Source organism: Aotus nancymaae, unplaced genomic scaffold, assembly GCF_030222135.1.
Source record: "Aotus nancymaae isolate 86718 unplaced genomic scaffold, 86718_ANA_hifiasm-v0.15.2.pri h1tg000008l, whole genome shotgun sequence".
Classification (NCBI taxonomy): domain Eukaryota; kingdom Metazoa; phylum Chordata; class Mammalia; order Primates; family Aotidae; genus Aotus; species Aotus nancymaae.
The window spans coordinates 15,303,053-15,550,885 of record NW_026988419.1 but is presented as its reverse complement, the minus strand read 5'-3'; the positions used below and the strand labels follow the sequence as shown (position 1 = coordinate 15,550,885).

The 247,833-nt window shown below is 44.5% G+C and overlaps 6 protein-coding genes, 1 long non-coding RNA gene and 3 other non-coding genes across 28 annotated transcripts; 5 read left to right on the top strand and 5 right to left on the bottom strand.

The window, feature by feature from the left end:
• Positions 1-5,019: 5,019 nt before the first annotated feature.
• Positions 5,020-5,081, bottom strand: LOC135273722 (U7 small nuclear RNA). Its single transcript, XR_010341534.1, has one exon. It is a non-coding gene; the product is annotated as a U7 small nuclear RNA (small nuclear RNA).
• Positions 5,082-6,102: 1,021 nt separating this feature from the next.
• Positions 6,103-6,241, bottom strand: LOC135273785 (U4 spliceosomal RNA). The gene has a single exon (XR_010341588.1). It is a non-coding gene; the product is annotated as a U4 spliceosomal RNA (small nuclear RNA).
• An 8,060-nt stretch (positions 6,242-14,301) lies between these two features.
• CATIP (ciliogenesis associated TTC17 interacting protein) lies at positions 14,302-27,174 on the top strand. Its single transcript, XM_012445887.2, has 10 exons — positions 14,302-14,365; positions 14,549-14,641; positions 15,003-15,203; positions 15,506-15,561; positions 18,506-18,592; positions 20,917-21,084; positions 23,052-23,176; positions 25,811-25,887; positions 26,214-26,302; positions 26,662-27,174. The coding sequence occupies exons 1-10, from the start codon at positions 14,341-14,343 to the stop codon at positions 26,902-26,904; spliced, it is 1,164 nt and encodes a 387-aa protein (XP_012301310.2). The 5' UTR covers positions 14,302-14,340; the 3' UTR covers positions 26,905-27,174.
• On the bottom strand, positions 25,445-26,841 carry LOC105712725 (uncharacterized). Its single transcript, XR_001106393.2, has 3 exons — positions 26,531-26,841; positions 25,712-25,814; positions 25,445-25,586 (listed from the first exon to the last, which is right to left on the bottom strand). It is a non-coding gene; the product is annotated as an uncharacterized LOC105712725 (long non-coding RNA).
• Positions 27,175-42,915: 15,741 nt separating the features above from the next.
• On the top strand, positions 42,916-58,602 carry SLC11A1 (solute carrier family 11 member 1). 7 transcript variants are annotated; one of them, XM_012446348.3, is made up of 15 exons: positions 42,917-43,176; positions 43,732-43,865; positions 45,470-45,592; positions 46,367-46,486; positions 47,954-48,060; positions 48,489-48,559; positions 48,894-48,961; positions 49,130-49,285; positions 51,144-51,302; positions 53,182-53,271; positions 53,371-53,490; positions 54,225-54,374; positions 55,603-55,776; positions 56,152-56,305; positions 56,446-57,313. In XM_012446348.3, the coding sequence occupies exons 1-15, from the start codon at positions 43,170-43,172 to the stop codon at positions 56,523-56,525; spliced, it is 1,713 nt and encodes a 570-aa protein (XP_012301771.2). In that variant the 5' UTR covers positions 42,917-43,169; the 3' UTR covers positions 56,526-57,313. The 7 variants fall into 7 exon arrangements, 5 of the variants coding, with proteins under 5 accessions (XP_064229070.1, XP_012301771.2, XP_012301773.1 ...); XM_012446350.3 differs by having other exon boundaries at positions 42,918-43,176; positions 55,695-55,711; XM_012446349.3 differs by having other exon boundaries at positions 42,920-43,176; positions 55,638-55,711; positions 56,446-58,602.
• Positions 58,603-61,334: 2,732 nt separating this feature from the next.
• CTDSP1 (CTD small phosphatase 1) lies at positions 61,335-67,336 on the top strand. 2 transcript variants are annotated; one of them, XM_012446064.2, is made up of 7 exons: positions 61,335-61,672; positions 63,023-63,171; positions 63,524-63,628; positions 63,759-63,815; positions 64,439-64,531; positions 64,636-64,821; positions 65,692-67,336. In XM_012446064.2, the coding sequence occupies exons 1-7, from the start codon at positions 61,606-61,608 to the stop codon at positions 65,818-65,820; spliced, it is 786 nt and encodes a 261-aa protein (XP_012301487.1). In that variant the 5' UTR covers positions 61,335-61,605; the 3' UTR covers positions 65,821-67,336. The 2 variants fall into 2 exon arrangements, with proteins under 2 accessions (XP_012301487.1, XP_012301488.1); XM_012446065.2 differs by having other exon boundaries at positions 61,336-61,672; positions 63,527-63,628.
• A 15,595-nt stretch (positions 67,337-82,931) lies between these two features.
• On the top strand, positions 82,932-119,871 carry VIL1 (villin 1). Of its 3 annotated transcripts, none has more exons than XM_012446066.3 (20): positions 82,932-83,013; positions 87,584-87,669; positions 88,094-88,168; positions 89,742-89,938; positions 93,700-93,808; positions 93,962-94,072; positions 94,733-94,935; positions 95,045-95,123; positions 95,295-95,393; positions 96,464-96,617; positions 97,618-97,718; positions 97,807-97,944; positions 98,550-98,708; positions 101,348-101,527; positions 101,882-102,027; positions 103,463-103,607; positions 104,120-104,308; positions 105,676-105,744; positions 107,705-107,845; positions 113,687-119,871. In XM_012446066.3, the coding sequence occupies exons 2-20, from the start codon at positions 87,595-87,597 to the stop codon at positions 113,798-113,800; spliced, it is 2,484 nt and encodes an 827-aa protein (XP_012301489.1). In that variant the 5' UTR covers positions 82,932-83,013; positions 87,584-87,594; the 3' UTR covers positions 113,801-119,871. The 3 variants fall into 3 exon arrangements, with proteins under 3 accessions (XP_012301489.1, XP_012301490.1, XP_064229068.1); XM_012446067.3 differs by having other exon boundaries at positions 82,937-83,013; positions 87,388-87,669; XM_064372998.1 differs by lacking the exon at positions 82,932-83,013 and having other exon boundaries at positions 87,339-87,669.
• USP37 (ubiquitin specific peptidase 37) lies at positions 115,031-220,253 on the bottom strand. Of its 6 annotated transcripts, none has more exons than XM_064372990.1 (25): positions 220,188-220,253; positions 214,778-214,918; positions 212,541-212,759; positions 209,429-209,600; positions 205,974-206,074; positions 203,130-203,308; positions 202,738-202,815; positions 192,937-193,034; positions 188,297-188,381; positions 172,324-172,485; positions 161,182-161,313; positions 160,903-161,026; positions 159,217-159,407; positions 152,678-152,795; positions 150,696-150,775; positions 146,464-146,628; positions 144,326-144,391; positions 141,516-141,657; positions 139,087-139,342; positions 132,725-132,891; positions 128,233-128,293; positions 124,308-124,423; positions 121,841-121,910; positions 120,320-120,458; positions 115,031-119,766 (listed from the first exon to the last, which is right to left on the bottom strand). In XM_064372990.1, the coding sequence occupies exons 3-25, from the start codon at positions 212,694-212,696 to the stop codon at positions 119,679-119,681; spliced, it is 2,946 nt and encodes a 981-aa protein (XP_064229060.1). In that variant the 5' UTR covers positions 212,697-212,759; positions 214,778-214,918; positions 220,188-220,253; the 3' UTR covers positions 115,031-119,678. The 6 variants fall into 6 exon arrangements, with proteins under 6 accessions (XP_064229060.1, XP_064229061.1, XP_064229064.1 ...); XM_064372991.1 differs by having other exon boundaries at positions 214,823-214,918; XM_064372994.1 differs by lacking the exon at positions 144,326-144,391.
• Positions 220,254-220,486: 233 nt separating this feature from the next.
• On the top strand, positions 220,487-246,358 carry CNOT9 (CCR4-NOT transcription complex subunit 9). 5 transcript variants are annotated; one of them, XM_064372989.1, is made up of 10 exons: positions 220,765-220,870; positions 230,831-231,010; positions 232,789-232,904; positions 234,361-234,470; positions 235,905-235,914; positions 238,794-238,879; positions 239,073-239,182; positions 243,791-243,889; positions 244,100-244,191; positions 245,581-246,358. In XM_064372989.1, exons 1-10 carry the CDS (start codon positions 220,847-220,849, stop codon positions 245,747-245,749), a joined length of 996 nt encoding a protein of 331 aa, XP_064229059.1. In that variant the 5' UTR covers positions 220,765-220,846; the 3' UTR covers positions 245,750-246,358. The 5 variants fall into 5 exon arrangements, with proteins under 5 accessions (XP_012301494.1, XP_012301492.1, XP_064229059.1 ...); XM_012446071.2 differs by lacking the exons at positions 235,905-235,914; positions 238,794-238,879; positions 245,581-246,358 and adding an exon at positions 245,008-245,348 and having other exon boundaries at positions 220,487-220,870; XM_012446069.2 differs by lacking the exons at positions 235,905-235,914; positions 238,794-238,879 and having other exon boundaries at positions 220,488-220,870.
• LOC135273698 (U6 spliceosomal RNA) lies at positions 240,204-240,310 on the bottom strand. The gene has a single exon (XR_010341514.1). It is a non-coding gene; the product is annotated as a U6 spliceosomal RNA (small nuclear RNA).
• Positions 246,359-247,833: the final 1,475 nt, after the last annotated feature.

Sequence of the window (247,833 nt, the reverse complement as noted above, 5' to 3'; positions counted from 1 at the left end):
TATGCAGGTCACTCTGGGTATGCCCTGCTTCGAGGGGCACCTGGTGATGGTTCTCTGGGGTTAAGGTCATCCTCCGACTGGGCCATCTATACTGAATGATGGGCACATGCCTCTCCTGGAGTTGGCACTGAGCAGTAACAACCAGACCACGTGCTCCTTGCTTGCAGAACAGCAGGTGTCACTGGCCTTACAGTCCTGGATTCCAGTCCCAGCTCTGTCATTCAATATTCAAGTGACCTTGAGAAAGTCATTTCCCTGACCTCAGTTTCTTCACCTTCCAATGGAGAGGTCAACCCTGAATGAGTCAGAACCTTTTAGGTGCAAGAGAGAAATACTCAAAACAAAAGGAGAATTTGTCAGCTCACGAAATTGAGAAGTGTGGGATGACGTCATGGTGGCTTCAGGCATGGCTGAATCCAGGGACTCAATGGGAATATCCATTCGGCTCTGCTTTCTTCTGCATCAGTATCAATCTCTGTCAGGCTTCTCCCTGGAGTAGAAAGATGGTCTCTAGAAGTTCCAGCTTTCTAGGCTACAAGTTCATCAAACTTAGTCAGGCCTCCAATAGTTCTAAGACTTGAGTTTCATTGATTTAGTTGGGGTCATGTGCCCAACCCTGAAGCAATCCTAGGAGTTAGGGGAATGGGCTTCTCGGACTGGCCAGGCTAGGTCTCATTTGACCACACTCAGAAGGCCAGTGTCAGATCCAACTAAACTATGGTGAACTGAAAGTAGGGAGGGGAGGCCAGGCATGGTGGCTCATGCCTGTAATCCCAGCATTTTGGGAGGCCGAGGCGGGTAGATCATGAGGTCAAGAGATCAAGACCATCCTGGCCAACAAAGTGAAACCCTGTATCTACTAAATATATAAAAATTAGCTGGGTGTGGTGGTACGTGCCTGTAATCCCAGCTACTTGGGAAGCTGAGGCAGGAGAATTGCTTGAACCGGGGAGTTGGAGGTGGCAGTGAGCCGAGATCGCACCACTGCACTCCAGCCTGGGAGACAGAGCAAGACTCCGTCTCAAAAAAAAAAAAAGAAAGAAAAAAGAAAAAAAATGCTGTATCAAGTTTCTGGTGCTATGACTAATTATAGAGAGGAAATGGAGGTGGACGCCTGGCCTCAAAGGTGTTTGAATAACATGTAGGTTTAAAAATAACCAGCAAGCAGTTCATTTGTAAATTTGTTTTTTCCTGGATCCCAGACTAGCTCTCTTTGCGGGGTAGAAAAGGAGAAAGAGAGTGGGGATAACTGGGCAGCCTTAGGTGGTCCAGGGAAGAAACTGAAGAAACAAATGTGAAAACCCTGTGTGTGTATGTGTGCATGGTGGGGGTGGTCTTACTCCTCCAAAGCCCTGCCCACAGGTGGAGCCTTTGAAAGAGGTGGGAACTAACATCAATGGTCCATAAACCCTAGGCTCGGGCTGAATGCTGGTGGTAGAAACAGGGCACTTGAAACTGAACTGATCACAAGCACAAGCTCTGCTCTAATTGGCTGTGTGTAACACTGGATGGTGACTCAGGATCACTGTGCCTCCTTGTAGAGAGGTTCCCCCCTCCAATGATGTGTTTTCATCATTTAGCTCCCGTTTATAAGAACTTGCAGTATTTGGTTTTCTGTTCCTGCGTTTGTTTGCTGAGGATAAAGAGCCTCCAGCTCCATCCATGTCCCTGCAAAAAACATGATCTTGTTCTTTTGTACAGAGGTGTTAACAGCACAGAGGTGTTAACAGCAGCCTCTCCTTCCTGTTAGTGTTACTGATAAACTTAGGGTTAGTCTGCCAGGAGCAGTAGAACAAACAGATAAAGAACATGGACTCTGGAGTCAGCCCACCCAGTTTGAAGTCCACACTTGCCATTGGTGACCTTGAACAAGTTAGTTAACCTTTCTGTGCCTCGATTTCTCATCTGTCAAATGGGGTGATAATATTACTGACTTTCGAAGTTTGTTGTGAGGATTGATGAGTTAATACCCACAGAGCTTGGCACAGAGCCAGCCCCCTCCAGGTTAGGAGTTGCTCAGCAGAAACTGACCCAAGCAGCTAGGCAACTGTCTACCTCACAGGCTCAGACATGCCAACCTGCCCGGCGCCACACAGCAGGTATATGATCCTGCTCCAGAGTGTTCCTACATTGACCTAAGGTGCATGACAATGCTTTTTGACTTTTAGAGACAGTCTGCCTCTGTCGTCCAGGCTGGAGTGCAGCGGCGCCATCACTGCTTACTGTAGCCTTGAACTTCTGGGCTCAAGACATCCTTCCACTTCAGCCACTGAGTAGCTGGGACTATATAAGCACATGCCACCATGCCTAGATAATTTTTTAATTTTTATTTATGTATGTATTTATTTATTTTTCGAGACTGAGTCTCACTCTGTCACCCAGGCTGTAGTGCAGTGATGTGATCTCGGCTCACTGCAACCTCCACCTCTTGGGTTCAAGCAATTCTCGTGCCTCAGCCTCCCAAGTACCTGGGATTACAGGCACCCGCCACCATGCCTGGCTAATTTTTGTATTTTTAGTAGAGATGGGGTTTTACCATATTGGCCAGGCTGATCTCGAACCCCTGACCTCAAGTGATCCACCTGCCTTGGCCTCCCAAAGTGCTGGGATTACAGGTATGAGCCACCACACCTGACCCAGATAATTTTTAAAAATTTTCTGTAGAGATAGGGTCTGGCTATGTGCCCAGGCTAGTCTCCAACTCCTCGGCTCAAGTGATCCTCCCACCTCAGCCTCCCAAAATGTGATTATAGGCATGAGCCACTATGCCAGGCCAACACCACTTCTAAATAGATTTCTTCCCAAGAGTTAAAAAATAGACCACAAACTGGATGTTAGTCCTTCTGCAATCTACTTTGCCAAACTGTTTCATCCCTAGCCACTGGCAGAAGATAGCCAGCACCAAGAGGAGGGAATTGGTGGCAGAGGGGTGTGCAAAGAGAGTTGAGAACATGAGCTCCCAGGAGGTGGGGAGGCTGTGAGGACAGGCAGACAGTTGCCTTATGCAGCTGAGTGGGCCTGACCGAGAAGCAGTGAGGGCCTGGCATGGTGGTGCAAGCCTGTATTCCCAGATACTTGGGAGACTGAGCGGGGAGGATTGCTTCAGCCTGTAGAGTCAAGGCTACAGTGAGCTCTGATTGTGCCTCTGTATGTTTTGTAGACAGCTTTATTGAGATAAAATTCACACAACAGGCCAGGCGCAGTGGCTCACGCCTGTAATCCCAGCACTGGTAGGCTGAGGGAGGCAGATCACGAGGTCAAGAGATCAAGACCATCTTGGCCAACATGATGAAACCCAGTCTCTACTAAAAATACACATGCAAAAAAAATTAGCCGGACATGGTGGTGTGTGCCTGTAGTCCCAGCTACTTGGGAGGCTGAGGCAGAAGAATTGCTTGAAACTGGAAAATGGAAGTTGCAGTGAGCCAGGATCCTGCCACTGCACTCCAGCCTGGCAATAGAGCGAGACTCTGTCTCAAAAAAAAAAAAAAAAAAAATTCACGTAACACAAAATTCACCCGTTAAAATTGTACAATTCAGGCCGGGCACATAGTGGCTCACGCCTGTAATCCCAGCACTTTGAGGCCAAGGTGGGCAGATCACTTGAGGTCAAGACTTCGAGACCAGCCTGGTCAACATGGTGAAATCTCATTTCTACTAAAAATACAAAAGTTAGCCAGGCATGGTGGCGGGTGCCTGTAATCCCAGCTACTCAGGAGGCTGAGGCAGGAGAATTGCCTGAACCCAGGAGGCAGAGGTTGCGGTGAGCCGAGATCGCGCCATTGCACTCCAGCCTGGGTAACAAGAGCGAAACTCCGTCTCAAAAAAAAAAAAAAAAAAAAAAAATACAAAATTAGCCAGGTGTGGTGGCACGCGCCTGTGATCCCAACTGCTCAGGAGTCTGAGGCAGGAGAATCGCTTGAACCTGGGAGGCAGAGGTTACAGTCACCCGAGATCGTGCCACTGCACTCCAGCCTGGGCAACAGAGAGACTCATTCTCAAAAAAGTATAATTCAGTGGTTTTTAGTATATACAGTTTTGTGACCATCACCACAATATAATTTTAGAACATGTCATCATCCCAAAAAGAAACCGCATGCCCATTTAATATCACTCCCTGCCTTCATGGCCCCACCCTCTCCCAATGCTATGCATCCACCAATCTACTTTCTGTCTCTATAGATTAGCATATTACGGATATTTCATATAAATGAAATCATACATTATGTGGCCTTCTGTGACTGACTTCTTTTGTTCAACATGTTTTCAAGGTTCATCCGTGTTGGATATGTGTCAGTACTTCACTGTATAGCTGGATAATATTCTCCTTTTTTTGTTTGAGACAGGCTCTCACTCTGTCACCCAGGCTGGAGTGCAATGTCGTGGCTCACTGCAACCTCCACCTTCAGGCTGAAACAAACCTCCCACCTCAGCCTCCCAAGTAGCTGGCATTATAGGTACATGACACCACACCTAGCTAAGTTTTGTATTTTTTGTAGAGATGTGGTTTTATCATGTTGCCCAGGCTGTTCTTGAACTTCTGGGCTCAAGAGATTTGCCTGCCTCAGCCTCCCAAATGCTGGGATTACAGACATGAGCCACTGCATCTGGGCACAAAAATATTCCACATATGAATATTCCATATTTTGTTTATCCATTTAAAAGTTGTTAGACAGTCGAGTTTTTTCCATTTTTTGTCTATTATGAACAATGCTGTGAACATTCCTGTACAAGTTTTTGTGTAGACATATGTATTCAATTCCTTTTTTTGGAGAGGGGATTTTTTTTTAATACTTTAAGTTCTGGGATACACGTGCAGAACGTGCAGGTTTGTTACATAGGTATACACATGGCATGGTGGTTTGCTGCACCCATCAACCTGTCATCTACATTAGGTATTTCTCCTAATCCTACCCCTCCCCTAGCCCCTGTTTTCAGTTCTTTTGTGTATACACTTATGAGTGGAATTGCTAAGACAGTAACTCCACATTTAGCTTTCGATGTTTTGTTTTGTTACTTGGGGGCTTTCCAGCAAAAACCAAAAAGCCTGCTAGACAAATTCTAAAAGAGCTATAATACTACATTTAGCTTTTTGGGGAACTTCCAAACTGCTTTCCAAAGCAGCTATGAGTTTTCTTGTTTTCATTTTTTTGAGACAGAGTCTCACTCTGTCACCCAGGCTGGAGTGCAGTGGCTCGATTATAGCTCACTGCAGCCTCAACCTCCCAGGCTCAAGCAATCCTCCCACCTCAGCCACCCAAGTAAATGAGACTACAGGCATGTGCCACCATGCCCACCTAATTATTTGATTTTTTTGTAGAGATGGAGTCTTACATTGTATCTCAGGCTGGTCTTGAACTCCTGGGCTCAAGCAATCCTCCTGCCTCAGTCTCCTAAATTGTTAGGATTATAGGTGTGAGCCGCTGTGCCTGGCCATATAAGTTTTCTCTCTTTCTTTCTTTCTTTTTGAGACAGAGTCTTGCTCTGTTATCAGGCTAGAGTGCAATGGCGCAGTATCGGCTCACTGCAACCTCCACCTCCCGGGTTCAAGTGATTTTCCTGCCTCAACCTCCCAAGTAGCTGGGATGGTCTTGATCTCCTGATCTCGTGATCTGCCTGCCTCAGCCTCCCAAAGTGCTGGGATTTACAGATGTGAGCCACTGCGCCTGGCCTGATTTGATTTTTTAAGTACCTGTAGATTACCTTTTACTTTACTAGCCGTAAATCCAAAAACAGCGTGTTTTATTTTAAAGTGCATTTCATTTAAAAGTGCACCCAATAAAAAGTCCTAGCAGACTTGGTGATAGTAAAACTTTTATTATTCCTTTTTGTCAGTAATTATTATCCCAGTTATAAGGATAACAATTAAGCATAATACAACAGCAATACTCTGTCCAATATTTTAGTTAGAAGGTGCTACCGTGTATAACCCTGCTGCAAATATTGGAATGAGGATGGCAATTCCACAAGTGTGGTGTGGTAGATAATTTCCACCTAAAATTTTACTTGCCAACATATTGAATCCCCCTTTGGGGGTCTATGAAGTTGCTTGGTTTTATTTTCTTTTTTATTATTTTTATTATTTTTTATTTTTTAATTCAGTCTCCGTAGAGACTGTCAAAAACTGCCAATGCGGGCTATATTTCAAACCGCCATGGTGAGGTATTGGGAAGTTTTCAATGAGCAATAATCATGCCTCGGATAAACCTCATTGGCTACGATACTGCCACTGCGCAAAGCTGGTTTTATTTTCCCAAACGAAGAAATCTCCAGGTTTCTCACTTTCATTACCTGGCAGAATTTGCAAGATAATTGTCCAGAACTAGCATATCAATTCACATTTTTGCATTTCCCATCCCTTTTTTTTTTAAGTTGCAGAAGATCACCACTCGATTCACAGGAATAAGCAGGGCAAAAAGCTTAAAAACAATTAATGAGACTAGGACTTAATGACAAATGTATGATAAGCTTTGGAGCAAAATTCTTCACTTCAGGCCTCATTTTTGGTAAAAACTAATTATGGAAGGGAGAGATCCAAGATGGCTGATCACTAGCAGCTTGGGATCGTAGCTCCCAGTGAAAGCACAGAGAACGAGAGGACATCACACTTTCAGACGAATTTTTGTTGCTCACGGACCAAGAGATTCCCAGCGGAGGAGCCCCATGGATCGCCAGGGCAACTCTTGTGGCTGATGCAGCGGTTTTGCTGGCACCTCAGTGCAGCAGTTCTTGGTGCAGAGTCTGGAGATTCCCGGGCAGAAAAGCACCATCAATCTTAACACCGCTGTTTTGGCCGGCGCAGTGGATTGCTCAGATTTTGGCACTGGGAATCAACAAGTTGGACGTCCGCTCAGAGACCTAATTAGAAAGTTGGTAATTACAAAGACGACAGAGGGATAAATATATAATGAAGGGAAGAAACCAGCCTAAAAAGGCAGAGAATACTCAAAATCAGAATGCCTCTCCCTCTACAGGGGATCGCAGTTCCTCATCAGCAATGGAACAAGGCTTAATGGAGAACGAGTGTGTTCCATTATCAGAAACAGGTTTCAAAAGGTGGGTGATAAGAAACTTCTATGAATTAAAAGAACTTGTTCTAACCCAATGCAAAGAAACTAAGAACCTTGAAAAAAGGTTTGATGAAATGCTAATGAGAATGGACAATTTAGAGAGGAATATAAGTGAATTGATGGAGCTGAAAAACACAACACGAGAACTTCGCAAAGTATGCACAAGTTTAAACAGTCGAATTGATCAAGCAGAAGAAAGGATATCAGAAGTCGAGGACCAGCTCAGTGAAATGAAACGAGAAGACAAGATTGCAGAAAAAAGGATAAAAAGGAATGAGCAAAGTCTCCAGGAAATATGGGATTATGTGAAAAAACCTAATTTATGTTTGATAGGTGTACCTGAATGTGACGAAGAGAATGAATCCAAGTTGGAAAATACTCTTCAGGACATCATTCAGGAAAACTTTCCCAACCTAGCAAGGCAGGGTAATATTCCACTCCAGGTAATACAGAGAACACCACAAAGATATTCTTCAAGAAGACCAACCCCAAGGCACATAATCACCAGATTTATTAGGGTTGAAATGAAGGAGAAAATACTAAGGGCAGCCAGAGAGAAAGGTCAGGTTACCCACAAAGGGAAACCTATCAGACTTACAGCAGATCTCTCAGCAGAAACCCTACAAGCCAGAAAAGAGTGGGGACCAATATTTAACATCCTTAAAGAAAAGAACTTTCAACCCAGAATTTCCTATCCAGCCAAACTAAGCTTTACAAGCGAAGGAAAAATTAAATCTTTTGCGAACAAGCAAGTACTTAGAGATTTCACCATCACCAGACCTGCTTTACAAGAGCTTCTGAAAGAAGCACTATACATATAAAGGAACAACCAGGATCAACCTTTCTAAAAATATATCAAAAAGCAAAGAGCATCAACACAATGAAAAATTTACACCAACTAATGGGCAAAACAGCCAGCTAGCATCAAATGGCAGTATTATACTCATATATATTCAAATTGGACAAAAAGCCAAAACCCATCGGTATGCTGCATCCAGACCCATCTCACATGCAACGATGCACAAAGACTCAAAACAAAGGGATGGAGGAAGATTTACCAACCAAACAGAGAGTAAAAATAAACAATAAATAAAAAGTAGGAGATGCAATTTTCGCCTCTGATAAAATAGACTTTAAAGCAACAAAGATTAAAAGAGGCAAAGAAGGACATTACATAATGGCAAAAAGATCAATGTAACAAGAAGAGCTAATGATTCTACAGATCAATGAGACAGAAAATTAACAAGGACATCCAGGACTTGAACTCAGACCCGGAACAAGTAAACTTAATAAACATTTATAGAACTCTCCACTTTAAATACACAAAACACACATTACCACCTCACACCTATTCCAAAAGAGACTACATAATTGGAAGTAAATCACTCCTCAGTAATTGCATAGCATTTCATAGGTTTAAATGAAATATTCGTTGGCTGCTTGTTTGTTATTTTCTTCCCTTATTCCTTCCTGTCTACATCATTAAGTATAATTATTGGTATAAAAGAGGTTTTCAATACCCATTTCTAAAATGCATTCTAGCCTGGGCAAGAAAGCAATACTCCCATTCTCTCTCTCTCTCTCTTCCTTTTTCTTCCTCTTCTTCATTCTTTTTTTTTCTTTCTTTCTTCAAAACAAAAAAAGAAAGAAAAGAAAAGAAAACTAATTATGAATAAAGTTTGGTCTTATACTTGGTCTGATTATTTGTATAAAGTGCAACAAGAATGGTTATTTTTACATAGGCCTTTCGGATTGGCTTTGATGAAACTCTATTTCACAAGGAATTTCAGATTTGTAAAGCTGGTATCCTCTAATACCTGTGAGTTGAGTGATCCTCTCCTCTTGAGGTCTCAAGATAAACTCAGAGCTTCCAGACCTGTTAGAAAGTTATGTGTCGTCCAGCAACAATTGCTCACACCTGTAATCCCAGAACTTTGGGAGGCTGAGGGGAGCGGATCACAAGGTCAGAAGTTTGAGACCAGGCTGACCAACATGGTGAAACCCTGTCTCTACTAAAAATACAAAAATTAGGTGGGCATGGTGACAGGCACCTGTAATCCCAGGTACTCAGGAGGCTGAGGCAGGAGAATCACTTGAACCTGGGCGGTGGAGGTTGCAGTGAGCCAAGATTGCACCATTGCACTCCAGTCTGGGAGACAAGAGTGAGACTTCATCTCAAAAAAAAAAGAGTTATGTGTCTGTTCATTTACCAATACCATGCTGTTTGGTTACTGTGGCTCTGTAGTGTAGTTTGAAGTCAGGTAGTATGATGCCTTCAGGTTTATTCTTTTGGCTTAAGATTGCCTTGGCTATTTGGGCTCTTTTTTCATTCCATATGAATTTTTAAATACTTTTTTCTATTTCTGTGAAGAATGACAATTGTCGTTTAATGAAGATACCACTCAATCTATAAATTGCTTTGATGAGTGTGGCCATTTTATGATATTGATTCGTCCTATCCATGAGCATGGAATGCTTTTCCATTTGTTTGTGTCATCTCTGAGTTCTCTGAGCAGTGGTTTGTAGTTCTCCTCATAGATCTTTCACTTTCTGTGTTAGCTGTATTCCTAGGTAGTTATTCTTTCTGTGGCAATAGTGAATGGGAGTTCATTCATGATTTGGCTCTCTGCTTGTCTGTTGTTGGCATGTAGGAATGCTAGCAGTTTTTGCACATAGATTTTGTATCCTGAGACTTTGCTAAAAGTTGCTAATCAGCTTAAGAAGGCTTTGGGCTGAGACTATGGGGTTTTCTAGATACAGGATCATGTCATCTTCAAACAGGGATAGTTTGATTTCCTCTCTTCTTATTTGAATACGCTTTATCTCTTTCTTTTGCCTGAATGCTCTGGGTAGAACTTCCAATACTAGGTTGAATAGGAAAATACAAATTTTAAAACATAAGTATTTTTTAAACTTTTAAGTTCAACTTACCAGTCCTAAAATTCCCATCATAAATCTGGTGAATGCTAACATTTTTTAGAAACAGGGTCTCACTATGTTGCCCAGGCTGGTCTTCAACTCCTGGCTTCAAATAATCCACCCATCTCAGCCTTCCAAAGTGCTGCGATTATAAATGTAAGCACCTGCACCCAGCCAAGGGGGCTTTATTAATAACTGGTTGGTCTTTGGCCAGGCACAGTGGCTCACTCCTGTAATCTTAGCACTTTGGGAGGTCAAGGAGAGTGAATCATGAGGTCAGGCATTCCAAACCAGCCTGGCCAACATGACAAAATCGCATCTCTACTAAAAATACAAAAAATTAGCTGGACGTAGTGGCGGGCACCTGTAATCCCAGCTACTCAGAAGGCTGAGGCAGGAGAATCACTTGAACCCGGGAGGTAGAGGTTACAGTGAACCGAGATCGCACCACTGCACTCCAGCCTGGGCAACAGAGTGAGACTCCATCTCAGAATAAAGAAATACATACATAAAATTATTGGTTGGTCTTCTTTTCCAAATTAAAACTACTTTAGGTGGCTTATACTGCACTTGTTCATCCTATATATTTTATTTCCTTTTGTAAAGCAATTGGTTGATAAACCAGCCTCCCAAATACCTTTATTGCAAACTAATGAAAGTAAACATATAAATACAGTAAGACTTAATTTTTTTTCATGTTCTGGTTCTATTTGCAATGTCAATAAGAAACTTTAAAATTCTAAATCAATTATTCAACTACCCAATTTAAACTCGAATCTGCATATATATCTTTAAAGCACTCTAATATGCCAATTTTAAACATTTTAAGAACCTGAAATGCCAAATATGCATAATACAACACACACAGAATACTGTTAGTTTGATTCTCGTAAGCATTTCCCCATGAAATTCTGTCTTTCTGAGGTGGAAAGGTGATTAACCAATGAGTAGCCATTTGAAGATTACCTTCCCGAGTGCTAAGGGTGGGAAGGGGGAGGTAACTCCTCAGGAGGCCAAGGAAGTTTTTCTACAAAGATTTTTCTTTTTTCTTTTTCTTTTCTTTTCTTTTTTTTTTTTTTTTGAGATGGAGTCTTGCTCTGTCACCCAGGCTGGAGTGCAGTGGCATAATCTCAGCTCACTGCAACCTCTGCCTCCCAGATTCAAGCAACTCTCCTGGCTCAGCCTTCTGAGTAGCTGGGATTACAGGTGCGAGCCGCTTAGCCAGTTTTTGCATTTTTAGTAGAGACAGGGTTTCACTATGTTGGTCAGGCTGGTCTTGAACTCCTGACCTCATGATCCGACCGCCTCGGCCTCCCAAAGTGCTGGATTACAGGCATAAGCCACTGCGCCAGGCACTCGCAAAGATTATTCTTATGACCCCAACTATCAGGCCAAGCCCTTTTTTTTGCAGCCGCTATGATGTGGACTCCAACACTAACCAGATGAGGATGAGGTTAAGGATCAAATGGTCCAAGTTTGGGGATCAAGTCTGGGGCTTGAGTCATATCACCACTCAATTTTTTTTTTTAGACAGTCTTGCTTTGTCACCCAGCTGGAGTGCAATGGCGGGATCTGGACTCAGTACTTCAACCTCCACCTCCCGGGTTCAAGTGATTCTCTTGCCACAGCCTCCCAAGTAGCTGGGATTACAGGCGTGTACCACCATATCCAGCTAATTTTTGTGTTTTTAGTAGAGGCAGGGTTTCACCATTTTGGCCAGGCTGGTCTCGAACTCTTAACCGCAAGTGATCCACCCGCCTCGGCCTCCCAAAGTGCTGGGATTACAGGCGTGAGCCTCCACACCTGGCTCATCACTCAGTTTTCAAGTCCGTGTATCCAGTCACTCCCCATTGTCTGGCCACTTGTGAGGATTCAATGTGTCGTGTATGTACTGCTTCTTTTTTCTCTGAATTCTCTGATTCTGGAGCTAGACTGCCTTGGGTTGCATTCTGGTCTGCCAACCATTCGTATATGTGACCTTGGGAAAACATTTAACCTTTCCGTACCTCTGTTTTGTTGTCCACAAAATGAAGGGAATAAAGTACCTATTCTCAGGATTGGTCTAAAAGTTAAAAGAGATAACACGCTAACACATGTAAAGCCCTGTAGAACAGTGCCGCAACAGGACGTAGGGGCTCACGCCTGTAACTCCAGCATTTTAGGAGGCCAACGTGGGCAGATCATTTGAGGTAAGGAGTTCGAGCCCAGCCTGGCCAACTTGGTAAAACTCTGTCTTTACTAAAAATACAAAAATCAGCCAGGTGTGTTGGCGGGTACCTGTAGTCCCAACTACTTGGGAGACTGAGGCAAGAAAATCACTTGTATCTGGCAGGCAGAGGTTGCAACTGAGATCGTGCCACTGCATTCTAGCCTGGGCAACAGAGCAAGACTTCGTCTTAAAATAAATAATACATAAATAAATAAAATAGGTCCGGGCACAGTGGCTCACTCCTGTAATCCCAGAACTTTGGGAGGCCGAGGCAGGCGGATCTCAAGGTCAAGAGATTGAGACCATCCTGGCCAACATGGTGAAACCCCATCTCTACTAAAAAACAAAAATTACTACTGGCAGTTAGCACAAGAAATAAAGAGAGAAATTAAGCAAAATATAATTTAAAATTTAAAAAAAGAAAAAGAAATACAAAAATTAGCTGGGCGTGGTGGTGTATGCCTGTAATTCCAGCTACTCGGGAGGCTGAGTCAGGAGGATCCCTCGAACCTGGGAAGTGGAGGTTGCAGTGAGCCAAGATCACGACACTGCACTCCAGCCTGATGACAGAGCGAGTCTTCATTTCAAATAATAATAATAATAAGCCAGGTGAGGTAGCTCACGCCTGTAATCCCAGCACTTTGGGAGGCTGAGGGGGACGGATCACCTGAGGTCGGGAGTTCGAGACCAACATGACCAACATAACGAAACTCCATCTCTTGCCAGGAGCGGTGGCTCATGCCTGAATCTCAGCATTTTGGGAGGCTGAGGCGGGCAGGTCACGAGGTCAAGAGATCAAGACCATCCTGGCCAACATGGTGAAACCCTGTCTCTACTAAAAAATACAAAAATTAGCTGGGCGTGGTGGCGCGTGCCTGTAGTCCTAGTTATTTGGGAGGCTGAGGCAAGAGAATCACTTGAAGGCTGAGGTTGCAGTGAGCCAAGATTACGCCACTATACTCCAGCCTGGTGAAGAGCGAGACGCCATCTCAAAAAAAAATTAAGAAAAAAAGAAACCCCATCTCTACTAAAAAAAAAAAAAAAAAAAAAAATTAGCTGGGCATGGTGACACATGCCTGTAATCCCAGCTACTCGGGATGCTGAGGCAGGAGAATCACTTGAACCTGGGAGGCGGGGATTGCAGTGAGCCGATATTGCACCATTGCATTCCAGCCTGGGCAACAAAAGTAAAACTCCATCTCAAAAAAAAAAAAACCACCCAAATAATAATAATAAAATTAGCTTGGCTTGGTGGCACGCTCCTGTAGTTCCAGCTACTCAGGAGGCTGAGGCAGAAGAATCACTTGAACCCAGGAGGCAGAGGTTGCAGTGAGCCAAGATCGCACCACCACTGCCCTCCAGGCTGGGTGACAGAGAAAGACTCCATTTCAAAAAAAAAAAAAAAAATCGCCTCACCGGGAGTAAGTCCGGTCGAAGGGTTTGCTATGATTGTCACTGTTGTTATCATTATTGTTACATGTATTAGGACTGCAACTTGCAGAGATATTCACGTAGCATCTAATTAGATTGTGTGGATGTGAGGCTCTGTCCAACTTTGGGTCATATCTTCTAAGGTCTTTTTTTTTTTTTTGAGACAGATTATAGGCATGTGCCACTACTGCCTGGTAATTTTTGTATTTTTAGTAGAGAAGAGTTTCACCATGTTGACCAGGCTGGTCCCAAATTCCTGGCCTCAATTGATCTACCAGCCTGGGACTCCCAAAGTGCTAGATTACAGGTGTGAGCCAGGTCAGGAGTTCGAGACCAGCCTGGCCAATATGGTGAAACCCCATCTCTGCTAAAAATACAAAAATTAGCCAGGCATGGTGGAGGCCTGTAGTCCCAGCGAGGCAGAAGAATCGCTTGAACCCGGGAGGCGGAGGTTGCAGTGAGCTGAGATGGCGCCACTGCACTTCAGCTTGTGTGACAGCGCGAGATTCCGTCTCAAAAGAGAAAAAAAAGAGTATCAAATGCTCCCTCTGCTGGACAACACCTCAAGCTTGTGCTGAGCCCCAAACCTGCAGTGTCAGTTTCCTCCAAGGTCTGAGTGTAGTGAAGTGGGTTGATGGCCCTTTAAGAGGCACTAGCCAGCTCTGGTTGCCATGGAGACAGCTGCACACAGACCGGGTAGAGGCCCACAGTATGTCCTCCAAAGTTCACTCCACAGGTGGGAAGAGGACTGCTGGTGCTGGAGGCGGGGACCCGCTTCTCCCTTCCAATCCACCTCGGGGTAGTCTTGGAGGGTTCTGTTCTGGGGTGCTGGGGCCGGGACTAAGGTGCCCTGCCTTGCCTCCCTGACCCCTGTCCTTCTCCCCAGCGTCTGCCATCTTAGCCTCTCCTCTTTCTGTAGGCTCCAGAACCAAGGACCACCAACCCTCGGGCGTGGAGGGTCTGCCATTCCCAGAGGCCAATGCCGAAGCCATCAACTTCCTCAGCTCCCTTGGTGAGCTCAGACGGTGTCGCCGATGGGGGTGCGGGGAGGGGTGCAAGTCTGGAGCGGAGGGAAGAGAGAAGGTCCAGTCTCTTCAGTCTTCTCTCTCTCTCTCTCTCTCTCTCTCTCTCTCTCTCTCTCTCTCTCTCTCTTCCTCGATTCTCCTGGGACTCAGAAAATACCTGAGGTCTATTTGTTGACATTCTTCAAGGGAAGGCCCCAGGGACATGGGGACATGGGGGAGGAGTCTTCCCTTGTCCACACCAGTGAGGAAGACTGTGGGATGAGCAGGCAGGTGGGGACAGTGGGGACCCCTGAGGATTGGGGCCCAGGAGCAGGGGCTATATCTGTTCCCACGGGCCCCTCACCCCAGAGTATGAGGAGCTACAGTTGCTGTTCTTCTCTGAGACGCTGGCCATGGTCTCGGACACTGGGGAGCCTCAGGGAGAGCTGACCATTGAGGTGCAGAGGGGGACATACCAGGAAAAACTCGGCCTGCTGACATCCTGCATCTTCGTGCACGCCTTTACCCAAGGCTTCTTGGACAAAATGCTCTGTGGAAATTCCCTCCTGGGTAACATTCCTGCTGCCTGAAGCCCCTCACCCTCTCTGTCCTCCCCGCCTCCCCTCCACCATTCCTAGAATCTTTTTTCAGGACCAACCCCTTGGCTTTGCCTTGGACCAGGACAAGTCACAGGGTGGGGGAGGGGCCAGGGAGTTACCCATGGACTTGGGACGAGGGCATCTCTTACCCATCCTGTAGTTTTTCTGGGACCTTATTACACCTAGTCCTCCAGCCTGGGCCACCACCTTCCCTTCCTTCGGCCTCTGACCCACATCTCCTGTGACTTCAGTGTCTGTGTCCCTGCACCCCAGGTCATCTCTCAGAGAAGCTGGAGCTCATGGAACAGCACAGCCACGAGTTCATCAAGGTACTTCCCAGGGCCCCAGCCTTGACCCAATCCAAGGAAGAAAAGAGAGATTTTGACTTAAAAAACAGCAGCAACAACAAATCAAGAACCCCCTTTCATACACAGTGAAGCTAAAGAATAGCAGTCGTTTTATGAAATATAAAACTCAAAAGTGATGCACTTCACAACACTGATTTGTTGTTATTTTTGTTTTGGGTTTTTTTTGAGACGGAATCTCGCTCTTGTTGCCCAGGCTGGAGTGCAGTGGCGAGATCTTGGCTCACTGCAACCTCCGCCTCCCGGGTTCAAGCGATTCTCCTGTCTCAGCCTCTCGAGTAACTAGCATTACAGGTGCCCACAACCACGCCCATCTAACTTTTACGTTTTAGTAGCGGCGAGGGTGGTTCACCATGTTGGCCAGGCTGGTCGCGAACTCCTTACCTCAGATGATCTACCTTCCTGGGCCTCCCAAAGTGCTAGGATTACAGGCATGAGCCTCTGTACCCGGCCATCAGAACACTGGTTTTAAAAGGGCTGGGCTGGGCACAGGGGCTCACACCTGTAATCCCAGAACTTTGAGAGGCCGAGGCAGGCAGATCACCCTGAGGTTAGGAGTTCAAGACCAGCCTGGCCAACACAGTGAAACCTCATCTTGACTAAAAATATAAAAATTAGCCAGGAGTGGTGGCATGTGCCTATAGTCCCAGCTACTCAGGAGGCTGAGGCAGGAGAATTGCTCAGAAGTGCAGTGGCACAATCTTGGCTCATGGCTACCTCTGGGAGGTAAGATTGTGCCACTGCACTCCCACCTGGGCAACAGAGCAAAACTCTGCCTCAAGAAAAAAAATAATAATAATAATGAGGGTGGGGTGGGTACAATGGCTCAGGCCTATAATCCCAGCACTTTTCCAGGCCAAGATGGGAGGATCCCTTGATCTCAGGAGTTTGAGCCTGGGCAACATGTCGAAACCCACCAAAAATTTTTATAATTTTTGTACAAAAAACACAAAAAGTAGCTGGGTGTAGTGATGTGTACCTGTAGTCCCAGCTACTTGGGAGGTGGAAGTGGAAGTTTCAGTGGCGTCCAGGAGGTCAACCCTGTCTCAAAAAAAAAAAAAGATGGAGGCTGGGTGAAGTGGCTCACACCTGTAATCCCAGCACTTTGGAAGGCTGAGGTGGGCAGATCACGTGAAGTTGGGAGTTCGAGACCAGCCTGACCGGCATGGAGAAACCCCGTCTCTACTAAAAATACAAAATTAGCCAGGTATGGTGGCATGTGCCTGTAATCCCAACTACTCGGGAGGTTGAGGCAGGAGAATCACTGAATCCCGGAGGCAGAGGGTTACGGTGGGCCAAGATGGTGCCATTGCACTCCAGCCTGGGTGACAAGAGCAAATTCCATCTACCCCCAAAAAAAAAAAAGATGGGGATGGTTTTTGTTTTGTTTTTTTTGTTTGTTTGTTTGTTTTTACTTGTCTGGGGATGGTTTTTGTGGGAAGGTTTTTAGACTTGAGTAGTTTCCAGTGTGTAAACAGGTCATGTTCACATTCCACAAGTTAATTAAATGGCTGGGGCTGGGTGTGAGGGGCACAGAGCTGGGGGACTTGGAGGCCAGGTGGGACAGGCCCCTAGGGAAGGCTAGGCTGTGGGAAAGGCCAGCCCACCAGGCCTCCAGGGAGGCACTGGGCTCTCAGGCTGGAGGAGGGCTGGCATAGGCTAGGTTCAGAGTTTGGGTATCAGGAGATCTCAGAGGCAACCTGCTGGCCCTGCGCCCAGCCCACCCCCATCTTTTAAAACCGGTGTTCTGAAGTGCACTGCTTTTGAGCTTTACACTACATCATAACACGACTGCTATTCTTCAGCTTCACTGTGTATGAAAGGGGTTTTTTGGTTTGTTGTTGCTCCTGTTTTTTATTTATTATTATTATTATTTTTTTAAATGAAGTCTTGCTCTTGTCACCCAGGCTGGAGTGCAGTGGTGCGATCTTGGCTCACTGCAACCTCTGCCTTCCGAGTTCAAGCAATTCTCCTACCTCAGCCTCCCAAATAGCTGGGATTACAGATGTGCACCACCACACCTGGCTAAATTTTTTTTTTTTTTGAGACAGACTCTCGCTCCGCTGCCCAGGCTGGAGGGCAGTGGGACGATCTCGGTCACTGTAACATCCGCCTCCCAAGTTCAAACTTTGATTCTTCTCCTTCAGCCTCCAGAGTAGCTGGGACTACAGGTGGGTGCCACCATTCCCAGCTAATTTTTGTATTTTTAATAGAGACGGGATTTCACCATAATGGCCAGGCTGGTCTCAGACTCCTGCCCTTGTGATCCACCCACCTCGGGCTCCCAAAGTGCTGGGATTACAGGCATGAGCCACGGTGCCTGGCCAATTTTTGTATTTTTTGTATTTTTTTTTTTTTTTTTTGAGTCGGAGTTTCGCTCTTGTTACCCAGGCTGGAGTGCAATGGCACGATCTCGGCTCACCGCAACCTCCGCCTCCTGGGTTCAAGCAATTCTCTTGCCTCAGCCTCCTGAGTAGCTGGGATTACAGGCACGCGCCACTATGCCCAGCTAATTTTTTTTGTATTTTTAGTAGAGACGGGGTTTCACCATGTTGACCAGGATTGTCTCGATCTCTTGACCTCATGATCCACCCGCCTCGGCCTCCCAAAGTGCTGGGATTATAGGCGTGAGCCACCACGCCCAGCCTCCAATTTTTGTATTTTTAACGGAGACGGGGTTTTGCCATGTTGATCAGGCTGGTCTCGAACTCCTGACCTCAAGTGATCCACCCGCCTTGGCCTCCCAAAGTGCTGAGATTACAGGTGTGAGCCACCACACTCCGCCCTGCTGCTGTTTTTTTAAATCAAAATCTTTAAACCTCAGTTTTCTTATTAATTAAGAATGGTCAGGTGATTTCTGGGGGACCCATGGAATCCCTGATCATCCCCCGAATGCTCTGGCTCTTAGTTCCTCATCCTCCCCATGGAAAGGAAGACGAATTTACTGAAGGAGGATGATCAGCTGGCTGTGACCAGAAGCATCAAGGAGGGTGAGGTAAGGATGACAGCCAGATGGCAGATGCACTCCACACTGTGAACGCAGAATATCTCAGACAGGTCTCAATCAATTTATTTTGCTAAGGTTAAGGACACACCCATGACACAGCCTCAGGAGGTTCTGAGGACACGTGCCCAAAGTGGTCTGGGCACAGTTTTTTTTTTTTTTTTCTTTTTTTTTTTGAGACAGAGTTTCACTCTTGTTGCAATGGTGCTAATCTCGGCTTCCTACAACCTCCGCCTCCCCATTTCAAGCGTTTCTCCTGCCTCAGCCTCCCAACTAGCTGGGATTACAGATATGTGCCACCATGCCTGGCTAATTTTGTATTTTTTGTTTCGTTTTGTTTTTTGTTTGTTGTTTTGAGAGGGAGTCTTGCTTCTTCGCCCAGGTTGGAGTGCAGTGACACAATCTGGGCTCACTGCAACCTCCGCCTCCTGGGTTCAAGCAATTCTCTGCCTCAGCCTCTCAACTAGCTAGGATTACAGGCACCCACCACCACATCTGGCTAATTTTTTGTATTTTTTGTAGAGATGGGGTTTCACCATTTTGGCCAGGCTGGTCTTGAACTCTTGACCCTGTGATCCACCCACCTCGGCCTCCCAAAGGCTGGGATTACAGGCGTGAGCCACAGCGCCTGGCCTAATTTTGTATTTTTAGTAGAGATGGGTTCCCCATGTTGGTCAGGCTGTTTGTTCTCCAACTCCTGACCTCAGGTGATCCACCGGCCTCGGCCTCAAAAAGTGCTGGGATTACAGGCATGAGCCAGCGCGCCACGAGCCAGCCCACAGCTTGGTTTATACATTTTAGGGAGATATGAGACATCAATCAGCATGTATAGGATGTACATTGGTTCATTGGGAAAGGCAGGACATCTGGAGGCAGGGAGGGGGCTTCCAAATCATAGGTGATAAGAGACATGCTTTGAAGTTTCTGATTCGCCTTTCACTGAATACACAGTTTACATGTGAGAGTTGGGTAGAAGGGTGGTCACTTATGCCTTAGTCTGGCTTAGTGAAACAATAGAGCAGAGGAAGCCATCAGATATGCATTTATCTCATGTGAGCAGAAGGATGACTTTGAGTTCTATCTGTCCTTTGTCCACAAGGAATTTCCTGTGGGCAAACAATGAGGGAGCCATGCAGTTTTATTATCTTAGTAGCTACCTTATTTAGGAATAAAATGGGAGGCAGGTTTGCCTGAAGCAGGTCCTAGCTTGACTTCCCTTTGGCTTAGTGATTTGGGGTACCAAGATTTATTTTTCTTTCACAATGTCCCCTTCAGAACCCTCAGCAGGGACCAGATTAGATCAAGCCAGGGGCCGGGACTGAGGAATCATTAAAAACCATATGCCCGGCTGAAGGCCAGGTGCAGTGACTCACGTCTCTAATCTCAGCACTTTGGGAGGCTGAGGCAGGCGGATCACTTGAGGTCAGGAGTTCAAGACCAATTTGGCCAAAATGGTGAAACCCCATCTCTAAAAAAAATATAAAAATTAGCCAGGTGTAGTGATGTGCACCTGTAGTCCGACCCACTCAGGAGACTTGCTTGAACCCAGGAGACAGAGGTTGCAGTGAGCTGAGATCACACCACTGCACTCCAGCCTGGGCAACAGAGAGAGACTCTGTCTCAAAAAAAAAAATAATAAAGCCCGGGCATGGTGGCTCACACCTGTAATCCCAGCACTTTGGGAGGCCAAGGTAGGCCTATCACCTCAGGTCAGGAGTTCGAGACCAGCCTGGCCAACATGGTAAAACCTCATCTCTACTAAAATTACAAAAATTAGCCAGGCATGGTGGCCTATAATCCCAACTACTTGGGAAGCTGAGGCAGGAGATCCCTTGAACCCAGGAGGCAGAGGTTGTAGTGAACTGAGACCGTGCTATTGTACTCCAGTCTGGGTGACAAAGAGCAAAACTCTGTCTCAAAAAAAAAAAAAAAGGCCGGGTGCGGTGGCTCACATATGTAATCCCAGCACTTTGGGAGGCAGAGGCCAGCGGATCACAATGTCAGGAGTTCTAGACCAGTCTGGCCAACATGGTAAAACCTCATCTCTACCAAAAATACAAAAATTAGCTGGGCGTGGTGGTGGGTTCCTGCAGTCCCAGCTACTCAGGAGGCTGAGGCAGGAGAATCGCTTGAACCCAGGAGGCAGAGGTTGCAGTGAGCTGAGACCACACCATTGCACTCCAGCCTGGTGACAGAGCGAGACTCTGTCTCAAAAAAATATATATATATATATACTCAACACCTGGCTTGCCCACCCCCTGCTGTCCCCTGCACCTTCCTGTTCCAGGTTCCTGACCCTGATCTGTTCTGAACAGGAAGTGAAGACTGCAGTGACTTCTTTCCCCTGGAGCTCAATCAAGGGCTTCGTCTCAGAGGCTGCCAACCTGGTGCTGCTCAGGGTGATGGCCTGGCGGCGGATGGTGCCCAGCAACGCTCGCTTCCTGGCCTTGGACACTGAGGGCAAACTCTGCTATTCCACCTATGTGAGGGGTCTCCCTGGGCAGGGGACTTGGCTTGGGAGCAAACTAGAAAGGGCATGAAAACCACTGAGATGGGGAACAGCTGTGGAGTTAGATGAGGGAGGCGGGTGGGGAGAAAACAGCACAAGTAGGAATGGGGCTTCCAAGGGCAGGAAAGCACGTTTGTCAGGGAGTGAGTGTGGGGCAGATGCAGTGAGAGGGGCTGAGAGGTGGAAACAATTCAGAGAAGCAACGCTTTTGCACAGAAGTCAGTCCAGAAAAGATAAATATAGTGCAGGGCTGATTTTAAAAATACATCATTTAAAAAATACATGGTGGCTCACGCCTGTAATCCTAGCGCTTTGGGAGGCCAAGGTGGGCAGATCACTTGAAGTTAGGAGTTCAAGACCAGCCTGCCCAACATGGTGAAACCCGGTCTCTACTAAAAATACAAAAATTAGCCAGGCGAGGTGGTGGGTACTTGTAACTCCAGTTACTCGGGAGGCTGAGGCAGGAGAATCATTGCTTAAACCTGGGAGGTGGAGGTTGCAGTAAGCTGAGATCACACAACTGCACTCCAGCTTGAGCAACAGCTGTCTCAAAAAAAATCATTTTTTAACTTTAGGAAGTACAACATGTCCAACTGTACTTAAATATTCTTTTATTATTTCTCAACCCCAAAGGGTGTTCCAGTTTTGTTTTTTGTTTTTAACTAAAATTTCAAAATCAGCATGCCTAAGACTTCCTGCAGTAGGTGATTTTAAAGGCTTGCCACTGAACACATGATTTCCAGTGAGATACTTTGGGGGCTGATTTTTTTTTTGAGACAGAGTTTCGCTCTTGTTGCCCAGGCTGGAGTACAATGGTTTGATGTCGGCTCAGCACAACCTCTGCCTCCCAGGTTCAAGTGATTCTCCTGCCTCAGCCTTACAAGTAGCTGGGATTACAGGCATGCACCACCACGCCCAGCTAATTTTTTGCATTTTTAGTAGAGATGGGGTTTCTCCATGTTGCTCAGGCTGGTCTTGAACTCCCGACCTCAGGTGATCCACATGCCTCAGCCTCCCAAAGTGCTGTGATTACAGGCATGAGCCACTGTGCCCAGCCAATTTGTGTTTCTTTGACCACCTTTGTAAATTACATTCCAGGCTTGTCTATCAAAACACACCAGGCAGCAATGCATTTGACATGAACAAGCACAATCCATTCCCCCTGTGTTCTTGAAACATGTGGGTTTTTTTTGTTTTTTTTTTGAGACAGAGTTTCACTTGTTACTCAGGTTGGAGTGCAATGGTGCGATCTCGGCTCACCGCAACCTCTGCCTCCTGGGTTCAAGCAGTTCTCCTGCCTCAGCCTCCCGAGTAGCTGGGACTACAGGCGTGCACCACCATGCCTAGCTAATTTTTGTACTTTTAGTAGATACGGGGTTTCACCATGTTGACCAGGATGGTCTCGATCTCTTAACCTCGTGATCCACCCGCCTTGGCCTCCCAAAGTGCTGGGATTATAGGCGTGAGCCACCTCGCCCGGCCTGAAACATGTGTTTAACACTTTTCTCTTCATGGCTGCAGCCATAACAGGGGTTTAAATTTTAATTACAATAAGGACAGACTGCCAGCAACAGCATGGGTCTGAGGTGGCCACAAATATGTCTGGTGTCACGCCTCTGAGCCTCACTTTGCCTCCACCCACTGGCCCTAGTAGTGTATCCTCCCTCTCTGCCCCCACACCCCTCCCCATACTGCTTCTCATCCCTGTAACAGAATTTCCCAACTAGAAGCACCTGGTCAGCGAGATGGCATGGGAGGGGTCAGGGACAACCTGGAGCTAGTTACCTATGAGGGATCCCTAACTTAGCTTGGAGGTTTGGAGATGCAACCTCAAATGTTGTGGTGAAGATATGAGATGGAGAAAAGGCTAAGGTGAGATGATGCAGAGACCTTGGCGGGCATCCACCTCACCTCCCACCCCCCAATTTTGGCTGTTTCCAGCAAGACCTGGGCTTCCAGACCATCCAGGTGGACCAAAAGCAGGCCGAAGTGTTCATCGTGGAGCAAACTGTCCACTCGGAGGAGGGCATCCCCGTGTCCTGCCAGTACTACCTGCTCTCTGATGGGTGAGCTGCTGATGGTGGGGCGACGGGTGTTGCTGAGCTTGTAGGTGCTCAAGGAGACTGGCTGCTTCTGGGGACACCACCAGGAAGAGCTGCCGTGGAGATGGGAGTGTCCCTCTGCTTTATCCATATCATTCACTCTTTCTTCATTTATTTGCTTGTCCTGTTAACCCTCACAGTGCCTCCCAAACCTTCTCACTGAACACCACAGGCCTGATAGCTAGTGTAGCTACCACTGTGTAAGGGGTAATATTGAGAACATCAAGGTTTGAATGACTGCACATTTGATGAAATCACTGTGCTGGAAGAATTGCCTGTGGCAGGCTGCCGTGCAGTCACCAGCAAAGCACTGCCTCTAAATCACAAGAAAATTCAGGTGGAAGAAAAGAGAGTTGTTGGGTTTTTTTGTTTTTGTTTGTTTGTTTGTTCTGAGACAGAGTCTGGATGAGTTTATTTCTTAAAATTTCAGAATATGGCTGGGCACAGTGGCTCATGCCTGTAATCCCAGCACTTTGGGAGGCGGAGGCAGGCGGATCTCCTGAGGTCAGGAGTTCAAGACCAGACTGACCAACATGGAGAAACCCTGTCTCTACTAAAAATACAAAAAATTAGCCAGGTGTGGTGGCACATGCCTGTAATCCCAGCTACTTGTAAGGCTGAGGCAGGAGAATCACTTGAACCTGTGAGATGGAGATTGTGGTGAGCTGAGATTGTGCCATTGCACTCCAGCCTGGGCAACAAGAGTGAAACGCCATCTCAAAAAAAAAAAAAAAATTTGGAATAGGTATTGACATAATCACTACACTGGGGAAAAAGTAATAAAAACGTTGTTGGCTTTATCTCATAACTTAGTTTGTTTTCGGTTTTGGTGCAATCATAGTCCACAGCAGCCTCCAACTCCTGGGCTTAAGCAATCCTCCTGCTTCAGCCTCCCTAGTAGCTGGGACTACAGGTGTGCACCACAGCTCCAGGCCACTCTTTCTATTTTGAGTGTCACATAGCAGCAGGTTCCATAATCTTTCTTTTGTTTTCTCTTTCTTTCTCTTTCTTTTCTTTCTTTCTTTTTCTTTCTTTCTCCCTCCCTCCTTCCTTTTTTTATTTCTTTCATTCCTTCTTTCTTTCTTGAGATGGAGTCTTGCTCTGTTGCTCAGGCTGGAATGCGGTGGCATGATCTTGGCTAACTGCAACCTCCGCCTCCGGGGTTCAAGTAATTCTCCTGCCTCAGCCTCCCAAGTAGCTTGGACTACAGGTGCCTGCCACCACACCTGGCTAATTTTTTTATTTTTAGTAGAGACAAGGTTTCACCATGTTGGCCAAGCTGGTCTCAAACACCTGACCTCAAGTGACCTGCCCATTTTGGCCTCCCAAAGTGCTGGGATTATAGGCATGAGCCACTGTGACAGGTGTGAGCCACTGTGACAGGCCTCTTTCTCTTTCTGAGACAGACTCGCTATGTTGTCCAGACTGGAGTGCAGTGATGCAATCTTGGCTCACTACAACCTCCACATCCCAGGTTCAAGTGATTCTCATACTTCAGTCACCAAAATAGCTGTGATTACAGGCACCTGCCACCATGTCTGGCTAATTTTTTGTATTTTTAGTAGAGACAGGGTTTCACCATGTTGGCCAGGCTGGTCTCAAATCCCTGACCTCAAGTGATCCACCCATCTCAGCCTCCTAAAAGGCTGGGATTACAGGCGTGAGCCACCGCACCTGGCCAAGTAGGGTCCATGATTTTCTAGTGCTGGATCTAGGACCTCTAAAGATCCTTTTTTAAAAAAAAGAAAAAAAACAGCGGACCTAATACTTGCCAAGCCCTGTGTGTTATTTGGACATCCAGAAATGAACACCACCCAGGAACTCAAAAAATCTGACAAGGAGGTAGAATAGAGGCCTGGGACCGGCTCTCAAGGGGCACTGTCAGGTGGGCGCAATGGCTCATGCATGTAATCCCAGCACTTTGGGAGCCTGAGGCAGATGGATCAGGAAGTTAGGAGTTCAAGACCAGCCTGGCCAAGATGGTGGAACCCCATCTCTACTAAAAATATAAAAATTAGCCAGGCGTGGTGTTGGGTTCCTGTAATCCCAGGTAATCAGGAGACTGAGGCAGAGAATCACTTGAATCCAGGAGGCGGAGTTGCAGTGAGCTGAGATCTTGCCACTGCACTCCAGCTTGGGCAACAGAGTGAGACTACGTCTCAAAAGAAAAAGGGGTGGTACTGTCATTTATGAGTCTGCTTAGGCTGCCATAACGAAATACCACAGGCTGAGTGGCTTCAAGAGAAATGTGTTTGCTCACAGCTCTGGAGGCTGGAAGTCCAAGATCATGGTGCTGTCAGAGTTGGTTTCTGGTGAGGGCTCTCTTCCTAGCCTGCAGACAGCTGCCTTCTTAGTGTGTCCCCACATGGTCTTTCTTCTGTGAGTGAGTGGAGAGACAACTCTCTGGCATCTCCTCCTTATAAAGACACCAATCCTATCTGATTAGGGCCCCACCCTTATGACTGCATGTAAAGGTAATGACCTCCCCAAAGGCCCTACCTCCAACTATCACCACACTGGGGGTTAGATGGAGAATACAGTCCATAGCGGGCGGGCTGGGAAGACTCTCCCTCTCACATGTTCTGTGTTGCACTCCAGGCACCTGGCCAAGAGAATACAAGTGGGCTCCCCAGGGTGCTGCATCATCACCAAGATGCCCATCTTGAGGGAAGTGGGTGAGTGAAGTCCAGGCCTTGGGCAGCACGGGAGAGTGAAGGGGAGTGGGGAAACCTGGGCCTTCCAGGATGCAAGGACTCGACCCAGTGTGCTGTGAACGGGATAGGAGCCTGGAAGCAGCTGCAGAACACCTGCCTTTCAGCTCCTGACCCAGGCACTAAGAGGAGGATCTTTCTTGCTGGGAGCCCCTTCCTGCCACTCTGTCCACGCAGCAGACTCCTGGGGCTCCACCTGAGCCTTCTGTTTGGGTGTTCTCGGGATCCCGCTGGGTATCCAGGGAAGGTTCTGGGGTGGGGACGCCCAGCCTTCCATGTTCCCCACCCAGATGAGATTGAGCCACGCCCCGTGTTTGAGAAGAAGCCTCTAGTGTGGGAGGAGGATATGGAGCTCTATACGAAGTTCCTGGAACGGAAGGTGAGGAGAGGCTACACCGGCCTGGGGTCCCCATTCCCCACTGGGCCTTAAATTCATTATTGATGGGCCAGGCGTGGTGGCTCACGCCTGTAATCCAAGCACTTTGGAGGCCAAGGCAGGCGGATCACCTGAGGTCGGGAGTTCAAGACCAGCCTGACCAACATGGTGAAACTCCGCCTTAAAAAAAAAAAAAAAAAGAAAAGAAAATCGTTATTGATCTCTCTGCACCTGATTGAAATGCACACCCGTAGGGGCTGGAAGCCTCCAGCGCCCCTTAGCTCTCCTTGGAGCGAGTGGGTGGGGGCTCCTGGGACGCGGGGGCCCCGCCCAGCTCAGGCTCGGGCTCTGTCCCCCACCAGGAGGAGCTCCGGCTCGGCCATGCCAGCTATCTGCGGCAGCACCCCGAGGCCCACGCGCTCATCTCCGACTTCCTGCTCTTCCTGCTGCTGCGCCAGCCAGAGGACGTGGTCACCTTTGCCGCCGAGTTCTTCGGCCCCTTCGATCCGCGCCGCCCGTCGTCCCCGGGCTTGGGCTCCTCCAACCTGCCCAGCCCTTTCCGCTCCCTGGAGCCCGAGGGAGACGCCGGCTCCGGTGCGGGCTAGGAGGGGCCCGGGCCGGGCCGGGGCAGGAAGCTGGGCGTCGGGCTGGGACGCGGGCGGGACGCTCCGGGGGCGGGGGGGTGGCGCTTTCCGGGCTGTGGTTTTGGGGTAATAAACGGGGCCCTCCCGCGGCTCCGCAGCGCCTGCCTACAGCTTCCCTGGCTAGCGTCTTGTGTCGCTGGCTAGAAATAGGAACCGTTACCGTCTGTACCTCGAGTGGATTTCAGCTTTTCCTCCTACATGCTGTTTTCATCATTATCCCCATTCTACAGATAAAAACATAGAGGCACAGAAAGTTTAACTTTGGGAGATGGCAGGTGGGGAGGCAGAATTATAACCTGAACGTTGGAGTTCAAAGTCCACAAGGCCGGGGACGGTGGCTTACGCCAGTAATCCCAGCACTTGGGAGGCCAAGGTGGGCGGATCACCTGAGGTCGGGTGTTCGAGACCAGCCTGGCCAACATGGTGAAACCCCGTCTCTACTAAAAATACAAAAATTAGCCGGACGTGGTGGCGCACACCTGTCTTCCCAGCTGCTCAGGAGGCTGAGGCATGAGAATTGCTTGAACCCGGGAGGCTGTGGTTGCAGTGAGCTGAGATGGTGCCATTGCACTCCAGCCTGGGCGCAGAGCAAGACTCCGTGTCAAAAAAAAGAAAAAAACCCTGAGTGCCTTGGCACTCAGATCTTACAGACACCGCAAAGCATAATTGCCCAACCCACCGCCCAAAGGAAAAACAGGCGGAGGAGGGTGGGGGAGGGAGGAGGGCCGACGGGAACACCGCTGGCTTGGCTCAAAACCCCTGATATCTCGCAAACGCAGGCAGCACTCACGCTCCAGCTCCTCCCAGTTCTCACTGACACACAGGAACCCTCAAACTCCAGAGGCGGGAGTCCGAGAGTAAAAAGAATGGGGAGATGATCGTCACATCCTCTGGACTCCTCGTGGAACGTCCGTGCTGGCCAGTGGCTTCTGTTCGGATGCTCAGTAGCAAACATTAGGCAAACTCCCCGGGAGCGGGGTGCAGGCTCTTTCCCTCCCTTGTTCGTTCATCAGACCTGCTGCTGCAGACTCCAGAGACGCTTTGCTCTCTAGTGGACAGTACGACCAGACACCTACATGGCTGGGTGGGATCTGGGGTGGGGGAGGACCCAAGATTCATGGAAAAAAGGCTTCGTGGAGGACTATTGCCCGTCTCCCTTATTTCAAAAGAAACTTTTTTTTTTTTTTTTTTTTTTTTTTTTGAGATAGAGTTTCACTCTTGTTACCCAGGCTGGAGTGCAATGGTGCGATCTAGGCTCACTGAAACCTCCATCTCCCGGGTTCAAGCAATTCTCCTGCCTCAGCCTCCTGACTGGGATTACAGGCGTCTGCCACCACACCCAGCTATTTTTTTTTTTTTTTTTTTTTTGTTTGTTTGTTTGTATTTTTAGAAGAGACAGGGTTTCAGCATGTTGGTCAGGCTGGTCTCAAACTCCTGACCTCGTGATCTGTCTGCCTTGGCCTCTCAAAGTGCTGGGATTATAGGCGTGAGCCACTGCACCCAGCAAGAAACACATGTTCATAAGGTAAAACTTAGGAGAGGGAGATAAACCAAAAGAAGAAAATGAAATCATCTTAATCTGTCTACCTGGAAGCAGCAGCTGCTCACATGCTCTCTACTCTCCCATGCATAAAAGCAGCTGGTGTTTATTGAGTGTTCACTCTGTCAAGCCCTTTTCTAGATTGTTTGATCTGGTCTTTATAACTTCAGGGGACTTTATTTATTTATTTTTGCCTGGGTCTTGCTCTGTCACCCAGACTGAAATGCAGTGGTGCAATGAGTGCTCACTGCAACCTTGACTTCCTGAGCGCAGGTTATCCTTCCACCTCAGCCTTCTGAGTGGCTGGGACTGCAAGCATGCACCACCACACCGGGCTGATTTTTTTTTTCTTTCTTTTTTTAAGAGAGGAATCTCGCTATGTCGCCCAGGCTAGTCTCAAACTCCCGGCCTCCACTGACTCTTCTGCCTTGGTCCTCCAAAGTTCTGGATTACAGGTGTGAGCCACTGCATCCAGCCTCAATTTATTTTTTTTTTTCCTTTTCTTTTTTGCAGAGACTGGTCTCCCTGTGTTGCCCAGGCTGCTCTTGAACTCCTGGGCTCAGGCTATCTACCTCCCTCAGGCTCCCAAAGCACTGAGGTTACAGGCATGAGCCACTGCACACACTTCTATTTTTGCTATCATAAATAGTGCTGCACTGAACATCCTTGTAGTTAAATCTTTGCATATGTCAACAATTGTTTCCTTAAGGATACATTCTGACAAGTGGAATTGCTGAACTAATTTTATTTTTATTTATTTTCATTTATTTTGAGACAGAGTCTTGCTCTCTTGCCCAAGCTGGAGTGCAATGGTGCAATCTCAGCTCACTGCAACCTCCACCTCCCAGGTTCAAGAGATTCTCCTGCCTCAGCTTCCTGAGTAGCTGGAATTACAGATGCCTGCCACAAGCCCAGCTAATTTTTGTATTTTTAGTAGAGACTAGGTTTCACCATGCTGGCAAGGCTGGTCTCGAACTCTTGACCTCAGGAGGTCCGCCTGCCTCAGCCTCCCAAAGTGCTGGGATTACAGGTGTAAGCCACAGCGTCTGGCCTTATTTATTTATTTATTTGTTTATTTAGAGACAGAGTTTTCGCTCTTGTTGCCCAGGCTGGAGTGCAATGGCACAATCTCAGTTCACCACAACCTCAGCCTCCTGGGTTCAAGCGATTCTCCTGCTTCAACTTCCTGAGTAGCTAGAAGGGATTACAGGCATGTGCCACCATGCCTGTCTGATTTTGTTTTTTAGTAGAGACAGGGTTTCTCCATGTTGGTCAGGCTGGTCTTGAACTCTCGACCTCAGATGATCTGCCCACCTCAGCCACCCAAAGTGCCCAAAGTGCTGGGATTACAGGCATGAGCCACTGTGCCTAGCCTGTTGAACTAATTTTAAGGCTTTTATTTTAACATATTGCCAGATTCTACATGGGTTAGGTTTCTATTAAGGGTCAGGTAAAGCATTCCAGGCAGAGCAAATGACACGAGCAAAGGACAGAAAGTGTAATGTGCATCTGTGGTCGAGAGCAGTGGTGCCCAATAGAACTTTCTGCAATGACGGCAAGTTGAGAGTGGGGACTTCCGGGAAGGCCTTTCTAGGGTCTCAGTTGAGCTGGGACCTAAAGGATAAGGAGTCAAACTTGTGAAGAGCTGAGGGAAAAGCCTTCTAGGCAGAGGGAACAGCAAGTGCAAGGCTGTGAGCATGGTATGTTGGGAACAGAAGGCCATTGAGGCTGGAGCATGAAAAAGTAGGAGAAAAGCACACAGTGGCCCGGGTGTGGAAGCTCATGCCTGTAATTCCAGCACTTTGGGAGGCTCAGGCGGGTGGATTACGAGGTCAGGAGCTCAAGACCAGCCTGGCCAAGATAGTGAAAGCCCGTCCCTACTAAAAATACAAAAATTAGCTGGGCGTGGTGGCAGGCACCTGTAATCCCAGCTACTCAGGAGGCTGAGGCAGAAAATTGCTTGAACCCAGAAGGTGGAAGTTGCCATGAGCCGAGATCGCCCCACTACACTGAAGCCTGGGCAACGGAGTGATACTCCGTCCAAAAGAGAGAGAGAGAGAGAGGAGAGAGAGGAAAAGAAAAGAAAAGAAAAGCACTCAGTAACTACTTCAAGATGGGCAGGGCTGGATCACAGAGGGTTGCCCAGGCCCTGGCAAGTTCTCTTCATCCGTGGAGAACTGAAACAGGCTGACCTAACCCCACGCCCCCAGAACATTCCCAGAAAGATCCAGGCTCAGAAAGATCCACAGAGCTCCCTTTAGTCCCAGATACCCTGCAGCAGCTGGAGGAGGATAAGGCAGCAGCTCGTAACACATCCAGGTTCATCCTTCGCTGAGCTCTCTTGCATCAGGCACCTGCAACAGGAAGGAGGAGCCTAGCCACTTCCCTGTCTCCTCTGTGATGTCTATTTCAAAACTGGTTTATTTAAAAATCTTTGTATTTGTTCCCAGAACCACCATGACTCTGTCCTCTTGCTCCATAATACTGACGCACATTTCTCAGCTGGCCGCAGTGACTGAGGCCTGTAATCCCCACACTTTGGGAGCCCGATGCAAGAGATCATGTGAGTCCAGGAGTTCAAGACCAGACTGGGTAACACAACGAGACCCTGTCTCTACAAAAAATACAAAAAATTAGCTGGACATGGTGATGCAAGGCTGTAGTCCCAGCTACTCAGGAGGTCGAGGTGGGAGGATTTCTTGAGCCGAGGAGTTCAAGGTTGCAGTGAGCCATGATTGTGCCACTGCACTCCAGCCTGGGTGACAAAGAGAGAATCTGTCTCTAAAAAAAAAGAAAAAAAAAAAAACCCAGAGATGCATTTCTCAGCATAAAGAAAAAAACACGTTGAGCAATTCTGAAGTGCCAGGCACTGTATCTGGGGATGCTGTGGCCAGCACACAGGCCAGGCGTCAGTTACATGGCCCACAGTCAGCCTAGAGGGAAACTGAGCCCTCAGTAGTCCCATGGGAGAATGTAAATGTACAGGGCATGGGAAGGGCTAAGAAGGGAATCTAGACATGCAGTGTGAGAGTGTCTAATGCAGACTTGACCTAGTCTGGGACTCCAGGGAGGAGGAAGGAAATAAATAGTAATAATGGCCTAGACTCAGTGGCTCACACCTGTAATCCCAGCACTTTGGGAGACCAAGGTCAGATGATTGCTTGAGGCCAGAAGTTGGAGACTGGGCTATGTAGTGAGACCTTGTCTCTACAACAAAACTTATTAATCTATTGAAAGACAGAGACTTGTGTTGTCACTCAGGCTGGAGTACAGTGGCACCATCTCCTCTCACTGCAACCTCTGCCTCCCAGATTCTCCTGCCCCAGCCTCCTAGGTAGCTGGGACAACAGGCATGGGCCACCATACCCAGCTAAATTTTTTTTTCTAAGGACAGAGTTTCACTCTTGTTGCCCAGACTGGAGTGCAATGACATGATCTCAGCTCACCGCAACCTCCCTCTCAAGGTTCAAGTGATTCTCCTGCCTCAGCCTCTGAGGAGCTGGGATTACAGGCATATGCCACCACGCCCAGTTAATTTTTTGAGTTTTTATTAGAGACAGGATTTTTCCATCTTGGTCAGGCTGGTCTGGAACTCTCTCTCTCTCTCTCTTTTTTTTTAATAGCGACGGGGTTCCATCATGTTGGTCAGGCTGGTCTCGAACTCCAAACCTCATAATCCACCTGCCTTGGACTCTCAAAGTGCTGGGATTACAGGCATGAGCCACCGCAACTGGCCTAAAAAATTTATTTTAATTAGCTAGCCACGGCAGCTTGCACCTGTAGTCTCAGCTACTCAGGATGCTGAGGAGACAGGATCCCTTGAGTCCTGAAGTCCAAGGATACAGTAAGTTATGATCATGTTACTGTACTCCAGCCTGGGCAACAGAGTGAGATGCTGTATCTAAAACACAAAATAAAATAAAAATATTTTTTAAAATAGGAATAATATGGCTGGGCATGGTGGCTCACGCCTGTAATCCCAGCACTTTGGGATGCCAAGGCATGTGGATCACAAGGTCAGAAGTTCAAGACTAGCCTGGCCAAGATGGTGAAACACCATCTCTACTAAAAATACAAAAAAATTGGCCAGGTGTGGTGGTGGGTGGCTATAATCCCAGCTACTGGGGAGGCTGAGGCAGAGAATTGCTTGAACCGGGGAGGCAGAGGTTGCACTGAGCTGAAATCGTCCCATTGCACTCCAGCCTGGGCGACAGAGCAAGACTCTGTCTCAAAAATAAAAAAACTAGTAACAATATTAAGAGCAAGCCCATAATTCATGTGATTCTCACAGTATCCATATGAGATGGCTTCTATTACTATTCCCATGTTACAGATGAGGAAGAGTTGAAGGCTCAAGGCCACACAGTGGTTAGTGGGAGAGCCAGAATTTGGACTCAGAGCGTCTGGCTCCAGAGCCCACGTGCCAATCCACTCTCCTAAACAGATCAAATGTGGCTCTCTGGAGGCAGATCCTAGAGAAAGAAGAGTCACCTTCCTGCTTTAATCCATGCAGAGTACACTTGACTTCACACTGTCTTTCTCCTTCCCCAGGCGCCCAGAAACGAGTGCATTGTTTGTCACCACCAGCGGCCTCATTGTGATGGATTTGGTTGCCTGGGTAGAAGAGGAGGGCATTGTGCTAAGGGAGCACATAGCCCAACGTGGGAGAGATCAAGGATGGCTTCCTGGAGGAGGTCACACCAGAACTGAATGCTGAAGGACAAGAAGTCATTCACCAGGCCAAGGTGTAGAGATTGTTTCAGGAGGAAGCAGCATTTGCAAAGGCCTAGAGATGAGAGGGAGGGAGTACTGGATGTCTGAGCTACTGCAAGAACTCAGGAGAAGATAGTTAAGACTACAGGAGCCCCACTAAAGCATTGCCTGCTGCCCCAGGGACTGAGAGACTCTGGAAGTGGGTTAGGCAAATGTCCAAACGCCTACACGTGTGTGTGTGTGTGTGTGTGTGTGTGTGTGTGTGTGTGTTCCCTCCCACAAAAAGCCTTAATGAGAGTAGATAAGCTAAGAGCAATGCTACAGATGGAGTCCTACAAGAAGCGTAGCATTTCGACATCCAGCTAGATAAAATAAAAAGCCAAGACCGGAGGGTCCCTGGAAGGTGCATACCTGGCCTTTTGAATCTATCAGGCTCTTCCTTTAATAATCCGCTATTCCAACACCACCATCAGAAAATCCGTTCTTGTTCAGTTGGATGGTTTTCTCGCTCTCTTTTTTTTTGTAAATGTTTTTAAATTTTTTGAGACAGAGTCTCACTCTGTTACCCAGGCTGGAGTGCAGTGGCGCAATCTCAGCTCACTGCAACCTCTGCCCCCTGGGTTCAAGCGATTCTCCTGCCTCAGCCTCCCAAGTAGCTGGGACTGCAGGCACCTGCCACCATGCCCAGCTAATTTTTGTATTTTTAGTAGAAACGGGGTTACACCATATTGACCACACTGCTCTCAAACTCCTAGCCTTGTGATCCGCCCGCCTCAGCCTACCAAAGTGTTGGGATTACAGGCGTGAGCCACCGCACCTGGCTGACCCATTTTGTTTTATGATATGCCATCATGTGTCACTAAATGACAGGGCTATGTTCTAAGGAATGTGTCGTTAGAAGGTTTTGCCATTGTGTAAGCATCACAGAGTGTTTACATACACAAACCTAGATGGTACAGCTTGCTACACACCTAGCCTGTATGGTATAACCCACTGCTCCTAGGCTAAAAATGTGTATAGTATGCTATTTTACTGAATACTACAGGCAATTATAACACAATGGTAAGTAGTTGTGTATCTAAATATATCTAAGCATAGAAAAGGTACAGTGAAAATACATTAGCCAGGCTGGTGTGGTGGCTCACACCTATAATCCCAGCACTTGGGGAGGCCGAGGTCAGCAGATCGCGAGGTCAGGAGTTTGAGGCCAGCTTGGCCAACATGGTGAAACTGTCTCTCTACTAAAAATACAAAAATTAGCTGGGCATGGTAGCACACCCTTGTTGTCCAGGCTGGAGTGCAATGGCATGATCTTGGCTTACCGCAGCCTCTGCCTTCTGAGTTCAAGTGATTCTCCTGCCTCAGTCTCCTGAGTAGCTGGGATTACAGGCGCCTGCCACTGTGACTGGCTAATTTTTCTATTTTTAGTAGAAACAGGGGTTCACCATCTTGGCCAGGCTGGTCTTGAACTTCTGACCTTTTGATCCACTCTTTGAGAGGCCTTGGCCTCTCAAAGTGCTGAGATTACAGGCGTGAGCCACTGCACCCACCCCTCCAAGCCTCTTTTAGAGGACACCGATCTCATTCATGAAAGCAGAGCCCTCGAGACCTGATCACCTCCCAAAGATCCCCCTCTTAATAGTATCACCTTATGGGGCAGGTTTCAACATAGGAAATTGAGGGTAGGGCACAGACATTCAGACCATGGTAGCAGGCACATCTGAGAATTAAACCATCATGAGCAGCAATATTTGTAACATCTGGAGTTCTGAGAAACTGACAGTGACCAACAAAATGTTGGAACTCAATTTGCAGAACAACTGACTGCACAGTGCTAGGTGCATTTCTTGTGCCTCCCCTTTATCTTAAGGTAAATACTCTTATTATCCCCATTTTACAGGTGAGAATACTGAGGGACTAAAAAACTTGCCTAAGTAGACCAGGTGCAGTGGCTCACCCCTGTAATCCTAGCACTTTGGAAGGCTGAAGCGGGTGGATCACCTGAGATCAGGAGTTCGAGACTAGCCTGACCAACATGGAGAAACCCCATCTCTACTAAAAATACAAAAAAAAAAAAATTAGCCAGGCATGGTAGTGGGCACCTATAATCCCAGCTACTTGGGAGGCTGAGGCAGGAGAATCTCTTGAACCCAGGAGGCAGAGGTTGCAGTGAGCCAAGATGCAAAGTGTTGGAATTACAGGTGTGGGCCACCGCCCCTGGCCATTTCCAGTATTTTTTTTATCATCACAAGCAAACACTCTGTCCCCACTAAACAATAATGCCCATTCCACTCTTCCCCTGGCCTCTAGCAACTATCATTCTACTTTCTATCCCTATAAATTTGCCCATTCTGGGCACCCCATATAAATGGAATCATATAACATTTGTCACATTTGTCCTTTGTTTTTTTGGTTCCTTTTTTGGAGACGGAGTTTCACTTTTGTCACCCAGGCTGGAGTGCAATGTTGAGATCTTGGCTCACCTCAACCTCTGCCTCCCAGGTTCAAGCAATTCTCCTGCCTCACCCTCCCAAGCAGCTGGGATTACAGGCACCTGCCACCATGTCTGGCTAAATTTGTATTTTTAGTAGAAACAGGGTTTCTCCATGTTGGTCAGGCTGGTCTCAAACTCCTGACCTCAGGTGATCCGCCCACCATGGCCTCCCAAAGTTCTGGGATTACAGGTGTGAGTCACTGGGGGCAGCCACATTTGTCCTTTTGTGCCTGGCTTGTTTCACTTAACAATATCTGCAGGATTCAACAATGTTGTGGCATGTATCAGGATTTCATTCCTTTCTAAGGCTGAATAATAGCCCATATTATGTATATTACACGTTCTGTTTATTCATCTGCTGATGGACACTGGATAATTTCCATCTGTTGGCTGCTGTGAATAATGTTGCTGTGAACATGCGAACATGCGTGTACAAATGTTTGTTTGAATCCCTGCTTTCAATACAACCAGGATATTGACATTGACACAATCCTATCGATGTTTTTCAGATCTCCCCACTTTTTCTTTCACTCATCTTTGTGTATGTGTGTGTGCATGCGTGAATGTGGGTATATTCAGTTCTGTAAAGTTTTATCATATGTGGTTTCTGTCTCCACCACCATCGTCAAGACACTGAAAACTCCCGAAACCACAAGGATCCCTCGAGTCACTCCTTTATAACCACACACACCGCCTCCTCACCCATGCCTAACCCCTGGGAACTACTAATCTGATTGTCATTTCTAAAATTTTGTCATTGCAAATGTGTTACATAAATGTAATAATATAGAGGCCGGGCGCGGTGGCTCACGCCTATAATCCCAGCACTTTGGGAAGCCGAGGCAGGTGGATCACGAGGTCAAGAGATCGAGACCATCCTGGTCAACAAGGTGAAACCCCGTCTCTACTAAAAAATACAAAAAATTAGCTGGGCATGGTGGCGCAGGCCTGTAGTCCCAGCTACTCGGGAGGCTGAGGCAGGAGAATTGCTTGAACCCAGGAGGTGGAGGTTGCGGTGAGCCGAGATTGCGCCATTGCACTCCAGCCTGGGTAACAAGAGCGAAACTCCGTCTCAAAAAAAAAAAAATGTAATAATACAGTATGTAGCCATTTGAGATTGACTTTTTTTTTTTTTTACTCAGAACAATTTCCTGAAGATTCATCCATTTTGCTGTCCGTATCAGTATTTTGTTCTTTTTTTTTTCAGACGGAGTCTTGCTCTATCGCACGGGCTAGAGTACAGTGGCATGATCTCAGCTCACTGCAACCTCTACCTGTTGGGTTCAAGCGATTCTCCTGCCTCAGCCTCCCAAGTAGCTGGGATTACCAGCGACTACTACCACACCTGGCTAATTTTTGTATTTTTAGTAGAGGCAGGGTTTCACCATCTTGGCCAGGCTGGTCTCGAACTTTTGACCTCGTGATCCACCCGCCTCAGCCTCCCAAAGAGCTGGGATTACAGGTGTGAGCCACCGCACCCGGCCAATATTTTGTTCTTAATATTGCTGAGTAGTAATCGATAGTATATGTGTAGTGCAGGAACATTTAGGATGGTTCCAGTTTGGTCTATTACAAATAAAGCTGCTGTAAACATTCACATACATGTGGGAGTTTTTTTTTTTAACTGTAATTTTTCACTGTTTGGTTTCTGATTTTTTTTTTTTTTTTAATTCAAAGTTAGGATTTCCCATGATTGCCAGGCTCGTCTTGAACTGACCTCAGGTGATCCACCCACCTCGACCTCCCAAAGTGCTAGGATTACAGATGTGAGCCAGGCTGAGTGCAGTGGTGCAATCACGGCTCACTGCAGTCTCCACCTCCCAGGCTCAAATGCTCCTCCCACCACAGCCTCCAGGGTAGCTGGGACTACAGACGCATGCCACTATACTCAGCTAATCTTTATATTTTTTGTAGAGATGGGAGTCTCATTCTGCTGCCCAGTCTGTTCTCAAACTCCTGGGCTCAAGCAATCTACCCACCTTGGCCTCCCAAAGTGCTGGGATTGTCAGCGTGAGCACTGTACCTGGCCTCATGTACAAGTGTTTCTGTGAACATAAGTTTTGATTTCTCTGGGATAAATGCCCAGGAGTGTATTCTGTGGGATAGATGCACCATAGTTTGACTAACCATTCCTTTGTTGAAGGACATCTGGGTTGTTTCCAGTTTGGGCTACTACAAATAAAGATGCTATAAAAATTTGTGCACAGATTTTCGTGTGAACATAAATCATCATTTCTCTGGGAAATGTGCCAAGGAATGCAATTGCTAAGTTGTATTGTAGTTGCACGTTTAGGGTTTTTTTTTTTTTTTTTTGAGACAGAATCTCTCTCTGTCATCCATGCTGGAGTGCAGTAGCGTGATCTTGGCTCACTGCAACCTCCGCCTCCTGGGTTTAAGCGATTCTCCTGCCTCAGCCTCCTGAGTAGTTTGGATTACAGGTACCTGCCACCACATCTGGCTAATTTTTATATTTTTAGTAGAGACAGGGTTTCACCATGTTGGCCAGGCTGGTCTGGAACTCCTGACCTCAAGTGATCCACCCGCTTCAGCCTCCTAAAGTGCTACAGGTGTGAGCCATCGCACCTGACCACATGTTTGGTTTTAAGAAATTTACAGCGGCTGCATGTGGCGGCTCATTCCTGTAATCCTGGCACTTTGAGAGGACCAGGTAGGAGGATCGCTTGAGCCCAGGAGTTCAAGACCAGCCTGGGTAACATAACAAGATCCTGTCTCTACAATAAATAGACAAATAAGCTGAGTATGGTGGTGTATGCCTATAGTCCCAGCTACTTGGGAGGCCAAAGTGGGAAGATTACTTGAGCCCGGGAGTTTGAGGTTACAGTGAGCTATGATTGTGCCACAGCACTCCAATCTGGACAACAAAACAAGACCCTGTCACTAAAAAATAAAATAAAATAAAATAATAATTAAAAATTAAATAATTCCACAGAAACTGGATAACAAAAAATAAATAAATAAAATAAAAATAAAAAATTTTAGACCCAGGCATGGTGGCTCACACCTGTAATCCCAGCACTTTGGAAGGCCAAGGCAGGCGGATCACCTGAGGTCAGGAGTTTGAGACCAGTCTGGCCAACATAGTGAAACCCTGTCTCTACTACAAATACAAAAACTAGCTGGGCGTGGTAGTGCACGCCTGTACTCCCAGGTACTTGGGAGGGTGAGGCAAGAGAATTGCTGGAACCCACGAGGCGGAGGTTGCAGTGAGCCAAGATCTCACCATTGCACTCCAGCCTGGGCCACAGAGCAAGACTCCGTCTCCAAAAAAAAACAAATTAAAAAGAAACTTTTATAAATTTTTTCAGACTAACTATCATTTTATGGTCTCATGAGCAACACATGAGTGATCTAGTTTCTCCATATCTTTGCTAACATTTGGTGTGGTCACTATTTTTTTTTTAATTAATTAATTTTTTTTTTTTTTTGAAATGGAGTCTTGCTCTTGTCGCCTAAGCTGGAGTGCAGTGGCGCCATCTCGACTTACTGCAATCTCTGCTTCCTGGGTTCAAGCAATTCTCCTGCTTCAGCCTCCCACGTGGCCAGGATTACAGGCACCCGCCACCATGCCCAGCTAATTTTTTTTTTTTTTGAGATGGAGTCTCACTCTGTCGCCAAGCTGGAGTGCAGTGGGGTGATCTGGGCTCGCCGCAACCTCCACCTGCCGGGTTCAAGCAATTCTCCTGCCTCAGCCTCCTGAGCAGCTGGGATTACAGGTGCGTACCACCACACCCAGCTAATTTTTGTATTTTTGTTTTTAGTAAAGATAGGGTTTCGCCATGTTTGTCAGGCTTGTCTTGAACTCCTGACCTCGTGATCTGCCCGCCTCAGCCTCCCAAAGTGCTGGGATTACAGGCGTAAGCCACTTCACACTGCTGTATTTTTAGTAGAGACGGGCTTTCACCATGTTGGCCAGGATGGTCTCTATCTCCTGACCTCCTGTGATTCACCTGCCTTGGCCTCCCAAAATGCTGTGCTAGGATTACAGCCTGCAACCTCTGCCTCTTGGGTTCAAATGATTCTCCAGCCTCAGCCTCCTGAGTAGCTGGGATTTCAGGCACCTGCCACCACACCCAGCTAATTTTGTATTTTTAGTAGAGATGGGGTTTTGTCATGTTGGCCAGGCTTGTCTCGAACTCCTGACCTCAGGTGATCCACCTGCCTCGGCCTCCCAAAGTGCTGGGATTACAGGCATGAGCCACCGCACCCAGTCTGTTGAATTTTAAGATATTTTTATATTTCTAGATACTAGACCTTTGTCAGATATGTAACTTGCAAATATGTCATCCAAGTCTGTATCCTGTCTTTTCATCTTCGTAGCAGAGTCTTTCACCAAGCAAAAGCTTTTAATTGGTTTTTAATTTTGATGAGGTTCAATTTATCAAGTTTTCCCTTTATGAAGATCACGGTCTTCATATCAAGTCTATGAAGTCTTTGTCTAGTCCTAGATCCTAAAGATTTTCTCCGATGTTTTTAACATTTTATATTTAGCGATATATGGAATTTTGAGTGAATTAGACATCATGGACTGTCACCCCAAACATGCAAGGTTTAGCATTCAGCAACAGCTCCAGATCCAAGGGGAAGCCCATGCAGATTTATTATTTATTTATTTATTTATTTATTTTGAGACCGAGTTTCTCTCTTGTTGCCCAGGCTGGAGTGCAGTGGTGAGATCTTGGCTCACTACAACCTCTGCCTCCTGGGTTCAAGTGGTTTTCCTGCCTCAGTCTCCCAAGTAGCTGGGATTACAGGCATGTGCCACCACACTTAACTAATTTTGTATTTTTAGTGGAGGCGGGATTTCTTCAGGTTGGTCAGGCTGATCTTGAATTCCCAACCTCAGGTGATCCACCCACCTCAGGCTCCCAAGGTGCTGGGATTACAGGCGTGAGCCACTGCGCCCGGCCCCATGCCGATTTCTTTAGCTCTTCATGTAGTTTCCTACTCTCTGGTATGTAGCCTAGGATCTCTGCTCTTAACTATTACACTATATTGCCTCTTTTGAATTTTTGTTTTTTTTGAGATGGAGTCTTGCTCTGTCACCCAGGCTGGAGTGCAGTGGCACAATCTCGGCTCACTGCAACCTCTGCCTCCCAGATTCAAATGATTCTCCTGCCTCAGCCTTTTGAGTAGCTGAGCTTACAGGAGTGTGCAACCATGCCGGGCTAATTTTTGTATTTTTAGTAGCGACGGGGGGGTTTTACCATGTTGGTCAGGCTGGTCTTGAACTCCTGACCCTGCGATCTGCCCACCTCGGCCTCCCAAAGTGCTGGGATTACAAGTGTGAGCCACAGCACCTGGCCTATTGCCGCTTCTTTAAGTTAGAGGTTGTGCAGGGTATTAATCAATGGCTAATCAATTACACTTACTGAGTTCCTGACTTAGGAAAGGTCCCACAAAAGATACAAAAAGGGAAGACATTCCAGCCTCAACCCCAGTTATCCCCATATGAGCTCAAAACAGTGGTTAGGAAATCCATGCAAACCTCTGAGGCAAGGGATGGTGACAGTACCATGAGCAATAGGATTGCACAGTGAGTGACAAACCACAACGCTGCTGTCGCCTCACTGAACCCATCATTCATCCCTCTTCCCACACCTCTATAGTTCCTCCAGCCTCTTCCATCCATGAGGAACTGTAAAATTGGCTGCTTCTCCCACCCTAGCCTCCCAAACTTCATCTAAGTTTTTGACTGGGTCAGGCAAGGTGACTCAACCCTGTAATCCCAGCACTTTGGGAGTCTGAGCCCAGGAGTTTGAGATCAGCCTAGGCAACATTTTCAAACCATGTCTCTACAAAAATTAGCCAGGCTTGGTGGCATGTGCCTATAGTCCCAGCTACTCAGGAGGCTGAGCCTGGGAGTTTGAGGTTACAGTGAGCCATGATCATGCCACTGCACTCCAGCCTGGGTGACAGAGTGAGACTCTGACTCAAAAAAAAAAAAAGTTTTTGACTCAACATAGGGATAAATTATAACCCAGGTCAAATCTGGGCCTGAAAACCTCTCTAGAAGGAAAAACTCTGTTTCTCTACTCTCAGCACTTCTGACACCAAATGTGTGAATTTTCCACCATCCTGTCTAACATGCTGTTAGACCATCCTGGCTAACACAGTAAAATCCTGTCTCCATTAAAAATACAAAAAATTAGCCAGGCATGGTGGCTCACGCCTGTAATCCCTGCACTTTGGGAGGCTGAGATGGGTGGATCACCTGAGGTCAGGAGTTTGAGACCACCCTGATCAACATGGAGAAACCCCATCTCTACTAAAAATACAAAATTAGCCAGGCATGGTGGCGGATGCCTGTAATCCCAGCTACTCAGGAGGCTGAGGCAGGAGAATCGCTTGAACCTGGGAGGCAGATGTTGCAGTGAGCCGAGATCATGTCATTGCACTCCAGCCTGGGCAACAAGAGCAAAACTCCATCTCAAAATAGTAATAATAATAAAAATCCAAAAAAATAGCCAGGTGTGGTGGTATGTGCCTGCAGTCCCAGCTACTGGGGAGGCGGCGGCAGGGGAATCACTTGCACCTGGGAGGTGGAGGTTACAGTAAGCTGAGATGGTGCCACTGCACTCCAGCCTAGGCGACAGAGCGAGACTCAGTCTCAAAAAAAAAAAAATAGTTTGAGGCTGCAGTGAACTATGATGGCACCACTGCACTTCACACTTCACTCCAGCCTGGATGACAGAGCAAAACCTTGTCTCTGAAAAAAAAAGGAGGAAATAAATAGAATAAACAACTCTGAGAAGGGACATGATCTGGTGACAATCTCAAGTGAATCAGTGGTTGAACCAGGACCAGATCCCAGTGCCCTATCTTCTGGGGACATCCTCAGCCTGAATTTTTAATGCATGTCCCTTCTGCAGTGCCTTTCCTCTGAGGCCTTCAAAGGGAAACTGAGGCCTTTGAGGACATGAAGACTCGAATTAGGCCAACCAGGGGCCTTGGAACTCCAGATCAAAGAGGAGAAGAAAGCCCTGCCACTCGTGTGTGTGTGTGTGTGTGTGTGTGTGTGTGTGGCGGGGGGCAAAGGGGGTTGTGGTCATGGGATATTGACATGAATGCACAAGGGGCAGGAAGTGTCTGAAATCAGAGCTAACTTGGGAGGCACAGAACACGAGGTGCCTGGAAGGGGAACATCGATGTGTTGTGGGGCATAGGGCAGGCTGGGAGGGGAACAAAGGTCCACTCCATGGGTGACCAGACCCTTCCGCCAGGGCTGCCCACTTCTGCCTTTGGAAAATGTTTCACAACGCCCCATGTTGTGTGTGTGTGTGTGTGAATCTGCAGCTGTGAAGTGAATATTGATGTAAGAGGCAGGGCCCTCAGCTGCGGATGGGTAACAGGGTGTGGGCTCACACTCTCACTTGCACCAGCGTCCAGAGAAGGGGTGCAGGCTGAGGAGCTGCCCAGAGCACTGCTTACACTCCCAGAGTACCTGAAGTTGGCGTCCCAATGACAGGTGAGTAGTGGCTCCTAGAGACAGAGCCTGATTAAGGGGTGGCATGGAGGAGGTCACTAGGCTGGTGGAGACTTGAGGAAGCAAGAAAGCCCCTGGTCCCCCGTGGGAGTCCTGGTCTAGAACACAGTTATGGACACCAGATGATTCTCACTGGGGTGAAGTCCTTCACAACCCTAAGGGGTCTACTTTTCCTTTGTCTGAAGCCCATGGATCAAATGCCCTGGAGTTTTCTGGGCTGCTAGAGGAGGTGGGGGATCCGGCCAAGGGGCAGACATGTGGCCTCAGCTTGCCCTTCTTAGAGCTCAGGGTCTCTCTGCATCCTCCATGGCAGGAGATCTACCTCTGGGCATCTCTGCTCACATGAGAGGACAGTGATTCGGAAGCTGCCACGTCCCACACATCTGGAATGTTTGGTCGAGGGGTGGAGGTGATGGACCCGAGATGGGGGTCAGGGACCTTAGTTTCTCCAATTTTCCAGGAGGAGGAGGTGGGAAGGGAGCAGGTGGCTTTAACTAAAGGGGCAGGACATTCACCATGCTTCATGGGCCCCCACAGGTGACAAGGGTCCCCAGAGGTTGAGCAGGTCCAGCTATGGCTCCATCTCAAGCCCCACCAGCCCAGGACCACAGCAAGTGCCTCCCAGAGAGACCTACCTGAGTGAGAAGATCCCCATCCCAGACAGGAAACCGGTGGGACACTGGAAACTTCCTGGGGGTTTGCAAGATTGACAGGATCCTCTGGGCTCTCACAGGCTGGAGAATGGAGTTTCTTTGTGATCATGAGTGGCAAGTTCCATCCAGCTCTGGGACTGGAGCCTTGAGGACATGTTTTAGCATTTAGGAAAGGTCATAGGGAGAAGTGAAGAAGCTGCAGGCTGGCATCTGGCATCTAGGATGCTCTCACCTGCATTTCCAGTACCTTCTTTTTTTTTTTTTGAGACAGAATTTCACGTTGCCCAAGCTGGAGTGCAATGGCGCAATCTCAGCTCACTACAACCTCTGCTCCCTGGGTTCAAGTGATTCTCCTGCCTCAGCCTCCCAAGTAGCTGGGATTACAGGCATGCACCACCATTGCCTGGCTAATTTTGTATTTTTAGTAGAGACAGGGTTTCTTCATGTTGGTCAGCCTGGTCTCGAACTCCTGACCTCAGGTAATCTGCCCACCTCAGCCTCCCAAAGTGCTGGGATTACAGGCATGAGCCACCGTACCTGGCTTATATCTTATCTATTTTTTTTTTTTTTTTTTGGAGTTGGAGTTGGAGTGTAGCTCTGTCACCCAGGTTGGAGTGCAGTGGCACCATCTCAGCTCACTGCAACCTTCACCTCCAAAGTTTAAGCAATTCTCCTGCCTGAGCCTCCTGAGTAGCTGGAATTAGAGGCACGCCCCACCACCCTTGGCTAATTTTTGCATTTTTAGTAGAGACAGGGTTTCACCATGTTGGCCAGGCTCATCTCAAATTCCTGAACTCAAGCAATCTACCCACCTCAGCCTTCCAAAGTGCTGGGATTAGAAGCGAGAGCCACAGCTCCCAGCCTCCAATATCTTTAGCAGATTTCTTTTTTTTCTTTCTTTTTTTTTTTTTGAGATGGAGTGTCGCACTGTCGCTTGGGCTGGAGTGCAATGGCATAATCTCTGCTCACTGCAATCTCTGCCTCCCAAGTTCAAGCAATTTTCTTGCCTCAGCCTCCCAAGTAGCTGAGATTACAGGCACCCACCACCACACCCAGTTAATTTTTTGTGTTTTTGGTAGAGACAGGGTTTCATTGTGTTGGCAAGGCTGGTCTCAAACTCCTGACCTCGTGATCCGCCCGCCTCTGCCTCCCACCGCACCTGGCTCTTTAGCAGATTTCTAAGTCGACAGGCCGTGCCCTGGAACAGGGTGGGAGGACCATAGTCTCAGCGGACCACAGAGAGGAGGCCCTGTGGTCGGAAAAGGAGTTGGGGAGGAAGGAGCTGGGCCAGGGAGGTTTGGTCCCCTCACCTCCCTAGACAGGCTCCTGTGGGGGCTCTGAGGCCCTGACAAGTCAGGCCTTGAGAGGGGCAGGCAGTTCAGGTGCAAGTTGGCTGCTGAGCTTAACAGATCCAGAAAGCAGCTCCTCTGTGACTCATCAGAGCCTGCTGCTTCCGCCACCCATGCCCTCCCCATCCCCCGGGTGGCAGCCCCAGGAACGGGCCATGGAGGGGAGGGCTGGGCTGATGAGCCTATTGGGGCTCCTCTGGGGGATGACCAAAGCCAGGTGCCACCATCCCTATACCCAGGACCCCCTCATTCTATTCCCCCACCCCCCCACAGGGCACCTTCAGCCTGCGGAAGCTGTGGGCCTTCACGGGGCCCGGCTTCCTCATGAGCATTGCTTTCCTGGACCCAGGAAACATCGAGTCGGATCTTCAGGCTGGCGCCGTGGCTGGATTCAAAGTAACTGAGTTGGGACCTGAGTGGGGACACCTTCGAGAGGGAGGTGATCAAGCTAAGTGTTGGAGGCCCCTGCTGGCCATGTATCTCCAGTGTGGCCTGGGAGCTGGTGTTAAGTTCAAATGGGCCCAAAAAGGGTTCCCAGGGCAGCCCTGCCAGAAGGTGGGGCATCTGTGGGGGTGGGGGATTGCAATTCTCTTTAAAAAAAAAAATTCATTGATTGATTTTATTTTTTGAGACAGAGTCTCACTCTATTGCCCAGGCTGGAGTGCAGTGGAGAGATCTTGGCTCACTGCAACCTCTGCCTCCCGGGATCAAGTGATTCTCCTGCCTCAGCCTCCCGAGTAGCTGGGACTACAGGCACACACCACCACACCCGGCTAATTTTTGTGATTTTAGTAGAGGCAGGGTTTCACTATGTGGGCCAGGCTGGTCTTAAACTCCCAACCTCAAATGATCCGCCTGCCTCAGCCTCCCAAAGTGCTGGGATTACAGGCGTGAGCCACATTGCCCAGCCTAATTTATTTACTTACTTTGAGACAGGGTCTCATTATGTTGCGCAGCCTGGTCTTAAACTCTTGGACTCAAGCAATCCTCCGACCTTAGCCTTCTAAAGTGCTGGGGTTACAGGCGTTAGCTACCAGCGCCCAGCCAGGATGGGACTCCATTTCTCCCACCCTCTCCCCAAGGAATGTTCTTGGTTAGAGGGTACCAGCAGCTCAAGGGCTTTCTGAGGCTGGCCTCTCTGGCTGAAGGCCTCTCCCTGCCTCCTCACAGCTTCTCTGGGTGCTGCTCTGGGCCACAGTGTTGGGCCTGCTCTGCCAGCGACTGGCTGCACGTCTGGGCGTGGTGACAGGCAAGGACTTGGGCGAGGTCTGCCATCTCTACTACCCTAAGGTGAGCTTGTGGGACCTGGACAGGGAGAACCACTGGCCCCAAACCCCAAACAGCCATTTTTCAGCTTCCATGATCAAATAAATACATCATCTCACACAGGGTATCCCAAGTCCATCTGTTTTTTCACTATGTATAGTTGGTTTTTTTTTTTTTTTTTCAGTCAGAGTCTCGCTCAGTTGCCCAGTCTGGAGTACAGGGGTGAGATCTCATCTCACTGTAACCTCCACCTCCCAAATTCAAGTGATTCTTCTGCCTCAGCCTCTCGAGTAGCTGCGATTACATGTGCCTGCCACCGTGCCTGGCTAATTTTTGTATTTTTAGTTGAGGGGGGTTTCACCATGTTAGCCAGGCTGGTCTTGAACTGCTGACCTCAGATGATCCATCCACCTCAGTCTCCCAACATACTGGGATTACAGGCATGAGCTACTGTGCCCAGCCCCAATTCCATCTGATAGATGACAAGACTGAGGCTCAAACTGACAGCATACAGCCTAGAGGGACATGAGAGGCATGTCATTTCACAGAAGGGGTAATTCAAATTTGGGAACGTGATGTGCCCAAGACAAAAAACAGGGAGGCATCAGCTCAGGAATGGTCATTGGCTGGGGTGGACCCTGTTGTGAGTGTCCAGTTAGGAAAACAGAAATTACACCACTAGACATTTCAAAGGTACTGAATGCAGGGATTGAAAGGTTTGGGAGGGCTGGAGGAGCAATGGAAGAGGGTGTCGCCCAAAGATCAGAAACCTGCTGCACTCCTGGCACAAGCCCCAGAGTCATTCTTTGCTGCTGAGCTCCTGGAAGCATTACTGATGCCGATGAAATGGCCGCTTGTGCTACCAGAGCACAGGTTGCCTGGTGCCACTGCTAGAAATACCATCAGAATCGGGGGGAAAAAACCGTTTATCTCAGCCAGGCAGGCGGGGTGGCTCATGCCTGTAATCCCAGCACTTTGGGAGGCCGCGACAGGCAGATTGCCTGAGCTCCGGAGTTTGCGACCAGCCTGGGCAACACAGTGAAACCTTGTCTCTACTAAAATACAAAAAAATTAGACCGGCATGGCAGCATGTCCCTATAGTCCCAACTACTTGGGAGGCTGAGGCAGGAGAATTGCTTGAACCCGGGAGGCAAAATTTGCAGTGAGCAGAGATCGAGCCACTGCACTCCAGCCTGGGTGACAGAGCAAGACTCCATCCCCCCCCAAAAAAAACACTCACAACCCTGGGGACTTGGCTGTTGTGAGTGTCACAACAACAACAACAACAAAAAGGTTTATCTCTGCCTTTCTATCTCCTGTAAGCTCTTCCTACATAACGAAAATGGAAGCCAGTTGGCAAGACTGTTTTGTAAATGTAGTTTGCAGGCTTCCAGCCCAGCAGCACAAGGAGTACGGAGAGATGCACGTAGGGTTGAGACCACAGACAAATAACCCATCCACCCTTGATGAAGGATGGTCTCCTCCCCATAGGTGCCCCGCACCCTCCTCTGGCTGACCATCGAGCTAGCCATTGTGGGCTCCGACATGCAGGAAGTCATCGGCACAGCCATTGCATTCAATCTGCTCTCAGCTGGACGGTACCATCCCAGTGTGACCCAGCCCTTCAGGCAGAGGCCAGGAACAGCTGCTGCTACTTCCCCCCGCCCCTGCTCCGTCTTGTCCCTCCCCGAGTCTATGTTATCTTGCTGTCCCCTCTGACATAGGGCTGCTGCTCTATTTTCCAGAAATGTAAAGTGATTTGTCTAAAGTCATAGAGATATGAGTCATGCAGGACTTTGGGACTGCAGCCCCAAACTCCCTGCCACACCGGGCGCTAGGCTTCTCCTCTAGCTATGCCCTGCCTCAAGTGTTCTATGCCACACTCCCAATCCCCTTGCCCTAACTGTCTGGGGGTGCTTGGGGTCCTGCTCCCAGGAGGCCAGATTCCTGTCTCCAGCCCTGAGGCTACGTAGGAGTTAGTGACTCCTGGACCAGGCTGGGCTGACCCAGGCCATTCTGGTTTCAGAATCCCTCTCTGGGGTGGGGTCCTCATCACCATTGTGGACACCTTCTTCTTCCTCTTCCTCGATAACTACGGTGGGTGCACACCCCACCTCACAGGGGAGTGGTGGTGGTGAGGGTGCTGGACTGGGAGAAGGGCTCTGACATCGGGCTGCCTGGGGGCGCACCTGAGCCCCCTCACCCTCGCTGGGTGGCCTCTGGAAAGTTACATGAACATCTCTTTCTTCACCTGTAACATGGGGAAATAATAGCACAGACATCAGAAGGTGGTTGTAAAGACTGAGTGAGGTCACGTATGTTACGCGCTTGGCGCTGTGCCTGGAAGCGCTGGTAGTATCAGCCATTACGAATTGTTGATGTTACAGATGTTTTTCGTTGGTTTGTTTGGTTTGTTTGTTCTGCCCTGTAGGGTTGCGGAAGCTGGAAGCTTTTTTTGGACTGCTTATAACCATTATGGCCTTGACCTTTGGCTATGAGGTAGGAAGCCAGTGCTTCAACCCCCTGCGCGCCTCCCAAGATCATTTCTCTCCCCTTCCCTCTGCCCGCTAGCTGCGGGGGACTGGGGTGGGGATGGAGGCTGAGAAGCGGTGACTGCGGCTTGGTCGTGAGGGGCGAAGCTTGTCCTGACCAGGCTCCTCCCCGCAGTATGTGGTGGCGCGTCCTGCGCAGGGAGCGCTTCTTCGGGGTCTGTTCCTGCCCTTGTGCCCGGGATGCGGCCACCCCGAGCTGCTGCAGGCGGTGGGCATTGTTGGCGCCATCATCATGCCCCACAACATCTACCTGCACTCGGCCCTGGTCAAGGTGAGCAGAGGGGAGGGGAAGGGAGACCCCTAACTCAGTCGGAGCCATACCGGCCCCGCCTCCAAGCCTGGAGCCCCTCCCCTCTGGCTCCTTCCGCCAGGATTTTCAGAGCCTGTAATAACGGAGTGTCTACAGTGCGCTGGGAGGAACAGACAGTCAAGGCCCCTGCTCTTCTAGAGTTTGAGTGCTAGTGAGGCAGACGGACGCCAAGCAAGTAAACAGAGGAAAGAATTATAGGCTGGGCGAGGTGGCTCAGGTCTGTAATCCCAGCACTTTGGGAGACCGAGGTGGGAGGATCACGAGGTCAGGAGTTGGAGTCCAGCCTGTAATCCCAGCTATTTAGGAGGCTGAGGCAGGAGAATCGCTTGAACCCACGAAGCAGAGGTTGTGATGAGCAGAGATAGAGCCAAAAAAAAAAAAAAAAAAAAAAAAAAAAAAAAAATTCTTAGGGCCAGGTGAAGTGGCTTACGCCTGTAATTCCAACACTTTGGGAGACTGAGGCAGGTGGATTGCTTGAGCACAGGAGTTGGAGACCAGCCTGGGCAACATGATGAAACCCCATCTCTACCAATAAAATATAAAAAATAAATTAGCTAGGCATTGTGTATACCTGTAGTCCTAGCTACTCGGAAGGCCAAGGCTTGAGCCGGGGAGGTAGAGGCTGCAGTGAGCTGATATCCTACCACTGTACTCCAGCCTGAGTGACACAGCAAGACTCTGTCTCAAAAAAAAAAAAAAATTAGCCGAGGATGGTGGCTCACACTTGTAATGCCAGCACTTTGGGAGGCTGAGGTGGGCAGATTATGAGGTCAGGAGATTGAGACCATCCTGGCCAACGTGGTGAAACCCCATATCTACTAAAAATACAAAAATTAGCTGGCGTGGTAGCATGCACCTGTAGTCCCAGCTACTTGGGAAGTTGAGGCAGGAGAATCACTTGAACCCAGGAGATGGAGGTTGCAATAAGCCAAGATTGTACCACTGCGCTCCAGCCTGGTGACAGAGCAAGACTCCATCTCAAAAAAAAAAAAAAAAAAAAAAAAAAAATGATTGTGAAAGGGACTCTGAAATAAAAAAAAAGAAAAACAGAGAATTATGACAGAGAATGACTAAAAGTTGGGGAGGCAGATCAGGGAAACGATTTTACAAGCAGAGGGAAAGCAAGTGCAAAGTCCATGAGGCAGAAATGAACAAGGCTTGGGTCCCTAACAGTGGCTCACGCCTGTAATCCAGCACTTTAGGAGGCCAAGACAGGAGAATTGCTTGAGCCCAGGAGTTCAAGACCAGCTTTGGCAAGACCCTATCTCTACAGAAAATTTAAAAATTAACGGGGTGTGGTGATGTGTGTCTGTGGTCCCAGCTACTCAGTAGGCTGGGACAGGAGGATCACTTGAGCCCATGAGTTGGAGGCTGCAGTGACTCATGCACTCCAGCCTAGGTGACAGAACAAGATCTGTCTCTAAAAAAATAAAATAATGGCCTGGCGCAGTGGCTCATGCCTGTAATCACAGCACTTTGAGAAGCCAAGGCAGGTGGATCACCTGAGGTCAGGAGTTCGAGACCAGCCTGGCCAACATGGTGAAACCCCGTCTCTACTAACAATACAAAAAAAATAGCCAGGCGTGGTGGCAGTCACCTGTAATTCCAACTACTTGGGAGGCTGAGGCAAGAGAATCGCTTGAATCCAGGAGGCGAAGGTTGTGGTGAGCTGAGATCGCGCCATTGCACTTCAGCCTGGGCAACAGAGTGAGACTCTGCCTCGGGAAAAAAAAAGAAAGAAAGAAAGAAATGTGAGGGTGGGGACACTGTGGTGGCTCTGAGGGACCTTGGCCCTTCCCTCCCCCTTTGACCTTCATAGTCTCGAGAGATAGACCGGGCCCGACGAGTGGACGTCCGAGAAGCCAACATGTACTTCCTGATTGAGGCCACCGCCGCCCTGTCTGTCTCCTTTATCATCAACCTCTTTGTCATGGCTGTCTTTGGGCAGGCCTTCTACCAGCAAACCAACCAGGCTGCGGTGAGACACACTTTTCCCTGCCCCTGAGGCCACACCCATACTCGTGTCCTGTAAGCCTTGCCGAGGACCCTAGGCAATACAGCTGAGCCTTTCTGAGTCTCTACCCTGATCATCTTCCCTGTCAGTAGATATCATTCATTCAGCCAATAATTTTTGAGTATTTGTTATGTACCAAGTGCATCTTAGACCCTGGGGATACAGCAGTCAATGCTTCAAAGACTCTGATCTCTTGCAGCTTAAATAGGGAGGGAGGTGAGCAGACAGGAATGAATACCCAAGGAAAGTGCAGAGTGGGAAGAAATAAAGGGGGTGGGCCAGGCTTGGTGGCTCAGGCCTGTAATCCTAGCACTTTGGGAGGCTGAGGTGGGCGGATCACGAGGTTAGGAGATCGAGACCATCCTGGCCAACGTGGTGAAATCCCATCTCTACTAAAATACAAAAATTCAGCCAGGAGTGGTGGTGTGTGCCTGTAGTCCCATCTACTCAGGAGGCTGAGCAGGAGAATTGCTTGAACTTGGGAGGGAGAGGTTGCAGTGAGCCGAGATCGCGCCACTGCACTCCAGCCTGGTGACAGAGCAAGATTCCATCAAAAAAGAAGAAAGGAAGGGAGGGAGGGAGGGAGGGAAAAGAGGCCAGGCGCGGTGGTTCACATTTAAAGAAAGAAAGAAAAGAAAAGAGGCCGGGCGCAGTGGTTCATACTTGCAATCCCAGCACTTTGGGAGGCAGAGATGGGCGGATCACCTGAGATCAGGAGTTCAAGACCAGCCTGGCCAACATGGTAAAACCCCATATCTACTAAAAACACAAAAATTACCTGGGTGTGGTGGTGCATGCCTGTAATCCCAGCTACTCAGGAGGCTGAGGCAGGAGAATTGCTTGAACCTGGGAGGCGGAGGTTGCAGTAAGCTGAGATCACGCCATTGCACTCCAGCCTGGGCAACAAGAGCGAAACTCCATCTCAACAAAAAAAAAGAAAAGAAATAAAGGGGGTTGGTGAAGAAGCATAGCTGGGGGTGTGGAGGTGGGGTTTGCATTAGCCTAGGTGGTCAGGGAAGGCTTCTTGGAAGAGGTGACATTTGTTGCTAACACTGGAAAAGGAACTAGCCAGCTCCTCCCTGACTCTCTGGGACCTGGGAACTGTGTCTCTGTATCTGTCTCCCATTCTGAGTGGATCTTAGTCATGAGGCTCTAACAACTAACGGCAGCCAGGGTTGGGGCTTCCTGAATGCTGAGCCCTGTGGGAAGAGGGGTGGCCAGGCCTCCAAGGACCTGGGCACTGCCACTGCCTTGCTCTATTTCCTTGGGAGGTCACACTCTCTTCCCTGGGTCTCACTATGTTCCTTGGCACAAGGAGAGAGGTCAAAATCGGGAGTGACAACCCTTGTCTTCAAGACCAGGCAGGGGTGCAGAGCTAAGGGAAGTGGATAGTGTGAGGAGGGGAAGCCAGGCATGCCAGCCAGCTGTCTGTGTGGATTGATGCCAGCTCTCACAAACCTAAAAGAAGCTGGAAACTGGGTTCTCATGTCAGGCCTTCTCAATTTTAAATGTTGGCAACAAATCCACATTTAAAAAAAAAAAAACTGGCTGGGCACAGTGGCTCATGCCTGTAATCCCAGCACTTTAGGAGGCTGAGGCAGGTGGCTCGCTTGAGCCTGGGAGTTCAAGACCAGCTTGGGCAACATGACCAGACCCTTGTCACTACAAAACGTAAAAGCAAAGCAAAACAAAACCCGACCTATTTTATTAGCCAAACAAAATATGTCTGGCCAGATTCAGCCTGGGGCCACCAGTTTTGGAACCCTGGTCAAGGCTAGGTGTCCGGTTTCCCAAGACTGAGGGTGCTCCTCACATCTTCCTCCTACTGCCCGGGTACCCGCAGTTCAACATCTGTGCCAACAGCAGCCTCCACGACTACGCCAAGATCTTCCCCATGAACAACGCCACCGTGGCCGTGGACATTTACCAGGGGGTGAGCGCGGGTGGGCGAGGAGGGCGTGACCTGGAGATGAGCTTCGCCCCGCCCACCGAGGGGCGGGGCCACCGGTCCGACCACACTCTGTCCCTGCAGGGCGTGATCCTGGGCTGCCTGTTTGGCCCCGCGGCCCTCTACATCTGGGCCATAGGTCTCCTGGCAGCCGGGCAGAGCTCCACCATGACCGGCACCTACGCGGGACAGTTCGTGATGGAGGTGGGGCAGGGGTCGGGCCCGGGAGGGCAAGGGGTCCAATGACAGCAGGCGCACAACTAGGGGCTAGGACTCCGGGCTTTGTGGATCCTTTTCTTTCTTTCCTTCTTTTCTTTCCTTTTTCTTTTTTTCCCTTTTCTCTTCTTTTTTTGGCAGAATTTTGCTCTGTTGCTTAGGCTGGAATGTAGTGGCACGACGACGGCTCGTTGCAGCCTCCTGAGTCGTTAGGACCACAGGCTCATGCCACCGCACCGGGCTAATTTTTAAAATTATTCGTAGAGATGTGGTCTTCCTATGTTTCCCAGGCTGGTCTCGAACTCCTGGGCTCAAGTGATCTTCCCGCCTTGGCTTCCCAAAGTGCTGGGATTACAGACGTGAGCCAGGTCACCCAGCCTTTGGGTTCTTCATGTAGCCCAGAGGGAGACATTATAAGCCCCATTTTACAGATGAGAAAACTGAGATCCGGACAGGCGAGGCGATTTGCCGGAAGCTGCAGACCCAGGACTAACAGGAGCCGTTTCCCCAAAATTGTTTAGTCTTCAGCAACCAGCTATAGGATGAGAGCCCCCCATTTGTTCCCATCCATCCCCTCTTGCCACCTGGGACAGAGCTGCCCCAACTCAGTAGTGGAAAAGCAGAGGGTGCCCCAGGCATGAGGTGTGGAGGTACTACAGAGGGTCTCTCCTCTGAATCCCAGTCCTGTCTACTCCCCACCAAGGCAATCACCCCCACCCCAGGGCTTCCTGAAGCTGCGGTGGTCACGCTTTGCCCGTGTCCTCCTCACCCGCTCCTGTGCCATCCTGCCCACCGTGCTTGTAGCTGTCTTTCGGGACCTGAGGGACTTGTCGGGCCTCAATGATCTGCTCAACGTGCTGCAGAGCCTGCTGGTGAGATGCGAGTGCTCCCCCAGCCCTGCCCATGCAGAGCTAAACAGGACCTCCAGCAACCCCCATGCTGAGCCCCACCTGGGCCTGTCAGGCCCTGTCCCAGGCACACCTTGCCTACAAGGCTCCCACAATCCCCAAAGCCACCCTGGGGGCAGGAGGGTAGGACTTTCTTTTTTTTTTTTTCCCAGAGATGGTCTCCCTCTGTCACCCAGGCTGGAGTGCAGTGATTCCATCATGGCTCTCTGCAGACTGCCCTCCCAGGCTCTAGCCATCCTCCCACCTCAGGCTCTTGAGTAGCTGTGACTATAGGTGCACGCCACCACACCTAGCTAATTTTTTTTTTGAGATGGAATTTCACTTTTGTTGCCCAGGCTGGAGTGTAGTGGCAATATCTTGGCTCACTACAACCTCCGCCTCCCAGGTTCAAGCCTCAGTCTCCAAAGAAGTTGGGATTACAAGCACCCACCACTGAGCCCAGCTAAATTTTTTTTTTTTTTTTTTTTGAGACAGAGTCTCACACTGTCACCCAGGCTGCAGTGGCACGATTTCAGCTTACTCCAACTTCTGCCTCCTGGGATCAAGCGATTCTTCTGCCTCAGCCTCCCGAGTACTGGGATTACAGGCGCCTGCCACCATGCCCAGCTAATTTTTGTATTTTTGGTAGAGACGGGCTTTCATCGTGTTGGTCAGGCTGGTCTCGAACCCCTGACCTCAGATGATCCACCCACCTCGGCCTCCCAAAGTGCTGAGATTAAAGGCATGAGCCACCGAGCCTGGTCAATTTTTTGTATTTTTAATAGAGATGGAGTTTCATCATGTTGGCCAGGCTCGTCTGGAACTCCTGACCTCAGGGATTACTCAGCCTCAGCCTCGGTGGACCACCTGCCTCGGCCTCCCAAAGTGCAGGGATTACAGGTGTGAGTCACCGCGCAAGGGATATTTTTTTTTTTTTTCAGGTAGAGACAAGAGCTCACTATGTATGTTGCCCAGGCTCATTATCCCATTTACAGATAGGAAAAGTTAAGTTACTAGTGGCAGAGCTGGGATTCAAACCGAAGCAGCTTGGTGCCAGAGCCCCAAACACTTTCTCCTGCTTTGGAGCCCACGACCTTAGAAGGCAGGAGACAGGGAAGCAGGCTCAGTGTGATTAGGGCAGTTGAGCTCACAGCCAGGCAGAAGGTGACAAGCCACGCCCATGTTGCCCCACCCTTGCCATATTCTGAGACAGGGTCCCTCAGCTTTGGCTCCTGCTGCTCTTCCCAGCTCCCTTTTGCCGTGCTGCCCATCCTCACGTTCACCAGCATGCCCGCCCTCATGCAGGAGTTTGCCAATGGCCCGTGAGTACCCCCATCCCAAGGGCTGGACTTGCATCACCACATTTCATCCTCACAGCCACGCAGAGGTACGAGCTCCAATTCTCCCCATTGTCCCAATGAAGCTGCAGAGGCCCAGAGAGGCTTAGGAACTTGCCCAGGGTCACCCAGCTAGCAAGTGGGGGAGCGAAGACTGGAATCCAGGGCAGAGGGCTGTTTCTAGAGCCTGAGCTCCTCACTCTCTCCTCCGACTCAGCTTTTGCCAAAGCCTGCCGTGTGCAGCCTGGAGGACCAGGAGGCAGGAGGTGGGCAGGGGGGTCTGTCTGCTCCAGGTCCCGAAGCCCAGAGAAGTGGCCTTTGTTTATCCACCCCCACCCCAGTGTGGGCACTGGGAGATGAAGAGGAGTAGATGCAGGAGGTCCAGCTGCCGTCAGCCAGTCCCAAGCCTCTCTTGTGTCCCCCAGGCTGAGCAAGGCCATCACGGCCTCCATCATGGCGCTAGTCTGTGCCATCAACCTCTACTTCGTGATCAGCTACCTGCCCAGCCTGCCACACCCTGCCTACTTCGGCCTTGCGGCCCTGCTAGCCACAGCCTACCTGGGCCTCACCACCTACCTGGTACAGTAGGGCCCGGGGGGTGCCTTGGGCATGGGTGAGGCAAAGACAGGAGGCAACCAATGGGGAGGATCTGGGGGGAAACACTGGGGCTTCCCCAGAGGTGTTGGACTCTCCCCAACTCATGGTCACCCCTCCCCCAGGTCTGGACCTGTTGTCTTGCCCACGGAACCACCTTTCTGGCCCACAGCTCCCACCGCCACTTCTTGTATGGGCTCCTTGAAGAGGACCAGCAAGGGGAGACCTCTGGCTAGGCCCACACCTGGAACCTGGCTGGGAGTGGCATGGATGGCACGACTGGCCTGTTGGATGTGGAGGGGGCGTGTGTAGGCAGGAGGATGGAGTGGGACACTTCCTGAGGCCGGTCAACCTGGGGAGCCTCAGGGACCTGCTGTTTCCTAGCATAGCCATGTGATTACTCTCTGGGTTTCAGTGTCCTCATCTGTAAAATGGAGACACCACCACCCTTGCCATGGAGGTTAAGCCCTTTAAACATAGTGCCTGGCACTTGGAGCCAAAACAAAAAACAAAAAAACATTCAAAAGGTATTTATTCAGTGATCTGATAGCCAAAGGGCAGGTGGGATGGGGACTGGGGGACTTGGAGGCTTGGGCGGGACACAGGTTCCAAACTAGACCTTGAAATAGAGTCTGATGAATATTAAGTATTTTATTTATTTATTTATTTATTTATTTATTTATTTATTTGAGTCAGGGAAAGGGTCTTGCTCTGTGACCCAGGCTGGAGCGCAATGGCGCGATCTTGGCTCATTGCAACCTCCGCCTCCTGGGTTCAAACAATTCTTGTGACTCAGCCCCGGGAGTGGCGTGCGCCACCAGGCCCAGCTAATTTTTGTATTTTTAGTAGAGACGGGTTTTGCTATGCTGGCCAGGCTGGTCTCGAACTGCTGAATTCCAGTGATCCGCCCACCTCCGCCTCCCAAAGTGCTGGGAATTACAGGCATGAGCCACCACACCCGGCATGATGAAAGTTAAATAAATACTAGTTCGCTTCTCATCCAAAGGAGCAGGGGACGGGAATCCGGAAGGCACCAAGTCTCTAAAGCATTCAGAAGACCCCCATGCCTGGTTCTGGTCCGCACCTATTCGCCGCAGCCTTTCTGTTCCGCCTGCAACCCATTTTTCCAGACAGTAAAACGGAGGTGCGCTTCTTTCTCTGTCAGGCACCAGGTCATGAGGCACTCAAGAGTCCGTGCCTCCGAGGCCCAAGTTTTTTGCCGTTTCCTCAGGGGACCCGGTGGCCGCGACTCCCACGCCGCGCGGTTACGGCTCCCTCTCCGCTGACTGCTCCTCCTAGGGGCAGAGACGATACCGACGCAGGCCCTCCCGCCTTGGTCTCACCCCTCCCCGCCAGGCGAAACGACGGAGGGAGGCGGGCGCTTGGGGCTCGCGCCCAGGGGCCCCAGAAGCCTCCGGGGAGAGTGGGCGGGGGGAAGCTGTGTGGGCAGGAGCCTCCTCTGCCTTAGGGAGCGGCCAGGCATCCCTTCGTCCCATTCAAGGGCTGCACTTTATAGACACTCCCTAGGCTGTTTCTAGGCTCCCCCAAGTCCCTCCTCCAACCTCCTTGGGTCCCTCGGACCCCAGCCCTAGACCCGCGGAGTACGGCAGCGAGGAGGGGCCACCGGGCCTTTCTCCAGAGTTGAACTTGGGCCGGGTGCTGCACCTGGAGGAACCCCCGATTTCCCAGGGATCCAGCAGGGCAGGCGGCTTGGCTCCGCGTTCCGGTCCGGACGCTTGTTTATGAGAAGAATTTCCTCTTTCTTAAAAGGGCAACAATGCCAGTGGGTCCCTCAAGGAGAGAGGGGATGGGACCAGTCTGGCGCGACCTGGGCCAGTGCTGCAGAGGGTACCTGGGCAAGAGGGTGGCCCGCCTTCTTCTCTGGGGTTAGCACTGGAGATGGGTGCCAGCTGAAGATGAATGGGGGGCGTGTAGCGAAGAAAGACATCTCCCAGATCCTTCAGCCTCCTGGAAATGCCCCAGTTGTACCCTCTACACACCCCTCTCGTGAATTCACTTGGCATTGAGTGCCAGTCCTTTGCCAGGCCCTGTGTTACAAGTGGGGGAGGGAGGCAAAGTCCCGAATTAAAGGTGTCAGCTCTCAAGGGCCCCACACTCCAGTGGCGGGAGACAGCTGTGCAAACAAGTCCCCGTGGCAGGATGCGGTGAAGGGCGCTGCCGGTGAGGCCGGCCAGGGAAGGGGACTGAATCTTGCTGAACACGGTTTGGGGGTGGGGGGAAGTGCCGACAGGACTGTCCAGGAGGAATGAGAGAGCCAGGAGCATGGGTGCCCGTGTGCGCACATCTGCCAAATACATGAAGCCTTCTGGGGACGTCTTAGATTTTGTGGGGCAGGACTGGGGGGACCGCAGAGGAATGGGCAGGTTGGTCAAGAAGGCGCGGAGGGCTGGCTGAGGGGCTACCCAGGGCCTGGGCAAAGGGCTATTGATGAGGTCGCACCAAGGTCAGTCATTTGGAGACTGGAAGGCGCCTACTTAGAGCTGCCCCCATTCCCATAGTAGCTCTAATCCTCCCAGCCCAAGGTCAGATCTACCCTCCAGGAAGAGGGGTGCAGAATTACTCTTCTGGAAGCTCCCTTTAGGCCCCTCAGGGAGGGCGTGGTCGCATTTGGCACTCCCCAGGAGCCTGCTGAGCGCACCCCGACTTTCTGGACACCCTCCCCATCCCCCTGGGTTGGGCTTTTACCAGCCCTATTTGGCAGATGGGGAAGCTGAGGGGCTGGGTTGGAAGAGATGCTTCCTAATCCACAGGTGTCAAACAGCACCTTGCTGAATCCCGTTCCTGCCCCTCCCCGTTTGACTTGCGGCTCCCAAGACTTTATTTTTCCTGGGGTGCGAATCGATAAAACAAACAAAAATAGAGTGCATACAGCGACCCCCACCTGTAGAGACAGAGGGGTACAGCAGCTGGGTGTAGACAACCCCAATGAGGATACCCGAAGGACCCCCACCTCACCCCCGGCTACGCAATCCTACTGGCTTCCCGACTCACTCCGTAACTAACTACCCGCCCCGAGGCGCGGGAAGAGAAGTTCAGGGCTCCAAGCAAAAGGCGCAGCTGCCTTGGCCGCCTAGGGAGCCTGGGAGGAGGGGTTAGGTCTCCCTGGGAAAAGACATGCAAGGGCCAAGGCTTGAAGTGGCTATAGGTGGGGGTGGAGGAATCCCTGAGGAAACTGGTGAGCTCAGGACGGCCCGTCTGGGAATGGTGGGTGGGGGTACAGCCGGCCAAGTTCCAGCCCCCTTCACAGAGGGAGAAAAGGAGGGAGAGGAAGGCGCGTCACCCAACCCAGGCCAGGGGCGAGGCTACGACTCCACTCAGTCCCTCACCACACACTTCCTTTTGGGGTCAAGAAAGCCCAGCATCCGGAGATAAGACTGAAGCCCCACCCAGGGGGCCGGACCGCAGGGGAGACAGATGTCCTGCTCCCAGGCTGGAATCCCGCCTTTCCCCTCGCCTGTAGAGCCAGGGCACGGCGCTTCCTTTCTTCAAGCTCAGTTTCCTCATCTATGAAATGGGATAAGAAGGAGGCCGTTCTAAGGAGTAAATTAGATTAAAAGGCACAGCCAGAACAGGCCCGGGACAGCGCCAGCATTGCGTGGCGATCACGGTGATGAAGCGCAATGGTGGCCGCCCCGTGGGCTCCTCAGGAGCCGGAGGAGGGCCGAGGGGTCCAGCCCGGGAGGATCAGTCCCCGGCAGTCCCCTCCCGCCCCCGCTCCTAGCCGCGAGCCACGAAGCCGCTGCGCCTTCAGGCAGGCACCGCCCCCCTCCCTTCCCCTCCCGGCCCCCGCGCGAGGCCTCCCCTCCCCGGCTCCCCCTCTGCAGGCCCTGGCGGACGTGCGCCGCGTTGCACCCGGCGGCCGGACGGGACAGGACGCGCCCGCCCCGCCCCGCCAAGGAGGCCCCAGGGGCGAGCGGGAGGGAAGTGGCGAGGCGTGTTTATCGGGCTTGGCGTTATTCTTACTTTTTAAATGGTGAACACAAAATAGTAACGACGAGTGAAAAGGACGTCATAAACCGGGAAAAGACCGGCCCGCAGACCCACGGCGCGCACCACGAAGGGGCTTCCCGCGTGAAGACGGGGACCTCCGTTCCCAAGTGCCAGCACCGCGCCACAGGCCGGCTGGGGCGGGCCACGAGAGTCTCTGGTTTGAGGTCCCCACGGTCGGACTTTGGGCCCACTGCGTGTGGCGCCGTACTGGGCTCCAAGGACCGGCAGCGAGTCCAGTGACCCCCACCGCACCCCCAATAGTCACAGGGCGGCCGACGAGCGCGGGCAGGGGAGGGGATCTGGGAGTGCCCCTGGAGAAGGTGGCATTTCCTCAAGGTCGGTGGAATTTGGCTGCGCGAAGGAACTGCGCGTACTAAACTTCAGGCGGGAACGCGCGGTGGCCCGGGACCGGCGGGTGGACGTGCGGGGAGAGGCCGGCAGGCCGCTTCCCAGGGCAGGGAGTTGGAATTTCACGCTCTACAGACCGGGGGCACCTCGCCCTGGGGCTGCGGGGGGGCGGCGACTGTCACATTCAAGAGCGTGATTCTGAGGTTTGCGCAGATACTTGAAGACTGCAGAGCCTTCGCTGGCCCACAAGGTCCTTGCGAGGTGACCCCCGCGACCACCAGACAGGAGAGAAGACCCATTTCACAGATGAGGTAGCGCTATCCCCAAGTCCTCAATGAGGAAACCAAGAAACCTCTAGTTCGGGTCCTCAGAAAGCGCAGAGGTGGAGCCGCGCAGCACTCGGGCCCTCCCCGGCGTGGGCGCTCCGGGCAGGAGGGCCTTGGCCCGGGGCGCTCGGCAGCTTGGAACGGTGGGCCGGGTACCGGGTCTGCCACGCAGCCGCAGAGGCTCAGCCCAGCCGGCGGGCGGCAGGAAGGGAGGCGACGCCCCCTGGAGCGCGGCAGGAACCCGGCCAGGCCCGCCTCCCAGTCCGCCTAGCCGCGCTGGTCCCTGAAGTGGTGAAAGCCGCGGCCGAGTCCAGGTCCCACCGAAGCCATTGCCCTTTTAAGGGGGAGCCTTGAAACGGCGCCCGGGTTCCATGTTTGCATCCGCCTCGCGGGGAGGAAACTCCATGTTGTAACAAAGTTTCCTCCGCGCCCCCTCCCTCCCCCTCCCCCCTAGAACCTGGCTCCCCTCCCCTCCGAAGCTCGCGGGGATCCCTCCCTCCCACCCCTCCCCTCCCCCCCGCGCCCCGATTCCGGCCCCAGCCGGGGGGGAGGCCGGGCGCCCGGGCCAGAGTCCGGCCGGAGCGGAGCGCGCCCGGCCCCATGGACAGCTCGGCCGTCATTACTCAAATCAGCAAGGAGGAGGCTCGGGGCCCATTGCGGGGCAAAGGTACCGGGGCTGCGGGGAGCGGGCCGAGGCCGGGGCGCCGTGGGAGAAGAGGAGGGGCCGGGATCCTCCCCGGGGGAGCCGCCCGGGGCGCCCGCCTCGGCAGCGCCCGAAGCTCCCAGCCCGTGAGGGAGCGGGGAGAGAGTTTGAACTCAAAGGAGGCTCAGAGACGCGGGGCGGGGCCTGGCGCCTTTGGGGCGCTCCCGTCCGCTAGAGGTGAGGAAACTGAGGCAGGAGTAGAGAGACTCCTTTGGGGGTTCCCTGGCTGGCATTGCGTGGTACATGGGCGCCCCCCCCATTGGCGCCAATGGGGCTGGGAGATGGGGGCGCTGAGGAAGGCGCCTATGGGCCACCCGCTGAGACTCCGCCCCACCACCCCCAGGCTGCGGTCCGGTAGGGTCTTGGGAGGGGGCGCCGAGGTGACAGTGGGCTGGGTAGGCTTGAAGGGATCTCCCGCCAACACACAGCCACGCTCCCACAAACTTCGAGTCACGCGTGGTGGCGCCGAACTTCTCGGAGGCACAGAGGACGGCCAGCACTTCCAAGAGTTGCCTGGCGCCCGCGGGGAGAGTTTTGCGCCTACTGGGCACGCACCGCCCCGCAAAGGCTGCGCCCCCGGGTGGCTGGACCGGGGTGGGGGATCTGCCCCTCCTCTTCCCTGTGTGGACCTCAGGACCTGGACGCTGCCCCCAGGTCTGCCCACCCCCACCTGGGCCTGGCTGCCCCGGAGCAGGGGGCAAGGTGGAAAGGCTAGTTGCAGGGGGCCGGAGGGGGTTGGGTGAAAGGGGTGTCTGTCAATCAGGCGGTCGTTGCCGGGCTCCAGGTTGGAGGTCTGGGCGGGGCGGGGCAAACAGATGGCCGCTGGACACTGGCCCCAGACCGCGGGACTGCACCCCTGCCTCTGGGCCCAGCCGCAGTGAGGACTTTGTCCCACAGGGGGTGGAGAGGATAGAGGGAGGGCAGGGGTGGACAACTGTCCTGAGCCCCAGGCCCTGACTCTCCTGAGCCGGAGTACTCAGGTAAGGTGGGTCATGATCATCAGCAGTCATGGAGGCTGTGAGAGGCAGGGAGAGAGCACCCCAGGACCCCCTTCTCCAGGCAGCCACTCCCTATGTGGGCGGGCACCTTAATACTGCTAGACCTACTTGTGGGGAGCTGCAGGAGCCTTGGAGCAGACTGTGGGGCCCCTGGCAGGGGCATTTCAGGAAGAGTCAGGAGCTGCCTTAGTGTGTCTCCCTTAATGAAGTGGGCACGGCCAGATCCTCCCAGCTCGGGGGTTCATGCCTGGGCACACATGAGGGATTCTGCAGGCCAGTGTGCACCCAGCCCCCAACTTGGGCCTCATTATTTCAGGTGACCAGAGGTCAGCAGCTTCCCAGAAGCCCCGAAGCCGGGGCATCCTCCACTCATTGTTCTGCTGCGTCTGCCGGGATGATGGGGAGGCCCTGCCTGCCCACAGTGGGTCGCCCCTGCTTGTGGAGGAGAATGGTGCCATCCCCAAGGTGTGTGGGGGCCAGGTGGGGCTTCAGGGCTTTAGGGGAAGGGGTTCCTGACTGAGCTTTTCAGGACACACTTATGGACCCCAACAGGTCCAGAGCGGGAGGGTGCCAACCTCCCCTGCCAGGCCCTGCCCACTGTGGGGAAACTGAATTCTCCCTCATAGATGGAAGCTTTTCTCTACCTTGGTTTTCAGAGAGGGCTCAGCCAGGTGGCCTATCCAAGCCCCAGAGCTGGCAGGGGCAAAGCTGGGAAGCAGGTGGTATCTGCCCCGGGCTCCAGGGTTCCTGTAGAGAGGGCAGGAGGAAGGACGGGGACTGGAGAGAGGCCCCCCAGCCAGCCCCACCCTCCCCACAGCAGACCCCAGTCCAGTACCTGCTCCCCGAGGCCAAGGCCCAGGACTCAGACAAGATCTGCGTGGTCATCGACCTGGATGAGACCCTGGTGCACAGCTCCTTCAAGGTGGGCCCTGCTCAGCAGCCCTCGGCCTGGGTTTCCGCGGGGTCCCCCACCCTGGCCTGGGAGGGAGGTGTATGCTGGGGCCCCCCCAGGGCTCCCCCCTCCAACTCCAGCAGCTGTTTTCCCCCCACAGCCAGTGAACAACGCCGACTTCATCATCCCTGTGGAGATTGATGGGGTGGTCCACCAGGTGAGGGCCAGGAGGAGGCAGTGGTGGGCTTGGCCTCTGTCTTCCAGACCCCAGGCTCTTCCCACCAATCCGGAGCGCCTTGGATGGGAATTGCATAGACGTGGAATATCAAAGGCCCAGAGGGGGTGTGAGGCTTGCCCCAAAGGCACACAGAACTGAAGGGGCTTGGGCTGACTCCAGGCTGCAGCGTGGGCTCCTCCTCTAGGCCCCCCGTGCTGTGCCCCCTTACCCCACCCTGCCCGGGACCCAGTTCAAGTAATTCAGGATAGGTTGTGTGCTGTCCAGCCTGTTCTCCATTACTTGGCTCGGGGACCGGTGCACTGCAGCCTTGGGGTGAGGGGGCTGCCCCTGGACTCCTGCATTGGGCTGAGGCTGAGGCAGGGGAAGGGACTGGGAATTAGTGACTTCGTGAGGTAGGACCGGCCAGTGGAGTGGAAGTTTTGATCGTTTTCTGGGAGGGGGTTGGTTTCCCCAGAAGTGGTCAGGGTGGCTGGCCAAGCGGAGCCTGCAGGCCCAGCTTCCTTCCTATGCACCTCTGCCTCCCCAGCCCATGCCCTCCCAACCCTCCGCTGCCCCCACTCTGCCCCACTGGCCCGCAGCCTCCTCACTGGCCTGCCCCCCAGGTCTATGTGCTGAAGCGGCCTCATGTGGATGAGTTCCTGCAGCGAATGGGCGAGCTCTTTGAATGTGTGCTCTTCACTGCCAGCCTCGCCAAGGTGAGCCCCACAGGGGTCCTGGGGTAACCTTGCCCTCCCACCCACCTCCAGCATACAGCCCAATGAGCCTGCAGGCTCCAGGATGACCTGCCTCTTGCTCCCAGTACGCAGACCCAGTAGCAGACCTGCTGGACAAGTGGGGGGCCTTCCGCGCCCGGCTGTTTCGAGAGTCCTGCGTCTTCCACCGGGGGAACTACGTAAAGGACCTGAGCCGGCTGGGCAGAGACCTGCGGCGGGTACTCATCCTGGACAACTCGCCCGCCTCCTACGTCTTCCATCCGGACAATGCCGTGAGTGTGGGCTGGCCTGGGACAGGAGCTGGGACCCAGGAAGGGAAGCAGGCCACCTTGGCCTCCTGGATCCCCAGTTGGCTGGTGTCGGGGGATCCTGCATTCAGTTGCCTGAGCCTGCCACCCACTTCCCTCGTCTACCTGCCCTGTAGCCACGCGGTCCATTCCAGTCATGCACAGCAGAGTGTCTGCCAGGCACAGGGGCCCCCACAGGGTAGCGAAGTTTGGAAAGTTTCAGCTTTTCAGACTGCCAGTTGTGACCTACTGATGGCCCACAGAATTAATTTAGTGGGTCCTGATCGGGAATTTTAACAGAATGAAATAGAATAGAAAATACCCAGTGGCGTGTAGTGGCTTATACCTGTAATCCCAGCACTTTGGAAAGCTGAGATAACCGGGTAAGCTGAGCCCAGCAGTTCAAGACCAGCCTCGGCAACATGGTAAAACCCTGTCTCTACAAAAAAGCAGAAAAACTAGCCAGGCGCAGTGGTGCATGCCTAGAGTCCCAGCTATGCAGAAGGCTGAGGTGGGAGTATCACTTGAGCCCTGGAGGCAGAGGTTGCTGTGAGCCAAGATTGCGCCAATGCACTCCAGCCTGGGCAACAGAGCGAGACCTTGCCTCAAAAAAAAAGAAAGTAACCGAGTGCTTTGCACGGTTAAGGTTAAGAAGCGTGAAGTTTTTGCATTGTTATGTTATAAATGTGTTTTCCTGGGAGTTGCTATCGAAAAAGTTTGAAAGTTGTGGGGGAAGGGTTTTCAGAATCTGCATGGCATGAGTCGTGGCTACATAGGGCTGGCCTGGAAATTCCACACCCAGGACCACATGCACCCCCGCCCCCCCTGCTCACCTTCCTACGCCCACTTCCCCAGGTACCGGTGGCATCGTGGTTTGACAACATGAGTGACACAGAGCTCCACGACCTCCTCCCCTTCTTTGAGCAACTCAGCCGTGTGGACGACGTATACTCAGTGCTCAGGCAGCCTCGGCCAGGGAGCTAGTGAGGGTGATGGGGCCAGGACCTGCCCCTGACAGACAACGACACCCACACCTCCTACCAGGAAGACTGTCCAGGCCTTTGTTAGGAAAACCCACAGGCCGCCGCCACACTCAGTGCCATGGGGAAGCGGGCGTCTCCCCCACTAGCCCCGCCAGGTGGCATAGGGACAGCAGGCTGCACTGAGCACCATGAGCCCGGGGCCCCCTGTCAGTGCCTTTGAACCTCCTCCCCCATTCTCAGGGGACCTGGGGGGCCCTGCCTGCTGCTCCCTTTTTCTGTCTCCTCTGTCCATGCTGCCATGTTTCTCTGCTGCCAAATCGGGCCCCTTGGCCCCTTCCAGTTCTGCTTCCTGGGGGCAGGGTTCCTGCCTTGGGCCCCCAGTCTGGGAACGGTGGACATCAAGTGCCTTGCATAGAGCTCCCTCTTCCCACCCAGCTTTCCCAGGGGCACAGCTCTAGGCTGGGAGGGGAGAACCAGCGCCTCCCCCCACCCCACCTCCTCCCTTGGGATTGAGAGGGCCCCCACCAACCTCTGCCTTTGCTTGGAAGGGAAAAGAGGTCTGTTAGCACTGGGAAAGGAAGCCGGAGTCTGTCCTTCAGGCCCCACAGGGCAGCTTCTCCAGGGCTGACAGCTGAGGGCTGCTCCCCGCATCACCCAAGCTACCACCTCAGACTCGGCCTTAACCAGCCCTGGGGCTTGGCTCCCCCAGCTCCTGAGTGTGGGGGCAAAGGCAAGACCCTCTTGTGGTGCCATATAAATATGTATATGTGTATATAGATTTTTAGGGGAAGGAGAGAGGGAAGGGTCAGGGTAGAGACACCCCTCCCTTGCCCCTTTCCTGGGCCCAGAAGCTGGGGGGAGGGAGGGAAAGGATTTTTACATTTTTTAAACTGCTATTTTCTGAATGGAACAAGCTGGGCCAAGGAGCTCCAGGCCCTGTCCTCTGCCTCTCACACCCCTTTGCTCTGTTCATTCATTCAAAAAAAACATTTCTTGAGCACCTTCTGTGCCCAGCATATGCTAGGCCCACCAGCTAAGTGTGTGTGTGGGTTCTCTACGCCAGCTCATCAGTGCCTCCTCACCCACCCGACTTCACTGGTGCCTTTGGGGATCTGTAGGAGGTGGGATCTTTTGTGGGGTTCGGGGATCTCCAGGAACCTCGGCCAAGCTGTCCCCCTCCCCTGTGCCAACCCATCCTCTACAGCCCCCTGCCTGATCCCCTGCTGGCTGGGGGCCGCTGCGGGGATATCCTGCCTTCCAACTCCGTTTCTGAAGCCCCTCCTAACGAGGCAATTCCGGAGGTCAAGGCCTTGGGCTCTCCCCGAGGTCTAAAGGTTAAGGGGACCCACATACCAGTGCCAAGGGGGATGTCAAGTGGCGGTTTCGTGGTGCCTCCCTCCCGTAGAGTTGGGGGGCGAATACGGTTGGTCTGCGTCAGGTGGCTTTCCCATATAAGTGCCTTCTCTGTGACTGAGCGCCCTAGTGTGATGAGAACTAAAGAGAAAGCCAGACCCCCATCCTGCTTCTGTGGTTATTGCGGGGGGCTTAGCAAGTGGGGTATGTGCTTCGCACCTGCGGCTGCCGTGGAACCCCTCTTCAGCACATCTGGAGGGGCTGGTGGTGGAGGGAGGAGCTGCCCGGGTCTCCGGACGCTTCAGGTGGGAATGGGTAGCGTCACAGCGCAAAATTTGAGCCTCCAGGCTGTGCGCTTATACCTCTCCCCGCCTCGGGGATGTGGTCTGCAAAATGGAGATGTGCCATCTTGGCAGGACTAATTAAAATGCCTGGACACAGTCGACAGGATACTGCTAGCTGCAAAGCAAAACGAAGGCCTTGGGTAGGGGCAGCTCTGGAATGCGGTGGGGGGGCGTGGCCTATGCCCCAGAGCGGGAGGGGCGGGGCTCGGGGTGGAGGCTCCAGCGGCAGAACTTGGCTCCGGCGCCGGGGTCTGCCGCGCGGCCTGGGTGGGGCAGGCGCAGGGGCTCGGCCCGCCCCGCCCCCTGCGGCCTCTGAGCCGCCATTGGCCGCACCCCCGCCCCGGTTCCCGCCCCGCCCCGCGTCCCGGCGGCACTTCCTTTACGAAACCGCGCGGCCCCCGGGCCCGGGCAGGAAATGCCCTCCCGCCGCCCCTGGCCGGCCTTCGCTTGCTTCCCACGCAGGCCGCTAGAGGCCTCCCTGTCCTCGCGGACGCTGGGGCTCCCCGGGGACTGGAAAGATGGGGCCCGCCTCACTCACCCGTGGGGGTGGGGCGTTTCGGGAGACCCCACCGCACACACCCAGAGAAGAAGGGGAAATGCTCAAGTGTTGCCTGCGCCCCAGCTCCACCTCCCCATCTCGCCTGCTCAACACCTTACCTCGTGAATCCAGCCCCCACGCTGCCTCTTGGTGCCCCAGACGCTGATCGGCCCCAAGTCTGTGTGATCAGCGCTGTGTGAAACCGCCCTTTGTCCTCCTTCCACTACTTTTCTCTAGTAGAAAAAATTCAAGAAGCACCCACCTGGAGAAAGCGGTAGTACCCTAGTCTGTGTTTCGGCCCGGGCTGGACCACGAGAGCCCTTGGCTAGATAAATACCCAGTCCTCTCCGGTCTCTGCCCTCATCCTCCTCATCCTCTGGTTCTGCTCTTATTTCCTGCTCTCCATGCAAACACTGATCCTCCCAGATTTGCATCCCAGCGGCCAGATACACACGCAAAGTAGCTCCAGACTGTTGGGACCACAGTGAGGCTTCCCCACTACCACCACCTACTCACCCTGTACCCACAGGAAGTTCAAGTCAACCACATGTATCGGGTGCGTACTGTGTGCAAGGCACCGTGCCAGGACCAGGCTGTGTCTCTGCTCTCAGGGAGCTCACACCCTAGGGTGGATAGAAGGAAATGTCAACAGATGATCTCTGCAATTCTGCAAATGCAGCACGGGAAAAGTGGAAGGTGGGTGAGGGCAGGGGACACCCAGCCCTGCCTGGCAGCCCTGGAGGACTGGAAAACACTCCCTGCAGGAATGAGGCTACCAGGAGTTTGGAAAGGAGGAAATGAGGCAGCAGAATGTCGGAGTGGGTAGATTATTAAGATCTATGGCCAGACCAAGGGAGTGGGCTTGTTGTGTTTTTTATTTTATTTTATTTTTTTGAGATGGCGTCTCTGTTGCTCAGGCTGAAGTACAGTGACGCGATCTCGACTCACCACAACTTCCACCTCCCAGGTTCAAGTGATTCTCCTACCTCAGCCTCCCAAGTAGTAGCTGGGACAAGAGGTGTGAGCCAACATGCCCGGCTAAATTTTGTATTTTTAGTAGAGACGGGGTTTCGTTATGTTGGCCAGGCTGTTCGCGAACTCCTGACCTCATGATCTGCCCACCTCGGCTTCCCAAAGTGCTGGGATTACAGGCGTGAGCCACCGCACCCAGCGGTTTTTATTTTCTTTTTAGATGAGGTCTCTGTCTTCCAGGCTGGCATGCAAAAGCATGATGGTTGCTTACTGCAACCTCGACCTCCTGGGCTCAAGCCATCCTCCCACTTCAGCCTGTAGGAGTATCTGGGACTACAGGTGTGCAGTAGCACGCCTAGCTAATTTTTTATTTTTTATTTTTTATTTTTTTTAGAGACCGGTTCTTTTTTTTTTTTTTAATTTTTTAAGATGGGGTTTCACCATGTTGGTCAGGCTAGTCTTGAACTCCCGACCTTAGGTGATCTGCCCGCCTTGGCCTTCAAAGTGCTCAGATTACAGGCGTGAGCCACCACGTCTGGCCTGAGACCAGTTCTTACTATGTTGTCCAGGCTGGTCTGGAATTCCTAGGCTCAAGCGATCCTCCCACCTCAGCCTCCCAAAGTCCCGGGATTGCAGGTATGAGCCACCACACCTGGCTGAGAGTAGCCTTTTTCTTGCAGGCAGTGGGTGCCTTTGAGGGACCCTGAGCAGAAGTGAGGTTTGACGAAACCTGTCAGCTACACGTTGGAAGCTAAGTTAGATGTGGAAGGATATAAGACCCTATCGGGAGACCACACCCATGGTCTCAAAGACAGAGGATGAAGACCTGAACTGAGGCAGAATGAAGAGGAAAGGAGGCCAGGTGCAGTGGCTCACGCCTGTAATCCCAGCATTTTGGGAGGCCGAGGCGGACTGATCACCTGAAGTTGAGAGTTTGAGACCAGCCTGACTAACATGGAGAAACCCCATCCCTACTAAAAATACAGAAAATTAGCTGGGTGTGGTGGTGCATGCCTGTAATCCCAGCTACTCAAGAGCTGAGGCACGAGAATCGCTTGAACCTGGGAGTCAGAGGTTGCAGTAAGCTGACATCACGCCACTGCACTCCAGCCTGAGTGACAGAATGAGACCCTGTTTCAAAAAAAAGAAAGAAATCATAAGTTCCATTTCATTCCTTTAAGCATTAACTGCATGCCTACTATACACCAGGTTCTTGGGTGTAGCAGGGAGCAAAACACTGGGGTGGTGGAGGGAGGGGTAACAGGCATAAAAAGTAGGCCAGGTGCAGTGGCTCACGCCTGTAATCCCAGCACTTTGGGAGGCCCGGGTGGGCAAATTGCTTGAGCCAGGGAGTTCCAGTCCAGCCTGGGCAACATGGCAAAACCCCATCTCTACAAAAAGTAAAAAAAAAATTGGCCAGAGGTAGTGGCAAAAGCCTGTGGTCCCTGGTACTCTGGAGGCTGAGGTGGGAGGATCCCTTGAACTCAGGAGGTCAAGGCTGCAGTGAGCCCTGATTGCACCACTTACTCCAGCTTGGGCAATAGAGAGAGACCTTGTCTGAAAATAAAAATAAAAAGTAATTAATATTTTAAGATGAAAAAAAGTTATTTAAAAACGAGTATTGTAAGGCCGGGCACGGTGGCTCACGCCTATAATCCCAGCACTTTGGGAGGCCGAGGCGGGTGGATCACGAGGTCAAGAGATCAAGACCATCCTGGTCAACATGGTGAAACCCCGTCTCTACTAAAAATAGAAAAATTAGCTGGGCATGGTGGCGTGCGCCTGTAGTCCCAGCTACTTGGGAGGCTGAGGCAGGAGAACTGCTTGAACCCAGGAGGCAGAGGTTGCAGTGAGCCGAGATCGCGCCATTGCACTCCGGCCTGGGTAGCAAGAGCGAAACTCCGTCTCAGAAAAAAAAAATGAATATTTATAAAAGAAGTAGAAAGTGGTAAGTATAAAATCAAGTACTTGTGCTGCCAAACTGATTTTTTGTTCCTTCCTTCCTTCCTTTCCTCCCTCCCTCTCTCCTTCCCTCCCTCCCTCCCTCCCTCCCTCCCTCCTTCCTTCCTTCCTTCCTTCCTTCCTTCCTTCCTTCCTTCCAGACAGGGTCTCACTCTGTCGCCCAGGCTGGAGTGCAGTGGTGCTATCTTGGCCCACTGCAACCTCCACCTCCCGGGTTCAAGCAATTCTCCTGGCCTCAGGCTCCCAGGTAGCTGGGATTACAGGCGCCTGTCACCATGCCCAGCTGATTTTTGTATTTTCAGTGGAGACAGGGTTTCACCATGTTGCTCAGGCTGGTCTTGAACTCCTTGCCTTAAGTGATCCACCCGCCTCAGCCTCCCAAAGTGCTGGGATTACAGATAAGAGTCATCCTACCCGCCCAGCCTTGTTTTCTTGTTTGGTTTTGTTTTGAGATGGAGTCTCACTTTGTGTCACCCAGGCTGGAGTGCAGTGGTACTGTTTCGGTTCACTGCGATTTCTGTCTTTCAGGTTCAAGCAATTCTTGTGCCTCAGCCTCCTAAGTAGCTGGGACTAAAGGTGCAGGCCACCATGCCTGGCTAATTTTTGTATTTTTAGTAGAGACAGGGTTTCACCACATTGGCCAGGCTGCTCTGGAACTCCTGACTTCAAGTGATCCACCCATCTCGGCTTCCCAAAGTACTGGGAATACAGGTGTGAGCCACCACACCCAGCCCCAAGATGACTTCTTTTTTTTTTTTTTGAGATGGAGTTTCGCTTGTTACCCAGGCTGGCCTGCAATGGCGCAATCTCGGCTCACCACAACCTCCGCCTCCTGGGTTCAGGCAATTCTCCTGCCTCAGCCTCCTGAGTAGCTGGGATTACAGGCACGCGCCACCATGCCCAGCTAATTTTTTTGTATTTTTAGTAGAGACGGGGTTTCACCATGTTGACCAGGATGGTCTTGATCTCTTGACCTCGTGATCCACCCGCCTCGGCCTCCCAAAGTGCTGGGATTACAGGCGTGAGCCACCGCACCCGGCCCAAGATGACTTCTAATTGTAAAGGGGGAAATGTGTCTTTCCAGTACAGAAGAGTATCTGTGGACATGGGTAGTTAAGCAATCTAAAACAACAACAATAAACAGAAAGGTATCTGCCTGATACCGCTGTAACCAAGGGATCCAGCTTCGCCACACTCACACAGGGATAACTTTGTATCATATATTCCTCCTGATGCAAGGCAAAGTCATTACCTTTCACCATGATACTGAAAGGATAGTCCAGCTGGGAAAATCACCTGGGAAGGCAAAATCATCTGAAAACTTGCTAGTAATGCAGAATCTCAGCCCCCCTCCCCACCAGTTCTATTGAATCAGAATATGCACTTTCCAGGTGATTCTTCTTTTATATTTTTTTATTTTTATTTTTTTTACGACTAGTCAAGTGCAGTAGTGTCCAGGTGATTCTTAGCGACATTACAGTTTGCGAAGCACTGGCCTATCAAGTATTCTTACAAAAAGAGTTTAGGCCAGGCACGGTGGCTCACGCCTGTAATCCCAGCTCTTTGGGAGGCCAAGCATGCGGATCACCTGAGGTTGGGAGTTCAAGACCAGGCTGGCCAACATGGTGAAAACCCATCTCTACTAAAAATACGAGTTAGCTGGGCATGGTGGCACATGTCTATAGTCCCAGCTACTAGGGAGGCTGAGGCTGGAGAATCGCTTGAACCTGGGAGGTGGAGATTGCAGTGAGCCAAGATCACGCCTCTGCACTCCAGCCTGGGCAACAGAGCAAGACTCTGTCTCAAAACAGAAACAAAAACTGAAAAAACAAGAGTTTAACCAGGACTTACTAGATGTACTTTCAGTTTCTGGGAAGTGCAGAAGGGAATGTAACAAATTAGATAATACCTAAAGGCTTAGTTCCATAATGTGAACATTCTACAAGGCAGCTGTCTTTGACTCAGGTAAATCAGTGTCATGGGGGAAAATGTAAAATAACTCATCTAGATTAAAAAATACTGAAGACATAAATGTTCAGCATATACTACATTTTTAAAATACTGTAGACAAAAGGTCAGGTGCAGTGGCTCACGCCTGTAATCCCAGCACTTTGGGAGGCCGAGGCAGGTAGATCACCTGAGGTCAGGAGTCCAAGACCAGCCTGGCCAACATGGTGAAACCCTGTCTCTCTCTACTGAAAATATAAAAATTAGCCAGGCATGGGGCCGGGTCCCTGTAATCCTAGCTACTTGGGAGGCTGAGGCAGAAGAATCACTTGAACTCAGGATGCAGAGGCTGCAGTGAGCCAAGATCAAGCCACTGCACTCCAGCTTGGGTAACAGAGCAAGACTCTGTCTCAAAAAAGTAATAATGAAAATAAATAGATAATATAAAAAATAAAAATACTGTAGACAAAAGAAAAACATTAAAGATATATAACAATAAAAGGAAATTCATGGGCTGGGAGCAGTGTCTCACGCCTATAATCCCAGCACTTTGGGAGACCGAGGTGGGTGGATCACTTGAGGTGAGGAGTTCTAGACCAGCCTGGCCAACATGGTGAAACCCTGTCTCTACTAAAAATGCAAAAATCAGCTGGGCATGGTGGTGGGCACCTGTAGTCCCAGCTATTCGGGAGGCTGAGGTATGAGAATCGCTTGAACCCAGGAGGCAAAGGTTGCAGTGAGCTGAGATCGCACCACTGCACTCCAGCCTGGGTGATGCAGACTCAAAAAAAAAATGTAAATGTTGATGCTTGAGTCAATGTATTCTTATATTTACTTATCTACATGTTTGACATTTGTCATAACAAAGACATTGGAAACAAATTTTTTGTTTGTTTGTTTTGAGACAGAGTTTTGTTTTATCACCAGGCACCAGGCTGGAGTGCAGTGACACAATCTCAGCTCACTGCAACCTCCGCCTCCCGGGTTCAAGCAATTCTCCTGCCTCAGCCTCCCGAGTAGCTGGGACTATAGGTGCACGCCACCATGCCCAGCTAATTTTTGTATTTTTTAGTACAGATGGAGTTTCACCGTGTTGGCCAGGATGGTCTCGATCTCTTGACCTTGTGATCCGCCTGCCTCAGCCTCCCAAAGTGCTGGGATTATAGGCGTGAGCCACCGTGCCTGGCTGGAAACAATTTTTAAGAACCAAAAGATTCTTTTGGCTAAATTAAAAGGCAAGCAAGAAATAGAGAAAAGTATCTCATAAATGACAGGCAAGTTACCAGCTTTAAGACATTAACTATATAAACAATCCCAACAAATTAATTAAAAGCACACAAAGGACGACATAGCCAATAAATAGATTTTTAAATGGTCTCTCTCACTGATAATCAAAGAAACATAAACTGTTTCCTTTTTTGTCAATCAAACTGATAGAGATCTCCATTAAGACTGTAGCAGAGGCCGGGCGCTGTGGTTCAAGCCTATAATCCCAGCACTTTGGGAGGCCGAGGCGGGTGGATCACGAGGTCAAGAGATCGAGACCATCCTGGTCAACATGGTGAAACCCCGTCTCTACTAATACAAAAAGTTAGCTGGGCATGGTGGCGCGTGCCTGTAATCCCAGCTACTCAGGAGGCTGAGGCAGGAGAATTGCCTGAACCCAGGAGGCAGAGGTTGCAGTGAGCCGAGATCGCGCCATTGCACTCCAGCCTGGGTAACAAGAGTGAAACTCCGTCTCAAAAAAAAAAAAACATGTAGCAGAGCACTGGGGAGAGATGGAGACTCAGGCACTCATGCATTGCAGGTGGGACTATCTGTTAATGAAGCTTTTCTGGAAGGCAGTTTTCCTATTCACGTCTTTGACTCAACGACCTCACTTTTTGGAATTTATCCCAAAGAGATAGTGGACGTAATCTAATGGCAAATATTTAGCAATGAGAATATTTACCACAGCATTCTTTGTAGTATCAAATAATTGGATAAAATTTGGAAGTCCAATAATAAGCTATTGGTTACATAAACTGTGCTGTCTAATGAATTACTATAAAACAACTGATTATTCAGCTGATTGAAGGACGGACTCAAGAAGGGAGCTAGACTGGAGATTCCCGGACAGAACAGCACCATCAATCTTAACACTGCTGTTTTGGCCGGCGCAGTGGATTGCTCAGATTTCGGTGCTGGGAATCAACAAGTTGAACGTCCACTCAGAGACCTAATTTGAAAGTCAGTAATTACAAAGACAACAGGTGGATAAATTTACAATGATGGGAAGAAAGCAGCGTAAAAAGGCTGAGAATACCCAAAATCAGAATGCCTCTCCCTCTACAGGGATCACAGTTCCTCATCAGCAATGGAACAAGGCCTGATGGAGAACGAGTGCATTCCATTAACAGAACCAGGCTTCAGAAGGTGGATGATAAGAAACTTCTGTGAATTAAAAGAACTTGTTCTAACCCAATGCAAAGAAACTAAGAACTTTGGAAAAAGGTTTGACGAAATGCTAACGAGAATGGACAATTTAGAGAGGAATATAAGTGAATTAATGGAGCTGAAAAACACAACACGAGAACTTCGTGAAGTATGCACAAGTTTAAACAGTCGAATTGATCAAGCAGAAGAAAGGATATCAGAGATCGAAGACTAACTTAATGAAATAAAATGAGAAGACAAGATTAGAGAAAAAAGGATAAAAAGGAATGAGCAAAGTCTCCAAGAAATATGGGACTATGTCAAAAGACCTAATCTACGTTTGATAGGTGTACCTGAATGTGACGAAGAGAATGAATCCAAGTTGGAAAATACTCTTCAGGAGATTATTCAGGAAAACTTTTCATCCTAGTAAGACAGGACAATATTCAACTCCAGGTAATACAGAGAACACCACAAAGATATTCCTCAAGAAGACCAACCCCAGGGCACTAATCGTCAGATTCATTAGGGTTGAAATGAAGGAGAAAATACTAAGAGCAGCCAGAGAGAAAGATCAGGTTACCCACAAAGGGAAGCCTATCAGACTTACAGCAGATCTCTCAGCAGAAACCCTACAAGCCAGAAAAGAGTGGGGGCCAATATTCAACATCCTTAAAGAAAAGAACTTTCAACCCAGAATTTCATATCCAGCCAAACTAAGCTTCACAAGCGAAGGAAAAATAAAATATTTTGCGAACAAGCAAGTACTTAGGGATTTCACCACCACCAGCCTGCCTTACAAGAGCTTCTGAAAGAAGCACTATACGTATAAAGGAACAACCAGTATCAGCCTTTCCAAAAATATATCAAAAAGTAAAGAGCATTAACATAATGAAGAACTTACATCAACCAATGGGCAAAACAGCCAGCTAGCATCAAATGGCAGTATTAAACTCATATATATTATTAACTGGATAAAAAGCCAAAACCCATTGGTATGCTGTTTCCGGACTCATCTCACATGCAACAATACACAAAGACTCGAAACAAAGGGATGGAGGAAGATTTACCAACCAAACAGAGAGCAAAAATAAATAAATAAATAAAAAGCAGGAGTTGCAATTCTTGCCTCTGATAAAATAGACTTTAAAGCAACAAAGATCAAAAGAGGCAAAGAAGGACATTACATAATGGTAAAAGGATCAATGCAACAAGAAGAGCTAACGATCCTAAATATACACACACCCAATACAGGAGCACCCAGATACATAAGACAAGTTCTTAATGACTTATAAAGAGACAGCCTCCCACACAATAATAGTGGGAGACTGTAACATCACATTGTCAATATTAGACTGATCAACGAGATAGAAAATTAACAAGGACATCCAGGACTTGAACTCAGCCCCGCAACAAGTAAACTTAATAAACATTTATAGAACTCTCCACTTCAAATACATAAAACATACATTCTTATCAGTATCATATCACACCTATTCTAAAAGTGACCATACAATTGGAAGTAAATCACTCATCAGTAATTGCATAGCATTTCATAGGTTTAAATGAAATATTGGTTGGCTGCTTGTTTGTTATTTTCTTCCCTTATTCCTTCCTGTCTCCATTGTTAAGCACAATTATTGGCATAAAAGAGGTTTTCAATTCCCATTTTTAGACTGCATTCTAGCCTGGGCAATAAAGCAATACTCCCGTTCTCTCTCCCTCTTTCTTTTCCTTTTTCGTCCTCTCCTTCATTCTTTTTTTCTTTCTTTCTCTCTTTCTTCCTTTTTTTTTCTTCTTTAAAAAAAAAAAAAAAACAACTGAAAATGAAGTTGCCGGGCGTGGTGCCTCACACCTGCAATCCCAGCACTTTGGGTGGCCAAGGCAGGATTGCTTGGGCCCAGGCGTTTAAGAGCAGCCTGGGCAACATCGTGGAAACTCCATCTCTACCAAACAACAACAAAATTAGCCACACATGGTGGTGTGTGCCTGTGGTCCTAGCTACTCGGGAGATTGAGGTGGGGGAATTACTGAGCCCAGGGAGGTCAAGGCTGCAGTGAGCCATAATTACAACAGTGCACTCCAGCTTGGGCACCACAGCAAGACCCTGTCTCCAAAAAAAAAAAAAAAAGAAAGAAATTGCAAAACAAGATATATCATATGACAGTTAAAAATATATGCATACAGGCTGGGCATGGGGCTCACACTTGTAATCCCAGCACTTTGGGAGGCTGAGTCAGGCAGATTGCCTGAGCTCATGGTTTCGAGACCAGCCTGGCCAATGTTGCAAAGCCCCGTCTCTACTAAAAATACAAAATTTAGCCGGGGGTACTGGCATGTGCCTGTAATCCCAGCTACTTGGGAGGCTGAGGCAGGAGAATTGCGTGAACTTGGGAGGCGGAGGTTGCAGTAAACCAAGATGGCACCACTGCAATCCAGCCTGGGTGACAGAGAGAGCCTCCGTCTCCAAAAAAAGAAAAAAGGGCCAAGTGCGGTGGCGCGTGCCTGTAGTCCCAGCTACTCGGGAGGTTGAGGTGGGAGGATTGCTTGAACCCAGGAGTTCTGGGCTGTAGTGCGCTATGCCGATTGGGTGTCTGCACTAAGTTCGGCATCAATATGGTGACCTCCTGGGAGCAGGGGACCACTGGGTTGCCTAAGGAGGGGTGAACCAGCCTAGGTTGGAAACGGAGCAGGTTAAAACTCCCGTGCTGATCATAGTGGGATCGCACCTGTGAATAGCCACTGCACTCCAGCCTGGGCAACACAGTGAGACCCCGTCTCTTAAAAAAAAATAAAAAGAAAAGAAAAAGAAGGCCGGGCGCGGTGGCTCACGCCTATAATCCCAGCACTTTCGGAGGCTGAGGCGGGTGGATCATGAGGTCAAAAGATCGAGACCGTCCTGGTCAACAAGGTGAAACCCCGTCTCTACTAAAAATACAAAAATTAGCTGGGCATGGTGGTGCGTGCCTGTAATCCCAGCTACTCGGGAGGCTGAGGCAGGAGAATTTCTTGAACCCAGGAGGCGGAGGTTGCAGTGAGCCAAGATTGCACCATTGCACTCCAGTCTGGGTAACAGCGAAACTCCACCTCAAAAAAAAAAAAAAAAAAGAAAAGGAAAGGAAAAAGAAAAAGAAAAAAAGGGCCGGGCACAGTGGCTCATGCCTGTAATCCCAGCACTTTGGGAAGCTAAAGCTGGCAGATCACTTGAGGTCAAGAGTTCGAGACCACCCTGACCAACATGGTGAAACCCCATCTGTATTCCCAAAAAAAAAAAATATATATATATATATATATAATATATGCACATGCAGACAGGTAGATACATGTAATGGACAATAACTTGAAAGAAATATTCCAAAACAATTCAGTGACAGTGATTTATCTGCAGAGTATCTCTGTCATGAAAATATAGGTGAGGTTTTTTTGTTTTGTTTTGTTTTGTTTTTTTTGAGGTGGAGTCTCACTATTTCCCCCAGGCTGGAGTGCAATGGCACCATCTTGGCTCACTGCAACCTCTGCCTCCTGGGTTCAAGTGATTCTCCTGCCTCAGCCACCCAAGTAGCTGGGACTACAGGCGTGAACCACCACGCCTCACTAATTTTTGTATTTTTTAGTATAAACGGGGTTTCATCACATTGGACAAGCTGGTCTTGAACTCCTGACCTCATGATCCACACACTTCAGCCTCTCAAAGTGCTGGGATTACAAGCATGAGCCACCACACCTGGTCGAGTTTTTTTCCTTCCTTTTTCTTGTCCTTGTAATTGAGTGTAAATCTATATTTATATCTATACATATATAAACTCCTTTTTATTCACAAGAAAAAGTGTTTTTTTCTATTTTTCATAACCTGTGACATAGAAGGCAGGATGGTATAGTTTTATTTTTTTATTTGTTATTTGTCTTTTTTTTTTTTTTTTTTTTTTTTTTGAGATGGAGTCTCACTCTATTGCTTGGGCTGAAGTGCAGTGGTGTGATCTCAACTCACCACAACCTCTACCTCCCAGGTTCAAGCGATTCTCCTGCCTCAGCCGCTGGAGTAGCTAAGCCTACGGGCGCGAGCCACCATGCCTGGCTAATTTTTGTATTTTTAGTAGAGACGAGGTTTCACTATGATGGCCAGGCTGGTCTTGAACTCCTAACCTCGTGATCCACCCACCTCAGCTAGCATTACAGGCATGAGCCACCATATCTGGCCTATTTTTATTTTCCTATTTATATATGTATATATTTTTTGAGACAGAGCCTCGCTTCATCACCCAGGCTGGAGGGCAGTGGTGCCATTTTGGCTCACTGCAACCTCCATCTCCCAGTTTCAAGTGATTCTCTTGTCTCAGCCTCCCTAGTACGGGGGTTACAGGCATGTGCCACCACACGCAGCAATATTTTTAAAAAGCAAACAGCTGGGCGAGGTGGCTCACACCTCTAATCCCAGCACTTTGGGAGGCTGAGGCCGGTGGATCACTTGAGGTCAGGGGATCGAGACCATCCTGGCCAACATGGTGAAACCTGGTCTCTACTAAAAATACAAAACTTAGCTGGTCATGGTGGTGCATGCCTGTAGTCCCAGCTACTCTGGAGGCTGAGACAGGAGAATCACTGGAAACCAGGAGGCAGAGGTTGCAGCGAGCCCAGATTGCACCACTCCAGCCTGGCAACAGTCGAGACTCTGTCTAAAAAAATACATATATAGCATCTCCACTGTTTACTCCTTTTTCCAGACTACACGAGTGTGTGCACACATATACCACACACACGCCCACATGTGCACACACACACACATGTCCACCACTTCAGGTACCCCATAGTCAACCATGGTCTTAAAAATACTGCATGGAAAATTCTGGAAATAAACCATTCATAAGTTTTAAATTGCACAGTATTCAAGTACCGTGATGGGATCTCCTGCCACCCTGCTCCATCCCACCCAAAACGTGAGTCGTCTTTTTGTCCAGTACCTCCACGCGGTGCACACTCCCTGACGGGCATTTAGCGCTGTCTTGGCTATGGAAGCCACTGTTGAGGCATTGCGGGGCTTGTGTTCAAAGTAACCATTATTGGGCTGGGCTCGGTGGCTCACGCCTGTAATCCCAGCACTTTGGGAGGCCTAGGCGGGCAGATCACTTGAGGTTAGGGGTTCGAGACCAGCCTGGTCAACATGGTGAAACCCTGTCTCTAATAAAAATACAAAAAAAGGGGTGGGCAGATTAAAACAAAAATGAGCTGGGTGTAGTGGTGTGTGCCTGTAGTCCCAGCTACTCGGAAGGCTAAGATGGGAGAATTACTTGAACCCTGGAGGCAGAGGTTGCAGTGAGCCAAGATCGTGCCATTGCATTCCAGCCTGAGTGAGAGGGTGAGACTTTGTCTCAAAAAAAAAAAAAAAAAAACAAAGTAACCATTATTTTATTTTATTTATTTTTTTAGTGCTCACCTTCAACTATCTTGATCAAGTTATACATTATTTTATTTTATTTTTAAATCTTAGAGAGCAGTGGCTATTCACAGGCACAATCCCACTACCGATCAGCACGGGAGTTTTGACCTGCTCCGTTTCCAACCTGGGCTGGTTTACCCCTCCTTAGGCAACCTGGTGGTCCCCCACTCCCCGGAGGTCACCATATTGATGCTGAACTTAGTGCAGACACCCGATGGGCATAGCGCACTACAGGCCAGAACTCCTGGGCTCAAGCAATCCTCCCGCCTCAGCCTCCTGAGTAGCTGAGACTACAGGCACGGGCCACCACGCCCAGCAGTAAGCATTATTTTAATAAATAATGCAAGAGTAGTGATGCTGGCAATTTGGATGTGCCAAAAAGAAGCCATAAACTGTTTCAAGTGAAAAGGTAATAGTTCTTAATAAGGAAAGAAAAAAAATTATCATGTGCTGAGGTTGCTAAGATCTATGATAAGAATGCATCTTCAGGCTGGGCATGGTGGCTCACGCCTGCAATCCCAGCACTTTGGGAGGCCAAGGATCACAAGGTCAGGAGATCGAGACCTTCCTAGCTAACACGGTGAAGCCCCATCTCTACTAAAACTACAAAAATATAGCTGGGCATGGTGGCACGTCCCTGTAGCCCCAGCTACTCCAGAGGCTGAGGTAGGAATCGCTTGAACTCGGGAGGCAGAGGTTGCGGTGAGCCAAGATCATGCCATGGCACTCCAGCCTGGGTGACAGAGCAAGACTCCATCTCAGGAAAAAAAAAAAAAAAAAGAATCCTCTGTTCATGAAATTGTGAGGAAGGAAAAAGAAATTTTGCTGTTGCATCTCAAACTCCAAAAGTACGGCCACAGTACAGGATAAGAGCTTAGTGAAAATGGAAAGAGCTTAAATCTGTGAGTGGAAGACATGAACAGAAACGTGCTCCAGCTGACCGCAGCCGGGTTCGGTACTATCTGAGGTTTTAAGGCATCCTCTGCGGGTCTTGGAATGTATCCCGCCTTGGCTAAGCAGGGACTACTGTACATTTGGCCTCCAGAACTCTTGGGAGGCTGTGATCAGGAGGAGAGGGTCTGCCCTCACCCAGTCCCTTCATCTCACCCTGGTAAGGAACAGGCTTTGGAGGGGACTAGAGAATTTCTGCAGTTTGGGAGGCAGCTGCCCAAGGTGCTGACTTTGCATGATCAGCGAGATCCACGCCAGAGATGGCTGCACTCCTTTCCTGCCTGAGTGAGATGGATCCCCTAGAGTCAGGGGTCAGACATGGAAACCTTGGCTTCTGGGAGAAGGTAGCAGAGCAGAGTTCAAAGGCACTGGTTTATGGCATCTCATAAAAACTCCGGGTGGAGCCAGTGCCCCTGGGGGTGGAGAGGAAGAGCAATTGTGCCCACTAGGCACATTGCTAAGTGAGGGTCATGCTGAGAAGAGACCTCCCATCTGTTCTGGGGGTACCCCAAGTATAAGCCCCTGCATCCCTGGGTTTGGGGCTCCTGGAATCCCAGGGTCCTGCTTCTCCTTCTCCATGAACCATTCGCCCCAGGGAAGGTGGGAGGACAGGAGAGCCTCCTTCTCTTGGTAGGAGGAAAGATTCAGGCGCCCCTGACCCTACCTGGACAGTGCTGTCTGCCTGTGGTGAGAGCCTGGGCCCTGGGCAGAAAAGCACTGCATCCCTTGCTCTCTCAGAAACCAAGGATGGGGCTGGGAGCAGTGGCTCACGCCTATAATCCCAGCACTTTGGGAGGCCGAGCGGGTGGATCATTTGAGGTCAGGAGTTCAAGACCAGCCTGGCCAACCTGGTGAAACTCTGTCTCTACTAAAAATATAAAAATTAGCTGGGCGTGGTAGCACATGTCTGTAATCCCAGCTATTTGGGAAGCTGAGGCAGGAGAATCGCTTGAACTTGTGGGGTGGAGGTTGTAGTGAGCCACGATCGTGACACTGCACTCCAGCCTGGATGACAGAGCGAGACTCCATCTCAAAAAAAAAAGAAGCCAAGGGTGGGGCACATCAGCTCTGGTTGTTAGGCTGTCGCTGGGCTCTGGGCTTCCAGGGACCTGGCAGCACCTGCCTCCCCACCCCCTCACCTCTCTGGGGCCCTATCTTCCCTTATATGGTGAAGGCAGTTCCTAGAGGAGGGGGGGTGGGGACAAAGGTCGCTCTTCTGCAGCCAGCTTGCCACAACTCCCTGAGATCTCCCAGGTGGCAGCTGCCTCCCCAAGACAGGTAAGGCAACCTGGTGGGGACACATGGAGACTATAGGTGGTGTGAGGGGACTGGGGCCCCTGCTTTTCTCAGGCAACCTGGGGCCTCCCGGAGCACCGTGGTGCGGGCTCCAGGGGAAGGCTTGGCACTCTGGATAGGGTGAGAAGGGCTGGCCCAGTGTGTCTGCCCTGGGCCTCCAAGGAGAGACTTTTGCAGGCCCTGCTGGAGACAATGGCTCTCTGAGTCTCGGGCTGGTGGCTAGCCCCATCCCACTTGGGTGTCACCATCCCAATTGCCCTGGAATTTCTAGAGTTAAAATCAGGACAGTCCTGGGCAGACCGAGACTAGTTGGTCTCCCCGACCTCACTCCCCGAGCCCTCTCCCCACCAGCTCCTCTCTTTGCCCATTTCTTCTCATCTGAAGTGTTTTTTTCTATGTGTCACCATGCCTCTGACACTCCTGGGACTTCAGGGCCCCGCCTCCTGGCTCCTAGCATATGAGCAACAGCCACCAGGAATTGAATGGAGGTAGCAGGGCCTTAGATCCTGGGCCATGCCGGGTCACCCTACCATGCACCTCTGCCCCATCTCCCTCCACCCACAGCTGCCCCATTGGTTTCCCTGCCACTGTGCCCTGCTGCGGCAGAACTAGGGCTGGGAGCTAGGTGCAGACCAAGCTCTGGGCACACTGGCTACTGTCTTCTTGGAACATCATCTGCTGGGGCCTCCCACAGGCCACTGAGAGGCAGAGCCTGTGGGCTGGAGGGTCTGGGCGGGTGTCCATTCCCTCTGCTATCATGGCAAGGGCCGGGAAGCAGGAGGATGTCCTTTGTCTGAGGGGTGGGACTTCACCCCCACAGCCCCACCACATTCCCGTCCAGCTCAGAGCTGCGTGACTGGGAAGTGGGAGCCGTGGCAGCACCCCACGTACCACAGAGCCGCACCTCGAGTACAACAGGGCGCAGATAAGAAAGGCAAGGTGGGCCTGGTGCAGGGGCTCACGTGGGTAATCCCAGCACTTTGGGAGGCAAAGGTGGATGGATCACTTGAGGTCCAGAGTTCAAGATCAGCCTGACCAAAATGGTGAAACCCAGTTTTTACCAAAAATCCTAATTAGCTAGGCATGGTAGTGCATGCCTGTAATCCCAGCTACTTGGGAGGCTGAGGCAGGAGAATTGCTTGAACTGGGAGGTGGAGGTCGCAGTGAGCTGAGATTGCATCATTGCAGTCCAGCTTGGGCAATAGAGTGAGACTCTGTCAAAAAAAAAAGAGAGGAAGGAAAGAAGGAAGAAGGGAGGGAGGGAGGGAGGGAAGGAAGGAAGAAAGGAAGATGGCAGGAGCCCAAACCCCTCCAAGGCCTTGGGAGGGTCCTCCTTCCATCCCACAGTTCAGCTTTTCAGCATTGTGAGCATTTTTTGAGCACCTACTATGTGCTAGGAGCTGGGGGCTACAAAGACAAATATATTTATGTCTTGGAGCTCAGAGACCTCAGACTAACAACCAGGTTCTTTCATCACCATGTGGTCAGGAGACCAAGAGAGGGGACAGTCCAAGATGCCAAGGGGCCCTTGGTCCAGCCTGAGGATTCTGAGAAGGTCTCCTGGGATAAATGAGACCTAAATTGAGTCTAGAAGAGCATGTTAGTGTCAGGCAAGAGAAGAAAGGTGGGGAGAGCTCTCCGGGTGGGAGCAGCGAGAGCAGGCGTGGGGTGAGAGGCAGCATGGGGGAGGGGTCTGCCAGCAGTGTGGCATTTCTAGAGGGCAGAGTGCCAGCAGAGAGGGACCAGGGGGCTGTGTGTATCAGGGAGACTCAAGGGAGTTTAGGTGACCAGAAGGGCAGGATGGGGAGGAGTCCAGGATTCTGCACAGATGGTTGACTTTGGGGTCTTGATGTGACAGTGCCCTTCCCGGTCTGGGGACATAGAAGAGAAAGTACCAGGAGTGGGGAAAGCCAGTGTGTTCAAGCTGAGGGAGAAGACAACTCAAATCCAAACCAGGGTCCATGGTGGCAGAGCTGGGGGCAGTGAGGACCCTGGTTTCCTGGCAGTTCAGGGAAGACAGGGGAAGTAAGGAGGGGGCCCTGCCAAGGGGTGGAGGAGAGGCGTCTGCTCTAAGCAACACGGGTAGAGGGCAGGAGCAGCTGGAGGGTATACAGCCAGTAGGGGGGCCATGTCTCAGAGCTCCCACTCCTGAGTCCCCTTGGCCACCTTTGGCCTGTGGGAACCGGCCCCAATCCTGATTTCTCTCCAGGGAGGGGGAGCACTGGCTTTTTCAAGTCCCGGCTCACTTGAATGCCCTCTGATGAGCAAGAAGTGCCTCCTCATGTCCACCCTCTTGCTGCCAGTTACCCCTGGAGTCAGCATGTTCCTGGGTGAGACTTTAGAGATCATCGATTTAGTTGACCCCCTAAGTTGACCCCTTCAGCTCATAGATGAAGAAGGGACGTGCACGTTCATGCAGCTAGTGAGTGTCAAAGAAAAAGGGGGATGGGGCCGAACTCAGTGGCTCATGCCTGCAATCCCAGCAGTTGGGGAGGCTAAAGCAGGCAGATCACCTGAGGTCAGGAGTTCGAGACCAGCCTGGCTAACGTGGTAAAATCCTGTCTCTATTAAAAATACAAAAATTAGCTGGGCGTGGTGGCGCACACCTGTAATCCCAGCTACTCAGCAGGCTGAGGCAGGAGAATGGCTTGAACCTGGAAGACAGAGTTTTCAGTGAGCCAAGATTGTGCCACTGCACTTGTCTCAGCAGCAAGAGCGAAACTCCATCTCAAAATAAATAAATCAATAAAAGGGGGGACGGAGACAAAGGAGATGATAGAAATGAAACAGAAAACATTCCCCTCCTTTGTACCCAACTGGTTCTGCTGGACCAGGAATCCTGGGAGCCCTGGGGACTCGGTGAGTTGAAAAATACCTGATGAAGGAGGCCATGGTTGCCTGATGGAGAAGGCCATAGCCAGCAGGCCATCAGACAGGACCCAAGTCCAAGGGGCTCCTACAGATACACAGCAAGCTGCTGCTGATCGGTGGAGGAGGCTCTGATCAGAGACTGGGCAGGGCCTTGCCTCAAACTCCAGAATGCCAGGGAAGCGGCGGCCACCCCTCAGGGCTCAGAAAAGGGAGGTTCCAAGTACTAAAAGGCCAAGTCACTAAGAGGTGACTCAGAGTCAAGGTGCAAGGAGAGATTAGATAGTGAGATTTCAGGCTGTCAGCGAGTGGAGGCCTGACCTGTCGGCCAAATGCCCTTTCATTCTTTATTCACCAGTTCAAGGAGCATTCATGGAGGGCAGCTCCCTGCCAGGCTGGTGAAAGGCTCCATGGAGATCTGGGTGGCCTCTGGCCTGGTGAGGAGGAGCCTCAAAACTAGGGAGGAGAGGCCGGGCACGCTGGCCCACGCCTGTAATCCCAGCCCTTTGGGAGGCCGAGGCAGGCAGATCACCTGAGGTCAGGAGTTTGAGACCAGCCTGGCTAACATGGTGAAACCCCGTTTCTACTAAAAATACAAAAAATTAGCCAGGAGTGGTGGCATGCGCCTCTGATCCCAGCTACTTGGGAGGCTGAGACAAGAGAATCGCTTGAACCCCCAAGGCAGAGATTCAAGTGAGCCGAGATTGCACCATTGCACTCCAGCTTAGTCAACAAGAGTGAAACTCTGTTTCAAAAAAAAAAAAAAAAAAAAAAACTAGGGAGGAGAATAACTGAGAACACATGGCTCACTCTCTGCCCTGGCTCACATCAGAATCACTGGGGAGTTTTAAAAGCACCCATGCCCCACCCCCTAAAAGGCAGAAAATAAACACCCATGCCCAGACCCCACCCTGGCCTAATTAAATCAGAATCTCTGGGGATGCCACCTGAGCACAGAGCATCAGTATGTTCAGAAGCTCCCAGGTGATGCTGACAAGCAGCTGGAGCGAACACAGCTACAGGTCCAAGCAGAAAGGGCTGGCCGGGCATGGTGGCTCACGCCTGTAATCCCAGCAATTTGGGAGGCTGTGGCAGGTGTCACCTGAGGTCAGGAGTTTGAGACCAACCTGGCCAACATGGCAAAACCCCATCTTTACTAAAAATACAAAATTAGCCAGGTGTGATGGTGGGTGCCTGTAATCCCAACTACACGGGAAGCTAAGGGAGGAGAATTGCTTGAACCTGGGAGGCGGAGGTTGCAGTGAGCCGAGATCCATCCAGCCTGGGTAACAGAGCAAGATTCTATCTCAAAAAGAAAAAAAAGGAGAAAGGGCTGACATGAGGAGAAAAGCTTGGGGAGGGAGGATTCCTTCCAGTTCAGTGGGCAGAGGGTGGTTCACAGTGGGAGGGTTCACTCTGTTCATTCATTCATTCATTCATTCATCTATCCCTCACTCCTTCCCTCCCCCTCTCTCTTCCTTTATCCAGCATAGTCACTGTGCTAGACACTGTGGATTCGGTACTAAACAAGCAGCAATGGTCCCTGAGTGGGGAGTAACTCTCTATACTCCCCCCGGCCCCTGAGTCTGCGACCTCCTGGCACTGTTGGGAGTTCTCTAGGGCCAGGCTGGAAGGGCGGCATCTGAACCCAGGGTGCCCCTGCTCCCACCGCCTTCTCCCCTAGGCTCACTCACCATGACCAAGCTGAGCGCCCAAGTCAAAGGCTCTCTCAACATCACTACCCCGGGGCTGCAGATATGGAGGATTGAGGTGAGGCCCTGTCTGGGCGTGGGCACTGTGCAGGCCTGGGGTGGAGGGAGGGAAGGCAGAGGGCTGGGCTTTCTCTTAGTTTCCTCTGCTCCTGCCCTGCGGCCCCCGAGAGTGCAGTCCCTCACCTCCCACATCATCCACACCCCGGCTGGTCTCCCTTTCCCTTTTCTCCATTCCTTCCCCCTCTGCTCTCAACCTCCCTCTCCATTTACTCTTCCTCACTCATCCCTTCCTTTCCCTCTCTCGAGTTCCCTTCTCCCACCCCTCACGCAGAGTTTCCTTCTCCCCTCTTCCTTTTCTCTCTTTTCATTCCTGGGCCCGGCGCTTTTTCTCCGACCCCTCCTCCTCCTGGGCCCTCCTCCTCCCAGGCCTAGGGGTCCTGGTGGTCCCGGGCAGCCCCTCTGACCCCCCTTTCTCTCCTTAGGCCATGCAGATGGTACCTGTTCCTTCCAGCACCTTTGGGAGCTTCTTCGATGGTGACTGCTACATCATCTTGGCTGTGAGTCAGGGGCAGGGGCGGGGCTGAGCAGAGAGCAAAACCCGCTGTGGTGTCAGGGAGGAAACACGGGCTGGGGGCTGTGGGGAGAGCCGGCCTGGCTTCACCTCAAGACAGAATTTATGTGTGCCCAAGTGCCCACGTGCCCACCCTCGTGGTGGCTTTACAGAGGTCAGAGGCTCTCCCTGCCCCGTTCCACTGAGCTCCCAGCTGAGGCCAACTTCTGTGGATTCACAGTCTTGGGGGGCCTTCTGAGTTGTTGCCATATCACCCTAATTTGCGTCCACATTTCCAAAATCCATAGTCATCTTTTTTTTCAACTTTTTCCAGATGGAGTCTTGCTCTGTCCACCAGGCTGGAGTGTGGTGGCACGATCTTGGTTCTCTGCAACCTCCACCTCCAGGGTTCAAGCGATTCTCCTGCCTCAGTCTCTCAAGTAGCTGGGAAGACTGGTGCCTGCCACCACGCCCAGCTAATTGTTTTTGTATTTCTCAATAGGGACGGGGTTTCTCCATATTGGTCAGGCTGGCTGGTCTCGAACTCCTGATCTCAGGTGATCCAATCCACCCATTTCGGTCTCCCAAAGTGCTGGGATTACAGGTGTGAGCTACCGCGCCTGGCCTTGCAGTCATCTTCATATCACCTTGATTTTCACCACACCCTGGTACCACCTGTACTATTAAGATATTTATATTTTTTCTTCATATCGACTCATTTAAATATTGTATTTTATTTTATTTATTATTTTTTTGAGACAGTCTCAATCTGTCGCCCAGGTTGGAGTGCAGTGGTACGATCTTGGCTAAGTGCAATCTATGCCTCCCGGGTTCAAGTAATTCTCATGCCTCATCCTCCCCAGTAGCTCAGATTACAGGTGCCTGCCACCATGTCCAGCTAATTTTTTTTTTTTTTTTTTTTGAGACAGAGTCTCACTCTGTTGCCCAGGTTGGAGTGCAATGGTGTGATCTTGGCTCACTGCAACCTCTGCCTCCTGGGTTCAAATGATTCTCCTGCCTCAGCCTCCCAGGTAGCTGGGACCACAGGCATGCACTACCACATCCACTAATTTTTGTGTTTTTAGTAGAGACAGGGTTTTACCATGTTGGTCAGGATGATCTCAGTCTCCTGACCTCGTGATCTGCCTGCCTTGGCCTCCCAAAACGTTGGGATTACAAGCATGAGCCACCATGCCCGGCCTAATTTTTGTATTTCTAGTAAAGTCGGGGTTTTACCATGTAGGCCAGGCCGGTCTTGGACTCCTAACCTCAGATGATCTGCCTGTCTCTGCCTACCAAAGTGCTGGGATTACAGGTGTGAGCCACCAAGCCTGGCACAAGCAAGTTATTTCTGAGATCAGGCAAGGGAGGCCAGGAGAGGAGAAACCACTTGCCACATGTCTCAGAGACTCGGTGGTAAAGTTGGGGCATGACTCAGGGCTCCTGACCACCAGCCCAGCGCACTTGCCCTGTGCCAAGCTCCCCCATGGTCCTGGAAGGCACACGTGTGGGAGGTCACACAGAGCGGGAGGGGCTGTGGGAGCCCAGGGCCTCGGGTACACTGGACACCCTTTCCCTAGATCCACAAGACGGCCAGCAACCTGTCCTATGACATTCACTACTGGATTGGCCAGAACTCCTCCCAGGATGAGCAGGGGGCAGCTGCCATCTATACCACACAGATGGATGACTTCCTGAAGGGCCGGGCCGTGCAGCACCGCGAGGTCCAGGGCAACGAGAGTGAGGCCTTCCGAGCCTACTTCAAGCAAGGCATTGTGTAGGGAAGCGCGCTGCGGGCAGGGGAATGAGGATGAGGGGTAGGGACGGAGAGGTTGGGGCTGAACTGAAGAGGCAGGGACACCCAGGCGTGCTCAGGGCTGGGAAGAACACTCGGAGCTGGCGGAGGTGACCTGGGGCGGGGAAGGGACCCTGAAGCTGTGAGGAGAGGCACGAGGGGGACCCTCAGGAGTTTTTGGTGACTTTCCTTCACCTTTCCACTCCCCAACTCTTATTTCTGCCACTGCCTTGCCCTTGGTCTGGAGGTGTTCTGAAATTCTGTAACCCTCGTGAGTCTCTGGAAATCAGCCCCTACTTGAATGTCCTGGAGAGCGCAGTGCTAATCAAGTCCCCAACTCTGGCCAACAGGGAAATGGCTGCTCCCCCATCTCTAATGCAGGCCTACCACAGTAAAACCAAGACTGCCAGCTTTTCTTTTTTTTCCTTTTTCTTTCTTTTTTTTTGTTTTTAGATGGAGTCTTACTCTGTTGCCCAGGCTGGAGTACAGTAGTGTGATCTCAGCTCACTGCAACCTCCTCCTCCTGGGCTCAAGCGATTCTAGTGCCTCAGCTTCCCCAGTAGCTGGGATTACAGGCACGCACCACCACGCCTGGCTAATGTTTGTATTTTTAGTAGAGATGGGGTTTCACCATGGGCAGGCTGATCTCGAACTCCTGACTTCAAGTGATCACCTGGCTCAGCCTCCCAGAGTGCTGGGACTACGGTGTGAGCCACTGCACCTGGCCCACCTTAGCCTCTTGAGTAGCTGGGACCACAGGCCTGAGCCACCATGCCAGATTTTTTTTTTTTTTTTTTAGATGGAGTCTTGCTCTGTCACCCAGGCTGGAGAGCAGCGGTGTGATCTCAGTTCACTGCAACCTCTGCCTCCTGGGTTGAAGTGATTCTTCTGCCTCCACCTCCCAAGTAGCTGAGATTACAGGCGCCCACCATCACACCCAACTAATTTTTGTATTTTTAGTAGAGGCGGGTTTCGTTGTGTTGGCCAGGCTGGTCTGCAACTCCTGACCTCATGATCCACCCACCTTGGCCTCCCAAAGTGCTGCGATTACAAGCGTGAGCCAGTGCACCCAGCCTCAGCTAATTTTTTAATATATATATAGATTGTAGAGACAAGAGTCTTCCTCTGTTGCCCAGGCTGGTCTCAGACTCCTGGGCTTAAGTGATTCTCCTACCTCAGCCTCCTAAAGTCCTGGGAATACAGGTATGAGCCATCACTCCCAGCCCAGACTGCTGGCTTTTCTGTATGAGTTGAAGTTTTGGCCTAGCTTTCCCCAGGGAAACACACACTCTAGACGTGAGTTGTTACTGACTTGTAGGACAGGACAGGGGCTCTCTAATTAGCCACAATCCCCACCCCCCACCCCCCACACACACTTTTTTTTTGAGACAGCATCTTGCCTTTGTCACCAGGCTGGAGTGCAGTGGTGCGATCTTGGCTCACTGTAACCTTCGCCTCTCGGGTTCAAGTGATTCTCCTGCCTCAGCCTCCTGAGTAGCTGGGACCACAGGTGCATGCCACCACGCCCAGTCAATTTTTGTATTTTTAGTAGAGATGGGGTTTCACCATGTTGGCCACGATGGCCTCAATCTCTTGACCTCGTGATCTGCCCACCTCGGCCTCCCAAAGTGCTGGGATTGCAGGCATGAGCCACCACACCCAGCCTAGGGTGCAGTTTTTTTTTTTTTTAATAGCGGTTTTATTCTGCCCAGTTCCTATCAGAGGATACATAACAGAGGAGGGGAATTACCAGGATTTCCCAGTACACCAAACTGTTGGTAGGCCTAAATACAGGAACTTTTAAATTATCTTGGTTATACCTAAACATTGCTACTCACCTACCCTAGCCCCGCAAAAGTGAGAGAGCTTGTCAAGGAGAAGTTTTTTTTTTTTAATTGTATTTTAGGTTTTGGGGTACATGTGAAGAACATGCAAGATTGTTGCATAGGTACACACATGGCAGTGTGATTTGCTGCCTTCCTCCCCATCACCTATATTTGGCATTTCTCCCCATGTTATCTCTCCCCAACTCCCCACCTCCTGCTGTCCTTCCCCTGTTTCCCCGCAACAGACCCCAGTGTGTGATGCTCCCCTCCCTGTGTCCATGTGTTCTCATTGTTCAACACTCGCCTATGAGTGAGAACATGTGGTGTTTGATTTTCTGTTCTTGTGTCAGTTTGCTAAGAATGATGGTTCCCAGGTTCATCCATGTCCCTGCAAAGGACACGAACTCATTGCTTTTCATGGCTGCATAGGATTCCATGGTGTATATGTGCCACATTTTCCCTGTCCGGTCTATTATCGATGGGCATTTGGGTTGGTTCCAGGTCTTTGCTATTGTAAACTGTGCTGCAATAAACATTCGTGTGCATGTGTCCTTATAGTAGAACGATTTATAATCTTTGGATATATACCCAGTAATGGGATTGCTGGGTCAAATGGAATTTCTATTTCTAGGTCCTTGAGGAATTGCCACACTGTCTTCCACAATGGTTGAACTAATTTACACTCCCACCAACAGTGTAAAAGTGTTCCTATTTCTCCACATCCTCTCCAGCATCTGTTGTCTCCAAATTTTTTTTTTTTTTTTTTTTTTTTTTTGAGACGGAGTTTCGCTGTTACCCAGGCTGGAGTGCAATGGCGTGATCTCGGCTCACCGCAACCTCCGCTTCCTGGGTTCAGGCAATTCTCCTGCCTCAGCCTCCTGAGTAGCTGGGATTACAGGCACGCGCCACCATGCCCAGCTAATTTTTTGTATTAGTAGAGACGGGGTTTCACCATGTTGACCAGGATGGTCTCGATCTCTTGACCTCGTGATCCACCCACCTCGGCCTCCCAAAGTGCTGGGATTACAGGCTTGAGCCACCGCACCCGGCCTTGTTGTCTCCAAATTTTTTAATGATTGCCATTCTAACTGGCGTGAGATGGTATCTCAATGTAGTTTTGATTTGCATTGCTCTAATGACCAGTGATGATGAGCATTTTTTCATATGCTTGTTGGCCTCATGTATGTCTTCTTTTGTAAAGTGTCTGTTCATATCCTTCGCCCACTTTTGAATGGGCTTGTTTGTTTTTTTCTTGTAAATCTGTTTTAGTTCTTTGTAGATTCTGGATATCAGCCCTTTGTCAGATGGGTAGATTGCAAAAATTTTTTCCCATTCTGTTGGTTGCCGATTCACTCTAACGACTGTTTCTTTTGCCGTGCAGAAGCTGTGGAGTTTGATTAGGTCCCATTTGTCTATTTTGGCTTTTGTTGCCAATGCTTTTGGTGTTTTGGTCATGAAGTCCTTGCCTATGCCTATGTCCTGAATGGTTTTGCCTAGATTTTCTTCTCGGGTTTTTATGGTGTTGGGTCTTATGTTTAAGTCTTTGATCCATCTGGAGTTAATTTTAGTGTAAGGTGTCAGGAAGGGGTCCAGTTTCTACTTTCCGCACATGGCTAGCCAGTTTTCCCAACACCGTTTATCAAACAAACAGGGAATCCTTTCCCCATTGCTTGTTTATGTTAGGGTTAGGGTGCAGTTTTTAAGGTTGCTGTAACTGTCAGGGTGTGCAAGGGCACGCCACAGGCTGACCTGACAGTGCAGGACTCCCTAAAGTTTGTGACCTCAGCACCTCATTCACCTCACCTAGTCCCAGCCTGGCCCTCATGTGGCTCCAGCTCGGCAGCCAGGACCTGGGAGAACAGGGACCAGGCACACCTCCCAGCCCACTCCCTCGAATCAGCTCACCTCTCTTCTCAGGATCCAGAAAGGGGGTGTGGCTTCCGGCATGAAGCACGTGGAGACCAACTCCTTTGACGTCCAGAGGCTGCTGCATGTCAAGGGCAAGAGGAATGTGGTAGCTGGAGAGGTAGGCAGGCCCCGCTGGAGCATCAGCCAGGGCTGTGAGGCCCAGGGTGGAGGGCAGGGGCTGAGGAGGGGTGAGAGGCAGGGAGCGGTGGCCAAGATGATGGCTGATAGGTGAGCTCTGAGTGGGGTCTGCACTTCCCCCATGGCTCCCTAGGTAGAGATGTCCTGGAAGAGTTTCAACCGAGGGGATGTTTTCCTCCTGGACCTCGGGAAGCTAATCATCCAGTGGAACGGACCTGAAAGTAACCGCATGGAGAGACTCAGGGTAACCTGCCCATGCACCATACCTACTTCTCGAATCCTATCCTGCCCCCGCCTGCTCCTGCAGACCCAGAACCTACCCCCGTCAGCTCCCTTTCCCCAGGCCTCTCCCTGCCAACTGCTGGGGACAGTGGTTGAAGGTGGATCTGTCTCCGTGTGTTTGGGGCAGGCGTGCGCGCTGGAGTTTGCATGTGTGTGCTTGCGGCCAGTCCACTCAGATAGAATGAGTGTCTACAGTGTGGCAGAGCCTGTGCCCAGCCTTGTCGATCCAGCGGTGAATGAAATGGGGATGGGCATGCGTGTGTTTCTACTCACAGCATATTGACGCTGTGCGTGCACTGTGAGGCTGCAAGCATGTTTTGGGGCAAAGAGATTGAGTACTGTGATCCTTGGGGCTCGGCTCTTGTCCTGAACTGTGAGGTCTAAGCGCACATTTCCCACGCTGTCAGAACAGAAGACCCAGCAAGCCTGCTCACCCAGCTACCTTTCCCCTGGTTTCCTTATATGGCTTAAAAGTATGGCCCCTCCAATGGGAAAAGCAGGGCAGGGGATTCAACCCTTGTGGCTGCTGTAGGTGATCCGGGCTTGCCTGGCAAGATGTGGGGTGGCAGACACTGCCTGGTCCCCCACTCCTCCCGACGGGTCACCAGGGGCCTTCCTGCAGGGCATGACTCTGGCCAAGGAGATCCGAGACCAGGAGCGAGGAGGGCGCACCTACGTAGGTGTGGTGGATGGAGAGAATGAATCAGCATCTCCACAGCTGATGGAGGTGATGAACTACGTGCTGGGCAAGCGCCGTGAGCTGAAGTCAGCTGTGCCAGACACGGTGGTGGAGCCGGCACTCAAGGCCGCACTCAAGCTGTACCAGTGAGCACCCAGCGGGGTCTTCCTGGGTGCTGGGGACTCCCCGGGGGCAGGTGCCCTGGCTGAGGGGCATGGGTGCCCTCCCCATCTATGCCTTGCTTCTGTCCTGCAGTGTGTCTGACTCCGAGGGGAATCTGGTGATGAGGGAAATCGCCACACGGCCGCTGACGCAGGACCTGCTCAGTCATGAGGTGAGAGGGTCTGGAGACCCCCAGCCCACTGCAGCCTGGCCCCCTCTCCCTCAAGCAGAAAAATTTCAGGGGGTTGGGGTGAGCGTGGGAGGGAGAGACTTTTGTGTGTGTGAGGCTGTCCTAGTCCAGCACTTCCAGCTCCATCAGACTCTTAACCTCTCCCGATTCTAGGACTGTTACATCCTGGACCAGGGGGGCCTGAAGATCTACGTGTGGAAGGGGAAGAAAGCCAATGAGCGGGAGAAGAAGGGAGCCATGAACTATGCGCTGGTAGGGGTGGGGGCCCAGGAGGAGGGCAGAGTGATGGGAGAGAGAACAGCATGGGGTGGGCAGGCAGACTCAGACCAGGGCACAGCGCCAGGCAGAGGCAGGGAAGGCTGGGAGGGGCAGGATGGGGGCTGGGCGCAGCCCAATGGGAGGAGCTGAGGGACCATTCTGTAGTCATCTTGGGGGTTTTCTGCACACCAGGGAGCCAACCACCAGACAACCATGGGGCCACCTCAAGATGTGGGCTCTCACCTCCCTGCACCTGAGCTGGGTTTAGAGAAGGGAAGGAGAGCCGGCACAGTGGCTCACACCTGTGATTTCAGCACTTTGGGAGGCCGAGGTGGGTGGATCACGAGGTCAGAGTTTGAGATCAGCCTGGCCAATATGGCAAAACCCTGTCTCTACTAAAAATACAAAAATTAGATGGGTGTGGTGGCAGGCACCTGTAGTCCCAGCTACTCAGGAGGCTGAGGCAGGAGAGAATCACTTGAACCCGGGAGGCAGAGGTTGCAGTGAGCCGAGATCAAGCCACTGCACTCTAGCCTGGGTGACAGAGGGAGACTCTATCTCAAAAAAAAAAAAAAAGAAGAAGAAGGGAAGGGAAGGAGAAATGGAGGGAGGCTGGCTTCCTACAAAAAGGGATTGGGTCAGCTCAGACAAGGGCCAAGTCAGAGTTTGGGGTCATTACTGGGGCTGGAGCTGTAACCCTAACTGGCTTGGGGTCAGTGTTGGATAGGAGACTGGGCATTAGGGTTAGCATGAGGTAGGGTCATGCTAGGAGTTAGATTTGGCTTTGGGATTGGGGTCAGAGTTAGGTTTGGGTATTAGATTGAGGTCACAATGAGGCTTGAGGCCAGTGTTAGGTTTCACGGGGTATCAGGTTTGACCTTGATGTTGAGGTCAGAGTAGGGTTAGGTTGGGGATCAGCATTGGCACTGGGTTTGGGTTCAGGTTTGGTAGCAGGGGTAGATCTGATGGTGTATCTGGTTGGGGTTAGAGCCGGGTTTTGGCTTGCATTGGGAGTGGGGACCAGGGGAGGGGCATAGCTTCCAGCCACCCATTTCTCTTCCCAGAACTTCATCACAGCCAAGCAGTACCCGGCAAGCACACAGGTGGAGGTGCAGAACGACGGGGCAGAGTCGGCCGTCTTTCAGCAGCTCTTCCAGAAGTGGACTGTGCCCAACCGGTCCTCAGGCCTGGGCAAAACCCATACTGTGGGCTCCGTGGGTGAGGGCCAGGCGGGGGCAGTGAGGGAGCCAGGATCCAGGGGCTAGGCCAGGAGAGCCACTTGGTCCAGCGCCTACTGTCCTTCCTCGACATGCATCTTCCACAAAGACTTTTACGCTGACTCTGAGCTTATCCCAATGGGTCGGGACATGGACAAACTCCAGTTGTCACAAAAAGGGAGCTGAGAGCGTCAGGCACAGTGGTGCATGCCTGTAATCCCAGCACTTTGGGAGGCCAAGGCGGGGGGATCACCTGAGGTCAGGATCGAGACCAGCCTAACATGGTGAAACCTCATCTCTATGAAATACAAAAAAAAAAAAAAAAAAAAAAAAAAAAAGCCAAGTGTGGTGGCGCAGGCCATGCCTGTAATCCCAGCTACTCGGGAGGCTGAGGCAGGAGAATCGCTTGAATTCAGGAAGCGAAGGTTGCAATGAGCTGAGATTGTGTCATTGCACTCCAGCCTAGGCAACAAGAGTGAAACTCCATCTTAAAAAAAAAAAAAAATCGGGGGTGCTGAGAGTGATGTTTCATTTGGGATGGGGTTGGGCCTCCCTGGAAACCAAATAGCTTCAGCTTCTTACCAGCCAGTATTTGCTGAGGGCAAGCTTGGTGCCTGGCAGCTGCAGGAGGAGAAACGAAAATGTGTAGCCCTCATGATCACAGAGCTCCCTCCTGAGCTGGGAGACAAGGTCAAGGCTTGAAGTCTGAATGCTGCAGGGGTCAGGACGGAGTAGATCAGTAAAGCCACAGCCTTGCTCTTGTGCCTCTCCTGGCTCCCTGGGAGGCACTGATCAAGCAGGAGTCTTAGAAGCAGGGAAATACGGTTCTCTACTGTAGCTGTGGCATATTCTATGCAACCAGGTAAACTACTGAATCTCTCTTGCTTCAGTTTCCTCATCTGAAAATGGGTCTAAGAATTGTAGCCGCCATTCAGGGCTGTTGTGAGGACCTGGGGGACCTCCGCTGGTGACAACTGGTGTCATGATTTCTCCCACTCTAGCCAAGGTGGAGCAGGTGAAGTTCGATGCCTCGTCCATGCATGTCCAGCCTCAGGTGGCTGCCCAGCAGAAGATGGTGGATGATGGGAGTGGGGACGTGCAGGTATGTGAGGGCAGAGAGGCCCGTGCTGGGTGGAGCAGGGATGGTGGAGCCTGTTCTGGACCTCACCCTGGCCTGATACTGGCCCTAGGTGTGGCGCATTGAGGACCTAGAGCTGGCACCTGTGGATTCCAAGTGGCTAGGCCACTTCTACGGGGGCGACTGCTACCTGCTGCTCTACACCTACCTCATCGGCGAGAAGCAGCACTACCTACTCTACATCTGGCAGGTCAGGTCCTGCCCTGTCCCACCCAGAGCACAGCTGGCTTAGCTCCACCTTGTACATACTCCTGCTAAGTGGCCATTATCCTTGGGTTGAATTCCTCTGGGGATGGGGAGCTCACCCCTTCAAGATGGACTGCTTTGGCTACGAGGTCCCAATAGTACCCCATTCACAGCCCTTTTCCTTTTGGTTCTCTGAGTCTCCCTTCCAATTTTAATTCCTTCTGCACATTCTTGTAACCTGCTCTGCCCATGGGTTTTTGTGTCTAGATGGGAGGGAGCAGGTAGGTGCTGGGAGTGAGTGGTGTGGGGCCTGTGATGCTTCCCTGAGGGAGGAGCAGAAAGGAGAGGAGGAAGTTCGGGGTCGAGGCTGGGGTTGCAGGTAGGTCAGGGCTGGGCTAGGTTTGGGAAAGAATTAGGTTTGAGGTTGAGGTCAGAACTGAGGGCTGGGTCAGATCAGGGTTGTGGCTGTTTCACGGCAGAGTTTGGTGGGGAAGACAATTGGGTTTAGAACCAGATTAGAATTGGGGATGAAGTTGTTGCTGAGGCTGAGGATGGGGTCAGAATTGGGGGCTGACCCTATCCCACTCACTCCCTCCTGCTCATCCCCAGGGCAGCCAGGCCAGCCAAGATGAAATTGCAGCGTCAGCTTATCAAGCCGTCATCCTCGACCAGAAGTACAATGGTGAACCAGTCCAGATCCGGGTCCCAATGGGCAAGGAGCCGCCTCATCTTATGTCCATCTTCAAGGGACGCATGGTCGTCTACCAGGTATGGCTCCTGAACTGAGGCGAGACAGGCATCCAGGAGATGGGAAAGAGGGTGGGTGGTGAAGGCAGGGCTTGGGGTGAAGCCTCTTCTTCATAGGAGACTACCCTGGAGGCTCTATCACCTATGTGTAACTGGTAATAGAAACAACCCATTTGGTGGTTACTTTAGAAATACGTGTAATTGGGCCGGGTGCAGTGGCTCATGCCTGTAATCCCAGCACTTTCAGAGGCTGAGGTGGGTGAATCACCTGAGGTCAGGAGTTCAAGACTAGCTTAGCCAACATGGTGAAACCCCGTCTCTACAAAAATACAAAAATTAGCCGGGCATGATGGCTGGTGCCTGTAATCTCAGCTTGAACCCAGGAGGCCGAGGCTGCAGTGAGCCGAGATCATGCTATTGCTCTCTAGCCGAGGTGACAGAGCGATACTCTGTCTCAAAAAAAAAATATATATATATATATATATATGTATATATGTATGTGTGTGTGTATATATATGTATATATATGTATGTGTGTATATATGTATATATATGTGTGTATGTGTGTGTATATATATGTATATATGGCCAGGCACAGTGGCTCACACCTATAATCCCAGCATTTTGAGAGGCCGAGGTGGGTGGATCACCTGAGGTCAGGAGTTCAAGACCAGTTTGACCAACATGGCAAAACCCTGCTCTATTAAATACAAAAATTAGCCAGGCGTGGTGGCGCATGTCTGTAATCCCAGCTACTTGGGTGGCTGAGGTAGGAGAACTACTTGAACCCGGGAGGTGGAGGTGGCAGTGAGCTGAGATTGTGCCACTGCACTCCAGCCTGAGCAACAAGAAAAAAACTCCATTGAAAGAAAGAGAGAGAGAGAGGGGGAAAGAAAGAAGGAAGGAGGAAGGGAGGGAAAGAAGAAAGGAGGAAGGAAGGAAGAAAGGAAAGAAGGAAGGAAGGAGGAAGGAAGGAAAGAAGAAAGGAAGGAGGAAGGAAGGAAGGAAAGAAGGAAAGAGGAAGGAAGGAAAGAAGGAAGGAAGGAAAGAAGGAAAGAGGAAGGAAAGGAAAGGAGGAAGGAAGGAGGAAGGAAGGAAGGAAAGAAGGAAAGAGGAAGGAAGGAGGAAGGAAGGAAGGAAAGAAGGAAGGAAGGGAGGAAGGAAGGAAGGAGGAAGGAAGGAAAGAAGGAAGGAAGGAGGAAGGAAGGAAGGAGGATGGAAGGAAGGAAGGAGGAAGGAAGGAAAGAAGGAAGGAAGGAGGAAGGAAGGAAGGAGGATGGAAGGAAGGAAGGAGGAAGGAAGGAAAGAAGGAAGGAAGGAGGAAGGAAGGAGGATGGAAGGAAGGAAGGAGGAAGGAAGGAAGGAGGAAGGAAGGAAGGAGGATGGAAGGAAGAAGGAAAGAAGGAGGAAGGAAGGAAGGAGGAAGGAAGGAAGGAGGAAGGAAGGAGGAAGGAAGGAGGATGGAAGGAGGAAGGAAGGGAGGAAGGAAGGAGGAAGGAAGGAAGAAGGAAGGAGGAAGAAAGGAAGGAAGGAAGGAAGGAAGGAGGATGGAAGGGAGGGAGATATGTAATGAGCATTCACCATGTGCAAGTACTGCCTGCCCTCTACACTCCAACTCCTTAAATCCTTTACATAAAAAAAGAAGATATTTTGGCTAGATTTGCCTAAATGATGCACCTGTGCAAACTGCATTGGTGCCTTCCAACAAAATGAAACAGACGTCTAATGCAACCATTTAAGCAATAATCTGCCTATTGAGCACCTGAAACACACAGTCCTTTGCAAGTCCCCAAGCAAGGAGAACGGCACGTTAATACCGTTTATCATCTTGTTGGCTGGAGTACAGTAATCTGGGAATGCCATAGAGTTTATGGGCAGTAGGGGATCGGAGGAGACATTTGTCTGGACATTTGGGTCAGAGTTGAGGAGTTTGGCAGAGGTAAATCGAGGGCATGCAATGCAGGGGCACAGCAAGGACAAGGGCCCGGGGAGAGGCTCCATGGGGAACATCAGAAGCCTGATGGAGCTGCCTGGGTGCAGTGGCTCATGCCTGTATTCCCAGCACTTTGGGAGGCAGAGGCAGGTGGATCTCCTGCGGTCAGGAGTTTGAGACCAGCCTGGTCACCATGGTGAACCCTGAACCCCCATCTACTAAAGATACAAAAATTAGCCAGGTGAGGTGGCACGTGCCTGTAGTCCCAGCTACTCGGGAGGCTGAGGCAGGAAAATTGCCTGAACCTGGGAGGCGGTGAGCCAAGATCACACCATTGCACTCCAGCCTGGGCAACAGAGCAAGACTTCGTCTCAAAAAAAAAAAAAAAAAAAAAAAAAGCCTGGCAAAGCTAAGCTGGAGGGTTGGCAGCAGCAATGTCTGCAAAGGCAGTTTGCATCTTTGTCATGTGGGGCCTTCAAAGGCACCGCTGAGGAGCTGGGCCTTAGGCTATAAGCAATGGGGACTCACTGAATGTTTTTGAGCAGAGAATCACCATGATGCAAGCAATGTTTTAGAAAGACCTGATGACACAGCATCAGAGGAGCTGCAGGGCAGGCCGCCCCGCCCTACCCTCTCCCTCTCTGGTTCTTTGTGCCCCTCTGTTCCCTCATCATCATCTTTACTAAGTGACTCCTGTCTCTCCCCCTGCCTTCTCCCCTCACTTGCAGGGAGGCACCTCCCGAGGTAACAACTTGGAGCCTGGGCCCTCCACACGGCTGTTCCAGGTCCAGGGAACCAGAGACAACAACACCAAGGCCTTTGAGGTCCCAGCGCGGGCCAGTTCCCTCAATTCCAATGATGTCTTTGTCCTCAAGACCCAGTCCTGCTGCTACTTATGGTGTGGGAAGGTGTGTTCAGGGCCTAGAGGCCTCCCCATCCCCAAGTGGGTCCTGGGAGTCCCCCAGTTATGCAGCAGACCTCGGTATCCTTATAGAGATTCTCCTTTAATCTCTGTAAGAAGAATCCACTGCCTCTTAGAGTCCCTCGCCCACCCTTGAAAAGACTCTCTAGTTTTCTCTGCTATTCTCTGCAATGTTAAGGACAGAGGAGAGCATGGAATTGTCCCTGTGTGCCCTATATACACAGGGTGGGTCCTGACCCAGGCGAGCCTTCTTAGACCCCGGAACTCTGGGCAGTGAATGTGGTAGGAGGGTGGAGGTAGGGGTGGCATTAGAAATTGGCCAACCCCTTTGTTTTCCCAGGGCTGTAGTGGGGACGAGCGGGAGATGGCCAAGATGGTTGCTGACACCATCTCGCGGACAGAGAAGCAAGTGGTGGTGGAAGGGCAGGAGCCAGCCAACTTCTGGATGGCCCTGGGCGGGAAGGCTCCCTATGCCAACACCAAGAGGTAACTCCCAGGTCCCCCCGCCTCCAGGTTACCAAGGTCGGGGAGCCTCCAGCATCTCCATCCCCACACCCAGAGCCCACAGCAGGCATGGACTGAGGACTCTATGTCAGGCACCGTGCCAGGCCCCCAGGGCTACAAGATGAATAAAGGGGAGCCCATGCCCTTGGAGCTCCTTGGCACAGGGGCTGTGTCTGTGCTGCTCACTGCAGTGTGCCCAGGACCTGGTGGGGTTTTCCTTGGCAAAGGGAATTCCTGGCCATACGAGGCAGCTCAAAGAGAGGGGCAGGGCTCCAGGTTTGCCTTTCAGTAAGAAGGTGCCAGAGCCCAGCCTGCCTTTAGGTCCTGAGACAGGTCTAGGATGCTGAGGAGCACAAGCCACAAGCCCTCTTTCAAAAAGTTTTGTTTTGTTTTGTTTTTGTGACAGAGTCTAGCTCTGTTGCCCAGGCTGGAGTGCAGTGGCACAATCTCAGTTCACTGCAGCCTCTGCCTCCCAGGTTCCAGCAATTCTCCTGCCCCAGCCTCCTGGGTAGCTGGGATTACAGGCACCCACCACCATGCCTGGGTAATTTTTGTATTTTTGCTTTTTTTCTTTTCTTTTTCTTTTTTAAAGACTGGGTTTCACCATGTTGGTCAGGCTGGTCTTGAACTCCCAACCTCAGGTGATCCACCCGCCTTGGCCTCCAAAGTGCTTGGATTACAGGCGTGAGCCACCACGCCCGACCCAATTTTTGTATTTTTAGTAGAGACAGAGTTTCACCATGTTAGCCAGGCTGGTCTCGAACTCCTGACCTCAGGTAATCCACCTACCACAGACTCCCAAAGTGCTAGGATTACAGGCATGAGTCACCGTGCCTGGTGCGATCTCGGCTTACTGCAACCTCTGCCTCCCAGGTTCAAGCAATTCTCCTGCCTCAGCCTCCTGAGTAGCTGGAATTACAGGCATGTGCCACCACGCCCAGCTAATTTTTGTATTTTTAGTAGAGACAGGGTTTCACCCTGTTGGCAGGATGGTTTCCATCTCTTGACCTCGTGATCTGCCCACCTCAGCCTCCCAAAGTGCTGGGATTACAGGCGTGAGCCACCTTGCCGGCCTCAAGTGGTTTTTCTAGAGAATATCCATGATCCACTAGTCCCTAGTTCAAAAGCAAAAGGGCCTGTACTGCAGTAGCAGCAGGAGGGATGGAGGGAAGATATCAGGAAGAACTTCCTAACAAGGCTCTGCAAAAGCCACTGGAATGTATGTCCAGAAAGCAGTGGGAATTTCTCCCTCAGAGCACTCTTGGAATGAGAGGGGACCCTTTTGTCAATCAGAAGACAGGGCATTTTGCTGGAGATGGCCTTTCCATGCCAGAGTCCCTCCCTCAGAGTTCTGTGTCCTCGATTCTCCTTTGCCACACCTTCCTTCTGCCAGTACAATCTTCTCTCCATCCTGCAGACTACAGGAAGAAAACCTGGTCATCAGCCCCCGGCTCTTTGAATGTTCCAACAAGACCGGGCGCTTCCTGGCCACAGAGATCCCTGACTTCAATCAGGATGACTTGGAAGAGGATGATGTGTTCCTACTAGATGTCTGGGACCAGGTAGGACTGAGGGCCTGGGCACCCCCCTTCCCAGCCACCTCAGTCTCCAGGGCCAAGAAAGAGTGGCTTTAGGGTTAGGTAAGTGTCAACATCTTCTTGGGCCTCATGTAACTTCTGCCTGGAAATGGTATTATGAACACCAGGAGCATAAGAAAGAAGGGAGGTGGGGAGGAACGTACTCAGAGGGGCTGCGGGGAAGAATGCATTCTCTCCCAAAGTCCTATTTATTTCACATGGCAGCAGGAGTGTTTTTGAGAATCCTGAGCTTTAGACAGTCTAGGAGTCACACATTTGCGGAATATCCAAGTACAAGTCATCTGTCCAACCTCATAATTTCCCAGATACAAATTCAAGGCCAGTTGGTGCCTGCCCTGGGTCATTTGGCTGGTAGTGGTAGAGTCAGGGTCAGGGTCAGGGTCAGGGTCAGGGCTTCACTGTTGGACAACTGAGGCAGATCCCTGTAGGCCGGGGAGGACAGGAAGGACAGTCTGACTTCCTGAGTTTCTCAATAGGTCTTCTTCTGGATTGGGAAACATGCCAACGAGGAGGAGAAGAAGGCTGCAGCAACCACGGTGCAGGAATACCTCAAGACCCATCCCAGCGGGCGTGACCCCGAGACCCCCATCATTGTGGTGAAGCAGGGACATGAGCCCCCCACCTTCACAGGCTGGTTCCTGGCTTGGGATCCCTTCAAGTGGAGTGTGAGTGGCCTCATCCCAGCATGTCCTGCTCTAGCCTTGCCTGGAGAGCAGGCTGATTCCCGAAGGCCTCTCTGTCCCTTTGGGACATGTGACCTGCTGATTTAGAAAGGGGTTAGAGGAGGCTTGGAATACAAAGTAAGGCTGCGTGAAGGCCGTTAAGCTTCCTGGTGAGGGAGAGGGAAGAAGTCTATCAAAAACCAAGGCTAATTATAGTGCCTTGTTTGCATGCTACATTTAGAGTGAAGCTGCTGGATACTATAGGTAAGAAATGTACCGATTACTTCAACACAGTTCAAAATTCAGTTTGTCACTAGCCACATGTGGCAGGCGGCTACTGAGTTGGGCAACACAAGTGAGAATGTTCTCATCATCGCAGCAATACGGCGGACCCTCAGTGCCAGCTGAAACACGTCGGTTCTGAAGAACTGACAAACGTCTTCCTGGTGCTAAATTCTAAGCACAATAGGTCATGTGTGTGGTCCTTCCCTGAGGGATGGTGTGCCAGGATCCCCCGGGGCATTTCTCAAACTGGCCCCACACAGAAGCAGAGGGCAGATCCCCCAAAAGGAACTCCAGCAAAGGTTTTCTGTCGGAAGAAGGCCAAAGTAGAGTGAGGCCTGGCCTGGTGGCTCTGGGTGCACTAAATTGGCATAACAGATGAGTTTAGGGAAACAGAAAGCTTAATTTCCTTACATCTGTGTTTTTGTTTTTTTTTTTAATTTTAAATTCTGCAGTTAGATGGGCTGAAGTTAAGTCTTGAGGATGGATTCAAACAATTCTCAAGGCAGCAAATCGAGATGCCAGGTTTTCTCAGTCCGCTTCAGTTATCACCCTTCCCTCACCTCAAGTGTGTGCTGGCTTCTTTCTCAACCTCATTCATTCATTCACTCATTCGTTCAGCATAAGTGTGCTCCAGGATATGGAGATAGGACTCCGCAGAGAGCCCACGGTCTCTTCACTCCTCTGTGGCAGGGCTCCCTTGTAGGATCTGGGGGGACCCTCCTGCCCACTGCCAGGAGACCTCCATTTCCCGGAGCCTACTTGGCCTAGGCAGGGTTCTCCATACTGCCTGTGGGTGCATGCACTGGCCCAGGCAGATGGGAAGTGATCCTCCCCATCCCCATGTCGGGCTGAGCTGGGACAAATACAGCCTGCCCTGCCCTTTTCTGATCTGGCAGCCCCTCTGGTCCCAACCTCACCATCTAATCTCCTTTTTCAGGGACCCTCCTCCAGACTCAGCCTGAGTATCCTCTTTCCTTTCCTGAAGGCCTCAGACCAGGCTTGTTTCCATTCCTGAAGGAAAATGGCTTCTTATCCATCCCCTCTGCTGCGACCCAGCTCTAATCTGTTATTTACTTTATATGCAGAACACAAAATCCTATGAGGACCTGAAGGTGGAGCTTGGCAACTCTAGAGACTGGAGCCAGATCACTGCTGTGAGTCCGGGGCAGGGTGGCAGGGCCCTGCTGTGGCCAGCTGGTGGTCAGGCCTGTGGGAGCCAAGAACGCTGCAGAGAAGACATCAGTGTCCTGTGCTTTCCCTCCTGTTTCTCCCCACTTCTCCTTCTTCGCCTCTAGTGGTTTTGTTTCCTCAATTTCCTAGTAAAATCCTTTTTTTTTTTTTTTTTTTTTTTTGAGACATAGTTTCACTCTGCCTCCCAGGCTGGAGTGCAGTGGCGTGATCTTGGCTCACTGTAACCTCCAACTCCAGGGTTCAAGTGAGTCTCATGCCTTAACCTCCCAAGTAGCTGGGATTACAGGTGCGTGCTACCACACCTGGCTAATTTTTGTATTTTTAGTAAAGATGGGGTTTCACCATGTTAGCCAGGCTGGTCTTATTCAAGATCAAGTGATCCACCTGCCTTGGCCTCCCAAAGTGCTGGGATTACAGGCATGAGCCACCCCACCCAGCCTGGTTCTCAAGTTTTATCATACATGGAGTCTGGGAGATGGAGGGCAGAGAGTGAGGGGAAGCATATTAAAATACAGATTCCAAGGCCCCGTTCCCAAAGATTCTGGTTTACAGACTTAGGGTTGGCACCTAGGAATCTGCACCTTTTAAATCTTATTTTAAAAAGGTAATTTCATGTAGTCAATGGACTACACGTTAAGAAATAGAAATCACCACCCTTGGGGGTCCCGTCTCGGTAGAATAACTGCAACTCCTTTGGTCTTTCAGTGAGTTAACAGAAATGTATTTAGGCCTGGTGTGGTGGCTCAGACCTGTAATTCCAGCACTTTGGGAGGCAGAGGCAGGTGGATTACTTGAGCCTAGGAGTTTGAGACTAGTCTTGGCAATATGGAGAAACCCTGTCTTTATAAAGAAAACCCAGCCAGGCGTGGTGTGTGCACCTGTGGTCCTAGCTACTCAAGAGACTGAGATAGGAGGTTGGATTGAGCCCGGGAGGCAGAGGTTGCAGTGAACTGAAATTGTGCCACTGCACTCCAGCCTGGGCAACAGAGCCAGACCCCGTCTCAAAAAAACAACCCTCCTCCCCCGCAAAACAACCTGAAGAGAAATGTATTTAGCCTTTAGGCCTTGGATATGGGAATATGAAGTCAAAACCTTTGCTTTGAGATGCTCACAGGCTTATAGAGGGAACAAGACAGAGCTAACTCTGAGGAATGTATCCAAAACTCAAGAACAAGTTCACAAGCACACTGTGGTATAATCAACAGGTGGTGAAACCTGTGGCACTCACGAAACCCTTCTTGTAGACTGACAGTGCACACTTGCATGTATAGATGATAGGTCAAGGTTAAGTGAATTTATGGATGACAGTTTCACAACAGATAAGAGACAGGATCATAAATATCCAGGCTAGATCTCAAACTCTGGAGGAAGCCATGGGGAAGTTAATGAGTCATTAAAGAAAAGACTCATTTTCCACTAATGGACTTTGATCGGAACAGACCACTAAGCTCTATGTTGTGGGTTTTTTTGTTTTTGTTTTTTGAGGAGTCTCGCTCTGCCACCCAGGCTGGAGTGTAGTGGTGCAATCTCGGCTCTCTGCAACTTCCACCTCCCAGGTTCAAATGATTCTCTTGCCTCAGCTAATCCTGAGTAGCTGGGATTACAGGCGCCTGCCACCATGCATAGCTAATTTTTGTATTTTTAGTGAAGATGGGGTTTCACCATGTTGGCCAGGCTGGTCTTGAACTCCTGACCTCAAGTGATCCACCCACCTCGGCTCCCAAAGTGTTGAGATTATAGGTGTGAGCCACTGCGCCTGGCCTATGTTGTATTCTTATGAGTGTGTGTGTGGCAGGGTGGTGTGGGACATGGGAGGCTTCTTGAAGGTGGTGCCCTCGAATCAATGTTGACGAGAGAGAAAGGCAGCCTGGGAGGTAGCTGTGCGCCAGCTAAAGTAACCAATGGTTTCCTTTTCTTTCCTAGGAGATCACAAGCCCCAAAGTGGACGTGTTCAATGCTAACACCAACCTCAGTTCTGGGCCTCTGCCCATCTTCCCCCTGGAGAAGCTAGTGAACAAGCCTGTAGAGGAGCTCCCTGAGGGTGTGGACCCCAGCAGGAAGGAGGTAGGTCAGACTCTCAAAGGAGGACAGACAAGTCCATTTGTTGGACCACCGTAGCTGATGCCCAGATTTGGCCCTGTAGGTGACTAGGTGTTGGGGATGCCCTGGTGAACAAGACAGATGAGATTCTGCCTTCATGCCAGCTTACCTCCCAGGAAGAGACCAGAGAAGCCTGGTTCCACTATGATTTAATTTCAGGGTTAAGTGCCAGAAAGGTGAAGTATAGGAGCTGTGAAGGGTATTACAAACAAAGCTGGGTGTGGTGGCTCATGCCTGTAATCCCAGCACTTTGGGAGGCTGAGGCAGGTGGATCACCTGAGGTCAGGAGTTCAAGACCAGACTGACCAATATGGTGAAACCCCATCTCTAACTAAAAATACAAAAATTAGCCAGGCTTGGTGGTACATGCCTATAATCCCAGCTACTCGGGAGGCTGAGAGACAAGAATTTCTTGAACCCAGGAGGTGGAGGTTGCAGTGAGCCGAAATCATGCCACTGCATTCCACCCTGGGTGACAGAGTAAGACTGTCTCAAAAACAAACACAAAAAAAGTATTGCAAGCAGGAGCCTGATGTAGTCAGATTTCCTTCTGAAAGGTGAATAGGAATTATTGAGGCAATGTAAGTTATTTCTGGACAGGGACATGAAGGGACAGCTAACATGAAGCCCAAAGGCAGGGAATAAACATGGGGGCAAGATTGCAAGATGGCCAGAGTGGCTGCAGTGTGCAGAGCCAGGGAGAGAGGCAGGGCTGACCTGGCCTTCTACCCCAAGTTAAGGATCATATCATGTATCCTGACAGTGAAGGGGAATCACAATGGTTGAAGTAGCAGAGTGACAGATTTACATTTAAAAAAAAATTACTGTCTGGGTGCGGTGGCTCAGGCCTGTAATCCCAGCACTTTGAGAGGCTGAGGTGGGTGGATCACCTGAGGTCAGGAGTTCAAGACCAGCCTGGCCAACATGGTGAAACCGTGTCTCTACTAAAATTATAAAAATAGCTGGGCGTGGTGGCACGTGCTTGTAATCCCAGCTACTTGGGAGGCTGAGGCAGGAGAATCACTTGAACCCAGGAGGTGGAGGTTGCAATGAGCCGAGATCACGCCATTGTACTCCAGCCTGGGTGACAAGAGTAAAACTCCATCTCAAAATTTAAAAAAACATTATAGCTGCTCATTCAACAATAGTCTGGAAGGTGGCAAGAGCAGTCATAGGAACACCAGTTAGGAGAGACAGCATAGCTGCTCTCAGGCCGACAGGTAGGTGGGAACCTAGAATAGGTCATGGTGGAGGAGGTAGAGAGAAACATTTAGGAGGTAATATCAACGATATTTGGTAATTACTGGATAAAGAGTGTGAGAGGGCAGGAAATAGCATCATTCTCCAAGACAGAAAACAGGATCAGGCTGAGCTCAGGGGAAGACAATCATGAGTTTGGTGGTAGCTACGTCCTTTGAGGTTTAGATACATGTTCAGTGGACAGGCAATTCAGACGAACACCAGGGCAGATATATAAATTTAAGACTCATCAGCAAAAAAAAAAAAAAAGGACTCATCAGCACGCGGTCCATCTGGTAACTGTGGTTAGCACAGCAAGAACTCGTTCAAAACACTTCGAGTGTGTGGGGACTGGAGGTTGGGGCTGGACACTTTTTTTTTAATTTTGAGATAGGGTCTTGCTCTGTTGCCCAGGCTGGAATGCAGTCGCAATCATGGCTTACTGCAGCCTCAACTTCCTGGACTCAGTCTCCCAAAGTGTTGGAATTTCAGATGTGAGCCACTGTACCCAGCCTAAGAACATATTTCTTTTTTTTTTTTTTTGAGACGGAGTTTCGCTCTTGTTACCCAGGCTGGAGTGCAATGGCGCGATCTCGGCTCACTGCAACCTCCGCCTCCTGGGTTTAAGCAATTCTCCTGTCTCAGCCTCCCGAGTAGCTGGGACTACAGGTGCGCGCCACCATGCCCAGCTAATTTTTGTATTTTTAGTAGAGACGGAGTTTCACCTTGTTGACCAGGATGGTCTCGATCTCTTGACCTCATGATCCACCCGCCTCGGCCTCCCGAAGTGCTGGGATTATAGGCATGAGCCACCGCGCCCGGCCCTAAGAACACATTTCTAATATTCATTCCCACTTCATGAAGATCCAAAATAGACTGCCAATCTAGCTTAGGGGTATTAGTCAAAAGTAGTCTTACAAATGAATCAAGGGATCTACAGAAGAGAGATACCTAGTGTCTCTCTCAGAAAATGAAAGTCTGCTAAGAGTTTCGGCTCAATATTTGTATAAGTGTTTTGTTCCCAGAGAATTTCAATCCTGCCTTTTACTTTAGAGAGCACATTCCTATGTTCTCTCCTGGACTCTCCCATCTGTGAAGTTGCTAGGAGGGTAGGAGGCATATGTGTCTTCACTGTAACAGTGGGATGATGATCCCAGTACAATGATGAGCTAAGCCCAGCCTTGGTATGTAGTATTCAACAAATGAAAACTGTTATTATTGCCTGTTCTATACCTGAGAAAACTGAGGTCCAGAGAGATGAAGTGACTTACCTAACCTTACGTTAGTTGCAAAGCCAGAGCAAGAACCAGGCCTTCAGAGTCCCACTGTTACCATCATGCTATGCAGCACAAAGGAGGCATTTTTTTTTTTTTTTTTTGAGACAGAGTCTCATTCTGTCACCCAGGCTGGAGTGCAGTGGCACGATCTTGGCTCACTGCAAACTCCACCTCCCTGATTCAAGCAATTCTCCTGTCTCAACCTCCCAAGTAGCCGAGATTACATGCCTGGCTAATTTGTTGTTGTTGTTGTATTTTCAGTAGAGACAAGGTTTCACCAGATTGGTCAGGCTGGTCTTAAACTCCTGACCTCAGTGGTCCACCCGCCTCCACCTCCCAAAGTGCCGGGATTACAGGTGTGAGCCACCGTGACTGGACTGTGGCTGATTTTTCAATCATGGAAGTAGTATATATTCTTGTGGGAAAGCTGAGTTTAATGTCACATGGGGGGTGTAGAAGAGGTTTTCAGACCTTTCTAGCTGCTCCAATCTTGCAAGGTGAACCAGTGACAACAGTGGGGTGGTAGGTCTGGCTGCAGGCAAAGCAAGATGGTAATCTAAGTATTTGCGCACTGATGAGTAAACAACAGGGAGGCGGATGTGGGCATGGGTGTGGCTAGTAATCAGCTGGCAGGACTGCAGGGTTCAAGAACAGGACCAGTGGAAAGATACAAGTCCACTAGGATGGGTAGTCCCTGCTATCTAGCCTGAGGGGTCAGAGTCCAGTAGTCTTGACAAAGCTGAAGAGTCAGCCTGGCTGGACCAGAGAGAGTACAGACCTAGAATATAGCAGCCACAGCTGTGAGGAAACTGGTGAGGGTGCTACACACAGAATTAGGGTATGGCAGCTCTTCCACATCCATTGATGTCCAAATCATTGAAATTTACTCTCTCCTTCCAAAACCAACCACTCACTGAACGTGGTGGCTCATGACTGCAATCCCAGCACTTTCAGAGGCCAAAGCAGGCAGATTGGTTTGCTTGAGCCCAGGAGTTTGAGACCAGCCTGGGAAACAAAGTAAGACACTGTCTCTACAAAAAAATAACAAAAATTAGCTGCGTGTGGTGGCGTGCGTCTGTAGTCCCAGCCACCCGAGAGGCTGAGCTCGGAAGACTGCTTGAGCCCAGGAGACTGGGGCTACAGGTGATCTGTGATTGTGTCATCACACTCCAGCCTGGGTGACAGAACAGGACCCTGTCTCAAAACCCCCCAAAACAAAATGAACCCCCAAACCAAAAACAGGCATTCCACTGCCCTGCCTCGGAGAGTGAGGAAGGCTTCCAGGAACCTTAAGGAGAGAGTGCCCAGGGTGAGAGGCAAATCTAATGACAGGTTAGAGAACTGGAGCATCAGACCCCCCTGAGCTTGAAATCCATCTATAGTTGTTTACAAGGAAGCTGTTCAATTCAGGGCTCTCTGTGGGAGTCAATAAAATATTCCCTAGGTCAACGCCATCTTAGCAGAGCAGTCTAAGTATTAAAGGAAACTCTCAGGTCTCGCCTCTACTGTCTACCTCTTAGTGCTAGGGGGAGCGGAGATGAAGGCTGGGAGATGCTGTTTTATAGCAACGTTTTTTTTTTTTTAAAAAGATAGGGTTTCACCATGATGGCCAGGCTGGTCTTCAACTCCTGACCTCAGGTGATCCACCCACCTCGGCCTCCCAAAGTGCCAGGATTACAGGTGTGAGTCACCTCATTATAGCAACTTTAATGTGGGACTCTTAATTGAATGTGCCTTGAGGGTATTTAACTTGCCTTAAACAGTATCATTGGCTGGGCGCGGTGGCTCACGCCTGTAATGCCAGCACTTTGGGAGGCCGAGGCGGGTGGATCACGAGGTCAAGAGATCGAGACTATCCTGGTCAACATGGTGAAACCCCGTCTCTACTAAAAATACAAAAAAAAAATTAGCTGGGCATGGTAGCGCATGCCTGTAATCCCAGCTACTCAGGAGGCTGAGGCAGGAGAATTGCCTGAAACCAGGAGGCGGAGGTTGCGGTGAGCCAAGATCGCGCCATTGCACTCCAGCCTGGGTAACGAGAGCGAAACTCTGTCTCCAAAAAAAAAAAAAAAAAAAAAACCACAAGAAAACAGTATCATTATCCTATCATCTTAGTGCTGGGAACAAAGGTCATTTCAGTGAATTTCTTCATCTTATGGCTGAAGACCACCAAGGCTTAGAAAGGTAGTGACTCCCAGTTGTGATTTCCAAGCCAAGAGTAAAAAGGTAAAACTGCTATCTAATCTTCTGGATCACTCACAGGATGAGAGAAGCTGGTACAAGTTGTTTATCCAAATATTTTTTTCTGCTCAAATAGCTAGGCAACATTTAGTTTGGAATTTGTCCTTTGGCCTTCCTAGTGTCTTCTCTTGCACTCCTTCCCCCAACCTCAGTTGTACCTTCTGCTGCTACCCTCCCACTCTCTAAGCAAAACCTGCTCCTACAAAATAATCTGACACATTCACAGAATATAAAAAACTGATGAGGTTTAACAAGTTGGTTTTTTTTTAGGCAGAGTCTCACTCTGTTGCCCAGGCTGAAGTACCGTGGTGTGATCTTGGGAGGAGGAGGTTGCAGTGAGCTGAGATTGTGCACCACTGCACTCCAGCCCGGGCAATAGACTGAGACTCTGTCTGAAAAAAAGAAAGAAAGAAACATTCCCCATTTAATAGAGAGGAGAACTAAGGCTTAGAAAGAGTCCTAATTCTTATTTGGGCTAATTTGAACTTGACCCTAATAGAAAAATACTCAAGCTACCACACTGCTATCCTTTTCATTGTTAAAAATTCAGAGATCAGGCTGGGCGTGGTGGCTCATGCCTGTAATCCCAGTACTTTGGGAGGCCAAGGTGGGTGGATCACTTGAGGACAGGAGTTCAAGACCAGCCTGGCCAACATGGTAAAACCCCATCTCTACTAAAAATACAAAAACTAGCTGGGCATGGTGGCGCGTGCGTGTAATCCTAGCTACTTGGTCTCCAGGCTGAGACAGGAGAATCTCTTGAAACTGGGAGGTGGAGGTTGCAGTGAGCTGAGTTTGTGCCACTGCATGCCAGCCTGGGCAACAGAGCAAGACATGGTCTCAAAAAAAAAAAAAATTCAGGATCAAACCTCTGGAATACCAAAATACCAGTTGCCTCCTTTGCATCCCTTTCCTGGCTCTCCTGACATTGTTTGTTTTTATTCTGCATTTATTTGATTATATGACTTATCAGAGCAAACAGGGCCTGGGAGTGAGGGAGGAGGGAAGGATATGTGACTTTTGCCCTCTGGGCCCTCTCCTCTTCTAGGAACACCTGTCCATTGAAGATTTCACTCAGGCTTTCGGGATGACTCCAACTGCCTTCTCTGCTCTGCCTCGATGGAAGCAACAAAACCTCAAGAAAGAAAAAGGACTATTTTGAGAAGAGTGGCTGTGGTTGTAAAGCAGCACCCTACCGTAATTGTGGGGTTTTATCACCGGTATTAGTCCTATACCAATTGAAGTGAAATTTTACAGTTGTGCCTATGAGCACAAACTTCTATGGGCAAATGCCACTTTTGTTTAGTAATTTACCTGTTCCTTCAGAAAGATGATATCCCAAAAGGAGGCTATGGTCCTCATTTGAACTTCTAGGACGGTCACTAGATTGTTTTTATCCTGAGGTGTTCCATCACTTTTAATACTTCTTTTCTAGAGCTTTCTCTTCTTAGAAGAGCAGGGAAACACTCCATGGAACATTAGAGTTCTGAGACACTACCTAGCTTGTCCTCTATCATGACTCATTTTTATCTATGGAAGGTAGGCTGAAGCATTTTGCAGGTTTACAACATCCCCAGAGTAACAGCTTTTCCTTTTCACATGTACTTTCCTTACTGCCTTATTCAGTGGGTAAGTTAGAGGATTGAGGAGAGTTGAATGGGCCACAAGATTGCCCTCTTAGGAGGTTTCACAAATGCCAAACAGTACCCAGTGAGAGCAGCACATCCACTGGGGCTAAGCTTGAGACCTAAAGGCAAGTATGAAATGCAAATACTATTTCACTCCTTCTCTCAACCCTTAATAATAAGGCAAAGGAGCCGGGCGCGGTGGCTCACGCCTGTAATCCCAGCACTTTGGGAGGCCGAGGCAGGTGGATCACAAGGTCAAGAGATCGAGACCGTCCTGGTCAACATGGTGAAACCCCGTCTCTACTAAAAATACAAAAAATTAGCTGGGCATGGTGGTGTGTGCCTGTAATCCCAGCTACTCCGGAGGCTGAGGCAGGAGAATTGCCTGAAACCAGGAGGCGGAGGTTGCGGTGAGCTGAGATCGCGCCATTGCACTCCAGCTTGGGCAACAAGAGCAAAACTCTGTCTCAAAAAAAAAAAAAAAAAAAAGGCAAAGGAAAAGCGTAGTGAAGGTCGATACTAGGTTTACAAACTTACCCAGAAGCCTCTGCAAAGCTTCACAGACTCCTCAGATGAAAATAACAGGAATCAATGGTGACTATGGCCGAACACTAGTTTGCCATTCTGTTACCTTTAAGAAGTAACAGTGCTGCAAGGAATTCCAAGTCAGAAAGCCAACAGAAGATGATTTCCACAACTTTGAACAGGTTGTTGTAAGTATCAGCAAGAATGGGTCCTTTTCAGAAATAACAGTCCAATCAACAGAAGGTTAACAAAGGCTTTAATTTCGTCTCAAAAAAACTCTATGCATAATTTAAAAAGGAAACAAAAACAAGGAAAAACCGTAAAGGATACAGAGGAACAGTTCTGCTAAAACACAGATAAAAGTGCCGCTCCATACAAAACATAAAGAATCAGAATCAAAAGTCACTCTGAACATAAAGAAAAAAAATCACCTCACAAATAATGTGGCCACAGCTGCCAGAAAACCTGGTAGTGGCTCAATTAGGCAAAGTGTAGGAATCTCATTGTTTTTCTCTCTTTAAGTATAAAGAAACAACATTGACAATAGGCCAGAGAAGTTAGGGAGGGAAGGAAAAGCTCAGAGGGAGGGAAACCTGGGGACAAGAGGTGTGCACACCCACATGTGGTCTCACTCTTCACACAGGCCCACTATTTTTGAAACAGACCAGTTTAGTTGACTGCTCTTCTTTGTTCTGGCATCTGACCAGGCAAACCTGTATCCTGGTCCAGACCCTCACCCACTCTATTCTTATGCCAATAGACATACCTATACTTTGAACCTCTGTACTTTTAAGAAAAGTCCAATGTTACAAAATCAAATGCTTACATTCAGACTGGCACACTTTTTAATAAAAACTCTATACACCTCAGACTTATAGCACACATGGAAACAACTTACTAATTGTATATAAGTCTGATACAATGAATGAGACTGCCTCAAGTCTAGTAATCAAAGCATGCCATAAGGTGAATGATTGTGGTGAAACACAGCAAAATAATTGTCACAAAACTCTCAAGGCCTAACAAACTAGAATTTTCCAATAAAATAAAATTTTTCAGATGTTAATAAGACATATCAATAGAGACAAAATTAGAATTTTGAAGTAATGCAATAGAAAGACTTTAGAGGACAGAAGTCTATTTAATTTTTGTATATACTTGTAAGAGTGCATTACTCAGTACAAAGCAAAATGGGGAGGAAAAAGACATCTATCCATTTTATTGGAACACCTTTATGTGCCTTGCATCTGGTGTTGGGTTGTTGATTTTCCCAAAAAATCTCCTATATATACAAAAATCCCCATGTACTTGGAGATCCAGCTCTGTTTCCCCTGTTTAAAACAAAAGACCACCTGGAGGGGGTCAATTAAGTTAAAAAGGTCCCCCTACACTCCCAAAATGGGAGAGTATCCACTGCGGTCATTTCAGAGGGCAAAGAAGGATAATATTTTTATTTGCTTTAATATAACCTCTTTTTAGTAGCTCACAAGTGAGTTTACAAACTACTTTTTTTCTCTTTAGGTGTTTGCAGATAATTTTCATTATACAACTATATCCGTAGCTGTACATGTGTACAGTTAAATAACAGTAACTATACACGATGTGGAAAAATAAGTAAATTCATGGATTATTTCGCTGAGGTTTTAGATTTTAAAGCCTCTGTTTCAGAATTTTACACTTGATCAAGGAGAAAACAAATGTGTGGTCTAACATTTGCTTTCTGTAGTTAACTGACTGATCTGTAAGTACCACTGCATTATGTCTTAAAATGTAAACACATTTACATTTGTTGTATTTGTTATTGAGCCTTTTAAGTTAGGCCCAGAATGAACAGACCACAGCAAGTAAACAAAACTTTTGGAATCAAAGTATTAACAGAAGATCAATTCATGGATTTGCTTATTATATCCTGCTGAGACAAAAAGCATGAGTGTGCACACACATATGATATATCCCTATGAAACAGTCTAATCCTCTCATAGGCCTAAATTATAGTCATGGCTATTAAAGAAATTAACAGCATCCAGCCACGTGCAACTTTCCAACCTTCAGTAATATTAAGGGATTAAAATCAACAAATATGAAATTGTTTATTTTTCCTTTAAAATTCCAACAAAGATCAAAAGATTGTATGTAGAACTAATTGCTATCAAGTTCCAATTCAATGTCATTTAAAGTAATATAACCACACATTTGGTATTTTCAATAGGAAGGTTAATTTAGGTATTGTGCAAACTGCCTGCAATGGAAGCACTCAGTCCTTATCTAACTTGTCCCTTCCTGGCCCCAACATGCTAACTGCCCCATCCTCCAATAATGGGCAAACTGATCACACTGTGCAAAAAAATAATATATTATCTATTTATAATTTTAAAATATATACAGCCAGCTCAAAAAAAACAACAAACCCCATCAACATAGTCCAGCTGAAACCTCCACTGGTAGTCAAAGAAGTAAATTAAAGGAGTAAAAAAAGGAGAAGGGCCACAAGAATGGACAGACATCAAGTAAAATTTGAGTCCCAAGCATGCAAGTACATGAGCAGTGAGAGATAACTCACATACTCCAATAACCTATTTTCAACAACTCCTGCCCAAGACACAAAGATCAAATCAGGTTTCTGAGGTAAGTGGATTTCTAAACCATACACACATGAAAGCTATGAAAGCAATTCATATGAGGCTGCTTCATGAGGCAATCTAGACTTATGGCATATTTCTATTTTTCTCCATGTTTTAATGCAGCCCTTACTTTAAATCTTTCCCAGTAATTTTTAACAGTGCCTCTCAAATGCAAAGACAGGTAAGAGAATTAGTAACTAGCCAAAGAATTTTATCACCACTTCACTCATTTATGAGAAAACCAGTTATTTTCAAGCAAAACCAAACCAAACCAAACCAAAAGAGGCTCCTGGTAGAAATGAAACAAAAATTTAAAGCTAGTTTTAAAAAAATATTTTCCTCTGCTCTAAACACCTCTGGCATTTTCTACCACTCTATCATTTTGGAACATTCATCACAATAATGTATATAGGTAGATGGTAGGAGGCAAAGCATTTATCAGTAGTTAAGCAAAACTGCTGAGGCCATTTATAATTCAAAGAATAAAAATTTAGAATAGATTACTAGGTGAGAATATATCCAAGTTTCAAGAGTAGGGCTGGAGCTCTCTTAAGACAATCTTTCAGAATAGATGTTGCACCTTCTGTGATGGTGGTTTGTGTTTTTTTTTTTTTTTTTGAGATGGAGTCTCACTCTGTCACCCATGCTGGAGTGCAATGGTGCGATAATGGCTCACTGCAACTTCTTCCTCCTGGGTTCAAGCAATTCTCTCATGTGATGGTGGGTTTTTAAATGCTTTTTTCCTTCTGAAAAGCTGATGTGGTTTTGTCCCTAACTCTGGGAACTAAAGAATAATCCCCTTGTTTGTAACAAAAGAAAAAACATGAAAGAAAACAATGAAGGTTTCATTTTGCTATACTTAACTCTGTGAGATTCTAATGATATCTGGGCTTATAAAATTATTTTATGGACGGAATTCCATCCTTAAAATAATTCTTTATATAGTTTCATAAGCTGCTTAACTGAGCTGGTTATGTCAGCTAAGTGACTAGCATAGCACTTAATGTTGCTGCTCTACTTTGCCTCAACTTGAGCACCTAAAAAGTAGATAAATAAATTATGCACCTTTTGTTATTTGTTAGTTCTTGGGATTACCTAAGCCAATCACATGTTAATTGCGACCCTATTTTAAGGGCAAAGCCAGACAGTAAATGGTTAAATGATCGAGGTTTTCCTATAGCTCAAGTACTTAATTTCACACTTGCAATAGGGCTTTTAGCTTCAGTGGTCCAGAATTTTAGTTTACCAGAACAACTCTTCTTATCCTCCTTATGTTTGAGAGACAGAGATGCTAGCATTCTTCCTTATCCCTAAGTATTCCTGCTGGGGAGTCCCAGTTGAAGAAATATTATCTTTCCACCTGTTTAAAGTTTTGGTTGCAATCCATTAGGGTAATGCTGCTCAATGGAAGAATGACAAAAAATAAGAAAGAGTCTATCTTCACCACCATAATAATGATGATATATGATGAACATACTGTGTGAAGAAATTTCCTTAGAGAAAACACAAAGTATACAAGGAATATCAAATGTGGGACTATAACACATTCCAAAGCACCAACAATCCATTCTTGGGACTGCGTGTAAACAGCAAAGACATCACAAATTCATGAAATTCGCAAACAACAATGACAACAATAACAAACAGCTCCTCAAGTCAGGTGACAGCAATGCCCCTCTCTTGCAAAGAGAACAAACTGTCATTAGTGTAACATGAAGAGCTGGCTTTCCAGTGAACCTTACTAATAAGCAAACACATACAAAAGGTTATAGACTTGAGTGAAACTACTCAAGGAACATAAAAGCTAAAAGCCAACTGATAAGCATATCTTTACACATATCTCAGGTGAATGGACTCTTTGACACTTTCATTTCTTCTCCAAACTGCTGTGCTATTAATTTTGAACAGGCATATTCTGGTGGCTCATCCTAACTCTTTAAGGCTCCATTCATCCCGTGTGTGTGTGTGTGTGTGTGTACACATACACAGATATATATATGTTTACAACCTGTGTTCCTAAGACAAAAGGAAGTGCCACTCTTATAGGAGAAAAAGGATAATCAGCTACAGATGTGAGACCAAAGTTTCCATAAAATAGCATGGAGCATTCTTCGTAACTCCAATTTTTGTCTTTTGGTTTGGCCCTGAGCTGTTTGTTGCTCCCGCATCAAGTAGAATTCCAAATTCTCCTTCAGCAGAGGAAAGGTGAGGTGGGCAGCAGGAAGAAAAATACGCAGTGCACACTGCCAACCCAGAAGTTTGTTCCTCACAAGGCCTGACGGGTAGTCTTCCCCACTTCCATGCTAAGTGTCTGAGAGTTCTTTTCTGTTTCCAGCAGCTCATCAAAGATCTCCCTTAAAATAAAATAAGCAAAAAAAAACCCCAGGAAATTTAATAAGCAGAACCAAAGAATAAACAGGAGAAAAAGTAAAATAAAATTGATACAGATAAAGCCTTTATATTCCACTTCATGCCTGTATTTTATTAAATAAGCAGCTTACTCATTTGATCTTAACCCTTTGAATGCTCATTTTTGAGAACAGAGGGTAACTGACAACAGTTGGCTTTAATGAACATGCTATGTAATTCCCATCCATATAAATCAGATTTTCTAGCTGATAAAACTGGATGACTGAAAAGACTTATGATAGGACATCTTCTATCATAAAACAAACTGTCTTACCTTCCATACCTAGATACTACTGTGTAATGAGCAATTAAGGCTGACTTATGAAAGAAAATATTCTAGACTTTCAAGGAAATATCAAGAGATGGACCCTAACCAAAGATAACAAAACCCAAAAATTGTCAACCGTCAACTGATGGGAAGATGTTATCCTCAAAGGAAAAAAAAAAGGGTTCAGGTGATTTTTAACTCATTATTTCAAATCTGACAAAGTTTCTTACTTGTGCATATAAAAGAAGATGTAACCACTCCGATCTCGATCACTCTGCACAGCAGCCTCTTGGATTTTTGATACCTCCAGGTCATTGTAAGTAAACCACGCTTGCTTCTTAATGTCATACACATCACTAATGTAATGACCTGAAACAAATAACATCTTAAAATCGAGGTTTTTAAAAACACACTGAATTTATTTTTTATTTTTTTTGAGAACTAGTCTCACTCTGTTGCCCAGGCTGGAGTGCAGTGGCACAATTTGGCTGACTGCAACCTCCGCCTCCCAGATTCAAGTGATTCTCCTGCCTCAGCCTCCCGAGTAGCTGCGATTACGGGCACATGCCACCATGCCTGGCTAATTTTTTTTTGTATTTTTAGTAGAGATGGGGTTTCACCATGTTAGCCAGGATGGTCTTGATCTCTTTGATCTTGTGATTCGCCCACCTCGGCCTCCCAAAGTGCTAGGATTACAGGGGTGAGCAACCGCACCCGGCCTAAAAACACACTGAATTTATCTCAGGTATAGGAAGTTTGAGAAAGAGAAAAAAAGCTACCGTATCCATCTTATCCTCAACATTGTGTCCAAAACCCACTGAGAAAACACATACAGGCCAGGAACAGTGGCTCACTCCTGTAATCCCAGCACTTTGGGAGGCCAAGGCAGGAGGACTGCTTGAGGCCAGGAATTTGAGACCAGCCTGGACAACAAAGCAAGAACCTATTCATACAAAAAATATTTAAAAATTAGCCAGGTGTGGTGGCATCCACCTGTAGTCTCAGCTACTCAGCATGCTGAGGTAGGAGGATCTCTTGAGCTCCTGAGCCCAGCAGTTCAATGCTGCAATGAGCTAACAATGGTGCCACTGCACTCTAGCCTGGTGACAGAGTGAGACCCTGTCTCTTGAAAAAAAAAAAAAAAAAAAAGAAAAAAATATATGTAAGTACACAGAGAATTAAGGAAGCATATACTACACTGGGACACTGTTTTTGATAAATGTATTGTGCTCAGAGGAATTTAGGTCACTTATGAATAGAGAAATCAAATCAGTTACAACTATTGACACAATTCACATTGAGTGTGATCAAAGTAGATTTCAAAGATTTTCTTGAAAAACTTGTACTTCAGGGGCTGGGTGCAGTGGCTCACATCTATTATCCTGGCACTTTGGGAGGCTGAGGTAGGTGGATCTCTTGATCACAGAAGTTCAAGACCAGTCTGGCCAACATGGTGAAACCCTATCTCTACTAAAAATGTAATAGTTAGCTGGGCGTGGTGGTGCATGCCTGTAATCTCAGCTACTTGGGAGGCTGAGATAGGAGAATCACTTGGATCCAGGAGGTGAAGGCTGCAGCGAGCCAAGATTGTGCCACTGCACTCCAGCCTGGGTGAGAGAGTAAGACTGAGTCTCAAAAAAAAAAAAAAAAAAAGAAAAACATCCTTATGAAGCTAGGCAAAGAGCAATGTAATAAAGAGCAAATGCTGACTACTTCATTTATAAAATGCTGAAATCATGATGGCTATTCACCTGAAGAAGAAGTGCTACCAATGTGACTGACAACACTGATGAGCCGGTAGGAATGAGGCAGATTCCCTGTCTGGAAAACAGAAGTGGGTATAACTTTTAAGTCTTCATTTGAATAAAAGCAAAACACTGAATATAAATTTATTATCAAAGCTGACATGGCTATGCCTTGGTGTGTGGCATAGTAAGAATCAATTTAAAAATCAGTTTACATGCTTTGACTCAAGAATTCCACCCCCAACTAAGAAATTATTCTAAGGAAATAAGTCAAAAGAAGAGTATATGTGTCAAATTATTTACTGTGGCATTATCTAGTGAAAAGTTGGAACTAACAATCTACCCAATAATAGCTGACTGGTTAGCATATCAATTCAATATAATAATGTTGTTATATAAAAAAATTACATGGATCAGCAACATGTTAACTTGTTTTCCAAACCCATATGAATGCACATAGTAACTATAGCTCTATTAAAAACAGTTATGTTAAGATCTTGTTAGGCATTGGACAATACAATGAAAATATTAAAAGAGCTGCTATGTTGCTGTAGGGATCAGAGTGAACTTTTACATTTTAAATATTATGAAAATACGATTAAAACATAGTTGGCAAAATAAAGCAAAACTGAAAAGTGATATTCATGCACTGCAGACAGCACTATAAGGTAAAATTTCGGGAAGGAATATGGCTATACGTAAACCAGAAACTTAAAATGTTCATAAACTTCGATTTAGTAACTTACTTCTGAAAAATCTAAAAAAATAAACTCTAAACTATGGAAAATGCGGGCCAGGTGCGGTGGCTCATGCCTGTAATCCCAGCACTTTGGGAGGCCAAGGCGGGCGGATCACCTGAAGTCAGGAGTTCAAGACCAGCCTGACCAACATGGTGAAATCCTGTCTCTAAAAAAAAAACAAAAACAAAAACAAAAAACTATGGAAAATGCATCAGTCAAGAACACACGCCACTGTACTCCAGCTTGGGAGAGAGAGACAGACCTTGACTTAAAAAAAAAGAAAAAGAGAACTCTGTGTTTGGCCAGGCACAGTGCCTCATGCCTATAATCCCAACACTTTGGGAGGCAGAGATGGGTAGATCCCTTGAGGCCAGGAATTTGAGACCAGCCTGGCCAAAACGGTGAAATTCCATCTCTACTAAAAATAAAAAAAAATAGCTGGGCATGGTGGCTTGTGCCTGCAATCCCAGCTACTTGGGTGGCTGAGGCATGAGAATGGCTTGAGCCCAGGGGGTGGAGGTTGCAGTGAGCTGACAGAGCTAGACTCTGTCTCAAAAAAAATAAAAATAAAATATGGAAAATGCTGCAAGCATACAGTTTCCCAACACATTATTATAGTGAAAAATTAGAAACAACTTAGACAAATATTCAATGTTAGCTAAAAATTAATAGAATATTCATTTGAGACAATATAGCACAGCCATTAAAAATAAGCTTATAAATAACTACTCGTTAAAAAATAGGATAACCTTGGTGTGGCGGTGTGTGCCTCCAGTCTGACATATGGAAGGCTAAGGCAGGAGAATCCCTTGAGCCCAGGAGTTTGAAGCCAGCCTGGGCAACACAGAGAGACTCTGACTCTAGAACAAAAAAAACAAATGGGATAAAAACTATACTTCTGACTTTTTAAAAAGCATATGTGGAGGAGAGGATAACAAAAATATAAGTCAAAGTGCTGACAGTAATGTGTTAGGATAGTAGGATCCTGGATAATCAAAATTTGCAGGGGAAAAAGCAATTATTTAAGGGGCAAAAAAAAAAAAAAGAGTTCAATGTGCCCTAATTAACATCACCAATTCAACAGTTTTCAGTGAGCAACAACAAACTGTTTTTGATATTTAACCATGAAGATAATACACCTATTTGATGGAACTAAAGGTAATTTTATTTATTTTTTCTTGAGACAGAGTTTCACTCTTGTTGCCCAGGCTGGAGTACAATGGCATGATCTCAGCTCACTGGAACCTCCACCTCCCGGGTTCAGGCAATTCTCCTGTCTCAGCCTCCTGAGTAGCTGGGATTACAGGTGTGCGCCACCACACCTGGCTAATTTTTGCATTTTTAGTAGAGATGGGGTTTCACCGTGCTGGTCAGGCTGGTCTCGAATGCCTGACCTCAGATTATCTATCTGCCCCAGCCTCCCAAAGTGCTGGGATTACAGGCGTGAGCCACCGTGCCCAGCTAACTAAAAGTAATTTAATACACACATGCCTTTACTGAGTTCTTATCAAACATGCATGTAAAGTGGTCAAGATGTATTCCTGTTTTTTTGTTTTGTTTTGACTCTTGTATGTGAGAAATGAAGAGTAAATGACAAGAGAAAATGAGACTATCTGATGGCTGCTGAGAGGGCAGAAATGAACCTGCAATGGACATTGAAAGTGAGGCCTTTGAAATAAAGAGCAGGATTGACACTGAATCTGACCAACTGTACTCAGGGATGAAAAAATTACCTCAGCATTTCTTTTCAGTTCCTCAGCTTCAGCTTCTGTATACTCCATATCAAAAACATCCTCATTTCCAGAGTCCTCATCAGAACCCAATGCATCCACAAAGGAGTTGTTAAACTCTGAAGAATACAAAGACAAAATCTTATAAAAGTTCTTGGAATAGGCTGGGCATGATGGCTCACGCCTGTAATCCCAGCACTTTGGGAGGCTGAGGCAACTGGATCACCTGAGATCAGGAGTTTGAGACCAGCCTGACCAACATGGTGAAACCCTGTCTCTACTAAAAATATGAAAATTAGGCGTGGCAGTGCATGCCTGTAATCCCAGCTACTCAGGAGGCTGATGCAGGAGAATCACATGAACCTGGGAGGCAGAGGTTGCAGTGAGCTGAGATGGCACCACTGTGTTCCAGCCTGGGTGACAGAGTGAGACTTCATCTCAAAAGAAAAAAAAAAAAAAAATTAGCCGGGCATAGTGGCGCGTGCCTGTAATCCCAGCTACTCGGGAGGCTGAGGCAGGAGAATTGCTTGAACCCTGGAGGTGGAGGTTGCAGTGAGCCGAGATTGCACCATTGCACTCCAGCCTGGGAAACAAGAGTGAAACTCCACATCAAAAAAAAAAAAAGTTCTTGGAATAGACATAAGAGATACAATTAGGAAGATAAAATAGCTTGAAGTACACATTTTATCATTCTAAGAAAACATAAAATATAGTATGAGGGTCCAACATGCTCAGCCCACTCTGGGGAACACAGCAGACATGGGTAGCTATAAAAGAAATGCTCTTTTTCTTTTAAATATATTTATATGATAAAGTAATCTAATCCTCATAAGAATGGCATAAAAGTGGGCCGGGTGCGGTGGCTCACGCCTATAATCCCAGCACTTTGGGAGGCCGAGGCGGGTGGATCACGAGGTCAAGAGATCGAGACCATCCTGGTCAACATGGTGAAATCCCCGTCTCTACTAAAAATACAAAAAATTAGCTGGGCATGGTGGCGCATGCCTGTAATCCCAGCTACTCAGGAGGATGAGGCAGGAGAATTGCCTGAACCCAGGAGGCGGAGGTTTTGGTGAGCCGAGATTGCGCCATTGCACTCCAGCCTGGGTAACAAGAGCGAAACTCCGTCTCAAAAAAAAAAAAAAAAAAGAAAGGCATAAAAGTGGAAAACAATATAATTTTACATATAATCCAATTTCACTAAGTTCTATATATAAGCTATATATGTTAGATTTCAAGTACTTGGTGTCATTAGCAGACATAAATTATCCTCACAGAAAAAGGATTATTAAAAGTCAGTATTCTTTTTTCTTTGTATTAAATCATTTCTTGGCCGGGCAAAGTGGCTCACGCCTGAAATCCCAACATTTTGGGATCTGAGGCCGCCAGATCACGAAGTCAAGAGATCAAGACCATACTGGCCAGCAAGGTGAAACCCCATTTCTACTGAAAATACAAAACTTAGCTGGGAGTGGTGGCATATGCCTGTAGTCCCAGCTACTTGGGAGGCTGAGGCAGCAGAATCACTTGAACCCCGGAGGTGGAGGTTGCAGTGAGCCGAGATTGCCCCACTGCACTCCAGCCTGGCAACAGAGCGAGATTCCAACCAAAAAAAAAGAAATCGTTTCTTGAAATGTAGCAAAAAAGTAAAGGAAATTCAACTTTTAACTCTTAAATTTCACCTAAGATATACTAAACAAATAAATCCAAGATCTATATTTTCCTTTTTTACATTTTTAAATTTTTTTAATTTAAAAAATTTTTAAGTCTGGCTCTGTCGCCCAGGCTGGAGTGCAGTAGCACAATCTTGGCTCACTGCAACCTCTTCCTCCTCCTCCTGGGTTCAAGCAATTCGCCTGCCTCAGCCTCCCAAGTAGCTGGGATTACAGGCACCCACCATTACACCCGGCTAATTTTTGTATTTTAGTAGAGATGGGGTTTTACCATGTTGGTTAGGCTGGTCTCGAACTCCTGACCTTGTGATCCGCCTGCCTCGGCCTCCCAAGTGCTGGGATTACAGGTATGAGCCACTGCGCCCGGCCAAGATCTATATTTTCTTTTTTTTTTTTTTGAGATGGAGTTTCGCAATCTTGTTACCCAGGCTGGAGTGCAATGGCGCGATCTCGGCTCACCGCAACCTCCACCTCCTGGGTTCAGGCAATTCTCCTGCCTCAGCCTCTTGAGTAGCTGGGATTACAGGCACGTGCCACCATGCCCAGCTAATTTTTTTTGTATTAGTAGAGACGAGGTTTCACCGTGTTGACCAGGATGGTCTCGATCTCTTGACCTCGTGATCCACCTGTCTCGGCCTCCCAAAGTGCTGGAATTACAGGCTTGAGCCACCGCGCCCGGCTATATTTTCTTTAACAATATGTGTCTATTGGAAGCATCCATCTTTACTAATGGTGTTAAGAATCCCAGAAGATAAATAAAATGGTGTTAAATAAAGAATCCCATTTGTACATATATGGTTATTTGCTTTAAAATATAATTAGCTCCACTAAAATCACAGTATAGTGTGGATTTACAATCACATAAATATTTAAGAATGAGGTCAGGCGCAGTGGCTCACGCCTGTAATCCCAGCACTTTGGGAGGCCGAGGTGGGTGGGTTACCTGAGGTCAGGAATTTGAGACCAGCCAACATGGCAAAACCCTGCCTCTACTAAAAATACAAAATTAGTTGGGTATGGTGGCACATGCCTGTAATCCCAGCTACTTGGGAGGCTGAGGCAGGAGAATCGCTTGAACCTGGGAGGCGGAGGTTGAAGTTAGCCAAGATCATGCTACTGCACACCAGCCTGGACAACTAGAGTGAACCTCTGTCTCAAAAAGAAAAAAAAAAAATTAACTGGGCGCGGTGGTGCACACCTGTAGTCCCAGCTACTTGGGAGGCTGAAGTAGGAGAATTACTTGAACCCAGGAGGTAGAGGTTACAATGAGCAGAGATCGTGCCTCTGCACTCCAGCCCCTGGGCAACAGAGCAAGACTCTGTCTCCAAAAAGAAGACATGGAAGAACCAGGAACCAGGTAGCTCTGAAACTGGAGGGTAAGGAGGAAATAAAATGAAGATGAGGTAAAAGCTATTTGAGAAACAGATTCCTACATCTACTTCTTCCAACTTTATATCTTATGGACTTCTAATACCTAGTCCACATATTAGTTCTGCCAAATGCCATGACATGTGAACCTTATGCTATTGAATACACTCACTCATGACTGCCCACTGACTTCCCCAGAATAAGCTCTTGAAAATTCATGGGGAAACTAAAGCCACATTATGTTCTTCTAAGAGTCTTAACGGTGGCAAAATTATAACTTTTTCATTAAACAGATAGATAATTCTTGTTGTTTAGTTTTTCAAAATTAAAAAATATATTGTTAGAGATATGGGTATAGATGACAAAAATCACTTTGAAAAAAGCAAGCTGAAGATGAATATAAATGTTAGAATAGTGGTTTCTCCTGGGAGGAAGACAAAAAGGAGAGATATACAGGTAACTTCTAAGGTTCTATTTCTTTACCTGGGAGGTATTCAAATTTATTATTAAAAAACACATTTTAGCCTATAATCCTGGCACTTTGGGAGGCTAAGGTGAGTGGATCACTTGAGGTCTGGAGTTTGAGACCAGCCTGGCCAACATGGTGAAACCCCGTCTCTACTAAAAATGCAAAAATTAGCCGGGTGTGATGGCATAACCGATAGTCCCAGCTACTTCTGAGGCTGACATGAGAACTGCTTGAACCCGAGAGGTGGAGGTTACAGTGAGCCAAGACTGCACCACTGCACTCCAGCCTAGACAACAGAGTAAGATGCTATCCCCACAATAAAAACTAACACACACACACACTCTCACTCTCTTTTTATGTTCTTCTATGTGTGATACATTTTACCATTAAAAAAAAGTAATTAACATGATCTCCACACCTTGAAGACTTAATTCAGTAGCTTTTTTGAGGTCATCATCTTCTTTCTGTTCCCAAGCCTCCTGAAGAGACAAGAACAAAAACTAAGGTATTTAAAGAAGTACTGATTAAACTTATTTAGAGGATAAAATCAGTTTCTTTGGAAGCATTTGCTAATAATGCTTTCTATAACCTTATACATCTTTGGAATATTACCTTTTGAGGAATGTGGGGAAGTTCTTTACTTTTTTCAACATTGTCCTCTTAAAACACAACCTTAGAAGTTAGCTGGGTGTGTTGGCTCACACCCGTAATCCCAGCACTTTGGGAGGCCGAGGCAGGCGGATCACCTGAGGGCAGAAGTTCGAGACCAGCCTGGACAACATGGTGAAACCCCGTCTCTACTAAAAATACAAAAATTAGCCAGGCATGGCAGTGGGTGCCTGTAAGCCCAGCTACTCAGGAGGCTGAGGCAGGAGAATCACTTGAACCCAGGAGGTGGATGGAGGTTGCAGTGAGCCAAGAGCACACCATTGCACTCCAGCCTGGGTGACAAGAGCGAAACTCTGTCTCAAATAAACAAACAAAAAACTCAAAGTGTCTGGCACACAGTAGGTACTGAGCAAATTTATGTCTGATTTATAGCATTTTCCAATTTCCAAAGTATATAAAAATAAATACTCTCACCATGGCCAATTTTAAGTTATGACATGATAGTGAATGCAAAGTTGGGAAGGGCATATATTGGCTCTCCTGAGCTGATTTTGAGAGCCAGCTCTAACATATTACTCACCTTAAGTCTATAACAGATGGCAAGATGAACATTTCCACAAGATATTATTCATAGGTTTCTATTTTCATTCTTGCTGAAGAAACCAAGACACATAGTAGATGCTTGGTAAATACTAAATGAATGCCACTGACTGTTAATTTTCTGATATATTTGAGGTTCTCTTAGAAAAAAAATAGTACCTTCAATATCTCCTGAAATGTTTCAAACTAGATGACTATCTTTATTTTATTTTCATTTTCATTTATGTAGAGACGAGATCTTGCTTTGTTGCCCAGGCTGGTCTTGAACTCCTGGCCTCAAGTGATCCTCCCACCTTGGCCTCCCAAAGTGCTGGGATTATAGCGTGAGCCACCTCGCCCAGCCTAGATGACTATTTTAATTATAAAAAGGAACAGGGAAATGTTGAGTATAACAACAGATTTCCCTCATCATCTTCAGAGAAAAGATAATTTACAAATGACACATGAATAAGAAAAAATATAATACTTTTGTGTTAAAAGTATAAAGTTGTTTGTTTTTTTCCTGAGATGGAATCTCACCCCGTCACCCAGGCTGGAGTGCAAAGGTGCAATCTTGGCCCACTGCAATCTCCACCTCCTGGGTTCAAGCAATTATTTTATACTTAAAAAATATTTATTTTATACTTTATTCAGAATAAGTCTACTCTGAAACCAAAAGTCAAGACTCTTTTTTAGTTATTAACAGAATGACGCAGGTTAATAAACTAAAGACACTTCCTCTTACAACCCTATCCTCACAACTGAGAAGAAGTTTTAATTGAGTCAGCTGATAAGAAACAGTATACATGTCTTTCATCTATGAAAAAAGGAGGCTGTAAATTTTTTCTTTTTATGCACTAAAAAGAAATTTTTGCTAAGAAATCAGACCTTGGTCATTTATATTAAAAGTAAGTCTTGTCCAGGCATGGTGGCTCACACCTATAATCCCAGCACTTTGGGAGGCTGAGGCGGGTGGATCACCTGGGGTCAAGGAGTTTGAGACCAACCTGGCCAACATGGCAAAATCCTCTCTCTACTAAAATGCAAAAATTAGATGGACGTGGTTGTGAGTGTCAGTAATCCCAGCTACTTTGAGGCTGAGGCAGGAGAATTGCTTGAAACCGGGAGGTGGAGGTTGTAGTGAGCTGAGATCTTGCCATTGCACTCCAGCCTGGGCGACAGAGCAAGATTTCGTCTCAAAAAAAAAAAAATCAGTGGGAGAACCTTTTAAAACTCCAGATTAAAAGAAGATAGATCTAGATGCCCAGACCACACTCCAGATCAATTATATCAGGGGCAGAACACTCCAGTATTTTTTAAAGCTCTCCAGTTAATTTGAATGTGCAATTAAGATTGAGAACCACTGGTCTAGAGAAATTAGGTATTTTTTTCTTTTGAGACAGAGTCTTGCCCAGTAGCTGAGGCTGGAGTGCAGTGACGTGATATCAGCTCACTGCAACCTCCTCCTCCTGGGTTCAAGCGATTCTCATGCCTCAGCCTCCCTAGTACCTGGGATTATAGGCATGTGCCAACACACCTGGCTAATTTTTGTATTTTTAGTAGAGACAGGGTTTTACCATGTTGGCCAGGCTGGTTTTGAACTCCTGACTTCAGGTGATCCACCTGCCTCAGCCTCCCAAAGTGCTGGGATTACAGGTGTGAGCCACCATACCCAGCCTAGATTTCTTTTTTTCTTCTTTTTTCTTTTTTGAGACAGTTTTGCTCTGTCTCCCAGATTACAATGCAATGGCATGATCTTGGCTCACTGCAACCTCTGCCTCCTGGGCTCAAGCAGCCACCCAAGTAGCTGGGACTACAGGTGTGCATCATCACGTCGGGCTAATTTTTGTATTTTTGGTAGAGATAAGGTTTTGTCATACTGCCAGGGTTGGTCTCAAACTCCTGGGCTCAAGCAATTTGTCCATCTTAGCCTCCCAAAGTGCTGGGATTATGGGCATGAACCCTATCTGGCCAAATTAGATTTCTTTCTTTTTTTTGAGACAATCTTGTTCTGTTTGTCAGGCTGGAGTGTGGTGGTGAGATCTCGGCTCACTGCAACCATAGAATCCTGGGTTCAAGTGATTCGTTTGCTTCAGCCTCCCGAACAGCTGGGAATACAGGTGTGCACCACCACGTCTGGCTAATTTTTGTATTTTTAGTAGAGACGGAGTGTCACCATGTTGGCCAGGCTAGTCTAGAACGCCTAGCCTTAAGGGATTCACCCGCCTTGGCCTTCCAAAGTGCTGAGATTACAGGTGTGAGTCATAGCACCCAGCTTAGATTTCTTAATCTGATTATCTGATGAACCCAAACCAGGCCTCAAACTAAACCCACCCGTGCATTCTAGGGAGTCTTGGTAAATTTTACTAAGATGACTTGGATTGCACAGGATCAGATAACTGTTAAGTCAGATCCTATTGCCTATGAATCTGATATTTCAGCTAACTGTAACAGTGCAAATCAAATGGCATAAAGTGAACACTGAAAAATAGGCTACTACATAAAGAAAAGAGAAGAGGCTGGGTGTAAATAGCTCATGCCTATAATCCCAGCACTTTGGAAGGTTGTGGTGGGAGGGCCACTTGAGCCTAGGAGCTTCAGACCAGCCTGGGTAACAGTGAAACCCTGTCTAAACTAAAAATAAAAAAATTAGCAGAGCATGGTGGGTGCTCCTGTGGTCCCATGTACTTGAGAGTCCTAGGCAGGAGGATCACTTGAGCTCAGGAGGTTGAGGCTACAGTGAGTTATGATCAAGCTACTCCCATTCCAGCCTGAGCAACTGAGCAAGATGCTATCTCAAATAAACAGAAAGGCAGATAAATGTTCTAATACCTAAATCTGAAAATTAAATTTTAGATAATATTTCTGATAATTCTATGTTCAAATAATTCATAAAAATTTATATTCTTAGAAAATGACCAAAACAAATACATCACCTTAAAATATTATGATAAAATCATGGTGGTATACTGGCTGTTTCTAGTTTATAAAATAATGTTGGACTGGGAAGTCAGACATGGTGGCTCACATCTGCAGTCCCAGCACTTTCGGAGGCCAAAGCAGGAGGACTGCTTCAGCCCAGGAGTTCAAAACCAGCCTGGGCAACATAACAAGATCCTGTCTCTAAAAAAATTAAAATTAAAAAAAAAAAAAAAGAAAGAAATTTGGACTAGGAATAATCTGTAATATCCCATCCTGGTTTAGTAAGCAATGAATTACAGTTATGAAAGCTAATCAACAATACATTTTATTTCATTTGTAGTTTAAAAAAAAGAAAAACTACCCATATACCTGTTTCAAACCCAGGTTGCAGTGCAGTGGCATGATCTCGGCTCATTGCAACCTCTGCCTCCTGGGTTCAAGAGATTCTCCTGCCTCAGCCTTCCGAGTAGCTGGGACTACAGGTGTGTGCCATTATGCCTGGCTAATTTTTGTATTTTTAGTAGAGATGGGTTTTTGCCATGTTAGCTCGGCTGGTCTCCAACTCCTGGCCTCAAGTGATCTACCCACCTCAGCCTCCCAAAGCACTGAGATTACAGGCATGAACCACCAAGCCCAGCATCAAACACGTTTTTTTTTTTTTTTTTTCCCAATGACTTACTCTTTGTAAATCATCTGGAACAACGTCTGACACATAGTAAGTGCTCAACACATTAGTTATTATTATTCTATTTCTGAGGAAAGATAAGTACAGAGAAAGTAACAATATAAATATCTCTTACTTGCTCTTGAAGGCTCTGAGCCAGAGCCTGCTGAAGCTCTTGCTCTTCCCTTTCACGCTCCATATCATACTGCTGAAGCCAATCAACCTCTCCCTGAGATCCTTCTGGAGTTTTGTTTTCTTTATTCTCATCACAGTCTTTAGTTATCTCAGTGAAACCGGCAGGATCTGAGGAAGCAGAACATAACATTAATATGGAAAATCCTCTCTAATAAATGGAAAATTCTGAACTAGAGTGACACCTACTGTTCAAAAAGTATACCCTAATTTAATCTATAATTTGCTTAGGACATAAAATTTCATCTTACTATATCTACGTCAGGGTTGATCGACCTCAGAGCTATTGACAGTTTGGGTGGGACAAGCTTTTGTGGCGTGAGGTGAGAAGAGTATGTCCTATGCATTGTAGAATGTTTAGTAGTGTTTCTGGCCTCTACCTACTACATGTTAGTAGCATCCACCCTCTACAGTTGTGATAACCAAAAATGACAGACATTACCGTATGTCCTCCGGAAGGCAAAACTGCTCTTGGTTGAGAACAAATGATCTACAGTAATGGTTCTAAAAGTTAACTGATCATCAGAAACATACTATGTAAAGATGGGGAAGAAAAAATAGCCACAGGTCATAGTGTCACTTGATCAAGGACATAAAGTATTGTTTAGAGTAAATGAAGTAAGAATTAGGCCAAAATGATCAAACTACTATTGCAATTTTCCTTTTTTTGTTTTTGAGACAGTGTCTTGCTCTCTTGCCCAGGCTGGAATGCAGTGGCATGATCTTGGCTCACTGTAACCTCTGCCTCCCAGATTAAAGCAATTCTCACACCTCAGCCACCAAGTAGCTGGGATTACAGGCACGTACCATCAATGACCAGCTAATTTTTGTGTTTTAGTAGAGATGGGGTTTCACCACATTGGCGAGGCTGATCTCAAACTCCTGACCTCAGCAGTTCCGCCAGCCTTGGCATCCCATAGTACTGAGATTACAGGTGTTAACCACAATGTCTGCTGATTTTCCCCATTACACTGTATGTTGAACAAGTGTTTTCACATTAATAATCAAACAAGCACTGTATATATTCTAAATCAAAAGAGCTAAGTAAAAAGTAGTAAGTACTGTACAAGTGTATGGCAACATACAGTGTATTTTTAAAACATTCGAACATTCAGGGAGGTAAAACAATTACTCTTTCAATTTTCTTTTTGTTTTTTTCTCAATTTCATTTCTCTTTATTTTTTTTTTTTGAGACGGAGTCTCGCTCTGTTGCTCAGGCTGAAGTGCCGTGGCATGATCTCAGCTCAATGTAACCTCTGCCTCCCCGGTTCAAGCAATTCTCCCACCTCAGCCTCCCAAGTATCTGGGACTACAGGCACCCACCACCATGCCCGACTAATTTTTATATTTTCAGTAGAGACGGGGTTTCACCATATTGGTCAGTCTGGTCTTGAACGCCTGACCTCAGGTGATCTGCCCACCTCGGCCTCCCAAAGTGCTGGGATTACAGGTGTGAGCCTCCGTGCCTGGTCAAGGGAATATTTATTTATTTATTTATTTTTGACGGAGTTTCGCTCTTGTTACCCAGGCTGGAGTGCAATGGCGTGATCTCGGCTCACCGCAACCTCCACTTCCTGGGTTCAGGCAATTCTCCTGCCTCAGCCTCCTGAGTAGCCGGGATTACAGGCACGCGCCACCATGCCCAGCTAATTTTTTTTTGTATTTTTAGTAGAGACGGGGTTTTACCATGTTGACCAGGATGGTCTTGATCTCTTGACCTTGTGATCCACCCGCCTCGGCCTCCCAAAGTGCTGGGATTATAGGCGTGAGCCACCGCGCCCGGCCTGGGAATATTTATTAAAAGAGGAAAAGAAACTCAATTTATTTGGTGCAAAAATCCAATGGTTCAAAACATTATATTACAGATAATCCCAATTAAACACACAAAAAACAATTATCCTAGAGATGTCAATAATTTCTTCCTTTCCTCCATTACTGGAGGAACAGCCTTGGCCTAGAAGGGGCAGCTTGGAAGTCTACATGACCTTGCTTGTCCCTCCCAACTAAGCCTACTGAACTGGGAATGAATGATTTGACTCAACCAATCAGATTATCTGTTTTGGAAATTTGGAACTGAGATATACAAAGTTAGCTGATGATGAACATTTCAAGTGGAAGGAAGATTTGGGGGTTGATGTTGCTATTTTACTTTTATCATCAAAACATACTCAAAAAAGTGACATAATTTTTCTTAACCAATAATTTTGAGCACTCAAGAGACAGAAGTACAGATTTCAGGAAGGTATCACGGAGACTGAGAAAACAAATAAAACGGTTATTACAGAACTGACTAGTAGCATTTAGTGCCCATTTAAGAGTGTAGTCAGCCAGGCATGGTGGCTTACCTAACATCAGGAGTTCAAGACCAGCCTAGCCAACACGGTGAAACCCCATCTTTACTAAAAATACAAAAAATTAGCTGGGTGTGGTGGCAAGTGACTGTAATCCCAGCTACAAGGGAGGCTGAGGCAGAAGAATTGCCTGAACCCAGGAGGTGGAGACTGCAGTGAGCCAAGGTTGTGCCACTACACTCCAGCCTGAGCAACAAGAGCAAGACTCCGTCTCAAAAGAAAAAAAAAAAAAAAAAAAAAAAAGAGTGTTGTCATGAGTCTGAGGAACATCCACTCAACACAGTTTTGTGATTTTCTTCAGCAGTGTGGGCGCAGGTATGGAAAAAGTAAATAGTTGAGTTGGGAGTTTGGGTTTTGTCAGGCTACTGTGGCAGAAGAAAAGAGGAAGGAGATAAAAGGATAAGAAAATATAGCATGTAGTCTGAGTAACAAAGGAAGTAATGATAAGAGGGAGGTGCTGAATAGCAAAAAATAAGAAGCAATGAGTTGACAGTCTTAATAAAAATCAAGTAATAGTTAAAAAGTCAGAATATGACACTTGGTGAGCTGGATGGAAAGAAGGATTAGGGAAGGATACCTGAAACAAAGATTTCAAAGCTGGTACAGTTATTGATGATGACAAAGTCTAGGGAAGTGATTTTCACACTTTAGTATACATGAGAATCACCTGGAGGGCCTATCAAAACAGATTGCAAAGTCCCACATCCAAGGCTTCTCAGTCAGTAGACCTGAGGTGGTGCCAAGAATTGGCATTTCCAGCAAGTTCCCAGATTATATTTGTTGATCTAAGTTCACACTTTGAGAAGCACTGGTCTAGGGTAATGACTTCTATAAGTGGGCAATCAAAATGGGGTAGAAGAAAAGATTTTTGGAATTAAGATCAGAAACTCAGAAAACAGGCTGCTGAAAGAAAGGGATCATGACACTTTTTCAGACTGTCTTTTCTACTTCAGCTCTTGCTCTAAGCGATCTCCTATATTACTACAGCCTCACAGACTGATGAAATATCAATTCCTATCTCTAGTCTGAATTTCTTCCCTGAGCTTTAAACTTGTATACTAAAATGCCTATGTAAAATCTCCATATGTCTGTCTAATTTTTATTCATCCCTAATCCCACCAACTGTGTTTTCCTCTTATTAGCAAATGGTACCATCAACTATCCAATTGCTCAGGCCAAAAACACATGTCTCCCTTGATTTTTTCTTTTTCTCTTGGCATCTTTGTGTTTTTGGTTAGAAAGATCAGCTGGGGCAGGGCGCAGTGGCTCATGTCTATAATCTCAGCATTTTGGGAGGCCGAGGCAGGTGATCCCCTGTGTTTGGGAGTTTGGGACCAGCCTGGCCAATATGGTGAAACCCCGTCTCCACTAAAAATACAAAAAAAAAAAAAAAAAAAAAAAGTAGCTAGGCATGGTGGTGGGCGCCTGTAATCCCAGCTATTTGGGAGGCTGAGGCAGGAGAATCACTTGAACCTGGGAGGCGGAGGTTGCAATGAGCTGAGATTGAGCCACTGCACTCCAGCCTGGGTGACAGAGAGGACTCAGTCCCCCACCCCCACCAACACCCCCCAAAAAAAGAAGATTGGCTGGGATGGCTAGATATCTTCTCTCTTCTGGTGATCTCAAGAGTCTTTCCTTCTTAATGTGGTCTCTCCAGCAGGGTAGCCAACCTTCTTACATAGTAGCTTGGCTTACACGTCAAGAAGCCAAGCTTCTTACATGTCAGCCTGAATCTCTTGTTTTTTTGTTTTTGAGACAGAGTTTTGCTGTTGTTGCCCAGGCTGAAGTGCAATGGCATGATCTCTGCTCACTGCAACCTCTGCCTGCCGGGTTCAAGTGATTCTCATGCCTCAGCTGCCAAGTTGCTGGGATTACAGGCACGCACCATCACGCCTGGATAATTTTTGTGTTTTAGTAGAGATGGGGTTTCATCACATTAGCCAGACTGCTCTTAAACTCCTGACCTCAGGTGATCCACCTGCCTCAGCCTCCCAAAGTGTTGGGATTACAGGCATGAGCCACCGCATTCGGCTTCCTTTCCAGCCAGAATCTCTCAAGTAAAAGCACATTTTCCTACATAACAATTATCACACCTAAGAATATTAACAGTACTTCTATTTATAATTCCAGTATATAGCTCACATTCTCATTTCTCCAGTTGTTTCCAAAATATTTTTTGTAGAATTTTTCCTAACCTAGAATCCTAAGGTTACTCACTATATTCGGTTGTTAGGTCTCTTTAGTCTTCAGTCAGGGCCAGTTTCTTCTAAAGCCTCCATTATGGATTTTTCTAGTGTTCTTTTAAGTATAGGCTGTTTTTTCCCCATACCCCAGAGCCTGGAGACCAGGTAGGTTTCTTCTTTATTACCCATTGCCATTTCCAACTACTTTGTTTCCTTTCCTCCTATAAAAACTGTAGCTCTCTTGAAGGGCTGATATCAGACACTCACACATATTACCTCTTCCTATAGCTGTCCCTTTGTTAATATGAGGAAGTTATAGGACTGGGCAAAGAACTGAAAGGGAGAGCAGCAAGCAGGAAATAAATCAGGAAGGGATAAAAACACTTAACATTAACCAGTGATATCTAAGGACAGTGATTATAAATGTAACAAGGGGACTGCATAATGATACTTGTATCAAGGAAAAAAAGTAATGCCTGTATATAAAAACCATAATGTTTTTGTTTCCAGTTAAATGGAGATATGCTAATTCTTATTTTACTTGCACACAAAATAGTTGAAATTGAAGAGGTTCCAACTATGAGAAGGCAGAAAATAATTTTCTGATATTCTAGCATTCTCTTCATTTCCAAAATCTTAAGCTCGGTGTACCTGAAACACATTAGCAATATATAGTTGTTTAGATCTTGGGGCTTTGATCAAGCTTTGAACTGGTCATAGGAAGAGACAGTAAAAGGTATCAACCTAAAAATTTCAAAATACCAAAAAAAAACCAAAAAATAAAAAACAACTGGTCATAGGAAGAGACAGCAAAAGGTATCTACCTAAAAATTTCAAAGTACAAGGCAGGAAGGCTCAGCTCTGTTGTTCCCATTGAGAGCTTAATATAACAAAAAATGAATAAATAAAAATTAATTACCAAAAATAGTATAGCATTTTATGTCTAGTCATGTGTTGCTTAACGATGGGGATACATTCTAAGAAATTGCATTGTTAAGTGATTTTGTCTTTGTGTGAACATCTTAGAGTATACTTAACACAAGCCTAGATGGTATAGCTGACTATACATCTAGGCTATCTGGCACAGCTTATTGCTCCCTAGGCTACAAACCTGTACAGCATGTTATTGTACTGAGTACTATAGGTAACTGTAACACAACGGTAAGTAGTTGTGTATCAAAATATATCTAAACATAGAAAAGGTAATGTTAGGGTGTAAATAACTGAATTATTTACACCCTAACACCTAGTGTAAATTCAAATATAGAAAAATGAAAGAATTATATGAATTTCTGAAGCAGCAGTGGTAAGAAAAGTACCTCAAAACTGACACAAACATTTATTAAATGCACATAAGAAGGCTAGCTTTACTAGTGATATATACCTAAAGGGATATGGCATACTTTACCACTAGCATCTGGGTACTAGTCACAATATTTGATTCTCATTTTTTAAAGCTTTTTATAATACAGAAGGAAAATGCAATCAGCTCTGTTATACAGATCCACTTTACCTCCCTTTATTTGTTTTTTTTCTAAGACAGAGTCTTACTCTATCACCCAGGCTAGAGTGCAGTGGTGTGATCTCGGCTCACTGGAACCTCCCCCTCCCAGGTTCAAGTGATTCTCCTGCCTCAGCCAGCTACAATCACCAGCCACCACACTCAGCTAATTTTTGTATTTATCTCCTGTTATTTGGAGGTCATTTGTCACCATAAAATTCTGAAAGAGTTATGCTTTGTTTAACAGAGGTTTAATCTTCCTTAAACCTACCCAGCTCTGTGATTGTTTTGGGCTTCTCAGTTTCCATAGTATCTGGATTTTCTGGCATTTCTTGAATATCATCTTCTGCAAATCCGGTATCTGGGCTGCTAGTTGACTTATCATCATCTTCATGACTCAGAGATGGTGAAGCTTCTCTCTTACTTATCTCCAAGACAGCTGCTAGAACTTCTTCTTCACTCATTCTGTCAAATCCTGAGTTTTCCAATTCGGACTTGTCAGGTTCTATTCGGCATAATTTTGAATCCTGAAGAAAAGAGTTACTTTTAGAAGAAACCAGAATACCTACAAATATAGCAATCTTAATTAGCATTTAAAGTAGTAACTTTTAAAAAGTTTCCTTTCTTTGCTACTTTGGGTTATTTAACAATCAATAACCAATATACAAACTAAACTTCAAAAATAATAACTACATAAGAAAACATTTTTTTAAGTTGAAATAAGCATAAATTTTGTAAAAATTTGGAAAATACATAAAAATAATAAATAAATTCACTCAAAATAGATTACTCAGAGATAATTACTCTAAGTATTTTTTTAATTTATTTTCTTCCAGATATACATATATTATACAGTCACTATTCTATCATCATACCTATTACACCATTATGAATGTTAGCTGGTCTTATTAATAATAATAAATGAGAAAAATTAAAACAACATCAAGATTACATAAACAGGGCTGGACGAGGTGACTCACTCCTGTAGCACTTTGGGAGGCCAACATGGGTGCATCACTTGAGGTCAGGAGTTTGAGACAAGCCTGGCCAACATGGTGAAAACCCGTCTCTACTGAAAATACAAAAAGTAGGCCGGGTGCAGTGGCTCCTGCCTGTAATCCCAGCACTTCGGGAGGCTGAGGCAGGCAGATCACTTGAGGCCAGGGATTTGAGACCAGCCTGGTGAACAGGAAGAAAACCCATCTCTACTAAAAATACAAAAAAATTAGCTGGGAATAGTCATGCGCACCTGTAGTCCCAGCTACTTGGGAGACAGAAAATCGCCTGAACCCAAGAGGTGAAGGTTGCAGTGAGCTGAGGTCCTGCCACTGCACTCCAGCCTGGGTGACAAGGCGAGACTCTATCACAAAAAGCAAACAAACAAAAAAATTAGCCAGGCGTTGTGGCACACTCCTGTAATTCCAGCTACTCAGGAGGTTGAGGCAGGAGGCTGCAGTGAGCCAAGATCGTGCCACTGCACTCTAGCCTAGGCAACAGAGACTCAGTCTCAAAAAAAAAAAAAAAACGCTGGCGCGGTGGTTCATGCTTGTAATCCCAGGCAGGTGAATCACCTGAAGTCAGGAGTTTGAGACCAGCCTGACCAATATGGTGAAACCCTGTCTCTACTAAAATACAAAAATTAGCCAGGTGTGCTGGCATGCACCTGTAGTCCTAGCTACGCAGGAAGCTGAGATAGGAGAATTGCTTGAACCTGGGCGGCAGAGGTTGCAGTGAGTCAAGATCTTGCCACTACACTCCAGCTTAGGCAACAGTGCAAGACTCCGTCTCAAAAAAAAAAAAAAAAGATTATGTAAATATTCAAAAGTTGTTTTCTGGAAGAATTTTGGACTTTCACTCATTTTTTATTAAATTTGAGCAACCACAGACTACCTCTGGCTTTAAAGTAAGATAGGAAACAACTCAGAACAAAAATACCTACTAAAATAATTCTGTTATTTAAAAGAGAGGCTTAAAATAAAATACAGTAGCATAAGATAATGCAAACACCTAGAAAAGCTTAGAACTTCAAAGTATTAACTATCCATATAATTAATCCAATTAATAAATCCATAATTTAAACAATTAGATTAGTGGTTGCTCTATTGATCTAAAATGTTTACTACAGTTCTCTTACATAAACAATTGCTACAGGCTGGGAGCAGTGGCTCATGCCTGTAATCCCAGCACTCAGGGAGGCCAAGGTGGGAGGACCACCTGAGCCCAGGAATTTTAGACTAGCCTAGGCAACATAGTGAGACCTTGTCTCTACAAAAAATTTAAAAAATAAGCCAGGCATGGTGGTGTGTGCCTGTAGTCCCAGCTATTTCGGGAGCTGAGGTAGGAGGATCATTTGAGTCCAGGAGGTCGAGGCTATGGTGAGCTGTGATCACGCCACTGCATTTCAGCCTGGGCAAAAGACAGATACCCTGTCTTTTAAAAAACAAAAAATTGCTACCAAAATAAAGCATGTAATTATTTGAGGAACAATATGCAAAAGCAGCTCTGAAGGGCAAAAAAAGTAATTTGTTTAGAACTAATTTCTTCTAAGTCTTGATCCATCTGTAAACACACTGATTTTTGCAGCCAGAGAAAGCATTTTCTTTAAAACTAATTAGTTTGATGATGGTTATAAAAGACATTTATTTGGACAGTAAGAGCTACACAAATCTTTGTCAGATGTTTTAAGAAAAAATTACTTACTTTTTCTAGGTCTTCCTGCTGCTGTTCACTGCCTGACATTTCACAAAGTCTTTGGCTGAGGGCCACAGAATGTTTTAGCTCATCCTCACTGTCTGAATCGAGGCATAAAGCCAAGGAGCTTTTGGATTTGAAGGTGAATTTCCTGTAATTTAAGGAAAACAAAATATAAGTCTGATAAACATTTGTCTTTGTTATTCTTTTGATTTAAAAATACCAAAACAAATTGCTTTTCCATTATGGAAAATTACTTAACAGAAAAAAAAGATGTATCAAAAGAGGTATATTTCAGCATTACCTTGCCCCACTCCAAAAGAGCCATGCTTTGAAAACTGGACAACTCTTATGCTAGTACTTATCATGAGTAAACTAATCATGTTGTGCCTTTTTCTTTTAATGATCAACCCAAGTGAAATTTGCTATTGTCTTTATAAACTAAGTATGCTACCGAATTCATGCAGGCATAGCAATGAATAAATGTTTTTGACAACAAAGTGCATGAAGACTAATTTGTGTTATTTTAAATTATGATCCATGCACTTTAAAAATAACAGTAACATTCCACTTATCCACTTATCTGTAGATGAGACTTCTGGCAATTTCTACTTTCCAGAACATAGGGATTCCAAAGTAAGAAAAAAGGTTTCTGAGGAAGGCAGTTCCAAAGCCCGTGTACTTAGAGGGACCCTTACTTTCCCAGGAAATGGTATATAAAATGGTGTATCAAGTTCATCAAGAAATGAGAGCTAAGTAATTAGAAAGAATAACCACAAGAAAGGCAAAAAAGAACTATAAAGTCATTTAATGTAAAAGCAAACTTTCTTGTAATAAGAGCCTCCGAGGGCAATATCATATTGAAACACAGGGCAATAGTTGATACTTAAAATGCTGTTTCTAAGTCATTAAGATATCCTTAGTGATTAAATTATCCTTAGTGATTTTATTTAAGAATGTAAGGAACAGTGTGACATATTTTTAAAAAATTTTCATCCAAAATGTTAAAATTTTTTTACAAGATAAATGTTTAAAAGGCTAAGCTTCAGTTATATAAAAATTCACTTATGTGGAATCCTTTAATGATGTCGGATAAGTAAGGTGTTACTGTGTTGTCCTGTAAGTAAGTCGAAAATAAACTAAAGAAAAAAGTGGTAAAGATCAAAGTACAAGAACTTTCTTTGATGGAGGTTAACATAAATTCATATGCAATACTAAAAATATATATATAAAAAATGAAAACTGGAAAATACAATTAACCTAAATGTAAAAACTGAAAATAAACATATAGACTAATGGCACCAAGAAATAAGAAGCCAGAGTGGAAATCAGGAAGATTGCATAGCAATGTAGATCAAAGAAAAGAGGCAAGTGGTCAGTGATAAGCCCAAACATAGTCTGTGGCTCAGAGCAGCCAGGATATCACTGCACTCCAGCCTGAACACTTGAAAAGCCTCCCATCATGTGCTCAAAAAGGTTTTTAGCATAATAGCCAATTAGCCATCTTAATTCCTCATTTCTGATTTCTTGCTCACCAAGCAAACCTGAACATATTAATTTGTTCATCCAGGTAAATATTTTGCTGAAGGAGGATGACACCTGGCTACTACTGCACCAGGGTCAAATGTGACAAAGGACATTGTAGAAGAACCAATAGTATTCGGGTTCATAACTCAGCCTCTTTTAAGTTTGATCGGCATGACGGTCTTCTAGGGCCTAATCATTCTTTATTGACCAACTCCCAAATTTTCATACCAGTAGACCCTGGAGAACAGATGACCATGCCAAGGTACAATGATGCCCAATGAAACCATTTCTTTCTTGCAACTACAGTGACTTGGTACATAAAAGAGTGCATTCCATTAATAATTACTATATTCACAGAAGGCAGCTTGCCTGTAGCAATGAAAAATATTCATCCTGTAAATGCATCACTTGCTCACTTTCTAAGCAGCCAAGTGGTATTGCTCATTTGTATCTTGAGAACGGGCAAGAGTATTCATATCGGTATCATTTCAGATTTCTAGTCATGTTAGTCATCTGGTTTTAATTGCACTGAAAAATAATTAACAGGAGGAAAAGAAAATAGCAGTTCCCAAATGTCATTTTATGGTTATATAAGCCCCCCCAAAAGCCCTTAAACAACAAAAATGTCTCTTCTCTAAAAGTACTTTGGGCCATCAAATTTTTAGAAAAATTTAAAAGCCAAATGACAACTAAATCAATTGAAATGATGTAATCAGGAACTCCTCTAGGAAAATCTTAGAGGAAATATATTTAAAAAACAATCAAAAAAGGCATTTGGTTCCCTCCTTGGATAAAGTTTGGTCTTAAACAAAAAACATAAGGCATTTATAGAATGCTTGCTTGTTTTCCTGTTCCCTTTCAAAATAACTCATATTTGGTGTCAAAGACAAGAAGTTCCAGACTGGCTAATAACAGGTAAAAAATGTTTTGGGATTCCATGCCTATCTTTGAGGAAGAGTGTGTTAGACTAATAGGAGTTATTTTATCCCTTAAATCCCTAGACTCCCTTGCCCTCAGTTAATTTTTTGAGTTTTAGGATGAAAGTATTACATATTAACAATAACAAGGTTTTAAGACAGAATATTGAGAGGATGAGCTAAACTTGTATCACTGATTAAAATTTTTTATATCCTTCAATATACTCAGGAAAATTTCAAAAGTATCGGTAATAAAGAGCAGTTATCATGCAAAAAAGTAAAACAATAACAAAAAGGCAGGGAAGCAATCTTGGAGATTAGGGTAAGCCAAATCCTTAAATACAGATTTTGGGTACATTAAGAAATATAACTCACTTTGAAGGTGTAGAAGGGCTGGTGATGCAGGAATTCACCATTTGAGAGGCTTTCAATGGTCTAGAACTATCAGAAAATTAGAAAATATATAATGTATACAAATGAATTATTAAAGATATATATTTAACTTATAAAATGAATTATTCTGTACTATAATCCTTTTATGTCCTCTTGAAAATCAAACAATTATAATGCTTTTTAAATTACTAGCAACAGGCCAGGTGGCTCACACCTGTAATCCCAGCACTGTGGGAAGCTGAGGCGGGCAGATCAACTGAGGTCAGGAGTTTCAAGACCAGCCTGGCCAACACGGTGAAACCCTGTCTCTGCTAAAAATACAAAAATTAGCCAGGCATGGTGGCAGGCACCTGTAATCCCAGCTACTCAGGAGGCTGAGGCATGAAAATTGCCTCAACCCAGGAGGTGGAGGTTGCAGTGAGTGGTGATCACACCACCGCACTCCAGCCTAGGCAACAGAATGAGTGTCTTAAAAAAAAAAAAATACTAGCAATAGAGGCCAAAAGAGAAAATGAAATACCATCTCTAGACTCTCCTTGATCCAGTAATCTAAATAGACAGTATTGGAAGTGAAGTCAAGTGTAATACATATGAAAAATGTAACTTGGAGAAAATTACTTTGTCTCAGTTCTTTTAAAGTAATAGCTCTCATTTATTGAGGACTTACTAGATGTCAGACACTGTACTAAGAACTCTACATATATTACATCATTTAATGTTCACAAACACTCTATTATTTTTCTTACAAGTCAAGGAATTTGTGCAAGACCTAAAAGCTATCAAATTGTAGAGTCAGATAGCTTGGATTCAGGCCTATGATCATACGGAGTCTACACTGTTGGTGTGACATAATACTACTGCCAGAAAGAGTAATAGCTCTACCAGCAGACAGCAGTATGTACCAAGCAAAAACAAGCAAAGAAAAGCTGTGAGAGAAAAAAAACCATTAGACTCTTTGGGCACATGCCTTTATTAGTAGACCCTTGAGAAACTAGTGTAAACTTCTTTGAGATGTGGCTCTTTCAGACACTAACTGCATGACTTTAGGAAAATCATTTAATATCTTTGGTCCTCTTCTATAAAATTAAGGACTTGGACAAAAATCTCTAAAACATCTTTCACCTTTAAAGTTCCATAACTTTATGATTCTACCAAACTAGTGTTCAAGTATAGTAAAGAATGACATAACATATGGCTTCAAAGTAATGCAAGTATGTAGAAAAAAGAGAAACATTCAAAGAAGTCCCAAGGTTTTCCCAGCATACATGATGAAATAAACCCTAAATATTACTTCTTTTTTTCTTGAGAAACTTTAAGAGCCATTTAAGTTCTTTACACTGCTGAAAATATATGTATGAAGGCATAACATTGAGTATAGGGTTTTTCAAATCTTCATGTCCCGAAGAGTCAGCTGAGGCATTTGTTAAAAATATTGACTCCAAGCCCCTATTTCAGACCTACTGAAACAGAACTTCCAGGGAAAAAACACAAAAATCTGTATTTTCAGTGTTTAGGTGACTCTTATTATCACCTAAGTCTGATTTATATTCCCAAAGTATATCAAACTGTCTTCTAGTAGTCTAAAGAGTAAGAGCACTTCCTAAAAAAGCACCTCACTATGAAAATCAACTAATAAATTTGGAAATATTTTAACCGTTTTCTTCAATTACTTCAGGCAGTGATTTAACACTAAAATTCCAAAGTACGGCAAAATTAAGAGATCTCCTTCTTGGTCTAATTTTTTTTTTTTTTTTTGAGATAGGGTCTTACTCTGAGCACCATTCACTGCAGCCTTGATCTCCCAGGCTCCAGTAATCCTCCCATATCAGCCTCAAACAGCTGGAACTATAGGTTTGTGCCACCATGCTGGTTCTATTATTTTATTTTTTGTAGAGACAAGGTCATGCTATGTTACCATAGGTGGCTTCAAACTCCTAGGCTCAAGCAATTCTCCTGCCTCAGCCTCCCAAAGTGCTGGGATTATAGGCATGAGCCACTGCATTTGGCCACTGATCTGATTTGACCTTGGAATCATACTATGTACTTCATTCTTTTGATTAGATACTAAAGCCTTTCTATTTCAAAAGGGAATGTAAAGACATCGTCTCTCAAAGACTTACATTGCCGTATGTGCACTCCAACCAAGGGTAAAAGGTGGTTTTGTATTTTCAGTGCAATGAGATGACAGGGTCAGGTATCTTGGAATGATGACTTGCTGTCCAATCTTATTGTTAAGTGAGAGAGCCACATTGAAGCTATATCGTTTCAAATGAAGAATGAGGACCCTGAAAAACAGGAGATGACAACCTTACTAATTCATACATAATACAGGTATCTCTTGTATACTAAAAGAGATCACTCTATGTTAGATGACTTTTGATTTAAAAATTCCACGTGGCCAAACTAAAGACACATCAAAGAATATTTACTGAATACCTGTTAGGTGCCAGGCACTGTGCTAGGTAATAAGCACACAAATAAAAACAAAACAGGGCCATTGGTGGTAGATTAGTGTGGTTTGGGTAAAATACTTAATGTTCCTAGAAAAAACACAAATAAATAAGATATAGCAGACAAGAATGTTAAATTTTTAAATTTGGCATTAATATTGGGTTAAATCCTTAAATTATTTACTTCACCGTTACACAGTTTAAAAAGCAACAGGTTTTATATAACCACTACTGGTAAAATAATGTCTATTAAAAATGTCACATAGCTCTTATATTTGATGGTAAACATTAATTACTTCAAGATGATTTCTGATGAGAATTATTCTTTTATTTTCAGAAGAACTTTCTCTGTAGAAAGCTAAGGAAGAAATACAAAACTTCTCCCCATCTAGAAAAAAGCTCTACAAAAATTTGCATGCCAAATCTGGTCTGTGAGTCTGAAAAGGCTTTTAGCTCTTTAGAAGCACTGAATTCTTTATGGTTAAAATTGTGGTAACCTTTTCACTTCTCATATAGAACACAATCTCTGCTTGATGGATTAAATATATTTCTCAACCCACAAGAACACTTTCAAAATTGAATTTCAAAAATCTTACGGGAATAAACTTCAGTTCTAGGCATACACACACAAAACTGTCTGATCTATTAAAAAAACTGTTTCTTACCATATACACCTTCATCACAGAAGCCACGAACAAAAATCTGCAAATTGAAGTTATCGATTGTACTTCTTTTTTAAAAAGCATGCTAGAATTCAGGACCTTTACATTTACAATTTGAGAGAATACAAGGACACAACTGATGGAATTTCAAATAACCTAACCAAAATAAAAGGTAATATGAGGCTACTCTGGACACACTGTCTATAGTGTAGCCCTGCTCTGCACAGAGCAGTAAAAGGAGGGGGGAAAAAAAGGTAACATAAAGCAGGAAAATGATAGTCAAAATCACAGATCTTCAAAGATGAGGCTTCACTAAAAGGGAATGGACTTGGTGACAATATCAGGTTCTTCAAGAATAAGAATGGTTTTGAAAATTAAATTGAACACAAGTAGAACAAGACTAATCCTAATTAGGATTTAACAAACAGAGGCTTCTAGCACATAAGACTTGAATAAATTAATCCTTAACATAAGTGAGCTACCAGAAAAAAAAAAAAGAAAGAAAAACAAGGGAGAAAAATTCCCCTTAGCATTTTTTATCCCCCACTTGAAAAATCAAACAGCAAGAGAATGGGAAAGAGTAGAGAAATCCAGCATGTGAGGTAAAAACTAGTCTTTTTAACTGTACATGGTTTCCTTAGTGATAGCTGGTAACAACCAATTCTTTGCCTTAAGATTCCTCCTCCCACCTTCCTGGCCTCAAACCACTCATAAATTGTAAAGAACAAAGTCTCTAAAGTCAAAAACATAAGTTTCTTAAGTCATTATAATAATACTGCTATGATTTATAAAGTCTTTTTGTTGTTGTTGTTTTTTAATGGATATGCCTTGCCCAGGCTGGCCTCAAATGCCTCATGTGCCAGGACAATTGGCCTGAGCCACTGAGGCTCCCCCTTCCCCTCCTTTTTTTTTTTTGCTCCCCGCTTTTTTTTTAAGACAAGCTCTTGCTCTCGCTAGAGTGCTGTGTCATGAACATGGCTCACTGTAACCTCAACCTCCCGAGTTCAAGCGATCCTCTCGCCTTACTTCCCTAGTAGTTAGGACCACTGGGACTGCTGGGACCACAGGCACGTGCCAAGACACCTGGCTAATTAAAAAAATTTTTTGGGCTGGGTGCAGTGGCTCACACTTGTAATCCCAGCACTTTGGGAGGCTAAGGAGGGTGGATCATCTGAGGTCAGGAGTTGGAGACCAGCCTGGCCAACATGGCCAAACCCCATCTCTACTAAAAACAAAAAATTAGCTGGGCGTGCTGTGTGCCTGTGTGCCTGTAATCCTAGCTACTTGGGAGGCTGAGGCATGAGAATTGCTTGAACCCAGGAGGCGGAGGTTGCAGTGAGCCAAGATCACGCTATGGCACTCCAGTCTGAGCAAAAGAATGAGACTCTGTCCGGGGGCTACGGGGGAGGGGGAACCCACAACATTTTTTGTAGAGATGGAGTTCTGCCCGTGTTGCCCATGCTGGTCTTGAACTCCTGGTCTCAAGCAATCCTTCCACCTTGGCCTCCCAAATTGTTGAGATTACAGGTGTAAATCACCATGCCTAGCCTTTATAAAGTCATTTCTTTAAAACCAACTTCTTTGATCAGGCATGGTGGCTGACACCTGTAATCCCAACACTCTGAGAGGTGGAGGTGGGCGGATCACCTGAGGTCAGGAGGTCAAGGCTGACCTGGCCAACATGGCGAAACCCCGTCTCTACTAAATATATAAAAATTAGCCAGGTGTGATGGCACACATCTGTAATCCCATCTACTCAGGAGGCTGAGGCAGGAGGATCACTTGAACCTGGGAGGCAGAGGTTGCAGTAAGCTGAGATTGCACCACTACACTCTAGCCTGGGGGACAAAGCAAGACTCTGTCTCAAAAAAAAACTTTTTTTTAAATAAATAAAACCAACTCCCTTATCTCCCGAGCACTGAGAAAAATTTAAAAATTATTAAAAAAAAAAAAAACTCCCATTTTCTAGAAAGGAGTAGATTATGAAATGTAAAAGTACTAATCTCTAGGGACTAGTTTCCAGAAATTCCACACTTACTGACAAAATATTGAAGCTAATAAAAGAAAGTAAAGCACTCTATAGGCAAAGTGCTACATAAATACTTAATGTTAATAATAACCTTGGTTGCAATCTATTCTTGGAAAGAACTAAAAGCTGTACTGTAACCACATCATAATTTTTTGTAACTAGTTTGGTTTTGTTTACACAGAGCTAATACAATGTAAGTTAATTTCATTCCTAAATCAGAAAATTTATCTTATGATTACAGGAAATTTACTAATTTATAAGATCTTTCAAATGAAAGAATGTACAAACTTTAAAAAATTACTCCCTATTTTATGTACATTATGTGTCTATGGCAGCTTTTTACTGAAAGTTTGGGATAACAGAGAAAGACTACAGCACAACACAGGACAGCAAATTATAATTGAATATTACACATTACTGAATTAAAAATTGACTAGCTAGTTCTTACAATTATTCCAAAGTCTCACCAGCTGTATCCTCTATTGCCATTTTCTTGGGACTCTCAAGACTCTTTTTCTCTTCAATATTCCAAATCCTTTTCCTTCCTTCCTTTCTTTTAATATGTATTTCTTTCTTTTGTAGAGATGGGGTTTCCCTGTTACCCAGGCTGGTCTTGAACTCCTGGACTTAAGTGATTCTCCCAAAGTGCTAGGATTACAGGCGTGAGCTTATCATATCTGGCCACCTTTCTCATGCAAGAGCATTCTAGCTTTCCACCCTCTACACTCTGCACATTTCAGCTTTCCTGGCCCTCTCTACCAATCCGTTCTGGTAACCTTCATTTACTCAGTAATATTTGTATGAACTTTAAAAACAAAAATTGGGCCGGGCATGGTGGCTCACACTTGTAATCCCAGCACTTTGGGAGGCCAAGGTGGGTGGATCACAAGGCCAGAAGTTTCACCAGCTTGGCCAACATGGTGTAACCCTGTCTCTACTAAAAATACACAAAAAAATTAGCTGGGCATGGTGGTACATGCCTGTAGTCCCAGCTACTTGGGAGACTGAGGCAGGAGAATTGCTTGAACCTGGGAGGCGAAGTTGTAGTGAGCCAACATCTCACAACTGCACTCCAGCTTGGGCGACAGAGTGAGACTTTGTCTCAAAAAAAAAAAAAAGAAAAAAAAGGAAAAATTGAAAAGCAATTAAATTTACCTGGGAATTCCTTAGTCCATAGCAAAAAAAAAAAAAAAAAAAAAAAAAAAAATTACCTAGGAAGCCTGTTAAATTTGTGCCTGACAAGAGCACACTTCCCACCACACTTCTCACAAGAATATTCCAGTTCTTCAGCCTATGAAAAGAGGGAAAAATAAAGCATGAAGTTGAATCAGCATTAATCTCTTAAATGAAAACAATCTGCTTTAGTCTTATTAATTTCATTAGTGGAATGATAGCTGAACTAGTTTTAAAAATTCTGTATCTAGAGCTATGAGCCTTACCAAATTAAGACCTAATCCTCAAAATATAATATGCCCTGTTTCAGAACTCCTAATTTCCTTTTCTACCAAGGAAATATCTAAATTTATGATACTAACTAGACTCTAAAGTAGAAGATTCTCAGCCTTTTCTCCATGGACACATATGAATCACCACCAAAAGTATATCCAGATTTTAACATTTAGCCATAGTAGAGATAAGATCACCTTCAGGTTAGGTAGAATTTCTGGTCTGTTAGGTGTAATGCTACCCCTTTTGCATAATGAAACTCAATCTTCTGGTGACAGCCCGCTAAGAACAACAGCTTTAAAAGGACAAAAGTTTGGGGTGAATACCATCACGTAGACAACGCTGAAATAAGAAATCCTTAAAATATGGGGGTAAAAATACATAGGAAAATCTTCAAAGTCTATTGATAATAACGGGTATAGTTTAAAAATGACTAAAGAAAAGCAGAGTATTTATCTTTTGAAGCTCAATACTCATCATTTAAAAACCATATTTTTTTTTTTTTTTGAGACAGAGCCTCACTCTGTCACCCAGGCTGGGGGAGTGGCGTGATCTTAACTCACTGCAACCTCCGTCTTGAGGGTTCAAGAGGTTCTCGTGCCTCAGTTTCCTGAGTAGCTGAGACTACAGGCATGTGCCACCATGCCTGGCTAATTTTTGCATTTTTAGTAAAAGCGAGGTTTTGCCATGTTGGCCAGGCTGGTATCAAACTTTTGAGCTCAGGTGATCGGCCTCCCTCGGCCTCCCAAAGTGCTGGGATTATAGGCGTGAGCTACAGTACCTGGTCAAATTTTTTTTTCCTAAACCTTAGGAAGACAATTCTGCCAATTTACTACAACAAAACAAGGACTACTATTAGATAGATCAAGGGAGATTCTTGCAAATTTCCACCAGTTATCAGGACTGCTATAACAACAGTCTGATTATGCCCCAGAAACTATAACAGTATCTGTAATGGTGTATCACAGACACAAATACGTATCTACAGCTTTAAATAAACATGATTCTTCCATCCTGCTTCTAATAGGGTACATTTAACCTAAGAAAAAGCAAATAATATTTTCTCATTCTGTAGATCTTAGGATACCAACTTACATGATATGATATCTATGGTTTTAATTTCATGTTACCAAATTTTATCATATGTTACTTCAAACACTTTAATATTTACTCACAAATAGCAAACTACTTCTAAGGTTGTTTAAATGCTTGCTATTGAGTTAAATTTATAATCTAAGCAATTAATTTTATTTTTTGATGAGTTATAATTAGATTTATCAAGCTTTTTAAAAACAATTATTTGTAAAAAGTCTCATTTGTTTTCCCCACAAATAATTTTGTTGAATCTCTGCAAAGGCCAGGCGTGGTGGCTCAGGCCTGTAATTTAAGCATTTTGGAAGGCCAAGGTGGATGAATCATTTTAGGCCAGGAGTTGAAAATCAGCCTGGCCCACATGGTAAAAAACCCCGTCTCTACCAAAAAAATACAAAAATTAGTTCAGACATGGTGGCATGGCGCCTGTAGTCCCAGCTACTTGGGGAGGTTGAGGTGAGAGGATCGCTTGAAGCTGGGGGCAGAGGTTGCAGTGAGCTGAGATCGTGTCACTGCACTATAGCCAGGGTGACAAAGTGAGACCCTGTCTCCCCCCAAAAAAAGAAAGAAACTCTGCCTTTAAGAAACCACCTTCAAATACAACTATCAATGATATAAAATTTAGTTATGTGAAAATAAAAAAGATATTACTTACCCTAAAGAAAAGATCAAGAGAATCTTGAATTGAACGAGGAGGGAGTGGTTTTTTCCTACGAGGAAGGTCAATAGAGAGGTCATTAAACTGTTCTCTTTTGGGGATTATCTCTCCACATCTGTAAGAAGAAAAGGAGACATGTAAGCATTTAGAGCAATACACAAGAAATACAAATATACCTGAGAAACACCGTTCTTTCATAGAACTTATGGTACTGATATCCTATTACCAGGCATAAAAACTTACATTTAAGACTTTTTGATGCTTAATAAATTAATACAGATAAAACTGCAATTGCAAGTATTTAAGCACTTTCTTAAATTTTTAAACTTTACATAAGCAACCCCCAAACTTTAAAAAACTAAAGCATAACATAATATGGAAAAGTGAACCTGTGGCAGGTATATGGCTCTATGAATTATCAGTTAACACATTCATTACCACTCAAATCAAGAAACAAGGCCAGGTGTGGTGGCTTGAGCATGTAATCCCAGCACTTTGGGAGGCCGAGGTGGGCAGATCGCCTGAGGTCAGGAGTTCGAGACCAGCCTGGCCAACATGGCAAAACCCTGTCTCTACAAAAAATACAAAAATTAGCTGGGCATGGTGGGCACTTGTAATTCCAGCTACTCAGTAGGCTGAGGCAGGAGAGAATCACTTGAACCTGGGGCAGTGAGCTGACATGGTGTCATTGCACTCCATCCTGGGTTACAGAGCAAGACTCCGCCTCAAAAAAAAAATAAAAAAGGAAACAGAGCATGATCAACTACCTAGAAGCCCCCTCACACATACCCTTTTCCAATCACTACCCTTTCCCAAAAGATAACTATTATTCTGACTTCCAACACTACAGATAAGTTTTGCCTGCTTTGGAACCTTTTACAATGGGATTATGCAATGTTTTCTTTTAGCATGATTGTAATATTGAACCATGCCTGCTGTGCATGACTCTATTGCATTTTTCACTGTTGTATAGCATTAATCTGTATGAATATTCTACCATTATCCATGTTATTATTGATGGGCATTTAGGTTGTTTCCAGTTGTTGAATAGACAGGTAAAGCTGCTTTAAAAATTCTACATGCTTTTTATGTGCATGTGTGTCTACAGTTCTGTTAGGCAGCAGAATGATTTCGTTATCAAATATATTTTTTATAGAATTTTAAAAAGTGAGTTCAGAGATTAAAATACCATATTCAATTTACCTAGAAGCAAATTTCTTTTAAGTAGTTTTAGCTGTTTTTCATTTTATCTTATCAGTACTTTAAGTAATATTTGTATTTCTACCCTAATTCCCTACTGTTATAGCTAAAGACTGAAAAACATGAGTATATTTGTTTTTCATTCAGCAAACATTTACTGAGTGCCTCTCTGACAGGCAGAATTCTAACATGACTCTCAACTCTGTATAATTCTGTCTCCTTTGAGTGTGGATGGAACTAACCTGTAATAATGATGAGCTACCACACCTAAGACAATGTTACTTTACCTGGCCCAAAGGAATTTTGCAGATATAATTAAGGTTACTAATATTAACTTTGAATGAATCAAAAAGGAGATTATCTGAATGGGTCAGATCCAATCATGTGAGGCTTTTTGTTTGTTTTTGAGACAGGCTCTTACTTTGTTGCCCAGGCTGGAGAGCAGTGGCATGACCACAGCTCACTGTACCCTCGACCTCCCAGGCTCAAGCAATCCTCCCACTTCAGCCTCCCAAATAGCTGGGACTACAGGTGTGCAACACCATGTCTGGCTAATTTTTAAGCTTTTTGTAGAGAAGGGGGTCTCACTATATTGTTAGGGCTGGTCTAACACCTAGATTTAAGCAATCCTCTTGCCTCAGCCTCCCAATGTGCTGGGACTACAGACATGAGCCACCATGCTCGGCCCATATAAGCCCTTTAAATCTGGGTCTAGAGGACAGAAAGGGAAGAAGTCTGAAGTCAGAAAGATGTATATTTCCTGCTGGCCTGGAAAAAAGCAAACAGCACTGTTGTGAACTGCCTATGAGGGGGCCATGGGACAACGATCTATAGGCAGCCTTTAGGAAATGAGTGGTTCTGGTGGACAGCTAGCAAGAAAATGAGGACCTCAGTCCTATAACCACAGAATCTGAATTCTACTCATGACCTTAATGAGACAGAAGAGGAACCTGGGTTCCAGATGAGAACACAGGCAGTAATGTCTTTATTTCAGCCTTGTAATACTCTGAGCAGAGTACTCAGCCATACTGTGCTCAGATTTCTGACCTACAGAGCTGGGATGAATTTTTAAATGGGTTTTGTTTTAAGCTAAAATGTTTGAATCAATTTGTTACACAGCACTGAAAACCTAATACAGTCTCCTCTGTGCCAGAAAATGTTCTAGAACCTGGGGTGACAGTAGTAAATAAACCAAGGCAAAAATACCTCCTCTCATGAAGCCATCATTATATTGGGAGAGAGAGACAATGAAACTGACACTAGTAAAACACAGTATATTAGATAGTGATACATGTAAGATGGAAAAACATAGTAGGGAAGAGGGAAATAAAAGATGTGAGCAAAATATCTGAGAGGGTGGCAAGGAAACACATCACTGAGCAAATGGCCTTTATGTAAAGATCTGGAGAAACGAGGACACTAACTAAATGAGAATATGGGGGCCAGGTGTGGGGGCCTGTAATTTCAGAATTTTGGGAGGCTGAGGTGGGAAGTTAGCTTGAGCCCACAAGTTTGAGACCAGCCTGGGCAACACTGGAAAACCCCATTGCTACAAAAAAAATTTAAAAAATTAGCAGGGCATAGTGGCATGCGCCTGTAGTTCCAGCTACTCAGGAGGTTGAGGCGGGAGAATTGCTTGAGCCTGGGAGGTTGAGGCTGCAGTGAGCTGTGATTGAGCCACTGCACTCAAGCCTGGGTGACAAAGCAAGACCCTGTCTCAAAAATAAATCAGTAATTAAATAAAAATAAGAGAATATTGGGAAAGAGAATTCAAAATAGAGGAAATGGTAAGTGCAAAGGCTCTGAGGCACCATGATCCTGGCATTTTTTAATAAAAGCAAGGAAGCTAATTTGGTTAAAATAGAATGAGCAAGGGAAACGTGTGACAGAAGACAAAGAGAGTTAACAGAGATGGGGGTAGGAGTGCTGAGAGGCAGATTACATGAGGTTACACAAGTCATAGACTTTTTAATTTTATAAGTAGAAGGCTGACATGAAATAACTTCCATTTTAAACGGATCACTTTGGCTTTTGTATTTAAATAGACTGCAGAAACATGGTGACTAATTTAAGATGCTGCAACAATTCAAACAAGAGATGATAGTGGCTTGGTGTAGCGTAGTGGCAATCAAAGTGGTAAAAAGAGGTCAGATTCTGGATGTATTTTCAAGGTAGAGCTGAAAGGACTTGCAGACATATGAGATGTCAGGTTTGAGAAAAAGAAATACAAAGCTGGGCATAGTGGCTTACGCCTGTAAACCCCAGTAATTTGGAAGGCTAAGGTGGGAGGGTTGCTTGAGGCCAGGAATTCAAGACCAACCTGGACAACAGGGAGAGCCTGTGTTTAGAAAAAAAATTTAAAATTAGCTGAGCATGGTGGCATGTGCCCATAGTCCTAGCTACTCTGGATGCTGAGGTGGGAAGGACTGCTTAAGTTCAGGAGTTTGGAGGCTACAGTAAGCTATGACTGTGCCACTGCATTCCAGCCTGGGCGACAGAGCAACATTCTGTCTCAAAAAAAAAAAAAAAAAAAAAAAGCCCATATTCAAGAATATATTATTAATATATTGAATTGTCTTATAATAATTAAAAAGCAGTCAGCTTAAATTGTAATAGTTTTAAAACAAGTACATTTGACAAACTGGCCAAACAAACCTAGCACGATGGGACAGAGGATAAACACACAAAATTACAATCCAAAGTGTAAAGTGTGTGGAATCTTCCTTCAGCCAGAAACTACTTTGTGTTTAGAGAAGTGTCCTAAAGAAAATTACTAATGAAGCAACAGAACCCTATCCCCGCCCAGCTGGCACATCCTGTCCAGTCTAGCTACCTGGTGTGTCTATATCCCACAATCCAAGGCACTTATTGCACAGATGCACGTATCTCAACTGCACATCCAACATTTGGGTGCTATACAATTAATGCCTAACGCCACTGACACAGTGCAGAAGCCATTGCTCTGATACGGCCTTCTTTCTTTTCTGAGATGGGGTCTTGCTCTGTCACCCAGGCTAGAGTGCAATGGTGTGATCTTGGCAGCTGCCACCTCTCAGGTTAAAGCAATTCTCCTGCCTCAAACTCCCTATTAGCTGGGACTACAGGCTCACACCAGCACACGTGGCTAATTTTTGTATTTTTAGTGGGGATGGTGTTTCACCATGTTGGCCAGGGTGGTCTCAAACTCCTGATCTCAGGTGATCCACCCACCTCAGCCTCCCAAAGTGCTGGGATTACAGGCATGAGCCACTGCGGCCGGCCTGATATGGCCCACTTTCTTCTGTGTTCCCTGAATGATCCCACTGCCCACCTCCCCACACCTGACTGAGAGAGCTGATGGATTGCCTGTGGTCATTTTCAACAGAGGCAACTTAAATTTTCTATTAAAAAATTTGAATGGTACTCCCACAATTCAATAACTGAAAACTCTGCCCCTCACTTTGACTTGCACAAATTTTGTCTGGAAGGTGCATAAGAAGGAAGGAATAAATGGCTATCATATTATTGACTGCTGTTGGACTCTCCAGCTTTTATAAGCTGAACCATACTTGCAAGATCCAAATATTTTCTTTAGAAAATCATTTATCCATTATGGGAAAAAACACCGACGAAGTCTTGAATGAAGGCAAGCAATATCACAGACTACTGATGCAAACTTCTTTTTATTAAAATTCTAGTTAAAAATGCTAGAATGTTATAGCTGAAAAAGATGTCAGTGAACACTATCATTTTGAGAAGTCTGAGAAAAACAGATACGGAGGACAGAAAATTGGAGAACCAATGTGGATTCTGAATATTTCTGAAGAAAATTCCAAAATGGAAAAGAAGCAGTATTTAGAGAATAGTTTTCTGGAGCTGGATAAAATCCCAAACCTTCAGAAGAAAAGGCTCTACCATATTAAGGAAAAAGTAACAAAACTGTTAATAACTAGATGTAAACTAGTGAAACTGAATTTCAAAAATAAAGAATACCACAGATTTTCAGGAAGAAAAAGAAAAAATTCCCACAAAGTAAAGTTTCTTATGAGTGGCACAGAGTAACAGGGTATGATAGGACAGTATACATAATACATTGATGGGTAAAGTCTATGTGTGACTGAATAATTCTGCATTAACTCACACGTGAAAGCCATAAAAATAATTATCTCATATAGCGACTGTAAAGAATTACATTTTCTCTGAAAAAAATCTATTCAGAAATGTACTATAGATGACTGGAAGATTAGTCAAAGCAAAATATTTTAAAGTGATGTGCAGGGTATAGAAGTCCTGATGATAAGCATGGAAATTAATTGAATGTAGGAAATAAATCTAGATAATTACTGTAAATATGGTTGAAAAACATTGCAAAAGGTAAAAATAATTCAAATTTTGATCTATTTTGTAAAAAAAAAATTTTAGTAAAAATAATTTGTGGTTCAACCAAATAAGCAAGTAATATTTTTTTCAATGAAAAACAAGTATTCCCAAACAACTCAGTATTCTACACAGCAATGAAAAAAACAAACAAAAAATACTATAGATCAAAATTAAGTGTTTAGTCAATACTAAAGTGTATAATAAAGTATTTAAATTTTCCTCAGTTCTCACTCCACCAAGCATTTTTGTTTTGTTTTATTTTGTTTTTTGAGATAGGGTCTTGCTTTGTTGCCCAAGTTGGAGTGCAGTGGCATGATCAGGGATCAACGCAGCCTCAACTTGCTGGGCTCAAGCAATCCTCCCACTTCAGCCTTCCAAGTAGCTGGGATTATAGGTGTGCACCATCATGCCTGGCTAATTTTTGTATATTTTGTAGAGATGTACATTTCCACGTTGCCCAGGCTGGTCTTGAATTCCTGGGCTCACACTATCTGTCCACCTCATTCTCCTAAAGTGCTGGTATTACAGGCATGATCCACTGTGCCTAGCCCAAGCATTTCTATAGAAAGATAAAGATTTTGAAAAAAAAAAAGGTTTGGTATAATATTGGTATAAAATGTTGGTATATACCAACACTGGTATAAAATGTTGGTATATACCAAAATGTTGGTATAAAATGTTGGTTTGGTATAATATTGGTATAAAATGTTGGTTTATATTTCCCCTATGACATAGAAATGAAGATGAGATAAAAATTCACTACTCGGGAGGCTAAGGTCAGAGGATCATTTGATCCCAGGAGATCTAAGCTGCAATGAGCTGAGGTTGTGCCACTGCACTCAAGAGCCTGGGTGACAGTGTGAGACCCTGTCTTAACAACAGAAAATAATTCATAGCATTTGGTATGTCGTAGGAAAGTTTTAATCACTTGCCATAAAGAACTAAAAGGGGAAAATCATTTCTTAGATATTACTTACGCTTTACAAATGATGGAGTGCTGAACCTCAAACTCCAAATTAGTAATAACAGGACAAGTGTATACTCTGGTAGCTGAAATATCTGGTGAATTTTCTTCTCCAGAAACAGGTTCAGTCTTCCAAGTTTTATTTAATTTTTCCATATCTTCTTTCAGCTGGTCCAAGCACTGACTTAAAAATTCATGAGCATCCTAATAAGACAATGATATCCTTAATCGGATAAAAACATTTTTTGTCACAATAACAGCTTATTGAGGCTGTGCCTGGTGCCTCACAACTGTAATTCCAGCACTCTGGGAGGCCAACGCAGGCAGATCACTTGAGGTCAGGAGTTTGAGACCAGTTTGGCCAACATGATGAAGCCCCATCTCTACTAAAAAAAACAAAAATTAGCCAGATGTGGTGGTGGGTGCGTGTAGCCCCAGCTCCTTGGGAGGCTGAGGCAGAAGAATCACTTGAACCCAGAAGGCAGAGGTTGCAGTGAGCCGAGATTACACCATTATATTCCAGCTTGGGTGACAGAGCAAGATTCTGTCTCAAAAAAAGGAAAACTAACAAAAAACAAAACAACCAAAAAACAATAGCTTATTAACATAATTTATACAGTGAAAGCCCTTGGAATTCAATGACGTATGTGAACAATGTCAGGTTTATTCTTATAAGAATTTGGGGGGCTAAAAACAAAAACAAAAAAAAATAAGAATTTGGGGGGCTGCATATTTTATGAATAAAAACAAATGACAGATTATATAGTCTTAGTAATTCTATCAATTGCATAACTCCTCACTTTGCTTTTTTTAAAAAAGCTTTCTGCAGCTAACACAGCCCAAATCCTTACACTAACAAATCAAATCTATATATTAAAATATGGTACAATACACAGAAGAGTCACCTTTAGTCTTACTACAATTCCTTAAGTTTTTCTTTCTATCTTTTTTGAGAAGGATTTTCGCTATTGCCACCCAGACTGGAGTGCAATGGCACAGTCTCAGCTCACTGCAACCCCCACCTCCCAGGTTCAAGAGATTCTCCTGCGTCAGCCTCCCAAGTAGCTGGCATTATAGGCATTCGACACCATGACCAGCTAATTTTTTTGTATTTTTAGTAGAGATGGGGTTTTACCATGTCAGTCAGGCTGGTCTGGAACCTCTAACTCCAGGTGATCCACCTGCCTTGGCCTCTGAAAGCGCTGGGATTATAGGCATGAGCCACCACGCCCGGCCTCTCCTCAGGTTTTTCATTATATAATGAACACACATACACAAATCTCATTTTAAAATAAAAATCAAGAAACACTAAAATCATGTCTATTTCCATGATCTCTGAAACATTTATTTATTTTTATAAAGATTGATTGATTGATTGATTGATTGACTGACTGAGATGGAGTCTTGCTCTGTCACTCAGGTTGGAGTGCAGTGGCACAATCTTGGACCTCTGCCTCCCAGCTTCAAGCAATTCTCCTGCCTCAGCCTCCCCAGTCGCTGGGATTACAGGTGCCCACCACCATGCCCAGCTAATTTTTCTATTTTTAGTAGAGACAGGGTTTCAAACCATGTTAGCCAGGCTGGTCTCGAACTCCTGACCTCAGGTGATCTGCCCACCTAGGCCTCTCAAAGTGCTGGGATTACAGACATGAGTCACTGTGTCAGGCCTCTGAAACGTTTTAAAACAATTAATACTCACATTCTGCATATAACCAGAGAATCTCTCTGCTGTAGCTGAAATGGCATTTTTAACCTTCTTGAGTAAATCTTTTTTGGTCTCTGAATTACAGATATCTTTTTTAACAAGCAAGTGTGCAAAGCGTCTGGTAAAACAAAAAAACAAAGTTTTACATGACATGGCATGATATTTTAAAGACTACTAATAACAGCACAGAGAATTTTTGAGTGTCTAAAATTCCATTATTCTATAATCAATGAAGTAAAAGGTTACTTGGTAAGTACAGTACATAATGATTACCTGATAAGTGCATTGAGTGGAATTTTCTTCCATGGGATACCTTGTTTAAGCAAGTCATTTGCAAATGACTGGAGTGAAAATAGAGATTGTAAAATAGCATTCATATAGCAGGTATTTCCCAAATTGGAGAAGCTGAAAATTAAAGAAATAGTGCTTTAGAAGAAGGCAACAGGAATTCCTAAAGTATGTTCAGTATAGTAGGAGTTCTCCACTTTAATATGTATCAGAATCACCTGGAGGGCTTGTTAAACTACATATTGCTGGACCCTAACCCCAAGGTTTCTGATTCAGTAGGTTTAGACAGAGAAGACACAAAATGTCCATTTCTAACAAGTTACTAGATCATGTTGATGCCGCTGGTCTGGGAACTACATTTTGAGAACCACTGCATTATGACATTATAATAATAAGCTGGGCACAGTGGCTCATGTCTGTAATCCCAGCACTTTGGGAGGCCAAGGTGGGCAGATCACTTGAGGTCAGGAGTTCAAGACAAGCCTGGCCAATAGGTGAAACACTGTCTCTACTAAAAATACAAAAGTTAGCCAGGCATGGTGGTATGTCCCTGTAATCGCAGCTATTTGGAGACTGAGGCAGGGAGAATCACTTAAGTCTAGGAGGCAGACTTTGCAGTGAGCTGAGATCATGCCACCACACTCCAGCCTGGGCAACAGAGTGAGACTCTGTGTCAAAAAAAAAAAAAAAAAAAAATTCTTATCTAATACATGTTCCATGGTTCAATTTTGTCAACTGATCCAAGAAAGTTCTTTATAGCTTTTTTCCCTCACTTAGGCACAAGATTCAGTCCAGGATCACGTGATGTTTTGTCTCTTTAGTTTTCTTTAATCTGGAATAATTCCTCAGCTTTCTCTTACACAACACTGACATTTTTGAAGAACACAGTTCTCCCTACCCCGGGTTGTTTTGTTTTTGTTTTTGAGACAGGGTCTTGCTCTGTTGTCCTGGGTGGAGTGCAATGGCGTGATCACGACTCACTGTAGCCTCAACCTCCCAAGCTCAAGCAATCTTCCTACCTCAGCTTCCTGACCACAAGTATGTCCCACTACGCCTGGGTAATTTTTTATTTTTTGTAGAGATGGGATCTCACTATGTTGCCTAGGCTGGTACTGAGCTCCAAGGCTCAGGCAATCCTCCTGCCTTGGCCTCCCAAAGTGTTGGGATTACAGTGTGAGTCACTACCCCGAGCCTGTCTTTTTGGGTTGTTTTTTGAGACAGCGTCTCACTCTGTTGCCCAGGGTGGAGTGCAGTTGTGTGATCTAGGTTCACTGCAACCTCTGCCTCCCGGGTTCAAGCAAGTCTCATGCCTCAGCCTCTCAAATAAGGATGACAGGCGTGTGCTACCATGCCTGGCTAATTTTTGTATTCATTTATTTATTTTTTTGAGACCGAGTCTTGCTCTGTCACCCAGGATGGAGTGCAGTGGTGCGATCTTGGCTTACTCCAACTTCTGTCTCCCAGGTTCAAGCAATTCTCCTGCCTCAGTCTCCTGAGTAGCTGGGATTACAGGCATGCACCACCATGCCTGGCTAATTTTTTCTATTTTTAGTAGCGGTTTCATGTTGGTCAGGCGGGTCTTGAACTCCTGACCTCAAGTGATCTACCTGCCTCAGCCTCCCAAAGTGCTGGGATTACAGGCATAAGCCACTGCACCCAGCCTGCATTTTAAATAGAAACGGGGTTTCCCCATGTTTCCCAGGCTGGTCTTAAACTCCTGACCTCAAGTGATCTACCTGCCTTGGCTTCCCAAAGTGCTGGGATTACAGGCTTGAGTCACCTCACCTGACCTAGCCTTATTTTTAATAGAATGTCCCTCATACTGGGTTTGCCATTTCCTCATTATGAGATTCAGCCCAAACTGGAAGAGCATGTGAGCAAACAGTGATACCATATCATCCTTTATTTATTGATTTTTTTTAAGAGCTTGTTTGGATGTTCTAGCATGGAAGTGTAGCTACTGGTATACCCTTGACGGAAGACTGGTCCTCCTCTATTGATGATGGTCATCCGTTTCGACTGAGTGCACAGCTTTGGGAGGGACGCACATGGAGCGATGAGGGAGGAAGGGGATATCTGCCTAGCCAGTCAGATCAGCCAAATCAACCCTGGTAATCAATGGTGTGACAGATGTTGCAGCCAGATCGCCCTCACATCCAATTCTTTTTTTTTTTTTTTTTTGAGAGAGGGTCTCATTCTGTTGCCCAGGCTGGAGTGCAGTGGCACAATCATGGCTCCCTGCAGCCTCAGCCTCCCCGGGCTCAGAGGATCCTGCCAAATCAGCATCCTGAGTAGCTGGGACTATAAATGAGTACCACCATGCCAGGCTAATTTTGTATTTTTTGTAGAGACAGAGTTTCATCATGTCACCCCAGGCTGGTTTTGAACTCCTGGGCTCAAGCAATCTGCCTGCCTCAGCCTCCCAAAGTGCTGGGATTACAGGTGTGGGCCACAATGTCTGGTGGCTACTCTATCCTTCTAAGGGCATCACATCCAGGAATATGTGATATTCCTCTGTTGCCCGTGGGTGATGTCAATTTTGAGTACCCAAGAGAACTACTGCATCTGCTTCTGCCTATGAGGTAATATGAGAGTCTGAATTACCTTTCTACTGTAAATAATAAGAAAAATGAACAAAACAGAGAAAACAGCTATTTTCAGATACTAGACAACAGGCAGCACAAAACAGTGATCCATAAGAGAAGGAAAATAAATGTTGTGAGCCCTAATATTACCCAGGTTTTCTGTCTGGAGGCAATTTGTGAACTGCAATTCAGGGAGCACTCAAACAGAGCCCAGACATCTGACCAAGTTGAGCTGAGAGAAACAAGTTTGAGAAGCTGAGGTTGCTGAGATTTCTGGGACAGAGTATTTGAGAGGTGGGAACTGAGCAAAGGAAAAGCTCCAGAAACCTGCATAGCAGTCTGTTTGAGTACTTGGCTGAATACCAACCTGTGTATGCAGAGTGAAACTTAGTCTTCTTGACACTAATCAAGAAGAACTTCAAGGAAAAGAATGTTTACTGTGGAGTTATTGGCCAAACAACTCCCAGAATTCATGCAGGGACTAAAATTCCACCAGTGTGAATTTCTACCAGTCAGCGTGAAGAGACCTAGATGAATTTACGGAGTGTTAACAGAGACCCCAAAGGAACTATGCGTCAGGAAAAAGAGCAAATTAGCCTTAAAGGATACTCTATATTCAACCAAAAAGAACTTAGGCTGATCACACAACTGAGAAAGAAAGAAAGAAAAATGAAAATGAAAAAAAGAACTTAAATAGGAGTCTCAAAATAATCAAAACCACCACAAATAAGGATGTTAAAACAACTATTTAAAATATGCTCTATATGATCAAGAATGCAAAGGAAATCATAAACATAATGAGAGAAGTGAAAGATTTTTTAAAGACCCAAATTAAACTTCTAGAGATGAAAACCAGAGTATTTAAAATGAAAATTTCACTTGATGAGATTAATAGCATATGAGACACTATAGAAGGAAATAACAGTGAACTTGAAAACACAGCAACAGAATAGATTCCCCCTGACCTGTGGGACAATGCCAAATACACTATCAAAAATAATTGGAATCCAGAGGAGTGAAGAGTCAGGAAAAAAAAAAAAAAAAGAAATCCGAAAAATCAACAGATAAAAACGTTCGAAATCTGATCTAGAAACCCACAGATCCAATAAGCTCAACAAATCCCAAGTGAGATAAACACAAATCAAAATGAAGCCCATCAAAATAAAACTGCTAAAAGTTAGCAATAAAGAGAAAATCTTGAAAAGCAGTCAGAGAAAAACTGTCACAGAGCCTTCAGGGAAGAAGATTAAATCACTTACAAGGGCAGAAGAATAAGACTGGCATCAGATTTCTGAAAAGCAAATACAAAGCAAGGTAACAGTAAAGTAGCATTTTAAGAAACCCAAGGGAAAAAAGCAAGACCCAAGGATTTTATATCCAGCCAAACTATTTTTCAAGTATCCAAGGTAGAGAAAAAATTTTGAATATGCAAGAACTAAGGAAACAAAGTATATAATTGTAGAGTTAAGACTAAAACAAGATTAACACCATAGGCTTCTAGTCAGAAATTATATGAGAAAATACCTTTAAAATACTGAAAGAAACACACTATGAAATTAGAGTTCTAGATGAGCTAGCTATGTAGATCCAATGGAAATATGTTTTAAAAGCAAAATCCTTTTTCTGACATACAAAATCTGCAAAATCTGAGAATACTTGCTGCCAGGAGGCATGCACTGTAAGAATTCTTAATGTTAAAGCAAAATTCTTCACGCAGAAGGAAAAATGATACCAGATAGAAACTCGGATCCACACAAAAGAATAAAGAGCACTTAAAACAATAAATCATGTGGGAAAATACAAAATACATTTCTGTCTCATCTTTTAATTTCTTTAAATACTACCGAACTGTTTAAAGTAAAAACAGTAACATCAAATAATATACTTCAAACAGGTAACTACATGGTATGTGAATTTTATCTCAGTAAGGCTATAAAAAAGTCCTAACTATGTATTGTGGGATGTATGACATACATAGAAGTAAAACGCATGACAATAGTATGAATGATGTGGCGGGGCGGGGGCAATAATGGAGATAAAATGAACACAAAGGAAAAAAGAAAAGAGAAAAAAGGAAAAGAGGAACCAAGGTTAGATGGAACAAATAGAAAACAATTAGCAAGATGGCAGACTTAAACTAAGCTTTATCTATGATTGTGAAAAATGTTAATGGTCTAAATACTTCAACTATCAATTTAGACTGGATGATCTAATCATAAAAAACGTGGAGAAACCATTAATATAAGACACAGTAGCCTTCAGAAAAATATTATCAGGGATAAAAAGGAGTATTTCATAACAATAGAGAGGTCAATTCATTAAGAAGACTTAACTAATACAATCCTAAATGTGTATGCACCAAAAACAAAGCTATGAAATACATTAAGTAAAAACTGACCAAACTGGAAGGAAAAATAATACAGGTTTCTGGCCTAATATACACATTTCTGACCTAAGTTCTACTTTATTGGGTCTCAGGACTGCAGCCCCCGAATTCTTCTTGTTTCCATTAAATAATCTCTCCTTCCCTTTATTATAAAACTTTTATAAAAATTACTGTTCTAAGTGTATTTCTAATATGCAGCATAGAGTTTGGTTTTGCTTTATGAGACAGTTTTAGACTTTTTATATTGCTATTAACCCCTTTATGATAAATTTTTAAAGCCATCTAGCCTGTCCATTCTATTATTTTAGAGACAAGGTCTTGCTCTGTCACTCAGGCTGGAGTGCAGTGGTACGATCATAGCTCACTGTAACTTAGAACTCCCGGGCTCAAGCGATCCTCCAGCCTCAGCCTCCCCAGTAGCTGGGATTAAAGATGTATACCACCATGTTGGGCTAATTTTTTACTTTATTTTATAATTTGTAGAGACAGGGTCTTGCTATGTTGCCCAGATTGGTCTTGAACTCCTAGCCTCAAGTGATCTCCCATTTTGGCCTCCCCAAGCACTAGGATTACAGATGTGGGCCACTGTGCTTGGACTAGCCTGTCCATTTTATTATTTTTTTATTTTTGTAGAGACAGGGCCTTACTATGTTGCCCAGGCTGGTCCTGAACTCTCAGCCTCAAGTGATCCTTCCAACTTGGCCTTCCAAAATGTTGGGCTTACAGGATTGAGCCATTGCACCAAGCCCATTCATTTTAAATGGTATCCTTTGACTCACACCTATTACTTATGAAACAGTCAACTACATAATTCTACTTTCTTCCTTCTCTCTCTTCTCTTGTTTTCTTTTAGTTGCAATCTTACTACTTTATCAGAAAAAAAAAAAATTGGGGGAGACAGTGTCTCATTTTGTCACTCAAGCTAGAGTACAATGGTGTGGCCATGGTTCACTGTGGCCTTGATCTCCCAGGCTCAAGCAATCCTCCCACCTCAGCCTCCCAAGTGGCTGGGACTACAGGTGTGCACAACTACACTCAGCTATATTGTTTTGTATTTTTTGTAGCAATGTGACTTTGCTGTGTTTCCCAGGCCGGTCTCAAATTCCTGAGCTCAAGTGATCTGCCTGCCTCAGCCTCCCAAAATGCTGGGATTACAGGTGTTAGCCATCATGCCCAGCTGACATAATGCTTACATACCATTCTTTTATATGTATTTTCATCACTGTTTCTCTTAGTTCTATAACTGAATATAAGAAATGTTCATCATTTACATTTTGTCAATGTTTCTCCAGTTACTCTTAGATGCATGAAGCTCATTCTGTATAGAATCCTCAGGAAGAACAAATGTGTATACAGTATTCCAAGTTCTTATACTTCCAAACTTTTTTTCTCTAGCTTACATATTTGACATCTTGGCTTGGCATAAAACTTGTTTCATGCCTCCTTTCATCGAATTTCTTGAAAATGATGTTAGTGTTATCTTGCTTTGCATGATGATTTTACCAAGTCTGATGCCAGTCTATTTTTCTTGCCTTTGTTAAATATTTCATCTTTTTGATTAAGGAACTGAGGATTTTTCTTTGTCTCTAAAGTTAATAGTTGTACTAAAATATGTCTTGATTATTCTAGGTCAATTTTCCAGACACCTGGAAAGCTCTTTCAGTATATAGATTCAAGGCTTATTTCAGGGAAATTTTCTTGGATTATAGTTGTTTTGTTTGTTTTGAGACAAAGTCTCGCTCTCTGTCACCCAGGCTGAAGTACAGTGGAATGACCATGGCTCACTGCAGCCTTGACCTCCTGGGCTCAAGCAATCCTTCTGCCTCAGTCCCTTGAGTAGTTGGGACATAGGTACACACCACCAAGCCGAGCTAATTTTTGTATTTTTTGTAGATGGAGTTTTGCTTTGTTGCCCAGGTTGGTCTCGAATTCCTGGGCTCAAGTCATCTACCCACCTTGGCCTTCCAAAGTGCTGGTATTATAGGCACAAGTCAGCATGTCTGGCTAGATTAGAGTTCGCTTTTTTATTTTTATTGAGATGGAGTCTCACTCTGTCTCCCAGGCTGGAGTGCAATGGCACAATCTTGACTCATTACAACCTCCGTCTCCCAGGCCCAAGTGATTCTCCTGCCTCAGCCTCCCGAGTAGCTGAGACTACAGGCTTGCGTCACCACACCCGGCTAATTTTTGTATTTTTAGTAGAGACAGGGTTTCACCAAATTGGTCAGGCTGGTCTTTAACTCCTGACCTCGTGATCTGCCTGCCTTGCCTCCCAAAGTGCTGGGATTATAGGTGGGAGCCACCATGACTGGCCCGGATTATAGCTTTTAACACTACTTCTGTCTCAGTGATTTGATTGTCTTCTTCCGGGACTCTAATTATATGTAATATGGGGGTATTCTTTGCCTTTTTTCTAATTCAACTACTTTCTGGCTTTTTATACCTTTTTTTTTTTTTTTCATGTTCTTTGTTTTGTTTCCCAGCTTTCCTTTTTAAAGCCCATTATTAAATTTTCACTTGAAATTATTTTCACTTGGGTATCTTTAATTTAAAACTTCATTTTCAATATATTTTTCTTCTCCATTTTTTCTGAGTTCAAGCATTTGTCATTTCATTTCTTCTTGCTTGTCCACTGTGATTCTTAGTTTGAATTTCTTTTTTTTTTCTTTATGAAACAGGAGTTTTGCTTCACTCTGTTGCCCAGGTTGGAGAGCAGTGATGTGATCTCGCCTGACTGCAACCTCTGCCTCCCAGGTTCAAGCGATTCTCCTGCCTCAGGCTTCCAAATAGCTGGGATTACAGGCATCTGCCACCACATCTGGCTAATTTTTTTATATTTTTAGTAGAGATGGGGTTTCATCATGATGGTCAGGCTGGCTTTGAGCTCCTGACCTCAAGTGATCCACCTGCCTCGGCCTCCCAAAGTGCTAGGTTTTACAGGCATGAGCCACAGCACCTGAATTCTTTATTCATGTTACTTTTTCATACTTTCAAGTGCTTCTTGCAGGATATTTAATTCTTTTTATTTATTTATTTTTTCAAGATGGAGTCTCACTGTCGTCATCTCGGCTCACCGCAACCTCCGCCTCCCAGGTTCAAGCGATACTCCTTCCTCCACCTCCCAAGTAGCTGGGATTACAAGCATGTGCCACCATGCCCAGCTAATTTTTGTATTTTTAGTAGAGACAGGGTTTCACCATGTTGGCCAGGCTGGTCTCAAACTCTTCACCTCAAGTGATTCGCCAACCTCAGCCTCCCAAAGTGCTTGGATTATAGGTGTGAGCCACTGCGCCTGGTCTGATTCTATTAAGCAGCTACTCACTGTAAACAATTTACTTCATGGTTTGTTCTAGGGGGCAGAATTTTCACTGGCTGAAATATTTTGATTAATGTTTATTTTTTTTCTTTTTTGAGATGGACCCTGTTGCCCAGGCTGGAGTGCAATGGCACGACCTTGGCTCACTGCAACCTCCGCCTCTTGGGTTCAAACAATTCTCCTGGCTCAGCCTCCTAAGTAGCTGGGATTACAGGAGTACACCACCACTCCCAGCTAATTTTTGTATTTTTAGTAAAGATGGGGTTTCATCATGTTGGTCAGGCTAGTCTTGAACTCCTGAACTTGTGATCCATCTGCCTCGGCCTCCCAAAGTGCTGGGATTACAGGGGTGCACCACTGTGCCCCGCCGTGTTTTTTTCTTACAGTCATTTTTTAATGGAAGTGGACAGCTTTTTTATATTACTTTTCATTTTGTGAATAGGGCTTAAGTGAAGCAGTTAGTTCAGTGACATATAGTTTTTTTGTTTTTTTTGTTTTTTTGTAGTATAGTTTCTTTAATGGATCCTCATCCATTAAAGATGGTGGTGAAGGAAAGGGATGATGATGGTGGTGAAGGAAAGGGAAAAAGAGAGGTTGGCATGCTTTCATTTTGACACAATTCTTAATTTTCTTCTCTTGCTTCTAAACCAAGTTTCCAGACTTGGCTAATTCTCCTCTACAAGTAATGATTCTTTGAGGCTGTTACTTCTGGTACCACTGACATTCAAACCTCTTCCCTATAACTAGTTATGTAAACTACTAAGATCCAGATTATTTTGTTACTTATTATTGGATTTTCTCTTTCTGGGAGTGATTTTCTTCAGTGCTTCATCCAAGTCCTCTACTCCTATAAATTATTTTTGATGGAATTCGTTAAGCCTCCCGTCCCTAACTCTCAGCAACCATAGGCTTAAGCAGTAGAAAATGGGAATACTGCAGGAATTTGGTTTGCTTCTCTACTTAAGAAGGTAACTTAAAGGTGGAGGTATTGTCTCCTAGCAATGCTGAAGCATAGACTATGTGTGCTTTTCTTTGTACTCCTCATTAATTTTATGTTTTTAGGAGGATTCGTGAGGAACATTGCAGTTAGGCAGCCTTCATTATCCTTTAGATGTGGTAGTTTTCTACTCAGTTGTTGCTGTTGTTTTTAAAGGAGTCTTGAGTCCTGAGTACTTACACGGCTTGACATACTATACTCTAATTCCTGGAAGAAGTCTAAAAAGAGGAAAGATGTATTTCTAGAGATGGGTATAGGTACTATACAGAAATGAAATAAACACTGTAGGAGCCTAGAGCACCAAGGGTGGCAACTCACAAGGCTGTCAAAAGAGTCCGAAGGAGGTGAATAGCAGAAACAACAAGTAAACTATAAAATATACATGAGAAAGCAATAGGAAAACGAAACAAATAAGATCAGGGTAGACCGAGACGAAGACCCAGATGAAGAATGGTCACAAAATGGGATAGATAAAACCAATATAAAAGTTGTCTGGTTAGGAGACAGTAAGACCACTGAGGTAGAACAATTAGAATGAAGAAAAAAGGAAATTAAGCATTTGACTGGAAAGCAAACATTATAGAAGAATAGAAAAGATGAAGATTAGAGAAAGCAACAGGTAAGTAGAGAGGAGAGTGAATTGTTTTCACTGCAAATTTTACGATGTTTTCTGCTAATATATGAAGCATATAAACTACTATGAATAAGCCATTTGGCAAATACCACTTATTCAAGTAAACTTGTAAGTTTAAAGCTGGTATAAAAGCAGTACTTTGAGTGAGATTAAAAACAAATAAGTTGGTAGGTTATGAGAGAGCAATTTGGGAAAAATAATTAAAAATTTCAAACTGCCTTCCTTAGTCTTAATCCTTAACAACTTTACTTCCAATAATTTATCCTATAGAAAAGTTCCAACAAGCATTAAAAACATACATGTGTATAACAATGCTCATTCTAGCTGGATTATATTCAGAAAAAAGGGAAACCTAAATGCACATTTATATGGTTGGAAGTTCTCTATTAATATACGAGGGTGTCAAGATTAATGTGCATTGAAAAAGATAACAGAGAAGCAACATAGCATAGTGATTAAGAATGTAATCAGAGCCCAACTATCTGGATTTACTACTGTACTACTGACTATATCACTTCGAGCAAGTTAATTAACTTTGGTAAGCTTTACTCTATTCATAAAAGCAGATTTTTAATGTATCTATCTCAAAGACTTGTTGCAAGAATTTTAAAGAAAAAACAATCAATTTAAACACTTAGCACACAGTATCTGGCACATAATAATCACTTTAGGTAACAGAGCTACTGGCCAGGCACAGTGGCTCATGCTAGTAATCCCAGCACTTTGGGAGGCTGAGGTGAGAGGATTGTTTGAGGCCAGGAGTTCTACCAACCTGCAACATGGTGAGATCCCATTTCTATTTAAAAAAAAAAAAAGTTAAAAAATTAAAAAGACAGCTATTATAATTACTACAGGTATTATACTATGATCTCATTTCATGTTTAATAAATATATAACCATGAAGAAATTAGGGAAAATATACAAAAAATGTTGAAAGTATCTCAGCAGTAGAATGAAGAGTACTGGGTTGGAAAATACAAATTTTCTGCTTTAAAATGAATATTATATATATTTCAAAGTTCTAAAATTGTTTGGAGAACAGACAATGGAGCTAACATTACTTATGGATATAATAAATCTTTCATAAGTGATCTAATTTAGAAATATTTTAGAACTTTAATGTGACTCCTTTAATCATGTTTTACCCCAAAGCTCACTTCTATTGAATCGCTTTATAAAAAATAAACTAAAATGAAAGAATTGACCTACCCCTGCAGTTGCTGCTGTTGGTGAGAGGAAAGGGGCACTCTTGGTTTATTCCAGCCAGTGTAATCCTGGTTACACCTCAGTTTCTTAACAGAAAGAGGAGCTGGCTGAGGAAGAAATCCCAAACTTCTTTTGGCGGAGGGAGTTTGGCTTGAAACATTAGTCCTATAAAAAAAGCATAAATAATGAAGACACAAAATAAATGTTTGAATACTACTATTTTCCCCGAATAGGTTAAAAGAAGTCAATGTTTAGGGGAAAAAAATATTGAATTTAGGGAAATATCAGTAATAATGATCACTTAAGGGAAAACTCTACAAATGTAAATTAGCAAATCTGTTGCTACACAGTTGAAGAGGGTTATAATACAGAACATATTTAACCTACAAGCAAAATAATGTAAGTTAATGGCTTGAAAAAACAATATATATAGTTTCACTGTTACCCATTTTGTGGATATTACATTAGTTTACCTAGTCTTGAACAGATTTACCGTATGCTTTTTCTACTGTTACAAATAACACAACAAACAGGTCAGGTGCGGTGGCTCACAAGGTCGGAAGTTCGAGACCAACCTGACCAACATGGAGAAACCCCGTCTCTACTAAAAATACAAAATTAACCTGGCGTGGTGGCGCACGCCTGTAATCCCAGCTACTTGGGAGGCTGAGGCAGAAGAATCACTTGAACCAGGAAGTCGGTTGCAGTGAGCCAAGATTGCGCCACTGTACTCCAGCCTGGCGACAGAGCGAGACTGTCTCAAAAAAAAAAAAAAAAAAAAAAGATTTACTTTTCTATAAGGCAAGCCAATTGTTCTCAAATTACTTATTGTTTGTCTAGACCATGTGTTAGTGGCTGTTTGTTTTTTTACTGAAAAAAAATTTGTATGCCAGGTACAGTGGCTTATGCCTGTAATCCTAACACTTTGGGAAGGTGAAGCAGGAGGATCAGGAGTTTGAGACTAGCCTGGTCAACATATCAAAATGCTGTCTCTATTATTTTAAAATTAATGCTGGGTGAGGTGGCTTACACCTGTAACCGAAGCACTCTGAGAGACCAAGGTGGGCGTATCACCTGAGGTCAGGAGTTTGAGAACAGCCTGGCCAACATGGAGAAACCTTGTCTCTACTAAAAAACCAAAATTAGCTGGGCTTGGCGGCACACACCTGTAGTCCCAGTTACTTGGGAGGCTGAGGCAAGAGAATTGCTTGAACTTGGGAGGCGGAGGTTGCAGTGAGCTTAGATCGTGCCACTGCACTCCAGCCTGGGAAACTGAGAGAGACGCCATCTCAAAAAAACAAAAAAACTGAAAATTAAAAATAAATTGTGAAATAGAATACTCATATGGGAAAAGTGTATAAAAATCAAATGTGGAGCATAACAGATTTTCATAAAACACACACTTTTATAAACAACCTTATGGTGTCTAAACCCTCAAGTTCTCCTTCCAATTACAACTCCTTATTCCTCTAACGCAAAAGTTAGCATTATCTAATACCACACCTGGTCAGGTGTGGTGGCTCATACCTGTAATCTCAGCACTTTGGCAGGCTGAGGTGGGTGGATCACCTGAGGTCGCGAGTTCGAGACCAGCCTGACCAACATGGAGAAACCCCATCTCTGCTAAATATACAAAATTAGCCGGGCCTGGCGGTGCATGCCTGTAATCCCAGCTACTCGGGAGGCTGGGGCAGGAGAATCGCTTGAACCTGGGAGGTGGAGGTTGTGGTGAGCCAAGATCGTGCCATTGCACTCCAGCCTGAGCAACAAGAGCAAAACCCCATTTAAAAAGAAAAAAAAAAAATACTTTATCCCTTCCTACAAACCCCTAAATATTGTACTTTGGATAATATGTGATGTGTTTTCAACTTTCTGCATCTTTATATTGTAGTTGTTTCTCTTTCACATAGCATATACATTTTCTTCTTGCATTAAATCCTGTATATCTCTTTAACTGGAATATTTAGTATATTTATATTCATATAAATTTTACATAAATTTAGTATATTTACATTGGCAATGTCAGTACTGATTTGGGTTATTTCTTGAATTTTATGATTCATTTACTATTTGTTCTACACGTTCTATTTTCCTTTTTCTCTCCTTTATGCCTTCACTTAGAATCTTTGACTATTTATTTCATCGTCTACCCTCTGTTAGTCTGAAAATAATAAAGGCTTTTAGTTTTTTTGTTTTTGTTTTTACAGACGGTATCATTCTGTCACCTGGCTAGAATGCAATGGCACAGTCAGCTCACTGTAGCGCTTAACTCCAGGGCTCAAGCATTCCTCTCATCTAAAATTCCCAAATAACTGGAACTATAGGCAAGCACCACCACGTCTGGCTAATTTTTCTATTTTTTTTGTAGAGATGGGTCCCGCTATGTTGACCAGGCTGGTCTCAAACTTCTGGATTCAAGTGATTCTCTCACCTGCCCCCTCCCCAAGTGCTAGGATTACAGGCATGAGCCAATCATGCCCAGTCTGGACATTTAATGGATGCCCTAAAAATTAATTATACATTAGAAATAAAAACAGCTTTACTGAAGATAGTTGACATACAATAAAATGCACACATTTAAAGTGTGTAATATTAAGTTCTGACATATATACACTCATGAAATCATCAATAGAATTAAGATAGTGAACATATCTATTACCCCCAAAGGTATCCTAGTGCCCATTTATATCCCTCCCTCCCACTATTCTCTGCCTGTGACCTTGTCCCTAATGACCAGGCAACTATTGATCTGTTTTCTGTCACTATAGATTACATTTTCTAAAATATCACATAAATGGAATCATATAAAATGCACTTTCTTATGAGGTCTTTCACTCAGCCTAATTATTCTGAGATTCACCCACTCTGCTACATGTATAAACAGTTCATCCTTTCTATTGCTAGGTAGCATTCCACTGTATGAATATACCATGATTTGTTTAACCACGTATTTTCTCTTTTGAAATAGTCTTTTTTTGTTTTACTTTATTTTATTTTTTGAGACAGGGTTTCATTCTGTTGCCCAGGCTGGAGTGCAGTGGCGCGATCATGGCTCACTGCAACCTCCACCTCCCAGGCTCAAGAGATCCTCCCACCTCAGCCTCTTAAGCAGCTGGGACCACAAATGTGCACCACTATGCCCTGCTAATTTTTTTTTTTATTACTGTATTTTTGGTAGAGACGAGGTTTTACCATGTTGCCCAGGCTGATCATTGAACTCCGGAGCTCAAGCTATCCACCCGCCTCAGCATCCCAAAGTGCTGGGATTACAGGCGTGAGTCACTGCACCTCATCTGAAATAGTTTTAGATTTATAAAAAAGTTGCAAAATAGTACAGAACGGCTTTCACCCAGCTACTTCTAGTATCAGAATCTTATATAACCACAGTACAATGACCAAAACCAGGAAATGAACAATGATATGATACTAATAACTAGTAACCTGTACATATTCTTCAAATTTCACCAGTGTTTTCACTAAAGTCCTTTTACTGGCCCAGGATCCCACAGTGCAAGTCGTTGTCATGTTTCTTTATTCTCACAATCCTCAATTTCTTCTTTTTTAAATGGTTTTGACAATTTTGAAGAGTAATGGTCAGGTATTTTATTTCCTTCATCTGGGTTTGTCTGATGTTTTTTCATGATTGGACTGAGGTTATGCATTTGCAGACAGTAACAGCTAAGTGACATTGTTACCTCCTCAGTGCATCATATCATAGAGTCTATAATGACAATGTCTTATTACTGGTGATGGTAATCTTGATTTCTTGGTTAAGATATCTTCTGGGTTTCTATACAGTGAAGTCACTATTTTTCCTTTTGTAATTAAAAAATATATTATGGGGAAATACTTTGAGACTATGCAAATACCCTGTTTCTAAACAAATTTTTGTCCACTAATTTTAGCATCCAATGATAGATTTTTGCCTATAATAACTACTGCAATATTTGATTAAAGTAATACTTTATTCCTACAATCCTCCGAGATTCTTAACTGGAATTCTGTTAGGGAGAGCTGGTCAGTCTCTATACATCATTCATTCATTTCAGTATCAACTCATGGATATTTATTTTTTTCCTATAGGTTTAATCCAATATTATCATTTTGTTATTATAATTGTTCTAGTATGGGCCACTGGTAACTCCTTCAGGTTGGCTCCTGTGTCCTTTGGACATTTCCTCATAATTTTTTGTGCATATCTTTACTTTCTGGCACTTAGTATAATCAGATGTTATAGACTGATCTTGCATTTTTTCTGTCCTAGTCCTGGAATCAACTATTAGTTCAAAGAGCTCTGCTTTCTTGTACTGATTAATGGCATTTAAAAATCAGGGGGCCGAGTACAGTGGCGCACACCTGTAATCTCAGCACTTTGGGAGGTCAAGGTGATGGATCATGAGGTCAGGAGATCGAGAACATCCTGGCCAACAAGGTGAAACCTCGTCTCTACTAAAGAAAAAAAATACGAAAATTAGCTGGGCATGGTGGTACACGCCTGTAGTCCCAGCTACTCAGGAGGCTAAGGCAGGGGAATCACTTGAACCTGGGAAGCAGAGGTTGCAGTGAGCCGAGATCATGCCACTGCACTCCAGCCTACCAACAGAGTGAGACTCCATCTTAAAAAATAATAATAATAGGCCGGGCGCGGTGGCTCAAGCCTGTAATCCCAGCACTTTGGGAGGCCGAGGCGGGTGGATCACGAGGTCGAGAGATCGAGACCATCCTGGTCAACATTGTGAAACCCCGTCTCTACTAATACAAAAAAATTAGCTGGGCACGGTGGCGCGTACCTGTAATCCCAGCTACTCAGGAGGCTGAGGCAGGAGAATTGCCTGAACCCAGGAGGTGGAGGTTGCGGTGAGCCGAGATCGCGCCATTGCACTCCAGCCTGGGTAACAAGAGCGAGACTCCGTCTCAAAAAAAAAAAATAAATAAAATAATAATAATAATAATAATAATAAATCAGGGTCTGCAAGCTACCATTGACTTTCTTCACACAATTAGAAAAAAACTACTTTAAATTTCATATGGAACCAAAAAAGAACCTGTATAGCCAAGACAATCCTAAGCAAAAAGAACAAAGCTGGAGGCATCACGCTACCTGACTTCGAACTGTACTACAAGGCTACAGTAACCAAAATAGCATGGTACTGGTTATCAAAACAGATATATAGACCAATGGAACAGAACAGAAGCCTCAGAAATAACATCACACATCTACAACCATCTGATCTTCCAAAAACCTGACAAAAACAAGCAATGGGGAAAGGATTCCCTATTTAATAAATGGTGCTGGGAAAACTGCTAGCCATATGCAGAAAACAGAAACTGGACCCCTTCCTTACACATTATACAAAAATTAACTCAAGATGGATTAAAGACTTAAACATAAAACCTAAAACCATAAAAACCACAGAAGAAATCTAAACGATACCATTCTGGACATAAAGGCATGGGCAAAGACTCATGTTCATGACTAAAATACCAAAAGCAATTGCAACAAAAGCCAAAATTGACAAATAGGATCTAATTAAACTAAAGAGCTTCTGCACAGCAAAAGAAACTATCATCAGAGTGAACAGGCAACCTACAAAATGGGAGAAAATTTTTGCAATCTATCCATCTGACAAAGGTCTAATATGCACAGTCTACAGGGAACTTAAATTTACAAGAAAAACCAAAAAATCCCATCCAAAAGTGGGTGAAGAATATGAACAGACACTTCTCAAATGAAGACATTTATGCAGCCAACAAGCATGTGAAAAAAAGCTCATCATCACTGGGCATTAAAGAAATACAAATCAAAACCAGAATGAGATACCATTTCATGCCAGTTAGAATGGTGATCATTAAAAACTCAGGACTAACAACAGATGCTGGTGAGGATGTGGAGATATATGAACACTTTTACACTGTTGGTGGGAGTATAAATTAGTTCAACCATTGTGGAAGATGGTATGGCGATTCCTCAAAGATCTAGAACCAAAAATACCACTTGACCCAGCAATCCCATTACTGGGTATATACCCAAAGGATTATAAATCATTCCACTATAAAGACACATGCACACATATGTTTACTGTAGCACTATTTACAATAGTAAAGACTCGGAACCAACACAAATGCCCATCAATCACAGATGGGATAAAGAAAATGTGGCACATATACACCATGAAATACTATGCAGTCATAAAAAGAATGAGTCCATGTCCTTTGCAGGGACATGGATGAAGCTGGAAACCATCATTTTCAGCAAACTAACAGGAACAGAAAACCAAATACTGCATGTTCTCACTCATAAGTGGGAGTTGAACAATGAGAACACATGGACACAGGGAGGGGAATATCACATGCCGGGGCCTGTCAGGGGGTGGGGACCAAGGGGAGAGAGAGAGCATTAGGATGAATTCCTAATGCATGCAAGGATTAAAACCTAGATGATGGGTTGATAGGGCAGCAAACCACTATGGCACATGTAATGCCTAGGCAACAAACCTGCGTATTCTGCACATGTATCCCAGAACTTAAAGTAAAATAAAAAGATAAAAAATCAGGGTTGGCCCTAGGGGTTCTGTTACTTCGGTGCGATTGCGTCAAGGCCCCCACTAGTGGACTGAGCTAGGAAATGTATGTATGTATGTATGTAACTTAAGACATACAAATGCATATGTTAATTCTAAATCAATCTATACATGTATATACAAATATAAAACCTTGAGTTCACATTGATAACTCTGATTCCAATTGAATACTAAGAGTTCATCCCAGCTTTCTTCCTTTCCTTATTTCTTTCTTTCTCTGATGTTGCAAGCCTGGATCTCAATATCTACAATGTTTACTTGTTTAATACAAGTATACATATGAGGTGGTTTCAAGATTGCTAACGCTACACCCTCATGAAAAACAAATTACAAACTAGAGTACATTATTTGTGTACTCATGAATTTTTGATATATTGAAGTCTAATGTTAGCTGATTCTTTTACCTTTTCCTGGACAATAAAAGAAACTAGGAACAATTTAACTCCATTCATTTATTCTGTGTCTTCCTTCTTCCCTTCTGGTTTATATGTTATTGTTGTCATTTAAACCCAACAAGATATTACTAGTTTTGTATGAGTTTATCGAGATACACAGCATTTATCAAGTTAGACAGCATATTAACTATTTTTTGTTGCTCTTCATCCTTCCTGAAACTCCAACCTTTCATCTGAGTTATTTTTCCATCTGCCCAAAAACTATTCTTTAGCTTTCCTTTAGTACATATTTGTGGGTGAACTTTGTTATTATTTTGTTTTGTATGATAGTGTCTATTTCACTTTTACTTCAAAACTATAGGATATTTCCACAGCAAATAAAATTCTAGGTTGGTAATTATTTTATTTCAGCTTACTGAAGTGCATGCCATCACGCTTGGCTACTTTTTTATTTTTTGTAGAGATGGGATTTAACCATGTTGCCCAGGCTGATCTCAATTGTTTTATGTGCTGAAAACACCATCCAAAAAGAATCTGAGTTTTTATATTTTTCATTTCTAGATTTTCTTTTTGACTTTTTCCAATTCTGTGATAACTTCATAGTTTTAGGTTTTCTGCAGAAATTTCCTTTATTTCTTTTGATGTGTTACATATTGTTCTTTTATAATCACTGATTCATTAATTCCAAAATATGTGGAGTCCTGTGGTCCACTGCTGATCTAAACTATTTCTTCTACTAATTATTCACATTGACTAGTCTTCCTGCACGTCTAGACACTGAATAGTATCTAGTCAAATCTAAGATACAACCAATTATAAGACATACCATTTATTTCAGGTACTACTAAGAAAGAAAAACAATGCCAATCAAAGTATATAACGATTTCTATAGCTTAGAACTTTTACTTCTTATTTGAAGCTTTTTATGTAACTAGATATACATTTTTATCATGTTGCTCTTATGCGTAAAGGAAAATATAAGATAAAATTGGTTAAGGTATTTCTGATAACTCACATTCAGAATCTGAATCTTCTGAATCATTTTTCCCACTCAGGGTCATAGATTTTTAGTTTTTCCAAACAGTGCTGCTGCCTGTGCTACTAAAAACAAAGGTGATACTGTATTTCTTTTTTCTTTCTTTTTTTCCTCCAATTAATCCCAACAATGTGGTGATGCTGCATTTCTTTTTACTTTCCTTTGATGCTACATTTCTAGATAGTGCTTTGCTTCCTTTTCTTAAGTGGTCGTTTTAAATGGTCTGACTAAAAAATGCAGTTTTTCAGTAATACCACAAATGGCAACCAAGTCTGCTCATGTGCAGGTAATGCCAACTCTGTTACAACTGCCTCCTGGCAGCAACTTAAGATATCATAATATCTGATATACTTCCATTGTAATACTAATGTAAAAAAATTTACATCGTAGAATTTTAGAAATATGTTGAAGTACAGGAAAATGTCTTACCCCAAAGAAAATTTTCATTTGGGTACATTTATTTTGTCAATCATCTAGGATACTAGCCACTTATAATCAACTGAATTGAATTTAGGTGCTTGCAGTAACTGGGCCACACAGAAGAATAAAATTCACAGAAAGTCTAGCTTACTTCTAGTTCACCCTTATTTCTAGGGGCAACCCTTCAGTACACATTGAAACATGTGGAGTAATGTACTAGGCTCCCTCCGTTGGTAGATCCTAGACTCTACTGTCCTAGACTCATGAGTGTTGTCAAAAGCACTGCTTGGTCTTTCAACAGTCTCTTCTGGTTCAGCCAACGTGCCTGGGAACTCTGGATTTCCTCCTCCCTTCTTGGTTTGGTACTTCCTCACTCTCCTCTCAGTTTTTCAATGACCTTAAAACTCCTGCATTAATTTTTTGTTTTTTTTTTTGAGATGAAGTCTCACTCTGTCGCCCAGGCTGGAATGTAGTGTACAACCTAGCTCACTGCAACCTCTACCTCCTGGGTCCAAGCGATTCTCCTACCTCAGCCTCCTGAGTAGCTGGGATTACAGGCATGTGCCATCATACCTGGCTAATTTTTGTATTTTTAGTAGAAACAGGGTTTCATCATGTTGGTCAAGCTGTTCTCAAACTCCTGACCTCATGTAATCCACCTGCCTCAGCCTCCCAAAGTGCTGGGATTATAGGCATGAGCCACTGTTCCTGGCCAATCTCGTTTCTTTATAAATTACCCAGTCTCACATATTTCCTTATTGCAAGGCAAGAACAAACTAATACAGTAGGCTACTTTCAGATTTTGTCCAACTGCTGAATTTGTAGTGTCATTTTTTTTTTTTTTTTTTTTGAGATGGAGTTTCGATCTTGTTACCCAGGCTGGAGTGCAATGGCGCGATCTCGGCTCACCGCAACCTCCGCCTCCTCGGTTCAGGCAATTCTCCTGCCTCAGCCTCCTGAGTAGCTGGGATTACAGGCACACGCCACCATGCCCAGCTAATTTTTTGTATTTTTAGTAGAGATGGGGTTTCACCATGTTGACCAGGATGGTCTCGATCTCTTGACCTCGTGATCCACCCGCCTTGGCTTCCCAAAGCACTGGGATTACAGGCATGAGCCACTGCACCCAGCCCTGTAGTGTCATTTAATTTATTCCACTAACCCGTGCATTCCTTAATTTAGATCTAGAGATTGTAAATTAAAAAAAATTTTTTTACCTCAAATTCTGGGATACTGTGCAGAATGTGCAGGTTTGTTACATAAGTATACATGTGCCATGGTGGTTTGCTGCACCTATCGACCCGTCATCTAGGTTTTAAGCCCTGTATGCATTAGGTATTTGTCCTGATAGTCTACCTCCCTTGCCCCCCGCACCCCAACAGGCCCTGGTGTGTGATGTTCCCCTCCCTGTGTCCATGTGTTCTCATTGTTCAATTCCCACTTATGAGTGAAAATATGCAGTGTTTGGTTTTCTGTTCCTGTGTTAGTTTGCTGAGTGATGGCTTCTAGCTTCAGCCATGTACCTGCAAAGGACATGAACTTATTCTTTTTTATGGCTGCAATATTTGTTTTTTTTTTTTTTTTTCTCGCCGGTGTACCAGTGCAGGCTGCAATATTTGTTAATTTTTTCCCATACCTAAGAAGCCTGGATCCTAGACTAATTTTTAATTTCATCTGTACCATAATCCGAGTAGTCCCCATATATGCCCAAGATTGTTTCCAGGTCTTTATTTTTTTTCTAGGGATTAGTGATTAATACTAATGCAGCCCCTGTAATAATCACCATCACTTAATATTGTCTTTTCTATTTTTGAGACAAGGTGTTGCTCTGTTGCCCAGGCTGGAGTGCAGTGGCATGATTATGGCTTACTGCACCCTCGACCTCCTGGGCTCAAGCGATTCTCCTACCTTAGCCTCCTGAGTAGCTGGGACTACAAGTGCATGCTACCACACGTGGCTAATTATTATTATTTTTTTGTAGAGACAGGGTCTCACCATGTTGCCAGGGCTGGTCTCGAACTCCTGGGCTCAAGCCATCTTCCTGCCTCAGCCTCCCAAAAGTGCTAGGATTTACAGGCATGAGTCACCATACCCCACCAACATTAAGTCTTAATATCAGGCCATTCAAGCCATCTTCTTAAGACTTCTTCAAAACCATTTTGGCTATTCTTAATAAGCTTACTCATAAGAAACAGAATTTAAGTCTGAGCACACTGGCTGATGCCTGTAAGCCCAGGACTTTGGGAGGCCAAGGAGGGAGGATTGCCTGAAGCAAGGAGTTTGAGATCAGCCTGGCTAACAGAGAGAGACCCCATCTCTTGTTTTTGTTTTTTAAAATTAGTCAAGCACGGTGACACACACTTGTAGTCCCAGTTATTTGGCAGGCTGAGGCAGGAGGATTGCCTGAGCCCAGGAGTTAGAGTCTGCAATGAACTAGGATTGTGCCACTGTACTCCAGCCTAGGTGACAGAGGGAAACTCCACCTTAAAAAAAAAAAAAAAAAAAGTTTAGATTCTATTTTTGTGGGGAGGAGGAGTGTTCCATAAAAAGTACTTTATGAGACTTCAACTGGAACTACCTTAAATTTTTAAAATTAAATCCTTTAGCTTCGTTTACTTAGGTCTTCCTTTATGTCCCTCACTAATCCTTTTCTTCATTTAAAAAAATATATTTTTTATTAGATTTATTTCTATCTATCTCACTGATTTTGTAGCTCCTATAAATAGTACAAGTTGAGCCTCCCAAAGTGCTGGGATAACAGGCGTGAACCACCACACCCAGACAGAAGGATGTTATTAATAACAGTTGTTACGTCTAAAAAGGGAAAATTAAAACTAGGAGTTAGGAAAGAAAAGATTTATGTCTTCTTTAATCTATACACCCTATGTCATTTGAATTTTCTACCACATGCACTTACTAGCTAAAAGATAAAGTTTAAAAATACTTAGATTTTAAAATATGCTTTAAAATTGTTTTTGTTCACTGATTTTTCTTACCACTCCTTCCTTGTTCAGTTTTCTTCTGCTGAATGAATTCTATCTGTCTTTGCACATCTAAAAAATAACATTCTTGGTCAGGTGCAGTGGCTCATAACTATAATCCTGGCACTTTGGGAGGTTGAGGTAGGTGGACTGCTTAAGCCCAGGAGTTTGAGACTAGCCTGGGCAACATGGTGAGACTCCATGTCTACAAAAAAATACCAAAAAAATAGCCAGATATGATGGCACACACCTGTAGTCCCAGCTACTTGGGAGGCTGTGGACAGGAGGATCACCTGAGCCTAGAATTTGAGGCTGGAGTGATCCATGATTATGCCACTATACTCCAGGTTAGGTGACAGGGTAAGACTCTGTCTCAAAAAATAAATAAATATTGAATTGTCTATATTCTTGAAATATAATTTAGAGAGGTACAGAATTTTTTGATACTGTCACTCTGTTCATAATATCTAACTATCTGCTTCCTATTTCAATACTGTTAATGTCAATTTCATTTCTCCTCTTTTACAGAGGATGTATTTTCTTTCTGGTAGCTTCCAAAATTTTATAAATTTTTTTCTAAGTTTTAAATTCAGGGGTACACGTACAGTTTTGTTACATAGGTAAACTTGTGGCATGGGGGTTTGTTGTACAGATTATTTCATCACTCAGGTATTAAACCTAGTACTCATTAGTTATTTTCCCCAATCCTCTCCCTCCTCCCACCCTCCACCCTCCAACAAGTCCCAGTGTGTGTTATTCTCCTCTATATGTCCATATGTTGTCATCATTCAGCTCCCACTTATAAGTGAGAACATACAGTATTTGGTTTTCTGTTTCTGTGCTGGTTTGTTAAGGATAATGGCCTCCAGCTCCATCCATGTCCCTGCAAAGGAAATAATCTTGTTCTTTTTTTATGGCTACATAGTATTCCATGGTATATATGTACCACATGTTCTTTATCCAGTCTATTATTGATGGGCATTTAGGCTGATTCCATGTCTTTCCTATTGTGAATAGTGCTACAATGAACACACACATGATGTATCTTTGTAACAGAATGGTTTACATTCCTTTAGGTGTATACGCAGTAATGGGATTGCTGGGTTGAATGGTATTTCCTTTTTTTTTTTTTTTTTTGAGACAGAGTCTCACTCTGTCGCCCAGGTTGGAGCGCAATGGCACAATCTCGCCTCACTGCAACCTTCGCCTCCCAGGTTCAAGCAATTCTCCTGCCTCAGCCTCCTGAGTAGCTGAGATTACAGGCACCAACCACCATGCCCGGCTAATTTTTTTCAATTTTTAGTAGAGATGGCATTTCACCATATTAGCCAGGCTGGTTTGAATGGTATTTCTGTCTTTAGGTTTTTGAAGAATGGCCACACTCTCCTCCGCAATGGTTGAACTAATTTACACTCCTACCAAAGGTGTATAAGAATTCCTTTTTCTCCACAACTTCGCCACCATCTGTTATCTTTTGACAAAATGTGGATTTTTTTAAAAAGTATTTGTTCAGGCTGGGCACGGTGGCTCACTCCTGTAATCCCAGCACTTTGGGAGGCCAAGGCAGGCAGATCACGAGGTCAGGAGTTCAAGATCAGCCTGCCTAACATGGTGAAACCCCATCTCTACTTAAAAAAGTATTTGTTCTCTGGTATTTTTTGAGACTTTTCAATGTGAGGACTTTCATCATTTTCATTTATTACTTTTTTGACAATTTCCTTGCCTTTATTTTCCTTAGTCTTTTCTTCTAGAATACTACTAGGACATGTAGGGTACACCAAGAAGTCCAATGTAAGTCTCTTCATTTCATTTATTTTTACCACTCTTTTCCCTGCTATATTCCATGATCAGGACTTCTTGACAAGGACTTACTAGTTACTTCTGCCTGGCCATCCACCCTGCATAGGACTTGAAGTGGTCTTACGTCTGGCTCCATGCAGGTAACAGTAAACCAGAGGCTAATCATTGCTAGCCCCATTTCCATGTCTCTGGGCTCTACTCAGGGATTACTAGGAAAGCAGCATATTTATGGTTCCAACACCAAGCACTTATACACAAGTGTTCCACTCTGGTTTACTAGCACAAAGAGCTGTTCTGGACACCTAGCTTCATGTGAGAAGACAAGTTCTAAATTTTTTTTTTTTTTTTTGAGACAGAGTTTCGCTCTTGTTACCCAGGCTGGAGTGCAATGGCGCCATCTCGGCTCACCGCAACCTCAGCGTCCTGGGTTCAGGCAATTCTTCTGCCTCAGCCTCCTGAGTAGCTGGGATTACAGGCACGCACCACCATGCCCAGCTAATTTTTTGCATTTTTTAGTAGAGACGGGGTTTCAGCATGTTGACCAGGATGGTCTCGATCTCTTGACCTCGTGATCCAACTGCCTCGGCCTCCCAAAGTGCTGGGATTACAGGCGTGAGTCACCGCGCCCGGCCCAAGTTCTAAGTTTTACATGTAGTTCCCAATCTCATGCTGCTTTGAAGTCCCAGCTGTTGACACTTGGCTCTCATCTGTGTTCTCCATATTCCTTATGGCTTTAGCCTTTGCTCACTATTAGTTTTCTCACCAATCTGGAAATTTTCACCTTATCTTTCAGTGCAGCTTTGCACTAAAAAAATTTCTTTCCTCAATCACTCCTATATGGAAAGAATATGTGCATTCTATTATTTTGAGAAGAAATTTGTATTGTAGTAAATCATTTGCAAACCACATTTAGACTTTTTTAAAACTTAGATTTAAGATTCTTCTAATAAGCAGAAATACATCAAAATTCCTCTCTCTTAAATTTGAATAACTTAAGTTACCATTGCAATCTATAAAGTGCTTGAGAGATACCACTCAAGGCTGAATATATCTAAATATATCAAATTCTTTACCTTAATCATTTTATACAAATAACCAAAATGTTTTTAACACTTTGAATTAAATTCTATTAAGAAACAAAATATGACTTAATAGGTCATTATATAGCATCTTGATTATAGACTAACATACCTTCACTTTTTAAAAAATTATACTTTAAGTTCAGAGATACATGTGCAGAACATGTAGGCTTGTTACATAGGTTTTCACATGCCATGGTGGTTTACTGCACCCATCAACCCATCATCTACATTAGGTAGTTCTCCTAATGCTCTCTCTCCTCTAGACCCACACCCCCTGACAGGTCCCAGTGTGTGATGCTCGCCTCCCTGTGTCCATGTGTTCTCATTGTTCAACTCCCATTTATGAGTGAGAATGTGAGGTGTTTGGTTTTCTGTTCCTGTGTTAGTCTGCTGAGAATGATGGTTTCCAGCTTCATCCATATCCCTGCAAAGGACATGAACTCATCCTTTTTTACGGCTGCATAGCATTCCATGGTGTATATGTGCCATATCTTCTTTAGCTAGTCTATCATTGCTGGGCATTTGCCATTACCCTCACTTTTTACATTTAAAACCATCACCCCCTCTGTGCTGCATTGCATGACCACACATTCCTAACAAGTGCTTAGCAGGTATCTATTTATATCCAATAAATGTAAAAAAAAAAAAAAAAAAAAAGCTTATCTATAAAATCAGCTATTAAATATCCAATTAGACTTTTCCAATATATTAATAAAAGACACTGATGTAATACAGCTTTTACTTTTTTAAGGGAAGTATCTTAATTTTTGGAAGGTAGCTTAACAAATAACACAACAGCAACAAAAGGAAAATAAAAATGCCTAAGAGAAGAAATCTCAGTATGTTCATCACATAGGACGGTAGAATATATATTGGTCTAGAATCTGATAACATTGCCAGTCACAACCTATGGCATTACTACAAAACTTCCCAGAGCCAGGTTTAAAAGATGCCCAGGCTGAGCACGATGGCTCACACCTGTAATCCCAACATTTTAGGAGGCCAAGACAGGCAGAACACTTGAGGTCATGAGTTTAAGACCAGCCTGGTCAACATGGTGCAACCCTGTCTCTACAAAAAAATACAAAAATTAGTTTGGTGTGGTGACAGGCACCTGTAATCCCAGCTATGTGGGAGGCTGAGGCAAAGCCACAGTAAGCTGAGATAGCACCACTGTACTCTAGCCAGGGTGACAGGACAAGACTTGGTCTCAAAAAAAAAAATTTCTGTAGAGACCAGGAGCGGTGGTTCAACACTTGTAACCCTAGCACTTTGGGAGGTCAAGGTGGGAGGACTGTTTGAAGTCAGGAAATTTGAGACCAGCCTGGGCAACACAGTGAAATCTTGTCTCTCTCTTTTTTTTTTTCAGACAGAGTCTTGTTCTGTCATCCAAGCTGGAATACAGTGGCACAATTACGGCTCTCTGCAGTCTCGACCTCCCAGGCTCAAGTGATCCTCCTACCTCAGCCTCCCAAAGTGCTGGGATTACAGGTGTGAACAACTGTGCTCAGCGCATTTCTAGAATACTTTCTAACTAACATGTCAGGATCCTATGATTCTTATCAACTTTGTTAAATTATTGTATTCATTTAAGAGGATAATACATAGCCTATCCCATCATTCAATATTTTAAACAAGAGAGCTTCTAAGTTTTTCACAAGTCATATAACCAATGCATTACCTGTCTAAGTTAGTGCCACCAGGAGAATATTCCTTGGATCCAGCTCTGCTACCATAAAAGGATGATGACTGCAAAGGTAAAAGCCCTATAAAACAAATGAACAAAGGAATAACTTAATTCCTAAATCAACCATTCAAGTTCATTTACTAATAAAAAGTATACATTACTTCTGATTACATTTAACTCTTTTTTTCCCTTTCATCAAATACAGCAATACCTCATTTTATTGCTCTTGGCTTTATTGTGCCTCACAGATATTGTGTTTTTGTTTTTGTTTTGTTTTTAAACAAACTGAAGGTTGTGGCAACCCTACACCAAGCAAGTCAATTTTCCCAACAGCATATGCTTGCTCACTTCATGTCTATGTCACATTTTGGTAATTCTTTCAATGTTTCAAACTTTTTAATTATATCTGTTACAGTGATCTGTGATCAGTGATCTTTGATGTTACTACTATAATTGTTTTGGGGTACCACGAACTCCACCCATATAAGATGTCAAACTCAATTTATCTGACTGCTCCACCAACTGGTCATTACTATCCCATCTCTGTCTCTCTTCTTGGGCCTCCCTATTCCCTGAGGCAAAATATTGAAATTATGATAATTAATAACCCTGTAATGACCTCTATATGTTTAAGTGAAAGAAAGAGTTGCACATCTCATTTTAAATAAAAAGCTAGCAACAGTTAAGCCCAGTGAGGAAGACATGTCAACAGCTGAGACAGGCTGAAAGCTAGGCCTTTTGCATTAAACAGCCAATTTATAAATGCAAAGAAACAGCTCTTGACAGAAATTAAAAGTGCTACTCAAGTGAACACGTGAATGATAACAAAGCAAAACAATCTTACTGCTGATGTGGAGAAAGTTTTAGGGGTCTATATGGAAGATCAAACCAGCCACAACATTCTCTTAAGCCAAAGCTTAATCCAGGGTAAAAGTCTAACTCTCCTCAATTCTATGAAGGCTGAGAGAGGCAGAAGAAAACTGTGAAGCTAGTAGGCCCTGGTTCAAGAGATTTAAGTAAAGAAGCCATCTCCGTAACATTAAAGTACAAAGTGAAGTAGCAAGTACTGCTATTAATGCTGCAGCAAGTTACTGAGAAGATCTAGCCAAGATCACTGATGAAGGTGGCTAGATTAAACAACAGGTCTTCAATGTAGATGAAACAGCCTTATATTGGAAGAAGGTGCCATCTAAGAGTTTCAGAGCTAGAGAGAAATCAATGCCTAGCTTTAAAGTTTCAAAGGACAGGCTGATTCTCTTGCTAGGGATTAATGCAGCTGAGGACTTGAAGCTGAAGCCAATGCGTGCTTACTATACTGAAAATCCTAGGGCCCTTAAGAATTATGCTAAATCTACTTGCCTGTGCTCTAGATATGGAACAATGAAACCTAGATGACAACACATCTGTTTACAGCATGATTTAATCAATATTTTAAGCCACTATTGATACCCATTGCTCAGAAAAAAAGATTGTTTTCAAAATACTACTGCTCCTTGACAATGCACCTAGTAACTCAAGAGTTCTGATGGAGAAGTACAAAGATAGATAATGTTTTCATGCCTACTAACACAACATCCATTCTACAGCCCATGGATCAAGGAGTCATTTCAATTTTCAAGTCTTACTATTTAAGAAATACATTTCATAAGGCTATATAGCAGACAGTGATTCCTGTGATGGAGCTAGGCAAAGTGAACTGAAAATCTTCTGGAAAGAATTTATCATTCTAGATGTCATTAAGAACACTGATAATTCATGAGAAGAGGTCAAAATAGAAACCATAATAGGAGTTTAGAAGTTGATTCCAACCTTCACAGATAACTTTGAGGGTTCAAAACATCAGTGGAGATGCAGTCAATTGCAAATGTTGTGGGAATATCAAGAGAATTAGAATTAGAAGTGGAGTCTACAGATGTGACTGAATTGCTGCAATCTCATGATCAGACTTTAATGGATGGAGAGTTGCTTCCTATGGATGAGCAAATAAAGTAGTTTCTTGAGATGAAATCTACTCCTGGTAAAGAAACCGTGAATGCTGTTGAAATGACAACATAGGATTTAGAATATTACATACATTTAGTTGAGAAAGCAATGGCAGTGTCTGGAAAGATTGATGTCAATTTTGAAAGAAGTTCTGTGGGCAAAATCCTATCAAGCAGTATCACATGCTACAGAGAAATCTTTCATGAAAGGAAGAGTCAATTGACAATGTGACAAATTGTCTTAAGAAATTGCCACAGCTGCCCTAGCATTCAGCAACCACCACCACCCTAATTAGCAGCCAACAACACGGAAATAAGACCCTTCACCAGCAAAAAGATTACAACTCGCTGAAGATTCAGATGATTGTTAGCATTTTTTAGGAATAAAATATTTTAAAGTTAAGACTGCCAGGTGCAGTGGCTCCTGTCTGTAATTCTAGTACTTGGGGAGGCCAAGACTGGTACCCAACACTTGAGCCCAGGAGTTGGGGACCAGCATAGGCGATATGGCAAAACCACGTCTCTACAAAAAATACAAAAAATTAGCCAGGCATGGTGGCATGCACCTGTAATCCCAGCTACTTGGGAAGCTGAGGTGGGAGGATCACTTAAGCCTGCGAGGTCAAGGATGCAGTGAGCCAAGATCACACCACTAAACTCCAGCCAGGGCAACAAAGTGAGACCGTCTCAAAAAAAAGCTGGGTGCGGTGGCTTAAGCCTGTAATCCCAGAACTTTGGGAAACTGAGGTTGGCAGATCGCCTGAGGTCAGGAGCTCGAGACCAGCCTGGCCAGCATGGTGAAACCCTGTCTCTACTAAAAATACAAAAATTAGTCAGGCATGGTGGTGGGTGCCTGTAATCCCAGCTACTTGGGAAGCTGAGGCAGGATAATCGCTTGAACCTGAGAGGTGGAAGTTGCAGTGAGCTGAGATGGAGCCATTGCACTCCAGCCTGGGCAACAGAAACAGATTCCGTCTCAACAGACTCCAGTATAGTGTAAACATAACTTTTATATGCCCTGGGAAACCAAAAAAATTCATCCTTCCTTTATTGTGCTATTAGCTTTATTTATGTGGTCTGGAACTACACCTGCAATATCTCCAAAGTATGCCTGTATACATGCATGTTAAAAGATCAAATACTGTGAAAGAAGCTATAATAGCGAAGCTATCCTCCCCTGCCACAAAGCAATATAAGTTGTGCTTCTAATTTTTAACTATTTAAAAAATTTTTTTTTATTTCCTCAACAGTGCTAATAACATTTCTACTACTTCTTGATTTATTCGTTTTAAAGTTTCAGTTGACTCTTTATTGTAGAAAATTAATATCACCCCTACACATGTTCTCTTCTCTCCAACCAATTATTAGTAGTGTTACTTTAGTTCTTCCACCAATTAATTCTCTAACTTTAACATATTTTAAACGTTTACATTTTGTTCCATTAATCTTACCATTTGGCCACGCACTTCCTTCTCTCTTCCACATCAAATTTTTTAAGATGTACCTTAAATTCAGCATTGTTAAGGTTTATTACATTTCAGGTTTTCTGTTTTCTAACTACAGGCTGATTATAAAAGCTGAGAGACAGTAAGTGGAGTTTATAGCTTCTAAATGTTATTTCAGAGGTAAGACTTACATGTGATATTTCTTTCTGTAAGAGTCAATGTTACAATCCCAAACTACTAAAAGAAGAACATTCCTAGAGTTCTGATCAACTGGATTCTCAAACTATCAATTTATCAAAATCATGCTATATTTTAGCTTACTTCAAGTTAAAGTTGACATAATACTCAAGTTAATACCAGATATTGGATTCTCTTAAGGATTTCAAAGAATCAAACAGATCTGTTAAGTGTGGGAAACATCTGACAAAAATTTTTTTTTTGTAAAAACAGGGTAGAAGGTTAAGTTTAAATAACTGCTTTGGACAATAATTTCAAGATCTTCTGAAGCTGCTAAAAAGCACTAACACTGATGCACCTTAATTTCCACCACTTTACTACTCTAATTTATTCTACGATGCCGGTACTTTGACAATCAAATAACTTAATTCTAGGTAGTCAATTAGGGGAAGAAGAAGGTAAAGACTGGGTTCTTTATAAACAGAATACAAGTTCCCCGGTATATCTAATACTTTAAAATATTTCAGCCAAGTTCTGGGTACAAATTGGTGCCCAATAACTAATACCAGACTAGAGCAGTCACAGTGGCTCAAACCAATAATCCCAGCACTTTAGGAGACCCAGGTGGGTGGATCACTTGCAGTCAGGATTTTGAAACCAGCCTGGTCAAGATGGCAAAACCTTATTTCTACTAAAAATACAAAAATTAGTCAGGCATGGTGGCTCATGCCTGTAGTCCCAGCTACATGACAGGCTGAGGCAGGAGAATCACTTGAATCCGGGAGGCGGAGGTTGCAGTGAGCCGACATCGCACCATTGCACTCCACCCTGGGTGACAGAGTGAGACTCCATCTCAAAAAAAAAAAAACACTAATATCATATTATGCTATTCCTAAATAATGTAGAGATGTATGTCTGGGGTTAGGTTTTTATTTCTAGTCTAATAAATATATCATATAATAAATATGATAAATATAATTTATAATATATAATAAATATGACCTTTTTTATTGTAAGATGAAACACTTACCTGATGTCCTATTTTCTTCTGACTGTTTCAAACTCAGCTGCTTTTCTCTACTGCTGGTTAAATACTTTCTGGAGGGATCTGTCATGGCCTTGTTGTTCCTATAGTTAATAATTTTATATCAATACAGTACAGGTATATAAAGATATTGTTCTTAATTTTAAACAGTTTTCATTAAAACATTTACATTTCAAGTGCCAAATTCATTGATATGCTTGAAAATTAAGCTACAAGACTGTTAAAGTCTCAAAATATCAATGACTTAAACAAATGAGAATTACAAAAATAATCTTTAATTACCATCTCAAGAGCCAATCCAATCCATGACTCTGATAACTAAGCAAAAGTAAAGGAGTATTTTCTTTATATAAAAGTCAAATCAGAGACAGCTAGATTATTACATATTCTTGGCCAAAAGCAAGACCAGATAAAATAATTCAGCTACCAATACCAAAAGAATAAATTAAAAAGTAAACTAAATGTGGCCGGGCGCAGGGACTCACACCTGTAATCCCAGCACTTTGGAAGGCTGAGGCGAATGGATCACAAGGTCAGGAGTTTGAGACCAGTCTGGCCAACATAGTGAAACTCCGTCTCTACCAAAAACACAAAAATTAGCTGGGCATGGTGGCGCACACCTATAGTCCCAGTGACTCCCGAGGCTGAGGCAGGAGAATCGCTTGAAGCCAGGAGGCAGAGGTTGCAAGTGAGCCAAGATCATGCCACTGTACTCCAGCTTAGGCAATAGAATGAGACTTCGTCTCAAAAAAATAAAAATAAAAAGGAAACTGTTCAAGCCTGGTAGTTTATATGCTTAAAAGAAAAACAGGCCAGACATGGTGGCTCACGTCTGTAATCCCAGCACTTTGGGAAGCTGAGGCAGGCAGATCACAGGTCAGGAGTTTGAGACCAGCCTGACCAACATGGTGAAACCCCGTCTCCACAAAAAATGCAAAACTTAGCTGGGCATGGTGGTATGCATCTGTAATCCCAGCTACTCAGGAGGCTGAGGCACGAGAATCGCTTGAACCCAGGAGGCAGAGGTTGCAGTAAGCCGAGATCTTGCCACTGCACTCCACCCTGGGCAACAGAACAAGATTCTATCTCAAAAAAAAAAAAAAGAAAGAAAGAAAAAAAAAATTAAATCAAAATCATATATTCCACATGATTAGAAATTTGCGGTCAGGCGCAGTGGCTCATGTCTGTAATCCCAGCACTTTGGGAGGCCAAGGTCGGAGGATCACTTGAGGTCAGGAGATTAAGACCAGCCTGGCTAACACAGTAAAACCCTGTCTCTACTAAAAATACAACAAATTAGCCAGGCGTGGTGGCACACGCCTGTAGTCCCAGCTACTCACTCAGGAGGCTGAGGCAGGAGAATCGCTTGAACCCAGGAGGTGGAGGTTGCAGTGAGCCAAGATTGCACCACTGCACTCCAGCCTGGGCGACAGAGGGAGACTGCGTCTCAAAAAAAAAAAAAAAAAAAAAAAAAAAGACATACTATTTGCTAAGTGGCAACAGCATTTTAATTTATATTGATTAAAATACTTTAAGATCATGAATACAAAGTTAAAAATTTTTCTAAAAGCCCATTTCTCCCCTGTATTTTTTTCAAATACTTCAACCCATACAATTAGAGAGTGTCCATTCAAATAAATGTTCATGCTTTAACAGTGCTAATTCATGGGAACCATCATGAACTAAACCGGTGGCAGACAATGTAAGTGCACTCCACCTAGATTCCCTTTGACTAATTTTTGTATTCTCTCTTCCATACCTTCAAACCAACTTATGTATGTTTTTGAGAGCCAGTACCAAGGACTCTTCACAGGACTGCCTTCAAGTTACTAGAGATACTTTGCCTGTAATCTCAGAGTCACAAATAAGGCCAGGCACTAGAGTAGAGAAGCCCAGCTCTCTTGATTTTGATTAAAACAGCTTTATGGTGGAAGCACCATAATAGATTTCTCTAAGATCAGGATGAAGACTAACCTTCATGACTTTGTGTGACTTCTCTGGGATCACATCCATGCCTTGTTTCCTGCCCTTATCTATCTTGCTTTCCTTACTCCCTTCACTATCTTCTCTGGGATTACATCCTTAATAATTCACGTGCACACTAATCTCCATTTCAGACTCTTGCTTCTGGGGAACATAATGAACAACTGGTACTAAAAATGGGACTAGGAATCACGTTCTAGGGATAGGATTCTGGAATTGGACTCTTGTTTGGCAATGGCAACAGAAATTCTGTTGCTGATAGTAATAACTCTGACGTCTTTTTTGTTTTTTTGAGACACAGTCTTGCTCTGTCGCCAGGCTGGAGTGCAGTGGCATGATCTAGGCTCACTGCAACCTCCGCCACTCGTGTGCAAGTGATTCCCATATCTCAGTCTCCTGAGTAGCTGGGAATACAGGCGTGCACCACCACACCTAACTAATTTTTTTGTATTTCAGTAGAGACGGGGTTTTACCACGTTGGCCAGGGTGGTCTCACTCTCCTGACCTCATGATCCACCCGCCTTGGCCTCCCAAAGTGCTGGGATTACAGGCGTGAGCCACCGCACCCGGCCACTGCTGACATCTTATAGTGTTATAATTGCTAACATTTTCATCTGTGGTTAATTAGGATGAAATAAGGTAGAGAAGGATAAGGCTCAGGCAGTATCTTCAGTATTTTAGAAATGTGGTAGAATGATGACACAATAGATCTTATTAGAGTAATGGAAATGTTCTGAAACTAGATAATGATGATGTAACATAACAAAAATTGTACTAAAAATCACTGACTTATATACCCTTTTTTTTTTTTTTTTTTTTGAGACGGAGTTTCGCTGTTGTTACCCAGACTGGAGCGCAATGGCATGATCTCGGCTCACCGCAACCTCTGCCTCCTGGGTTCAAGCTATTGTCTTGCCTCAGTCTCCCAAGTAGCTGAGACTACAGGCGCGCATCACCATGTCCAGCTAATTTTTGTATTTTTTGTAGAGACGGGGTTTCACCTTGTTGACCAGGATGGTCTCAATCTCTTGACCTCGTGATCCACCCACCTCGGCCTCCCAAAGTGCTGGCATTATAGGAGTGAGCCACCGTGCCCGGACTATATGCCCTTAAAATGGGTCAACTATACAGCATGTAAATTGTAGCTTAATAAAGTTGTTTTAAAAATGTCCCAAATTATTTCCCTCCCTATATTCAAGCCTCTCATCAATAAATACAGTCTATTTCTTCATCCCTTAATGGGGCTAGTCCTGTGATTTCCTTTTTCCAAAACAATGTGACCCAAGTTAACAGTGTGTGAGTTCCGACCCTAAGCCTAAAGGTGTCCTGCAGGTTTCCACTCACTCTCTTGGAACCCTGCCCCTGCTATGTGAATAATCCCAGGGTAGCCTGTTAACAGTGGTAGACACATGGCCCAAGTGCTGAGATTACAGGTATGAGCCACTGTGCCCAGCCTGCCCTTTCCGTTCTAACTAAGTAGTTATCCTATACTGTGGCTGCAGTTTGGTGGTTTGAGTTTGAGGCAGAACACAAAAACTAACATAAATTTTTTCCTTCTTCACAATTCCATGCATAGAAGATTCATTCTTACCACAGATTTTTGCAACCTCAGCATAAGATTCTTTTTATTGGCCAGGCATGGTGGCTCATACCTGTAATCCCAGCACTTTGGGAGGCTGAGGCCGGCAGATCATTTGAGCTCAGGAGTTTGAGACCAGCCTGGGCAACATGGTGAGACCCTTGTCTCTATGAAAAATACAAAAATTAGCCAGGGGTGGTGGTATATGCCTGTAGTTCCAGCTCCTTGGGAGGCTGAGGTGGAAGGATCACCTGACCCTGGGAGGCAGAGGTTTCAGTGAGCCAAGATTGTGTCACTGCACCCCAGCCTGGATAAGACAGCAAGATTGTCTCAAAAAAGTAAAAAATGTGACCATGCACAATGATTCACGCCTATAATCCCAGCACTTTGGGAGGCCAACATGGGCAGATCACGAGGTCAGGAGTTCGAAACCAGCCTGGATACCCCGTTTCTACTAAAAATACAAAAATTAGCCAGGCGTGGTGGTGTGGGCCTGTAATCCCAGCTACCCAGGAGGCTGAGGCAGAACTGCTTGATATCAGGAGGCAGAGGTTGTAATGAGCCAGGATCATGCCACTACAACCTCTGGGTGACACCAGCCTAGGAGACAGAGCAAAAATCCATCTCAAAAAAAAATCTTTTTTCTTTCTTTGTTGAGAGCTTTTACCTTTTACCTTTCCACTTAAAGGAGGCATTTTATAGTTTCTCTTCGGCACATCTGAATTGCCAGGATCACTACTGTTGTGCTTTGGGTAATTATTAATATATGGGTTACTTAACAGAAACACGGCAATACTGTCACAACTGATCTGATAACTAAGATGGCTACTAAGTGACTAACAGGTGGATAGCATATATAGTGTGGAGACACTAAACAAGGGAATGATTAGTGTCCCAGGCCGGATGGAATGGGACAGCTCAAGATTTCATCGTGTTACTTAAAACAGTATACCATTTAAAATTGATGAATTAGGGCCAGGTACAGTAGTTTACGCCTATAATCCCAGCACTTTCGGAGGCCAGGATGGGAGGATTATTTGAGGGCAGGAGTTCAAGTCTAGCCTGGGCAACATAGCAAGACCCCATTCCTATAAAAATCAAAATAGCCAAGACTAGCCAGGTATGGTGACGCATGCCTATAGTTCTGTTTGGGAGGCTGAGGCTTGACTGCTTGAGCCCAGGAGTTGGAGGCTGTAGTAAGCTATGACTGCACCACTGCACTCTAGCCTGGGCTGGAGCAAGACCCCATCTCAAAAACAAAACAAAACTTATGAATTATTTATTTCTGAAATTTTCCATTTAACATTTTTGGACCAAGGTTGACCATGGGTAATTGAAACCATAGAAAGTAAAATCATGGATAAGGGGGGGACTACTACATGCATTTGCCTATACTGTCTACAGTGCCTTGACCAGCATTACTATCCAAGGGCTCACAGGATTATCTCATTCAATAACATGAAAACTCACATAAATATCTTAGAACAAGGATTCCACTTTGCAGAATAGGAGGTACAGCAAGGGCATATGATCACAAGATCCACAGTTCCTACCACATACAGTATTACCCCAAAGCTGCTGCAATACATACCCTTTAAAAGTGCAGTATGGAAAGAATATCATTGAGAATGGGGTGGCCTTCAAGATACCAACAAATCATTACATTTATAAAGAATACACAGGTCCAGCCACCAAGAAGTAGAAGCAGAAGTGGCCTCACTTGTCATTATTTTCAATAACTCACTTGGAGAATTTGTGCTTTCTGTCTCTCCAAATTAGATTTTGTGGGTCCTAGTTCCCAGAGAGGGGTACTTTTAAATCAAGGAGGCTAGTTAAAGAACAATTAAACCTGAAGTTACAGCTGTTACCTAGCTGTTTTGAGCTCCTCATGTGGGCAGATTCATAGGAAAGGAAAGGAGTTGCCATACTGGCAGGGGTAAATGACTGATTATTATAAGGAAGAAAGGTTGCTGCTATACAATGAGGGCAGTGAGGAATATAACTGGAACAAAGAGGATTCACTAGAGTGCCTTTTAGTGCTCTCATGCTCAGTGGCAGCGTATCTCTCAAGTAATTATAATAGGCAATTACAACAACCACAGCCTGACAAGCACATGGTAACCAAAGGTTCGAATCCCTCAGATGAAGATCTTGGTCATGCCATTCAGTCAAACCATCAAGATGAGAAGAAGTGTTAGTAGGGGATGCATGGAATTAATGATAGGAAGAGATGACAATATGGTTATAGCCCTAAGACCACCTGCAGCAACACACTGAATCCCACTAAGCCTCCTTTTGTAAGATTCTTCCCCAGAACTGGGAAGCAACAGTATGAAGACTCTATGACAAAAATAAAATAAATTTAATACAAGACAGGAGTCAATATAAATGGTACAAGCTAGGGGAAGGGGGAACTATAGTACCATCTCTTTTAGTGGACAATGGTGACACTCCATCAGAATCCCTAAGATCCTTTTTATCATTTACACACCCCTAGACTGTGTATTTTCAATGTGGTTTACCAGTAGGCATCTGCAGTTCTTCATAAGACTGCATTTGAACTACTTAAAACATTCTGCCCACCTGGACAGAGCCAGGGTAACTGGTAACCAAAGACTGTCCAGTATGGAAATATTGAAAGCCCAGCCTCCCTGCCTCAAGCTGGAACAACCCAAGAGTTTCCCTGCTGGATCAAGATGAAGTCTATTCTCTGTGGTACTTTTATCTGAGATCACATTCTACCTTGGCTTCCTCTTCTTCTCTGGCCTGCTTCTCCCACTCTGTTATTTGTCTTCTCTATAAGCACTGCTTTAAATGTCACTTGCACAAATATATTCATCTAGGTCAGCTTCTAGGGAGCCCAAACTTAGTGTACATAAGGCAGAAGCATTACTATTCCGCTATTTCTGATGCTAAATATCCCCTTGGTTTCTCCATACAGGATTTCCAGTCTTGGCAGTGACAGCATGGTTCTAGAGAGGACAGCTTTCATGATAGATTCCAATTCAGCTGTTAGCTTCATGACAGAATATCCAGGAGCATCTTTGGTGATCTGGTTTGGGGAATACTTCTCAAAATCATTCCTGAAAACCTAACTTAGAGACTATCTTTTCAACTTTCCTAATGATTCTACACTCATTGTGTGACAATACCTTTGTATATCAATTGGCTAGAGTGAATTTTGTTCCCTTCAAGTAGGTTTTGAATATACAAATTTTGTTACTAAAAGTGGGGTGCTACCATAACAAACCTAAAGTATATGGCACTAGCTTAGTAAGAGGGTAGGGAGGTAAGAACACCAATATTACAGATTAGAAAGGTGGTGACCACTGTTAGGCCTTAGTAAAATATTTGATAAAAATTGTCATGTTAATGTCTTGAAAGGTAAAACTCATACTCACTGAACCTATAGCTCTATAGTAAAAGATTAAGACAATTAAGGATACTGGTCTGTGTTAGTGCTTCTTATTGCATTCAACAAGGTCGTATTTGGACATATAAATACAGGCCAAAGCTAGTCAACTGGCAATCACTGATGAAAAGCAACATAGCGGCCAGGTGTGGTGGCTGAGGCCTATAATCCCAGTAATTTGGGAGGCCAAGGCAGGCAGATCACCTGAGGTCAGGTGTTCGAGACCAGCCTGGACAACATTTTCTTTTTTTTTTTTTTTTTTTTTTTTTTTTTGAGACGGAGTTTCGCTCCTGATACCCAGGCTGGAGTGCAATGGCGCGATCTCGGCTCACCGCAGCCTCCGCCTCCTGGGTTCAGGCAATTCTCCCGCCTCAGCCTCCTGAGTAGCTGGGATTACAGGCACGCGCCACCGTGCCCAGCTAATTTTTTGTATTAGTAGAGACGGGGTTTCACCATGTTGACCAGGATGGTCTCGATCTCTTGACCTCGTGATCCACCCGCCTCGGCCTCCCAAAGTGCTGGGATTACAGGCTTGAGCCACCGCGCCCGGCCAACATTTTCTACTAAAAATACAAAAATTAGCCAGGCGTGGTGGTGTACACCTGCAATCCCAGCTACTCAGGAGGCTGAGGCAGCAGAATCGCTTGAACCTGGGAGGTGGAGGTTGCAGTGAGCCGATATTGTGCCACTGCACTCCAGCCTGGGCAACAGAACAAGACTCAAAAATAAAAATAAATTTAAAAAATAAAAATAAATATAAATATAAATATATATGCAAATATATAGACCCCAATTCTTTCTGAAGCACTGCTTGGTTTACCTTTAAAGAATCTTTAAACTTGGATGAAGCAGGCTGCAAAAGCTATACGACCCTGATGAAGAATATAGTCTTCAAAATCTATTTTGGTGGTGGCCTTTAAAGAAAACAAACAAGGAAAACCCACCAGAAGGCAAAGCCAGTGGTCACATGGAGTACAATGGGCAAGGGGGTTTCTCCCAGACAACAGAATCAGACTTCTAGATAGGCTAACCAGGAACTTATTCTACCACCTAAACTGTCCTCACAATTTCCACCTAGCAAGATTTTATCACTGCTATAGACCCAAGACCCCTCCGGTTTCCTATTCTTGACTACTTTTTTTTTTGTTTGAGACAAAGTCTTGTTCTATTATCCAGGCTGGGGTGCAGTGGCGCAACCTCAGCTCACTGCAACCTCCGCTTCCTGCATTCAAGTGATCCTCCTGCTTCAGCCTCCCAAGTAACTGGGATTACAGGCACCCGCCACCACACTCAGCTAATTTTTGTATTTTTAGTAGAGATGGGGTTTCACCATGTTGGCCAGGCTGGTCTCAAACTCCTGACCTTGTGACCCACCTGCTTGGGTCTCCCAAAGTGCTGGGATTACAGGCGTGAGCCACCACACCTGGCTTCTTGTCTATTTTTATAAGAAATTTTTATTGTGGTTATTCTGTTCCTACTCCAGCAATGTAAAATGATGTGTGCCTGAGGACCGGAGTGGGGAATGCAAATTAACTTGCCTTTTAGTTTTTAGATACCAGACCATGAGAGGCATGGTCTAGACCTCATAGAGAAGCCTGTACAAAGAGAGAAGGATCACCCAAAGATCCTAGACACTGAGTTAGATACAACGTTCTCATGAGATTTGGAGTTCTTCTCCATTTGAATGGGGGTAAGGGTGTTTCATGTATGGGAAGAATAGTGAACTGGGTTATTTTGGTAGCTGGAGGGGCAAACTACAGCAGACTATTTGTTGTGTTAGTTGTCCCCAAATAACCACTGTACCCTTTTGCCACAATAGTTGAAACACACAGGCATATTTCCCAGACTTTCTCATAACCTGATGTAACCATGTGATTAAGTTCTGGCCAACGTGCTATGCACAAAGGTGCTATATACAATTTCCAGCCTAAGGAAAACGGTATGCCTTCCCTTTTGGAGACTGAAGCAGCTACTTTGGTCCACAAAATGGAGGCTGCTTATTAAGGATGGCAGATCAACAAGACAGAAACAATCTGAGTCCACGGTGATTACAGTTTCAGATACCAGTCCTATCACCTACTCAAGACTTTTACATCTATTACAGCAGCAAATCAATTAACACATAAAGTTTCTATGGCTTTTTCCCAACTCCTTTCTGGTGACCCCTTGACCTCAAGTACCAATAAACTGTCTACCAACTGATTCTGTTAAGGTATGTATTGAAGTTTTAACCAATAACTATATAATTAGTTTTCTCCCTTAGAAAACAAAACAAAACAAAATTCCTCACAAAATGAGGAAGATGATTATGAGTTGGTGAGCACCCTGGGTTAATCTAGTCCCTTTTGTTCAAAGCAGAAAACATCTCTGAAAGATTAATGCTATTTGTCTAGAACACACAGGCTCACATCCTTTAACTTCTAGGCTGACTTTTTACATGAGTAAAGTGAAAAAATAAAAATTAAATTTAAAAAAAGTAAGCATAAAGAAGACAAGAAAGGGTTCACACTAAAACAGCAGCCAGCAAGAAACATTTGTTTAGAGTTCTTCAGTTCTATTCTCCCACTAAGTACTGCATATTTTTAAAAAGGCAGGATAAAAGAAATGCAATGAAATGACCAAAGCAATAGCAATGGCTAATTTCCCTCTCTATTGAGCCTACAGTCTACTGTCACCAAATCACTTTATATTCTGTTCTTCTATCTTTGGAATTCTCATAAATTAAAACCATTCCCCCAATTTCCCCAATGGTTATAAATACCAGTATAAGAAACACAGCTCTAATACCATAAAGGTCCTTAAAGTAACTTACGATGATGAATCATTTTCCTTAGGGTAATCTTCATTCAGTTCTGAGCCAGTTGATAACATTCTTTTCCTCTTTTCAGTACTATAGAGAACAAAGAAAAGGTTACTTTTAAAAAGTCATAATTCATATCATTAAAATTTATAAACCAACATATTTAAGGACAGGAAATGGGACTACTGTTATCTAATTCTCTACAACATATTTAAATTTATATGCTGTATATTTGCATGCTCAATGTGTCACTGACATAAACTATGTATGACAAATAATCATTACATCTATCAAAAATGTACTCTATACCTTTATTTCTCCTCAAATTATTGGTATTTCTAAAAGGCCTAAAAAAGACATTTACAAACAGGTACAGCTAATGAGTAAAAAAAAGTTTGTCCTACCGATTTTCCAGCAACCCTGATCTAAGAGGTGTTGATGTAGACGTCAAAGAAGGAATCGTCCGAGTAACAGCTATTCCACTTCCTGCTACAGCCTTAATTGATCCTCTACCTGGACTGCCAAGAACTTTTCGAAATGGAATATCATCTTTAGTTTCCAAACTTCCTCTTTTTGCAGGAGCCTGTAAAAATAAAGCTTGAGATAGTTAAATCCTCAAATTAACTTGAATACTTTTAGACCAGTGATTCTCCAATGGAGAGCTTTAAACAAATGGAGCCAGATGCGATGGCTCATGCCTATAAACCCAGAAGGCCAAGGCGGGGGGATCACTTGAGCTCAATAGTTTGGGGTTACAGAGAGCTATGAATGCGCCATTGCAATCTAGCCTAGGTGACAGAGCAAGACCCTGTCTCAAAGATGGAAAAAATACAAATGGAAATTGATCTCTAGAGATTCTATTTTAATTGGTCTGGGGTAAGCCTCATTCATTGGTCTTTTTTTTTTTTTTAAAGCACTCCAGGTAATTCTAATGTATAGTTGGTGTGAAAAATTGAGCTTGACACTTATTTTCCTATAGCATTCTTATAAACTTAAAAATTCCACAGCACACCTGGAGAGGAGGCAAGAACACTGCTTTGAATTACTAATAACAAAAAAAAGACACACAAAGAAATGGTTCTAGTGATCAGCATGAGAACTGATTTTTGGAGGAAAAAAATATCAAATTATGATTATGATAAGAAAAAGTGACAGTGACATTTGGTTGCCACAACTTAAATGCCAACAAAATAGTCATATACCTGAGGAGGTTCTAGTTTGCAGGAATGTAACACAATAGGGAGAAGGAAGGTGCGATAGAGTTCACTGTGAGGATCAACCAGAGTCTACCTTAAAGACATGGCAAGAACACTCATAGACAATACAGCAATGTAAGCATTATTTGGGAAATAGAGCTTTACGTGAACACTATGCCAGTTAAGTTTTATATCTCTACATTAAGAGCAATGTGATTTTTCTACAGACGTTATGTCCCATTACTTTTGTTTTACAGAATTACAATCTTAGGATAGGAAATTTAAAAACCTCTAACTAAGGTCATCTGAATGAACACTTTAAAAAGTTAAATTTATTTTCAAATGAGTGATACATTCTCAAGGTTCACAAATCAAAGTAATATTAAAAACCACAGACTGATGGTAAGTCTCACTACCCCCATCCACCCAGTTCTTCCATTTCCCCTTTTCCCACTCCTAATTTTTCCCTTGTTTTGTTATGCAAATACAAATCAATATTTTATTCTTTTTGTTACACAAACAGTAGCATACTACATGCCCACTGCTTTGCAACTTTTCCAAAATTTTGACCATTATCCCAACCCATAGTAACAAATATGTATATATATACACACACACACATATATATATATATATATGTGTGTGTGTGTGTGTATATATATATATTAACCACTGAAATATTTTACAGTGGCTGGGCGAGGTGGCTCACACCTGTAATCTCAGCACTTTGGGAGGTAGAGGAGGTTGGATTACGAGGTCAGGAGCTCAAGATCAGCCTGGCCAACATGGTGAAACCTTGTCTCTACTAAAAATACAAAAATTAGCCAGGCATAGTGGGGGCTGCCTGTAATCCCAGCTACTCAGGAGACTGAGGTAGTAGAATCACCTGAACCTGGGAGGCGGAGGTTGCAGTGAGCCAAGATCACACCCTTGCACTCCAGCCTGGGCAACAGAGCAAGACTCTGTCTCAAAAAAAAAAAAAGAAATATTTTACATCAAAACTTATTATATATAAAACCAAATAATAGTTTGAAAAATCAGTATTTATCCTTAATATGTACAATATGCTTTATTTTCTACTTTTTAAATTTAATGTTAGTCATGACCCAGAAAGTTGAATTTATGATTCCACTAATGAGAATTATTACTTGTGAAAGTATAAATACTTGCTTCTGCTATATGTGTTAACACTTATGCATTTAAATAATATTTCAACAATTTAAATTCCTACCAAGGAATGTATGAATCTCAAAATAATTACGCTCACTAAGGGAAGCCAGACCCTGCCCTCCCAAAATTACACACTGATTCCATTTATATAAAACTCCAGAAAATACAACCTCATCTATAGTGCTAGAAAACATATCAGTGGTTGCTTCTGGATAGGGATCAGAAGGAAGGATTACTAAAGAGGATGAGAAAACTTAAGAGTTATGGTTATGGTTATGATTATGATAAGTTAAGAAAAAGTGACAGTGACATTTGGTTGCCACAACTTAAATGCCAACAAAATAGTCATATTTAATTATTAAATAATTGATATTAATTAAATAATTAAGTCAAGAGAAAACTTAAGAGTAAACATAACATGGTGGTTATATCTAGTAACACAACACAGATATGTTATATATAATCAACATGGTGGTTCTGTTATGTCTAGTAACGTAATCAACAAGGTGGTTATATCAACCATAATCAATTTTAAGGATATAAATGTATGTCAAAATATATCAAAGTATACTTTAAATATATACAACTTACTGCATGTCAATTATACCTCAATAAAAATGTCCACCCAAAAATCTAACCTATAAAAAGAACCTGACAAAAATGAAATCTTGTTCATTGCTTAGTCTAATAAATGGGCTAAGTAATTACCTCTTTGCATAGCCAAAGAAAATTCATAAATTTCCTTACAGAAGAGCTTCAAAGTTTCTCTTACTTTATGGTTTGAGATTACGAAAACGATATATTTCAGGTATGTAGAAAATGTCCTTGATAGTCTATGACTATCTCGTTTTTAAAAAGCTAAAAAGATTCAAATAAACATACCTGATTGTCTGAGTAAGAAAGCTGCCTGCTGATTTCCTTCTGTGAGGTCCTGCTGCCCAGAATGGCTCCAAAACTACCAGACCCCTGAGAAGGTTTCATGGCTGGTGACCAAAAAAAACATTTTTTAAAATCCCCAAATCACTCACTTTAACAAAAAGATTTATTATCATTTTTATATAGTATTGAAGAAATGGAAGAAACAGCAGGAAAAAAGAAAACAAATCAAAGTGCCTATCAACCAACACTTTCTGACAGAATATAGATCTGATATATATAGTAACTAAAACTTAGAGATAGAATCTCAAAGAAAAAATTAAATAACACACACATCTGAAAACATTTCATAGAAGGACAAAATTCACAAAACAAAAAAAAAGCTAGAATAAACATTTGGTAATTACATTAATAACACTATGGAAAAGTTATTATTATGTATTGACAACATGAACATTGACATTGGATGTCAGAAACAGTGACAGGTTTACCTCCAATAACATATATATACTCCAAAACATTTTCTACAAGTAAGTTTATCCAGCAGAATAAATGGTTTCTATTCCAAAGAAATTCATGGTAGTTCAAAAAACATTTGAGATATTGTAATAAATATAAATTTGTACATACTTTAAAAAATATTTTATACTTTAATTTGATTAGCCAATTTCCCATTGATGACCATTTGGAATGTTTTCATTTTTCAAAGTTGCAATCAACACATAACATCCTTTCGCAAATCTTTTTGGAGGATAAACTCCTTATAATAAGAATTACTGAGTTAAAGGACACACAATTTTAAACTAAACTGACATTATTACACAGTCCTCAAAAAAAAAAAAAAAAAAAAAAACCTCTATGCTCCTACAAAGTATATGAGAGTATCTTGTTTCCCCTCACACTGCTGCCAATGTGGTAGCAGGAATTTTGAGTTTGGTGAAGTCGAGAATTTTTTCATGTGTAAGGGCCATCTATTTTGATTCCTGAATTCTCTATTTGCAGTTTTTGTCGATTTCTCTGTTTTTTTTATTGATTTGCAAAACATATCTTTTTATAATATATTAGTAATATTAACTTTGTCACTCTGGCTACTATTTTCTTCCTTTGTCTTCTGTTCCTTGCCAGAGAGACTAATTTTTTAACACAAGCTTTCCATCTTTTTTCTTTATTAATTCTAGTTTTTATGTAATATCCAGAAAAGTCTTTTCCATCCAGAGATTATGTTAAAAGTATTTTTACAATACTCTTCATCATTTTTTTTACATTCAAATCTTTGGTCACTGTGAAATAAAAGGAGATAAGGATCCAAGTTTATTATCTTCCTAAATAGTTGGCTGTCCTCTTTATAGACAACACTGTTTATTAAATATTAGTCTTCTGTCCACTGATTTGAAATGTCACACTTATATTAAATGCTTCATACTATTTAAAGTAGTTTTATATTCATTATTTTACTCTAGTCTCTGCAAAGTACATACTTCCTTCTACTCCAAATATTACCTTTGGGCAGCTAAGGCAACTAAACCTGAGATTAAAATGACTTGCCCAAGATCACAGAATGAATTAAGAGTTAAGTCCACAGCTAGCTATTCTAATAACACCAATGACTTACTGAATGCCTAGCATAGTGAAGTCACACTTTACATTTATGAGCTCTCATTCTTTAAGGAGCCCTGAAATCAAGGTGATACTTTCATGTTAGAGATTAGGAAAGTAAAACTCAGTCGTTACGTGACTTACGTAAAACTACATAGGAGATAACAAGCAGAGCTAGAATTCCAACCAAAAACTATTTAGGTTCAAAGCACACATTTTTTCATTATGCTATGTTGTTCAAAATTGGGTCCCCAGACAGGATACAGTGCTTTCCACTCCAATGTATTTGAAGACATGCTTTTCTTACACATATCAATTGTTAAGACAGTGATTCCACTAATATGGGTATGGTGGAATAAAATTAAAACAGAGTTATAAACTAGTCTCTCACATATTCTAAGAATTTTAAATAGCATTCAATTTCTTGATTCTAAAATAGTTTAGTAAATTGATATAGCTCCAATCTGGTGGCATGAACACGTAATGAGTAGGTACTAAATGGCAAATAACCATAAAAAGTTTTTACTTTACAAGAATATGGTGTTGAATGGAGTTATTAATTAAAGGTAGCATTCCTACAGTTTCATTTTCTGATGTTTTTAATGTGTCATATTTAAGTTGAAAAAATTCAGGTAAGTTTGTCAACTATAAATAATAGTAAAACGTTGAAGATGACAGAGCTAGAGACTAACATAAGAGTGGAGAACTCATTTTAAGCAACAGATTATTTCCTAAAAAGATGGCTGTAGGGCCAGGCAGTGGCTCACACCTGTAATCCCAGTGCTCTGGGAGGCTGAGGCAGGACAATCGCTTGGGCCCAGGAGTTTGATACCAGCCTGGGCAACATGGTAGAATCTTGCCACTGCACTTCAGCCTGGGTGACAGAGTGAGACACTGTTGTCAAAAAAAGAAAGACAGTAAGACAGGCGGGGGGGTGGGGGGGTGCAGGAGTGCCTGTAAATGCATTAAAAAAAAAAAAAAAAGGATTTTAAATGAAAAGGATTAGAAGGGGCAGAGGAACCTGATCATACTATGTGATTATTTTTACAAGACTCAGTTTTTCCACAGCAAGAATAAAACTTCAGAATAATTTTCATATATATAGGCAAGTATCTAAGATTTATGCAACAAGGTAACTTTTCCCAACTGTAATTTAAATCTTTCTCCCTGGCGGAGGTTGCAGTGAGCTGAGATCATGCCACTGCACTCACTCCAGCCTGAGTATCAGAGTGAGACTCCATCTAAAAATAAAAAAAAAAATTCCTGCTCCTTGTTTTACTCATACTCTTTTGTGGAACCTTTAGGGGTTTCTACATATAAGATTAAATCACCTGCAAACAAAAGTAATTTTACTTCTTCCTATCCAATTTGGATGCCTGTTATTTCCTTTTCTTGCCTAACAGCTCTAGCTAAGACTTCCAGTACTATGTTAAATAGAAGTGGCAAGAGCAGGTATTCCTGTCTTGCTAATGATTTCAGAGGAAACATTTCCAATTTTTCACCCCTAAGTATGATGTTAGCTGTAGGTTTCTGCATATGACGTATTAGTATGCTGAGTAATTTCCTTCTACTCCTAGTTTGTTGAGTATTTTTATCATGAAAGAATGCTGGACTTTATCAAATGTTTTCATCTGCAACAATTCAGATGATAATGCGGTATTCATTCTTCATTCTGTCAAAAATGATATATTACATAGACTGATTTTCGTATGTTGAACTATCTTTGAATTTCAGGAATAAATCCTACTTGCTCATGGTATATAATCCTTTTAATGTGCTGATGAATTCAGTTGAATACTGGTCTGTAGTCTAGTCATATTCTTGTAAAACTACTAACGTTAGACTCTGGGCTGATTAGTACTCACCTCCATGAAGTCTGTTTTGATGGACTGCATCTAGAAACAACCTCATTTCCTCTGCATCTTTACTTGGTACTTTGTCAATAGACAAGAAGCTGTTATCTTGTAGAGTTAACATTAGGCGGCTTTGTTTTGCTCCACTGGGTCGAAGCACCACATTTTTAATGTTATGACTTAGCTAATCAAGGCAAAAGGAAAATTATCATCAAAAATGTATAACAACTAAGTTAATAATATGTATAATAAACACTAAACTTTATATTTTCCAAGTTATATTTATCACTCTTCCCCACGGTAATTTAATTTTTTTCAACCAAAAGAAGATCCCATTTCTTGAAACATTTAAAGATTTACCTTTTAGGAAATGCAGTCAAATGCAATAAGCCCTTAATTATACAGAGATCTTACACCAAGGGTAATAGAGAAGAAAAAATAAAGATTTTTTTTTTAAATCCCTTAATCAATTTTGTCAATAGGTTCTTGGTATTAAATGGCAAACAACCACGAAAACTTTTTATTTTACAAGAATATTGTGTCAAATGGAGATACTGACTAAAGGTAGCACTGCTACTCCTTCATTTTCTGATGTTTTTAATATGTTACAAACATTAACCAAAAGGACATATAGCAGGTCCTCAAATAACATCATTTCCTTCATTATAATGTTGATGTGGAAAAATCTCATTATCCATAGTTTCACTTCAAGTCACAGTTTTCAAGAACCAACTGGCAATATGAAATGTGGACTTACTCTTCTATTGAAATTAATTTTACGGAGCAATCCTAGAACTCTTGATCTCATAGTAGTGAATCTCTTATTTTCAAATACAGTTATAGGGGATAAAAACTACTGAGTTAACCAATTTCAGAGGCTTGGATGGTTATATTATCGCCAGTTTAGAAAACCAAATTGGAGCAGAAGGCCGGACATGGTGGCACATGCCTGTAATCCCAGCACTCTGGGAGGCCAAGGTAGGCGGATCACCTGAGGTCAGGAGTTCAAGGTCTGACTGGCCAACATGGCGAAACCCTGTTTCTACCAAAAAGACAGAAAGTAGCCAGGCGTAGTGGGGCGCACCTGTAGTCCCAGCTACTCGGGAGGCTGAGGCAGGAGAATCGCTAGAACCCGGAGGGTGGAAGCTGCAGTAAGCTGAGATCATGCCACTGAACTCCAGCCTGGGTGACAGAGCAAAACTTTGTTTCAAAAAAAAAAAAAAAAAAACTTGAGTAGAATCTTTTTCTTTTGTTAAACAAAAGTTTGTAAGACGTTTAGCAAATTATTTAGGTAGCTACCAATGTAAAAGAAGATATTAATCCAAGCAACTAAATAATCCTCAAAAGAATTCTAAACTTTCAAAAACATATCAAAAATAAACTTTTCCAATATAGCACACTTTTTTTTTTTTTTTTTTTTTTTTGAGACAGAGTTTTGCTCTTGTTACCCAGGCTGGAGTGCAATGGCGCGATCTCGGCTCACCGCAACCTCTGCCTCCTGGGTTTAAGCAATTCTCCTGCCTCAGCCTCCCGAGTAGCTAGGACTACAGGTGTACGCCACCATGCCCAGCTAATTTTGTATTTTTTAGTAGAGACGGGGTTTCACCATGTTGACCAGGATGGTCTCGATCTCCTGACCTCGTGATCCACCCACCTCGGCCTCCCAAAGTGCTGGGATTATAGGCGTGAGCCACCACGCAGCACATTTCCAAAGTCTGATAGAGTCTAAGAAGAATTATTGAACCAGTTCTGTGGAGAGAGAAGTAAGTTAAGAGTTTCCAGGTATATACAGTCTTTGAATGAAGTTTAAGTGAGTTTCTTAAGAAAACTCACAGTTCTGTCTCTCCACAGAACTGGTTCAATAATTCATCTTAGACTCTTATCAGACTTTGGAAATGAAGAAACTCACTTAAACTTCATTCAAAGACTGTATATACCTGGAAACTCTTAACTTACTTGTCTCTCCACAGACTGGTTCAATAATTCATCTTAGACTCTATCAGACTTTGGAAATGTGCTATGAAATAATAACTTTTATTTTCCTTTAAAGGAAATTTTCCCAAGGCTAAATTATTAAATCTTACAGTTTCTTCATTATCTAAATAATTCCAGCCAGTCAGGCATCTTTATTCTCTTAATGCTCTCAGCAGACATACATAAAGGTTTCTAAAGCTTCCTTTTACTGAAGACATGCCCCAAAGAACTAATAACATACTTCACAATTTTTTTAAAACTAGAGAAAAGTGACTTTTGTTAGCCAGGTGCAGTGGCTCACACCTGTAATCCCCACACTTTGGGAGGCTGAGGTGGGCAGATCATGAGGTCAGGAGTTTGAGACCAGCTTGACCAACATGGTGAAACCCCATTTCTACTAAAATTACAAAAGAAAAAAAAAAATTAGCAGTGGCACGCCCCTATAATCTCAGCTACTCAGGAGGCTGAGGCAGAAGAATTGCTTGAACCCAGGAGGTGGAGGTTGTAGTGAGCCAAGATCATCACATCACTGTATCCCAGCCTGGGTAACAGGGAGACTCTGTCTCAAAAAAGAAAAAAGAAAAAAAAAAAGAACTGAAACAAAAGAACTGAAACAAAATTAAGTTTTACAGTGATAAAATGAAGATTCTTCAAAACTTTATAGTTAGAAGAAAATGGCTGTAAAGATAACCTTGAATAATCATCCTTTAATGATTCATACCAAGACATTTGGCAGGATTACTCAGGAAGCAGACTCTGGCTTTTAGAAGACACTAATAAATTCTGTTAAAAGCTAACACTAAATAGTGATGAATCCATCATCATATATGTTAAGGGGAAAAAAAGGATTAACTAAAGTTATCTTAATGTGGTTTTAAAAATAGCTTAGATATACAGGATCCAAACTCTTGTCAGTTTCCTCTCACAAGTTTTCAATAATCGTGACTACTTCCTGCTTTTATTATATACCAACAACAAGGCTGTTGAATAATTTATAAAACATGTATATAAAAATATTAATGTCCTAGAAATCAGAAGCAAGAAGCATTAGTCTAGGAGGAGGGCTACTGTGATGTTTACTATGGCACAGAATAGCAATTTACTAAATGATCTGCTTCAAGAGCTATTCCAAATTAATATTTGGTAATACCTGAAATACCCTTGGAATTCCTCCGGTATTGTAGTGAACTACTAGGCTGACTTTATTTTCTTTTTCCACAATTTCAAAGGATCCTTCTTTCCACTTTGTAATCCCAGTCTGCATACTTCGAATTCTGATAGGACCATGTATCTTCAGAGGAGACATATTTTCTTTAAAAATAAATTGCTTCTAGCCAAAAAGCAAAAATATACCTTCACCTGGCAGGTTCTAAGGAAGAAAAATAAAATAAGTTATAAGTTACTAGTAATTAAAGTAATTTCTAACCACCTTGCATTTCTTCTATGCCTTCATCTTCCCTTCTTTGCTATGTGTCCAGTACCTGTTTATTAGTTCCTAAATTCTACATTTTATACCATTCACAACCACACTGCTGCCACTGAAGACATATCAATAGGAATAAGACCCCATTCTCAAAGTGACTGTCTTCACCATTAAAGTATTGATTATTCTAGTCCTTCATGAAAGCTAATGGATCTGGATTTCCAAAATATAAGTTTGAAAAAAAAGAAGTAAGTTCAGGCTAGGCATGGTGGCTCACACTTGTAATCCTAGCACTTTGGGAGACTCAAGTGGGAGGATTGCTTAAGCTCAGGAATTTGAGGCCAACCTGGGCAACATAAGGAGGCTCTATCTCTACAAAAAACTAAAAAAAAAAAAAAATTAGGCGGGTGTGGTGACACACACCTATGGTCTCAGCTTCTGACGGGCTGAGATGGGAGGATCACCTGAGCCTGGGAGGTCAGGCTGCAGTGAGCCATGATTATGCCACTGCACTCTAGCCTGGGCAACAGAGTGAAGACCCTGTGTCAAAACAAAACAAAACAAAATTCAGGCCTCTGACTCCATTTCTTAGAATGGAGTCCCTCCCAAAACACCAAAGTATATCACCGAACGCTTCCTTCTAACAGTGAGCAATCTAAGCATGTTCATATGTACAGAAGACATTAAATGAGTAAAAAATTTTAAAAATAACCAAGTTAGTTCAATCTCTAGAACTGTAATATTTGAGAAAATCATTTAATCTCTAGAGAAAACAACCTCCCTCTCTTCTGAAGAACCACCTATCATTTATACTTAACACAACCATTCCTAGAAAGAATCTTTAGCAATTTTATCTTTGGCAAATACTCAGGTTTCCTGAATGAACTTTTAATACCTAAAAATGGCTAGGTGCTTGTCAGGCAATATTTGAAAGCTAAAAAGAAAAAATGCCGGGTGCAGCGGGTCACGCCTCTAATCCCAGCACTTTGGGAAGACAAGGTGGGCAGACTGCTTGAGCAACATGGCAAAAACCTCAATTCTACAAAAAATACCAAAAAATTAGTCTGGCATGGTCATGTGCGCCTATAGCCCCAACTACTCCAGAGGCTAGGATGGGAGGAACACCTCAGCCAGGGAAGTCAAGGCTGCAGTGAGCAATGATCGTACCACTCAACTCCAGCCTAGGTGACAGAGTGAGACCCTGTCTCAAAACAAACAAAAAAACACAAAAAAGTTAATTTCTTCTCCTGGCTCTAAAATCAAGACTCAACTTAGACATTATCCTTTTTAAAAAGCCTTATATAAATGATGCAGGGCATAAAATTGGCAGAAGCAATATAATAAAACTTTTTCTTAATGCCTCAATTCAGTTCATTACCTGCTTTTTTTTCCCCACACTGACTCTCCTATTACCTGCTTTTGCACTAAATGAATTGATAGCTACATTTGTTCATTCATTATATTATCAGGGCTTCCCTACTTGGTTAAGAGTGAAAAACTAAGTTTCTTTTTCATCATGAAGCATGATCCAGTAACAGTTAAACTTTCTATAAACCTAAGATAAAGACAAGGTTTCCTTAAACTCGGTAATGCTAATTCTCTTATTAAAGCAAAAAATTGAGAAGACAAAAGATAATTAAAATGAATTATTCTTTAAACATGTCCAAAGAGATTCTTTCTCTAAATTTCTTCATAATTATTAAAATTACTTTTCAACTTTAAGCATTCCATGAAAGCTCAAACAATAATATTGGCAAAAATGTTTCTGTGCCCTGCACATTTATCTAAGTGCTCACACTTTAGGTATTGCTTTGAAAACATACTTAATCCAGAGAGAGAGCATTCTGTGGTAAGGAAACCATGACCAAATCACAAAACTATTACTACAAAACACAGAAAACTATCAATTCTCGCCAGATTGCATATTCTTTGAAACATATACCCAAAACAAAAACATTACTTACTTTTCAGTGACTTTTACTGAAAAACCCTATGTAATAGCAATTCACCTTTATTCTGATCCTTGTGCCAAAGGCAAAGCACTCTTCTTGGGACACTACTCATATTCTGCAGCTATGCCAGTTCTCCAGAAGCCATCAACTCAGCTAAAGAAAACAAAAATGTGCTTTTTAAAAAGAATCCAATATACAAAATACTTTAAAAAAAGGAAAGTGGGCCGGGAGCGGTGGCTCATGCCTGTAAACCCAGCACTTTGGGAGGCCGAAGTGAGCAGATATCCTGAGGTTGGGAGTTTGAGACCAGCCTGACCAACATGGAGAAATCCTGTCTCTATTAAAAATACAAAATTAGCTCTCGCCAGTCTGTGACTCCAAGACGACAAAGAAAAGGAACAATGGTCATGCCAAAAAGGGCCGCAGCCACGTGCAGCCTATTGGCTGCACAAACTGTGCCCAATGCGTGCCCAAGGACAAGGTCATTAAGAAACTCCTCATTCAAAACATAGTGGAGGCCACAGCAGTCAGGGACTTTCTGAAGTGAGTGTCTTCGATGCCTATGTACTTCCCAAGCTATATGAGAAGCTGCATTAGTGTGTGAGTTGTGCAATTCACAGCAAAGTAGTCAAGAATTGATCTCACGAAGCCCACAAGGACCCAAAACCCTGCGGGTGCTGCCCCACGACCCCCACCAAAACCCATGTAAGGAGCTGAGTCCTTAAAGACTGAAGACGGACTATTCTCTGGAGAAAAATAATATGAAAATTGTACTTAAAAAAAAATAAAAATATAAAATTAGCCGGACATGGTGGCACATGCCTGTAATCCCAGCTACTCGGGAGGCTGAGGCAGGACAATCGCCTGAACCCAGGGGACAGAGGTTGGGGTGAGCCGAGATCACACCACTGCATTCCAGTCTGGGCAACAAAAGCTAAACTCCATCTCATCAAAAAAAAAAAAGAAAAGAAAAGTGATCATTTATACAACAAAGATTAACTTCTTGGTTATTTAAAAACCACAGATTACCTTAATGAAAACATTTAAAATACGATGCATAACACACAGACACACACATAAATGAGCAACGGAACTTTAGGAACTTATCTGCCGTACATAATGAAGGATTACAGGATGAGCCTGCACCTTGTTCAACCTGTATCTTGGCTTATTCATTCTTGCTACATTTTGAAACCAAGAAGTCAATGACAAAGAATATGCCCTTTGTTCACTTTATAAACCTTGTTACATAACGTTTTAAGTCTTAAAAACTCCACTTCCATAAGGTTGATACTATTCAAAAGGTGGGTAAACTTGGTGCTTTCACTTTTCTTTCAAAACTAACTTTCTCTAATTAGGCTTCACTAAGCCTGAACTTTCTACCTGCAGAAGTTCTACCTGCACATCTCTCACTGCCTATTTGAATGCTACAACATCAACTTTAAACTTCTTTGTTCATTTAGCAAACAATCATTTATTAAGCTACTCTGCTTTCAAGGCACTCGGGTAGGCATATAGATGTGAAGATGATATAGTCCACGCCCTCATTAAGAAGCTCCTAGAAGCCAGGCACGGTGGCTCACACCTGTAATTCCACTGCTTTGGGAGGCTAAGACAGGCGGATCGCCTGAGGTCAGGAGTTCGAGACCAGCCTGCTAATGTGGTGAAACCCCACTTCTACTAAAAATACAAAATTTAGCCCAGTGTGGTAACATGCACCTGTAGTCCCAGCTACTTGGCAGGCTGAGGCAGGAGAATCATTTGAACCTGGGAGGCAGAGGTTGCAGTGAGCTGAGATCACGTCACTACACTCCAGCCTGGGTGATGGAGCAAGACTCCATCTCAAAAGAAAAAAAAGGAAGCTCCTAGACGTCCCTATTTTTGTCCTTCTACCATCATTCAGGCAAGAAATCTTAGCATCAGCTTAACCTCACTCTCATTTACTCAAATCCCAGATTTTTCATAGCTACTACTCTAATTCAGAAACTCATCACTATGTCATCATCCCACCTAGTATTTATTATGCAACCCAATATTTATTATGCAACATTTTCTAAGCACAGTGCTAAATGCCATACCTGAATTATCAATTTTTTTTTTTTTTTTTTTTTGAGACAGACTCTTGCTCTGTCACCCCAGGCTGGAGTGCAGTGGCACGATCTCAGTTCACTGCAACCTCTGCCTTCCGGGTTCAAGCGATTCTCCTGCCTCAGCCTCCAGAGTAGCTGAGATTACAGGTGTGTGCCACTGCGCCCGGCTGATTTTTTGGACTATTAGTAGCAATGGGGTTTCACCTTGTTAGCCAGGACGGTCTCGATCTCCTGACCTCATGATCCACCCACCTCGGCCTCCCAAAGTGCTGGGATTACAGAGGTGAGCCACCACGTTCAACCAGAATTTTGCTTTATTTATGGAAATCTCACCTTTACTTATCTTAAAGATTAACCTGTTGTGAAAATATACAAATCACTACTCTGATTTTTGAAGGCTGTCTTTCCTTATAAAAGATCCATAAAACAAATGTACAAAGGAGATCAAATTAGTTTTGTTACTGAAAGTGGAAAGTTGACCTAAAGTCAATTCAAATAGTGTAGAATCTGAATGGTTTTATGACATAAGAATGGGTAAAAGTATGCAATGCTGGAAAACTCTTTGTTTTTTTCTCATGTGTCCTCCAACTTTTCAGAATGAAAGTGTTTGTCATGAGATGACAAGAATATCAGAAAGCTTGTGCTTCCAAAGACATGTGGTTCTTATAGCAAGTTCCAGTTTATTCAACAAATTATTGAGAAATAAAAATGAAGTGGTCACTAGCTTATATTCTAATAGAAGACAGACTTTAAATAACTACACATGCAAATATATAATTACAAGTTCTGGGCTGGGCTCGGTGGTTCACGCCTGTAATCCTAGCACTTTGGGAGTCCGAGGAAGGTGGATTGGCCTGAGGTGATCCTGCAGTTTTCAACTTAAGTGATACCTTCTCAGAGAAGCCTGAGTTCGAAAACAGCATGGCCAACGTGGTGAAACCTTGTCTCTACTAGAAATACAAAAATTAGTCAGGCATGTTGGCAGGTGCCTGTAATCTCCAGTACTCAGAAGGCTGAGGCAGGAGAATCACTTGAACCCAGGAGGTGGAGGTTGCAGTGAGCTGAGATCATGCCATTGTACTCCAGCCTGGGCAACAGAGCAAAAATCCTGTCTCAAAAAATAATAATAATTACAAGTTCTGAAAAATGAATAAAGCAAGGTACAGGGAATGATGAGACTTAAAAGATTAAGACAAGGGAGAGAGGATAGAGAACATCGAGAAGGCTTCTCTGAGAATGTATCACTTAAGTTGAAAACTGCAGAACGAGATACAGTGGCGCTGGAACAATTCAGGCAAACAGCATGCCCAATGGCCTTGAATAGTACTAAGAAAATTAAAAGCAGTGTGGCTAAAGTTTAGTGAGAGAGAGGAGGAAGACGAAGTTAGTGAAGCAGTTAAGAACCAGGTTCTGCAGTCTTGTGAACCACAGTAAGGATACTGAATTTTATTCTAAATGTAATAAGCACTTGGCAGGGGGAAATCCACCAAAAGGCTTTAAGCAAAGAAGTATGTTACTACTGAAAGAGGTCATATGGTTTGGGTTTTGGGAGAAGAGTGACTAAGAGCAAGAATAGAAGGAAATAAGGTAACCAGATAGAACACTGAAGCCGATAAGCTTATAACAACTGCAATAACAATTAATGCTTACTGGCCATTTACTCTGTGCCAAGTGCTTATTATGGTTATCTCATTTAATCCTTGTAACAATTCAATCAGCTGAAAATTACTATTTCCATTTTACAGATGATAATATCAGAAGCCAAGGCAATCAAGTCCAGGTAAAAAAGGACTGTGGCTTAAACTAGAGAAGTGATAGTGAAAATGTACAGAAAAAGATTCAAGACACATATTGGAAGTACAGTAGAAAGAACGTGGAGAGGGTTGAAACCAAGAATGCCTCCCAAATTTGTAGCCTGTGTAATATGTCACTTAATAAAATGGGACACTGAAGAAGAAAAAATTGGGGTATGGAGAGAAAGATCGAGACTCTGGATTTGGTAGTGTTACATTAGAAACTCCTAAGAAAAAAAATCAAGTTGAAATATCAAGCAGAGAGCTAGCTATTTAGATGTGGAGCTGAAAACAAAGGGAATAGGCTGAAAATAACAATTTTTAAGTCATCGATATAGAGATAGAATTTAAAGCTTAGAGAGGAATATAAGAGTAAAAGAAAAGGACCTAGCACTGAACCCAAATACTCATTTTACTTTATCAAACATCTTTAAGACAAGTGATTACTTTTATGTTACTGGGTTTTTTGTTCTCCTTCCATTTTACCTTTCAGCAGAATGCAACACTACTGATGACTTCTTTCATCTCTTACAAGATGCATCCTCCTCTAACAGTTATTAAACGTCAGGAATCCCTCAATGCTCCATCCTAGGTGCCTTTATTTCACAGCACTATACTCTTTTTAGGCTATTTCATCCACATCCGTGGCTTCAATTATCAACATGGCAGATGACATATACACCCCCCACACACACACTTACATATCCAGCTCAGAACTCTCCTAAGAGCTCAACCACTATATCCAACTGCCTACTTGACATTCCCTCTCAGATGTCTCTTCCAGTTAGAGACTTGTCAGGAATTGCCACCTCAATAAAGGAATTTATACAGAGCTGAAATTTTGAGAGGACTACCCCAAAACCAATTTAGGACAACTCTCCAGGACACAGGACTTTGTCATCAATCATTTCCTTTACAGATCATGACTTAAAATAATTAAATCTAACAACCTGATCTGATAGCTAGAAATGGGCGCAAGGAAATGCACAATAAAAATACAACTCATGTTTTGCAGTGAGGACTGGTCAAGAGGAAGGTGAACACGGTCATGAGGGTGAATGAGTATCATGTCCAAGGCCTGGTGGATGTGCAGCAACCAAAGTCACAGTTACCTGAAGAGACAGCAGGTCTTGTTAAGAGGCAAGTGGCTGACAACTACCCCAGAGGAAAGGGGCTAGGTTCGAGTTTCAGAGGGAGCGAGTGGCAGTGGAGACCAAGTCAAAGGAGAGGGGAAAGCCGGGGCAGTGCACCCAAAGGGAGTACCTGTGAGGCTGAGGGTGCGTCGAGGGGTTGTGGGCGGCCTGAGTAGCAGCTGGGCGAACTCCAGAAGAGTGAACGCCGAGTGGGCGGATCGCACAGAGGGACGGGGCGCTAGGGAAAACGGCTCAATTGAGAAGCTACCCCGGTCCTCCTTACCTGCGCTGAGGGTCCGGAGCCCCCGGACAGACCTGCGGAAAACACGGAGCGGCGCAGAGGGAGAGGAGCCGGGGGTAACGAAAGTAGGGATACCAAACCTAAAGGAGGGAGGCCGCTACCTACCCGTAGTCAGAGAGAGCGGCTGATGGCGGGAACTGTGACCACACGCAACCACGCACGCACGCACGCACACTTGACGCGACCACACAGGCGCGTGCGCGCCAGCGAAAACCCCGCCCCTCATACGCCCTCGCCCCGCCCCCCACAGCACCTAGCGCGGCCTAACCCGGCCAGCCCCGCCCCAGCCCTGACTGTAGTACGCACGCGCACTTTCCACTTCACCCGATTTCGACCATCCCATCGTTTCCCTCCTACTCTGCCCAGTTGGGCATGCGCAATTGTTGTCCTCCCGGGACGGTCCATCTTTTCCCGCCGTTCGCTGGCCTCTGGAGAAGGGTCAGAGTTCAAGCCGCTCTCTGGAAATACCTGCTCAAAGCCAGGAGTTGCGGGGACTAGTTGGTCGCGGACGTTTTTTCGATCCTAAATCTTAAGGGGCAAAGGACATACTCTGGGATTGTTAACTAGGCCGAGGGCCAGGAGGCGGGAAGAGGATGTGTGGGTGGGGTCAGAGGTGATAGGTCAGAGGGCTGCGAAGGGGGCGGAGCGAGCTAGAGGCGGATGGCTGCTACGGCGGCTCATTATTTTCGGCTGCAGGGGTGCTGAAGCTGGGACGCGGGTCGGGCGCGTCCGGCTGCGGAAGGAGAGCGGCGGCCGCTCCCAACATGCACAGCCTGGCGACGGCTGCGGTGAGTGGCTGGGCCCCCAGGCTTGGAACCAGAACCCTTCCTCCGCCCCACTTTTCGGCCTTCTCTCCTAGTTCCCGGTGTCGGGCCCTAGTCCGATTTTTTTCTTCCCTCAACCTGCGAGGCCCGGGTTCCCCTTCTCGGCACGGCTTGGTTGTGGTGGAGCCGGCCCCTACGTCCTCGCCGGACGCCTCTCGCGGCCTCCCGCGCGACCCATCGCGTTCTTTTCGGGCGCCAGGGCCTGGTCCCGCGCCCATAGCAGAGCATTCATTGATTCTTTGCGGTGACCGACAGTTTCAGGGCGCCAGTTGTGTTCTGGGCGCCGGCGTAGATGAGGGGAATTCCATGGTCAGTCTGACGCGGCCCATGCTCAGAACTCACCACATCGCAGTGGGAAGGAAATGGCTTCTAGTTCAAGGCTTTACTTATGGAAAACCTGAGGCCCGGAGAAGTGCATAATTTTTGCATCTGACTTAAGTTCTCTGCGTTTAAAACTTTCCTCGACACGTCTCGTTTTACCCGCGTGATCTTTTAACAAGAAAGACAGATCGTGTAATTCAGCTGTCTGAAGTAATCCTACAGCTTCTCTTGGCATTTAGATAAAAGCTAGACTCCTTGCCATGGCCTACAAGGCCCTGTAGGATGTGGTCCTTAACCCGCGTTTCCAATCCCGTTTGTTGTCTGGCTCCTGAAGCTTCAGCTACACTGGCCACCTAACCCTCTACAACGCACTTTTCCTCTCCAAGATACACTTTATGGTCTCTATGCCTGGAATGAATGTTTTTATCCCGCCTCCTTTACACACACAGCATGAGTGTAATTGGTACCTCTTCCTTGAACTCTCCGTTAATGTGCTGTTTATCCAAATCCATCTTTCTTCAGGCCTCTGCCTAAATCTGTCCCAGAGTAGCCTTCTCTGACTACCCTCTTCAAATTAGTTCCACAGCCACTAACTTTAACAGAGTACCCTTTACAGCTCCAGATCCCTGTGTAATCATTGTATTCGTGTATTTGTTGTCTGTCTCCTTGAGGGCTGGGACAGGGATCATGTGGGCCCTGTTGACATGGTTTCCCCAGTGTCAGAACAGTGCCTAGTACAAGGTAAAGACTCACTTTGCTGCATGAAAGAATATCGAAGGGAAGGTGACCACTGGAAGAACATAGCCAAAATGGGGAAAGATCATTTGATTTGAGCACACATGCCTGAAGACCAGTTCTGCTTTTTCTGTTTCACCAAAGGGAAATGACTTAAGGAAAGTAATGTACTGAATTGTATTATCAAGCAAAATGACATAATTACTAAATAAAATACCAAAAAATTGCCATACCTTTTAAGTACAAAAAGTGAAAAATTGAGCCAAGTGTGACTAAGCTATAGAAAACTGCTTTTTGAGATTTGATCTCCATCATCATTTCCAGTGCTGTTGGTATCTCTGCCTCCTGTCATACTGTTTCTAAGTGTTTCTAACTATTCAATGTGGAAAGTTTTCTTTATACCTCAATTAGGAGATTGCAATTTCCCTTGCTTTTTTGTTCCTTCTCCCAAATTATATATGTAATGTGAGGAAAAGCAAGTTGAAAGATGAGTTTGCTGCTGTTAGTGGAACAGCAGCCAAGGCAGGTGGATCACCTGAGGTCAGGAGTTTCAGACCAGCCTGACCAACATGGTGAAACTCCATCTGTACTAAAAATACAAAAATTAGCTAGGCATGGTGGCAGGCACCTATAATCCCAGCTACTCAGGAGGCCGAGGCAGGAGAATCGCTGAAACCTAGGAGGTGGAAGTTGCAGTGAGCCGAAATTGTGCCATTGCACTCCAGCCTGGGCGACAAGAGCAAGACTCCGTCTTCAAAAAATAAATAACAAAATGCTCAATAGCTGGCTAGATTCACTCACTGATAAGTGACTTGTTCCCAGACTTCAGCTTTGGGAATTTAATTCCCAAATTACAGGTTCACACCTATAATCCCAGCACTCTGGGAGGCCAAGGCAGAAAGATCACTTAAGGCCAGGAGTTCAAGACCAGCCTTGGCAACACCGTGAGAACCTGTCTCTACAAAAAATTTTTTAAAATTTTCCAGGCTGCAGTGAGCCATGATCATGCTACTGCACTTCAGCCTAGGCAACATAGTGAGAACCTGTCTCAAAGAAAAAGAAAAAAAAAAAAAACTACAAATCTTTCATGCCATAGGTATTCTGTAATGGATGTCATGCTTGTGAAACAACCAGAGGTAAGCCTTTAGGAGATGTGTTTTTGTTTTGTTTTGTTTTGTTTTTAATTTCCCACTGATTTCTACTGGCAATTCTAGCATCCCTAAACACTTGTCTTTCTCTCACTTTCCACCTAATCAGCAGCATCATTAGTCATTTTACATATTTTATGGAAGCTGTCATAGACTCCCAGATGCCTTCCTCTTTGGCAAGTAGACAGAACACTGCACTCTAAAGGATCTAATTCACTGTCTCCTCCCGAGTCTCCTGATGAAGCTTTAGGCAAATTGCCTAACTTATCTTTGAGTATTCACTTCCATTTTTAAAGTTATTTTGAAACAATACATTCTGGCTCTTATAAAGTTATTAGGGTAAGTAAGCTAATTTAGTACTTTCAGCACTATTAGAAAGTTCATTTTTTTGGAATACCATGCTGACACCCAAAGCCACGTGTTGATATCCAGACTTGGGAAAATAATCCTTATTTCAGTCTGAGTCCATTTTTTATTTATTGGTAGGAAAACAAACAGCTGTTTTGGCCCCTAAACATAAAGTTACATTGGTAATTTGACTCTTTTCTATTTAAGAAACCATCAATGTCAATTTTTTAGTTTACTCAGAGAAGGAAATCATTTTCTTTACAATTTATAGATAAATGTCAATGTGTTTTATTTTAAATAACTTATAAATATGTTTATACTTTTCACATAATGTGTTAAGATCTTTCAAAAATAGACCAACTTAAACTGTCGGTACCCTATGTTTGTGACACTTGGAGTTAACCATTGGTAACTCACTTTGGTAAATGTCTTATCTGTGTGTTAAGCTTTCTTGGGAATAAAAAAGGTGTTACTTGAAATACATTTTTTTTTTTTTTTTGAGACAGTCTCACTCTGTCACCAGGTCAGAATGCAGTGGCTGGATCTCAGCTCACTGCAACTTCCACCTCCGAAGCTCAAGCTATTCTCCTGCCTCAGCCTCCCAAGTAGCTGGGACTACCGGTGTGCTCCACCATGCCCAGCTAATTTTTGTGTTTTCAGTAGAGATGGGGTTTCACCACGTTGGCCAGGATGGTCTTGATGTCTTGACGTAGTGATCCACCCACCTCGGCCTCCCAAAGTGCTGGGATTACAGGTGTGAGCCACTGTGCCTGGCCTGAAATATATTTTCTATACAAATCATTAAACAGAAAAGGAGGAAGAGTTCCCTCCTAAATATTGATAATATAAAAAATTTTTAACACACCCATTCAAAGAACAGGACTGTTGACTTTATTTTTTTATTTTATTTTTTTGAGACAGGGTCCCACTCTGTTGCCCAGGCTGGAATGCAGTGGCGCAATCTCAGCTCACTGCAACCTCCACCTTTCTGGTTCAAGTGATTCTCCCACCTCAGCCTCCTGAGTAGCTGAGATTACAGTCACACACCACCACACCTGGCTAATTTTTGTTATTTTTAGTAGGGGTGGAGTTTCACCATGTTGACTGTGGCTGGTCTTGAACTCCTGATCTCAAGTGATTCACCAGCCTTCCAAAGTGCCGAGATTACAGGTGTGAGCCACTGCACCTGGTCAAGACTTGACTTTAGCAGGCTATAATTAATAATCTACAGTATGTACAATAGAGCGTCTTTCTATTCTTGGAAGTGTTAAGGATGATAACTCATAATCTAAATCAGACTTCTCATGATGACTCTGTGTGTCCAGGTATGTAATTGAGCTCACTGTGTATCTAAATCCAGCTGTGTATCTAAATCTAGCTGTAATGTTCTGTGCTAAGGGAATATTAAATTTCAGAAAGTTCTGTTGAGTTCTTAAGAGTAATTTTTTCAACTTGGAGGAATATTTGTGCTTTCTATCCTTTAGACCAAGGTAGAACTAATCGATTATAGAGAGAAGTAGAGTTTTGGTCTCATTCTGCTAGACATTGGCTGTGTGACCTTGAGCATGTTAAACCTCTGTTAACCTGTTTCCTCTTAGAATTTTGAGAATAAAACGATAGAATCCACAATGATTATCATGAGCCTGACACATGGTATGCTCAATAAATGTTACTGCCTATTAATAATTTCTAGAAAAGGCAGACCTAATCTGTTGTAGCAGAAAACACCCATATTGCCTAGGGCTGACTATAGGGTTTACTGAAAAGGGCATTAGAGAACTCTTGGGGGGAATGGAACTATATCTTGATCGTGCTAGTACTTAGGTGTATAAATTTGTCAAAAATCTATTGAAGCATACACTTAAAATGGGTGTACTTTTATTGCATGCAAATTATACATAAAAGTTTATTTTTTTAAAAAAGAGCCTCTTCGATTAGACTGTCACAACTAAGAACTAAATAATTTCTAAGATTTTAGAGCTGCCTGAGACTGGTAATTATTTAATATAGTTCCTTCACTTTAACAATGAGAAAATTGAGGCTTGGGAAGTTAAATGACTTATCCTAAGTCACACAATTCTAGAAAAGGCAAGACTGGATTTTGAAGCCACTTCAGGCTTCCAAGCCGGTGTGTGTTCCATTTATATACTCATGTAGTTACTTGCAAATTGAGATCTTTCCTAATCTTCAATATGATAAACATATTCTTAATCCTGGGTACATGGATGCATTGCAGGAACTCTGTGAACTCCCTAAAATTACGTGTAGGTTTTCATATTTTTGCAGTTGTGTATTTTTCTGAGGAAATGAGCCATAATTTTCATTTGATTCTGGGTTTTTTTGTTTTTTTGATACGGAATCTTGCTCTCTTACCAGGCTGGAGTGCAATGGCACGATCTCGGCTCACTGCAATCTCCGCCTCCCAGGTTCAATCTTCCTGCCTCAGCCACCCAAGTAGCTAGGACTACAGGCACACGCCACCACGCCCAGCTAATTTTTCTATTTTTAATAGAGACAGGTTTCACCGTGTTGGTCAGGATGGTCTTGATCTCTTGACCTTGTGGTCTGCTCGCCTTGGCCTCCCAAAGTGCTAGGATTACAGGCGTGAACCACCATGCCCAGCCTCATTTGATTCTTAAAGGGTCTGGGCCTCAAAAAATGTTAACCTCTGCTCTCATTAACAACCTGCAATTGTTAATGCTTCAAATAAGGTAATCTCCAGTAGGGAAGTCATAGATGAATTTGCTTGCCTGTCAGTGAGCAATGTGTGCTACTAGATTGAGTTCTATATCCACCACAGCCTTAGAAATGTATTAGTAAATTAAAAATTCAAAGAGTTATAGCGTCTCAACTAGGAATCTTTAGAAGTGATTGTTACAGAGTGGCATGCAGAGTAAATGTGCCTGTTGTCTGCCCATAGTTTCATTGGTTGGTTAAATGAGGTTAATAACCACCTTGTTGTGATCGTTAAATGAAACCATGTTTTTAAAAAAAGAAAGTACAACAGAACTCTCTCTTTCCTCACCTGCTGTATCCATTCTTCTGCTGCCCACCTCCTTTTAAAAAGATATAAATTACAGAGTTTTCTTCTTGTGAAAGATGTGCCTAAATGACTCTTGGGATATGGAAGGCAAGTAAGATACATTTTGAGTTTTGGTGTTTTGTTTAGGCATGATGTCCACAACACTTTACCAATCATCTGGTAATATAAATTAATATATAACTCAAAATGTAAGAATATTTTCCCTTTTATCCTCCAAAACAATGAAATTCCTATATGTGTGTTAAAAATTACTTGTTACATATCTGTCTGTATGTGTGTTTGTTGGTTGTTATCACTAAGTAAATTATGCCCCAACTGAGCCACAATATGACATAGGGTACTATGTCAAACTATTTTACTGACTTCTCTATTAAAATGATGCCTATTAAGTGCTTTGTAATTTCAGTAAGTAGAGAATTTCTCCTAACATCAGTGCTATTAACTATTGTCTAGGTCAAAGGATATAATTTATTAGAAAGTCTCCTCTGTAGTCTGGGCGTGGTGGCTTACACCTGTGATTCCAACACTTTGGGAGGCTGAGGCAGGCAGATCACTTGAGGTCAGGATTTTGAGATCAGCCTGGCCAACGTGGTGAGATCCCATCTGTACTAAAAATACAAAAATTAGCTGGTTATGGTGGTGCACGCCTGTAGACCCAGCTACTTGGGAGGCTAAGGCAAGAGAATCGCTTGAATCTGGGAGGTGGAGGGTGCAGTGAGCTGAGATTACGCCACTGTACTCCAGCCTGGCAACAGAACGAGACTCTGGGTCTCAAAAAAAAACAAAAAGAACGAAAGAGAGGAGGATTCCTACACTAACTACTCTCTGGCACCAAACTGCCCACCTGTTGGCTAGAATAACAGCAGAACCCATAACTCCAAGCTAGTGCCAGTGGGGGCCATATTACCACCCACCTGACATGGTTCTAGGTCTCTTAGAATTAAAGTCACATGGAGGCTGCAGCCCACACAAATAATCTCACAAATTGTAGTATTGCTAACAACAGGTGTCCATGGCTTTAGGAACTTATGTATGCATCAGGCATTGGCCTTTCAGAGTGCCCACACCACTGCAAGCAATGTCATCTTCTCTGCCAGGATCAGGCCATCTTCAGAAAGAGAATACGTTGGGAGGGGGATGGGGCTGGTGTTCAGGAGTCATGGTATGCAAACTGGTGGCTACCAGGGCAAGATGGGATAGAAGGTGCTGACTGCAAGTCACAGACTGGCTCTGGTAGGAGTGATGGTATTTACTGATGGTGGTATCTGATGATAAGGCTTTGGGGAAGGTCGATTGGAATGGGTACTGGTTAATCAGGATAGGTACTATATTGCCAGACTAGTGTCTCTGAGGCCCCTTTTGGTTACTGGTTTGTGGGGTCATCTAAGAGACTGGGCAGGGAACCTAATGCTAAAATTTTATCCTGTGTTTCTGCTGAGTGTCTAAGGTGATGTAATAGTCTAAATAAACACATACCCTATCTTCAGGTAGGAATTACATTTCCAAAAATAGTTTTTAGGTTGAGGGCCTGTTTGTGTCTGCCTAGAAAGGGCAAGTGCCTGAACAACACTGCTTTTGCTATTGGGAAAGGAGGAAAAAAGCTACCATATTCCTTCTATCATATTGTTGCCATAAAAGCCTATGATTGATGCCTTGAGGACCATCCCTGAAGGGAGTTACAAAACAGCTTTTAGCAGATTACTGTAAGGCACTTAAAGAAAGTTTAAGCCGCATTGTATTTCAGTCTATTTAGCAGAACACCTTGTGGTTCTGTCAGTCTAGTGAAAGGATAAACATCAAGCTAAAAGCTTATAATCAAGCTTCCATTTTTAAAAGGCCATTATTCTGGTTGGGTAGAGTAAATTTGAATCCACCTTAAAGTCTATTTTATGCTTAATTCGGTTTGTCTACAAAGGCAGTTATTTTTGTTCTTTGTCTTTACATCTGTACAATGGGTAGATCATCATTCTGTCACACTAAGTCTATTGAGAAATTGTAAATACTGTGAGAAACTAATATAGTTCAAAAAAGTATGGGAATATGCAACTTCATACCTTGTTAAATTGAGTGAGTTAATTCCTCTGAGCATTAGTGATCTAATCCGAAAGTGTAGCTAGCTTTTTTTTTTTTTCCTCAGGTAACTGGGGGCAATTACCTGAGAATATACCAGGCATAGAGATGGAAATCACCATGAATTTGTTAGCAGTTTAGAGCTTAGAGTGGCAATTGCTTTTCTAGTCTGCCCTCTTGTTTTCCAGATAAGAATAATTAATGAACTTAACCAGGGTCACAAAGGTGTTTGATGACCATAGAGAATTATAAAATACTCAAATTTGGGGGGAATATTTTGATACTTTAGCATAATAATGAAAGCATCCTCTATTAAGTCTGTGTATTTCCTACATGAGTAAGTAATGAGTGGTTCTCAAAGGGATGTAGTTAGAGAATATATTAAAGAATCGTTAAGAGGGAGAGCTTGTCCAAATTACAGGTTTTCTGCTCTGTTAGGGGGGATGTCAGAATCACTGGGGAGGGGCCAGTAATGGGAAAGTATAATTTTTTTTGTCTCTCAAAATCTATTACATGCATATGCTTTAAAAAGAAAAAAAAAGTTTATGCCAAAGGTTTTAGTATAAACAATAAAAAGTAAGTCTCCCTACACTTCCCCAAACTTAGAGGTAGCTATTGTTAACAGTTTTTTATGTGTCCTAGAAATGTTGTATGTAAATATGTAAGAAGTTTTTTATTTATATATATATGTGTATATTAATGGAAACATTTTATGTGCTCTTTTTATTGTTTTTCCTTAATATCAATATACAGTACATAGAGAGCTTTTTCTTTTTTTTTTTTTTTTTTTCGTTTGTTTGTTTGTTTTTGTTTTTGAGACGGAGTCTCATTCTGTCTCCCAGGCTGGAGTGCAGTGATGTGATCTCGGCTCACTGCAGCCTCCGCCTCCCAAGTTCAAGTGATTCTCCTGCCTCAGCCTCCCGAGTGGCTGGAACTACATTCGCGTACCACCACACCCGGCTAATTTTTGTATTTTTAGTAGAGACGGGGTTTCACCATGTTGCCCAGGATAGTCTCGATCTCCTGACCTCGTGATCCACCTGCCTCGGCCTCCCAAAGTGCTGGGATTACAGGCGTGAGCCACCGCACCTGGCCAGCTTTTTCTTTTTTAAAGGACTATATTGTATCCCCTTATAAAACTGCATCAATACATATTTAACCAGTCTTTTATTGAGAGAGATGTGTTAGTTTTCTGCATTTATTTATTTATCTATTACCTTTTTCTTTTTTTTTTTTTTTTTTATTAGAAGACGGGGTTTCCCCATGGTCTCGATCTCTTGACCTCGTGATCTGCCTGCCTCAGCCTCCCAAAGTGCTGGGATTACAGGCGTGAGCCACCATGCCCGGCCTATTTATTTATATATTGAGACAGGGTCTTACTCTGTCGCCCAGGCTGGAGCAAAATGGTGCTATCTTAGCTCACTGTAACTTCCACCTCCCAAGCTCAAGTGATTCTAGTGCCTCAGCCTCCCAAGTAGCTGGGACTACAGGCACACGCTACCACACCTGGCTAATTTGTTTTTTGTTTGTTTGTTTGTTTGTTTGTTTTTTTGGAGATGCAGTCTTGCTCTGTCCCCCAGGCTGGAGTACAGTGTCACCATATCCGTTCACTGCAACCTCTGCCTCCCAGGTTCAAGCAATTCTGCTGCCTCAGCCTCCCAGATAGCTGGGATTACAGGCGCCAGTCACCACACCTAGCTAATTTTTGCATTTTTAGTAGAAACAGGGTTTCACCATGTTAGCCAGGCTGGTCTCGAACTCCTTGAGTTCGAGTGATATGCCCCTCCTCAGCCTCTCAAAGTGCTGGGATTACAGGCATGAGCCACCATGCCCGGCCAATTTTTGTATTTTTAATAGAGACGGGGGTTTCACCATGTTGGCCAGGCTGGTCTTGAACTCCTGACCTCAAGTGATCCATCTGCCTACCATGGCCTCCCAAAGCGCTGGGATTACAGGCTTGAGCCACTGTACCTAGCCAGTTTTCTGCTTTTAAAACAGTGCAACAGTAAACATCCTGGTTTGTCTTTAGTACAGCCCAATTATACCTAGAGGATAAATTTCTAAACATGGAATTCAAAGGGCATGTGTGCATTTTAGATTTTCATCAATAACCGCCAGAGAGATTAACATCAGATGTATGTATTTAGAAAAGCTCCCGTGGTATTCATGAAATATCTATTTCCTCTAAAGCTCTGTCGCAGGATAAGACTTGGTTTGACTCTCATAAACTCACATTTACTTTCTTGTCTTCATCTGAAGCCTGTGCCTACTGCATTGGCACAAGTGGATAGAGAAAAGATCTATCAGTGGATCAATGAGCTGTCCAGTCCTGAGACAAGGGAAAATGCTTTGCTGGAGCTAAGTAAGAAGCGAGAATCTGTTCCTGACCTTGCACCCATGCTGTGGCATTCATTTGGTACTATTGCAGCACTTTTACAGGTGAGTTTGTGTCCCTGATTGGCAGTTCAGTTTTTTTTATCACACTTGTATCTTTCTTTACGTTTGCCCAAATGATTTAAAGACTTTAGAAGGATGATTCTTTAAGAGTCAGCATTCAAGATCAGGAGATCGAGACCATCCTGGCCAACATGGTAAAACTCTGTCTCTACTAAAAATACAAAAATTAGCTGGGCATGTTGGCGTGTGCCTGTAATCCCAGCTACTCAGGAGGCTGAGACATGAGAATCGCTTGAACCAGGGAGTCAGAGGTTGCAGTGAGCTGAGATTGTGCCACTGTATTCCAGCCTGGCAACAGACCAAGACTCCATCTCAAAAAAAAAAGAAAAAAACAGCATTCCTAAGAACCTCTTTTAGAAAGGTCTGAGGTATTTGTTAAAATGCAGATTCTTGGGTCCTTACCCAAGAGATTCAATTTAGTCAGTCTGAGGTGGGCCCTATAATCTGTATTTTAGTAAGCACTTTAACCACCCCCAGGTGATTCTGATGCAGGTGATCTAAGAACTATACTTTGACAAACACAGCTTTAGGAGTACTGCAAGATAAATCTACATAACAGGGGAAGGAAGGTGGAAAGTAAGGTATAAGGACCACAAGGTACAGTATATTCCAGGGAAAGGAAATGTTAAAGATAACAGCTGTAGTATTAAAGATGGGTACACTTGTGCATTAAAGAATAGATAACTGAAGTTTGGTTGGAATGGTCATTGGTGACTAATTAATTGATATGATATAATACCATAATACCTAGATAGTTGCATGATTATCCATTAAAGTATTGCCCCAAATTCCTAATAGTTAGATTAACCTTTCAACTTTTAAGTAAATTCACATTCCACCTCTATTTCATTTAGCCAAGAAACTGATTTTTGTTATGGGAATGTTTTTCTATGTAAATGTTTTACAAATAATGTAAATGGAATATTATACCAGATGCAGTGGCTCGTGCCCATAATCCCAACACTTTGGCAGACTGAGGCAGGAGGATTGCTTGAGCCCAGGAGTTCGAGACCAGCCTGGGCAACATGGCGAAACACCATCTCTACAAAAAATACAAAAATTAGCCAGGCTTGGTGGTGCACCCCTGTAATCCCAGCTACTTTGGAGGCTGAAATGGGAGGATCAGTTGAGCTCAGGAGGTGGAGACTGCAGTGAACCATGATCATGCCTTTGCATTGGGCCTAGATGACAGAGTCAGACCCTGTCTCAAAAAAGAGAAAGTAAATGGAATTGTATTAAGTCATTAAGTTTTTACAGAGAGTACATATATTCACTGCTGTTTATACATATCCCCACTCATTGATTCATGTCCTTACTATAGTTACTACCTAACCAAATTCAAGCTTCCTTTAGTCACTGTGGTTGACTTAACACTTTCTGGCCTGCAGTCTCATCACTGTAACTTAAAGCAGGATGCTAGCAAAAGGAGGAACTATAAAAATTTGAGTATCCCTCAAGGGATACCCTGAATAGCTGGAGAATATAAGAGGAAGTGTAAGTGACTGCATTTGCCTCCATCACATAGCCATAGAAATCTTCCTAGAGACAAATGTAGAAATGTCTTAGCTAGTTAGTCTCAGCCAAGTAAGTTTGTGATGATATGAGCATTATTTCTGCTCCCTCTTTGATGATTCAGTTCTTGCAAGACACGCAGAATTAAGAGGTATTTGCTTTATCTTTTTTTTTTTTTTTGCTTTATTACCATGGGAATTAATTTTTAGTTATTCCTTATTCATCTGATGCTGATTTCCATTTTTTAGGAAATTGTAAATATTTATCCTTCTATCAACCCACCCACCTTGACAGCACACCAATCTAACAGAGTTTGCAATGCTCTGGCATTACTGCAATGTGTAGCATCACATCCAGAAACCAGGTAAGTGCTTTGGGTGAGTCACTTGGAGGAGGCATATATCGAATATGGTCCTAAACTTTCTCTGAATAATAAAAGGAAGGGCATGCAGTAGAACATGCGTGCGTGCGTGCGTGTGTGTATCTTCCAGATTGTTATTTACTTTTACCCAATGAACTTTAAAGAAACAGTATTCACATTACAGGAAAGATATCAGACATACAGCTACTTCTCACTCCCTAACCGTTATTGGCACTATGTCATCTGCAAGGCATATTGCATGGCATACAAGAGGAGTCTAGTAAACACTTTTCCCACACTTTTCCCCAACTGAACCCAGATTTCACTTCAGAATCCTTAACATAGCGTTCTGGGTGGCCTCTATAATAGATGGGAATTGTCATGTGAGTTAAAATATTTTTGCCACCTGTCATATCTGAAAAATTAAGAAAAGGGAAATCCTGTTGAGGAATCTACTTTGTGGCTCTTATGGCCCCAAAGACACTTAATAGTCATCTTACTAAAGCCTTTCCTCTTTGTCAAGTTTCTTTATGAAATATGAATGCCAGCTTGGCACTGACCTTACACAGCTTTAGAGAAGTTATTAAGAAAATTACTTTTAAGCACTTAACAAAAACACAAGGGTACTTTGAGTGTTAAAAATCTTGAGTGTTGGCTCTTCTACAAGATATGACTATAAATAATGTAAAATAATAGATTGATTTCCATATTAGTTGCCTGACTAAATTGTTTTCAGAATGGTTTGTATATTCTTCTTTTATTATTAGGTAAAACAATTTTTTTTATTGTTTTACCTAACAATAAAAGAAGAATGTGCTTATTAAAGTATAGCAGGTAAGCCTGATAATGGCTGCTTGGTTTTGTTATCTTGCTTTGTAAGGTTTATTCAACTGCACCTGTAAATACTATTATTCAGTCATATAATCTAAGACAATCTCTTGGACACTTAATAGCATTTTGTGGTCTATTTTTTTAAATCCACCATTGGACAGTGTAAGTTAATCAGTTTTTAAGGTACTTTCTGCTGATTGCAGGGAAAATCATGTGTTTTCTTAACCACTGTGACCTGGACTAGGGTTTTCAGCTTTGGTACCATTAACATTTGGGGCTGGATGAATCTTTGTGGTGGGAAGTAGAGGGCAGGAGGGGACTGTCCTATGCATTGTAGGATGTTTAATTGCATCTCTGGCCTCTGCCCACTGGACGCCAATAGTGCTCCGTAATCTTGAGTTGTGATGATCAAAAATGTCTCCAGACATTGCCATGTGTCCTCCAGGGGGCAAAATTTACCCCATTTGAGAACCATTTGTTGATAGTAATGACCATTAACATTGTTTCCTAAGGATTCCTTGCTCTGGTAATGTTAAGACCTTACAGAATTAACCACCTAGAAATTTCAGTATTCAGGATCCTTAGAAAACAACTCTGGGCTGTGAATGTAATTATTCTTTTCTTCCAGGTCAGCGTTTCTTGCAGCACACATCCCACTTTTTTTGTACCCCTTTTTGCACACTGTCAGCAAAACACGTCCCTTTGAGTATCTTCGACTCACCAGCCTTGGAGTTATTGGTAAGTTATTAGAATTGTTTTGCAAGCCTGAAATCCTCACTCACAGTAGTAGTCTTAAGGTTTTTGTACACCAGTCATTCATTTTTGTCTTTGAGGTTGTTTCATTTCACTAATCAATAATCACTAATAATTCACTAAGTATCAGGAACGTGATGACTCCTATCAAGCAGTCTTCTAAGTGTTGTTAATAAGGCTTTGAGACCTAACATTTGGGATTAAATTCAGCATATATGTAGAAACATTTGCTGGATTGTAGGGAGAGTAAAGAATAAGAACTTCATTCAATATATAAAGAGTATTAATAAAGGAATATGAGTTTAAATTTGGGAGTTCTTTCTTTTTTAAAGAGATAGGGTCTTCCTATGTTGCCCAGACTGGACTTGAACTTCTAGGTTCAAGTGATCCTCCTGCCTCAGCCTCCCAAGTAATAGGGACCATGGGCATGGGCATACACCACTGTCTTTTTTTGTTTGTTTTTCTTACTTCTAATACCAAAATGCTTAGTAAGAATGCCCTAAGAATGTGTATGTCAGATATACTAAGCATTCTGAAAAAGTGTAATTTTCCCATAACTCCAGGGTATGAATCTGTCAGCTCACCTAGTTAAATTTTTTCATGCTCAAGTTAATGTATAAATACATTACTGTGGGGGTATGGATAAAATACTTTTTACTTAAGAAAATAATATATCAGCTATTTCAGATCTCAGGCTCTTTAGACATTAGAAGGAAAGTAAGGGAATACTGCTTACAACTCTATACTCAAAAATTTCACAACTTAGATGAAATGAAAACATTCTTTGAAAGAGACTATTTGCTAAACTGCACTCAAGAAAAAACAGGTAAACTGAATAGTTTTATATCTATGAAATACATTGTTTTTGTAGGAAAACCTTCCAACATAAAAAACTCCAGGCTCAGATGTCTTCACTAGTAAATTTTACCAAATAAATAAATAAGAAATAAACCAATTCTACAAAACGTTTTCCAGAACATAGAAAGGAGGGAATACTTCTTAACTCTGCAAGGCCAGCATTACACTGATAATAAAACCAGATAAGCTGATTCTTTGGGGAAAAGTCAGTAAAATTGATAAAGCTGTAACCAGACTGACTGAGAAAACATTTATATCCTTAACTCTAACTAAAGTCATCCTACTTAGATGATACATTTATGAGTAAAGGATATAAATGTTTTTTTTAGACTGGAATTATGTTGAGTATATGAGACAATGGTTACTCCTTAAATGCCAAACTTTTTTTTTTTTTTTTCAGACGGAGTTTCGCTCTTGTTACCCAGGCTGGAGTGCGATGGCGTGATCTCGGCTCACCGCAACCTCCGCCTCCTGGGTTCAGGCAATTCTCCTGCCTCAGCCTCTCGAGTAGCTGGGATTACAGGCACGCGCCACCATGCCCAGCTGATTTTTTTGTATTAGTAGAGACAGAGTTTCACAATGTTGACCAGGATGGTCTCGATCTCTTGACCTCATGATCCACCCGCCTCAGCCCCCCAAAGTGCTGGGATTACAGGCTTGAGCCACCGCGCCCGGCAAATGCCAAACTTTTAAATTGTATTCCCTGATTGTGGTTTATAATTATAAGAAAAAATACTGAAAAAAGAAGAAAACAAAACAAAAAACGGGCTTGAATGGATTAACATTTCATAAGTCCAGAGATAGTTATTTGCTACCCAGGAGTCTGAGAGCTGAAATAGCTAATACATTATTTACCTATATCTTCCATAGTAAGTGTATATAGAAACATTAACTTGAGCATGAAAAAATGTTAATGTTGAAAAACTGAATTCTTTTTTCCTAAGATCAAGTACAAGGCAAGATGTTCGTTCTCACTACTCGCATTTAATAAAGCACCTTCAAATCTACTCACAGACAATATGATTTCATAGACAATCCCAAAGAATCTACAAAAAAACTACTAAAACTAAAGCTAATAAGTTTAGCAAGGTTGCGGGATACAAAGTCAGCATATAAAAAATCAGTTATGACGCCGGGCGCTGTGGCTCAAGCCTGTAATCCCAGCACTTTGGGAGGCCGAGGCGGGTGGATCACGAGGTCAAGAGATCGAGACCATCCTGGTCAACATGGTGAAACCCCGTCTCTACTAAAAATACAAAAAATTAGCTGGGCATAGTGGCGCGTGCCTGTAATCCCAGCTACTCAGGAGGCTGAGGCAGGAGAATTGCCTGAACCCGGGAGGCGGAGGTTGCAGTGAGCCGAGATCGCGCCATTGCACTCCAGCCTGGGTAACAAGAGTGAAACTCTGTCTCAAAAAAAAAAAAAAAATCAGTTATGGCTGGGCAAGGTGGCTCATGCCTGTAATTCCAGCACTTTGGGAGGCTGAGGCAGCAAATCACTTGAGGTCAGGAGTCCAAGCCCAGCCTGGCCAACATGGCAAAACCCTGTCTCTACTAAAAAAAAAAAAAAAAAAAAAAAATGCAAAAATTAGTCAGGCACAGTGGTGGGTGCCTATAGTTCCAGCTACTCAGGAGGCTGAGGCAGAAGAATCACTTGAACCTGGGAGGTGGAGGTTGCAATGAGCCGAAATCGTACCACTGCACTCCAGCGTGGGCAGCAGAGAGAGACTCTGTCTCAGAAACAAATAAATAAATAAATAAATTTCCATATTTGCAGTGAACAATAGGAAATTGAATTTTTTTTTGGAGACAAGATCTTGCTCTGTCACCCACTCTGGAGTGCAGTGGCGTGATCATGGCTCACTGCACCCTTGAACTCCTGGACTAACACAGATCCTCCCACCTCAGCCTCAAGAGGCTAGGACCATAGGCACATGCCACCACACCTAGCTACGTTTTTTTTATTCTTTTGTAGAAACAAGGTCTGACTTTGTTGCCCAGGCTTGTCTCAAACTTCTGAGCTCAAATGATTCTACTGTCTTTGCTTCCCAAAGTGCTAGGATTATAGTTGTGAGCCATTGCACCCACTGAAATTTTCTTAAACCATCATTTATAAAAGCACCAAAACGTTTAAATGTGGGTATTAATCTTAAAAAATATGTGCATGATCTGTAACTAAAAACTACAAAACTGATTTCTAATGAAATAAAATGCAGAGATAAACCATGTTCATTGATTGGTGTATCAGTGATTCAGTATTACTAACTTGTCTGTTCTCTCCAAACTGATGTATAGATTCAGAGTAATTCCAACAAAATCCCAGCAGCAGTTTTTTTAGAAATTGGCAGGCTGATTGCTACAGACTGAATTGTGTCCTCCCAAAAATTTCATGCTTTGAAGCCCTACCCCCTCATGTCATGTATTAGGAGATGAGACCTTTGAGAGATAATTAGGTTTAGATGAGGACACAGCCCTCATGATTCTTCTAAGAAGAGGCACCAAAGAGCTTGTTCTCCCTCATTCACTTGCTGCCATGTGAGAACATAGTGAGAAGGTAGCTGTCTATGAGCCAGGAAGAGAGCCATTATGAGAACTATACCATGCTAGTCTCAAGACTTTTTTTTTTTTTTTTTTTTTTTTTTTTTTGAGACAAAGTCTTGCTCTGTTGCCCAGGCTAGAGTGCAGTGGTGTGATCTCAGCTCACTGCAACCTCCACCTCCTGGGTTCAAGCAATTTTCCTGTCTCAGCCTCCGAAGTAGCTGGGTCTACAGGTGTGCATCACCACACCCGGCTAATTTTTGTATTTTTATAGAGATGGGGTTTCACCATGTTGGCCAGGCTGGTCTTGAACTCCTGACCTCAGGTGATCCAACTGCCTTAGCCTCCCAAAGTGCTGGGATTACAGACATGAGCCACCGTGCACAGCCTGATCTCAGCGTTTCAGCTACTAAAACTGTGAGACAATAAATTTCAGTTGTTTAACCTACCAGTCTATGGTATTTTGTTGTGGCAGCCTTCTAATAGACTGATCCTAAGATTAATATGGAAAGCCAAACATTTATTTAAAAGAATAAAGTTGGAAGGCATATATTACCTGATTTCCAGACCTACTGGAAAACTATAGTTGTCAAAGCAGTATAATATTAGGGAAAAGAAAGATTTACAGACTAACCATTGGAGCAGAATGAGGAGTCCGGAAATAGACCCACACATACATGGTCAGTTGATTTTTGACAAAGGTACAAAGACAATTTAGTGCAGAAAGCATGTCTTTTTTTTTTTTTTTTTGAGAGTAAGAGTCTGTTGTCCAGTCTGGAGTGCAGTGGTATGATCTCAGCTAACTGCAACCTTTCAGGTTCAATCAATTCTCCTGCCTCAGCTTCTGGAGTAGCTGGGATTACAGGAGCCTGCCACCATGCCTGGCTAATTTTTGTATTTTTAGTAGAGACAGGGTTCACCATGTTGGCCAGGCTAGTCTTGAATTCCTAACCTCAAGTGATCTACCTGCCTCAGCATCCCAAAGTTCTGGGATTACAGGTGTGAGCTACCATACTGCCCTCTTCCTCTTTTTTTTTAAACATGAGTGTGAATCTGATCCCCTTAACTAAGAAACCCTAGTTTGTATTTTACGTTATTTAAGTTCCACAACTCACTGGATAAACACTGCAAAGTTAATTTTAACTGGAAACCCTGACTGTAAAATAATTTTGTTTGTCTATATTTTCTTTAGGGGCCCTGGTGAAAACAGATGAACAAGAAGTAATCAACTTTTTATTGACTACAGAAATTATACCTTTATGTTTGCGAATTATGGAATCTGGAAGTGAACTTTCTAAAACAGTATGTGCTTTTAACTTAGATTTTACATTGTGTTGACTCTCGAGCTGCTTCCTTATGGTCCTGCGATCATTTTCTGTCTTCAAGATTTTGAAATTTGTGTGAATATTTGTTTGCTTTTGAGTAAAAAATGTTATAAAACAATGATTGAAAAACCCAAACCATTCAGAATAAAATCAAGTTAAACACTAAATTTCTTTTCTCCAAACCTATATCTAACTCCACAGGTAAATTCTAAGTGTATTATTCCAGTTTAATTTTTTTAATTTTGAAATTTCAATCCTGCTCCTTCTGTAAACAGGCTTTTTTAAAATTCATAATCAATTATATGTACTTGAGCTTCTGCTTATTGTGTATGTTAACCGTGAATAACAACATAATAATAATTTTTTTTTTTTTTTTTTGAAATGGAGTCTCACTTTGCTCCCCAGGCTAGAGTGCAGTGGCACAATGTTGGCTCACTGCAACCTCCATCTCCCGGGTTCAAGCAATTCTCCTGCCTCAGCCTCCCTAGTAGCTGGGACTACAGGCACGCACCACCACTCCCTGCTAATTTCTTTTGTATTTTTAGTGGAGATGGGGTTTCGCCATGTTGGTCAGTCTGGCCTTGAACTCCTGACCTCAGATGATCCTCCCACCTCAGCCTCCCAAAGTGTTGGGATTATAGGCTTGAGCCACTGCACCCAGCCTCAGTTTTTTTCTGAAAGTGCACATTACTTGTGTCTTTTTTTGTTAATTTGTATATTTTTCTCTTTTATTTGTTCAAGCTTCTTGGTTCAGCAACATCAGTTATGCCCTGTTGTCTATCTTTCATATCTTTTTTCTAATCACTTTCAATTTTTTAATTTCATATTATTTGATTTTTTTTCAAGGTTACTTTTCCATATTGCTGACTGTTTTTGGCAGTATTCAACCTCTGCTCTAAAATGTGCCTCATCACATTAAATTACTTTTTTAGTCTAATAAATATTCCTGAGTTGGGTGTAAGCAGGTATAATAATTTTTTGGCTTTTTTACTTTAAATGTATACATGGAACACTTCATGAATTTGTGTATTATCCTTGCACAAGGGCCATACTAATTTTCTCTGTATTGTCCCAATGTTAATATATGTGCTGTCTAAGCAAGCACTAGTTTTTTGGGTTTGTTTTTTTTTAAAGATGGAGTTTCACCATGTTGGTCAGGCTGGTCTTGAACTCCCAACCTCAGGTGATCCGCCCACCTTGGCCTCCAAAGTGCTTGGATTACAGGCGTAAGCCACCACGCCCAGCCTTTTTTTTTTTTTCTTGGGCGACAGAGATGTAGTCTCGCTCTGTTGCCCAAGCTGGAGTGCAGTGGTGTGATCTCAGCTCACTGCAACCTCCACCTCCCAGGTTCAAGCGATTCTCCTGCCTTAGCCTCCTGAGTAGCTGGGATTATAGGCATGTGCCACTATGCCCGGCTAATTTTTGTACCTTTAGTAGAGACGGGCTTTCACCATGTTGGTCAGGCTGGTCTCGAACTCCTGACCTCATGATCCGCCCACCTCAGCCTCCCAAAGTGCTGGGATTACAGGCGTAAGCCACCACACCCAGCCTAGTATTTTAATTTTTAATTAATTATTTATTTTGAGACAGGATCTCTCTCTTTCACCCAGGTTGGAGGACAGAGGCATGGCACACTTCAACCTCCTCCTCCCAGGCTCAGTTGATCCTCCCACCTCAGCTTCACAAGTACCTGGGACCACATGCCTGCTCCACCACACTCAGCTAATTATTTTTATTTTTTGAAGAGGCAGGGTCTTCATGTTGCCAAGGCTACTCTTTGAACTCCTGGGCTCAAAGGATCTTCCTGCCTTCTGCCGTAGTACTAGGAGTACAAGCACGAGCCACTGTGGCTGGCCAATTTATTGTTTCTAAAGAGATGAGGTCTAACTGTGGTTCCCAGACTGGAATGCAGTGGCTATTCACAGGCATGATCATGGCACACTATAGCCTTGAACTCCTGGGCAGTCTTCCCACTTTACTGTCTCGAGTAGGTAGCTGTGATACTGGCATACATCCCTATATCTGGCTGTTTTAAAATTTTTTATTTTAAATGTACAATATATGGATGACTCTCAAAAGCACTGTTGAGCCAAAGAAGCCAGACACATAGGAATTCATACTGTATGTTGATTACATGAAGAGCAAGCAAAGCCAATTACTGGCAATAAGTTGGGTTTGTGATTACCTCTGAGGGAAGGACATTGACTGGAGAAAGGTACGAGGGAATGCTGGAATCCTGAGTTGGTAGAAATATTGTTTTTTTCTTTTTGAAACAGTCTCACTCTTTCACCTAGGCTGGAGTGAAATGGCATAATCTTGGCTCACTGCAACATCCGCCTCCCAGGTTCAAGCAATTCTTGTGCCTTAGCCTCCTGAGTAGCTGGGACTACAGGTGCGCACCACCATACCAAAGAAATTTTTTGTGTTTTTAGTAGAGATGGGCTTTTGCCATGTAGCCCAGGCTAGTCTTGAACTCCTAAGCTCAAGCAATCCGCCTGCCTCTACCTCCCAAATATTCTGTATTTTAATCTGGTTATAGTACAAAATGTGTACATAGGTAAAAATTCATCAAGGTACACTTAATATTAGTGCACTTAACACACTTCTGTGTATATGTTTATATTCAGTTCCTATATAAGCTCCTGCTATAACAAATTACCACAAGGTAGAAGCTTAGCGGCTTAAAACAATACAAGCTTACTGTTTCACAGTTTTGAAAGTCCCAACTTCTAAATGAGTTTCACTAACCTAAAGTCAAAGTGTCAGGAGGGTCATGCTTTCTCTGGAGGATATAAAGGAGAGTCTTTTTCTTGCCTTTTCCAGCTTCTAGAACTGCATTTCTTACATTCCCTGGATTATGGTCCCATCCCTCCATTCCCCCACCATCTTCAGAGCCAGCAGTGTGGCATGTTCAAATTTCTCTCTGCTTATCACATTGCTTTCTCCTTTGTAGTAAAATCTCTCTCTATATCTCTCTTTTTTTTTTTTTTTCAAGAGATGGGGTCTTGCTCTGTTGCCCAGGCTGGAGTGCAGTGGCATGATCATAACTCACTGCATCCTTGAATTCCTGGCCTCAAGCAGTCTTCCCATCTTGGCCTCCCAAAGTGCTGGGATTACCTGCATGGGCCACTTTGCCTAGCCTTCTCTACATCTCTCTTAAGGACACTTGTGGTTACATTTAAGGCCTACTTGGATAAACCAGGATAATCCCCCATCTTGAGATCTTTAACTTAATCATCTGCAAAGTCCCTTTTTTGATTTAAGGTAACATTTGCAGAGTTTGGTGATTAGGGCCTGGATATCTTTGAGAGCCATTATTCAGGCTACTACAGTGTTTTAACCCCAATAAAATAGTAAAATAATTCCACAGTTCATTCTGATGAGCAGCCAAGAAAGAGTATTGTTATCATGATTGTCTGATTTGAATTAAATTAATGTCTTAATATCTCTTCTATCTAAGAGTTAATGAGCTTAAGTTGGGGGAAAAACTTAGGCTAGATATAAGCTTCACAGTCAGGATATTTTTTATTACTATTGGAATAATCAAAGAGAAGCTTAAAAATCTTCTTAAAGATCTTTTTTTTTTTTTTTTAAAAGATTGGGTTTCACCATGTTGGTCAGGCTGGTCTTGAACTCTCGACCTCAGGTGATGCCCCCTCCTTGGCCTCCAAAGTGCTTGGATTATAGGCGTGAGCCACCACGCCCGGCCTTAAAGATCTTTTAAGAACAGGAAAGGTCTTACCTCATCTGGAAGAGATGAGGCATAGCTGAATCTCTAAAATCATCTTGGCCTGTGGAAAAGAGAAGAGGCTTAGATATCAAATGAGGCTTGGATCTCAGCTCTGCCACTTAGTAGCTTTGTCACTTGGGACCTTAACCTGGTGCATTATTGATTAACCATTATACCTGGCACATAGTAGGTACTCAATAAATGAGAAGGTCTCTGAGTTTTGTTTTTTTGTTTGTTTGTTTTGTTTTGTTTTGTTTTCCGAGACAGAGTCTTGTTCTGCTGCCCAGGCTAGAGTGCAGTGGCCTGATCTTGGCTCACTGCAACCTCTACTTTCCAGGTTTAGTGATTTTCCTGCCTCAGCCTCCTGAGTAGATGAGATTACAGGCGCATGCCACTACATCCAGCTAATTTTTTTGTATTTTTGGTAGACATGAGGTTTCACCATATTGGCCAGGCTAGTCACAAACTCCTGATCTCGTGATCCACCCTCCTCAGCCTCCTAAAATTCTGGGATTACAGGAGTGAGCCACTGCACCCAGGTGATCTCTGAGTTTTTAAGAATTTGATAATTACCCAGAACCTACCCTTGTATGTAAAATAAGAATAATAATGGTACCTACCTCATCGATTGATTATAAAAAGATAAAGCATGTAAAGCCTCTAGGAAAAAAAACTGGCACAAAGTAATGTTCACTATGGTAATATTTATTATTTGTACTATACGTATATGATAAAGTTGTATATGACATACAAGGATCCCTGCTTGCTCAATTTTCTGATTGATAGTCGTGCCTGGGGCAATGAGAAGATAAATCTGAGCAACTTTATAAACTCTTCGATTTTGTTTTGCTTCAGGTTGCCACATTCATCCTCCAGAAGATCTTGTTAGATGACACTGGTTTGGCTTATATATGTCAGACGTATGAGCGTTTCTCCCATGTTGCCATGATTTTGGTGAGTTCTTTGATCTATCCCCTTTACAAGTACTTTTCACACGGTTTAATCTCTTTATAACTGGCACTGAACAACTCCAGTCTTCTGACTAGAAATAACAATTTTGGAACCTTGTATGATTCTTGGACTATCTGATTTCTGATGTCAATTAGAATTTTTTTGTGTTTTGTGTGTTTTTTCCAACCCCTCCCTTTATTTGGGGGGAAACAGGGTAAGATGGTCCTGCAGTTGTCCAAAGAGCCTTCTGCCCGTCTGCTGAAGCATGTAGTGAGATGTTACCTTCGACTCTCAGATAACCCCAGGTAAACATTTAGAGGCTGTATAGGACTTTAGGGAAATACTCTGCTGAACAGTTTCCCAATCTCATGGCATAACTCCTGTATCTTTAGGAGAGGGAAGGGGGGATATAACTACATTTAGTTTGTCTGAGACAGAACTTAGATTTCTTTTAAAATCTGAAATGCTGAATTTTAAAAGCCATCAGAGTTTTATCTTCTCACTGTAACTCTCAATGCTACTGTGAAATTCCAGAGAGTTTAGGCAATTCCAAGGGAAGCTTTATGATGCATTACTCCGGTTTGAACTTTGTTACTACTCTACATGGTCAGAAAGAGAAGTATATTTTCAAAGATCTCTTAGAAAGGAATACAGCCCAGAGGGCTCTTGAATTCTATTTCCAGTTCTCTCCTTGATTCCTATAAGTTTCCTGAGCTAATGATTTTATCTGCTTATGTTCATAATCTTTCTGCCAGAAATCATACATTGTAGATATAATGCATTTTAGAAATATTTGACCTTTTGCTTTGTAAGTCCATAATTCATCCTGAAAGCAACTTGCTCATATTCTGCTAAACCACATAATGGAACAATTTCTGTGTTCTAGGAACAGAGCTAGCCTGATTTAATGTGAACTCAGTCTCCTGCCACTGAGTTTATTCCAGCCCTACCTGTTTGTTGACCATTTTGTCCTGTTCTTCAGTGGTTCTTGTTTTCACCAAAGTTTAAAAATGTGTTTATTTAAAATTCTACTTGTACAAAGAAAACTAGTCTGAGTGTAAAAACTATAACTTTGTATTTTTAAAATAGCTCTATAAGTAGTTAAGATTTACCTTTTTTAGGTTTTCAGATTTGACTTTCTGCTGGTCATCTTTGCAAAGAAAATGAAACCTTTAAAAATTCATCTGATAATGCTGCTACCATAGTTTTGTTTTTACTGCTCATCTCTTATTAAGGTTTTTAACCATAAAACTGAAGCAATTTCTGTAAAGACACAAACTGATAAGTTAGTATAGAATTAAAATTCATTCAGTTATGTTTGATGATATCCTTGTTAATGTACCGATTTTTGAAATATTTTATTTGCTATAATCCATATATTTCTAACATGAGTATTTTGACAGTATTTACTGTAATAAATCAGAAAGCTGTTTAAATTGAAGTAAACTATTGAACCTTTTAATTTTGCTTTTTCATGAAATTCTATGTTGGGGCATCATTCAGAAAATGGTTGTGGATATAGAGGTCTCTGAGCCTATGCCTAATATAGGTTTAGAGAATTTTAATGGCTTCTTAAGGAGCCATAGATTCACAGTATTCTGAGTATTTATGTCTAAGAAGGGGGTTCTTCCCTGTCCACAAAATGTGGGTTTATTTGTTGGTCTCCCTGGTTGGTTTGTTTGTTTCTGATGTAGGGCACGTGAAGCACTCAGGCAGTGCCTCCCTGACCAGCTGAAGGACACAACCTTCGCCCAGGTGCTAAAAGATGACACCACCACGAAACGCTGGCTTGCACAACTGGTGAAGAACCTGCAAGAGGGCCAGGTCACCGATCCCCGGGGTATCCCCCTGCCCCCTCAGTGATCCTTCCCTGTTCCCTCCCACTACTCCCCCAAGTTGGGGAAAGGAGGGGGAACCTACGAGGAAAACAGCTCAGGTTTTATCACCGACTGGGAATAGACAACCTCAATGCTGAACTGCACTGGAGTAAAGGGTCAAGGTACCCCTGCTGAGGTGGATGGGCTGCCATCTCAGGCTGTCTTGAGGACCTGGGCCCCCTCTGCTGCTCCCAGGAAATGGGCTCCTGACACAGCAGTTTGCCACCACAGCCCCAGGAGGGTGTCAACACCAGCAAATGCTGTATTTGCAGCATGTCCAAGATGACCCTTCTCCCCTACCTCTACCTAGCCACTGGCAGGGAGGGGAGACAGTGGTGATAGCAGCAGCACTCTAGGCATGGTGAACGCCTGGGACCAAGCCATGTGGCGTTTTTTATTTTGCCTTCCTGGACAACTCAAGATGTGTCTCTTCATTCTCTCTCAGTATTTGTTTACTTTGGTTTTTTGTTTTTAATCTCAGAGAGAGGTGTGTTTAGTGGGCACAAGCTGTAATATTCAGCAAAACTTTGTCAATTGGCACTGTTTACAAGTCTGTTAGCTGCATAAGCTCAATAAAAAGTTGGTCTGGGCATTACATCCCCTCTGGCAGGCCAATAGCTGCATCAAGCTCTTGGGAGAAATGGGAGGAAGGGGAAAGATGTAAAGCCAAAGGACAGCAGGAACCCACCGCCTGTTTCCCTTCCTTCTCCTATTCTACTCCCAATCCGGAATGCCATAAGGACCTTAACCTTATTTCTGGCTTAAGCTGCTAGTTTTCCCAAATCTCAGTGCTTTCCCTTTTTTAACTTCCCTTCTATTAAACTTAAAGCAGACGTCTTAATTCATCAGGCTGTCTTGGAAGGGTATGGTTTTGGGGGACAAGGGGCAGTGGTGGACCTCACCTTCAATCCAAGTTTTCAAAGATAGTTTCTGGATAACTCTAAAAGGGAGGTGCTCGGGATTAAGGTGGACAGGCCACTTGATCCTATTTTTTGTTTTAGTGTGAATTTCAGCAGCTCCATCTGTCTTCATGATTGTACTTGAGCAGTATTAGCTGTATGCATTAATTTTATTCAGATTGAAGATGGAGGGCTAGATTCTGCTCACTCACTCAGTCTTTTTTTTTTTTTTTTTTTTTTGACACATTCTCTTTTGGTCTATGGAAATGACAGGGTTGCCGCTAAAATATTCACTTGTTCGTATTGTGTCAGAGGTTTCCTCTTCTCTGGAGCTTAGGTGGCTCTGTTCACAATCCACAGGCTTGAATCTGCAACCTAGTGTAAACTGCCTTGCTTTCCCCCAGTCCTTTGCCGTACTAGCACCTGCTTTTCATCCCCATCTCCAATCAAAGATGGGATTGCTTAATCCAACTCTAGAGAGGGACCAAGTCTTTTCTGCCCACATCTCACACGATTGAGGTGTCTGAACAAGTTTAGGGAGGGTCTTCAAGGGACTGGCTCAAAAAAAAAAAAAACCTTTGCAGAGGCAGTTTTGCCAACACAAGGGCTCTTTCAAGCCGACTTTCACAAAGAGAGCCGGACTTGTTAGTTGGCTTCTGTCTCTTTAGAGCCAACAAAATAGTAATTAAGTAGCCTAGATGTAGGAAGGGCAGAATAAGCACTTATTCCCGTGTCTTCCAAGGTAAAGAGGAGAACCAGGCTAACCCTCAATAATTGCAAGCCTAAAGAGAAGGGATCTTAGAGAAAGCAGAGAACAGAATGGACTGGATAGACATCTTGACTCTCTTCAGTTCATAGTCTGTGATCTGGAGAGTCCTGTTAAGGTAACCCTGATTTTTGACAACCGCCTTCCTGCTGAGCCAAAGTTTTCTCATTCCCCCTCCACTGGGGAAGCAGCTGAGGCCCAGGGCCTTGCTCCCTGGGAGGTTCTCTTCTCTCCATCTTTCGGTGCATTGGCCATGTTACTGTGCCAATAGTGTCTTAATTCTTGTCCCATCTATTCTCAGCTGGCCTTGGAACCCACATAGGAGTTGGTGGGGGAGGGGTGGAATGGGTATTATTCATTGTAGTTGATCCTGATGTGTATATTATATAAAGAGACCCCTCCCCT

Coding starts and splice junctions, on each gene's coding strand:
- CATIP (XM_012445887.2), top strand. CDS start 14,341: ATGTCCTCCAAAGTTCACTCCACAG. Junction 14,642..15,002: donor CAACTTCCTCAGCTCCCTTG/GTGAGCTCAGAC, acceptor CCCTCACCCCAG/AGTATGAGGAGCTACAGTTG. Junction 21,085..23,051: donor AACTCTGCTATTCCACCTAT/GTGAGGGGTCTC, acceptor GGCTGTTTCCAG/CAAGACCTGGGCTTCCAGAC.
- SLC11A1 (XM_012446348.3), top strand. Junction 43,866..45,469: donor CCATCCCAGACAGGAAACCG/GTGGGACACTGG, acceptor ACCCCCCCACAG/GGCACCTTCAGCCTGCGGAA. Junction 45,593..46,366: donor GCGCCGTGGCTGGATTCAAA/GTAACTGAGTTG, acceptor GCCTCCTCACAG/CTTCTCTGGGTGCTGCTCTG.
- CTDSP1 (XM_012446064.2), top strand. CDS start 61,606: ATGGACAGCTCGGCCGTCATTACTCAAATCAGCAAGGAGGAGGCTCGG. Junction 64,532..64,635: donor TCACTGCCAGCCTCGCCAAG/GTGAGCCCCACA, acceptor TCTTGCTCCCAG/TACGCAGACCCAGTAGCAGA. Junction 64,822..65,691: donor TCTTCCATCCGGACAATGCC/GTGAGTGTGGGC, acceptor CCACTTCCCCAG/GTACCGGTGGCATCGTGGTT.
- VIL1 (XM_012446066.3), top strand. CDS start 87,595: ATGACCAAGCTGAGCGCCCAAGTCAAAGGCTCTCTCAACATCACTACC. Junction 95,124..95,294: donor AGGACCTGCTCAGTCATGAG/GTGAGAGGGTCT, acceptor TCCCGATTCTAG/GACTGTTACATCCTGGACCA. Junction 96,618..97,617: donor CCATACTGTGGGCTCCGTGG/GTGAGGGCCAGG, acceptor CTCCCACTCTAG/CCAAGGTGGAGCAGGTGAAG.
- USP37 (XM_064372990.1), bottom strand. CDS start 212,696: ATGTCTCCTCTGAAGATACATGGTCCTATCAGAATTCGAAGTATGCAG. Junction 188,382..192,936: donor AGAAGAAAATAGGACATCAG/GTAAGTGTTTCA, acceptor TTTGTTTTATAG/GGCTTTTACCTTTGCAGTCA. Junction 132,892..139,086: donor CAAAACAATCACAGAGCTGG/GTAGGTTTAAGG, acceptor CTGCTTCCTCAG/ATCCTGCCGGTTTCACTGAG.
- CNOT9 (XM_012446068.3), top strand. CDS start 230,705: ATGTATGTATTTAGAAAAGCTCCCGTGGTATTCATGAAATATCTATTT. Junction 231,011..232,788: donor CTATTGCAGCACTTTTACAG/GTGAGTTTGTGT, acceptor TCCATTTTTTAG/GAAATTGTAAATATTTATCC. Junction 234,471..239,072: donor CACCAGCCTTGGAGTTATTG/GTAAGTTATTAG, acceptor TATTTTCTTTAG/GGGCCCTGGTGAAAACAGAT.